The sequence below is a fragment of the Stomoxys calcitrans genome, chromosome 2, assembly GCF_963082655.1.
Source record: "Stomoxys calcitrans chromosome 2, idStoCalc2.1, whole genome shotgun sequence".
NCBI lineage: Eukaryota > Metazoa > Arthropoda > Insecta > Diptera > Muscidae > Stomoxys > Stomoxys calcitrans.
Window position 1 is genome coordinate 102,138,376 of NC_081553.1, and position 237,865 is coordinate 102,376,240.

At 38.6% G+C, this 237,865-nt stretch overlaps 9 protein-coding genes across 11 annotated transcripts; 4 read left to right on the forward strand and 5 right to left on the reverse strand.

Moving 5' to 3' along the window:
• The first annotated feature begins 22,760 nt into the window (after window positions 1-22,760).
• Window positions 22,761-62,831, forward strand: LOC106082965 (putative uncharacterized protein DDB_G0277255). Its single transcript, XM_013245735.2, has 5 exons — window positions 22,761-23,312; window positions 35,170-35,259; window positions 36,496-37,468; window positions 58,660-59,894; window positions 61,911-62,831. The coding sequence occupies exons 3-5, from the start codon at window positions 36,724-36,726 to the stop codon at window positions 62,499-62,501; spliced, it is 2,571 nt and encodes an 856-aa protein (XP_013101189.2). The 5' UTR covers window positions 22,761-23,312; window positions 35,170-35,259; window positions 36,496-36,723; the 3' UTR covers window positions 62,502-62,831.
• Window positions 62,832-69,340: 6,509 nt separating this feature from the next.
• On the reverse strand, window positions 69,341-91,956 carry LOC106082977 (uncharacterized). 2 transcript variants are annotated; one of them, XM_059362019.1, is made up of 5 exons: window positions 91,706-91,955; window positions 91,511-91,621; window positions 91,167-91,444; window positions 70,864-71,012; window positions 69,341-69,588 (listed from the first exon to the last, which is right to left on the reverse strand). In XM_059362019.1, exons 1-5 carry the CDS (start codon window positions 91,793-91,795, stop codon window positions 69,383-69,385), a joined length of 834 nt encoding a protein of 277 aa, XP_059218002.1. In that variant the 5' UTR covers window positions 91,796-91,955; the 3' UTR covers window positions 69,341-69,382. The 2 variants fall into 2 exon arrangements, with proteins under 2 accessions (XP_059218002.1, XP_013101203.2); XM_013245749.2 differs by lacking the exon at window positions 69,341-69,588 and adding an exon at window positions 69,768-70,418 and having other exon boundaries at window positions 91,706-91,956.
• Window positions 91,957-97,201: 5,245 nt separating this feature from the next.
• On the forward strand, window positions 97,202-98,991 carry LOC106082978 (calmodulin-like protein 4). The gene is made up of 4 exons (XM_013245751.2): window positions 97,202-97,318; window positions 97,465-97,495; window positions 98,318-98,631; window positions 98,700-98,991. Exons 1-4 carry the CDS (start codon window positions 97,316-97,318, stop codon window positions 98,799-98,801), a joined length of 450 nt encoding a protein of 149 aa, XP_013101205.1. The 5' UTR covers window positions 97,202-97,315; the 3' UTR covers window positions 98,802-98,991.
• Window positions 98,992-99,600: 609 nt separating this feature from the next.
• LOC106082974 (small ribosomal subunit protein uS10) lies at window positions 99,601-100,820 on the reverse strand. The gene is made up of 4 exons (XM_013245745.2): window positions 100,710-100,820; window positions 100,413-100,568; window positions 100,052-100,141; window positions 99,601-99,786 (listed from the first exon to the last, which is right to left on the reverse strand). The coding sequence occupies exons 1-4, from the start codon at window positions 100,710-100,712 to the stop codon at window positions 99,673-99,675; spliced, it is 363 nt and encodes a 120-aa protein (XP_013101199.1). The 5' UTR covers window positions 100,713-100,820; the 3' UTR covers window positions 99,601-99,672.
• Window positions 100,821-102,023: 1,203 nt separating this feature from the next.
• Window positions 102,024-130,006, reverse strand: LOC106082973 (Fanconi anemia group D2 protein homolog). The gene is made up of 22 exons (XM_013245744.2): window positions 129,894-130,006; window positions 122,956-123,211; window positions 122,326-122,815; window positions 122,123-122,264; window positions 121,918-121,986; window positions 121,667-121,845; window positions 120,470-120,542; window positions 116,472-116,635; window positions 116,227-116,395; window positions 115,994-116,157; window positions 115,778-115,932; window positions 115,493-115,694; window positions 115,303-115,422; window positions 109,650-110,306; window positions 109,332-109,590; window positions 109,081-109,261; window positions 108,812-109,021; window positions 103,051-103,270; window positions 102,797-102,989; window positions 102,579-102,728; window positions 102,340-102,507; window positions 102,024-102,271 (listed from the first exon to the last, which is right to left on the reverse strand). The coding sequence occupies exons 1-22, from the start codon at window positions 130,002-130,004 to the stop codon at window positions 102,119-102,121; spliced, it is 4,485 nt and encodes a 1,494-aa protein (XP_013101198.2). The 5' UTR covers window positions 130,005-130,006; the 3' UTR covers window positions 102,024-102,118.
• Window positions 130,007-130,636: 630 nt separating this feature from the next.
• LOC106082959 (uncharacterized) lies at window positions 130,637-169,901 on the forward strand. Of its 2 annotated transcripts, none has more exons than XM_013245728.2 (5): window positions 130,637-131,449; window positions 147,366-147,892; window positions 148,024-148,114; window positions 168,721-168,839; window positions 168,936-169,901. In XM_013245728.2, the coding sequence occupies exons 2-5, from the start codon at window positions 147,760-147,762 to the stop codon at window positions 169,073-169,075; spliced, it is 483 nt and encodes a 160-aa protein (XP_013101182.1). In that variant the 5' UTR covers window positions 130,637-131,449; window positions 147,366-147,759; the 3' UTR covers window positions 169,076-169,901. The 2 variants fall into 2 exon arrangements, with proteins under 2 accessions (XP_013101182.1, XP_013101183.1); XM_013245729.2 differs by having other exon boundaries at window positions 130,637-131,267.
• A 6,569-nt stretch (window positions 169,902-176,470) lies between these two features.
• Window positions 176,471-186,150, reverse strand: LOC106082962 (adenylosuccinate synthetase-like). Its single transcript, XM_013245731.2, has 6 exons — window positions 185,764-186,150; window positions 180,752-180,854; window positions 177,464-177,743; window positions 177,032-177,392; window positions 176,796-176,980; window positions 176,471-176,741 (listed from the first exon to the last, which is right to left on the reverse strand). The coding sequence occupies exons 1-6, from the start codon at window positions 186,148-186,150 to the stop codon at window positions 176,489-176,491; spliced, it is 1,569 nt and encodes a 522-aa protein (XP_013101185.2). The 3' UTR covers window positions 176,471-176,488.
• Window positions 186,151-190,405: 4,255 nt separating this feature from the next.
• On the reverse strand, window positions 190,406-226,990 carry LOC106082979 (adenylosuccinate synthetase). Its single transcript, XM_013245752.2, has 6 exons — window positions 226,546-226,990; window positions 212,912-213,014; window positions 191,815-192,094; window positions 191,383-191,743; window positions 191,126-191,310; window positions 190,406-191,058 (listed from the first exon to the last, which is right to left on the reverse strand). The coding sequence occupies exons 1-6, from the start codon at window positions 226,726-226,728 to the stop codon at window positions 190,815-190,817; spliced, it is 1,356 nt and encodes a 451-aa protein (XP_013101206.2). The 5' UTR covers window positions 226,729-226,990; the 3' UTR covers window positions 190,406-190,814.
• A 1,951-nt stretch (window positions 226,991-228,941) lies between these two features.
• Window positions 228,942-230,382, forward strand: LOC106082958 (zinc finger HIT domain-containing protein 2). Its single transcript, XM_013245727.2, has 2 exons — window positions 228,942-229,082; window positions 229,217-230,382. Exons 1-2 carry the CDS (start codon window positions 229,054-229,056, stop codon window positions 230,361-230,363), a joined length of 1,176 nt encoding a protein of 391 aa, XP_013101181.2. The 5' UTR covers window positions 228,942-229,053; the 3' UTR covers window positions 230,364-230,382.
• Window positions 230,383-237,865: the final 7,483 nt, after the last annotated feature.

The window sequence follows — 237,865 nt, forward strand, 5'->3', positions numbered from 1 at the left end:
AATAGCTCTGATTGTTAGTGTGTCTTGAAATCAAAAATTAATGATTTGGCGCCGGCCTTTGCTTCGTAGGTTACAATTGACCAGATCAAAATTCCGCAGAGCCAGTGGACTATCATAGGATTCAATACACAATTCTAGCCCATGGGTTTTCTTCTCCAAGTACGTCTCCAAGAATTTAAATGTATCTGATATTGAGATCGTTCTATCTAGTAAGCGTGGATTATGGAATTGAGATATCTTCAGGTCTCTGTTTTCTCACGTTGAGATCCTTCTGTTATGTCTCATTCCCAAGACTCTCTCGGCCTTCCTATAAAGACCATTTGGATTCCTTCCCCTCAGAAGTATTGTAACACTGTCTTTTTTAAAGACAGTCTTTTATGCCTGGTCGTAGTAATCACCCCAAGGAGCGTTGAAATAAATAATCCCTCGCGGATTCTTCTGCGATACCCTGGCTTCCATTTCTAACCCAAAAGAGCCATATCTTACCTACGTATGTGGCTTATTCAGTCCCTGAGAGCCTGGTGCGCCTACGATAGTATCTAAGTGTGGTGGTCCTGACATTGTAAACGACCCTTTGAATGTTAATGCACATGGCTAATGAGTAAATTTTATCACAGAAGGAATTCTTCCTAGAATATGGCGGCCGGATGGGGCGCTAGCTAGCCCGCCTAATGTCGTAGTGATGCCTGAAACACTCGATCAGGACCTCAAATGGCGAAAAGTTTTTATGCCTTTTACATAAACTCTTCACTAGACTAGACTAGACTGTCTCTGTTCCTCCCGTCATGACCTGCGGAAAAAGGGTGTCCATCATGAATCCCGTGTTGCCCGTTTTAATTGCTTCGAGTCGGTATTCAAGAATTGCATTAGGGCTTGGGTGTCATTAAAGGGCGAACAAAAATCGAAAAAAACTATTCAAACGCTTCCAAGATATGGCATTTTTATAGTTATTTAGTTATTCCGTTTGCAACACATCGAAATATCAATTTCCGATCCAACAAAGTATATATATTTCGGATCGTCGTAAAATTCTAAGACGATTTAACCATGTCCGTGTGTCTGTCCGTCCGTCTGTTGTAATCACTCTACAGCCTTCAAAAATTGAGATATTGAGCTGAAATTTGGCACAGATACGTCTTTTTGATGCACGCTGGTTAAGTTCCTGAACGGGCCAAATCGGGCCATATTTTGATATAGCGGCTATAAAGACCGATCTGCCGACAAAGGATCTAATGCCCATAAATGGTTTATTTTTAATCCGATTTCGCTGAAATTTAAAACAATGAGTAGTTTAAGACCTCTCGACATCTGACTTAAAAATGGTTCAGATCGGACTATATTTAGATATAGCTGCCATATAGACTGATCACTAGATAAAGGGTCTGAAGCCCGTAAAAGCTTTATTTATTACCCGATTTCGCTGAAATTTGAAGCAGCGGGTTATTCTAAGACATTCTAAGTCTACCGACATCTGACCTAAATATGGATTACATCGAACTATATTTAGATATAGCTGTCATATAGACTCATCTCCCGATAAAATCCACAAAATCTTTATTTTTTTATCCGATTTCCCTGAAATTTGAAACAGTGATTACTTTTATGTCTCCCAACATAGAACCCAAATATGGTTAAGATAGGACTGTATTAAGATATAGCTGTCATATAGACCGATCTGCCGATAAGGGGACTGAAGCCCATAAAAGCTTTATTTAGTACCTGATTTCGCTGAAATTTAAAACAGTGAGTATTTTGTGGCCTCCCAACATCCGATTTTAATATGGTTCTGATCGGAATATATTTAGATATAGCTTCCATATAGACCAAAATTTTGTTCTACAAAATTAAACAGTAACTTATATTTATTAGACCACTGAATGTCCGTGCCAAATTTGAGGAAAGGGTCTTTACATATGTATATACCCGAGGTGGTGGATATCCAAAGTTCGGCCCGGCCGAACTTAATGCCTTTTTACTTGTTTAAAATTTAGATAAGAAAAAGGGGACGAACTCACAACTTGGGTATATTGTTGTTACTACCCACCAATTAAATGTGAGAGAACATGTTAGCCACAAGTTGTCTCAAATTCATAATTATTCCTTCCCAACAAAGCCTTCAACAATAAAATTAAATGTTGTCGGTTTGTTTCTTGTCTCTTTCTTTCTTATCTCTGTATACGCTTTCAATCAATATATACATACATATGTAATGGAAATTTGTCAAAAGATCATTTCTTCCCACTTCAGCTCCCCTGAACTAGCGTTGTAGGCAAAACGAAGACAAAGCAAGCAGCAGGCGGACAGTTGTTCTGGTAAAACAAATCTGCATGCGCTTTAAAATAATATGTAACTTTGTAAAAAATCGCATGATAGCAATATCTATCCCGTTTAACCTTGCGCTATCAATGCTTGGTTAGTTTTCAAATAGAATAACATAAAATCCTTATCATTTTGTTATATGTATTTTTAAAGTGTGCATGTGTGTGTGTGTGTACTAAAATGAACTCTTTGCCCTAATCATCAGGTGACAAAAAAAGCATAAACACATACATACATACGGTTTGTATACATACCAACTATATTTTGAGAAATTTAAATGAGATCATCACAACACAAAAAGAAACACCGCACTACTACTTACATTTTACAACAACAACAAACACTGTCACAACACTGTGGTGTCATTTAGAAGTAGCTGCCTACCAGTGTTGCTCTTCCTCACACTCTTAATATTCTTCTATTGCTCTCCAAATATTTTAAACCATACAGTTAACAAGATCTTTGATCTCCCCTCTCTTGTTCTTTGTTTTTATTTGCAAATAACTTCACTGCATTCTAGCCCAACCCCCTTCTTGTTGTTGCATGCTAAGCCTTGTCGATTCATTTTGACAGTCGTACTTCGTTCGTTGGCCGGTGAGTTTCAATTAGTGCAGTGATTAATTAATTGGGATAATTAGTAAACTTGATCATTTTTGTTAGGAAATTTATATTTTGGAAAATGTGCAAATACAGACAGTGATAGAAAATTTTAATATGGCAAAACAGGTTAAATTGAATGAACTTAAAAATTATTTAAGAAAATTAAGGCTTTTTTTCACTGTCCGTTTTTCATAAAAAATGAAAAGAAAGTATGTTATAAAAAAATAAATAATAAAACAATAAAAATAAATAAAAATGAAATAAATGAAATAAAAACAAGTTGTAGTCCGATTCGGACCATAAATGAATTGAATGCTTAGCATTGTAGAAGTCAGTGTCTAATATTTCAGTCAATTCGGATAAGAAATGCGCCTTATTGGGGCTCAAGAAGCAAAATCGGGAGATTGGTTTATATGGGAGCCGTATCAAGCTATAGATCGATTCAGACCATATTGGACACGTGTATTGAAGGTCATGGGAGAAGCCGTGGTACAAAATTTCTCGGATGAGAATTGCGCCCTCTAGAGCCTCAAGAAGTCAAGATCCCAGATCTGTTAATATGGCAGCTATATTAGGTTTTGTACAGATTTGAGCCATACTTAGCACAGTTGTTGGAAGTCATAATAAAACACCTTATGCAAAATTTCAAGAAGTCAAGATCCAAGATCGGTTTATTTGGCAGCTATATTAAAACATGGATCGATATAGCCCATTTACAATCCCAACCGACCTACACTAATAAGAAGTATTTGTGCAAAATTTCAAGCGGCTAGCTTTACTTAAACGAAAGTACGCGTGCTTTCGACAGACAGACGAACGGACATGGCTAGATCGACTTAAAATGTCATGACGATCAAGAATATATATACTTTATGGGGTCTTAGGCGAATATTTCGAGGAGTTACAAACAGAATGACGAAATTGGTATACCCCCATCCTAAGGTGGGGGGAAAACAAAATATAGGGTAAGTGTATCAGTTGTCGGCAGTTTAAGGATTTTGCCTTTTTCAATCCATCCTTCTACCCGGTAAAATTTGTAATTCCATCGAAATTTAGTTTTTTAAAATGCGAAATTTTTCTTCCCGGTAAAAATGTTCAATTCCATCGAAATTTTTCAAAATGCGTTTTTTTTTTTGTTTTAGATGTATTAACCAAAATTGAAATTTCTTTTATTAAATTTGTGAAATGTTGAATTTTTTCAAAAATCTTCGGCATAATTTTCCAATGTTCGGCATGACTTGTTCCTAAAGTCGGTAAAGAAAATATTAATTGTTAAAGAAAATTACTGATACTCATATTTTAAAACATAGGAAAAACAAAAAAAAATCGTTTTAATGCGATGGGTTGAAAGTGACTTTTCAACAGTCGATCGAAAAGGTTCGATTAGGGCAGGGATTAGGGTGAGCAGAGTAATGTAGGGGAAAAGTTTTGAAGAAAAATTTGCAAATATGCGGACAGGATAAATAAATATTAAAAATAATTGGATAAAAGCCAGAGCCAACAGCAATTGGTGTCGCTTTAAATATTTCTATGAATAAAACCAAATCGAATTTTGAAACTAATAAAAACAAATTGAATTAATAGAAATTTTATGAGAAAACATAATTTTTGGTTCTGTGAAATGAGGTAAATAAAAGCTTAGATAAAGAATTGGAAGTTCGCACCTAGACTGGTTGGAGGCGTTATCTAAGAAAATATCGCAATCACAACTGGTGTGACTAGTTTGGTCATTTTAGTGCTCAAAAGTGTATATCTATGTGCCTGTGGTAATATTCAATTTCCTCCTCATTGCATATTTTGCAATAAAGACAGTGAAAATTATGCGCAATTTTCTTGAGATATTTAAAATGGCGGCTCATGCTATGTCACGTTGCATGCTGATGATCCAAATACATACGACATATGTACATATATATCGTGTTATAGTTCATTGAGATGTCCTCTAGAGACAATCGGTCAACAAATTGTTTCAGTGATAGAACAGACTCCCATATTCATGGCCTCAAATGTAGTGTCCAGTTTGATTTCAATAGAAAGAAAAGTTACCATAGATATACATACGAAAAAGTTTTGTTAATTCCGTAGACTCTTTTGAAATTAAAAATTATGTTATGTTTTCAACTTTTTGTTTAATATTTTTACATACAATAATTAATTTTATTCAGTATTCTAAAATGCCAAGATTAAAAATTTGCAAAAACTGTATGGTAATTAAAAGAAAACAGCTTTGAAAAGTCAACCCATTTCGCATGAATGTCTACCGCATATTTATGTGCATATATGTGTGTATTCGTCGTGGGTGTGTGTGCTTTAAAATGCACGTGTGATTCGTATTTGACACTTGTACGACACTTCACCCTAATCATCAAATCGCAGACATTATGTGGACATACACACAAACATGTATAAACGTGACACAAAGTAATAATATGACATCATCAATATCATAAAAAAGAAACACAAGATCTATTCTTTGAAATAATTTCAATAAATATTAAGTGTGTTAGTTTAGCGCATAAAAAAAATCGGGTGATTGACAACAACAACAACAGCACAGCCTATTGCGAAACAAAGACAGTTGCTTTCGTGCTGCCCTTGCAATTTCTCGGTCATTCGTTCTATGACTCGGATATAAGATCTTCATTCTCGCCCACTCTCCCTCTTTCTCTTTGGGCAGATTATTACATCGATGTGTTGAGATTTCATAATTGGCCGGCACTCTAGACATTCCACAGTTGTTTTTTAACAGTTAAGCAGAGAAGTTCAATTAATCAGTGATTAAAGTGAAAATAGAATTTTGGTATGGACTCTTGCATTGACATGGTGTTGTTTCGTTAGAATAAAGCCGTCTATACAACAGTAGCTTTTTAGCAGCTGAATAGAGAGTTTTGATTTTTGCAGTGATTAAACTTGCACACACAGTGACAGTAAATTTAAATATTTAAACAAGATTTAGAAAACAATTTATAGTGAAATTATTAAATACATTTTTTTAGTACGTCTCTTTTTCAAGTTTTTTTTTTTTTTTTGATAAAATGATTTTTTTAAATTTACGCACATAGTGACAAAAAACCAAATACTGAAAAGATTTTGAAAAGAATCGCTAGTGATATTATTAAATCAAATTAAACAATTTTTTTAGTCCTGCTTTGCATGAATTTTTTGATAAGTAAGTCAATATTCCGACAAAATGATTGCAATAAATTTGGGCTACTAGTAGTGTAGTGATTTTAATAAAGTAATTTTGTGACAGTAAACTCATTTTAGTTGTGAAATATTTGTGTAAAAAAAAGTGAAGCTATGACAAATTATTTGGTTATGCTAATGTTAAAGAAGTGTAAAAGCAATGTTGGGCATACTATTGCAAGCTTGTCGTTTCCTAAATTAATGTATTAGTATGTGTTCCAATAAAATAAATAGGGATTTTTTTTTTTTAATTCTAAACTTGCTGAAGATTTAAATTCCCTCCAAGAGTCTATTTTATTCCATAAAAAATTGTGGCAAAGCATACATGTTTGAACGTGTTTGTTAGCCTTTATATCTATATACGTGCCAAAAAAAATCAGTTGCATCTTTTCACATTTCTAGGCTGCTAGTGTATTCTTTTATCATAGGAGAAAACACATGTTACTTTTTTGAAACACTTCAATATTTCCTTGATAACATAATACTTTTATGAATAGAGTGAATGTAGTACTGAATAAAATCAGCAAGTTTTTTTGTTGCGAAATCTAAAAAAAGGAATCATGAAAAATTTCATCAAAAGCGAATATAGTACCATTCTTTAATAAATAAAACAAATATTTTTACCATTTATGGGCACATGCATTTATTATTCTTCGTACTTACTCTCTCTTCTTCGTTATATAGAAGACTTAGATTTGTTAAAAAAAAGTTTCCAACTTTCTTTGTGGGTGCGTGTATGGTTATATTAATTTTCCTTTTTCTCGCATTTCTCTAGTAGACAATGAATCACTCTTTATTTCGTTGATGACAGCAACATATGGCATTTTCCTCAATGTCAAGTTCTGTCGGTTTGTTTTGAAAATGCAAAGCTAAATTGTTTAGAAACACCTGTAAAGAGAGACATTTTAGATTGAAAAGCCGGCTGTTTGTGGAGTCTCGTGACTTTTCAATACACAATGCAATAAATATGGGGGCCTGTTTAAGATGATAATCAAAAACGTTATATGTGGTGTTTTATTATCAAAACTTTTACCTCATCAGAAACCTCGTTTTGCTTACGACCCATTTTGACAAAAACTATATTTTCAATGAAATTAAATATTTGCTGTCAAGGGCAAAGCCTCCTTTACTAAATAAAACAGAAAAGGGGGATTCCCAAATAATATTTGAATTTGACTTTGATGATAGCACATCAATGATGCATACTTTTTTGTTCTGTTTTTGGTGTTATTATATAAAATTGCATTTTTTGCGCTAATTAAATTTATTTTTTGAATTTATTTTAAAACATATTACGAAAAATAAACTATTGCATAAAACTGCATTATTTGTTTACTTTAAATTTTCTTCAATTACCCAAAATAAGTGAATCTATTATCAATTTTGCTAATGATGAATACTTTTTTTGACCGCTGTACATACTTTGTTGGGTCTCCAGATCAATAGTTCAATGAGTTACAAAGGAAATGACGAAATTAGTATACCCCATCCTATGGTGGAGGCTAAAAAAACACAGACCCATAATGAAGTCCTATTACATATTCGATATGTCAGGAATTGATTGCTAGCAAAGACAATTTTATTTCGATTTTAAAGCTAATCAATCTAATCATCCAATAATTAGTAAAACTATAAGAAATATTTTGTTTTCGCATTTGACAGATATTAAATAATTATCTAATTGTTATATTCACTTGCCATTTGTTGTATTTGTATTTGCTCACACTTTTGTTGGCAAGTTCACTGAATTCCAAGCTACAAAAAACGCAATGTCCCTACATCACACTTAAATTGTGAAATTCAATTCACACGGACGCACACACACACACTTAGACACAAGCACCCACCGAAGCAAATATAAAAGCAACAAACCATGCATTTTCTCTCAACATGTATACTCGCCCATTTCTCTTCATTGCCTTTGCAAATAATTTTGTTGGTTGCATTTTACTCTCTCTCTCTCTCTTTGAGTTTATTTATTTATTTTATTGGGATTTTGCTCTTAGCTTTTTGTTGCCATAACATATGTTGTTGCCATAACATATGTTCTCTTTTCCCTTTTCCATATACATATGTATGTATGTATTAGTAGCGGCTTCCTCTTTTTTACATCTGGTGTTGTAGCTGGCCAATCAAAACTAGTTTCTTTGTTTAAATAAACCAATCATAGGCATATCAAAATTTCATATACATGCCTACTTAGATTTGTCTTGTTTTTAATTGGTCATTAACACGGTTAAGTTTTCTGTTTTTGATTTTTTTTTTTTTGGATAATGCAGTCACATTGGCGTTGATTGTTTGATTTGTATGATAAAGAAAAGTTTAAACGAATGTGGTAAAGAAAAATTTTTAAAATGGGCGCCATTTTCTTGCGTTTTTCAAAATGGTGGTTCATATGTCACGTCAGCTTCTGCTGTTGCTCTGATCTGGTATTCTTTGTACGATCGTTTTGATCAACATACATATGTACGTATGTAAGGTGTTATAATATGACTAATGAAAAGAGGAATGCGTTTTTACACCACCTTACTATGGAGGTGGTTGATTAGTTTGTTTTGTTGGGATGATTACATTGAGGATTCAGATGTCATATACACAATTTACTTACCAACATGGTGCATGCATGTTGAAAATCTTAGGGCTCTGTGTTATAAGTATAATATTATAGTTAGGCAGGCAATAGAAGAGTTTGGACTCTGAAACTTCCGTTCTCGCCCCCCAGCCTCGGGCCATACATATAGCAACAGCTACCAGTTGCCATTTGTGCTCCGCCTGGTATACATTTTCAAGTCAGGCATTCGCTCATCCCATTCACCCACAGTCACGACGCCGATCACTGGTTTAGGTGTATATCCATAGTTCCATGGGGCGGACTTGTATTCACTCCCTCTGTTCAACCTTACCACCCCCAAAGTTGTCTTAATTTCCATTTAGCCCAAAATACCATTGATGCGTATCAAAGCCCTGCACAAAACCATTCATTGGTGACTGTTTTTGATGAACTCGTGATCACTGATCCCACATGATGTTGTATTTCAAGACTGTTGAAGAGCGAAACGCTGAAGATAGAGTAAAACGAACAAGTTCCTTTTGAGTAGATAATCTTGAAAAACAGCCATAATTCAGTACTTGGGAGTATTTTTATCTCGAATTCATAGCCGCTACAGTTAGTTATGAGAAATTATTCGCTATATATGGAGGTTATTAATTTTGAAATTGTACTAAAAGAGTTCTCAGGACAAACATTTTTGGGCCCTTTATATAAAGGCCTAACGGAACACAAAGCATCCCCATCTTTTGCGATATAACCGAGATTACTTCAGCGGTAAACAACTTCTCTCCAAAGAGATGTGCGGCACGCCATTTGGACTTGGCAATAAAAAGGACATCCCTTATCATTGAACTTAAACTTGCATCGCACTCATTGATATGTGGGAAGTTTCCCCTTCTGCCTTAATAAAATGTTCATTGGCAAATTTGAATTACATTAATAGAAGTCCAAAAACATAAATTTCGAACGCCTGAACCCCAAAACCTCAAAAAGGAAAAACATAAAGACCGATCGGTATTACATGATATCTAAATTTCGAAAGGAAATCACGAATATCATATAGAAACTTAGAGACAAGTGTCAGGACCCCCGCTATGCTCCTTAAACTTTCTAGAGGCTCAATTAGTAAATTAAGGGGCGATATTGCCCCTTTCAATCCCCAAATGATCGGACAGATAAGATTCGAGCGACTAACAAGTGAATATCCCTATTTTATCGTGGCTTGTTGCATAAAGTAATCAACAAGGCTCGAAAACATTCGAATTGTTTGAAAAATTTGTAGTGCTAAATCGGTCGCGGGGTACTACGGCACTCTTCAAGTGGAAAAAGTATTGAAAGAAGTACTTAAGTACTGACTTTTCTATCCCTTATAGGAAACCGTCTGGCTGTCATTTTCAAAATTTGAACTGATCACACAAATCATTTCCAAACTGTTTGTTTTCTCATATACTAGACGCGTGTGTGTTTACTCATGCTTTTGTCAAATCAACCACGATGCCTTGGTACGAATTTCGTACCCGAATACTTGCAATGTACAACGTACATTCACTGAAATCCGAATCAATCTTTCTTTTTGCTGAAGGACTCATTTTATGCATTCACTCATCTTGATGTCTTGTTTACCAGTTTTACTCAGTTCTCAATCGTCTCATACAATGTTGTATTTTTGAACGAAGAGTTCAGTTCTTGAAATAGCTCTGATTGTTAGTGTGTCTTGAAATCAAAAATTAATGATTTGGCGCCGGCCTTTGCTTCGTAGGTTACAATTGACCAGATCAAAATTCCGCAGAGCCAGTGGACTATCATAGGATTCAATACACAATTCTAGCCCATGGGTTTTCTTCTCCAAGTACGTCTCCAGGAATTTAAATGTATCTGATATTGAGATCGTTCTATCTAGTAAGCGTGGATTATGGAATTGAGATATCTTCAGGTCTCTGTTTTCTCACGTTGAGATCCTTCTGTTATGTCTCATTCCCAAGACTCTCTCGGCCTTCCTATAAAGACCATTTGGATTCCTTCCCCTCAGAAGTATTGTAACACTGTCTTTTTTAAAGACAGTCTTTTATGCCTGGTCGTAGTAATCACCCCAAGGAGCGTTGAAATAAATAATCCCTCGCGGATTCTTCTGCGATACCCTGGCTTCCATTTCTAACCCAAAAGAGCCATATCTTACCTACGTATGTGGCTTATTCAGTCCCTGAGAGCCTGGTGCGCCTACGATAGTATCTAAGTGTGGTGGTCCTGACATTGTAAACGACCCTTTGAATGTTAATGCACATGGCTAATGAGTAAATTTTATCACAGAAGGAATTCTTCCTAGAATATGGCGGCCGGATGGGGCGCTAGCTAGCCCGCCTAATGTCGTAGTGATGCCTGAAACACTCGATCAGGACCTCAAATGGCGAAAAGTTTTTATGCCTTTTACATAAACTCTTCACTAGACTAGACTAGACTGTCTCTGTTCCTCCCGTCATGACCTGCGGAAAAAGGGTGTCCATCATGAATCCCGTGTTGCCCGTTTTAATTGCTTCGAGTCGGTATTCAAGAATTGCATTAGGGCTTGGGTGTCATTAAAGGGCGAACAAAAATCGAAAAAAACTATTCAAACGCTTCCAAGATATGGCATTTTTATAGTTATTTAGTTATTCCGTTTGCAACACATCGAAATATCAATTTCCGATCCAACAAAGTATATATATTTCGGATCGTCGTAAAATTCTAAGACGATTTAACCATGTCCGTGTGTCTGTCCGTCCGTCTGTTGTAATCACTCTACAGCCTTCAAAAATTGAGATATTGAGCTGAAATTTGGCACAGATACGTCTTTTTGATGCACGCTGGTTAAGTTCCTGAACGGGCCAAATCGGGCCATATTTTGATATAGCGGCTATAAAGACCGATCTGCCGACAAAGGATCTAATGCCCATAAATGGTTTATTTTTAATCCGATTTCGCTGAAATTTAAAACAATGAGTAGTTTAAGACCTCTCGACATCTGACTTAAAAATGGTTCAGATCGGACTATATTTAGATATAGCTGCCATATAGACTGATCACTAGATAAAGGGTCTGAAGCCCGTAAAAGCTTTATTTATTACCCGATTTCGCTGAAATTTGAAGCAGCGGGTTATTCTAAGACATTCTAAGTCTACCGACATCTGACCTAAATATGGATTACATCGAACTATATTCAGATATAGCTGTCATATAGACTCATCTCCCGATAAAATCCACAAAATCTTTATTTTTTTATCCGATTTCCCTGAAATTTGAAACAGTGATTACTTTTATGTCTCCCAACATAGAACCCAAATATGGTTAAGATAGGACTGTATTAAGATATAGCTGTCATATAGACCGATCTGCCGATAAGGGGACTGAAGCCCATAAAAGCTTTATTTAGTACCTGATTTCGCTGAAATTTAAAACAGTGAGTATTTTGTGGCCTCCCAACATCCGATTTTAATATGGTTCTGATCGGAATATATTTAGATATAGCTTCCATATAGACCAAAATTTTGTTCTACAAAATTAAACAGTAACTTATATTTATTAGACCACTGAATGTCCGTGCCAAATTTGAGGAAAGGGTCTTTACATATGTATATACCCGAGGTGGTGGATATCCAAAGTTCGGCCCGGCCGAACTTAATGCCTTTTTACTTGTTTAAAATTTAGATAAGAAAAAGGGGACGAACTCACAACTTGGGTATATTGTTGTTACTACCCACCAATTAAATGTGAGAGAACATGTTAGCCACAAGTTGTCTCAAATTCATAATTATTCCTTCCCAACAAAGCCTTCAACAATAAAATTAAATGTTGTCGGTTTGTTTCTTGTCTCTTTCTTTCTTATCTCTGTATACGCTTTCAATCAATATATACATACATATGTAATGGAAATTTGTCAAAAGATCATTTCTTCCCACTTCAGCTCCCCTGAACTAGCGTTGTAGGCAAAACGAAGACAAAGCAAGCAGCAGGCGGACAGTTGTTCTGGTAAAACAAATCTGCATGCGCTTTAAAATAATATGTAACTTTGTAAAAAATCGCATGATAGCAATATCTATCCCGTTTAACCTTGCGCTATCAATGCTTGGTTAGTTTTCAAATAGAATAACATAAAATCCTTATCATTTTGTTATATGTATTTTTAAAGTGTGCATGTGTGTGTGTGTGTACTAAAATGAACTCTTTGCCCTAATCATCAGGTGACAAAAAAAGCATAAACACATACATACATACGGTTTGTATACATACCAACTATATTTTGAGAAATTTAAATGAGATCATCACAACACAAAAAGAAACACCGCACTACTACTTACATTTTACAACAACAACAAACACTGTCACAACACTGTGGTGTCATTTAGAAGTAGCTGCCTACCAGTGTTGCTCTTCCTCACACTCTTAATATTCTTCTATTGCTCTCCAAATATTTTAAACCATACAGTTAACAAGATCTTTGATCTCCCCTCTCTTGTTCTTTGTTTTTATTTGCAAATAACTTCACTGCATTCTAGCCCAACCCCCTTCTTGTTGTTGCATGCTAAGCCTTGTCGATTCATTTTGACAGTCGTACTTCGTTCGTTGGCCGGTGAGTTTCAATTAGTGCAGTGATTAATTAATTGGGATAATTAGTAAACTTGATCATTTTTGTTAGGAAATTTATGTTTTGGAAAATGTGCAAATACAGACAGTGATAGAAAATTTTAATATGGCAAAACAGGTTAAATTGAATGAACTTAAAAATTATTTAAGAAAATTAAGGCTTTTTTTCACTGTCCGTTTTTCATAAAAAATGAAAAGAAAGTATGTTATAAAAAAATAAATAATAAAACAATAAAAATAAATAAAAATGAAATAAATGAAATAAAAACAAGTTGTAGTCCGATTCGGACCATAAATGAATTGAATGCTTAGCATTGTAGAAGTCAGTGTCTAATATTTCAGTCAATTCGGATAAGAAATGCGCCTTATTGGGGCTCAAGAAGCAAAATCGGGAGATTGGTTTATATGGGAGCCGTATCAAGCTATAGATCGATTCAGACCATATTGGACACGTGTATTGAAGGTCATGGGAGAAGCCGTGGTACAAAATTTCTCGGATGAGAATTGCGCCCTCTAGAGCCTCAAGAAGTCAAGATCCCAGATCTGTTAATATGGCAGCTATATTAGGTTTTGTACAGATTTGAGCCATACTTAGCACAGTTGTTGGAAGTCATAATAAAACACCTTATGCAAAATTTCAAGAAGTCAAGATCCAAGATCGGTTTATTTGGCAGCTATATTAAAACATGGATCGATATAGCCCATTTACAATCCCAACCGACCTACACTAATAAGAAGTATTTGTGCAAAATTTCAAGCGGCTAGCTTTACTTAAACGAAAGTACGCGTGCTTTCGACAGACAGACGAACGGACATGGCTAGATCGACTTAAAATGTCATGACGATCAAGAATATATATACTTTATGGGGTCTTAGGCGAATATTTCGAGGAGTTACAAACAGAATGACGAAATTGGTATACCCCCATCCTAAGGTGGGGGGAAAACAAAATATAGGGTAAGTGTATCAGTTGTCGGCAGTTTAAGGATTTTGCCTTTTTCAATCCATCCTTCTACCCGGTAAAATTTGTAATTCCATCGAAATTTAGTTTTTTAAAATGCGAAATTTTTCTTCCCGGTAAAAATGTTCAATTCCATCGAAATTTTTCAAAATGCGTTTTTTTTTTGTTTTAGATGTATTAACCAAAATTGAAATTTCTTTTATTAAATTTGTGAAATGTTGAATTTTTTCAAAAATCTTCGGCATAATTTTCCAATGTTCGGCATGACTTGTTCCTAAAGTCGGTAAAGAAAATATTAATTGTTAAAGAAAATTACTGATACTCATATTTTAAAACATAGGAAAAACAAAAAAAAATCGTTTTAATGCGATGGGTTGAAAGTGACTTTTCAACAGTCGATCGAAAAGGTTCGATTAGGGCAGGGATTAGGGTGAGCAGAGTAATGTAGGGGAAAAGTTTTGAAGAAAAATTTGCAAATATGCGGACAGGATAAATAAATATTAAAAATAATTGGATAAAAGCCAGAGCCAACAGCAATTGGTGTCGCTTTAAATATTTCTATGAATAAAACCAAATCGAATTTTGAAACTAATAAAAACAAATTGAATTAATAGAAATTTTATGAGAAAACATAATTTTTGGTTCTGTGAAATGAGGTAAATAAAAGCTTAGATAAAGAATTGGAAGTTCGCACCTAGACTGGTTGGAGGCGTTATCTAAGAAAATATCGCAATCACAACTGGTGTGACTAGTTTGGTCATTTTAGTGCTCAAAAGTGTATATCTATGTGCCTGTGGTAATATTCAATTTCCTCCTCATTGCATATTTTGCAATAAAGACAGTGAAAATTATGCGCAATTTTCTTGAGATATTTAAAATGGCGGCTCATGCTATGTCACGTTGCATGCTGATGATCCAAATACATACGACATATGTACATATATATCGTGTTATAGTTCATTGAGATGTCCTCTAGAGACAATCGGTCAACAAATTGTTTCAGTGATAGAACAGACTCCCATATTCATGGCCTCAAATGTAGTGTCCAGTTTGATTTCAATAGAAAGAAAAGTTACCATAGATATACATACGAAAAAGTTTTGTTAATTCCGTAGACTCTTTTGAAATTAAAAATTATGTTATGTTTTCAACTTTTTGTTTAATATTTTTACATACAATAATTAATTTTATTCAGTATTCTAAAATGCCAAGATTAAAAATTTGCAAAAACTGTATGGTAATTAAAAGAAAACAGCTTTCAAAATTCAGTTTCAAAATTCGATTTGGTTTTATTCATAGAAATATTTAAAGCGACACCAATTGCTGTTGGCTCTGGCTTTTATCCAATTATTTTTAATATTTATTTATACTGTCCGCATATTTGCAAATTTTTCTTCAAAACTTTTCCCCTACATTACTCTGCTCACCCTAATCCCTGCCCTAATCGAACCTTTTCGATCGACTGTTGAAAAGTCACTTTCAACCCATCGCATTAAAACGATTTTTTTTTGTTTTTCCTATGTTTTAAAATATGAGTATCAGTAATTTTCTTTAACAATTAATATTTTCTTTACCGACTTTAGGAACAAGTCATGCCGAACATTGGAAAATTATGCCGAAGATTTTTGAAAAAATTCAACATTTCACAAATTTAATAAAAGAAATTTCAATTTTGGTTAATACATCTAAAACAAAAAAAAAAACGCATTTTGAAAAATTTCGATGGAATTGAACATTTTTACCGGGAAGAAAAATTTCGCATTTTAAAAAACTAAATTTCGATGGAATTACAAATTTTACCGGGTAGAAGGATGGATTGAAAAAGGCAAAATCCTTAAACTGCCGACAACTGATACACTTACCCTATATTTTGTTTTCCCCCCACCTTAGGATGGGGGTATACCAATTTCGTCATTCTGTTTGTAACTCCTCGAAATATTCGCCTAAGACCCCATAAAGTATATATATTCTTGATCGTCATGACATTTTAAGTCGATCTAGCCATGTCCGTTCGTCTGTCTGTCGAAAGCACGCGTACTTTCGTTTAAGTAAAGCTAGCCGCTTGAAATTTTGCACAAATACTTCTTATTAGTGTAGGTCGGTTGGGATTGTAAATGGGCTATATCGATCCATGTTTTAATATAGCTGCCAAATAAACCGATCTTGGATCTTGACTTCTTGAAATTTTGCATAAGGTGTTTTATTATGACTTCCAACAACTGTGCTAAGTATGGCTCAAATCTGTACAAAACCTAATATAGCTGCCATATTAACAGATCTGGGATCTTGACTTCTTGAGGCTCTAGAGGGCGCAATTCTCATCCGAGAAATTTTGTACCACGGCTTCTCCCATGACCTTCAATACACGTGTCCAATATGGTCTGAATCGATCTATAGCTTGATACGGCTCCCATATAAACCAATCTCCCGATTTTGCTTCTTGAGCCCCAATAAGGCGCATTTCTTATCCGAATTGACTGAAATATTAGACACTGACTTCTACAATGCTAAGCATTCAATTCATTTATGGTCCGAATCGGACTACAACTTGTTTTTATTTCATTTATTTCATTTTTATTTATTTTTATTGTTTTATTATTTATTTTTTTATAACATACTTTCTTTTCATTTTTTATGAAAAACGGACAGTGAAAAAAAGCCTTAATTTTCTTAAATAATTTTTAAGTTCATTCAATTTAACCTGTTTTGCCATATTAAAATTTTCTATCACTGTCTGTATTTGCACATTTTCCAAAACATAAATTTCCTAACAAAAATGATCAAGTTTACTAATTATCCCAATTAATTAATCACTGCACTAATTGAAACTCACCGGCCAACGAACGAAGTACGACTGTCAAAATGAATCGACAAGGCTTAGCATGCAACAACAAGAAGGGGGTTGGGCTAGAATGCAGTGAAGTTATTTGCAAATAAAAACAAAGAACAAGAGAGGGGAGATCAAAGATCTTGTTAACTGTATGGTTTAAAATATTTGGAGAGCAATAGAAGAATATTAAGAGTGTGAGGAAGAGCAACACTGGTAGGCAGCTACTTCTAAATGACACCACAGTGTTGTGACAGTGTTTGTTGTTGTTGTAAAATGTAAGTAGTAGTGCGGTGTTTCTTTTTGTGTTGTGATGATCTCATTTAAATTTCTCAAAATATAGTTGGTATGTATACAAACCGTATGTATGTATGTGTTTATGCTTTTTTTGTCACCTGATGATTAGGGCAAAGAGTTCATTTTAGTACACACACACACACATGCACACTTTAAAAATACATATAACAAAATGATAAGGATTTTATGTTATTCTATTTGAAAACTAACCAAGCATTGATAGCGCAAGGTTAAACGGGATAGATATTGCTATCATGCGATTTTTTACAAAGTTACATATTATTTTAAAGCGCATGCAGATTTGTTTTACCAGAACAACTGTCCGCCTGCTGCTTGCTTTGTCTTCGTTTTGCCTACAACGCTAGTTCAGGGGAGCTGAAGTGGGAAGAAATGATCTTTTGACAAATTTCCATTACATATGTATGTATATATTGATTGAAAGCGTATACAGAGATAAGAAAGAAAGAGACAAGAAACAAACCGACAACATTTAATTTTATTGTTGAAGGCTTTGTTGGGAAGGAATAATTATGAATTTGAGACAACTTGTGGCTAACATGTTCTCTCACATTTAATTGGTGGGTAGTAACAACAATATACCCAAGTTGTGAGTTCGTCCCCTTTTTCTTATCTAAATTTTAAACAAGTAAAAAGGCATTAAGTTCGGCCGGGCCGAACTTTGGATATCCACCACCTCGGGTATATACATATGTAAAGACCCTTTCCTCAAATTTGGCACGGACATTCAGTGGTCTAATAAATATAAGTTACTGTTTAATTTTGTAGAACAAAATTTTGGTCTATATGGAAGCTATATCTAAATATATTCCGATCAGAACCATATTAAAATCGGATGTTGGGAGGCCACAAAATACTCACTGTTTTAAATTTCAGCGAAATCAGGTACTAAATAAAGCTTTTATGGGCTTCAGTCCCCTTATCGGCAGATCGGTCTATATGACAGCTATATCTTAATACAGTCCTATCTTAACCATATTTGGGTTCTATGTTGGGAGACATAAAAGTAATCACTATTTCAAATTTCAGGGAAATCGGATAAAAAAATAAAGATTTTGTGGATTTTATCGGGAGATGAGTCTATATGACAGCTATATCTAAATATAGTTCGATGTAATCCATATTTAGGTCAGATGTCGGTAGACTTAGAATGTCTTAGAATAACCCGCTGCTTCAAATTTCAGCGAAATCGGGTAATAAATAAAGCTTTTACGGGCTTCAGACCCTTTATCTAGTGATCAGTCTATATGGCAGCTATATCTAAATATAGTCCGATCTGAACCATTTTTAAGTCAGATGTCGAGAGGTCTTAAACTACTCATTGTTTTAAATTTCAGCGAAATCGGATTAAAAATAAACCATTTATGGGCATTAGATCCTTTGTCGGCAGATCGGTCTTTATAGCCGCTATATCAAAATATGGCCCGATTTGGCCCGTTCAGGAACTTAACCAGCATGCATCAAAAAGACGTATCTGTGCCAAATTTCAGCTCAATATCTCAATTTTTGAAGGCTGTAGAGTGATTACAACAGACGGACGGACAGACACACGGACATGGTTAAATCGTCTTAGAATTTTACGACGATCCGAAATATATATACTTTGTTGGATCGGAAATTGATATTTCGATGTGTTGCAAACGGAATAACTAAATAACTATAAAAATGCCATATCTTGGAAGCGTTTGAATAGTTTTTTTCGATTTTTGTTCGCCCTTTAATGACACCCAAGCCCTAATGCAATTCTTGAATACCGACTCGAAGCAATTAAAACGGGCAACACGGGATTCATGATGGACACCCTTTTTCCGCAGGTCATGACGGGAGGAACAGAGACAGTCTAGTCTAGTCTAGTGAAGAGTTTATGTAAAAGGCATAAAAACTTTTCGCCATTTGAGGTCCTGATCGAGTGTTTCAGGCATCACTACGACATTAGGCGGGCTAGCTAGCGCCCCATCCGGCCGCCATATTCTAGGAAGAATTCCTTCTGTGATAAAATTTACTCATTAGCCATGTGCATTAACATTCAAAGGGTCGTTTACAATGTCAGGACCACCACACTTAGATACTATCGTAGGCGCACCAGGCTCTCAGGGACTGAATAAGCCACATACGTAGGTAAGATATGGCTCTTTTGGGTTAGAAATGGAAGCCAGGGTATCGCAGAAGAATCCGCGAGGGATTATTTATTTCAACGCTCCTTGGGGTGATTACTACGACCAGGCATAAAAGACTGTCTTTAAAAAAGACAGTGTTACAATACTTCTGAGGGGAAGGAATCCAAATGGTCTTTATAGGAAGGCCGAGAGAGTCTTGGGAATGAGACATAACAGAAGGATCTCAACGTGAGAAAACAGAGACCTGAAGATATCTCAATTCCATAATCCACGCTTACTAGATAGAACGATCTCAATATCAGATACATTTAAATTCCTGGAGACGTACTTGGAGAAGAAAACCCATGGGCTAGAATTGTGTATTGAATCCTATGATAGTCCACTGGCTCTGCGGAATTTTGATCTGGTCAATTGTAACCTACGAAGCAAAGGCCGGCGCCAAATCATTAATTTTTGATTTCAAGACACACTAACAATCAGAGCTATTTCAAGAACTGAACTCTTCGTTCAAAAATACAACATTGTATGAGACGATTGAGAACTGAGTAAAACTGGTAAACAAGACATCAAGATGAGTGAATGCATAAAATGAGTCCTTCAGCAAAAAGAAAGATTGATTCGGATTTCAGTGAATGTACGTTGTACATTGCAAGTATTCGGGTACGAAATTCGTACCAAGGCATCGTGGTTGATTTGACAAAAGCATGAGTAAACACACACGCGTCTAGTATATGAGAAAACAAACAGTTTGGAAATGATTTGTGTGATCAGTTCAAATTTTGAAAATGACAGCCAGACGGTTTCCTATAAGGGATAGAAAAGTCAGTACTTAAGTACTTCTTTCAATACTTTTTCCACTTGAAGAGTGCCGTAGTACCCCGCGACCGATTTAGCACTACAAATTTTTCAAACAATTCGAATGTTTTCGAGCCTTGTTGATTACTTTATGCAACAAGCCACGATAAAATAGGGATATTCACTTGTTAGTCGCTCGAATCTTATCTGTCCGATCATTTGGGGATTGAAAGGGGCAATATCGCCCCTTAATTTACTAATTGAGCCTCTAGAAAGTTTAAGGAGCATAGCGGGGGTCCTGACACTTGTCTCTAAGTTTCTATATGATATTCGTGATTTCCTTTCGAAATTTAGATATCATGTAATACCGATCGGTCTTTATGTTTTTCCTTTTTGAGGTTTTGGGGTTCAGGCGTTCGAAATTTATGTTTTTGGACTTCTATTAATGTAATTCAAATTTGCCAATGAACATTTTATTAAGGCAGAAGGGGAAACTTCCCACATATCAATGAGTGCGATGCAAGTTTAAGTTCAATGATAAGGGATGTCCTTTTTATTGCCAAGTCCAAATGGCGTGCCGCACATCTCTTTGGAGAGAAGTTGTTTACCGCTGAAGTAATCTCGGTTATATCGCAAAAGATGGGGATGCTTTGTGTTCCGTTAGGCCTTTATATAAAGGGCCCAAAAATGTTTGTCCTGAGAACTCTTTTAGTACAATTTCAAAATTAATAACCTCCATATATAGCGAATAATTTCTCATAACTAACTGTAGCGGCTATGAATTCGAGATAAAAATACTCCCAAGTACTGAATTATGGCTGTTTTTCAAGATTATCTACTCAAAAGGAACTTGTTCGTTTTACTCTATCTTCAGCGTTTCGCTCTTCAACAGTCTTGAAATACAACATCATGTGGGATCAGTGATCACGAGTTCATCAAAAACAGTCACCAATGAATGGTTTTGTGCAGGGCTTTGATACGCATCAATGGTATTTTGGGCTAAATGGAAATTAAGACAACTTTGGGGGTGGTAAGGTTGAACAGAGGGAGTGAATACAAGTCCGCCCCATGGAACTATGGATATACACCTAAACCAGTGATCGGCGTCGTGACTGTGGGTGAATGGGATGAGCGAATGCCTGACTTGAAAATGTATACCAGGCGGAGCACAAATGGCAACTGGTAGCTGTTGCTATATGTATGGCCCGAGGCTGGGGGGCGAGAACGGAAGTTTCAGAGTCCAAACTCTTCTATTGCCTGCCTAACTATAATATTATACTTATAACACAGAGCCCTAAGATTTTCAACATGCATGCACCATGTTGGTAAGTAAATTGTGTATATGACATCTGAATCCTCAATGTAATCATCCCAACAAAACAAACTAATCAACCACCTCCATAGTAAGGTGGTGTAAAAACGCATTCCTCTTTTCATTAGTCATATTATAACACCTTACATACGTACATATGTATGTTGATCAAAACGATCGTACAAAGAATACCAGATCAGAGCAACAGCAGAAGCTGACGTGACATATGAACCACCATTTTGAAAAACGCAAGAAAATGGCGCCCATTTTAAAAATTTTTCTTTACCACATTCGTTTAAACTTTTCTTTATCATACAAATCAAACAATCAACGCCAATGTGACTGCATTATCCAAAAAAAAAAAAATCAAAAACAGAAAACTTAACCGTGTTAATGACCAATTAAAAACAAGACAAATCTAAGTAGGCATGTATATGAAATTTTGATATGCCTATGATTGGTTTATTTAAACAAAGAAACTAGTTTTGATTGGCCAGCTACAACACCAGATGTAAAAAAGAGGAAGCCGCTACTAATACATACATACATATGTATATGGAAAAGGGAAAAGAGAACATATGTTATGGCAACCAAAGAGCGTAAGATAATCAAGAGAGAGTTTCTGCTTTGTCTTCCCCGTACCGTAAAATAACTCGCGTTAAAGACACAACATTTTCCATGTATTCCAATTGGAATCACATTGAGGGTTGCAACATTTTCGGGTTATTCTGTTTTGATTCGAGCATTCGTTCGAACATTTTTTCGTATTTTGCTTTGTTTCTTTGCAACCGAAAGTTGCAATAAAGGAAAAACGAAATATCGTATGTTCTACCCCTTCAATCCAAACATGCTGTGTCTTTAAACTTTGTCACTCGTTATCTCGAATTGCGGTCTAAAGCCAACTCTTCTTCTTCTCACCCTCTTTGGTTTTTACCTACCTATTCAATGCTAAGAAATTAACAGAATTTTGTGGCAACACTGAAATCTCTTCCTCTGCTGTGTGTGTCTCTCTCTCTCTCTTAGTGTCTGAACCACGCAAATATAAACAGTGACAGATACAATCCACATTTTTTATGTGTGTTGGTTGGAAAAAGATTTCATTCGCACCAACCACACATGAATTGGATGACTGTGCACTTGAATGCTTTTAAATGAATTTCACAACGAAACTAAATTCGTAGCAAACTGAACGTGTTTTACTTTTGGTCGCCTTAATACCGCGTTCGAGGCAACAACTCTTCAAGCCAAGTGTTCCATAGTTTTATTCGTTTAACACCATCGCGCAGACCAGTAGAATTCGATATTCTTTCTGCATGGGGAAATAAAAAAAATTATATTGATATTGAGTGAAATCTAAAGAATAATCAAGGTGTCCAAACACATCCTCGGTTTTTAAACAAGAAAAGAGTACAAAAAAAACAACTCAAAAAGAGGTGATTAAGTGAATTGATAATTTGTTTGCTCAATTGGCATAAAAGAAAATCCCAAATAAAAAACTAAGACGTAATAACAGAAAATTTAACAAAAGCATCACCTCCACTGGTGAACAACACCCAGTGGAACAACAAAAAGTGATATAAAGTAACATTTACTAAAAAAGAAACAGAAAAGGAATTTGCACAAGAAATAAAATTCCTCACCACAACATCTTTGCCACGGAAAGCCACTTAGCTACCGCTACAAACACATACGAGGATTGACAATCCATAATTGTAAGTAAAATGAATGTACTATTTTTTTTTTTTGGTTTCATATCAATCTTTGGTGACACTAATTATCTTTCGTTATCATTGATTGTGGTATCGTACGTGTGGGTTCGAGTGTTTGATATGCATAAGGGGGACGCTTCTTAGAAAGTGGCATTAGATAAGCAGCAAATCAGTCGATAACGATGACTTTTTTGGCACAACGACTAACCTGCTATTAGAGTGTTTTGCACTCATTTGCCTCAGCGACAAGATAGCCATTTATCTATGTACGTATATTTATATGGGCTATAATGTCAGCCTGGCACTGCCGGGTTTGAATTTTGAGATTACATACATATTTATTGTAGAGCATATCTATATCTATAAGATAACAATGAAAAGATTTAAACCGGCGAACATGGGAAAAAAGAACCAAAAACACAACAACATAGTCGGGGCTTTTTTTTGTTAATTCACACACATATAACAATGCTTCGTTTTATTTTTTATTTTTTTTTGTGCTTTGACATTGTGTACTTAGAAAGTAGCTTTACTTACTTTACTGCTGTTGTATACATACAGCGGTCAAAAAAAGTATTCATCATTCAATGTTTTTTTTTTAATAAGTCTACAAAAGACAATTGGAATAAAAACGTATTAAACTAATGATGCAGTAGTGCTTGTGTGATATATATGTGCACAATTTCATTGTTTTTAAAGAAAAAAATAGTATTTATTGGAACAAAAAGGGCCATTTTACAGCTGAACACAAAAAATTAAACAAAAAAAGTATTCATCATTGCAAAAAAACAAAAAAATAAATAACATAATTTAAAAAAATTAATACTTTGTTATTCGACCACCGCGTCTTATAACTTCTTTTAAACGGTTTGACATCGATTGGACTAATTTAGCGGTTATATTTTGGTCTATATTAGTCCATTCCTCCATTATCACCTGTTGCATTTGACTCTTGCTCGAAAAATTGCGCGTTCTCAATTTGCGTTCGAGATGTTCCCAAAGATGTTCAATTGGGTTCAAGTCGGGACTTTGAGGAGGAGTTTTAATGACTTTGGGGCAGTTATACAGCATCCACATCTTGGTATTTAAAGCAGAATGTTTGGGGTCATTATCTTGATAATATTGAAAGTTATTACCAAGCCCAAGTTTTACAGCACTATCTTTTAAATTCCTCTTTAAAATGTCAATGTAATACTTATGATCCATTACTCCATTAATAATTTCAAGATTTCCCGCTCCTGAAGCCGCCATACACCCCCAAACCATTAAACCACCTCCACCATGTTTTACAGTAGCAACTGTGTTTCGTTCTTCAAGCTCTGTATTTGGTTTTCTGTACACTATGACCTTTCCATCGCACCCAAAAAGATTAAACTTGCTCTCGTCTACAAAAATGACTGTTTTCCAAAATGATTCGGGCTGTTTTACATACATTTTTGCGAAGTTTAGCCTTTTCACTCGGTTTATTTTATTTATAAAGGGCTTCTTACGTGCAGTTCTTCCTCTGTAACTATGCCTTTTGAGTGTATTTCGAATTGTTTGTGTAGTAACTTCCTTCCCTAAATATTCCATAGTGTTTTTACGAAGAATGGTCGCATTTGTCTTCGGAGTTTTCTGAACTTGCCGCACTAGCCAACGCACATCTCCAACTGAAAGTGCTTTTGGTCGACCAGATCTTGGTTTATTGTCAACAGTTTTCGTTTCTGTCCACTTTCTGATGATGAATTGTATAGTAGATCGTGGTCTATTTAATATTTCACTGATAGTTTTTTGAGTTAAACCATTCCTGTGGTGTTTTATTATCAAAACTTTTACCTCATCAGAAACCTCGTTTTGCTTACGACCCATTTTGACAAAAACTATATTTTCAATGAAATTAAATATTTGCTGTCAAGGGCAAAGCCTCCTTTACTAAATAAAACAGAAAAGGGGGATTCCCAAATAATATTTGAATTTGACTTTGATGATAGCACATCAATGATGAATACTTTTTTTGTTCTGTTTTTGGTGTTATTATATAAAATTGCATTTTTTGCGCTAATTAAATTTATTTTTTGAATTTATTTTAAGACATATTACGAAAAATAAACTATTGCATAAAACTGCATTATTTGTTTACTTTAAATTTTCTTCAATTACCCAAAATAAGTGAATTTATTATCAATTTTGCTAATGATGAATACTTTTTTTGACCGCTGTATACATTTGTATTTTAAAGATTACACTTGCTTGTATGTATCTACAAGTGTTTATTTAATCGATCGTTGAATCGTTTAACGAACACCGAACTGTATTCACGACCAGTTATGTGGTATACACACTTTACTTGCCGAAGAGCTTCGATGCTAAAGGCGTGAGAGGGGTCTCTTACTTTAGGGTCGCAAATATGCCGGCATGTTAACGATGTTTTCATGATGAAATTCTATATTTCAAATAAAAAAACAGGATTCATGCATGGCTGCGAGAGGGCACATTATGTCGATTGCCCAAAAAAAAAAAATATTGAATTAAAGGTGAAATTAATCCATTAAAGACGAATGAGTAGAAAAAGTACGAAAAATAGAGCTGTCCTGGTAAATTTCCAGCTCGAGTTAGGAAAGAGACATACCAGTACGGTTATTATTGGCATAAAGTGGTTAATGAAACTACTACTTAAATAAATAGTCATATTTTGTGGTGAAGGAGGCTTGTAAAAAGTAAACAATTTTACTTAGTTAAATAATTTAATAAAAACATGTAAAAGCGTGCTAAGTTCGGCCGGGCCGAATCATATATACCCTCCACCATGGATCGCATCTAGCTCTTTTCCCAGTATCTCGGTAATTAAACCGAATGTAGAAGTCGTTGTGTAAAATTTTAGCCAATTCGAATAAAAAATTGCGTCCTTTACGTGCTCAAGAAGTAAAATAGGGAGATCGGTTTATACGGGTGCTATAGACCGATTCAGACCATATTTGACACGTATGCTGAAGGTCAAATCGGATAATAATTGCGACCTCTAGAGGCTCCAGAAGTCAAGATCCCAGATCGGTTTATATTGCAGCTATATCAGGTTATGAACCAATTAAAACCTTATTTGGCACAACTGTTGGAAGTCATAACGAAACACTTCTTGCAAAATTTCAGCCAAATCGGATAATATCTGCGCCTCTAGTGGCTCAAGATTCAAGAGCGGTTTATATGGCAACTATATCAGGTTATGAACCGATTTAAACCATACTTAGCACAGTTATTGGAAGTCATAACAAAACTCCTCATGCAAAATCGGCAAATCGGATTGGAATTACGCCCTGTAGATGCTCAAAAAGTCAAGACCCGAGATCGTTTTATATGACAGCTATACCAGGTTATGGACCGATTTGAACCACACTTAGCACAGTTTTGAAAACGATGACAAAACACCTCATGCTAAATTTCAGCCAAATCGGGTGAGAATTGCGCCCTCTATTAGCTCAAGAAATCAAGATCCTCGAAATCCTCGACTCTTTCGAAAGTTATCGTGCTTTCGACGGGCAGATGGACGGACGGACATGGCTAGATCGACTTAAAATGTCATGACGATCAAGAATATATATACTTTAGAGGAATATTTATTCCGGAAAACTTTTTGTCTTCTTGAATTTTTTCGTTTTTACATAAAAAAAACATGACCTACATTTAGATGTAGCTCCCATATATGTAGCTCTAAATCTGAACCGTTTTTGACCAAACTTCTTAGATATTGTGGCATTCATCGAGGAAAAAGTTGGGCACAATTTTAGCAATATTGCCCAATAATGCGCTTACAGTGACACTAGAAGTGAAAATCGGGCCAATTGAATCGGACTGCACTCATTGATATGTCATTGCCCCTGTTCCTTAGTGGAATGTTCATAAGCAAAATTTTCTGTTATTCATATTGGAAGGTATAAGTGTACGACACGTACAAAATTTCAGTCAAATCATATGAAAATTGGAGATTCTAGGGCTCAAGAAGTCAAATCTGGGGATCGGTTTATGAGGGGGCCATACCAGTTTATGACCTTTGTGGATTGGATTTGGTGTGAGTGTTGGATAATATAGGTGTACTTTACGTACCAAATTTCAGCCAAATGGAATTAAAATTATGACTTCTATGGGCTCAGTCAGTCAATTCAGAGGATGGGCTTATATGGGATCTATATCTATTTATGGATCTATCTAGGAGGTATTCGGCGTGGGCAATAAGGGGAATACTTTACATACCAAATAGGATTCAAATTAAGGCTTCTAAAGTCTCATAACATAAAAATATGTCAATTTTATATGGGTGATATATTCAAATGCGAACCCATACGGCCCTTTCTCAATCCCCAGCGATCCAAGGCGGCAGCTGATATCATTTCCTTTTTTGAATCCGCGAGTCCTGGTCTCCACATTCAATATTTTTATATTTTAATATTGAGTGACATTGTCTTTAATGGTGACTACATGCACTTAACCAAATTTGTTATTCAAAACAACAAAAATGTTTGCTATAACAGCAGTTTTTGTCTGCTGAAAATGTGAAAGTAGACCTTACTGCTGATTCAGCAAACATAGGGCTGCTTACTGCTATTACAAATACCAAAATCTGCTGTTCTGAATACACAAGTCAGCTGAAAAAAAATGTTGAATGTATGTATATATTCAGTGATGATTATAAACATCCACTGAGATACACATTGACATTGGTGTTTTATTTTTCTTCTAACATCCCCCTCCCCAGTCATTTTCAGCAAATAACAGACTTCAGCAATAAGCCTGCTGCTATGAAATGCTGTACTAATAGCAGAAATACTGCTACAATAGCAACAAAATTAACTACTTATATTCAGCAGACAGTGTTTGCTATTTTCAGTAAACTTTTTTCCATGAGTGTGGCCTTTTGAAGCACAAACTTACTGCTTTAAAACATCAGAAGTTCCTGAGACACTCACATGTATCGAAAATAGTTTATGGGCTACTTTAGAAGGAATACATAAAGATAGTAGATGCAAATTGCAAGGTAGTCTTCTTGGAGGACATACGGTCATTCATCAGAAAGCAAGGTATAACACCGGGAAAATGTTCTATACGGGGGCCATACCGAAATAAAACGGTAAGCCATAATAAATTAAACGGGACCAAAGCTATAACTGTATCAAGTTTCATCAACAGAAATGTGATTACAGCGAACAGACAGAAACGTACGTAGACAAACGGATGTGACTCAAGTGCTTCGAAAATGGATTGCACAGAAGAGGAACCTCGAATTTATACTGAAGATTGTTTCGATATATGTTTTGGCTCCAAAAGTCGTGATCTTCCCATATTTTCTGTCGAATAATCGCAAGCCGGCATAGATATAGACAGTCGGGATCATCCCGACCATCTGGCATGGCTAACTACTTACATACAGCGGTCAAAAAAAGTATTCATCATTCAATGTTTTTTTTTTAATAAGTCTACAAAAGACAATTGGAATAAAAACATATTAAACTAATGATGCAGTAGTGCTTGTGTGATATATATGTACACAATTTCATTGTTTTTAAAGAAAAAAATAGTATTTATTGGAACAAAAAGGGCCATTTTACAGCTGAACACAAAAAATTAAACAAAAAAAGTATTCATCATTGCAAAAAAACAAAAAAATAAATAACATAATTTAAAAAAATTAATACTTTGTTATTCGACCACCGCGTCTTATAACTTCTTTTAAACGGTTTGACATCGATTGGACTAATTTAGCGGTTATATTTTGGTCTATATTAGTCCATTCCTCCATTATCAACTGTTGCATTTGACTCTTGCTCGAAAAATTGCGCGTTCTCAATTTGCGTTCGAGATGTTCCCAAAGATGTTCAATTGGGTTCAAGTCGGGACTTTGAGGAGGAGTTTTAATGACTTTGGGGCAGTTATACAGCATCCACATCTTGGTATTTAAAGCAGAATGTTTGGGGTCATTATCTTGATAATATTGAAAGTTATTACCAAGCCCAAGTTTTACAGCACTATCTTTTAAATTCCTCTTTAAAATGTCAATGTAATACTTATGATCCATTACTCCATTAATAATTTCAAGATTTCCCGCTCCTGAAGCCGCCATACACCCCCAAACCATTAAACCACCTCCACCATGTTTAACAGTAGCAACTGTGTTTCGTTCTTCAAGCTCTGTATTTGGTTTTCTGTACACTATGACCTTTCCATCGCACCCAAAAAGATTAAACTTGCTCTCGTCTGCAAAAATGACTGTTTTCCAAAATGATTCGGGCTGTTTTACATACATTTTTGCGAAGTTTAGCCTTTTCACTCGGTTTATTTTATTTATAAAGGGCTTCTTACGTGCAGTTCTTTCTCTGTAACTATGCCTTTTGAGTGTATTTCGAATTGTTTGTGTAGTAACTTCCTTCCCTAAATATTCCATAGTGTTTTTACGAAGAATGGTCGCATTTGTCTTCGGAGTTTTCTGAACTTGCCGCACTAGCCAACGCACATCTCCAACTGAAAGTGCTTTTGGTCGACCAGATCTTGGTTTATTGTCAACAGTTTTCGTTTCTGTCCACTTTCTGATGATGGATTGTATAGTAGATCGTGGTCTATTTAATATTTCACTGATAGTTTTTTGAGTTAAACCATTCCTGTGGTGTTTTATTATCAAAACTTTTACCTCATCAGAAACCTCGTTTTGCTTACGACCCATTTTGACAAAAACTACAGCGGTCAAAAAAAGTATTCATCATTAGCAAAATTGATAATAAATTCACTTATTTTGGGTAATTGAAGAAAATTTAAAGTAAACAAATAATGCAGTTTTATGCAATAGTTTATTTTTCGTAATATGTTTTAAAATAAATTCAAAAATAAATTTAATTAGCGCAAAAAATGCAATTTTATATAATAACACCAAAAACAGAACAAAAAAAGTATTCATCATTGATGTGCTATCATCAAAGTCAAATTCAAATATTATTTGGGAATCCCCCTTTTCTGTTTTATTTAGTAAAGGAGACTTTGCCCTTGACAGCAAATATTTAATTTCATTGAAAATATAGTTTTTGTCAAAATGGGTCGTAAGCAAAACGAGGTTTCTGATGAGGTAAAAGTTTTGATAATAAAACACCACAGGAATGGTTTAACTCAAAAAACTATCAGTGAAATATTAAATAGACCACGATCTACTATACAATCCATCATCAGAAAGTGGACAGAAACGAAAACTGTTGACAATAAACCAAGATCTGGTCGACCAAAAGCACTTTCAGTTGGAGATGTGCGTTGGCTAGTGCGGCAAGTTCAGAAAACTCCGAAGACAAATGCGACCATTCTTCGTAAAAACACTATGGAATATTTAGGGAAGGAAGTTACTACACAAACAATTCGAAATACACTCAAAAGGCATAGTTACAGAGGAACAACTGCACGTAAGAAGCCCTTTATAAATAAAATAAACCGAGTGAAAAGGCTAAACTTCGCAAAAATGTATGTAAAACAGCCCGAATCATTTTGGAAAACAGTCATTTTTGCAGACGAGAGCAAGTTTAATCTTTTTGGGTGCGATGGAAAGGTCATAGTGTACAGAAAACCAAATACAGAGCTTGAAGAACGAAACACAGTTGCTACTGTAAAACATGGTGGAGGTGGTTTAATGGTTTGGGGGTGTATGGCGGCTTCAGGAGCGGGAAATCTTGAAATTATTAATGGAGTAATGGATCATAAGTATTACATTGACATTTTAAAGAGGAATTTAAAAGATAGTGCTGTAAAACTTGGGCTTGGTAATAACTTTCAATATTATCAAGATAATGACCCCAAACATTCTGCTTTAAATACCAAGATGTGGATGCTGTATAACTGCCCCAAAGTCATTAAAACTCCTCCTCAAAGTCCCGACTTGAACCCAATTGAACATCTTTGGGAACATCTCGAACGCAAATTGAGAACGCGCAATTTTTCGAGCAAGAGTCAAATGCAACAGGTGATAATGGAGGAATGGACTAATATAGACCAATATATAACCGCTAAATTAGTCCAATCGATGTCAAACCGTTTAAAAGAAGTTATAAGACGCGGTGGTCGAATAACAAAGTATTAATTTTTTTAAATTATGTTATTTATTTTTTTGTTTTTTTGCAATGATGAATACTTTTTTTGTTTAATTTTTTGTGTTCAGCTGTAAAAAGGCCCTTTTTGTTCCAATAAATACTATTTTTTTCTTTAAAAACAATGAAATTGTGTACATATATATCACACAAGCACTACTGCATCATTAGTTTAATATGTTTTTATTCCAATTGTCTTTTGTAGACTTATTAAAAAAAAAAACATTGAATGATGAATACTTTTTTTGACCGCTGTATATTTTCAATGAAATTAAATATTTGCTGTCAAGGGCAAAGCCTCCTTTACTAAATAAAACAGAAAAGGGGGATTCCCAAATAATATTTGAATTTGACTTTGATGATAGCACATCAATGATGAATACTTTTTTTGTTCTGTTTTTGGTGTTATTATATAAAATTGCATTTTTTGCGCTAATTAAATTTATTTTTTGAATTTATTTTAAAACATATTACGAAAAATAAACTATTGCATAAAACTGCATTATTTGTTTACTTTAAATTTTCTTCAATTACCCAAAATAAGTGAATTTATTATCAATTTTGCTAATGATGAATACTTTTTTTGACCGCTGTACGTATACAAATCCAATATTACATGAAACAGAAAATTTTTCTCTGAAAGGGCAGACACATTTTTTCCGAATGGTGGACCAAAAATGCATATACCCTCAAATTTTCCAAGAATTCCACGAAAAAAAGCCCTCAAAACAATTGCCTATTGTATTTACTAACTTTTGTCAAGAATCTACAGAAAATGAATTTAATTTTATATAACTAGTATATACCTGTACTCCAATGTGGCGTATATGACATGCACAAACACGACCTTTTGCTAAAGAAAAACAAGGCAAATATTGCCCTTTGTCCTACCGCCAATCGCTAACTCACAACGCCTACACAAATATTACTGTGTACAATAAATGTATTTATCAAATATGAACAGTCACACATCTTTACTCAAACACACACACACATCAACCTACACATTGGCAGTGTTCCAAGTCAATTCTTTGAATTGAATAACAACAACTGGTGTGCTTGGTTGTTTTTTTTTTAATTCTTTTACTTTTTCGTTTCCGCGAGCTCTTCTCCTTTTTCCCTAAATTTGAAATGATGTGACGCCATTTTGTGTTGACATGCAACGGTAACAGACGTCATGTCAAACAAAACTATGAAGGCATACTTAGTATATTCGCTATTTGCATGTGGTCACTTTTAAACAATTAAACAATGGGGAAATATTTGAAAGCAATTATAGAGATTTTCTGTAGTTGATAAAAAAAATGTACCACCCAAGGCCCTACCGGTAGTGGTGCTGGTAATGAAAAGTAATTATTTTATTTTCATTAAAAAAAAGCGGCAACAAATGTGTTTAATTATATGGGGTTTTCCCCCAGCGGCTAAAGCTTTTTTTGATTCATGAACGACCACAAGAATTCAAATAAAAATACAGCCCATATGTATGGGTAATAGAAAAAAAAGCTTTTTGATGGCTTTCTTTCTGTCATCAATAGCAATATGAGCAAAGCTTTTAATCTATTTGTTAGTTGTTAACTATTTTTGTTAACTTCTTGTGAATGATAATACAAACATACATAGGTAGGTATATATGTTTATACAATGAATAATGGCCTTTATTTTCTTTTTTGTTACCAACTTGTATGGAATGTTATCGAAAATCTATGCCTTTTGAAGTTATGATCAAGTAACTTAGGTAAAAAAATTTGGGATTTTTTAACTGCGCATTATTTGAAAAATATCAGTTTTGGGGAATTCGATTCTTTTAAATTTGCCATTATCAATCAACCGAAAAAATTGATCTTTAAATAACGTTGACAAAATTCGATTACCAGCAGTTGAGCATTTTCGATGTATAGACGACTGATAAAAAATATGGTAATTGTTAAAGGTTCGTTTGCAAGTGGAGCCAAATAGGCCATTCCTTTTCGGTTACAAATCTCCTTTGTTTATAACTTTCCTAAATGATTGTTTAACTAGGTCGAAAAGAACTATTTAAACGAATTGTTTTTAAAGAGACATGTGACTACCCTGGCCACATGGAAAAAGATGTTTGTTCAAAACTTGGAGAGTAGATTTCATGCTAGGACCCAAAATACTCAATTGGATTCCTTATGGCCCTTTTAGACGACACATCATGATTATACTCATCGTGTGTACGTGTTCATTACAGCTTTTGCCCAAAACGGTACATCGATTTTTTCTTTTTTTTTTATTTAATTTCATTTTTCATACTTTACTTCTCCTTTTATAACTTTATTTGGCACAGAACGTGTTTTTCAATATCTGTCAATTAATGATAACACATTTCTTTGTAAACGGCTATCGATAGACGACATTCATCGAAAAAAATCAATTGATTTTTCAGCAATCACTGATGGTTATGTGTACATGTGATGCATACACCTTTGTTTTCACCAATACTATTACAATGGCAATACATCAGATGTGCCATGTAAACTCTGCATAACGGTGCGAACAGAGTGCGCGCTGAAAGCCGAGCGGAGATTATCAATGCGATCAAGATTGTGCGTGCGTGAAAACTGGTTACATACAAGTAAATACAAATAAGCTTGTACATAACATAGTAAACGCCGATCAGAGTGGAGAGCAGAGCCGATTGAATGCAAGAAAACATTTCCAAAGCGTTTTTCGCGCTTTGCATTGTTGATGTTTAATATTTTAAAAATAAAAAAAAAATGCATATCATTCAAATGATAAGGAAATTTTTTAGGGCATTATATAAATAATGAAATTCAACAAACTCACTCCTTTTTAGTGTAATTGGGGGTTTTTACAATTTCTTTGGTGTTAATAATCGAATTTTATTATTTATATAATGCCGGAACAAAATGCCACTTATTATTTGATCGATATGCATTTTTTTTTTTAATTTTTAGAACATTAAAAAAACACTACTTCACACTAATAAGTACACATCGAAAAACGCTTTGAAACTTTTTTCTCGCTCTCAATCAGGTTTGATCTCTGCTCTGGGGCCAAATCACGGCATTCAATTTCCACTATCTCACAACTTCCAACTTGTTAGCTATTTACTACATTATTTTTAAGCTTTTAGTGGTCAAAAACTTTAATGGTTAATATTGCTGTCGGCTAGATAGCTTCTTTTAGGCGTAAAATCATATGCCACAAACATATGTCGAAGCGCTGCAAGAAATTTACTCCGCTCGTCCATGAAATTGTTGATTCTGTCTTCCTAAGAGAAAGATCCACCAACTACAACAAATTAAAGAGTAATTTTTGAATTTAAATTTACAAAATAATGTAGTTTTTATTTTTAACCACTGCCGCCAACTAAATTTTCATATTTTGTTTTAATTCTATGATTCGCTTTTTGATAGTGGCAGCGCTGTACAAAATAATAGCAAATTCGTATCGACATCTTGTTCGAAGCAAAAACAAATAACATGATTAGGCCCCTGCTCGGCATTCACTATGTTATACAAAACCTTTTTTTGTATTGACTTGTATGTCACCTGTTTTCTCGCACTCACAATCTTTATCGAATACATAGAGAAAATTTAAGCGAAATTTTTCATCTTTTGATGGCCATGTAGCACGAAAATAAGTTATTTATGTCTCTGCTAGTTGTATTTTGCAATAACCTTACATTTTTTTTCCATTGAAAGGGTATTTCTCTTTATAGTTGACGTATATGCGAACCATTTATGAAACTCATTTTAATATGGATTATTTTTTCATTGTTTATTTTACAGTTTGAGGGAAGTTGCATCTAAGACTCTTTGAAGAGCAAGTTTAGAGGTTCCCCTACAATTTCATTGTTCCTTTCAAACGGTGAATTAAAAGTAAGTATAAAAACGAATAGCATTTAAATATATTTTGTAGACCTTATTTAAAAAACAACTAATTAAAAAAAAGGCAAAATTTTAAAAATTCACCATATGATATTGTCATCATAGCATAAAAATTCTTTTACAGAAATATGGGGGAAAATTATGAAAAAATGTACAATTATAAAAAAAAGAACAAAAATGAGAATAATGGGATGTCGAAAAAATTAAAAAAAAAATAAATAAATAAAAAAAGAAAAGCAAAAAAAAAAATTTAAAAAAATTAAAAAAAAAAAACAAAAATTATTAAAAAAAAAACAAAAAAAAAATTACAAAAAAAATAAAAAAAAAACAAAAATACCCTAACAAAAAAATCGAAAAAAACCCAAGAAAAAATAAAAAGATGAAAAAACCCAAGAAAAAAAATGAAAATACAAAAAACCCAAGAAAAAAAGAAAAACAAAAAAAACAAAAAAAAAAACCCAAGAAAGAAAATACGAAAAAATACCCAAGAAAAAATTGTAAAACACCCCCAAGAGAAAAGAAACAAAAAAAGCATAGAAATTTTCCGTTTAGCTAAGCAGTATATTGTAATTGAAGCAAAATGCAAATAATATCAAGTAGGTAAACTGCAATAAACTTGTACCTCCCCGACAATCAAAGTCATTGACCTTAAACTTGATATTACTTGTCATCTTGCCCACACCATAAAACATTCCAATTGTAATCCATTTTAAATATTTGACAAAGAATTTTGTAGACGCCAAGTTTTGGTTTAAATTTTGAGAATTATTGTTTTTTTTTCTGTTGTAAAAAAAAATTGACTGAAATCCTTGTTGGTCATAAGGACATTTAATAATTGCATTTTTTGTTTACTTTTTTTTCTTCCTCATTTTCGTAAAAAAAATAAAAAAAAAATAAAAACGCTATTGCTCCACTCCGCATATCAACTGTATTACTTTTTTTGTTTTCCTTGACTAACAAAACAAAAAATAACAAAAAAAAAAACACAATTCACTCTGTGAATTAAAACAATACCTGTCAACATCTGCCAAAATAAAATAAAAAAAAATTGCACAAATGCCAAACGAAATGACGCTATAAATGAAAACCAATGAACACTGTATGGTATTGAAATAACAAAAACAAAAAAACCTATGAAAATTGGGGTCCGTTTACATATGAAAATTTGAAACATATCTGTTGTCCGTTTGTTGTTGTCCTTGATAATCTGTCCTACTGCTACCATAGCCAAGATCAAAATGGCATTCAGCGTTGACATTCAATCCAGCCAATCTCGGCCCCAAGCCAACCACAACAACAACAACCAACAACAATCTTTACAAGAACGCAGCAAGAAACTTGCAACAATTCCCGTCTACTATCTCATTAAGACGGGAATCCGATCAATTGTCCAGACAAACTATCCAAACTATAACGATAACGACAAGCTCGGAAAGTCCAGAAAGTATAATATTGATGATACAGGAACCACAACACCCACTACCCATGCAAACTATACAAAATCCAACCAAGTTACCCATGATTCGAAAGCCTGCATTGCAATCTTGTCCGGAGCCCAAGGCAACATTGTCAACAAATCAACCATTGCAAACCAAGAATCGAACCACAGTGTTAAAAATACCAAAACAAACTTCGAAACCAAGAATATTTTTGCTTACCAGGCCTGCGAATACGCAACTGGTTCGGAAAGCTTCTCCACAAATAGCGGAAGTCCACCAGAAAAGTTCAAATCTGGTGTCGGCTGCCCCAGAAAGTTCCCTGAGGGCAACGCCAAGGATAATAAGAATACCCTTTTTGACCAAGTCTCAAAGCAACGTAAAGATAAACACCAGTCCAGAGACCAAGAATTCCCAGAAGTTCAGTCCAAGTCCCAGTACAATACCTCTAAAGAATTTAGACCAGTTGATAAGTGTAAGCAAGAATTGGACAGCGAAATCAGAGCCCAAGTCGAAAGATTCTTTAATAATCAAACAGGAGATAATTCAATATCCTCATACCAAGGATATTTGCCAGGAAAGCGTCAAACAACCAATACCAATACAAGAATATACAGTGAGGCAGAAGCCATCGTCGACATTGGCATCGATGGCCGGCATAGAGTTGACAGGTGCCGATATGTGCCCTACAGCAGCGGATATGAGTGGAGCAATGCCGCCTACTGCTACAGTTGAAGAGATAAATGTTCCGGTATTCATAGATGGTGAGTACTGTGTATGTACATGGCCAAAGGTCGACTCTGCAAGCAATTTCGTCGATTGTGTATTCCAAAAAAGAATGCACGATTTCTCGAAAATTCGCCCAAAGAGTACTGGCCCCGGCCATGGTTATGTGTACTAAGCAATTACAAAATGTGTTTTGTTAACGCAAGACGCAATCGAAACTCATACGAATCATGAAATACACTATAGACAGACGGACGGATCGAAACGCACATTACTTTCATACTTAGAGACTTGTAACTGTACTAAAGTACAACAACTACGGAGTGAGAGTGAAAAGTAAAGTCTAAAGTTATAGACCATTTTGGCAGGTTCAAGAAATTTGTTAACCAGCAAACTTAGTTTGCTATAAACAGCAGATAGTTTCTGCTGCTTTTTATTTAAATTTTTTTTTATATGAAGAAAATTTTTTCAATTTTTTATTAAATTAAAATTTATCCATTAATGCCTCGCCATCGATGAGACAGGTTCTTATATTTATTATTCTACTTTTATATTGACGTGTATTTTCTTTTCAGAAAATATGATTATTAAAACAATTAATGTATTTAAAAAAAAAAATAATTTATGTATTAAAAAAAAAATATATATATATTTTTTTTTTTTAAAGAATTTAATGTTTTAAATAATATAGATTTTTAATGTATTAAATAGAATTTATTTTAATAAATATATAAATATGTATTAATAATATATATCTATATATATTTTTTTTTAAATTTAAGTTTAATAAAGTTTATTTTAATTATTTTTTATCAAGTTTTTAATTTTAATCCATTTCTTGCAACAATTTTTTTAACAATTTTTTTTTAAATATTTGTTTTCTTTACAATATTTTTTTTTTTAATTAAAAAAAAATTTAAAATATAGATTTTTAAATTTTAAATAAAAAAAATATTGGTAAAATAAAACTAAATTTTTGAAAAAAAAGAATTTATTTAATTTAAATTTTAAAAACTTATTTTTTTATTTTTTCATATTTATTTTTTTATTTATTTTTTTATTTATTTTTTTATTTATTTTTTTATTTATTTTTTATGTATTTTCTTATTTTTTATTTTTTTTTTCTGATTTTTTTGTTAACATTTTCAAAATATTAGTTTTCTTTTACCAATATTTTTATTTTCTTAATAAAAAATTTAAAAATTTATATTTTTAATTTATTTTTTAACTTGTTTTTTTATTTACATTTTTTAAATCAAAATTTTCAAAACTTAATTTATATTTTAAAAGCTTTTATTTTCAATTTATTTTTTATTTATTTTCTTATCTATTTTTTTAATTATTTTAATTTATTTTTATTATCCTTTCATTCATTTTTCTTTATTTATTTTTTTTTTTAATTTTGTTTATTCCTATTTTTTTAATCTTGTGTTTCATTTTTTTTTAATATTGTTTTTTTATTTTGTTTGTTTTTATTATATTTGTTTTTATTATATTTGTTTTTATTATATTTGTTTTTATTTTTTTTTTACTTTTTATTTTCTGTTTTCTTTTAATTTTAATTATTTGATTTAAATTTTGCAAATTTATTTTTTTATATTTTTTTATGTTTTATTTCTTTTTATTTTTTTTATATTTTTTTTTCATTTTAATTTTTTGTTCTAAATTTTGCAACCACTTTATTTTTTTAATTAAAAATTATTAAATTATTTTATTTCAAAAAATTAGCTTTTTAATTTATTACTTTTTCAAACAATGGGAGAAATCAGAAATATAAAATTCTTTGACCAGTTATAACATAGAGACGTAAGAAACAAAAATACTAAATTTATTTTCTTAAAAATTTATTTGTTTGTCAAAATATTTTTTATTTTTATCAAATTATTCTTTTTTTTTTTTCAAAAAAATTTTATATTTGTTTCAAAATCTTAAATATTAAAATTTTTAAAAGTTAAATTTTTTATAAAAAAAATTATTTTTTTTTTTTTAATTAACCAAACTTTGAGAAAAAATTTAAAAAGTAATTTTTTCGAACAAAAAATATGTTAAAAAAGAATTTTTTGAAGAAAACAAATTAAAAGAGAAAGTCGTACCAATTGACCAAAATATTTGACCTATGCTCTAATCTGATGTTCGATTTACAAAAACACTAAATACTGCCATGCGCCAAAAAATCTTCCAGAAATCTCACTCCCAAAATATGTGAGACTAATTTGGAGTTTCTATTTCAGCTTTGTAAAATTTTTGGACTTTTTTGAATAGTCAATTTCTCTCCAAAAGATGGCATTGTATGCTTGTAAGAATTTTATGCTGTCTAAGCAATGAAACAATGTTTTTGCTGTTGTTGGTAACAATTTTTGCAATATCATAAACTCATTTCTTTCAGTGTACGAGCTTTTTGGTAAGCTTTAGAATAAAACCTTATTTTTTGGTAGCTTATTAGAAAAGCTGTCGAAAAGCTTTTTCAAAAAGGGTATTTCGATTAAAAAAGCTTTTGAATAAAGGGAGAAACCCTGTTTATCATTTTCTATTTGCTATTCAACAGAATTCTAATGATAAGGCCCCGCCAATCAATTGTTTTAACCTAGGAAGACAATATCATTTGTATTGTTGAAGAAAACATTTTTTTTGTTTATCAGAACCTATTTATAAACCTGGTCAATAGGACGGAAGAAAGAGATAGGCATTTGTAATCACTTGTATGGCTAATGATATATATACATATTATATTAACTTTAATTGTTATCAGCATTTGAGATTATCGGTTTGAATATATGTTCTTTATGTTATTGGGTACCTAATCACATATCATATCATATGATTATCTACAATAGAGAATAGTTTGCCACCTTTACCAATAGACGTTTCAAAGTCCTTTAAAGTCTTTGGAATCACCAATGTCCGTGGCGAATATGGTCGAGATTGGACCATATTTGGATAAAGCTGACATATAAAAATATATATTTTTTTATTTATTTATTTTTTTTTTTTTTTGGTTTAATTTAAATAAATTTTGTTTAATTTGAGTAATATAACTAAAATTTTTTCAGTTATATTTCATTTATTTTATTGCATTGTATTTGATTTGAGTTTGTTTTATTTTATTTTATTTTTGTTTTTTCTTATTTAATTTTGTTTGATTTAGTTTTACTTTTCATTTAACTTATTTCAATATAAATCTGTTTCATTTTATTTATTTAATTTTTTTATTCCTTTTATATAGTTTTTTTGTATTGAATGAAAACTAATAAAAATTATTTTTATTTATTTAATTTGGCTTAATTTTTTTATTTTATTTAATATTTGTTCCATTTCATTTACTTCACTTAGTTTTATTAATTTTATTTTATTTTATATCATATTACAAATTTATATATTTTGCTTTTTGTTTAAAATTTTTTTATTTTGCCAATTTTTTTACGTATTTTTTTGTCATTCCAAGGACAAATTTAGCTTTGCTGTAATAATCGAAATTGCTTCTTACCTAATGCTTTTCACTAGTCCTCGTAATGGCAAAAATTTTTTTTACTATTTGTATCAATTATCACCGTTAAAAGAACCAACCAAATTAAATTCTAAATGAATTTGTTAAACCTGTTAAAATGGACTATAACTTTTGACTTTACCTACACTCATTTGACCATTTACAATGACTTATAAAGACCGTCTAAAAACTTAAACTGTTACTACTGGTATGAATGCAACCTTCGTTGAAAGGCAACAATCACATAAAAAATCACAGTGCAATGACCCATTCAATAATGTGAAAACCCACGGAACGAATATCGTTGGCCCATTTGATAAAAAAATAACCAAATGGTTTAATGGTATGAAAGAAGTGGTCGAGATGATGATGAAGACGAAGGTGGATGATGTTGAAGATGAAGAAGAAGTTGGTGATGATCTCTCGATATTGCCACAAGACATTTGGTGCCAAGGTAAAAACGATATTACATGAGCAGTAGAGAAATGAGGTCTTACGGCCCATGAAAAGTGAAAAGGCAATATGTTTTACTCATCCCGCCCACCCCCAAAAACATTCCATTATACCACAATATATATATATATATATAACACCCATACTACCCACACTATCATATGCATACTTACAACTAATTTTTTAAGCATTTTACCATAACACATATCCAACATCATTATATGTACACATTTTCAGCATAGAACAATGATACATGCGATTTATTTTGATATTTCCATGATGTCTTAGTTTTCAAAGAATTGTGTGAGCTTTTTACCAGGGAAAGAGTATCTTAAAAAGTAAACAAGTTTTTAAATATTTTCTGCACTCGTTTCGTTCGCTAATGTGTCCTATTCCTCCTTTGTAATCAGCTGATATCCATGAGTTGGCTAACGAATCCTGTGCGAATATATCCATTTGCTCGTTTCCTACTGCAAAAACCACTAGGTTTTTGTCACTCGATTCGTACCCAATTCATGGAAATTGGCGGATTTGGAAAAATTGGCGAACGGATCTAGTGCCAAAAAGTTTGTGGTTTTTGACGGTTAAGGCGCTATTACACGGCATGTAGATGTCTTATGACATTTCACTTTTTTCATTCACGTGTAATTGCAAATGTTTGTCAAAATTGTCAATCTACAGGGTGGCTGATGAATATTGCTACAATGATGAATATTGCTACATTTTTTTTTCGGTGTATGGAATACATTTTTCTTTTATTCATGTTAAATTAAATTATTAAATTAATTATTAAATTATTATTAATTAAATTAATTAATTAATTAATTAAATTAATTATTAAATTATTATTATTAAATAGAAAAAAAGTTATTACATTTTTTTTTGGTAGCGGCTTTCATCAGCCACCCTGTATATATGAATTATAAGTTTTGCTATCACACCTGTATGTTATTTTCGTATGACATAACCTTAAAATTTGAGCATAAGCTGATTTTTTTATGCGTAATAATTGTTAAAGTTGTGAGAAAGTTGGTTAAATCATAACTTTGTGAAAACAATTTAATTTGGGGTTGCTTTCATTCGACTTCCAACAAAAACAATTGATATTTTTCCTGACGATATTATAATTTAACAAAAATAAGCGATCCGACATTGAATTTTTTTTTTTTATGACGTAAAATGCGCCTATGGAGGGCACAATTTTCATCCGATTGGGCTAAAATTATGTACAATGATTTCTCTCATGACTTCTAACTGACTCTATAAATTTGGCTTTGTTCGATCTGTACATTGAATTTGCTTCTATATAAATGGATTTTCTGATTTTTACTGCTCATTTTTGTTTGAACTATAGATGATGGGAAATTAACGATAGCATCGACACTGTCGATATTTATTATTAGAAATATCGAAAATATCGCTTGTTGCGATTATCGATAGTTTGTTTGCCAGCTCTAATCTGTGCTCCTTATATAAAAGCTTATCTCTTTCCATTCTATACACCTGAGTTGGTTGAAGAATGGCTTCGTATCCGGTAAGGAGATACGGGAAAGGAAATAATTCGACGTCTCAGATATTTCATCGCCTATGTTTCGTAACGACACCAAAAGTCATATTGATCTTTTCCTTACTTACCCTCAGTATTAGCCAGGATTCACGGAATAAGAATAAGCCAAGCGATCAGCCGACATACAATTTTTGGCAGTACTTGGTCAATGATAATGTCAACTTGTTCTCTTTTTACATTCATTCTTTGTTTACATTTTCTCCTATTTGATAACATCCGTAATGATGTTCATGGGGCCTATCCACTTTATGTTTTCGCAGGTGACCTAACCTTCTATTAGTGAATCCTGAGTATTACCTTGATTTGGTGGCATTTTGGATCTTACCATAGAATTTTCTTCTTGTTGGGAGTCGAAACAAAACGTCACTTGCAAAATGTCAGTCAAATTATATAGTAAATGCGCTCTCTATAAGCTCAAGAAGTCGAATCGGTTTATATCGCACGATTTAGCCCATTTACAATCCTAGTCGACCAATAAGAAAATAGTATTTGTGAAAAAATCGCATAGCTTAACCCCTTCGAAAGTTCGAGTGCATTCGACAGAAAAACAGACAGACGGACACTGCTAAATCGACTTGAAAAATCAAGACGTTCAAAAATATATGTACAGCGGTCAAAAAAAGTATTCATCATTCAATGTTTTTTTTTTTAATAAGTCTACAAAAGACAATTGGAATAAAAACATATTAAACTAATGATGCAGTAGTGCTTGTGTGATATATATGTACACAATTTCATTGTTTTTAAAGAAAAAAATAGTATTTATTGGAACAAAAAGGGCCATTTTACAGCTGAACACAAAAAATTAAACAAAAAAAGTATTCATCATTGCAAAAAAACAAAAAAATAAATAACATAATTTAAAAAAATTAATACTTTGTTATTCGACCACCGCGTCTTATAACTTCTTTTAAACGGTTTGACATCGATTGGACTAATTTAGCGGTTATATTTTGGTCTATATTAGTCCATTCCTCCATTATCACCTGTTGCATTTGACTCTTGCTCGAAAAATTGCGCGTTCTCAATTTGCGTTCGAGATGTTCCCAAAGATGTTCAATTGGGTTCAAGTCGGGACTTTGAGGAGGAGTTTTAATGACTTTGGGGCAGTTATACAGCATCCACATCTTGGTATTTAAAGCAGAATGTTTGGGGTCATTATCTTGATAATATTGAAAGTTATTACCAAGCCCAAGTTTTACAGCACTATCTTTTAAATTCCTCTTTAAAATGTCAATGTAATACTTATGATCCATTACTCCATTAATAATTTCAAGATTTCCCGCTCCTGAAGCCGCCATACACCCCCAAACCATTAAACCACCTCCACCATGTTTTACAGTAGCAACTGTGTTTCGTTCTTCAAGCTCTGTATTTGGTTTTCTGTACACTATGACCTTTCCATCGCACCCAAAAAGATTAAACTTGCTCTCGTCTGCAAAAATGACTGTTTTCCAAAATGATTCGGGCTGTTTTACATACATTTTTGCGAAGTTTAGCCTTTTCACTCGGTTTATTTTATTTATAAAGGGCTTCTTACGTGCAGTTGTTCCTCTGTAACTATGCCTTTTGAGTGTATTTCGAATTGTTTGTGTAGTAACTTCCTTCCCTAAATATTCCATAGTGTTTTTACGAAGAATGGTCGCATTTGTCTTCGGAGTTTTCTGAACTTGCCGCACTAGCCAACGCACATCTCCAACTGAAAGTGCTTTTGGTCGACCAGATCTTGGTTTATTGTCAACAGTTTTCGTTTCTGTCCACTTTCTGATGATGGATTGTATAGTAGATCGTGGTCTATTTAATATTTCACTGATAGTTTTTTGAGTTAAACCATTCCTGTGGTGTTTTATTATCAAAACTTTTACCTCATCAGAAACCTCGTTTTGCTTACGACCCATTTTGACAAAAACTATATTTTCAATGAAATTAAATATTTGCTGTCAAGGGCAAAGCCTCCTTTACTAAATAAAACAGAAAAGGGGGATTCCCAAATAATATTTGAATTTGACTTTGATGATAGCACATCAATGATGAATACTTTTTTGTTCTGTTTTTGGTGTTATTATATAAAATTGCATTTTTTGCGCTAATTAAATTTATTTTTTGAATTTATTTTAAAACATATTACGAAAAATAAACTATTGCATAAAACTGCATTATTTGTTTACTTTAAATTTTCTTCAATTACCCAAAATAAGTGAATCTATTATCAATTTTGCTAATGATGAATACTTTTTTTGACCGCTGTACATACTTTGTTGGGTCTCCAGATCAATAGTTCAATGAGTTACAAAGGAAATGACGAAATTAGTATACCCCATCCTATGGTGGAGGCTAAAAAAACACAGACCCATAATGAAGTCCTATTACATATTCGATATGTCAGGAATTGATTGCTAGCAAAGACAATTTTATTTCGATTTTAAAGCTAATCAATCTAATCATCCAATAATTAGTAAAACTATAAGAAATATTTTGTTTTCGCATTTGACAGATATTAAATAATTATCTACTTGTTATATTCACTTGCCATTTGTTGTATTTGTATTTGCTCACACTTTTGTTGGCAAGTTCACTGAATTCCAAGCTACAAAAAACGCAATGTCCCTACATCACACTTAAATTGTGAAATTCAATTCACACGGACGCACACACACACACTTAGACACAAGCACCCACCGAAGCAAATATAAAAGCAACAAACCATGCATTTTCTCTCAACATGTATACTCGCCCATTTCTCTTCATTGCCTTTGCAAATAATTTTGTTGGTTGCATTTTACTCTCTCTCTCTCTCTTTGAGTATTTGTTTGCCAAACTCTCACCTTTTGTGTGTGGGCCATGGTTTTTCTTCTTTTCCCTTTTCCATATACATATGTATGTATGTATTAGTAGCGGCTTCCTCTTTTTTACATCTGGTGTTGTAGCTGGCCAATCAAAACTAGTTTCTTTGTTTAAATAAACCAATCATAGGCATATCAAAATTTCATATACATGCCTACTTAGATTTGTCTTGTTTTTAATTGGTCATTAACACGGTTAAGTTTTCTGTTTTTGATTTTTTTTTTTTGGATAATGCAGTCACATTGGCGTTGATTGTTTGATTTGTATGATAAAGAAAAGTTTAAACGAATGTGGTAAAGAAAAATTTTTAAAATGGGCGCCATTTTCTTGCGTTTTTCAAAATGGTGGTTCATATGTCACGTCAGCTTCTGCTGTTGCTCTGATCTGGTATTCTTTGTACGATCGTTTTGATCAACATACATATGTACGTATGTAAGGTGTTATAATATGACTAATGAAAAGAGGAATGCGTTTTTACACCACCTTACTATGGAGGTGGTTGATTAGTTTGTTTTGTTGGGATGATTACATTGAGGATTCAGATGTCATATACACAATTTACTTACCAACATGGTGCATGCATGTTGAAAATCTTAGGGCTCTGTGTTATAAGTATAATATTATAGTTAGGCAGGCAATAGAAGAGTTTGGACTCTGAAACTTCCGTTCTCGCCCCCCAGCCTCGGGCCATACATATAGCAACAGCTACCAGTTGCCATTTGTGCTCCGCCTGGTATACATTTTCAAGTCAGGCATTCGATCATCCCATTCACCCACAGTCACGACGCCGATCACTGGTTTAGGTGTATATCCATAGTTCCATGGGGCGGACTTGTATTCACTCCCTCTGTTCAACCTTACCACCCCCAAAGTTGTCTTAATTTCCATTTAGCCCAAAATACCATTGATGCGTATCAAAGCCCTGCACAAAACCATTCATTGGTGACTGTTTTTGATGAACTCGTGATCACTGATCCCACATGATGTTGTATTTCAAGACTGTTGAAGAGCGAAACGCTGAAGATAGAGTAAAACGAACAAGTTCCTTTTGAGTAGATAATCTTGAAAAACAGCCATAATTCAGTACTTGGGAGTATTTTTATCTCGAATTCATAGCCGCTACAGTTAGTTATGAGAAATTATTCGCTATATATGGAGGTTATTAATTTTGAAATTGTACTAAAAGAGTTCTCAGGACAAACATTTTTGGGCCCTTTATATAAAGGCCTAACGGAACACAAAGCATCCCCATCTTTTGCGATATAACCGAGATTACTTCAGCGGTAAACAACTTCTCTCCAAAGAGATGTGCGGCACGCCATTTGGACTTGGCAATAAAAAGGACATCCCTTATCATTGAACTTAAACTTGCATCGCACTCATTGATATGTGGGAAGTTTCCCCTTCTGCCTTAATAAAATGTTCATTGGCAAATTTGAATTACATTAATAGAAGTCCAAAAACATAAATTTCGAACGCCTGAACCCCAAAACCTCAAAAAGGAAAAACATAAAGACCGATCGGTATTACATGATATCTAAATTTCGAAAGGAAATCACGAATATCATATAGAAACTTAGAGACAAGTGTCAGGACCCCCGCTATGCTCCTTAAACTTTCTAGAGGCTCAATTAGTAAATTAAGGGGCGATATTGCCCCTTTCAATCCCCAAATGATCGGACAGATAAGATTCGAGCGACTAACAAGTGAATATCCCTATTTTATCGTGGCTTGTTGCATAAAGTAATCAACATGGCTCGAAAACATTCGAATTGTTTGAAAAATTTGTAGTGCTAAATCGGTCGCGGGGTACTACGGCACTCTTCAAGTGGAAAAAGTATTGAAAGAAGTACTTAAGTACTGACTTTTCTATCCCTTATAGGAAACCGTCTGGCTGTCATTTTCAAAATTTGAACTGATCACACAAATCATTTCCAAACTGTTTGTTTTCTCATATACTAGACGCGTGTGTGTTTACTCATGCTTTTGTCAAATCAACCACGATGCCTTGGTACGAATTTCGTACCCGAATACTTGCAATGTACAACGTACATTCACTGAAATCCGAATCAATCTTTCTTTTTGCTGAAGGACTCATTTTATGCATTCACTCATCTTGATGTCTTGTTTACCAGTTTTACTCAGTTCTCAATCGTCTCATACAATGTTGTATTTTTGAACGAAGAGTTCAGTTCTTGAAATAGCTCTGATTGTTAGTGTGTCTTGAAATCAAAAATTAATGATTTGGCGCCGGCCTTTGCTTCGTAGGTTACAATTGACCAGATCAAAATTCCGCAGAGCCAGTGGACTATCATAGGATTCAATACACAATTCTAGCCCATGGGTTTTCTTCTCCAAGTACGTCTCCAGGAATTTAAATGTATCTGATATTGAGATCGTTCTATCTAGTAAGCGTGGATTATGGAATTGAGATATCTTCAGGTCTCTGTTTTCTCACGTTGAGATCCTTCTGTTATGTCTCATTCCCAAGACTCTCTCGGCCTTCCTATAAAGACCATTTGGATTCCTTCCCCTCAGAAGTATTGTAACACTGTCTTTTTTAAAGACAGTCTTTTATGCCTGGTCGTAGTAATCACCCCAAGGAGCGTTGAAATAAATAATCCCTCGCGGATTCTTCTGCGATACCCTGGCTTCCATTTCTAACCCAAAAGAGCCATATCTTACCTACGTATGTGGCTTATTCAGTCCCTGAGAGCCTGGTGCGCCTACGATAGTATCTAAGTGTGGTGGTCCTGACATTGTAAACGACCCTTTGAATGTTAATGCACATGGCTAATGAGTAAATTTTATCACAGAAGGAATTCTTCCTAGAATATGGCGGCCGGATGGGGCGCTAGCTAGCCCGCCTAATGTCGTAGTGATGCCTGAAACACTCGATCAGGACCTCAAATGGCGAAAAGTTTTTATGCCTTTTACATAAACTCTTCACTAGACTAGACTAGACTGTCTCTGTTCCTCCCGTCATGACCTGCGGAAAAAGGGTGTCCATCATGAATCCCGTGTTGCCCGTTTTAATTGCTTCGAGTCGGTATTCAAGAATTGCATTAGGGCTTGGGTGTCATTAAAGGGCGAACAAAAATCGAAAAAAACTATTCAAACGCTTCCAAGATATGGCATTTTTATAGTTATTTAGTTATTCCGTTTGCAACACATCGAAATATCAATTTCCGATCCAACAAAGTATATATATTTCGGATCGTCGTAAAATTCTAAGACGATTTAACCATGTCCGTGTGTCTGTCCGTCCGTCTGTTGTAATCACTCTACAGCCTTCAAAAATTGAGATATTGAGCTGAAATTTGGCACAGATACGTCTTTTTGATGCACGCTGGTTAAGTTCCTGAACGGGCCAAATCGGGCCATATTTTGATATAGCGGCTATAAAGACCGATCTGCCGACAAAGGATCTAATGCCCATAAATGGTTTATTTTTAATCCGATTTCGCTGAAATTTAAAACAATGAGTAGTTTAAGACCTCTCGACATCTGACTTAAAAATGGTTCAGATCGGACTATATTTAGATATAGCTGCCATATAGACTGATCACTAGATAAAGGGTCTGAAGCCCGTAAAAGCTTTATTTATTACCCGATTTCGCTGAAATTTGAAGCAGCGGGTTATTCTAAGACATTCTAAGTCTACCGACATCTGACCTAAATATGGATTACATCGAACTATATTCAGATATAGCTGTCATATAGACTCATCTCCCGATAAAATCCACAAAATCTTTATTTTTTTATCCGATTTCCCTGAAATTTGAAACAGTGATTACTTTTATGTCTCCCAACATAGAACCCAAATATGGTTAAGATAGGACTGTATTAAGATATAGCTGTCATATAGACCGATCTGCCGATAAGGGGACTGAAGCCCATAAAAGCTTTATTTAGTACCTGATTTCGCTGAAATTTAAAACAGTGAGTATTTTGTGGCCTCCCAACATCCGATTTTAATATGGTTCTGATCGGAATATATTTAGATATAGCTTCCATATAGACCAAAATTTTGTTCTACAAAATTAAACAGTAACTTATATTTATTAGACCACTGAATGTCCGTGCCAAATTTGAGGAAAGGGTCTTTACATATGTATATACCCGAGGTGGTGGATATCCAAAGTTCGGCCCGGCCGAACTTAATGCCTTTTTACTTGTTTAAAATTTAGATAAGAAAAAGGGGACGAACTCACAACTTGGGTATATTGTTGTTACTACCCACCAATTAAATGTGAGAGAACATGTTAGCCACAAGTTGTCTCAAATTCATAATTATTCCTTCCCAACAAAGCCTTCAACAATAAAATTAAATGTTGTCGGTTTGTTTCTTGTCTCTTTCTTTCTTATCTCTGTATACGCTTTCAATCAATATATACATACATATGTAATGGAAATTTGTCAAAAGATCATTTCTTCCCACTTCAGCTCCCCTGAACTAGCGTTGTTATTGCATGCTAAGCCTTGTCGATTCATTTTGACAGTCGTACTTCGTTCGTTGGCCGGTGAGTTTCAATTAGTGCAGTGATTAATTAATTGGGATAATTAGTAAACTTGATCATTTTTGTTAGGAAATTTATATTTTGGAAAATGTGCAAATACAGACAGTGATAGAAAATTTTAATATGGCAAAACAGGTTAAATTGAATGAACTTAAAAATTATTTAAGAAAATTAAGGCTTTTTTTCACTGTCCGTTTTTCATAAAAAATGAAAAGAAAGTATGTTATAAAAAAATAAATAATAAAACAATAAAAATAAATAAAAATGAAATAAATGAAATAAAAACAAGTTGTAGTCCGATTCGGACCATAAATGAATTGAATGCTTAGCATTGTAGAAGTCAGTGTCTAATATTTCAGTCAATTCGGATAAGAAATGCGCCTTATTGGGGCTCAAGAAGCAAAATCGGGAGATTGGTTTATATGGGAGCCGTATCAAGCTATAGATCGATTCAGACCATATTGGACACGTGTATTGAAGGTCATGGGAGAAGCCGTGGTACAAAATTTCTCGGATGAGAATTGCGCCCTCTAGAGCCTCAAGAAGTCAAGATCCCAGATCTGTTAATATGGCAGCTATATTAGGTTTTGTACAGATTTGAGCCATACTTAGCACAGTTGTTGGAAGTCATAATAAAACACCTTATGCTAAATTTCAAGAAGTCAAGATCCAAGATCGGTTTATTTGGCAGCTATATTAAAACATGGATCGATATAGCCCATTTACAATCCCAACCGACCTACACTAATAAGAAGTATTTGTGCAAAATTTCAAGCGGCTAGCTTTACTTAAACGAAAGTACGCGTGCTTTCGACAGACAGACGAACGGACATGGCTAGATCGACTTAAAATGTCATGACGATCAAGAATATATATACTTTATGGGGTCTTAGGCGAATATTTCGAGGAGTTACAAACAGAATGACGAAATTGGTATACCCCCATCCTAAGGTGGGGGGAAAACAAAATATAGGGTAAGTGTATCAGTTGTCGGCAGTTTAAGGATTTTGCCTTTTTCAATCCATCCTTCTACCCGGTAAAATTTGTAATTCCATCGAAATTTAGTTTTTTAAAATGCGAAATTTTTCTTCCCGGTAAAAATGTTCAATTCCATCGAAATTTTTCAAAATGCGTTTTTTTTTGTTTTAGATGTATTAACCAAAATTGAAATTTCTTTTATTAAATTTGTGAAATGTTGACTTTTTTCAAAAATCTTCGGCATAATTTTCCAATGTTCGGCATGACTTGTTCCTAAAGTCGGTAAAGAAAATATTAATTGTTAAAGAAAATTACTGATACTCATATTTTAAAACATAGGAAAAACAAAAAAAAATCGTTTTAATGCGATGGGTTGAAAGTGACTTTTCAACAGTCGATCGAAAAGGTTCGATTAGGGCAGGGATTAGGGTGAGCAGAGTAATGTAGGGGAAAAGTTTTGAAGAAAAATTTGCAAATATGCGGACAGGATAAATAAATATTAAAAATAATTGGATAAAAGCCAGAGCCAACAGCAATTGGTGTCGCTTTAAATATTTCTATGAATAAAACCAAATCGAATTTTGAAACTAATAAAAACAAATTGAATTAATAGAAATTTTATGAGAAAACATAATTTTTGGTTCTGTGAAATGAGGTAAATAAAAGCTTAGATAAAGAATTGGAAGTTCGCACCTAGACTGGTTGGAGGCGTTATCTAAGAAAATATCGCAATCACAACTGGTGTGACTAGTTTGGTCATTTTAGTGCTCAAAAGTGTATATCTATGTGCCTGTGGTAATATTCAATTTCCTCCTCATTGCATATTTTGCAATAAAGACAGTGAAAATTATGCGCAATTTTCTTGAGATATTTAAAATGGCGGCTCATGCTATGTCACGTTGCATGCTGATGATCCAAATACATACGACATATATACATATATATCGTGTTATAGTTCATTGAGATGTCCTCTAGAGACAATCGGTCAACAAATTGTTTCAGTGATAGAACAGACTCCCATATTCATGGCCTCAAATGTAGTGTCCAGTTTGATTTCAATAGAAAGAAAAGTTACCATAGATATACATACGAAAAAGTTTTGTTAATTCCGTAGACTCTTTTGAAATTAAAAATTATGTTATGTTTTCAACTTTTTGTTTAATATTTTTACATACAATAATTAATTTTATTCAGTATTCTAAAATGCCAAGATTAAAAATTTGCAAAAACTGTATGGTAATTAAAAGAAAACAGCTTTGAAAAGTCAACCCATTTCGCATGAATGTCTACCGCATATTTATGTGCATATATGTGTGTATTCGTCGTGGGTGTGTGTGCTTTAAAATGCACGTGTGATTCGTATTTGACACTTGTACGACACTTCACCCTAATCATCAAATCGCAGACATTATGTGGACATACACACAAACATGTATAAACGTGACACAAAGTAATAATATGACATCATCAATATCATAAAAAAGAAACACAAGATCTATTCTTTGAAATAATTTCAATAAATATTAAGTGTGTTAGTTTAGCGCATAAAAAAAATCGGGTGATTGACAACAACAACAACAGCACAGCCTATTGCGAAACAAAGACAGTTGCTTTCGTGCTGCCCTTGCAATTTCGCGGTCATTCGTTCTATGACTCGGATATAAGATCTTCATTCTCGCCCACTCTCCCTCTTTCTCTTTGGGCAGATTATTACATCGATGTGTTGAGATTTCATAATTGGCCGGCACTCTAGACATTCCACAGTTGTTTTTTAACAGTTAAGCAGAGAAGTTCAATTAATCAGTGATTAAAGTGAAAATAGAATTTTGGTATGGACTCTTGCATTGACATGGTGTTGTTTCGTTAGAATAAAGCCGTCTATACAACAGTAGCTTTTTAGCAGCTGAATAGAGAGTTTTGATTTTTGCAGTGATTAAACTTGCACACACAGTGACAGTAAATTTAAATATTTAAACAAGATTTAGAAAACAATTTATAGTGAAATTATTAAATACATTTTTTTAGTACGTCTCTTTTTCAAGTTTTTTTTTGATAAAATGATTTTTTTAAATTTACGCACATAGTGACAAAAAACCAAATACTGAAAAGATTTTGAAAAGAATCGCTAGTGATATTATTAAATCAAATTAAACAATTTTTTTAGTCCTGCTTTGCATGAATTTTTTGATAAGTAAGTCAATATTCCGACAAAATGATTGCAATAAATTTGGGCTACTAGTAGTGTAGTGATTTTAATAAAGTAATTTTGTGACAGTAAACTCATTTTAGTTGTGAAATATTTGTGTAAAAAAAAGTGAAGCTATGACAAATTATTTGGTTATGCTAATGTTAAAGAAGTGTAAAAGCAATGTTGGGCATACTATTGCAAGCTTGTCGTTTCCTAAATTAATGTATTAGTATGTGTTCCAATAAAATAAATAGGGATTTTTTTTTTTAATTCTAAACTTGCTGAAGATTTAAATTCCCTCCAAGAGTCTATTTTATTCCATAAAAAATTGTGGCAAAGCATACATGTTTGAACGTGTTTGTTAGCCTTTATATCTATATACGTGCCAAAAAAAATCAGTTGCATCTTTTCACATTTCTAGGCTGCTAGTGTATTCTTTTATCATAGGAGAAAACACATGTTACTTTTTTGAAACACTTCAATATTTCCTTGATAACATAATACTTTTATGAATAGAGTGAATGTAGTACTGAATAAAATCAGCAAGTTTTTTTGCTGCGAAATCTAAAAAAAGGAATCATGAAAAATTTCATCAAAAGCGAATATAGTACCATTCTTTAATAAATAAAACAAATATTTTTACCATTTATGGGCACATGCATTTATTATTCTTCGTACTTACTCTCTCTTCTTCGTTATATAGAAGACTTAGATTTGTTAAAAAAAAGTTTCCAACTTTCTTTGTGGGTGCGTGTATGGTTATATTAATTTTCCTTTTTCTCGCATTTCTCTAGTAGACAATGAATCACTCTTTATTTCGTTGATGACAGCAACATATGGCATTTTCCTCAATGTCAAGTTCTGTCGGTTTGTTTTGAAAATGCAAAGCTAAATTGTTTAGAAACACCTGTAAAGAGAGACATTTTAGATTGAAAAGCCGGCTGTTTGTGGAGTCTCGTGACTTTTCAATACACAATGCAATAAATATGGGGGCCTGTTTAAGATGATAATCAAAAACGTTATACTCTCACATGTGCTTTGCCTCCAACATATCTATTTTTTTTTTAATTTTACTCATTTGTTTTTTGCTCTCTCCCTCTGTCTCTCTCTCTTTGGCAAAGTCAATGTTGAGATACATTTGTTTGTTCGCCTAAAATGAAAGTAGTTGCCTCTCTTGATGCCGTTATGTGGGTCAGTTTTGTTTTTATTATCTCTTCATAAGCAGTTTTAAACATGTTGTTGGCAAGGGCAAGTTGTATGAATTTTTTAAATTGCGTCAACATAAAGTTAATGTATGTATATGTGTGTGTTTTCTTTTGTTGCTACAAATACAAACATATTTAAAAATAAGAAGAGAGAGTAGAATATTTTAACCATGTTAGATACCAAATTCCATATCTAATGAACTTGAGCGCAAATATATATCCAAACATAACAACATGTCGCCAAACATAAAAACATGTCCCAAATTTAATGTAACTAACCAATTCATAGTATTTTCATAGGAGGAAAATTAATCCTTATATTCAGAAAAGTTGTTCCTTGAAATCAAAACGTGAAGAAAAAAAAACTAATTACAGATTCGGAAAGTTGTTGGAGGCAAAGAAAGAAAGTTGGAGGCGAGAAAACTTATTTCTTAATGCAATAAATCGATATACAAATGACGCCAAGCCATAAAAACTAACTCCAGAATCATAAAACATATCCCCAAAGTTTAGAGAAATATTTCAAAAAGACATTTTGTTTCTCGATTTCATGAAAAATTCCTCTTCTGTCACGTATAGGATTAACCATATAAAAATGTTTAAAATGTATGTATTATATATGAGTCAATAATCATTGTTCAAGTAAAATTTCTCAATACTTCCTACACCGATATTCACCAAACTATATATATATATACATAGATTTTTTTGACGGATTTCCCTTATAGAACTGCCAAAAAAACCTATTCATTCTTCATTAAGATATGTGATGCGGCCGCTAGCCGTTTAAGGTGCTGCGCTATACGTTTCCAAGAAAATTTTATAACTTTTTTTTAGCAGCTTGCGTCTACATGCAAAAAAAAAAAATTACACGCGGTAATAAAATAATCTCTAAAAGTAATGGGTATTGATAACCAAATTCTAAAAAATAGGCATATTTTTTCTTTATTGCGTATAAAAATAATTATTATCGAATATTTCTGTCGCCCTTTAAATTTGAGGGTACAATATTTTATTCCTATTCTATGTTGCCAACAGGTCGTCAATGGCTAATTTCACAATAATTTGATGTATTCCAAATAACAAGTCAATTTATTCTTTTTTTTCTTTTTGTGTGATACGATTAACTCTTATATTTGTCTCACTCTTAAAGGAATGATTTACACAAACGAACTAATATACGCGTACAACTACACATGCATATTTGCTAAAATGATCGGCATTGATGTAATGGTATAAATACTGTTATATTTCACATTGATGTCCAAAGAAAAATAATGTTTGGATTTAATTTAAAATAGAACTAATTACATATGTATTAATTTTTCCCCAAGAGTTTTTATAAAAGATAATCTTTTGTATACCTAACAATTATCGACTTTTTCATTTAGAATTACGCAAAATACATTCAGTCATTGTTCTAGTATACTTTTAATGTGTTGGTACACAATGTTTGAATGTGCGTATATGTGTTTTGCGGAAAAAAGGAAATGTATGATTTTATTTGACACTTGTTTCTTGGTTAATTGTTCCCCCACATCAAAGAGGCATATCTTCCAATTAAAAAGAAAACAAAAACAAGAGATCTGCCGTCTTGTCAACATGTAATCTAAAAACAAAAACAAATTAAAATTCACCCAGAGAGGTGTGTGCTCAATACTAACAAATTGATCATTTAAATTTTAAATCCACATTCACACAAACACATACCTTAGCGGCAAGTGGAGCCAGCCGCCAAAGAGTTAGACACAATGTCTATTTCTTTCTCTATATCCAACAAAAAACAACAATTACTATTGTCTCTTTCACTCTGATATCAACAAGTTTCATTTGCTCCCATACTCTCTCACTCTGAGCTCCATCAAACAAAATGCATTTGCGAGATGTATATTGTACTCTCTCTCTGCTCACATACATCCAGCACTCTGCTCTGTTGTGCTCTGTAGTTCATTTTTAAATACAAGCATATCATATTGATAAGGTATCAGTCGCGTGTCAACCGTTGAATAGTTCGCAGCAATACGAGCAATCAGCAGTAGAACAGTAGCAGCAGCCGGCATAAAGGCATTAAGGTAAAATATACGTGAACATAACAAGACAAATGATCATAGTATATATGCATTATTTCTAATATGATTTGAATGTATAGGCCTTTTTCCATGGAATTTATTTTTCAGTTTAGGGAAAAATAATCTTTATGAAAACAAAATGAAGAAAGCCATATCGACTTGGTCAATTGGCAGCGATGTTAAATAAAGAGAAAATACCTAGTCACTTTGTTGCAAATTTTTTTGCGGATTTAGCTTCCAAAACTCAAAATATTTCATACATATGTACATATTACCTATATACTAGCTGTTAACAATAAAAAAGTAAAGGTATTGGTGTAAAGTATTTTCCTTTGGTAATAATTACTAGTGTTCGAACAAAATAATTCAGCAAAATTCATGATTGTGCATGCATGTTTTTTGTTAAATACTCTTCCCCTCCCTTTCATCATTGTTTATTAGTATCTTTGAGATACAAAAGCAAACTTAACAGGCCCACACTCAAACACACTCTGTTTACCTATAGCTTTCTCAGTTGCGTGCGCTGTTTTGCTCTTGCGCTCTCTCTCTACTCTGTGGACAGAAAAATTTTCTATTGTTGGTTTTATATGAATCATCATACATGTGCTGTGGCGGTTCGCTGCTGTTCTCGTTTTGATACGATGGCCAGCCGCCGGTGTTTATGGTAGCTCTCGTGCCGTCTAGGGCAAATATAATGAATTGTTTGGTGGTTTGTTTATTTAGACATAGGCCCTCATAGTTATTTGATAGATTATACATTGAATTTTGTTGTTATTGTTGTCTTTTAAAGAAATCTAAATACATAGGTATTTTTGCATTGTTTTTTTTTTGAGAAATATGGATTTGCTAATAATTTAAAGTTACTTATGAATTTATTAAACAATTATAAAGGTTATCTTGTACTTTTTCTTTTTAAATTGTCTGCTGGCTCGTTTACCTTTTTCCAAATTCCTATCTGAGAGTTGTTTAGTTTACATTTTTTGGCTTACCTAGGTTTAATATCATTTTCCTGTTTGGAATTTCTTTAAATAATGACTTTTTTTTATTGATTTAATATATTTATATTTTTGATTGTATCAAGCTCCAATTTGCATTGTTAAGATGCGAATGAATTTCACAATGATTTCTTGGCTTTCATTGTTTTTGTTTTTTATGTATACATTTTATTTACAGCCTTAAAGTATGCTTTATTTTTTCTTCTTTTCAAATTCCTTAAGAGGAAGCACACAATGGGATAGCAAACTGTATTTTGACGAAAAAACAAAACAAATTAGAAAAGCAAAAAAAAAAAAATGATTTTAGTAGTTATAGTATAGGACAACAGTATACAGTATATTTTCTCAAAGAATTGAAAATATGAATGAGATAATTAACAAAAATTAGCTAATTTTTAACAATAGATCCAAAGCATTAAAGTTTGAAGTTGCCAATGTTGATGTTGATGACAACTTCAGTGGACTGCAAAATGGCGCCAGAGTTGGCTAACCCTAATAGGCAAGAATGGGAATAGTTTCCTTTTCCATTCTCCCTATCTCTAACAAAAATGTCTGGTTTGAAAAAATTCCAATTATTATCTCTTGTTGTTGTTCAGGGAATGTTGTTGGCCTCAATAAATAATTAGAATAAATTGTTAGCAATTACCCATTTACCTATTAAAATGTTTAAAACCTAAACTCATTTAAGTTCCCAAACAAATATACGCAGTCATTGCACTTTACTGGACTTGTACAAACGATACTTCCCCACTTCACTGGCCCTTGGGCATGACATATGTACCTAAATCTATTACACATACGTGTTTATTACTTACAAAAAATAAAAGAAATTAAACTAATTTACAATATTTCAAACTTTACTAATCTTGGTTTTGTTCTTCTTTTCCCCTTTTTGATTGTTTTTACCCAAAAAAAAAAAAAAACAGAGTACTTGCAGCAAGCCGCAATATCGACTTTGTCAGCAACAACTTCAAGCACTTCAGTTACAACATCAAATATTAATAACAGCAATAGCAATACCACCAACAACAACAACAATAGCACTATTAATTACAACAACCGCTATAACAGAATTACTAGTGACAGTGGTAAAGAAAGCAGCAGTAGCAGTAACACTGAAGTGAATCATCATTGCTTGGATACCTTTGAAAATTTTGAATTCGATATTGAACTGTTGACGGAAAATAAAAGCAAAGACCAGGACAAGGCATCAACTGGGCAATTGTTACAGAAACAATTGTCAGCAGATGATAAACATCATCTAAATCAATCTACAACAACAAATCTACTTGATCATCTTATTCCCTACGATATTGAAGAAGGAACGGATACGGATACCGAAAAGCAAAAGCAGCAATTGCAAATGATGCTGGATGAAATATTATTTGGCAACACAGAACAACAAAGTTGCTCTAACAACAACAACAACAACAACCCTCTTAATAATAATAACAACAACTGTGCTACCCTTAACCCCAACACCAACTCCACTGCAATGGATTTTAATAACGATAATTTCTTTGGTGACTGCAATAGCGATGACATCTTTAATTTTCCACCCACCAGCCAAAACTTAAACGATGATAATTTATTTTCTGATGATTTCGCTAGCATTAATTCAAGCATTGAAGACGCTGTGGATATTAACCATATGGATAATGCTGGTATACCTCTAATGGATTTTGATCTGTCACAGTGTAGCTATTCCAACAACTACATGCATTCGCAATCGCCTGATGTCATGTTCCCATGCGGTTCACAGGCAATGGCAAAGCCTCAAACATTGGCAGCAGCTCTTTCGCAAGAAATTTTGGAAGCTGAGCCCCATGTAGCCCCAGATTTAATTCATGCATCCACCTATTCCAATTGTGGTGTTGGCGATGATAATGACAATAACAATGCACCATCAATTCCGATTCAAGTTGATTTTATAGATGGCCATGATAACTTGCATGAAGAGACCGCAACATGCAGTGAGACTTCAACTTCAACCTTGCAGCCTATGGGTGGTGGATGTGAGTCGCCAAAGTTGTTTAATCCCTCGAAGAGTGAACGCATGCAGGAGAAACGTTCTAAACTACATTTGGACACCAAACGTCGCAGACGGATGGACGAGATCTCACCGATGGATACTCCAGGAATTGTAAATATGTTAGATGAGGTAAAAAATATATAAAATTTAAGAGACCCAAGTTATTAATTCCAATAATCCTTGACCTATCCCTATTCCCATGTTGGATTTTGACCAAATATCATATCATAAACCCAGATCAAATATCATAAAAAAGGATTAAATTACAAATTTTTTTTTCTAAAAAAAAAAAACATGAAAACCAAAAAGTTTAAAAAAGTTAGAATTTAACATTTCTCTTACATTTCATTCAAATGGCATGCTTCTACCATTGCACGTCGCGCTAATTAGTGAGTAGGTGGAAGCATGTAATCTTTTGGAGCCATAGCAATCTGATGAGGCCCTGGCAGGGCCGTAATCGCGATCATTGCTGAGACTCTTTAATTTTTTTTTTGATTTGAAATAGAAGCAAGAAAAATTATATTGGTTTAGACTGGTTAAACCAACAACAAAATAAATAAAAAACTTATTTAAAAAATACTATTTGGTTTATATAAACATTTTATATATTAAAGTTGGGTTAAAGGGCACGCAACTAGCAACCTTGATTGCGAGCCCCTTCACTCGGAGGGCTTAGGTTCTTATGTATGTTTAAGTTTTTACCGTAAAACAAAGAAATTGGAAAAAAATAATTAAAAGCAATATAAATTAACAAATAATTAAAGAAATACAAATTTATATTTTTATATTTATTACAAAAAGTTTTTACCCTTAAAAGAACCCTGTAAAAATTTTATTAAAAAAAAAAACAAGTAAAAGCGTGCAAAGTTCGATCGGGTCGAATCTTATATACCCTCCACCAAGGATCGCATTTGTCGAGTTCTTTTCCCGATGTCTCTTTTTAGCCAAACAAAGGAAAGAAAATGATAAAAGAAAAGAATTGCTTTGCAATTGGAGCTATTTCAAGTTATGGTGAGAATCGGACCATAATGGAATAAATGTTGTAGACTACTGTAGAAGTAATTGTGAAAAACTTCACCCAAATCCAATAAGGATTTCGCCCTTTAGGGGTTAAAAAAGTAATATAGGGACATCGTTTTATAGGGGAGCTGTATTAGGTTATAGACCGTATTTGACACATATGAGAGAAGTCGTTGTACAAAATTTCAGCCAAATCAGATACTAATTACGCCCTATAGAGTCTCAAGAAGTCAAGGTCCCAGATCGGTTTATATGGCAGCAATATAAGGTTATGGACCGATTTGAACCATACTTTGCACAGTTATTGCAAGTCATAGCGAAACACTTCGTGGAAAATTTTAGCGAAATCGGATAGGATTTGCGTACTCTAAAGGCTCAAGAAGTCAAAACCCCAGATCGGATTATATGGCAGCTATATCAGGTTATGGATGTGGTCCATTTATTTGTGCAAAATTTCAAGCGACCAGCTTTATTCTTTCGAAAGTTTCAGACAGAAGGACTGACAGACTATATATACTTTATGGGGTCTGAGACGATCAATTCGAGGAGTTACAAAGCGAATGACGAAATTATAAAATAATGAAAAATTCTATTTATTGGGTTGCCCAAAAAGTAATTGCGGATTTTTTAAAAGAAAGCAAATTCATTTTTAATAAAACTTAGAATGAACTTTAATCAAATATACTTTTTTACACTTTTTTTCTAAAGCAAGCTAAAAGTAACAGTTGATAACTGACAGAAGAAAGAATGCAATGACAGAGTCACAAGCTGTGAAATAATTTGTCAACGCCGGCTATATGAATAATCCGCAATTACTTTTTGGGCAACCCAATAATTATGTTTTTCTAAAAATTTACCGAAAAAATTAACATCCCTATACACAAAACTTAAGAAAGGCTTTATAGCAGGAATGGAAATCTGTCAAAAACGCCTACTTTAAGTTATAAGAATGTGGGCATAAGAATTTATTGTTATTAAATCTGTTATTGTTTAAGCAAAGGGATCAGTTTTTAAGACCCATGACATAAAATCTTTACCTATAAGGCAGCAAACCTAGCAAACCTTACAAACTTATTAGAACTTTCTCACTAATTCTCTATTTTTTTGTTTTCTTTTACTTTTTAGATGAGATTTTTCCAACAGCTAATGTCTAGCTCTCCTTCGAACGAGGCCAAAGCAGAAATCAAATTTGAAATAGATGAGGTATCATTGGAAAATGTTAATGTGGATGGTGGTGAATCCAATTCGATAATCATAAAATCTGAAGCCGATCATAGCAATTTCTCCGATGATATTTCTTCCTCCTGCACAACATACAGCTGTAACTCCAACTCAAATCAAACCAACTTTACCAACATTTTGAATGCTTCATCACCCTGCTCGCCTACCTCCTCCTCCTGCGCCTCGACCAGCACCAATACAAAACGAGGTCGTGGACGCCCCGCCAAATTGCATAGTGATATGCCCGATTTATCACAAATCGCCCATTTGTCCGAAACCGAACAAAAGAAGGTTTTGGAGAGAGCAAAGAATAATGAGGCCAGCCGCAAATCTCGTTTGAAGAACAAACAGCGTGACATTGAAATGGAAAGGGAGGAACTTTGGCTCTCAGAGCAGAACAGAAAACTTGAGGAGGAATATCAAAGTATAGAACATATGAGAATGAAATTTCAACGTGCCCTTAAACGTGTGCATCTCAGATTCTCACCATATTAAAAAAAAAAAAACACAACAAAAACATATTCTCAAGAATACGCATCTACCTGATTCGCAACTAGGCCTCATTTATGCTGGTGTCGCGGTAGCCATAACAAACATAGTTTCTTAGTTGTTGTTAGTTTTATTTCTATTATTAGTATAACTACTTAAAGTACTTTATCATACCTATACATACTAGAATATAAAACCCCTATAAGGGATAATTAACATCATATATTGCTAGTGTTTAAGAAGAATTTTTTAATTATCATCACTTGATATAAAACTCTATTAAAATTTTATTCCTTTTTTTGCAAATTGTATGTTAAAATATTTTATAAAAATACAAACATATTACGTTTCTCAATACAAAACCTTTGTGTTTTGTTTATTCTTCTTAATTATATTTTTTCTTCCACAATTTTATGGTATATTATTGAGATTGTCAATATACATATATATATATATTTTTTTTTTATTACAATGGGTTTGGATTTATTATACAAAAAAAACACACACACACAAAATAAACAATATATGTAATTTTTAATTTTTAATATAATTTATTCATCATGCGAAAATCTATCGCAACCCCCCCCCCCCCCCCCAAAAAAAAATATACAAAAAAAATAAATAAAAGTATGAAACATACATTTATGAATATATATATATATACTAATAAAATTGTATCTATTCTAGAAAAACATTGTAAACAAACATTAATGAAGAAAATCAGAAAAAGGAAAAAAAAGAACAAAATAAAAGAAACCATTGTTGATTAGCAACAGATTGTGTTTATAACACAAGATTTCAATAGACAAATTGTTTCATTTACAAAAAAAGGGGGGACGCGGGGATGCTAATTTTTATATGTTGGTACTTTTTTTGATTTATCACAAGTACCACGGTACCCGAGTCATTTAATGCGACAATAACCATATTTTATTGGGTTGGCCAAAAAGTAATTGCGGATTTTTCATATAGTCGGCGTTGACAAATTTTTTCACATCTTGAGACTCTGTAATTTCATTCTTTCTTCTGTCAGTTATCAGCTGTTACTTTTAGCTAGCTTTAGAAAAAAAGTGTAAAAAAATGTATATTTGATTAAAGTTCATTCTAAGTTCTATTAAAAATGCATTTACTTTCTTTTAAAAAATCCGCAATTACTTTTTGGGCAACCCAATATATACAGCCCAATTCTGAAAACTCCCTGGGAATAAACTCTCAGGGAATTAATTTATTTTCTTCCTCGAATAAAATCCTCCTATTCTAAATGAATAGGGAGTGGAAACATTGGGGAGAAGGAATTTCGAACTTTTGAAAACAGCTGTTTTGCTTCAGCTGTTTTATTTTGCCTAAGCATTTCCCTTTTATTTTTTGGAAAAAAGAACATAAAATGGAAAAAGAAACAGAACATAAAAAAGTTATAAAGGTTAATAAAAAAAGAAGGTTAACAAACTTGTTTAGTGTTGCTTTTGTAATGTTTCTTTTAATTGTTGTTGTTGTTGAAGCAGTGTGTTATACACTGAGTGTCAATCCAATGCGTACAGTTGGCTGCCATGGGATTGTTTATTTTTTGTATTTTATTAGTGCACAATTATGGCCTACAGCTTGTCACCATATTTCGGTGTTGTTCCAACAATCGTTGGCTAGATGCTTCCAAAGTGTTCTGGTAGACAGATAAATAAATTAATTGTTTCGTGTTGTCCCTGGTTGCATGCGGGGCACACATCCTGCATGTTGGCGTTTTCCCTTGCCAAAAGGAGTTAAGGTGGCTGCATCGTAATTAAAAGGTTGGCTTTTCCTTCGTCGTCATAAATGCTGTGCTGGTCTGTCTGATACGCCGCTTTATCGAGATTAGCTTAGGTTTAAGTGGCAGTCTGCCATCCGACTCACTTAGACGTTTTCGTCCATTGTGATACCACAGGAACAGAAGAAGGAAGATGCCTTCTAGTTCCTACTGTTGAACGATCCAAATCGCTTTAAAATGCCCAACAACTTGCGAATGTTCACATCCGCTAAATCAGACAGGGTTTTCAAAGAAATGAGAACCTAAAGTCTGCTTAAGAATTCCCTGGCAACTTGTCAAAACAGTGGTGAAAAACATATGATCAACTATGAACACTCTTTGCTCTATCGCTCTCTCTCTCTCTCTACATCTTTCTTCGGGTTGGCCTTGCTATTCAAATAAAATAATAATCCCACAATAGATGGCACAGAATTTTCTGTTAGTGATGCTCGCTGAGTCGATTTAGTCATGTCCGTCCGTCTGTCGAAACCACGATAGCGGTCGAACGCATAAAGCTAGCCGCTTGAAATTTGGAACAGATACTTACAATTGATGTAGGTCGTTGGGGCTTGCAAATGGGCCATATCGGATCAGATTTGGATATTGCTCCCATATAAACCGATCTCTCGATTTGACTTCTTGAGCCTCTGGGAACCGCAATTTTAGTCCGATTCGGCTAAAATTTTGCAGAGAGTGTTCTGTTATAACTTCCAAAAATGCGTCAAGAACGGTCTAAATCAGTCTTTAACCTGATATAACTCCCACATAAACCGATCTCCCGATTTGACTTCTTGAACCCCTGAAAGCTAAAATTTTGCACATAATGTTCTGTTATGACTTCCAACGTCAGATAAGGTCCAAATCGGTCTGTAACCTGATATAGCTCCCATATACACTCATCTCCAGATATGACTTCTTGAGCCCCTGGAAGCCGCAGTTTTTGTCCGATTTGGCTCAAATATAGCACATAATGTTTTGTTATGACTTCCAACGCCAAGTACGGTCTAAATTGGTCAATAACCAGATGTAACTCCCTTATAAACCGAACTCCCGATTTGACTTCTTAAGCCCCTGGAGGCCGCAATTTTTGTCCGATTTGGCTATAAATTTGCACCTCATTTTCTGTTATGACTTCCAACAATCATGGCAAGTACGGTCCAAATAGGTGTATAACCTAATTTAACTGCCGTATAAATTGATCTCCCGATTTGACTTCTTGAGCCCCAGGAGGCCACAATTTTTGTCCGATTTGACAAAAAATTTTTGCATAGTGGTCTGTTATGGCTTCCAAAGTCAAGTAAGGTTCAAGTCGGTCTATAACCTGATATAGGTTAAGTTAGGTTAGGTTTAAGTGGCAATCAGCCATCCGACTCACATAGACGTTTTCGTCCATTGTGATACCACAGGAACAGAAGAAGGAATATGTCTTCTAGATCCTACTGTTGAACCATCCAGATCGCTTTTAAAAGCCCATTAAATTGCGAATGTTCACATTCACTAAACCAGACAGGTTCTCAAAGATATGAGAACCTAAAGTTGAACTCCTTCTGACTGCTAGTGCGGGACACACACACAGTATGTGTTCTATAGCCTCTTCTTCTTCGATGTTCTCACAGCTTTTGCAAAAGTCGTTAGTTCCAACCTTCTGTCTGTCAGCTTGTTTTCCGATTAGACAGTGACCTGTCACAGTGACCGGACACAACGACTGAGACGTCTGCTCTAGCCAATGACAGCACAGCAGTAGACCTCTTCAAGTCTAGATTAGGCCACATAGTTTTGGAATGCTCAAAACCCCCTCTTTATGACCATCTATCATTCGTTTTTCAATTTTCAAGATTTTCCAAATAATTCCGCAAATTTTGCACTTACCTTCTTTTACAACTTCATTTGACGAGTTTTTTGTACCTGAACTCTAGCTACTGCCTTGAATCTTCATTAAAAGTAAATAAAATTAAAACAAATTTAATAATTACCAATAAACAATATTTTTATTTTTTACTTACCTCTGCCTTTTTGGATCCACTTTGGTGTTTTGGCTTTTGTATTTTCATGTAACGGCTGCTCTTTATAAAACAGCTGGCCTTTACCAAACAGCTGTTCAAAGTTGCAAATTTCTGCTGGCAAAAAAAGTCCCAGTAGAAATTTCCAGGTTCTCTATTTTCGAAATGTCAAAATTTGCTCTCTCTCTCGCACTCTCTTCTGCTGGCAAATAAAGTACGCGAACGACTTCCAGTAAAAATTTGTGGAAATTTGCACAAATTTTTGAGTTCCCAAACACAGCTAAAAATAGATTTGAGTTTGAGCGAGATAAGAAAAATTTAACTGCGGCACATTGTTGACGGTTCAAATAGCGGAATATTCCCCAGCAAATTATGGTCCCTTTGATGGAACGCGCACTTCTGTCGCTGTAGCTAAGCAAATTTCTAGTAGAGACCACGAGACTGTTAATGAAGCAAGGCTACCTGATGGATCAGGTATATTTACAGCAGAGCTCACAGCTATATATTCTGCAGTTTCCTTTACTCGAAAAATTTCCAGCACATTAATATGCAGAGATAGTCTTAGCACATCTTTGTGGAGTGCCCCCACTCTAAGATAAACAAGCCTATTAGGCAAATTCTTAACTGCAGTGTTTTTTGACAGAAATAAGGATATCGTTAAAACGGCATAATATCAACGAGGTATAGACCCGAATTTTAACACCTTCAAATTTTAATTTAAACTGGGCAGCTTTTCTACACAAAGCGGGCGCACATGATCCCCGTTACCCGGCGCCTCTTTCTGTATATGGGCTTATAATAGTAATGCTATCCGTGTTACTCGTAGGCACGTCGATGTGAGTTGTCGTACTTTGATGGAAACAACGAATGACTCTCCTTGTCGCACAATAAATTGACATTTGAACAACCTTCGTTTGTTTACGTTAAGCCTGGTACTGACTTCAAATGTGCGGAAAATGTTGCTAAACATCAATTAAATTTTGTGAAATCTCACAATGTTTCCAACAGTGTTGCTAATTTGTTTAACACTCCGGTATTTTGCGCTTTCAGTAAATGGAACATTCTCTCCTCCCAAGGAGACAGATGTCTTGTACGCCCCCACGATGCCAATGAATACCGACAGGGTCTATGTTTTGGCATCCAAGTATTCTTCTATTTTATACACAAACTCGTGCAGGGCAGTCTCCATCGACCATCCCTTAACATAGGCATGCTGTTTGTTCGCTGGATGTCCTACTCTTTATCATCGTGTTCACAATGCGTTCCATGGTTTTGAGTAGAAAAGACGTAAGGCTTATAGGCCTGTAGGCCTTTGGTGTCGCATAACTTGCCTTGCTGGGCTTGGGTATAAATACCACCATTGCCTCCTGCCAGGATTTCGGAGTATATAAGTCCCAGGCACGCTGTGAGTAAGTAAGTTATTAATAAACTTTTCTTATAATAGTGTTGATGATGAGAAAGTACAGGGTATTGTGGCAGTGCTGATATAGGGGGCGACGAGGTGTGCACCAAGAGCAGCACTGAATGCGATACTTCATTTGAGACCTTTGCACTTGTACGTGGAGGGCGTTGCGCTGAGTACAGTCTTCAGACCGAGAGAGTCAGGAACTCTTACTCTTCGGATTTCGGGCATTCGTTTGTTTTGCGGTAGGCCGATGGCTTCGTGGGGCGACTACATGACATTGCCATTGCCAAACTGATCTTTCCTAGATGGCGATTTGCAGTTTGTCTTCTCGGAGAGGAAGTTTTGGGCTGGGGGCCTCCCGAACTTCTCTGGTCCCTCTGTACACACGGATTTATACAATATGAATGAGGGCACTGGGGCAGATGTTTTTCAAAATCCGTAGTGTCTTTCATATCCCTATAGAAAATAAAAAGACAACATTTCTTAAAAAATTTAAATTAACAATTCTTGTAAACAGATGCTTGTCATTGTTCGATGCATTTATTAGACGTTTAAAATCCACGAAATTTGACAATGTTGCTAGCAACATGTTGAAATCATTTTGTAAAAAGTTTTATACCCTCCACCATAGGATGGGGTGTATACTAATTTCGTCATTCAGTTTGTAACTACTCGAAGTATCCGCCTGAGACCCCATAAAGTATATATATATTCTTGATCGTCGCGACATTTTATGTCGATCTAGCCATGTCCGTCCGTTCGTCTGTCTGTCGAAAGCACGCTAACTTCCGAAGGAGTAAAGCTAGCTGCTTGAAATTTTGCACAAATACTTCTTATTAGTGTAGGTCGGTTGGTATTGTAAATGGGCCATATCGGTCCATGTTTTGATATAGCTGCCATATAAACCGATCTTGAGTCTTGACTTCTTGAGCCTTTAGAGTGCGCAATTCTTATCAGATTGGAATGAAATTTTGCACGACGTGTTTTGTTATGATATCCAACAGCTGTGCCAAGTATGGTTCAAATCGGTCTATAACCTGATATAGATGTCATATAAACCGATCTGGGATTTTGACTTCTTGAGTCCCTAATTTTTTTTACAAATGTTTTTTTTTATAGTGCGTTTTGACAACTGTTCGGGCGAAAACTCGAAGTCAGTACTATGCTTTACCAGAAGTACCTAAGGTTCTGGAATTTCATCTGCCTGGCGTTCGAGAGCTCCATAGCTGAAATGTTTTTCTTATGGTCTCGTCAGGATGTGAGCCCTTACGTTCAGCGTCATAGGCGGACATGTTAACCTCTGTGCTAAGGTGGCCGTGACTATGGATGCTTTAGCATAGGCATCCATAGTCAGCCCTTAGCCCTTGCCGTAAAGAACTCCATCGGGTCAATCCGGTACGTACAACCGGCTGCCATGAGATTGTTTACCGCAGTGTTTCTATTACTTTCCCAATTTCATAAATTGACTTTGACATAATTTTGCATTTACTATCCTATAATCCTGAAAATTTTTAAATTCTTTTTTCTTTAATCTTAGGAAAACACATATTCTTTATTAAAAAAAAGTATATGTATATGAAAATTATAAGTCATGGTATGATTTTGCGTTGTCAACAATTCAAGTATATAACAAATATTGGAAAAATTTTTTTAAGATAATAAAAAATAAGGAGTTATTTGGCACTAAATTTAATCAGGTATAGTTCTACTGCTTATTGTTTTTGGCAGACTCCGCTTCGCTCTTGCGGTATTCAGCATAATCGACATAGCCATCTCTATTGACATCCATGCTATTCAAGACATAATCAATCACATCAGCCAGATTTTCATCGGTATAGGTAGTGCCACTCTTTTCTCCAGTGCCATTGTTTTCTTTCTTTTCCTTGTCGTCCTTGTCCTTTTCTTCTTCAACTAAAAGAATCGGAGTTTTGGGTAAGCGAAAATATTATGAAACTTTAATTTTGAAAATTAGAAAGATGCTGCAATGGAGACACAAGCTTGCCGCCTCACCCCACAACCATTGAAAGAATGTAGTAAAAACGCTAAATGACATGCTTCTTAAAGTTATACCTCCCCAATTATGCATATGCTACTTTCATAAAATGTCATTTCAACTTTATTCGTTTTGTTTGTTTGTTTGTTTGTTGTGGTTGTTCGTTTTTAATGCATTTGTTTTAACAATTGCACATTTTTTTTATTATTTTCTTTTGTTTTTGTTCAAATTTCTTAAACTGAGCTTTTTAAATCAGTCATTTTTAACATTTTTTTTAAAGTAGAAAAAGAACCTAAAAACTTATGAATGAAATAAAAAAAAAATAGAGAATAAAACACTAAAGATTGTGTAAAAAAATATATATAGATATTCGAAAAATGGAGCTATCAATTTGGAATTGTTAAGTAAGGGAGATAGGGGTCGTGGAGATTTCCAAGTTAAACAAGAAAGGTACATAAGAAACACAAATTTTGAGGGAAAAAGGGAAGATGCTAAGTATTAGAAATCACACATAATGGAGCCAATTATGTCTGTTGTATTTGTGGTTGTTGTTGTTGTTGCTGCTGCTGTTGTTGCTGTTGTGATTTCTGTTGGGCCCTCATAAACTCTGGATAGTCTATGTAACCATCTTTCGAAGAATCGTCCATTTGCAAGATGGGATCAATTAAAGCCACCAGCTCTTCATCGGTGAAAATTTTTTCCTCCACATGAGGCTGTTGACCATCAGTACCCTCCTTACTGCCTTGCTCTTTTAATGTATTTTCATAGGTAGGTAGGTATTATAGATATGTCGTAGTTGAGTCGTCGTAGTACAAATTTGTCCATTTGTTGTTATGGTTAGAATGATGAGAGAGTAGGATCCAACCGTAAACCATTTTATGATAGACCCAAAATACCATTTACCATGTAAAAATGTTTAAATTTTTTTTGTTTGTTTATTTTTGCAATGGAGACAGATATAAATTCAACACAAAGAAGCACACATATTTTTTTTCGAATATGTATGTGCAAATTTATGGCAATGGTAATGATGGTAATTAATGCGTGGAGTGGATAAAATATGAAAGTAAACAAAGAAAAAATCACAACAAATCCAATTTTAGTTTCGAAATAAAGCTTAAGTGAATGCTTGAATATTAAAGTCATTTCATAAAAGTTGCGTGACTACTCAAAATTTTGTGTGTCCAACTTACCATGCCAATGTATTAAGGATTTGATTAATTCACAGCCATCTAGTTTGTTGTTGTTATCGGAATCGTGCATTTTGAAATAATGAAATTGCAATTCGGCTTCGGACATTTTGCTGGTATCGATTGGTACATGCAAATGCTCTTGAATATGCCTGGAAAATACGAGAATTTGGGAAATAAAGTTTAGATTGGTTGTTGTTACTGTTGTTGTAGCCACATTTTCATGTGGGGTTGGCGATACACGTCAAGCTCCTGTGGGTTAGCAAGCTCATTCCGGTCCATAGGACCGATCGCCACGGGAACAGAGTGACCATTGGTTATTTAAAGGAGCCACCGTCCGCAGAGGTTGGCATGTTCGCCTATGACGCTGAACGCCTGGATTCGAATCCTGGCGAGACCATCAGAAAAAAATTGTCAGCGTTGGTTTGCCCCTCCTAATGCTGGCAACATTTTTGAGGTACTACGCCATGTAAAACTTCCCCTCAAAAAGAGGTGTAGCACTGCGGCACGCCGTTCGGACTTGGCTATAAAAAGGAGGCCCCTTATCAAATGCAAATTTTGCCCATGAACATTCCACAAAGAAACAGGGGCAAACTTCTCACATATCAATGAGTGCAGACCGATTCAAGTTTAAGCTCAATAATAAGGGGCCTACTTTTTATAGCCGAGTGCGAACGGCGTGCCGCAGTGCGACACCTCTTTGGAGAGAAGTTTTACATGGCACAAAACCTCACAAATGTTGCCAGCATTAGGAAGGGAAAATCACCGCTGAAAATTTTTTCTGATGGTTTCGCCAGGATTCGAACCCAGGCGTTCGGCGTCATAGACGGGCTTGCTAACCTCTGCGCTACAGTGACCTCCAAAGGCCCCTTATCAACGAACTTAAAAAAAACTTTAATCGGACAGCACTCATTGATATGTGAGAAGTTTGCCCCTGTTCCTTAATGGAATGTTCATGGCCAAAATTTGCATTTGCAAAAACCTGCCTTGTCATATCGAGCATCATAGGCACTCAGTATTTGTGCAAGAGCTGGTGCCTCCAGGCCACCTCACTGAGACTTTCCGCTCGATGGCGCTAATTTTCCGCGACTGCCATTGCACCTACTCCGTAAAGAGCATTCCACTATCCGCAACCTGTGGACGCTTTGGGGATTTGGACCGCGTATCATGCATTGGGTATATACTGCAGTTGTCAGACTTATAACCCTATATGGTGCTGTGGTCTGGTGGACGGCGCTTCAAAAATCCACCTACTGCTCAATACTAAACTGGATCCAAAAGATGGCCTGTTTGTGCATCACAGCCGCACTGAGGACGACACCATCTGATGCACTGAATGTAATGCTACATCTTATACCTCTGGACATTGTGGCTACTCAAATTACAGCGACCACTGCCGTGAGGTTAAGGGAGCTTTCTCATTGGTCATGTGGCGGCTACGGACACTGTGTTATCCTTGAAACAATGTCCGATGTTCCAGGCTGTGTGGATTACACTGAGCCGCTTTTTGATAAAAATTACTGCACCACTATTCCTGATAGAACCGATTGGAACTACGATATCCCTGGTAACAGAAATTATATAGACTTCTATACGGATGGTTCCAAACTAAACGACCAGGTGGGCTTTGGGGTGTACTCTAAAGATCGAAAAGTGGTCATATCGAAGAGGTTACTAAACTGGATCCAAAAGATGGCCTGTTTGTGCATCACAGCTGTACTGAGGACGACACCATCTGATTCACTGAATGTAATGCTACATTTTATGTCTCTGGACATTGTGGCTACCCAAATTGCAGCGACCATTGCCGTGAGGTTAAGGGAGCTTTCTCATTGGTCATGTGGCGGATACGGACACTGTGGAACCACTGATGGTTCCAAACTAAACGACCAGGTGGGCTTTGGGGTGTACTCTAAAGATCTAAAAGTGGTCATATCGAAGAGGTTACCCGACCACTGCGGTGTGTATCAAGCGGAGATCCTTGCAAATAAGGATGTGGTGGAATGGCTAAGATATAATGTCATTACGACGATTGGCATAAATATCTTCTCAAACAGCCAGGCAGCCATTAAATCCCTTCTGAACACAAAAACCGCCCTCGACTGTTGCAGATCTCTCAACAAGATGGCTGAACAGTTCAAAATTCACCTGTTCTTGGTGGCGGGCCACAGAGATATCCCAGGGAATTGTAAAGCTTGCGAGATTAGGAACTACCCTACACACTCCAGGGACACTGGAATCTGTGGGTATGCCTCTAGCGGCATGTAAGCTAAGTTTTCAGGACCAGGCCCGAAGGACAACGAATGATAGATGGTCACAAAGAGGGGGCTGTGAGCATTCCAAAACTATGTGGCCTCATCTAGACTTGAAAAGGTCTACTGCTTTGCTGGCATTGGCTAGAACAGACGTCTCAGTCATTGTGTCCGTCATGACAGGTCACTGTCGAATTGGAAAACATTCTGACAAACTGAAGGTTGCCTGCAACGACTTTTGCAGAAGCTGTATGGACATCGAGGAAGAAGAGACTATAGAACACCTTCTGTGTGTGTGTCCCGCACTAGCAGTTAGGAGGAGTCCCACTTTAGGTTCTCATTTCTTTGAGAACCTGTCTGATTTCGCGGATGTGAACATTCGCAAGTTATTGGGCTTTTTAAAGCGATCTGGATGGTTCAACGGTAGGAAGTAGAAGGCATCTTCCGTCTAAGTGAGTCTGATGGCAGACTGCCACTTAAACCTATTCTAACCTGTGGACGCTCCCGGTAGCTCGCAGTTAAGCTTCCGCTCTAAGATTGCTGTTCTAAGACAGTGTTGTGTTTTTAGAAATTGTTATAAATAGGCCTAAAATTTGTCAGGATCAATCTTTTGTGCGAAGTGTTCGATACTCAGTACTGTTATTTGGTATGGAAAGTTTTCTCCATATCAATGTCCAGAAACGGATTCATTTATGGAATTTTCCAAGCGGCGTTACACCCGATCTTGACATCAATAGCCATACTGACCTCTTTCTTACTTCATTTCAATAATAGCCTCATTTTCTTACGATCCGGGTCACCACTTAGGATTTTCGCCGTCCTACCGACTGTTTCGCTGTTCCACAGTGTTCGGCGCCCATGCTGTTCTAAGACAGTGTTACGTTTTAAGAAATTGCTATAAATAGGCCTTCAATTTGTCAGAGTCAATCTTTTGTGCGAAGTGTTCGATACTCAGTAGTATGGAAAGTTTTCTCCATATCAATGTCCAGAAAGGGATTCATTTATGGAATTTTCCTAGCGGCGTTACACCTGTAGTGGCGCTAGTAGATGTGTGCGTGTTTACTTTGAAATATTGATTCCATTTTTGTTTGTTTAGCAGAATGTGTTTGTATCTCGGCTTTGGGTATTTGGGCGCTGAAAAGTAGGCACCGTTTTATGATCCTAATGGTTGCGTTTCCAATTGCAACTTCATGCTTTTGGCTAAGAGTGCATTTTGTGACATGCATTAAGTTCAAGAGAGATGTTGTATCTCTTTGAAGAAGGGAAGAAATAAGAAGTAGCCGATGCAAGTGGCTCTTTGAGTAGGTTTTGCTATATGCTATACCGGTCTTGTATATAGAAGAATTCCGCTAGACCTGCTGCCATGTTATGCGAACAGAGGTTATATTTATAGGTTGAAGGGCATTTTACATGCATTCCAGTTAAACTTTCAACAAGTTCGCACCAGTCGGTTACACTTGGTTAATCCAAATTACAATATTTTTTTTTGTGGTTGAGTTCTCCTATGAGATTATTGTTTGGCGTGTGTTTCGAAATTTCATTCCCTAGTGAGTTTTCGGATGTTGGCCGCAAAATCACCCTTGCCTTAATGCTTTCTATTCCTGAAACCAGGCATCTTTGTTCAGTGCGAACAATTATTTTTCTCGATTCGACTTTGAGGAGAAAAGCAAGGCTTTGGATGAAAGATTTTCGAAATCCACCAAAAACACTGATAGTGTCCCCTTCTTGCATGGGTTTATTGGTGTCTGTGTAACTGGCCATGTTGCCTGGCCGACGTTTTGAAATATTTGGATATTGCAAGTGGTCTCTTTTACATCTCATTTGTTTCGTCTCTTTATTGTGATGGGCTTCACAATTAGGTAAGAACATCTCAGTCTCTATTTTCTTGACTTCCCCACTAACAGTGCCTTCGTTTTACTGCGCAGGTTCGGTTGGAAACCTTGATTCTCTCTCTCAGGAGGATCACTGCTGAATTGCATGTTAAGCTCACGGCCCTGCCATCATCCAGGGGTTCGTGCGTATTTCTGTACCATCGCAGAACTAGTCACTCTAGTGTCGTTGCCGTGTTACCTCTCCTCGTACAAGTCATGTTGTTCACAGCTTGAACTTCGGTGTGTCTGAAAGTGTGTTGGTGTGGACCTCATGGAGGATTTCCAGAAATTTTGTGAAAAAGAAAAATAACACCAGTTTCTCGCCAGCGATCCCGGCACTTTGCCTGGGGTGATCAATAAGGATACCCTTTTATAGTTTTATTTAATCATTTGAGATAAGCGATTCGAGAGAAGTGAAAAGTTGGGAACAAAAGGGTTCAAATTCGGGAGCGCGATCGTGGGTCAGAATATTGCGAACAGTCCATACAAAGAATTTATTCTATTTGATAAAGAGGTGATTTTTTTTTATATACTAATACCTGAAAAAAAAAGAAAACCAGAACCACATACTTGGTTTCCAGCCATTTTCTCCTGTTTCATCATCATCCCAATGGAAGGCCTTTCATCGTTGGATCATGGAAACAGGTAAGTGCTAATTGTTCTTGGATGGTAAAAATTGTATTTGATTTCCCCCCACTAAGAGTAAAGGAGTAAGCGCCAAATTGCATTGCAGTGTTCTAAACTGAGAGACGGTAACCGCTACCGTCTCATCGATTTGGTTATTGCCTTTTTTTTTGCTATTCGTGGGAAATCGAATGCAAATTTAAATGGTACTTGATATAATAGAAAAAAAAAATAAATCACCAACTTGCGCTTGTTTGACAAAGTGTTCAAAATCGGGTTTTTTTTAACATTCAGCGTTGCTGAATTGCCTCACTCACTTCTTATGCCTACCGGCATCTCAAATAATAAATATTTGCACAAGCATAGAACATCCGCGCTTATTGTTGTTTCGGCTCATTTGATTTTTTTTTGGAAATACGAATTTGATCTCTTTTTCACGTTGTTGTTATAAAGCAGACCCAGTTACTAGTTGTTTTTGTATAACTGACCGACAAGGTGGCTAGCTTATACCTATGTACATACCTACTAATTCATTACATAGAACTGCACATACGCATCTATTTACCACCTATCGACCGTTGAACTTAACCTCGGTTGTCACACATTTTATAAAATTCTTATGTGCCTTTATATAAAGCAGGGGTTCCCAACCTGTTAGTCCATCTCATACTTTTTTTTCTTTCGCGGTTACAATTAAGAATTTATAATTGAATTTATAATTAGATTACTCTTTCATATTATTTTTATTGTTTTGGTTTATATATTTTTTTTTATATATAGATTTTTTTTTATAATTACCTATGGATATCTATTTGATAATCTTGAGTCTGATCAACTAATCTTGGGCTTGAAAGTATACGGTCATATTATAGAGAAAAGAAAAGAAAGAGGCCTAGGATATGTTGTCTGTTTTAGTTAAGCTAGTGAGTTTCAGTAATTTGGAATAATATTTTCCTCGGACTAAGGTCCAAATCTAGATTGTAAGAAGGAGAATGAATTGTTTTAATAAAATGTCTAACTTTGCAATGAACCGCTGAACTTTTAAACCGAATGTCTGATTTCCTCTAAACAGCCGGATATATTTGCAGGGGAACCGAAGTGGGTTCATCTAGGAATCTGATATGGTGCAACTGATGAACAGGATGGGCGGGCAGTGTGCAGTAACACCCAAATGCACACAAAAGCTAGGATAAAAGTCGTTGTGAAGTGCCTCTTGTGTCCTATTTTCTATCTCCACACTTCATTTAAACTCGAAGCACGCTTTACTATCTAATTTTTAAACGTAGCAGCTGTAGGTTGGAAAGCAGCAAGACCCCATCCCACCGACGAGCAATAAGGCTGGTAACCTGCGTGCTTCCGCTAGGCTTTCCTTCCCAAAAACATTTTGTATTTGACTCTTGCGGGTGCAAAATTCAAATTTAGGTACAACCAAAAGTTGCATGCTACATTAAATGGCGCCCAACGTGGGGCCCGAATAGGATAGTGCTGATGTGCAACCTAGAAATTCTAAATTTCTGAGGAACTCAAATCAATTGGTTTTGATTTGTTACTACCTATTCGGCTTCATTTTTCTTCTCTCTCTAATAATTTCATACCTTTTTTTTTATTTTATTTCTATCATTTTTCTACTGTGTGAAACAATTGCATTGGAATTTATTTATCGTGCAAAGCAGGAGTGCTTTCGATTATAACCGGCAAGGGTTTCATACGACTTTATGTGTGTGTGTTTATCCTGTGGATCATTTGTCGATGGAAAGGCTTTCTGGAATTTGGATTTTGGGATAATTCTTCCTAGGACTGACCTGAAGTTTATTCTTATCGGGATATGTTTTACCTTCTTTTTGTTTATGACTGGACCATGGAAATGTTATAGATGACTTTACCATCCGTCGTAAAGGCCCTTTGTTTTCTCTGTCCTTACTATCTTTTTTCTCCTAACTTCATTGACTTTTATCCGGAATTTTAATTTCATTTTTTTTGAATCCCCCCATTTCATATCCGGTTCGTGTGAGGAATCAGACATGAAACCCCATATTTGAATTTGAATTTTCATTACTAGCTCAGGTGTTAGCCTTTGGTTTCATTTAGGCCATATCTTATAATTTTGTTTTTTTTTATTAGATATACGATTTTTTTGTTACAATGTCAGTTCGGCGTAGCACTGAGGACGTTAATGCGGCCGTAGACGCAGAGCAAATTTGCACTATTTGTAATGCGGCTATTGTGGATAGGACGAGTATCACCCAAACCATTTGCAAGCACGTATTTCATAAGCCTTGCATTAATGACTATGTACGAAGTAAGACTTCCTGCCCCATATGCGGTGTGCAAATTGTTAAGGATTCAGCGCCAACTGCATCGGGTTCATCCCGAAAGCCACCGACTCAGATTGTAACACGGTCATCCTCCAAGGCTAAAAGTTTCGATGCAGGTCGAGCTACTGATTTGGTTAGCACTGATCAGGCTCGGGTGGCAGCTGGTATTCCTACGTCTGTTTCGTCAGTCGATGAGAATTTATTGAAGGATATTGTTGCAACTGCTTTGGCAGAGCAGCAGACAGTGATTATGACAAATTTGTCGGGACAGATTTCGAAGATGATTGAGAATAGCTTGGAAGCCAGTTTGTCTAGATTGAGCTTGGCCTATTCTACCAGGAACATGACAGGCCCTTCCACTTCCAACCGAAACCCGAGCATGCAGACCGTAGATGATGTTGAACAGCGGACATTTGAGCAGCTGTTAGGCTTGCCCCCGACCAATGATAGTCGTCACAATGTTAGTACTGGTGCAGATTTCTATCAAGCGGGTAGCGCTTTGAACCGATCTCACAATGGTGGATCAAATACCTTTTCTGATTTGGTTTTTAGGCCCGATAAAGTCAGTCAGATCATGTTGAATTGGAGACTTAAGTTCACCGGCAATTCCAGCAGTTTATCTGTGGATAAATTTATCTATAGGGTTGAGGCTCTAACCAAGCAGACTTTGAATGGGAATTTCGCAGTGTTATGCGGTAATGCAGGCGCATTGTTCGAGGGTAAAGCCAACGATTGGTTTTGGCGTTTTCATGAATCGTGTCCAAACTTTCAATGGAGAGACCTCTGTCGTTCTCTGAGGCAACAGTATCAAGATTCCCGCACTGACATCGACCTAAGGGAGATGATTAGGGACAGGAAACAGAAAGTCAATGAGACATTTGACAGCTTTTATGAATCCGTCTTGGAATTAGTGGATAGACTTGCAGAGCCTTTGAGTGACAGGACCCTTGTTGAGATCCTCCGCAGGAATCTATTGCCAGACATACAGCATGAGATACTTAACTTATCGGTTGATTCGGTTAGCCAGTTGCGTGGGATTTGTCGTAGGAGAGAATTTTTCTTGCAGGACATGCGCCGTAAACTTAATGTTGGTGTGGTAGTTGGCAAAACTGTTCCTTTTAGTAAAAGAGTTTTTGAGGTCGAACATTCTGAGGGGCCAGAATCGGAAGTTTTGGAGTGTCAGCCAAATGTTTCCGCTATTAATTCGGCATGCTGGAATTGCAGGGTTTCAGGTCATCGTTACCAGGATTGCGTGGCAGATCGCACTATATTTTGCTATGGTTGTGGTGCTCCAGAGACGTATAAGTCTCACTGTGAGAAATGCAATAGCCAGCCAAAAAACTTCCAGGCGAGTGCACCACAGGGTGCCCCCAAAGCCAGAAACCACTAGCCACCCATCAGTCCATCACTATTTTAAGACCTCCCGTAGCCAAAATGTCTGTGACTTTGAATTCAAATGATGACGTCACCACATCTGGTACTATTGTCCCTAATGGCCCTAGGCCTTGGATACCTTTTCATGAACGGCTTGAGAACTATAGGAACGTGAGGGCGAGAATTTTTCGGAGAAACCCCTAGAGTAGACAGGTCAAGCCGTCGTATGCGAGAATTTTGGAAGAGAATAAGGTATTGCAAGAGATGTTTTTCAGTTTCTATTTTTGATAAGCCAGGAGATGTCCGTCCTTATGCGGAGGTCCACTTGTTGGGAAAGAAGATGGTTGGGCTCTTAGATACTGGGGCATCCGTTTCTTGTTTAGGCTCTCAGGCTGCTGTTGATTTCGTGAACTCCAACGTTGCATTTAGAAAGTTGAGCATCAGTGTAAATACTGCGGATGGGAGACCACAAGATGTTGTAGGCGTTTTGAACACGAAGATTGTTTTCCAAGAGAAGGAGTTGCCAATAGTTTTGTATGTCGTTCCGAGTTTGTCTCAAAATTTAATTTTGGGAATGGACTTCTGGCGACTGTACGGTTTACTTCCTGCTGCTTTGTTTCCCTCTAGTTTTCTGCCGTTTGCACCAGTTCATGTGGGTGAAATTTCGGAGCAACGCTTATTGACAGCGCAGCAGCGTATTCAATTAAGGAATGTTGTTAACTTGTTTCCTTCGTTTTTGAAAGAAGGCCTTGGTAAGACCGACTTGTTGAGCCATGTCATAGACACTGGCGATGCGCGCCCTATTAAACAACGGCATTTTTCAGTGTCTCCAGCTATAGAAAAGGTCATCTATGATGAACTTGACAGAATGTTGCAGATGGGAGTTATTGAGGAATCGAAAAGTGCTTGGTCGTCACCTGTTGTTCTTCATCGTAAACCCGGCAAAAACAGACTTTGTTTAGACAGTAGGAAATTGAACTCCGTGACGATAGGTGATGCCTATCCACTTCCTCAGATAGACGGCATCTTAAGCCGTTTGCCAAAGGCTGAGTTTATAAGCAGTCTTGACTTGAAAGACGCTTTTTGGCAAATACCTCTAGAAGACTCTTCGAAAGATAAGACGGCATTTACGGTTCCCGGTAGGCCGCTGTACCACTTCAAGGTCATGCCTTTCGGGCTTTGTAACGCCCCCCAGACCATGTCTAGACTTATGGACCGTGTGGTACCGCCGACCCTCCGGACCGAAGTGTTCGTTTATCTGGATGATCTTTTAGTGGTATCTGCTTCTTTCGAGCGTCATTTGGAAGTCTTAAAGGAAGTGGCTCGGTGTTTGCGTGCAGCTGGACTCACAATAAATGTTGAGAAGAGCAAATTTTGTGTGACCGAAGTCCGCTATTTAGGTCACGTTGTTGGGAACGGGATTATTCGTGCAGACCCAGAAAAAATATCGGCCATAACTGAATTTCCAACACCTAGGTCTGTAAAACAACTCCGACGATTTTTAGGTATGTCAGGTTGGTACAGGAAATTCATCAGGAATTATGCTGCAATTTCGACCCCGTTAACTGATCTTTTGAAAGCGAATAGAAAGTTTTTGTGGAATGATGAGGCTCAAAAGGCATTTGAAGATTTAAAGACCATCTTGATTTCGTCACCTGTTTTGCATAGCCCTGATTTTTCACAGCCATTTTACATTCACTGTGATGCTAGCAAAACAGGCATAGGAAGTGTATTGGTGCAGAAAAATGCGGAGGGTGATGAGTTTCCGATAGCATTTATGTCTAAGAAACTCAACCAAGCCCAACGTAATTACAGCGTCACCGAACAAGAGTGTTTGGCAGCAATGTTAAGCATAAAGAAATTTAGAGCGTATGTAGAGGGACACGAGTTCACAGTGATCACAGATCATGCTTCTTTGAAGTGGCTCATGTCCCAAACAGACCTCAGTAGTCGACTAGCAAGATGGGCTTTAAAGCTTCAGGGCTTTCGGTTTAAAATTGAACACAGAAAAGGATCCCAAAACGTAGTTCCTGACGCTCTTTCTCGTACCAACTCTGACGACCTATCTGAGGTCTTATATGTGTCCGAAGTAGGGAATGACCGAGGGGTATTTGTAGACCTGCAGTCTGCACACTTTCATTCCGATGACTACCTAGACCTGCTTAGAAGGGTTGGAAATAACATTAACCGCACCCCTGACCTAAGGATAATTGATGGGTATTTGTATAGGCGAACGGAACATGCCGTTGGTGACCGAACAACGGATGACATGGCGTGGAAGTTGTGGATTCCACGAGAACTGGTTCCTGAGCTCCTGCAGAGACATCATGATGATCCCCTATCTGCACATTCGGGGATAAATAAAACACTGGAAAGAATTCGAAGGTTCTACTATTGGCCTAACTTGGTGAACGATGTCAAGGAATACATTAATTCCTGTGAGGTGTGTAAGATGACAAAACATCCCAACCAGACGATAAGACCGCCTATGGGAAACACTGGTGAAACCTTTCGATTCTTTCAGAAGATCTTTGTGGATTTCTTGGGGCCATATCCTAGGTCCAAATTGGGTAACGTAGGTATCTTTGTGGTTTTAGACCATTTTTCAAAGTTCCCTTTTATTCACCCTGTTAGGAAATTTACGGCAGATTGCGTTGTTTTATACTTGGAGGAGCTGTTTCAAACATTTGGTGTCCCCGAGACTGTCGTCTCAGACAATGGCACTCAATTTAGAGCCAACAAATTTAACGATGTCCTCAAACGGTATGGGGTGTCCCACATGTATACCGCAGTCCATTCTCCGCAGGCGAACGCCTCTGAACGAGTGAATAGAAGTGTTCTCAGCGCCATTAAAGCTTATGTTAAGATCGATCAGAGGGACTGGGATGCCCAGCTTGGCAATATTTCATGTGCTCTGAGATCTACTATGCACTCGGCCATAGGTACTTCCCCTTATCGAATGGCTTTTGGACAGCACATGGTGACAAACGGATCTTCCTATCGCCTGTTGCGGAATTTGGATATGCTGGAAGACCGTATGATTCAGTTTGATCGAGATGATTCCTTTGAAATTATTCGTAGTAAGGCGAGTGAATACATGCGTCGACAATTCGAGAGAAATGAGAAGGCATATAATCTGAGGTCTAAAGAGGTTTCGTATGAGGTTGGTCAGGAGGTTTATCGGCGCAATTTTCGGTTGAGTAACTTCGAACGCGGCTATAATTCCAAGTTGGCACCTACATTTCTCAAGGCTCGCATTCGTCGTAGACTTGGTAAATCTTACTATGAGCTCGAGGACTTGCATGGCAGACCGATTGGTAATTATCATGCGAAGGACATTCGGCAATAGCTCACATCTACCAGCGGGATCAGCTCACCTGGGCTTTCAACCCGGTTCTCCGATTTTGGTTGGGGGGTAAATGTAGTGGCGCTAGTAGATGTGTGCGTGTTTACTTTGAAATATTGATTCCATTTTTGTTTGTTTAGCAGAATGTGTTTGTATCTCGGCTTTGGGTATTTGGGCGCTGAAAAGTAGGCACCGTTTTATGATCCTAATGGTTGCGTTTCCAATTGCAACTTCATGCTTTTGGCTAAGAGTGCATTTTGTGACATGCATTAAGTTCAAGAGAGATGTTGTATCTCTTTGAAGAAGGGAAGAAATAAGAAGTAGCCGATGCAAGTGGCTCTTTGAGTAGGTTTTGCTATATGCTATACCGGTCTTGTATATAGAAGAATTCCGCTAGACCTGCTGCCATGTTATGCGAACAGAGGTTATATTTATAGGTTGAAGGGCATTTTACATGCATTCCAGTTAAACTTTCAACAAGTTCGCACCAGTCGGTTACACTTGGTTAATCCAAATTACAATATTTTTTTTTGTGGTTGAGTTCTCCTATGAGATTATTGTTTGGCGTGTGTTTCGAAATTTCATTCCCTAGTGAGTTTTCGGATGTTGGCCGCAAAATCACCCTTGCCTTAATGCTTTCTATTCCTGAAACCAGGCATCTTTGTTCAGTGCGAACAATTATTTTTCTCGATTCGACTTTGAGGAGAAAAGCAAGGCTTTGGATGAAAGATTTTCGAAATCCACCAAAAACACTGATAGTGTCCCCTTCTTGCATGGGTTTATTGGTGTCTGTGTAACTGGCCATGTTGCCTGGCCGACGTTTTGAAATATTTGGATATTGCAAGTGGTCTCTTTTACATCTCATTTGTTTCGTCTCTTTATTGTGATGGGCTTCACAATTAGGTAAGAACATCTCAGTCTCTATTTTCTTGACTTCCCCACTAACAGTGCCTTCGTTTTACTGCGCAGGTTCGGTTGGAAACCTTGATTCTCTCTCTCAGGAGGATCACTGCTGAATTGCATGTTAAGCTCACGGCCCTGCCATCATCCAGGGGTTCGTGCGTATTTCTGTACCATCGCAGAACTAGTCACTCTAGTGTCGTTGCCGTGTTACCTCTCCTCGTACAAGTCATGTTGTTCACAGCTTGAACTTCGGTGTGTCTGAAAGTGTGTTGGTGTGGACCTCATGGAGGATTTCCAGAAATTTTGTGAAAAAGAAAAATAACACCAGTTTCTCGCCAGCGATCCCGGCACTTTGCCTGGGGTGATCAATAAGGATACCCTTTTATAGTTTTATTTAATCATTTGAGATAAGCGATTCGAGAGAAGTGAAAAGTTGGGAACAAAAGGGTTCAAATTCGGGAGCGCGATCGTGGGTCAGAATATTGCGAACAGTCCATACAAAGAATTTATTCTATTTGATAAAGAGGTGATTTTTTTTTATATACTAATACCTGAAAAAAAAAGAAAACCAGAACCACATACTTGGTTTCCAGCCATTTTCTCCTGTTTCATCATCATCCCAATGGAAGGCCTTTCATCGTTGGATCATGGAAACAGGTAAGTGCTAATTGTTCTTGGATGGTAAAAATTGTATTTGATTTCCCCCCACTAAGAGTAAAGGAGTAAGCGCCAAATTGCATTGCAGTGTTCTAAACTGAGAGACGGTAACCGCTACCGTCTCATCGATTTGGTTATTGCCTTTTTTTTGCTATTCGTGGGAAATCGAATGCAAATTTAAATGGTACTTGATATAATAGAAAAAAAAAATAAATCACCAACTTGCGCTTGTTTGACAAAGTGTTCAAAATCGGGTTTTTTTTAACATTCAGCGTTGCTGAATTGCCTCACTCACTTCTTATGCCTACCGGCATCTCAAATAATAAATATTTGCACAAGCATAGAACATCCGCGCTTATTGTTGTTTCGGCTCATTTGATTTTTTTTTGGAAATACGAATTTGATCTCTTTTTCACGTTGTTGTTATAAAGCAGACCCAGTTACTAGTTGATTTTGTATAACTGACCGACAAGGTGGCTAGCTTATACCTATGTACATACCTACTAATTCATTACATAGAACTGCACATACGCATCTATTTACCACCTATCGACCGTTGAACTTAACCTCGGTTGTCACACATTTTATAAAATTCTTATGTGCCTTTATATAAAGCAGGGGTTCCCAACCTGTTAGTCCATCTCATACTTTTTTTTCTTTCGCGGTTACAATTAAGAATTTATAATTGAATTTATAATTAGATTACTCTTTCATATTATTTTTATTGTTTTGGTTTATATATTTTTTTTTATATATAGATTTTTTTTTATAATTACCTATGGATATCTATTTGATAATCTTGAGTCTGATCAACTAATCTTGGGCTTGAAAGTATACGGTCATATTATAGAGAAAAGAAAAGAAAGAGGCCTAGGATATGTTGTCTGTTTTAGTTAAGCTAGTGAGTTTCAGTAATTTGGAATAATATTTTCCTCGGACTAAGGTCCAAATCTAGATTGTAAGAAGGAGAATGAATTGTTTTAATAAAATGTCTAACTTTGCAATGAACCGCTGAACTTTTAAACCGAATGTCTGATTTCCTCTAAACAGCCGGATATATTTGCAGGGGAACCGAAGTGGGTTCATCTAGGAATCTGATATGGTGCAACTGATGAACAGGATGGGCGGGCAGTGTGCAGTAACACCCAAATGCACACAAAAGCTAGGATAAAAGTCGTTGTGAAGTGCCTCTTGTGTCCTATTTTCTATCTCCACACTTCATTTAAACTCGAAGCACGCTTTACTATCTAATTTTTAAACGTAGCAGCTGTAGGTTGGAAAGCAGCAAGACCCCATCCCACCGACGAGCAATAAGGCTGGTAACCTGCGTGCTTCCGCTAGGCTTTCCTTCCCAAAAACATTTTGTATTTGACTCTTGCGGGTGCAAAATTCAAATTTAGGTACAACCAAAAGTTGCATGCTACACACCCGATCTTGATACCAATAGCTATACTGACCTCCTTCTTACTTCCTTTCAGTAATAGCCCCAGGTATCCGAGTATCCGATCGGAAACGTCTTCCATTTCTTCTAGGTTTTCTATCGTCGCTTCATTATACCGCCATGGTATGAGCTGCTCCCATCCTCAACCCATTCTTCCATCACCTTAAGCTGCAGTGGCTACCTCACACTTAATCTGTATGTCAATAGGTCGGATATCTAGAATAGTCTCCAGTGCCCTAGTGGACGTGGTCCTCATCGCTCTGCCTATGCCAAGACAATATGTTCGCCGAACCCATTGTATTGTCGTTTTGTTGCATTTTTTCTCCAAAGCAGTACACTGAACTACTGAGGGGTAAGTAAGTATTGGTCAAATCACGCTCCTGTAGAGCCAGGGGATTTCGAGCCTACGGCCCATCTACATATTGCCCAATATCTGTGAGCCTTCTCAGTACGCTCCTGAATGTGACACTTCCAATTAAGTTTCCTATCCAAAATCACTCCCAAGTATTTGAGGAAACGTGGTGCGTCAAATTGGCCCACCTTTGTCATTCTCGTGGATGGCCCACCTTTGTCAGTCTTCTCTGGGTTAACGAGACCCCTGGGTCTAGCCCAGTCATATGCCATATGCAAGACCCTTAGAAGTATTATAAGAACGTCTGCATAGCAGACAGGTTCAAATCCCTCCTCAGTCAGCATCAGTAATAGGTCATTTATGGTGGTGGTTGCTGTTGTTGTAACCACATTTTCATACGAAGGTGGCGATCCTCGTCAAGCCCCCGTAGGTGAGCAAGTTCGTTCCGGTCCAAGGGACCGATCACCGTGAGAACAGAGTGGTCATTAGTTATTTATAGGAGCCAATAACTCGCCTTGTCATATCGAGCATCATAGGCACTCAGTATTTGTGCAAGACCTGGTGGCACCCGACCTATCATTGAGACTCTCCGCTCGGTAGCGCTGATTGTCCGTTGCAGCTACTCCGTGTGGAGCATTCCACAGCAGCAAGCTTCTCGCCATACAGATCGGACCTCAAAGTTCCAGCTTGTGTGACGCAGACATCTATCCCTTGCCGGGATTTATGGTGGTCACCCATAAAAGTGGCGATAAAATGCCCCCTTGTGGCGTGACTTTTGCCTTTTTCTCACTTATATTTATGTCATGGGACCCACAATAAATCCATGTTCCTTAGCATATGGTTTCTCAAGTCTCTAAGGTCCACCCGGTACTGGTCTAAGGATTGGATCAGTGTATCGGCCGCACATTGTCAATGTATACCGCCAATGGCATCGAAGGATTCTACTATTTTATGCACAACCTCTTGCAGGGCAGTCTCTACAGACCTTCCCTTGACATAGGCATGCTGTTTGAATTTGAGCAGTTCGCTGGATGTCCTATTCTTAATCATGGTATCCACGATACGTTCCATGCTTTTGAGAAGAAAGGACGTAAGGCTATTAGGTCTGAAGGCCTTTGGTGCCGCATAACTTGCCTTGCAGGGCTATTGGTATCATAACGGGACACATAGGACGCCACACATAGGACTACAAGATACCGGTACTTATGTGGGGACACAGTACCAGACATAAACCAATGTAGGGGAGTGGTATGGAAAAAGATTAAGGTTTTTGTAAGTAGCACGGAATTCCAAACTTAAAATTTTCTTTTTCGAGGTAACTTTTTAATTTTTAGAGCGCACAACAAGCCAATTACTGGCTTAGGTGTATGTCCATAGAGGAGTATTCGACCGGCTGCTGTGGTAATGAGGTTTCGGAATTTCCTCTCGGCCACTAGCACATTCAGGGGGTTGGCAGTTCGCTGAAGCGGCGATAGGTATACTCTCCGAAGTCAGCTCAATCGATCTTCTTCTGATTGATAAACGTCCTGAGCTCAGAGGTTATGAAGTCGGGTGGTCGGTCGATGGTGAGAATTATGGGGAGGTGGTCTGACCCCAAAGAGATGACGGTTTGGAAATGTCTGGAGGGGCTGCAATCGAAATGGCTGGCGAGCTGCTGCACCTCCTCATAATCCCAGTGGGGGCATTTACATTCACCGTCCAAATCGTGGAGCTTTCAATCCGCTCTGCCAAAGCTATGCCACGCTGGTCGTTACCTAGGGGAGAATGCCATGAAGTGTGATACGCATAAAAGTTCCCTGGAACCAGACGATTATGGCCAGATAATAACCCACTTATGTCGAGCTTGTAAACTTGGCCATTAATTGGGACACAGCTACCGACCGGCGGTATGTACATGTTGTATAGCTCTATCTCGGCAGTACCGGACCTGACTGCTATCCCCATGCACTCCATGTAGGGGTCACTAACGCCAGCCGCAGGCGAGATAGGTCTATACTGCACGGAATGGTGTATAACGAAGGCCAATCCCCCACCTCCATTCCTTGAGCGATCCTTACGTAGCACATTGTAGCCGTGACAACTGTGCAAGCTGCAGGTGTTAGTCAGCTTTGTCTCCTGGATCGCTGCGACCGATATGCTCTTCCGACTCATAAAATCTAGAATCTCATCAATCTTGCCACGCAGTCCGTTGCAGTTTAACTCCAAGAACGATACACTTCCCGGCACTGGCCTGGCAATAGTAGGGCTAGGGTGCTGTCGTTGCATAAATTGCCGTACGGGAGAGGTCGGGGGGGTCACATAGTCCGACGACGAGGATGCCGAAGGCGACGACGGCGACGCTTGTGACCCACTGCTGGCTATGTTCGCACAGCACCTAGCGACATAGCCAGTATGACTATACTCCCGTAGCGAAGTTAGGCCAGAGCAAGAACGGAAATGTACCCACTCCAAGCACCGGTTACACCTCACCGACAATGGAATGAAGATTCCATCGGGTCAATCCGGTGCGTACAACCGGCTGTCTGGGATGTGCCTCTCCCATGACGAAAAAAAGACGAACACGTACATTGAGGCGGCAGCCCTTGCCGATGAGGGTTCCATCGGGTCAATCCGGTGCGTTAAACCGGCTGCCATGGGATTGTTGTGGTAATGTATCTTTTTGAATAGAATATATCACATATACATATAAAGTGTTTTTTTAGTTATTATTTATGTAAGCATGTTACAGGCCGGTCATGTATATAATTACTTTACTCGTTTTTTTCTCCAAAGTGCAGTCGAGCTTAATGACCATGAGAATTATGCTACGCGAAAAGTTTTGATTATTCAAAAGTTACTGAAAAGAAATTGCATAATCAACAGATCCTTGGCCATAGGCATAGCTATGTCATGGACATTAAGTTCGACTCCACTTTGGAGAAACAAACAAGTAAGAACGTGCTAAGTTCGGCCGGGGCGTATCTTATATACCCTCCACTATGGTCGCATCTGTCAAGTTCTTTGCGCAGTATCTGTTTTTAGACAAACAAAGTATAATGAATAAGGACGGAGGAGCAGCAGGAGCGTTTTATATGGCAGCTATATCAGGTTATGGACCGATTTTAACCATACATGGCAAAGTTGTTGGAAGTTATATCAATACACTATGTGTAAAATTTCAGTCAAATCGGACGAGAATTCCACCTTCTAGGGGCTCAAGGAGTCAAGACCCAAAATCGGTTTATATGGCAGCTATATCAGGTTATGGACCGATTAGGACCATACTTGCCACAGTTTTTGGATATCATAACAAAACACGTCGTGCAAAATTTCATTCCAATCGGATAAGAATTGCGTACTCTAGAGGTTCAAGAAATCAAGACCCAAGATCGGATTATATGGCAGCTATATCAGGTTATTGACCAATTACGAACATACTTCGCACAGTTGTTAGAAGTGATATCAAAACACTATGTACAAGATTTCAGTCAAATCGGATGAGAATTGCGCCCTCTAGAGGCTCAAGAAGTCAAGACTCAAGATCGGTTTATGTGGCAGCTATATCAGGTTATGGACCGATTAGGATCATACTTGCCACAGTTATTGGATATCATAACAAAACACATCGCGCAAAATTTCATTCCTATCGGATAAGAATTGCGCACTCTAGAGGCTCAAGAATTCAAGACCCAAGATCGGATTATATGACAGCTATATCAGGTTATGGACCGATTAGGAATACACTTCTCACAGTTGTTAAAAGTGATATTAAAACACTATGTGCAAAATTTCAATCAAATCGGACGAGAATTGCGGCCTCTAGAGGCTCAAGAAGTCAAGACCCAAGATCGGTTTATATGGCAGCTATATCAGGTTATGAACCGATTTGAACCTAACTTAGCACAGTTGTTGGATATCATAACAAAACACGTCGTGCAAAATTTCATTCCAATCGGATAAGAATTGTGCCCTCTAGAGGCTCAAGAAATCAAGACCCAAGATCGGTTTATACGGCAGTTATATCAAAACATGGACCGATATGGCCCATTTACAATACCAACCGACCTACACTAATAAGAAGTATTTGTGCAAAATTTCAAGCGGCTATCTTTACACCTTTGGAAGTTAGCGTGCTTTCGACAGACAGACGGACGGACATGGCTAGATCGACATAAAATGTCGCGACGATCAAGAATATATATACTTTATTGGGTCTCAGACGAATATTTCGAGTAGTTACAAACAGAATGACGAAATTAGTATACCCCCCATCCTATGGTGGAGGGTATAAAAAACGCGAATATCTAGGAAGCTTCAAGATACCATTTTAATGTTTCCACCTTCAATATACGAATATGCTGTATGGACATACAAATATATTGTACATGACCATAATATTATAGGGTTTTACATATATAAGCTTTTTGATGGTTTGGAGCAAGTAAGGAATATTATATGATTTATTATTGTGACAAAGGCTTATCATTTGAAATATTTGCAAATATGATAAGACAAAAGAATATATTATTAATACTTATTGATATGGTTACCTTTGAGATAAGGTATTGGTTATCGGCACTGTTTTTGTTTATTTAAACTTTAATTGAAAAAAAGATATGTATATCTTGAAGAAAATTAAATTCAGATAGATTTTTAGGTTTTAAAATTTCAAGCTTAAGAAAACAACATTTCAAAGAAAACCATTAAAGCATTTGAATATATATTTACTCAAATTGAAGCCATTTCCTTTAAAATGTATGTATGTTTAAACAGTGTACATGAAACTTCGCATAGCTTCAATAAGCAAAACTTTTAAATGACAGATGAAATTATGTTAAACATGCCTTTGCCCCGGACACAAACTGCGTAAGGGTAAACCTATAGAAGATCTTATTTTAAGGCATATATCTCATCAGGCTCATATGTCATTTCGTGGTGGCCACGTTAGAGCATAGCTTAGCTATCAGTCACTACGCCAGGAAGTATTTCAGTCAGGCTTGCCGTTCGGACTAGGTTCTTTATCACTGAGCTGAAATCTAAGTGGAACAGCAATTCGTAATAAAGACTAGGATTACCAGCTTTTTCTCAATTAGATATTAGTGTGTACATTTTAATACTATTAAGATAATTATTATAAAAGACTTTGAACTACATCAACTTCTTTAAGTTGCTGTATCTGTATTTTCACTTACTCTTTTTCATTTTGAATATTGGCTGCATTTAACACTTGTCCATGGTTGGCGTGTCCTGCATGATGTGGTGCATGATGACCACCATGTCCTTGAGGTACTTGTTGTTGTTGTTGCTGCTGCTGGTGTACTGGAACCTGTTGAACTGGAACTTGCTGATGAACGGGTATATTCTGAACTGGAACTTGTTGAACTGGTACTTGCTGATGAACCGGCACTTGTTGTTGCTGGACATGCATTTGTTGTTGTTGTTGGTATTGAGCTTGCTGTTGTTGTTGTTGCTAAAAATTGCCAATAGATAAAATTTCATATAAATATTCTCAAAAAGCCAAGGGCATCGAACTCACATATTGTTGTGGGTTAACACCTGGTGGCAGTTGATTAGGATGTACTTGCTGTTGTTGGTATTGTTGCTGTTGCGGATGTGGAGGTGGCTGCTGATGTTGAACAGGTTGTTGCTAAATACAAGGCCAAAAACGTGTATTAATTTATGCTTTTGGTAATGCTAATTGATTGGAAATTATGCAGTTTACTTAACTTACATAGTGTTGCGGTGGGACGCCGGGAGCAACGCGTTGGGCATTCACACTGACCCCAAACAATATACAAAATGTGATAATTGTCTTAAACATTATAGCCAATAATTTTCTTGTAGATTTTGCCTCATAAAAATATCTATACAAAAAATTTTAGCGGATCAGTATCTTTGGCAGCTGGACACGTCAAAACTAAAAAAATTCCACGAATACAAAAACAAAAAACTAAACAAACACGTCTACGTTGTGAAGGTATTTCCAATGACAGTAATATGTCAAAAGGGACCATCAGCTGAGACGTTTTGGCTCGCCAAAACAGTAAAACAACGTAACGTAAGGGAAAATGTGATATCAGTAAAATTGAAGGAAAAAGTAGGCAACACTGAATCTAAACAGACGTATATTTTTTTTTAACATAAACAAAAAATTAAGAATTCATAAATTATTTACCGAATCATCAAAAAAAACAGGCATCACACCTGCAAGGTTTTGCAAATATGATGCCTGGTTTTTCTCCCAACGAGATGGACTCTGATGCAGTGGAGGAGGAGGCATCAACTTCACAGCAAGCAACGACTGCAATATTTACCAACAATGCAACAGCGACAACAAGCATAAATGCCACCAAGAGACAACGGCTCGAAACCACCGTAGATTTGAAGGACTTGGAGTCCTCTGAATTAAGGGAAAGATTAAAAAAACACAAGCAGATGGACGACAATCAATTTGGTATACTTGGGGTTCTTACCCAGGTTGATTTTGCCTCCGTATCTGCTCCATCAACTCAAGCCACACAGGCTGCCAAAGGCAACAACAACAATAGCAACAATGACAATGCACCAAAATTAAAATGGTGCCCACCAATGTTCCTTTTTAATGTGAATGTCAAAGCTCTAGTTGACTCCTTAAGAGATACAATTGGGACATCTGCTTTTAAGGTAAAAAATATTAATAAAAATAAAAGTAAAATCTACTTTATGGACCCGTCCGTCCATTTATCAATGATGGCCATTTTACGTCAGAAAGGTGTACATTCGTACTCATTTACCCCAAAGGAGATGAAACAACCGTCATTTGTATTACGAGGCCTTACCTCAAGCACCGAAATCAGCGATGTAAAAGCTGAATTGGAGGAGAAAGTACCGAACACAGTTGCAAATATAGCAAAATACAAAACAAAGAAGAATGCTGACACTGGTCTTTTTTTAGTTTCGCTATTACCCGGTAAGAAGCTTACTGATATATCTGATATCAGGGGCATACAGAATCAAGTGGTTTCTTGGGAGAAGCCGAAAAAGAAGGAATCCGACATACAATGTCATAGGTGTCAACGCTGGGGGCACATATCTCGGAATTGTAATTCCGCGTATAAATGTGTGAAATGTGACCAGAATCATGGTCCAGGTGAATGTCTGCGCAAAAGAGAAGACTCCTCAGATCCGTTTTGCAATAATTGCAATGAGGTGGGTCATCCAGCTAATTGGCGGGGGTGCCCAACATACAAAAAGTATGCTGTCGCCCGACAGCAAAGGATTTCAAAAGCCATCGAAGAGAGGTCTATGGTAAGGGCCAATGTCAACCAGGCTGTGGGGTCGTCGATGAGAACTCCTGGCCAGACATTTTCTAATCTTTTTCATCCGCGTTCTTCTGTACAAGAAAATACAATGCAACGTAAATCCCCAATAATTGACCAATTCCTTAAATTAGCTTCTATTTTTCTGGAACCAGAAGAACTGTCACTGGAACAAGAAATACACATATTTCTCTCTGAATATGCAAGTATGACAAAGTCAGATGCCAAGATAGAATTTTTGCGCCTGCTTAATAAAGTAAAAAGTAATTATGAACCATAGAGTTATAAAATTTTTAACATACAACGTGAGGTCACTGGTAGATGTCAGTCGACAAATAGAGCTAAAGGACACCTTGCATCGTGACAAAATAGATATAGGATTTATTCAAGAATGCCATCTAAAACGAAACAGGAAAATTAAATTAAATGGATACAACTTTATTTATGACAATTCGCCTATTGGGGTTGGCATTGTTGTCAGAAATTCTATACAATTCAACCGAATTGTCCTAAATGATGTCGGAATAAATACTTGCCTTGCTCAAATAGAGCTATTAGACAACAGTGTCCGCAGAAAATATCTAATTGGTTCAATTTACGTCCAGTGTAACTATCAGACTCATAAGTTTGAGTCTGATTTATTAAAACTCATTCAACTTTGTAGGAATTTTGATGGATTTATCCTTGGAGGTGATCTAAACTCAAAAAGTCCTGTCTGGGGTGATACACTGGAAAATATGAATGGTAAAACAATGAGAAAATGGCTTGAAGACAACATGCTTGATGTCACCCGAATTTGTGATTCTTCTCCATCATTTCCAAACGGTTCTTCATTCTTGGACCATTTCCTCATCAGTCCGCACCTGTTAAATGATACTCTTCCAAATTTTGAAGTTGCATCCTTGTCATCCTTCTCAGACCATTTTCCAATTAAATTGTCCCTGCGTATGGATCAAACAGAGCTTCTTATGAGAACCCCTCGCATCTTTACATCATATAAGGATACAAATTGGAGCAATTTTAAGCAAGACATGGATTCAGCGTCTTGCCGCATCATGCCCTCGTCTATTATGAACCTGGAAAACACACAAATAGACGCGTTAATAAAGGATTTTAACTCATCATTTAATACTATTCACGATAATCACACAAAACGGATACAAATCCAGGACAATAAGTTTCTTCTCTCAGAAAGAACAAAAAAACTATATAAAATCAAGCACCTCTGGCAAAAGGAACTTAAAAAGATATTCCACCGGAAAGGCAATAGAACATCTAGTGAGTACAAGCTTTTATCTAACCAGTTACAATTGCTTAAAACAATTATAAAAGAAAGCATCAACATTGAGCAAGCAGATTACTTCAATAAAAGGCTGCAAGATATTAAACCTAGTCCATCCGCTTTTAAAAAAATTTATCAAATCACAGGGAAAACTAAGTCTCCATTTTGCCAGCAAATTGTCCGAAATAACGATATAATTACCAATAGCTCTGATATAGCTCAACAGTTCCACGAGTTTTACTCAAATACTTTCCGCGAAAGCTTGCCTCCACGTCCGATTGAAGATTTCCACTCAAGAATATCAAACACCATAAATGTCATCCCTCGTTCTATTTTCACACTTGATGCTGAATTTAATGCCTTTCAGAATGCAGATAGCCTCCATTTCGTCGACCCTGCAAAAGTTAAATCCATTATAAAGCTAATGAATAATAAAAAATCCAGTGGCTTAGATGGAATCTCCAACTTTGTTGTAAAAAAGTTCCCTGATTCCACCGTGAATTTACTTACTTGCATATTTAATCACTGCATAAATAATGGGTACTTTCCGGCTGAGTGGAAGGTAGCAAAAATACTTCCAATAAAAAAAAACACCGAATCCATTAGCCCATCCGATTTTCGTCCAATATCCTTATTGTCTAACATCGGGAAGATATTTGAGCAAGTCCTGAAACAGAAGATAGAAAATGGATTCCTTATTGAACCAATAACAAGTTACCAGTTTGGATTCAGAAAAGCGCACTCCACACAGCATGCATTGTTAAAATTCCATAACGACATTACCACTAATTTACGGAATCAAGTATGTACTGTAGCGATTTCCCTTGACATTGCAAAGGCATTTGATTCAGTTTGCCATAAAGGAATATTATATAAGTTGATTGATTTGGAGGTGGATCCTTATCTTGTAAAAACTATAAAAAGCTTTTTAACAGATCGGAAATTTTGTGTTGACATTCAGGGTACCTTATCCGATTCTGGTTCCGTTTGTAGTGGGGTGCCACAAGGAAGTGTGTTGGCACCGCATCTTTTTAATTACTTCCTGCATGACTTTCCCCATGTTGCACAAAATTCCCAAGCAATTTTATATGCCGATGATTGTTTAATATATGCACATGACACCTCACCAGAAATTGCTCTCAGGAAAGCAGCGCAGCACCTTAATATCATAAATAATTACTATAACACTTGGGGCATACAAATTAATGCAGGGAAATCAAAGGCAATCTGCATAAGAAACGCATCTGGGAAATGCCCAAAATACGTGGTTCCTCAAAGCAAATCTCTGGAACTTATACTCAACGGCGTTAACATCCCAATTGAATCCAGCATCAAATATCTTGGCATCACGTTTGACAAGCTGATGAAATTCAACTCCCACGCACGGACAACTCTGAAGAAGTCAAAAAGAATTCTAGGAGCATTTTCTTACATTTTAAACAACAAACACTTACCCCAATCCACAAAGTTGTTGCTATACAAGGTGGCCATCAGACCAGTGCTTATCTACGGCTTTCCCATCTGGTTTACTGTCTCCCCGACAGTAGCCAAAGAACTGGAAATTTTTGAGCGCAAAATTCTTCGCAGATGCATAAACAAAAATTATCAAAATCGCACAAAAAAATATTCTAATAACTTCATCTACGACAATTCTGGAATTGAACCCCTGTGTTCTTACGCGTTCAAGCTCCAGAAAACATTTGTGCAAAAGTTGGCCACTCATGATAACGAATTGATTAAAGAAATCTTTGAATTGCAAGAACATACATCTTGGGCTGATTCTGTTTATCTATCCCCTGTTGCCATCATAAATGAAGCCACCGACAATGGATCAATCCGCAATAACACACCAATTTTTTTCCAAACAACAACATCAGGCTCTCATAGAGGATGAGGATGTATATATATATTTACATATTAATTTATTAAATCATAGGAATTTATTATTATTACAATTTTACTCACCCTGCAATATATTCTAATAGCAAAACGAAAATGTGATATATCTTGCCTTATATATGTATTTGAACGTTCGATAGTTCATACACACGATCTGTGATACTTTACTACATTTATTATTTGGTTAAACCATTCCGATCTGTTCGATATAGTGATTAACAGACTTATTGTTATTTCGTTTTAGATGTTTTTTTAATTGTAAGATTATTTATTATTTAACAGACAATCAAGCTCTGTTAGAGACAGTGAGGACCGGGAGCAAGTCTTCTATTTACAAAATTCATTTGTTATGATTTTTCATTCATATACACAACTTCATGTTAAGCAAGTAGCAAATAAGACAAATAATCGTGTATTAGAACCAAACAACAATAGTTCTTAGTATATTATATTGTTATCGATAAGTACATTCCAGTATTCCAATGTAATCGAAAAAGAAAAGACTCAATAAATACTACTACTACTACTACTACTAAAATTGAAAAAAAAACTTCGGCAGACTCAGTTTGCAAGTTTTATGTTCGCTAATTTTCGGTATGTATAACATAGCGAAAATGCGGAAAGGGATATTCCTTACATTTCTCTTCCTGCAGAATAAATTTTCTTACAATTTACGTTAGTTTACCGCTGCTTGTTAACTCCGCTACGTTTCACTAATAGCCACAAACTTAAATCACAGAAAAGTCACCTGTCAATCACAACCTGTCGTCACAGTTAGTTTTTTTTCGCTGCTGTTAATTTATTTAATTTTCATTTATTTGTTTTTATTTTGTTGGGCAAATAATTTACCAACACTGTTAATATGGTAAGTTAGAACTATAAAGTATATGTGCCTGTAATAAGTGGAATATTGGTAGCATAATTCCCAGAAAAACTTTATCTCTCAATCTCACCTGAAATTAAAACAGCATTTAACAATTCTTTTATATCTTTATTTCTTTTATATTTCAGGCTCGTTACTTCAAGGAACAAGATATTGATGGTAAGTTTCAATTCATGAAAGTAAGACTGCTTTAGTATATGAAATATTTTCACAAATCCATAAGAGGCTTTCAGGTGAAAGCTGGCATGCTCCAGTATTCACTTATTACCGTTAAAACTAATGCACGACTGGCCCCCACCCAAAAAACAAGCTTTCTTTGCAACACAATTCAAAAAGGTAGAGTAGTTGTGATTATAGAAATAATACCCATTATTCCGGTTGGCAAAGGCGAAATTTTTACAAAATAGTATGGTTGTCGAAGACGAAAAATAGTTTACATATTTGGTATCACCTAAGTCGATTTCGATTGTCAAATTTGACGGAAACGACCGATATATAAGTTAATTGCATTCTAAACTACATCGGGCCTGTTTGTCGAAAGAGTATGGAACTTTCTTTTATATATTTTTTTATTTACCACAATATTTTTCTATTATCAAACTGTCGAAGGCGAAGAAGTTACAGAATACCAACAAATGTGAAATTCGCCTTCGACTATGACTGCTGTCGATATTCGCCTTCGAAAACGGAAATAAGAGTGATTAAAATATGACTGAAGCTTAGAAGAAGCTACAGAACATTTCATCGTTTGACTCTGGTTTGAAAACTGGATAATTGTTTCTCAATGAAGTAGAAGATAGAATCCGGATTGTCAATATATATTGATTCCTAAACAATCAATTTTCCCTCCCTATGCGGATTCTAATCAGCATTAATATTAATTGCCTAATTCATCAAACATATATAAATATAACTACCAGAGAACGCTTTTATTTACTTTTACTTCCAATTACTAAATACTTGTTCTTGTTTTTCCTTAAGAATTCCGTGAATGTTTCTATTTGTTTGCTCGTTCGGGACAAATAACCACTTTGGATGAATTAACCGTTATCATGAGATCATTGGGCTTATCTCCTACCATACAAGAGCTTATAAGTTATCTTAAAAAGAAAGGAGGTAAAATGAGCTTTGCCGATTTCTTGGAAATTATGCATCAACATTCAAAAGTTGAAAATCTCCCGGATGAGGTTATCGGAGCCTTCAAAGCAGCAGATACTCAAAATACGGGACTTATACCGGCGCGTCAATTACGCACATTACTTCAAACCTGGGGTGAAGGTTTATCGGGAAGAGAGGTGAGTAGAGATATGTATCCATTTTGGGTTTATTAAAAATAATGTTTATGTTTTCCTCTGGCCTACAGGTTGATAATATTTTTCGTGAGGCAAATGTTGGTAACAACAGCATGGTACGTTATGCTGATTTTGTAAAAATTGCATGTGCACCCGTTCCAGATTATTACTAGAGGCACAAAATGTAATGTTCCATACGAACATTCCACACATTATTCTGCGGCAGTTAATCAAAAGTATTTAAAAAATGTAACAGCTAAGGTTTATTTTTCTTCTATACATTTTTATAATCATTTTATGAAATTCCTTTATTTATTATACAACCTAAAGAAAACAAAAATAAATAATATTTTCACTGACGTATGCAATTCTTGTTTGAAAAAAAAAAGGAAAAGACGCGAAGACCTAAATTTAACCTAACGACAAGATAGAAAGGTCCATTCGTATGTGAAGCCATACGCAGTTCTACAAAGTGTAAAGTTCGGCATTTGAGTGCTGGCGAGAACACCAGACAAGATTTGCTTCAGAGGTTATTCCCTGCAAATGCTGGGAATATTTGTAAGATATTAATGGGGCAAATTTATAATGTTGGCTAACTTGGGCGTGTAACAGTGTTTATTAAAAAAATGTATACCATGTGGAATTTCCCTTCGCGGATGTGTCAATCCCATGGCAGCCGGTTGTACGTACCGGATCAATCCGATGGAATCATTCATCGGCAAGGGCGGCCGCCTGAGTGCACAAAGCACTGCTACAACAACGACGGACGTGTGTGTATTTAGAGGCATGCTGTTTGGACCAAATAACTTGGTCCAGATACCACTCATAATGTTAAAGAAACCTATCCAGCAACTTGTGGACTTTTTATGGTGACAGCAGATTGAAATTAAGTTTAGCTATTTTCTCTAAAGCCACGTTCCTAAGGTTTAATTTAAATTGTCTCAAACTAAAATTATCAAAAATACCAATAAATTAAAGCGATTTTAATCTTTTTTTTATTAAAAAAAGTTTTGTATACATCGAAAATGATGTATTGTTATGTATTTAGTTGGCAATGGTGACCTCAACTTCTACGCCAGGTTCGATGTTGATGGAGGTGATCTTCTTAACGATTTCAGAAGGAGAATGCAAATCGATAATACGCTTGTGAATTCTCATCTGCAATAAAAAAAAAAACAAAAAGACGGACCTCAATAATTTGGAAAAAGCATATAGAGAAAATCTATATAGTGCATATAAATGTAAAACTCTGAGAGCCATAAGGAAGTTGAATATCTTCCAAAGGGACTATGAGAGTGCGTTTAATCTAAGCAAATCTTATAGATACTGGCCAAGGTTTTGAAAAGTCCAAAGACTGACACCAAAGCCGATATCAGATTTGCCACACTCATGACTTGTTATGGCTAATGTTATAACAATTTACCTGGAAACGATCCCAAGTTTTGGAACCTTCACCACAAGGTGTTTTACGGGTGGTGATGCGCAAAGTTTTGGTTGGCATGCGTACGGGACCCTGAAATAAATAAAAGGAATTAAAAATTGAAATATTCACATTGCAAATTATTGATGTTAATTCTCATGGTATGTTGGCATTGGATGCATGTTACTTGAACCATAAAATATTTCTCAATTTGTGGAAATAAATTGAGAATAATGTCCAGTTCAAGTTGAAATTGATATAGCATTTAATATGACTAGATTAAGCCTTTCGACGTAGCAAAACCTCCAGGCAAATGCATCACAGTGTTGTCCAAACGTGCATATACTAATATAAAGTTACATACCTTTACACGCAAGTTTTGGTTTTTGGCGCCATTGATCAAATCGCGGCACACATTTTCCAAAGAACGAACATTCCTGGAGGTCAAGGTGATACGGATGCGATGTACCGATGAGGAATCAGCACCTTGGGGTTTCTCAATATCTTTGCCTGCAGCAGCCTAAAGAAATGAACGAAATTGAGGTTAAGTCTATTAAACACACACGTGTATTAAGCCAGCTAGAAAAAAGGTATTGTTGGTCTAGAACAAAACCTTTGGTCTTGTTAACTTGTAATGTAGTAAGAAGTTGCAAATATTTACCATTTTTAATTAGAAATCTGGTCGAGGTATTCAAATCTCTTCGTTTTGAGCAGCGCTGAACCAGAGTTCTAGCCAGTGATACAGTAAAAAACGAAATGGACGATTAGACGTTTTTGCTTCGCCAACAGAAGAATCGATTTTTTTTAAATATCGATTTCATTTGACATTTAGCAAATCGTAATCGCCTTGTATCGGTGTCTAAGTTGTAATTAGTGAATTTGCCATTAGCTTATGGTGCGTTTATACGAATAAACGTGCACTGGATAGGACTAAAATAAAACATAGCAATTGTTCACGAGCTTCGGTAACCCAGAGTGGTACAGCTCTCATGGTACAATTAAGAGCACAACAACAAAACTCAATCCCCAAAGAAACTACCTTGAGTGACAAATGCCGTAAATTGAAATGTCAACGTGGGGTCCACTGGTCCGAGCCCCAAAAACGGGTTTTTGGTGTTAAAATTGGGGGTATGCAAAAAATTAGATTTTTTGCGAACCACCCCGCAAAATATAGTTTTGCTGGGCCATGTCTGGTCAAGGTTAAATAGGAGATGCGAGCCCCAAAAACGGACTTCATATTCGGGTTTTTGGTGTTAAAATTGGGGGTATGCAAAAAATTAGATTTTTTGCGAACCACCCCGCAAAATATAGTTTTGCTGGGCCATGTCTGGTCAAGGTTAAATAGGAGATGCAGAGTATTTTGAACCATACCAGGTCCTGGACAATCAAGACGTGGCGGGGAATGAGGTGGTTGACGAGCAGACTGGGAATACGATGGAGTAATTTTTGTGTTATTACCCTGCATTCGTAGAGTAAAGGCAAATGATTATGGATGGACTCCGTTCAGGTACACGACATTTTGGTCATTCTGGAATATTGTAGGAGAGTCTTTTACTTAAATACTGAGTGCCTATGATTCTCGATATGACAAGGCGAGTTATTGGCGCCTATAAAAATAACCATCGATCAGTCCTATGGACCGAAAACAGCTTGGTCACCTAGAGAGCTTGACATGGATCGTTACTTCCACATGCAAAAATGTGGTCACAACAACAACTCTCCACAGGATGTCCGCGGCTGCAGTTACAGTTACTACGTAAGAAGCATTCCACAATCCACAAACTGTCAACGGTGGCTCTCAGACGAGCTTCTCATGATACAAATCAAGAATTTCGAGTTTTTCATCCCCTCTCCTTTCATTAGTATACTTCTTCTTCTCTTCAAAGACGAACAAAATGAGCCAACGGTCTCTGAGCGAAGCAGCTGACGACCGAGGTTACGACCCATATATGATATGATATAAGAGTTAAATTCATACGAGGTATATGTCATTTTAATATGCCACTTACATGCTACTATATATGTATGTTTGTATATGTATAAGCATAATTTAACATTGAACATAAGAACTTAAAAACATTTGCTTCTTGAAGAGGATTTACTTCGTTCATTTCGTGAATTTTCTGAATCATCGCCTCCTGCAACTGTTTCGTCTACACTTACATCATCTTCGGGGATTTCCTCATCACTATCTTGGCCAGTGGCTGTACTCAAGGAAGCGGACTAAAAACAGAATTCAAGGCAATGTAAAAATAAATCCATGGCAATACACCCGTTTTTGTAATACAAACCTGTGATATTAAATCATCTCCATGCAAATCTTTATTTTTCAAGTTGCCCATGGAAAATACGGAAGCACATTTATTGGCTGTAAGCAAGGCTTTGATACGAAATACATAATTCTCAACAGTCTCTCTTAGGAAAGGAATTTGGCTAACAATAGCCGTATTTTTAATGGCCTATGGAGTGGAAATAAAAACGATTACAAATTAATGAAATAGCCTATTTTTAAACATAAAGAACTACTTACTTTGGAATGACAGCATAAGTGATGCAGATATCTGGTGGTGGTCTGCATAGTTTTAATCAGATCACACACACGTTCGGGATTTTTTCTCAAATACTGTTCAAACACAGGCAATCCATGCTGAAGCACCAATTTTAAATATAAGTGGGAGTACTAGAAACAAATGTATAAGAACAAGAATTTCCAATTAAATTTATTACAGATATACAAGTTTTTCTTACTTTAAGGTATATTTGAAAATTTCTCGGTATATCTAATCCTTGCAGTATCTCCAGTAGCTTATTCAGTAGCTTGCAGCTAGATTCCCAAAACTCGAGTTTATCCGTTGATTTTAATGTGTTGGTGGTGACTTTGTCGTTAAGAGACGTTATAAGAATCTCACACAAACCCCGAAAGAAAAGAGGGAAATTTGCTCTGTAATTGTTAAATAGTGATGAATGTTTTGTTGTAGAATACAGTGAACACAAATATTTACTTTTTGAAATTTGGAAAAGATTTTAGGGAAGTGTCTTTGCCATTTAGGTTTTTGCACTCTTCGCACACAGCACGCAATATCTCATTTTGTCTTTTAAAGTCTGATTCTCGCAAGAATCCCTTTACCAATTCATCCAAATACACATTGCATTGGGCGCCCTTCTCGAGTAGACCCTCATAATTAAACCATTTACGACATAGCAGAGTGCGACACAAAGAACCTAAAAATAAAAAAAATAACCGAAAATATTAAAAATAAAAAAAAAAAATAGAAAAATTAAAATAAAGTCCAAACATGCTCCGCTGTGCTCTCTTTTACGATATACAATAAAAAAAATTCCCTATAATTGTAATCTAAACTTCTAGGTCTCATGGACGCTTTTTGGCTTCAAAGGGTTGTGCACAATATTGCAAAAACTTTCACTCAGACAAATTGATTAGTAAAATTAGAAAACGAATTTGGTAAAACAACAGAAAGTCGGCTGGAATGGGACAGCAGTATTTTTGGCCAAAACATTAGTTCGTCCCGAAAGCGAAACTAACGAAAAATTGTAAAATTAAATGTTCTTCGCCCTAATGCCTAGTACTGACTTCGACTTTTCTCCCGAACAACCATCAAAACGCTTTATAAAAAAAAATGGTGACGAAAATGAGGAAATGCGAACACATTCCGTTGAAGTAGTACAGAGTTCTTCTTTGCTGGAGCTTCTTCAACATGACCTATCCAACGCGAACGTTGCATTTTGATGCGTTTAACTATGCTGTCGTCGTCATACAGCTCGGGGTTCATACGACGCCATTCATTTTACGAAAGATTTTTCTCTGAAATACTTCAAGTACTGCCTCCGATTTCGCAAGTACCCTTGCTTCGGAGCGATATAACAGCACGGTTGTTGCAGTGTCTTCTAGGGTGAATTTTTACTCTGTCGTGAGGTGGCTTTGTTCCTCATCTGTTTGCTCAGTCAGTCCAAACAAACTGGTGTCGTTTGTTTCGGTTACGACGGTGCCGAGATAGATAAAGTTACTGACTATCTCAAATTTGTAGTTTCCAACTTTCTCCATTTTCTTTATCTGTTCGAGTTTACAGGGCTTTGTGGTAGTTGAAATAACCCACTTTGTCTTATCTCCATTTACTGCCAAACCCATTTTCGTTGATTCTCTTCCGATGCTTTCAAAGGCTGCGATTGGTTCTTCCGGCATACGCAAGTAGCATATGTTCTCTTATGAGTAGTGTGCCATGCCTATTTACACCCGCATCTCGTATAATCTTCTCCAACAGGCTATAAAAGAGATCAATCGATAGGCTGTCTCCCTGTCTCAAACCTCCTGTGGTATTAAGTGGTCCGGAGTGTTTCTTTTTTTATTTTAAATGAGGAGCGTGTATCAGCTAGCGTCATCCTGCAAAGTCGTATTTGTTTTGCAGGGATTCCGAACTCAGACATGGCCTGAAATACCTTTGAAAGTATAGGGCGGTCGAGGTCTGCTTTGTACTCAACAAAAAGATGGTAGGTGTTGATTTGTCCTTCTTGGATCTTTTTCAGGATTTGGCGCAGTGTAAATATCTGGTCTATGGTGGATTTACCAGGCCTAAAGTCACACTGATAGGGCCCAATTATTTCGTTGACTTTGGACTTTAGGTAAGGTTAGGTTAGTTTTAAGTAGCAGCATATCATCAGACTCACTTAGACGTTTTCGTCCATTGTGATACCATAGGAACAGAAGAAGGAAAATGCCTTCTAGTTCCTACCGTTGAACCACCTAGATGGCTTAAAAAAACCCAACAATTTTAGACTCTAATCTTTCGCAAAGTACGCCCTATAGTAGGGAGACTTATTCCCCTATAGTTGGCGCATACCATCTTGTCCTCTTTCTTGTGAACGGGACATAGTATGCTGAGGTTCCAATCATTGGGTATGCGTTCTTCTAGCCAAATTGCACAGGCGAGTTGATGCAAACGCCTTATTAGCATGTCGCCTCCGGTCTTAAAGAGTTCAGCCGGCAACCCATCGGCTCCTGCTGCCTTATTTTTTCAGCCGGGTTACTGCTACATGGATCCCGTTTTGGCTAGGTGGTACTTCATCTACATCATCATCAGGGATTGGTTCTGCGGTGTAGTCATGGCCACCACCCTCGGATATCAGCAGCTGGAAAAAGGGTTCTTTCCATATCCTCAGCACACTATCTGTTTCAGTTAGCAGATTTCCTTCATGGTCTATGCAGAAGGATGTGTCTGTACCAAAGCCATCGGTTTAATGTTTAATAGTTTGGTAGAATTTTCGTACTTCATTCTGGCTCCTGAACATCTTGGTTCGCTCACACTCACGTCTTTCCATTTCCTTCTTCTTCTTGCGGATGAGACGTTTCTCGTGTCTCCTTTTCCCTCGATACCCCTCCTTCATTTGGCGCGTTTTTACTGACTGCATACTGGGCTTCTGGGCTTCAGTAGCTTTTGACACTCCTGATCGTACCATGGGTTCCTTAGGGAAGGCTTTTGGTACCCAAGTATGGATTTATCGGCTCTTTCCATGGAGTGGGCAATGGTTTACCGTTGCGCTGCTATACTATCGGGACAGGAAGCGCTTTCTTCAAGCAATTGGATTGGCCGAGGAGAGTATGTCGTTGCCACCTGTTGTGTTTGCAGCTTTTCGACGCCCAGTGTTTGCAGCTTTCCGTGCAGTGTCAGATGGTTCTATTCTCGTCACACTAAGACGCTTGCGAACCTTTGCTGCAACAAGGTAATGATCCGAATCGATGTTTGCCCCTCGGATCGATCATACATCTAACACGCTGGTTGAATGCTTTTCATCTATTACAACATGGTCTATTTGGTTTCTCGTGTTTTGATCTGATGACTGCCATGTGGCTTCCCTCTTACCCTAATTGTCAGAAACGCCACATGTCCGATACGACGAAATTTTGTGCTCTCTCTTATAGAAACTTAAAAACAAAAATTTGGTATCCAAATTTCGGATACGATATCTAAGGGTCCGCCCACCTCCAAAAACATACCAAAAATATATATATATATATAGACCAATCACGACAATAAGGAACTCAAATGAAAGATATTTGAGAGTAGAATACGAATCTGATGGGACCAAGTGTTTGGGGAACCACCCCAACCTCCAAAACACCCTTAAATCGGACATTTATCGACCATGGCAATATGGGACTCAAATAAAATGTATTTGAGAGTAGAACACGAATCTGATATCAAAATGTGGGACCAAGTGTTTGGGGGAACCGCCTCTTCACCAAAACACCCCCAAAAACGACAAATTTATCGACCATAGCAATATGGGGCTTAAATGAAAGGTCTTTGGGAGTAGAGGGCGAATCTGATATCAACAATCGGCAAAAAGTCTTTATGGGCCACTCTACCGCCATAACACCCCCTAAGTAGGACGTATTTGCTATTGCAATATGGGGATTAATTAAAAGGTGTTTAAGAGCAGAACACGAATCTGATGTATATTTCCAGGGCCAAGTCATTAAGCGGCCGCCCCATCCTCCAAACCGGACATGTTTGCCGACTATGAAAATATGGGGCTCAAATGAAAGATATTTGGGAGTAGAGCACGAATCTGATATCAACATTCGGGACCAAATGTCTAGAGGACCCCATAACAACCCCCAAATAGGACGTATTTGCTTACCATGACAATTTGGGGCTCAAAGATAGTGGACCACGATGTTGATAGATTTTAGGTGACACCCCCACATATTTGCTGACTATTGCAAAAAATGGTTCAAATAAAAGGTGTTTGTGATTATAAACGAATTTGATATCCAATTTTGAGGCCAAGTGTTTGGCCCCCTTAAACCAATATAAATATGGAGTTCAACTAAATGATATTTGAAAGGAGAGCACGATGCTGATATTTTGTCAGGGCTTAGTGTTTGGTCCCCTTAACTGGACCTATTTACCAACCATGGCGATATGGGGCTGAAATAAAAGGTATTGGGGAGTAGGGCACTTATTTGATACCCACTTTCGAGACCAAGTTTTGGGGGTCCACCCCTTCCACAAAACACTCACCAAACATGATTTATTTACTGGCCATGGCAATATGGGGCTCGGCTCAAATAAAAGATATTTGGGATTAGAATACGAATTTGATATTCAAATGTTGGACCAAGTATTTGGGGACCGCCCCTCCCCCAAAAAGACAAGTTTACCGATCATAGCAATATTGGTTCAAATGAAAGGGATTTGAGATAAGAATTTGATATCCAATTTCGGGGCCATAACACCCCTAAATCGAACATACATATTTACCGACCATGTCAATTTGGGGCTCAAATGAAAGGTATTTGGGAGCAGCGCACGAAATTGATACCCACATTCGGGACAACGTTTCTGGGGATCCACACCACTCCTAAACCCACCAACAACCACCCTGAGGACCTTCCCACTCACAAAATTCCCACGATTATATCGGACTCTAATTAAGTCTTTTTAGAATGGAGTACATCTAACATAAAACCCTAAACACTCGGACCGAATTCGTAGGCCAATAAAGATTATATGGGATTCACATTAAGACATATTTTATTGGGTTGCCCAAAAAGTAATAGCGGATTTTTTAAAAGAAAGTAAATGCATTTTTAATAAAACTTAGAATGAACTTTAATCAAATATACTTTTCTACACTTTTTTTCTAAAGCAAGCTAAAAGTAACAGCTGATAACTGACAGAAGAAAGAATGCAATTACAGAGTCACAAGCTGTGAAAAAATTTGTCAACGCCGACTATATGAAAAATCCGCAATTACTTTTTGGGCAACCCAATATTATACTGTAAGTCAAGCGACAAGCGACATATACCATCTATGTCGCATACTGCTTACATTTCTAGACAATCTTCAATTTCGCAAAAAGGGAGACAGAGAGGATGCGAGGAGATTGCGATGTTAGTAGACTGACCCACAGAGGGTACTTGTTGTTGTTGTATCCACATTTTCATGTCGTGGTGGCGATACTCGTCAAGCTCCTGAAGGTGAGCAAGCTCGTTCCGGTCCAAAGGACCGATAACCGCGGTAACAGAGTGGCCATTGGTTACATAAAGGCGGCAATAACCCGCCTAGTCATATCGAGCATTATAGGCACTCAGTTTTTGTGCAAGAGGCGGTGCCACCCGACCTCTCCGCTCGTTACCGCTGATTGTCAACGACTGCAGTTACAGCTACTCCGTATGGAGCATTCCACTATCCGCAACCTATGGACGCGCCCGGTAGCTTGTAGCTAAGCTTCTTGTGACAGCAAAGAACACCACAAAGTTCCAGCTTGTGTGGTGCACACAGCTATCCCGTGCCGGGAGGGTACTTGTATCGATAGTTTGTTGTTGATGTTGTTCGGTTGTAGCGGTCCATTGGACTATATTGAGTATCATAACTACTCAGTATTTAAGCAAGAGCCGGTGCTATCCGGCCTCTCAGTGGGACTGAGACTATTAGCGATACCGCTAATACTGCAATTTCAGTTACGCCACGCATGGACGCGCCCGGTAGCTCTAAGTTGAGCTTCTCATGATAACTATGAACACGTCAAAGATGAAAATTCAAAGCTTTAATCTATGTAATGCTCGTTGTTATCCCGTGATTGGGTCTGGTACCATTCTTGGCTTTGCAATCTTTAGTTAGTTAGCTATAATTTCTTTGAGTTTAGTTTCAATTTAAATAAGGGGGGTTCTTAAAACACAACACTTGTCAAGTTATAGCTTCCAATGAAAGCAATGTTTTTGCAGGCCATTAATTACTTACGTATTGCTTGGAATTGTTTGGGCTTCACATCTTTATCGGATAACACATTCAAATTAACCATTAATTGATAGAGATAAACAGCCGATTTTAAATCAACCACCGCTGTTTCATAGGATAGAAAAACTTGGAAAACTTCGGGAGTTATTATGCCAATAGATTTTGACTTTAAATTTTGATACATTTTGCGATCAAGGCAAACTAAAAGAGACTCTGCAATTGAGAAGAAGAAATCAAGACAGTTGAAACGTAAACTTAATAGATTGCGGTACCTTTTAATTTGTTGATGCGCTGTTCGCTTACGAACCATTCGGACCAAGAAAAATAGGCCACCAACAGACGTAAGCATAAGCCAAAGCAAACCTTCAAAAGATTGAATTCATTCGTAAATAGGTCTGCATGGCTATAGACACGTTGGACTTCCTCTAATTTTGAATTAATGGCATTCGATATCTATGGATATGAAAGAACAAATTTAGTAACTTTAACATTTTATAGAAAAATAAAAACCTTTATAACTTACAATTTTCATATTATTGCCCACAATGGAAATAAATTCGGATATGTCACACATAAAATCTCCTGGTTTGGCAATATATTGTAGGGGTTGTTCGGTTTGAAATTTTTGTATGCCAACCACAGACTCTAGTTTACTCACTAAGTCCGTGAGTATAAATCGCAGCTCCAATAGGCCCATTTCCTCACCTACGCATTCAGTGGGTAAGGGATATTTTATGTTAAGTTTCTCCTTTAAGACCAAAATGATATTGGTATCCATTTGCCTATTGGAAGAAGCATGTTTCGATCCACTCTTAAATAATAACAATGAATGTATACCAACCTATAAATCTCTTTGGGCCCGTATAGATTTTCAAAATTATTTTTTGAAATAGTTTTTGCTTTATTCGATACCGCTAGTTTGTTGGTAACATCAGCCACTCGAGTTACCATCGCAGTGTCATTTAATTCCGTTTCATTCATAGTCGTGGATTGGCTCTCTGGGTGAACTACTACTTTAGTCTTGTTACCCCTTTTGTTAGTTCCAGCAGTAGTGGCAGGACGTCCTCTGCCACCGCCACCACCAGCAGTTTTACTATTTGCCAATAAATTGTCATTTATGAAGTGACACTGTGGCGGCATATAGTCCCGCGGTGCTTTTTGGATTAATTCCCTGATTTTGTCTTCAATGCTTATTAGCTCAGCTAAACGCTGTAACACCTTCTTGCGTATCATATTTTCACGTTGTGTAGCAAAGGAGCTCACTGTTTCCCGTATCCAATTGACACAATGAAAGTATATATCAAGTATCTTCTTTTGCATGGACTCATCGTAGTCATAGAAAATGGCATCTAGATTAGGATCGTCGAAAAAACTTGGCAATATGATGGCACATCCCAATAGGGCATTGATGATTTCTAAACTTCCTTCATAGCGTTGCATGTGCAGAACACGCACTAAATTGAAAAGTGGCGACAATACCAGGATGGATGAAATAGCTCTGTAAAAGGTAATAGGAAAGAAGAGAAAGAAGAAAATATGTTTAAAATTTTTCAAACCTATCGGTTTATAAGTATGGGTCTGCCATCAGACTCACTTGGACATTATCGCCCATAGTGATACCACAGGAACAGAAGAAGGAAGATGCCTTCTAGTTCCTAACCTTGAAACATCCAGATCGCTTTAAAAAACCCAACAACTTACAAATGTTCACATCCGCCAAATCAGACAGGTTTTCAAAAAAAAACAGATCCTTAAGTGGAACTCCTTCTGACTGCCAGTGCGGGACACACACAGGTGTCCTATAGTCTTTTGCAAAAGCCGTAACTGGCAAACTTCAGTCTGTCAGCATGTTTTCCGATTAGACAGTGTCATGACGGACACGATGACTAAAACGTCTGGTCTAGCCAGTGACAGCAAAGCAGTAGACCTCTTCAAGTCTAGATTAGGCCACATAGTCATGGAATGCTCATAGTTATGGAATGCCCCCTCTTTGTGACCATCTATCATTCGTTGCGCTTCGGGCTTGATCCTGAAAACTTTGCTTACATGTCGCTAGAGGCATACCTACAGATTCCAGGTTCCTTGTGTAAGGTAGTTCCTAGTCTCGCAAGCTCGTCTGCTTTAGAATTCCCTGGGATATCTCTGTGGCCCGGCACCCAAAACAATTGAATTTTGAACTGTTCAGCCATCTCATTGAGAGATCTGTGACAGTCGAGGGCGGTTTTTGTGTTCAGAAATACATTATCCAGGAATTTAATGGCTGCCTGGCTGTCTGAGAAGATATTTATGTCAAACGTCGTTATGACATTATATCTTAGCCATTCCACCACTTCGTTAATTGCTAGGATCTGCGCTTAATATACACTGTAGTGGTCGGGTAAACTTTTCTAGATCTTTAGAGTATACCTCAAAGCCCACCTGGTCGTCTAGTTTGGAACCATCCGTATAAAAGTCTATGTAACCTCTATTACCAGGTATATCGTCGTACAGTACTTTTTATCAAAAAGCGGCTCAGGTAGGGGGTAATCACCACTCCCTGGAATATCGGACATTGGACAATAATATATTGTAAATGGCTATATTCCAAAGTAGAGGGGACAGTACATCTCCTTGAGGAGTTCCTATGCTGCTCCATCTTTTTATATCAACAGATCCCAAGCCTGCCGGGATACATCTTTTAGTAATAAACTCTAACTAATTCTTACGGTAGAGTTGATGCCTAAAAACTCCAACTCCTTAATGACTGACGTCGGTTTTACATTATTGACAGCACCTTCAATACCAAGAAATGCTACCTTTGTATATTCCTTGACAGCGAGTGAACCGTCTATTTAGCCGACTAGGTCGTAAAGGGCTGTTTTAGTATACTTGCCTTTACTGTATGCATGCTGCTGCCGAGACTGCGGATCTCCAGGTATCTTTGCCCTAAGATATGTTTCTTCAACACTCTCAAGACTCTCAAGAGTCTTCAGAATAAAGAATGAAAATCTTTCGCCTTCGTGTGGTAAGGTTTTCCTGCTTTCGGAATGAAAATGACCTTTGTGTCCCTCCATCCCAGAGGTTGTTGTTGTTGTAGCAGTGAGTTGTACACTGAGGCGGCAGCCCTTGCCAATGACAAACTTCATCGGGTCAATCCGTTACGTACAATCGGCTGCTATGGGATTGATATTTATGACATGCTTATACAAGCAGAGTATATGGCAAGGAACCAGTTTATCAGCAACAGCTTGTAACTCAACCGGTGATACATCATCAGGGCCGGGCGACATAAAGGAATCGAAACTTCTTATCGCTCAAAGGATTTTCGGCTCAGACGCAATTTCCCTAATAACCTCCGACGAATGCATATCAGTGCCAACCTCTTTTGGCGCCATATTGTCTATTGGAGAATTTACCCGGAAATGTGTATCAACCAGTAGTTCTAGTGTTTCCTTACTAGACGTTTTCCATACATTCTCTGATTTTTGAATATACCCCACCTTAATAGGTCTCGAGGACAGAAGAATTCCACCCAGGATTTGTTCTGAGCCTTTCTCAGCTCGCCCTTATATTTTCTTAGCTCAGCCTTATAGATGTTCCAACCATTTGGTGCTCTTGTGGCTTTCGCCCAGCTGAAGAGTTTTCTGCAGTCTTTACTTAGACCAACCAGTTCAGGGGTCCGCCATGGCGGTCGCTGTTTGCCCCTTGGCTTAGCACTAGGAAATGCTGACACAAGTAGTCATTCAGGGACTTCGTGATCCGCTTGGCCATTATGTCTATATCCTCCGCATTTTCCACTTCCTTTTCTGGTCTAGGAGGTATTGACGTGCAGAATTTATGCCGAAGTTTATCCCAATTCGCCTTTCTTCTGTTTAGCCGAGGGACCACTTCTGCATTTTTTCTCCAATGCTGAAACTATTAAAACGATGATTAGAGAAGCTGTGGCCATCCAACACTTCCCAGTCGCATATTCTTGCGTTTATATCTTCCAATACAAAGGTAATATCTAGTACCTGCTGCCTGTTCCTGGTAATAAAGGTCGGTTTATCCCCTTCATTACAAATCGCCAGATTGCAACTTATAAAATATTCGATAAGCAGCTCAGACCTTTCGTCGATATCCGAACTTCTTCATATCTGGTGATGTACATTAGATTCACTTCCTACAATTAGTTTCTTTTTCTCTGCGGAACCAACTTAAGGCTTAAAGGCGGCATCTCTGAATCGTGTTCCATATACAGGAAAGCCGGCCAGTAATGAGATTTATTTATTTTAAGTCTGGCTACTACAGAATTTGCAGAGCTTAGCGACGGAAGAAGAAAATATTTAGACTACTCTTTGCAAGAATACAGGCTCAGTGTGTCCCATTCCCCGTTCCCTTAAGTAGTTTAAATCTCGGAATTCTTAGTCTACAAACCATTCCTCCACGTTGTTGTTGTTGTAGCAGTTTGTTTCGTCTGCTTAATTCTGTTGAGTGTCAAGACCCAGGAACTCTGCGACTAAGATAGGGTGTGTCCATAGGGATCTGGTTCTTAGTCGAGTGAGTCTGGGTGGGCAGTTAAACAGGTGACGTGTATCGTGTGGTCCCTGGATTCCTTCCCGCCAAATCCCTGTGCCATCCTCTACGTTCAATCCACCTGCCATCAGGAGGGGCAGCTGTAGGAACTCTGAGAGGTTTTCTACTAAGTTTTCATGTGGACCGCCTCCAACAGAAGCAGAAAAATCTGCTTTTGCGAAAACACAATTATATGTTGGTTAAGTTTTTTATCGGACAGAAACTAAAACCCCGCCTTTTCCAAATTAGTTTCTCTCCTTTTAACCCTTTTGCGATTAGGTGCAAAATGGTGCAATAATAAATATAGTAAGATATACTTATAGAAAGCGCATACAGACATACTTATAGAACTTCACTAAAAAATCCTTCTTAAACTATAGCACCGTAATGTTTTTAAGGATGCCTTAAAAAATTGCACAAAGTTACCATTAACAAGTAAAAGCGTGCTAAGTTCGGACGGGCCGAATCTTGGCAACCCACCACCATGGATTCTGCTAATATATGGGAGCTATATCTAGTTATAGACCGAATTGGACCGTACTTGGCGCAATTGCTGAGAGTCATAACAGAACACTACATCCAAAGTTTTAGCCAAATCGGATAAAATTCGCGGCTTGTAAGGGCCCAAGAAGTCAAATCGGGATATTGGTTTAAATGGGAGCTATAACATATTCTTGACCGATTTGAATCGTACTTGGCACAGTTGTTGGGAGTCATAGCAGAAAACGATGTACAAAATTTCAGGCAAATCGGATGTAAATTGCGGCTTCCAGGGGCTCAAGAAGTCAAATCGGGAGATCGCTTTATATGGGATCTATATCAGGTTATACACATATTTAAATCGTACTTGGCACAGTTGTCAGAAGTAAAAATAGAATGCAATGTACAAAATTTCTGCCAAATCAGACAAACATTGCGGCTTCCAGGGGGTTAGGGATTCAAATCGGGGGATCGGTTTGTATGGGAGCTATATCAGGTTATATACCGATTTGGACCGTACTTGGCTCTGTTGTTGGGAGTCATAAAAGAACACTATGTACAAAATTTCAGCCAAATCGGACAAAAATTGCTTCTTCCATGGGCCAATGAAGTCAAATGGGGAGATCGGTTTGTATGGGAGCTATATCAGGTTATATACCGATTTGGACCGTACTTGGCTCCGTTGATGGAAGCCATAATAAAACGCCATGTGCACAATTACAGCCCAATCGGACAAAAATTGTGGCTTCAATGGGCCCAAGAAGTCAAATCGGAAAATCGGTTTATATGGGAGCTATACCAGGTTATAGACTGATTTGGACCGTACCTGGCACAGTTGTTGGAAGTCATAGCAGAACACTATGTGCACAATTACAGCCAAATTGGACAAAAATTGTGGCTACCATGGGCTCAAGGAATCAAATCGGGAGATCGGTTTATATGGGAGCTATATCAGTTTATTGACCGATTTGAACCGTACTTGGCATAGTTATTGGAAGTCATAGCAGAACACTATGTGCAAAATTACAGCCAAATCGAACAAAAATTGTGGCTACCATGGGCTCAAGGAATCAAATCGGGAGATTGGTTTAAATGGGAGCTATATCAGTTTCATGACCGATTTGGACCGTACTTGGCATAGCTGTTGGAAGTCATAACAGCACACCATGTGCAAAATTTCAGCCAAATCGGTCAAAAATTGTGGCTTCTATGAGAGATCGGTTTATATGGGACCTATATCCAAATCTAAACCGATATGGCCCATTTGCGATCCCCAACGACATACATCAATATAAAGTATCTGTGCAAAATTTCAAGATGGACATGGTTAGATCGAATCAGAAATTCGAGACCATCAAGAATATATATACTTTATGGGTCTTAGATCAATATTTCGAGGTGTTACAAACGGAATGACTAGATTAGTATACCCCCATCCTATGGTGGTGGGTATAAAAAGGAAAATGTCTTCAACTACTTACTCATTACTTGGCTTTAAAACCAACTCTGCAATATTTATGGCAATTTGAGGTAGTTCGCTTTCTTCGGTATTTGCATCTATGGGTGAATTGATACATTTCATATACATTAAGTTTATGCCGCTGGAAACAATAAAATCAGTAGATTTAATTACAACTTCATAAAGATGTAAAGATGAGATTATAGTCTTACTGTATGGGTTCTGGATTATGCTCAGCTACGAAGCTATTTTGAAAATAATATGTCATAAGTTCACATAACCAAATAACAAATGGAATATCCAAGTGTAGACCATTTGCACGATCTTCTCCGCCAGCGGAGCATACATTCGCTAATTCATCGTAGAACAAAGCTAAACATTCGGGAGAATTCATGGTCGAGGATTGTATGCGCACTGAAAATATCATACATTTATTTGTTTTTCTTTTTTTTTAATTTTTGAGGATTAAGTTTAATATTCAGTAACAAAATACTTACCCATATAGTTTGCTGCTATTTTACCTCTACCATCTGGCAAATCACTTACAGTATTGAATGTAGTTTCAAAGTCTTCAGCTTGTATGACACATTCCTCGACGCGTGCTATACAATCGATTAATTGTACAGCACTTATAATGCCCTGTTTCTTGACCCTAATGTTTAAAAACTCAATAAACATTATGATTTCCACCACGATTAACACGAGAAACTTACGAATTATTTCGATTTATAATCTGCTTTTTAATCAACATATCTATTTGATCTTGCAATGTGGTACATTCATCCAATGTAGGTGCAGGAAATGCAATAGATGATAATAATTCCATGACAATACGAGTTTGTGATAATGACATTTCATGAATGTGATCTAAGAAAGGCTTCAGAAAGGTGAAACAAATATATAGAGGATAAGAAATCTGTGATAAAAATCTAAATTTGTCACTTACCAGTAATAACATGCCCCAGTTATGTAGAATTTTTGGATACAACTGCCATAGATCTCGTAACATTTGCAAGGCAAAATTTGTTGTATTCTGATTGGACTTTTCGCAAGTCAATTCCAATAATTTTTTCAATATAAGCTTCTGAACAGATTCCGAGATATCAAAAAAGGAGCTGAAAAATTAAAGAGCATGAAATAGGATTGTCCTTCACTCTAAGTTAGAATTGGATGCCAATGTCTAGTACTTACCCACAGGCGACTCTTGCAAAATCCACCACTGGTTTGTGTTTGTCTCGTAGAAAACAATTTATGATTTGCATCAAAATATTCCAATGTTGTTCTAGCATTGGAGCATATTTCTTTCGAATTTCTTGAACCAATGAAGTCGATATCTGCCTGATATGGCGACGTAACTTGAATGTAATAAAAGAGAAAAATAAGCGAATGGGGTAAGTATTAGTTATAAAACAAATGAAATCGTTTTCAATTCGGTTGGACCGTATTTTTTATTCCCTCCACCATAAATCACTTTTGTCAATTCTCTCGGTCGGGAACCTGATATAGCTTCCATATAAACCGATCTCCCGATTTGACTTCTTGAGCCCCTGGAAGCCATAATGTTTGTCCGATTTTGCAGAAATATTGCAAACAGTGTTCTGTTATGGCTTTCACAACTGTGGCAAGTACGGTCTAAATCGGTCAAGAACATGATATAGCTCCCATATAAACCGATCTCCCGATTTGACTTCTTGAGCCCCTGGAAACCACAATTCTCGTTCGATTTGGCACATAGTGTTCGGTTATGACTTCCAATAATTGTGCCAAGCGCAGTTCAAATCGGTCAGGAACCTGATATAGCTCCCATATAAACCGATCTCCCGATTTGACTTCTTGAGCCCCTGGAAGCCACAATGTTTGTCCGATTTTGCAGAAATGTTGCAAACAGTGTTCTGTTATGGCTTTTACAACTGTGGCAAGTACTGTCCAAATCAACAACTCTGTCTAAATCGGTCAATAACTAGATATAGCTCCCATATTTTAGCAGAATCCATGGCGGTGGGTTCCGAAGATTCGGCCGGACCGAACTTAGCACGCTTTTACTTGTTTTTTCCTAACTTGAGATCAATTTGAAAACAAATAGATACGAAAACAAGTAAAAGCGTGCTAAGCCCCGAATCTTATATACCCTCCACCATGGATCGCATTTGTCGAGTTCTTTCCCGGTATCTCTTTTTAGACAAACAAAGGCTAAAAGAAAAGAATTGCTATGCTAATTGAATTGAATGTTAGAGGCCACAGTAGAAGTCTATGTGAAAACTTTCAGCCAAATCGAATAAGAACTTTGCCTTTTAGGGGCTCAAGAAGTAAAATAGGGTGATGGGTTTATATGGGAGCTGTATCAGGCTAAAGATCGATTCAGACCATATTTGATATGTATGTTGGAGGTCGTGGGAGGAGCCATTGTACAAAATTTCAGACAAATCGGATAATAATTACGCCTACTTGAGGTTCATGAAGTCAAGATCCCAGATCGGTTTTGAATTAAATAATTAAATATATGGCACAGTTGTTGGAAGTCATAATAAAACACCTCATGCAAAATTTCAACCAAATCAGATAAGAATTACGCCCTCTAGTCGGTCAAGAAGTCAAGATTCAAGATCGGTTTATATGGCAGCTATATCAGGTTATGGACCGTTTTAAACCATACTTGGCACAGATGTTGGAAGTCATAACAAAATACGTCAAGCGAAATTTCAGCCAAATAGGATAGAATAGAAATCATGACCCCAAATCGGTTTATATGACAGCTATATCAGGTTATGGGCCGATTTAAACCATAATTGTCACAGATGCTAGAAATCATAACACAACAACCTCATGCAAAATTTCAGCCAAATAAGAATTGCGTTAATGGCTTAAAAAGTCAAGATCACAGATCGGTTTTTATGGCAGCTATATCAAAACATCGACCGATATGGCCCATTTGCAATCCCAACCAACCTACACTAATAAGAAGTATTTGTGCAAAATTTCAAACGGACAGCTTTACTCCTTTGAAAGTTACCGTGCTTTCGCCAGACAGACGGACGGACATGGCAAGATCGACTTAAAATGTCATGACGATCAAGAATATATATACACTGTGGGGTCTTAGACGAATATTCCGAGGAGTTACAAACAGAATGGCGAAATTAGTATATCCCCATCCTATGGTGGAGGGTATACAAATCGACAACTTATAAAGAGACTCAAAGCGTAAATTTTCAAGTTACAAAGTGCCAAATTTTGGACAAAAAACGTCAAAATTACATAAAATCGTCACGTTTGGCAGCCCTGTGGTAAAATATTGATTGTAGCCTTAAAATGTTCAAAATACTCCAAAACCCTGTAAATTACATCTTCGTTTTTAATCTTAAAGCTTGTCCTAAAAATTATTTTACCAAATTTTTTGCATTTTAATAGGAAATGACTAAATTATCGTTTAGATGTTCAAAATTTTGAAACTGTTTTCTTCAAAGGAAGTTTTAAATGTGTTTGCGCCGACTTTTTGTCCGAGATTTCTGCAGCCCCCGGTTATAGCACTGCCGGTCGTGGCAAACTGGAACATCTATAGCCTTCGGTTCTGTTGGGATCTCACAAATCACTGCCGGGTTCACGGGAGACATGGGCCCCTAAAGTATCTCATCCTCTTACATCAAAAATCGTTCAAACCATCGTCAAAGAAAAAGTTGATGATCCGATGTTTAATCGGCCGATCGGTTTGGAACTATTGATCGATTTATTTAGATTGATTGGTACGTATATTAGAAAACTATTTGACCATCTGGGCGTACTAAAACATTTACACTAACATAAATACCGGCTACCATAACAAAGTTGGATATATAGAAGTACAATGGTTCCGTATGGACTAAAAACCGCGGATCAGTGTTAATTGAATTTTTCACAGAATATAGAGTTTGGCTCTTCGGTGAAATTAGAGTACTACATATTTATATACGACCCCATAAAGTATATATATATTCTTGATCGTATGGACATTCTAGCCATATCCATCCGTTCGCACGTCTGTGAAATCATGATAACGGTAGAACGCGTAAGGCTAGCCGCTCAAAATTTTGCAAAGAAACTTCTTATTGATGTAGGACATTGAGGATTGCAAATGGGCCATATCGGTTCAGATTTGAATATAGCTCCCATGGTCCCTCGACTTGACTTTTTGAGGACTCAGAAGCTTCAATTATTATTCGATTGCGGTGAAATTTTGCACATAATGTTCTGTTTCAACGCACGCAGTGCTCTGTTTTCATTCTTGTCTGTCTTAAGCCCCTGGAAGCAGCAACTTCCAACACTAGTGTCAATTACTTTACAAATAGGTCTATAACCCGGTCTATATGCAAGTGCAACTTAGGTCTTCAACTAAGTTCATATTGTGTAAACTTTCGGAGAATCCATGATGGAGGGTTCCCAGAATTCGGCCCGTTCGTATCTTACATTATAATTTGAGGTTTCCTAAGGGTCGCCCCAAACCAAAATTCTCCACCACATTGGTAATCTATACCTGAAAAGCTTTGCTTCAAGGATTTTGAAAGTCACAAGTTGTTGTTGTTGTAGCAGTGTGTTGTACACCGAGGCGGTAGCCGATGGAAGGAACAGGCTGCCATGGGATTGAAAGTCACAAGTACTACCTGTACTAAATTTTGCCCTGCACGGGATAACTGTGAGCACAACACAGGCTGGAACAATGAGGTACGATCTGTGTGGTGTTCAGTGCTGTCACGAAAGGCTTAGCTGCGAGCTACCGGGCACGTCCACAGCTTGCGGATAGTGGAATGCTCCATACAAGTAGTTGCAACGGCAGTCGCGGACAGTTAGCGGTATCGAGCGGAGAGTCTTTCTGAGAGTCGTATGATGCTCGATATGACAAGGGGGTTATTGGCGCTTTCAATTAACTAATGGCCACCCTGTTCCTGCGGCGATCGGTCCTTTGGACCGGAACGAGCTTGCTCAACTAAAGGAGCTTGACGAGGATCGCCATCTTCACATCAAAATGTGGCTACAACAAAAACAACAACATACTACATTTTGCCCAATTCGCGTATCCCGTTATTATTCTATCCCCAATGGTGGTGGGTTAAAAATTTAAGGTTTGAGACCATATGTACATGTTCTTTAAAATCCCATTAAAAAACAGAGTTCTGTCCTATTAAGTTTTTAGCTCAATGACAAATTATAGTACTTACCATATTTTCTATATACAACGAATTGTCTTCTTTTATGTGTAACAATAACAATATTATTGTAAAATCAATAGCTCTGAAAAAAAGGAATGTAAAAATAAGAGTAAGATATATGAAGACAGATAATCGGGTATGCCTATATTGATAGGTCGTTAATGGATTACAACTTTACTGTAGTGGAGAGGTAAAACTTTGAAATACAAAGTTGGAAACGTTTGTTAGTATCATTTAATATCATTGTTTTGAAATTAGTATGCAATTCATTTCAGTAACGGAATTTTCTCTAACAAATTTGGCAGTTGGCAACGCAACACAAATTGGTTTGCAGAGTTAAAGGAATTTCTCCTTTGTGTTTTCAGTCCTGTTTCTATTTTCAAATAGAAAAACAAAACAACAAAAACCCTTTCAAGAGTTTCGACAATGTGGTATGCTTAAATGTATATGACAGCCCCAACGATCGCGATTTCGGCCTTTGCCAGAGGCCTCATCAGGTTAAAATGCCATTAAGAAATTACATGCTTCTAACTTCTAACTACACTACACTATACAAGACACTGATACTACCCGTGTTGTTTTAAGGTTCTTAGGCACGGGTAGTTGTGAAAGCAGATGAGGCAGTGCTTCGAGTATTTGAGAGAAAGTTTCTTTGTAAAATATATGGACCAGTTTGTGTTAATGGAGAATATAGGCGACGTATGAACCACGAGCTGTACGACGATAGCATAGTTACACGTATCAAAATAGAACGGCTGCGTTGGCTAGATCATGTTGTCAGAATGGATGAAGAACCTCCAGCAAAGAAGTCTTTTGAAGGCAAACACGGTGGTACACGAAAACCGAAAAGATCAAAAGCTCGATGGAAAGTGGTGGGAGATACCTCGAAACTTGGTGTCAGAGATATTAGAATGAGCGCAGAAGATTGAGGTGCTTGGAACGCTATTCTACGTTCGGCTAGTGGAATAAATGTTCTGCCATAGCCGTATAGTGAGCAGTGCAAGGGAACATTGTTCGCGATTTCGACCTTTGCTTTGAGGTCTCATCAGGTTATAATGCTTCTACCTACTCACTAATTAGTGAGCAGTGCAAGGGTACATTGTTGTTTTCTATTTGAAAATAAAAACAAGAATCAAAACACACTTGATCTAAGCTGGAACTACAAATCCAATAACAAAATGAAATGTTGTAAGATACTTTACTTACTTGAAATGAATAGATTTTAAAGATGCTATGGTTTTTTGCCATATGGAATAGAACTTCTTGGAACGTGTAAAACCCTGTTCTATGTAGGAAAATAGTTCCAATTGCAGTTGTTTGTCATTTGCCAAAGTTGTTTCATCATTATCATTCCAATTGAGAATTTCTCTTAGTGTGGTCACTAGCTGAATAGGACAAATGGAAGATTAAAATTATTTGGCATGTATACATTTTTATGTTGGACTTTTTCTCCTTACCTCCTTCATGCTATCATCATTGTCTTCCATAAGAATTTTAAGTAGAAATTTAATTAGAAGAGGAAGAACCTAAAAATATCAATTATGCGTGGAAAATTAGCACGAGAATTTTTATTTTTATGTCTATAACCTAACATGTATTAGGCATGGCCGGGTTATATACTTTACAATTACATTTCTTTGACAATTACAAATTAAGTCTTACCTTCTTGGGACATTGTCCGCCTTTAATATATGCCAATATCTTAGCTCTTAACTTCTCTTGTGTATACGCCGATAGATTGAGGTTAGTCAAAGTTTGTATATTTACACTTTTGAACAATTCCGCGCTATTTGCAATGGATTCCCTAAAACATAAAATCATAATAAGGAATATAATTTTTGGCATATAAGTTAAGTGAATCTTACATCAAAAGTTTGGCAAAATCATCATGTTTAGTAGGACTTAATATCAGCTCAGCATTTGCTATGATATCCCATTTCGCATTTTCCGTGGCTTTCTCAAAAACCTTTTTCATACGTTCATAGATAACATCACTATGGGTATTTGCAACATACTGTAATTGGGCCAACATCAATGGTAATAGTGGAACAATTGCCGCTGTTGAGCTGGTCGTAGCTTTATTACAGGCAATATTTTCGATTTTGTCCAAGAGCAAATCCAAAACACGATCTCGTAAACAATCAATCATAAAAAAGTTCACAATCATACTATCCTGAGACTGATAGACGCTTTCTTCACCCGGTATACTTATGGTGCAGCCAGTTAGAAGCTTAAGGGCAAATCTGGACCAGGAATCACGCAAGCCATTTTTAAACATTTCGAAGTTATCTTTGAAATTTTTATTTCTATCAAGTTGTTCTCGTAATTTGCCAACAAATGCTACGTGGTCACAAGCTGAAAGTGAAAGAAGCGGGTTAAAAACTTTTAAAAGTTAGCTCAGTCTTGATCTCAACCGAATGAATGTATGGAGCATTTTTTTCTTCGACATTTCCATTGATTGCATTACGATTTTCCACTATGTTGTTTAAACTTACACAAAACAAAATTATCTCCTTCGTTCAATTGTACACCGGCCTTCATTAATACCAGTTCGAAATATGTATTCGGAGGTCTTTGGGAACTATTTATTCTGGACTGCGTCCGGCCCAAGGTAGCAGCAATAGTGCTTCGCTGAGACAAATATCTTTGAGTAGGTTCTTGGGATGCTGGTATGTTTTCCTCGCTACTAAACATTTCATCCAAATCGTCGACATCGTTGTCTTTGCCTCTGTCCTCTTCATTATTAAGGCGCTGTAATAAAGAATTTAAATAAACATGGTTTAATTTTAGTTTACTAACATGAAAGGAGCTTAAAAATATAGTCGGTTACAAATCATCGGGCATGGCTTTCACATCTTTCTAAAATATAAAAATTAATTTGTGTTTGCTGTTCGTATGGACTCAAAAACGGTTGAACCGATTACCTTAAAATTTTCACAGATTGTTAGGTTGGTCTGAAAGGAAACAGGCTATATAGTTTTTTGATATCGGAAGGGAGGCGGACCCTCCCCCTTATCCCCAAAACACCACCCAAAATCAAACGTGGATCTATCGGGGCAATATGGCCTTCAAATGAAGGGTATTAAAGAGTAGAATACGAATATGGTATTAAAAATCGGGTTCTTCCAAGTAGATAAATTGAACGTTCATATCAATATGGGGCTCAAATGAAAGGTGTTCGGTAGAACATTACGTTCGATCTATAGAGGGTCATCCCATCCACCAAAAACGCCTTAAATGGGCATATTAGCCAATCATGACTATATAGGTCTCGGTTTGTTTGTTTGTTCCGTATACAAAGCAGAACCGATTTTCTCGAAATTTTCACAAATTTTTCGATATCGGAAGGGGGGGCGTACCCTCTTTCCTACCCCAAAAACACCACCCAAAATCAAATGTGGATTGGAGTAATATGGGTATCAAATGAAAAGTTCTGGAGAGTAGAGTAGGAACATGGTATTAAAATTTGAGAACCTAGTGGGCCACCCAACCCCAAAACTCCCCCAAACAGACATATTGGACGTTCATGTCAATATTGGTCTCAATTTAAAGGTATTCTAGAGTAGGTTATAAATATGATAAAAAATTAAGTCCATGAAATGGGAGGTGTTCCCACCCCCAAAATCCCACTAAATCGGCATATTAGAAGACCATGGCATCATTGGATACAAATGAAAGCAATTTGGGAGTAGATTAGGAAAATTATATTCCTTAAAACACCTCAAATAGGTTATTTGACCCATCATGAGTATATGGGACTCAAATGATAGATATTTGAAAGTAGAAAAGGAATCCAGTTTTGTGCCCAAATATTTGTGGGTAAAAACTTAAGCACCCCTAAACTGAACTTATTTCCCGAACATATCAATATGGGGCTCAAATGAAAGGTTTTTGGGAGTAAAGTACGAATTTGATACCTATTTTTAGGGCAAAGTGGCGGAGTGCCAGCTCCAGCTCCAAAACGCCCTCCAAACCGTACATATTTATCGATCATTGCAATTTAAGGCTTAATTAAAAGGTATTTGGGGAAAAAAGCAGGAAATTGACATCCCTATTTGCGCGAAATATCTAAGGTATGATCCCACCCCCAAAAAGCACTCCTCGTCAAATAGACATATAGACCAATCACGACAATATGGGGCTCAAATGACATATTTGCGACTATGTTAATATGGGGCTTTTATAAAAAGAAGTTGAGAGTATGGCAAGAAGTTTATTTTTACTTTATGGGCCAAGAGTCTGTTTGACCACCTCACTCCCAAAATACACCCAATCCGGACATGTTTACCCACTACAGTATATGAATTCAAAGAAAGGTTTAAGAAAGTAGATCAAAAAATTTCCACATGAACATTTCATTAAAAACCAGGTGCAAACTTCTCACACATCAATGAACGCTATCCGATTCAAGTTTAAGCTCAATGATAAAGGACCTCCTTTTTATAGCCGAGTTCAACGGCGACACGCAGTGCGACATCTCTTTGGGCAGAAGTTTTTACATGACTTCTATGCATGGCATAGGAGGTGGGGGATAACCACCACTTACAAATTTTCCAATGTTCTCGCTATGGTTTGAACTTGAGTACGAGCCAATAGAGATGTTCAGGAAACAGAATGAAGTTCGGAAATTTTGCCAAAAAATTAAAAAATCAAATCGATGACTTTGATGCAGGCACATCCTGTAACAAAGCTATCCAAGACAAAGAAGAAAATCTGGTAACACACACAGATGATATGCTTAGGATATGGGTTATGGGTTGAATTATGGCGATGCTTATAAGGCACCAAAAGCCAGGTTATTAACTACTGCATGTAGACCCAGTCTACATCAGATGAACAGCTTCTCCTATACCCCTCCCTCAGGGGCGTGTAGATAAAACGATGTTGGACCAAGCAGCAGTGGGAGACAGCTCCAAGACCCAGTGTGAGTGGTATAATAGTGTTTGATTAAAAAACGAAGCAGGCCCGCTGCTAAAAGAGAATGTTGAAAATCTTAATTTATTATCACAGTGTCTTAAGGTGGTAAAATCCATATAATCCTAGCCAGTAAACTGGCATAAAGTATAATTAGTTGTCAACGATCACATACTATAACGTATGCACTATGTTATATCACAGTTCCAATCACAGCTTAATCGAGTATCCCTATATTCTCAAACAAGGGATAGTAACTTTTACAAATTAATCTCCGCTTCCACAATAAAGGCAACGAGTGCTTTATAAGTATTAACCTCCTTGGTACTTAGTATGGCTTCAATATCCTTGTGGCGTTTAAACAAAGTATAGTTCCCACGGAGCACATCATATTTGGTGCATTCAAAAATGGCATGGTGGCTTGTACCGGGCTTCCAGCACGTGTCGCAAATCGGAGTGGAGATTGCACCTATTTTGTGCAAATAAACCTTGTCACACGTATGTCCCGTGTGAAGCCTGTTGATAATTCTCACCTCAGCCGAATCAAGGTTCATCCTGAGAAACCATGGTTTCTCAGTAACATCTTTGTACAGGCGATAGAAAAATTTGCCCTTTTCTCTCGAGGTCTCAGCAAAACAATCATTCCATCTTTCCCATAATCTTCTCTTTATAATATTCATAGCCTCCTTGTGGGACAGCTCGGCCTCCATCGGCGCACCACATTCAGTTGCCTGCTTGGCTATCTCATCCACTGTCTCATTGAAATCAATTCCGGAGTGTCCCGGAACCCAGACCACATGACATGCCTGTATGTCAGACAAGTTCAGTTTCTGATGAAATAGGGATGCCACATAATCATCAATGTTCTTACTGCCCAGAGCCTTACAGGCCGCAAGGCTATCTGTGAAGAACACGCATCTTTCATGCCCATCCTCAACGGCAATCTCTAAGGCCTTGTATAGCGCCCAAAGCTCCCCAAATGTAGAGGAGGCCTTGAAATCAATCTTGAAATAAAACTTGTACCCCAGAGTGGGGACAAAGACCCCGCATCCAGTAGCATTCTCAGATAGGGAGGCGTCTGTGGCAAAAATCGTAAAGCCACTATTTTTATATTCATAGAATTCTTTGTTATAGATTTGCTTTATAACTTCCTTAGGAGTAGCTTCTTTTCTGTCTGATAATCGGTTGAGTGTAACAGAGATCTTTTTAGAGGCAATCGGACATATAATATCCCCAACCCGGTCAACAAGTTGTAATTGGCTAGTTTATTTCTTTTATTAGGACACTCCGAGAAAATCTCCGAAAGTGCCACAATATCAAAATTGTAGTTGTTAAGGTAAAACTCAACAAAATTCCCACTTTTGGTTAACGACTGCACATTATATTGTAGTATCTTTACCATGACTACTGGTAAGGCTAGACATATTGCTTACAGGGACATTTGTATTCACCCCAAACTTGCTTAGTCGAGTAGCGAAATGATTCATGGCATCCACTGCCATCGAATTGCCTGTCATTCTCAAAAAATCCATCATAAATATTAACATTTCTTCCGTTACCTTCTCCAGCTCCGAAGTTCTAACTGCATCAGTCATGTACACCGGCGTGGCTGGCTGAGACTCACCAAACATCCTTGGATGCATTTCAGCTCCAGGTCTATGAATATAGGGCTTCCTCTGTCTCTTCACTACGGAATTAAAGGTGTACGGTGTAAGGATTTCATTTACCTCCCTCTCTCTGCTGTCTTCACAGCCGTTGGTGGCCTTGTTCGTCCTCCTGTTCCCCATAATCTCAGGAAACTGGTCATCATCAGCTAATAAATCAAACCTATTCTGGTTCTTGTACATATCGAAAACCTCCTTCTTTGACATCTTCTTTCTTGTCATAATCTTGTTCGTTTCAACTTCTTTCAGCCAAATTGGACATACATCCTTATCTTTTGCCACATGGCCATTTCCATTACACAAAATACACCTCTTCTCTTCACAAGCACCTCCACAAGTCGCCTCATTGCTACCACACTTAATACAGCGTTTTCTTGATCTGCATCCTTGTTTGGTATGCCCTAGCCTTCCACAGTTAAAACATTGCCTTACTGCCGGATAGAAGGTCCTGACAGTCAGCACAGTCCTTTCAAAGATAATCCATTGTGGATGGTCATCCCCCGCAAATCCAACCTTGACCGTCTCAGTTGGATGAAACACAGTGGGATCATTCGCATCTCTTCTAGTAAACCTTCTTACCGAAGTTATTTTTTTCCCAGCCGTCGAATTAGCCATAATCTCCTCTTCAGAATAACATAGGGGAACGTCCCTTATAACCCCAAAAGTCTCAATGAAGTTCCGAGGCACGAAAGGCCTCAACTTCCTCTTCCTCAACTCATCATTATCAATAAATTTATTCGCAGACTCCCAATCATCAAAAGTCAGCTTGTATAGGGTAACCCCTATCGCAACCACCTTCTTAATCTTTTGAAACTCATCCGATTTCAAATCTTTTATTTTAGATATAAAATACAAGCCATTCCTGATTTTTTTATTGTTAACTCCATCTGCCTCAGATGTATCAACTAGTACCAAACACTCACCTGAATGCTCTGGGGTATATCTTACATCAGCGTCATTAATCCTCCTTTTCTTAGGGTCATTCACGTCATTCTCCTCTCGCCTCCTTGTTTTCCTCACCTCATTACCATCCATCGCCACTTCATTCGAGCCACTTGCATCAATTGCATTGACATTGTCTTCATTAGCACAAACACCACCATTACCATTTGCCACACACACGCCATTAACAGTAGCTGCACCACCACCATTACCAGTAAAGGTAATATTTTCATTCTTTCTGGAATTCGTCAAATTCTTTCTCTTCATTTCTGTGTCTATACGACACAAAATTAGCGTCTCCGAGGGCCCAGCCCTCTCCTCCTTCTCATTCATTTCGGCCACCACAGCGGCCAATCAAGCAGGCTGCCCACCACTCACACCACAAAACACCAAAAACACTTTTTCCAGTTAAAATTGATAAAAAATACAGCTTCCAGTAAATCCAGGAGCTCCACAGGAGTCCAATAATATGTGTAACACGTATTAACAGGTTAGAACAACCACGATGCTTCACGATAAAATTTTTTCTTCACAGCCAGACAACATACACAGCCAAAAGTCAAACGAGAAGTGGCTTAGGATATGAAGAGAATTTTTTTTATTGTTGCTGGTTGTTGTTGTAGCAGTATGTTGTACACTGAGGCGGCAGTCCTTTCCGATGAAGGACTCCATCGGTTCAATCCGGTACATACAACCGGCTGTCATGTGATTACGCTGGTATTCGATAGTTGTGGCGACGAGGATGCACATAACCAACTTCTGATTATGGTATAGAACTTAGACTGCTTAGTTAGATTGGGTCTAAATAGCAGTGACCCGTATGAAGAACAACAACAAGCAGGGTTGCCAGTTGAACTATTTAAGTCTGGAGGCGACACGCTGATTTAGCAGTTCGTCTTCATTACCGTCCACAGGTTGCGGATAATAGAGTTGCAAATGAGTCGCGAACAACAGCGGTATCGAGTGGAGAGTCCCAGTGAGAGACCGGGCGGTAACGGCTCTTCCTTAAATACTGAGTGGCTGTGACACTCGATGTAGGAAGGTATGCTATGGACGCCCTTAAATAATCAATGGCCCGCGCAATCGGTTCTATCGACCGGAACAGCTTGTTGAAGTATGGAGCTTGACGATAAATAGTTAGGTAGGTATAAATAGGTGGCTAAAGCAATATAAACAAGCCCCGGCTGAAAGTCATTAGATAATAAATCTGATGGTAAACGCAGAAGGCGAAGACAAAAACTACCCTCGGAACGGGATACGCTGGAGCTTTGAGCTCCGATTTGAGTGGTGTTAATCGTTAGCACGAGAAGCTTAGTTGGAAGCTACCGGGCGCGTCCACAGATTGCGGTTAGCGGAATGCCCTATACTGCAGCAACTGAATTAAGGACAATCAGCGGTATCGAGTGGAGTCTTAGCGAGAATTCGGGAGGCTCCGGCTCTGGTTTAAGTACTGAGTGCCTGTGATGCTCGATATAGCAAAGCGAGTTATGGGAGTCTTTAAATAACCAATGGGTATCATTAGATTTTTGTTGTTGTTGTAGCAGTGTGTTGTACACTGAGGCGGCAGCCCTTGCCGATGAAGGAAATCATCGGGTCAATCCGGTACGTACAACAGGCTGCCTTGGAACTGTTCATGAGATTGATCACCTATAGTAGCTCTGCGAAGATCGCTACTAGCACAAGCAAATTGGGGTACTGCAACAACAAAAACAACCAAAACTCCGACAAAAAGACCAATCAGTGAGTTTGATTGCAGATTGCCACGAAAACCTAAGGCGAATTCTTATGGGAACATCAAACAAAAAAATATTGCAGCCCGCTTCTGTGAATGGAAAACTTGGTGCGCAAATTTTTAAGTGTATACTGTGAAATCGAATTTCACAAGGTACGCGGCAACATACAAATTTACCTACCGGAATTTTGATAGTTGAATTTTCGTTGATAGTATTAAGAGGCCTTTTACCATCATTTGAATCCGTACTCTTTGTTCTAGCGGCTTTTCCAAATTTACGATTTCGGTACATTTTGTATTAATTTAACAAATAAACAATAAACAAAAACAATGAAAAACAGCTACGAACGATACAATCCTTTAGTCCAAACGTTGAGAATATCGATCAAATATTTTCGATTTCAAACAAAATCGATTAATTTTATATCGATCAATAGATTAATGCCCTAGTTAATCATATGGTTGTTTAGAGGGCCACACACGCACAAATCGACTCGTGCAATTTGCCTTGCGAGGCCATTTGCTTAAATTATAATGCATACTTTATTGCCCACACATATACGTCACAAAAATAGGAACATGTAAGTTTTAAATAATTTATTATGTTTGAGATATAACCACAACAAGCTCTGCCCCTACGTGATACACTACCAACTGGTGTACAAAACTTATTGCATTTTGTTAAAAAACGGGAAGTGTTAAAAAGGTGTTAGCCTTCAAAATATATACTGTTACGTTTAACCTTAACTAATATGCAACGTATTGCTAACGATAAATTATTAATCTCCATTACAATACGTTTGGCACTAATTGTCATTTATCAGATGTTTATATACTGCTGATACCAACAACTGTAAGATACACCCTCGTATACAAAACATTGCTCAGTGCGCATGACTATAACGTGCCGGCAAGCATACAAAAACAAATCTATATTCTCATAAGTGGGTATGGTGTCAATCTCCCAACCCATATCTGCTTTGCCATATTTCATACAGAGTAAAAGAAAATATTCAGCAATCATTTTTGTCAACTATAAACACACGGTGGGTCTAGACAAACGCGGAAGAAATCGAGTACAAAGTTAAAAAGAAACACACATACAAGAAACACCGAGTAAAGAGTATATAGTTCGGCATTTCGGTACACACAATTATTAATATTTAATTTATTAAGATATAACACAAGGAAAACGAAGGACAATCACAATATCAACCAAAACGCGAAACATAGCCAAATAAATAATAAGATTCACAACAACGACAGCATTTACAGCAATTTCCCCAAAATATTTACTCGAATTTAAAAATAAGTTTCGTTCTATAATTGACCTCCTGACTACGGCGCTCGTTTGCTCGGTCTTGATATCTACAAGAAACTTGCATTTTACTTCCCAGTGATTTATATGTTGCCCTATATTTATGTGTCCGCGCGTGAGTGTATGATAAAATAGAATATCGCGTGTCTAGCTTGAAATACACATTAATTGTTTTATGTGCTTTTATGACAAAATGAAATGTAACAAAACAAAAGGCAATTAACGGAGAGTTTGCAGGTACAACGCTGAAGCGAATAAAATTACTAACACACACACACACACACACAAATACAACATTCCATTACCAAAAAAGAAAAACCAGGACGCAGGAAACAGGAAGTTGCACAACCATTAAAACTGAATACAATATTCATTGTCATCAAACAACATAGCACATTGGGTCGAAATAGACCAATTGGGTGAGTATTTTAATTTGCCTAAAGGCCAATAATGTATGTTCTAATAAATAGCTTCAAATATCAAGTGTGGGATGCGACTAACGTTGATATAATTCTAACATTTAAGATAGAGACCTTTTCATTGTCCAAAAATGGTCATTGTAAAATTTTTACACGATATCCTTTTAGCTCTTCTCACTCCAATTTTCATGTTCGTTCGAAAAGGGCAGACTTTTTTTTAATTTTTTTGCCATCTACCATATATTGGAGTAAAATTAGGGGCTTGAAATATTACACAAATACTTTCTATTAATGTAGGTTGGTGGGGATTATCCAAAATAGCGATCTTTTAAACCGAGATCATCGTAGCGCAGAGATTAGCATGGCTGCCTAAGACGCTGAACGCCTAACCCTGGAGAGAACATCAGAAAAAAATGTTCAGCGGTGGTTATTCCCTCCTAATGCTGGCGACATGGAGGCCACCGTAGAGCAGAGGTTGGCATGTCTGCCTATGACTCTGAACGCCTGGTCAAGTCCTCGCAGGAACATCAGAAAACTTTTCAACGGTGGTTATCCTCTCCTAATGCTGGCGACATTTGTGAGATACTTTGCCGTGTAAAATGTTCTCCTAAAGAGGTGTCGCTCTGTGTCACGCCGTTCGGACTCGGCTATAAAAAGGAGGTCTCTTATTGAATCGGACAGCACTCATTGATTTGTGAGAAGTTTGCCCCAGTCCCTTAATGGAATGTTCATTGGCAAATTTGCAATTGCAATGCTGGCGACATTTGTGAGTAACTATTCCATTTGAAACAATTAAAAGTGTACTAAGTTTGGTGGGGTCGAATTTTATACACCCTCCACTATGAATCGCATATGTCTAGTTCTTTGGCCGATATCTCTTTATAGACAAACAAAGGATAATGGATAAAAATTGCTATGCTATTTCAGCTATACCAAGCTATGAACCGAATGGGACCATACTTGGTTTGGCTTTTGGAGACCAAAGTGGAATTAATTGCTCAAAATTTCAGCCAAATCGGATAAGAATTACGCCCTATAGTGGCTCCAGATATAAAATTGGGAGTTATGTTTATATGGAAGATATATCAGGATATGCACCGATTCCGGTATTTTAAAGGCCATATAAGAAGGCGTTGTGCAAAATTTCAGCCGAATCGGATAATAACTGCGCCCTCTAGCGGCTCAAGAAGTCAAGATACAAAATCGGTTTATATAGAAGCTATATCAGGTTATGAACCGATTTGAACCATACTTAGCACAGTTGTTGAAGGTCAAACCAAAACACTTCATGCTAAATTTAAGCCAAATCGGATAATAATTGCGCGCTCTAGAGGCTCACGAACTAAAGGTCCGAGATCGGATTATGTGGGAGATATATCAGGTTATGAACCGTTTTTAACCATACTTGGCACAGTTGTTAGAAGTAAGAACAAAATACTTCGTGCAAAATTTCAGCCATATCGGATAATAATTGCGCCCTCTATCCGCTCAAGAAGTCAACATCCAAAATCGGTTTATATGGGAGCTATATCAGGTTATGAACCGATTTGGACCATAGGTTAGGTTTAATTGTCAGTCTGCCATTAGACTCACTTAATCGTGTTCATCTAATGTGATACCACAGGAACAGAAGAAGGAAGATGCCTTCTAGTTCCAACCGTTGAACCCTCCAGATCGCTTCAAAAAGCCCAATAACTTGCGAATGTTTACATCCGTTAAATCAGACAGGTTCTCAAAGAAATGAGAACCTAAAGTGGAACTCATTCTAACTGCTAGTGCGGGACACACACACACAGAAGGTGTTCTATAGTCTCTTCTTTTTCGATGTCCTCACAGCTTCTGCAATAGTCGTTGTGGGCAGCCTTCAGTCTGTCAGCATGTTTTCCGATTAGACAGTGACCTGTCATGACGGTCACAATGACTGCGACGTCTGTTCTGGCCAATGACAGCAAAGCATTAGGCTTCTTCAAGTCTAGATTAGGCCACATAGTTTTGGAATGCTCACAGCCTCCTCTTTGTGACCATCTATCATTCGTTGTCCTTCGGGCCTGGTTCTGAAAACTTAGCTACCATGTCGCTGGAGGCATGCCTACAAATTCCAGTATAGGAATGTGTAGGGTAGTTACTAGTCTCCCAAGCTCGTCCGCTTTACATTTCCCTGGGATATCTCTGTGGTCCGGCACCCAGAACAAGTGCATTTTTATCTGTTCGGCCATCTCGTTGAGAGATCTGCGGTAGTCAAGGGCGGTTTTTGTGTTCAGAAATACGTTTTCCAGGGTTTTAATGGCTGACTGGCTTTCTGAGAAGGTATTTATGCCAATTGTTTTGATTGATCGCTGTCCTTATATCTTGTCCATTCCCCTACTTCCTTAATTGCAAGGATCTCCGCTTGATTCGCTCTGCAGAGTTCGGGTAACCTTTTCGATATGACCAGTTCTAGATCTTTGGAGTACACCCCAAAGCCCACCTGGTCGTTTAATTTGGAGCCATCCGTAAAGAAGTCTTTGTAACTTTTGTTACCAGGGATATCGTAGTTCCAATCGGTTCTATCAGCAATAGTGTTTTTATCAAAAAACGGCTCAGGTAGGGTGTAATCCACACTGCCTGGAACATCGGATAGTGCATCAAGGATAACACAGTGTCCGTAGCCGCCTCATGACCAATGAGAAAGCTCCCTTAACCTCACGGCAGTGGTCGCTGCTACCCAAATTGCACACTGTCCAGAGGCTGGGATTTAGCATTAAATTCAGTGCATCAGATGGTGTCGCGCTCAGTGCGGCTGTGATGCACAAACAAGCCATCCTTGGGATCCGGTTAGGTATTGAGAAGTAGGTGGACTTTTGAAGCGCCGTCCACCAGACCACAATACCATATAGCATTAGAGGTCTAACAACTGCATTATATACCCAATGCATGACACGCGGTCCAAATTTTGCCAATGGCTCTCTTGCAGGTGTATAGGGCAAGAGTTGACTTTCTTGCCTTTTCTAAAATGTTGGATTTGAAGTTTAATTTCCTGCCCAGCAAAACATCCAGGAGACAGGTTCCACTGAAGGCAACTTGTATCTCCTGCTAAATAGAACTACTTCTGTCTTGCACGGATTTATACCCAGAACACTTTTGGTAGCCCACTTCGCTGTTGTACGTAGAGCTTCCTAAAGTATATCTCTTAGAGTAGAGCGCACAACAAGCCGATTACTGGCTTAGGTGTATGTCCATAGTGGCATGGGACAGATTTATTTCTGCAGCCTCTTTCGAACTAACATAACCTAACCATATCTCTTAGAGTGCTGGGAAACTTTCCCCTAACCGTAATTACCACGTCATCAGAATACGGGACCACTTTTACACATTTTTCTTCCAGAGACAATAATATATTGCTAATGGCTATATTACAAAGTAGAGGAGACGGTAAACCTCCTTGAGGAGTTCCTCTGCTGACCCAGTCTATTAGACACAGCTTGTAATTCACAGTTGTTGATGGTCAAATCAACACATTTCATGCAAAATATCAGCCAAATCGGATAATAATTGCGGCTTCTGGCTGCTCAAGAAGTCAGGATCCAAGATCGGTTTATTTGGGAACAATATCAGGTAATAAACCGATTTCGACCATAATTGGAAGAATTTTTGAAATTCAAAACAAAATACTTGTTGCAAAATTTCAGTCAAATCGGATATGAATTGCGTCCTCCAAAGGTTCAAGAAGTCAAGATTCGAGATCGGTCTTTATGGCAGCTATACCAAAACATGGACTGATTTGGCTCATTTACAATCCTAAACGACCTGCCCTAAAAAGAAGTATTTATGCAAAATTTCAAGCACCTAGCTTTACTTCTTCGGTAGTTAGCGTGCTTTTGACAAACAGGCGGACGGAAGGACATGGCTAATTCGACTAAGGATGTCAAGACAATCAAGATATATTTTCTTTGTTGGGTCTCAGATCAATACTTCGATGTGTTACGAATATAATGACGAAATAGTCTCCTCCTTATCGAGGCAACTCCTACAGAATCATTCTGCGATATCCCCATGCGCTCCGCCATGCGACCTATGGCACAGTGTCCGGTTATGACCCCTGTCAAGGTACTCATCGACCTCTTGTCGAACGCCAGCAACTCCCTCGTCCTACTCTGGTCGATGACTGGCCATAGCGCCTTCGCAGTCCGGCAACCATCCACTGAGTTCCACCTCACCATCGACGCCGCCCTGGCCATCCCATTTACTGTGTTTAGTAGCTTGACAAATGCCACATAGGCAAGACCAACTAGTGGACTCGTCCACTCTCTCATTTCCTGGAATTCCCTCATGCCCAGGAAACCATGTCAGCATCCAGGGATTTCAAACAATCCACCACGCATCTCGACCCCAAGGCCTTGAGCGCCGCCATACAATGGCGCAGACCTCTGCCTGAAAGACCGTACACTCGTCCGGCAGTCTCAAAGACATTCTGATATTGAGTGCATCAGAGTAGACCCCCAATCCAGTCCCTGACTCAATCTTGGAGCCATCTGTGTAGATCGAGGTCTAATCTTATTGAATGGGAGAAACTTTCTCGAGAGAAACTTTTTCATCTTGGCGGCGTCATTATCGCTATCGACTTGTTCGCAGAAAAGCTTCCAGGAGACGCTGCTCTGACAGTCTTATTGTTTTCCTTGAGCCGTGTGTAATACACATCTCAATAAACTTTTTTACGACGTGCTCTGTTATAAAGTCTACGGACCTCTTTCCCAATATTGCGAATCTTCCCGGTTATCCAGGGTTTTTCTTGGGCTGATTTCCTTTCTCGACGAGGACAACTATCTTCGAAAGACGTCACTACTGCAGTCGTTATCCTGTTGAAATTGTCGTCAATGTCTTTTATGCTTGGGCAATCTAAATTATCTTCCCCAACCCTTCTTCTGAGTAGTCTTCCGAATTTTGGCAGTTGGTTTGCAACTTATTATGGAAGATTATCGGATTCCGCACTGACCGTGCTATTCTAAACCTAATGTAGCGATGCTCCATGGAGACCCCTTTAATCCTGAACCTCATCGATTAGATTTTCCGAACATATTGTCACATCAAAGACCTCCTTCCTAATCCTATTAACAATGGTAGCGGTGTTACCAATATTAAGCGTTGTTAGGTCGTTAGTATTCAAGAATTCTGCCAGGGCGTGGTCCTGCTTCCAAATCTTCTGTGAATGGGTTTCTTGGGAGTAGGTGATGGTCTCATCGTCGGCTCCTTGTTCGTTAGACTGCATTGATATACCTTTTCCAACGACCATCTTTTGGAAGTCACAGTCCTCCATGAAGACTCAGGGGCCGCGCGTGCTTCCTCCGTTGCTGTTCCGACTTTTTCTCTCTCCCCAGGACACTGTCTGAAGTCTCCATTGCGGGAGGGCTGGCTTGATCTTCCCTGAGTTACTAGAAAGCGGGGAGCTCTTTTTCAGCAATTTATCGGTATTATGCTCTTCGGCAGATCTAATTCTCTTCCCAGCTTCCGTAGAAGTGCTTTGAATGTCAGTTCTCTATCCCTTCCAGCATCCTGCACTTTCGCCCGATTGCACTGCCGATGTATACCCTCTGTCTCTTTCGTCGTGCCCCGGATTGCATTTTCGGTCTTCACTTCTACCGTCATCCCGCTGTCCTCATCTCTCGATTCGGCTGCGATGACTGTTTCACTAACACTGTCGCTGTCTGAATCCGAGTCGGAAACACCACCTTTACTTAAAGGCTGGCGACGAACTGTGCATCCTTCTGGTTTATCCGTCTCTTCCCCATTAATTAGTCTGACGACTAGTTGTGCGTTTGAAGCATTACTCTCGAGTACAGGTGCCAAGGCACCCACACGTATAGGATGGGAGGACAACATGCAACGGTCTGACACCATTACCATACCCGGCACGAGATAGCTATGAGCATGACACAGGCTGGAACTTTGAGCTCCAATCAGTGTGGTGTTCTTCGTTATCACGAGAAACTAAGCTGGGAACTACCGGATAGTGGAATGCTCCATACGGAGTAGCTGCAACTGCAATCGCGGACAATCAGCGGAATCGAGTGGAGAGTCTCAGTGAGAGAGTGAGAGCCACTGGCTCTTGTTGAAATACTGAGTGCCTATGATACTCGATACGACAACTCGAGTTATTGGCGCCTTTAAGTAACCATTGGCCTTCATGGCCATTGGCCTCCCGCGGCGACGAGCTTGCTCACCTATGTGAGTTTGACACATGCAAATGTGGCTACAATAACAACAACACACCATTACCACGCGGACAATCAGCGGTATCGAGTGGAGAGTCTCAGTGAGAGAGTGAGAGCCACCGGGTCTTGCTAAAATACTGAGTGCCTAAAATACTGAGTGCCTCGATACGACAAGGCGAGTTATTGGCGCCTTTAAATAACCCTTGGTCATCATGTTCCCTCGGCGATGAGCTTGCTCACCTATGTGAGTTTGACACATGCAAATGTGGCTACAACAACAACAACACACCATTACCACGGCTGCTAGGTCTTTGGAGTTCATTTTGAGCCTACTCTTGAAAGGCTTAAAATTTGTTCGTAATAGGTACCAAATCCGAGATACGGATATTTTTGTTCGAAGAGCGAATGAAAACACGTCCGCTCCATTCAAAATCTTAAATCATCCATTCAAAATCTTAATCAGAATGTTCATATCCGCTGATACAGACAAGCCTTCCTAGTAATCACAAGGAGTTTCCTCTTGCGACGTCGTTACAGTTTCTGTCCACCTTAGGTTAGGTTAGGTTGAAAGGAGAGTGCAGGTATTAATCTACCCCATGCCACTATGGACATACACCTAAGCCAGTAATCGGCTGTTGAGCGCTCTATATACAAAAAAAAAGAAAACTAAGTTAGGAATTCCGTGCTACTTACAAAATCCTTAAGTGTTTTCCATGCCACTCCCCTATGGTGGTTTATGTCTGGTATAGTGTTCCCACCTAAGTGCCGGTATCTGTTAGACGCGAAAGCCGGGCAATGACAAAGAAAATACTCCAACATCTTATCATCTTCCCCGCGTGTCCTACACATGCTATCACTTGCCGCACCGATTTTACATATGTGAGCTCGTAGTCCTATGTGTCCCGTCATGATACAATAACTATACTGACCTCATTCTTACTTCCTGTCAGTAATAGCCTCTTCTTCTCACGATCTGGATCCCCCCATAGGATTTTCGACGTTCTACCGACCGTTTCGCTGTGGAACAGGTTTGCATGCGCATTCATCGCTTACGCCCTGAACTCGGGCTGCATCGACCCGAAAGGTTTAGGGTTTACCAAGTTTATTGACGGCAGTCCCCTGGCCTTCACCGCCAAATCGTCTGCCCTTTCATTTCCCCTTACTCCGTTATGGCCCGGCACCCAAACGATGCGCATTTTGCCTACTCAGAGAAGGTGTTGATCTCCTTCTTACACTAAAAGACTGTTTGTGACCTTACCGTCCTGGTTGTTATTGCCCTTATGGCAATTTTACTGTCCGTAAAGATGTTCACACTCGACGTCCTCGCGTTAGCACTACACCACCTCACGCATTCCGTGAACTATCCACCTTTATTCTATAATAGGTTAGATTAAAATATGGTGCGGAATATGATACGTCCCATGACACTATGGACATTAGACTGTCCCTCATTACAAAGGATACCGTGCCATCCTCAGAGAAGACATTTATCTCCAAATTACGTTCCGTGCTGGTTGTTAAAGCCCTTATCTTTACTATTCGTAAAGATAATCACACTCGACCTCCTCGTGTTAGGACCGTTAGACCACATTCCGTGGTCTCAGGGATTTCCACCTGCAGGACCGCGTTACGATGAGGAAGTCAGAAGCGGAACTCAGTTTATGTTCTGTTCTCTAGCTTTGATCCATATGTTTACCATAATCCAAGACTGTGGTGCTGGTAACAGTGTCTGGCACTCCACCTCTAGTGATATCTCATGTATCCGATCAGAAAGCTCTTCCAATCCATCCAGATCTTCTATCGTCTACTCGATTATTCCGCTATGGTATGACCTGCTCCCATCTTCAATCTTCTAGTCGCAGTGGCTGTTTCATACCTTATATCTGTGTCTATGAGTCGGACATCTAGAAGTGTTTCCAGTGCCCTAGTGGGCGTGCTTCTCATCGCTCCACTTATGTTCTTGCGGCTGTTTTAATTTGCTTACGTTGCACTTCTTCTCGGTCGCCATCTACTGAACTCGGAGGCGTAAGTTTGTAATGGTCTAATTATTCTTCTGCAGAGCTACTGGATGTGACACTTCCACTTCAGTTTCCTATCAAGGATCACTCATAAATATTAGAACTTGTCGGCTATGGAAATCGTTCTGTGGAGGAAACGTGCCGCCTTAATTTGGCTCACTTTCGCCTTTCTCGCAATCAGACAGAGTTCAGTCTGCTCTGGGTTAATGTTCAGACGCCAGTCGTACGCCATCTTCAAGATCCTTTTGTTCATTCTGCATAGTTGATTCGGACTCTTAACCCTATGAAGTAATATTACATTGTCTGCTTTGCATATGGGTTGAAATCGCTCCAAATTTAAGGATACGTATGGTGGTCACCTATTAATAAATAGAACATTCAAAACATTCATCTCGGCATTTCGGGCCCACCACCGAAGGATGGTGCCATGTCCGTCAGTCCGTCTATCTGTGTATGTTGAAATTACGCTACAGTCTTTAAAAATAGAGATACTGCGCTGAAAATTTGCACAGATCCTTTTTTGTTCATAGGCAGGTTAAGTCCGAAGATGGGCTATACGAGTATTGGACTATATCTTGATATACCATATAAACCGATCCGCTGATTTAAGGCCCATAAAAGCCACATTTATTTTCCGATTTTACTGAAATTTGAGACAGTGAGTTGTGTTAGGCCACCCGACATCCTTCTTCAGTAAAGCCCAGATTGGTCCAGATTTGGATATAGCTGTCATATGGACCGATCTCTCGATTTAAAGTCCTCGGCTCATAAAAGGCTCATTTTTTGTTCGATTTCGGACAGTGAGTTCGATTTGGGACAGTGAGTTTTTTAATATGGACCCATTTCGGTCCAGATTTGGATGTAACTGCCGTATAGTCCGATCTTTCGATTTAACGTCTTGGGCCCATAAAAGCGCATTTTTGTCTGATCTCGCTGAAATTTGGGAAAGTAAGTTGTGTTAGACCACTCTATATCCTTATTGAAGATGGCTCAGATCGGCCCAGATTTGGATATAGCTGCCGTATTGTCCGATCTATCGATTTAATGTCTTGGGCCCATAAAAGGATCATTTTTTGTCCGATTTCACTAAAATTGGGGACAGTGAGTTGTGTTAGACTCCTCGAATCCTTCTTGAAGATGGCTCAGATCGGTTTAGATTTGGATATAGCTGCCATATATACCGATCTCTCGATTTAAGGTCTTGGACCCATAAAATCCGCATATATAATCCGATTGCGCAAAAATTTGACAGAGTGCTTTATGTTAGGCTTTTCGACATCCGTGTCCTATATGGTTCAGGTCGGTCTATATTTGGATATAGCTGCCAAACCAAAATTTAACAGTGACTTGTATTTATTAGACCACTCAATGTCCTTGCCGAATTTGGTCCAAATCGGACCATATTTGGATATAGCTGGTATAAGTGCGTTAATAAAGAATTTTTCGCCGAATTATGAAGAAAGATTGTTGTTGTTGTTGTTGTAACCCCATTTTCATGTGGAGGTGGCGCTCCTCGTCAAGCAAGCTCCTGTAGGTGAGCAAGCACGTTCCGATCTATAGGACCGATCGCCGTGGGAACAGGTTGGCCAATGCTTATTTAAAGGCGCCAATAATTCGCCTTGTCATATCAAGCATCATAGGGCATACTGAGTATTTGTGCAAGAGCCGGTGCCACCCGACGTCACACAGAAACTTTCCACTCTATACAGCTAAATGTCCGCAACTGCAGTTTCAGCTACTCCGGAAGGAGCTTTCCACTATCCGCATCCTGTGGACGCATCCGGTAGCTCGCAGCTTAGCTTCGCGTGACAGTAATGAATACTATACAGATCGGACTTCAATTTTCCAGCTTGAGTGGTGCTCACAGCTATCCCGTGCCGGGATACCTATATACCCAAGGTGGTGAGTATCCAAAGTTCGGCCAGGCCGAAGTTAATGCCTTTTTATACCCACCACCATAGGATGGGGGAATACTAATTTAGTCCTTCCGTTTGTAAAACCTCGAAATATTCATCTAAGACTCCATAAAGTATTCTCAATAGCCTCCTCGTTCTGAGTCGATCTAGCCATGTCCGTCCGTTCGTCTGTCGAAATCACGATAGAGGTCGAACACGTAAATCTAGCCGCTTGAAATTTTGCGCAGATACTTAATATTGAAGTAGGTCGTTGGGGATTGCAAATAGGCCACATCGGTTCAGATTTAGATATAGCTCCCATGTAAACCGATTTCCCGATTTGACTTCTTAAGCCCTTAAAAGCCTCAAATTTTTATTCGATTTGGCTGAAATTGCATGTGGTGTTCCGTTACGGCTTCCAACAACTGTGCCAAGTACGCTCCGAATCGGTCTATAACCTTATATAGCTCCCTTATATAAACCGATCTCCCGATTTGACTTCTTGAGCCCTTACTTAATTACTTTAATTGGCCATGACAGAACATTTGTTCCACTAGCCGAACGTAGAATAGCGTTCCAAGCGCCTCGATCTTCTGCGCTCATTCTAAAATCTCTGACACCAAGTTTCGAGGTGTCTCCCACCACTTGATCTTTCCATCGGGCTTTTGGTCTTCCCGGTTCTGCGTGTACCACCGTGTTGGTCTTCAAAAGACTTCTTTGCTGTTGCTTCTTCATCCATTCTGACAACACGACCTAGCCAACGCAGCCGTTGTATTTTGATGCGTGTAACTATGCTATCGTCGTCATAAAGCTCATACAGCTCGTGGTTATTACGTCGCCTATATTCTCCATTAACGCAAACTGGTCCATATATTTTACGAAGAATCTTTCTCATTTTCATCTGCTTTCACAAGTACCTATGCCTCAGAACCATATAACAACACGGGTAGTATCAGTGTCTTGTAAAAGGTAATCTTCGCCTGTCGAGATTGTTGTATTGATTTGTCCTTCTCGGGTCTTTTCCAGGATTTGACGCAGTGTGAATATCTGGTCTAGGGTGGATTTGCCAGGTCCGAAGCCGTATTGATAGGGCCCAATTATCTCATTGACTTTTTTTAGGTTTTAATCTTTCACACAGTACACTCGAGAGTATCTTGTATGTGATGGGGAGGAGAGTTATTCCTCTGTAGTTTGCACATTCCGTCTTGTCTCCTTTCTTGTGTACGGGAAATAGTATGCTGAGGTTCCAATCGTCCGGTATGCGTTCTTTTAGCCAGATTGCGCAGATAAGCTGATGCATACGCCTTATCGGCGTGTCGCCTCCGGTCTTAAATAGTTTAACGGGTAACCCGTCGCCTCCTGCTGCCTTGTTGTTCTTAAGTCGGATCACTGCTATTTGGACCTCATTCTGACTAGGAGGTAAACATTCTATACCATCAACATTGATTGGATCTGCGGTATCCCCTTTGCCGCCAACTTCGGATACTAGCAGTTGGGTAAAATGTTCTTTCCACATCTTCGGCATGTTATCTGTGTCGGCATGAATTCTTTGTCTCTGCAGGAGGATGTGCCTGCACCAAAGCCATCGGTTTGATGTTTAATTTTTTGGTAAAATTTCCGGACTTCATTCTGAATACTGTACATCTCAATTCGCTCACACTCACGTCTTTCCATTTCCTGTTTCTTTCCGCGGAGTAGACGTTTCTCCTCTCTCCTTTTCTCCAGATACCTCTCCTTCATCGGGCGCGTTGCTACTGATTGCAGGGTTACTCTATATGCCGCATTCTTGGCTCTATCTTGGCTAGCATCTCGACACTCTTGGTCGTACCATGGGTTTCTTGGGGGAGGCTTCCGGTTTCCAAGTACGGATTTCGCGGCATTTTCCATGGAGTGGGCAATAGTTTGCCTCTGCGCCATTATATCATCGGAACAAGGAGTGCTTTCATCAAGCAGTTGGGTCAGTCGAGTGGAGTATGCCGCTGCCATCTGTTGTGTTTGCTCGGGAGGAGTAATGTCTCAAGCTTCTTTGCTACTGGTGAGAGAAGGGAGATCGGTTTGCAAATTACTCTGCCCCTTTTCCAGACATCGGCAACTATAAGAGTGTTCAAAAACAGGTTGAGGGCCGTAGTAAGGTACTCAACTCCAGGTGAATCCAGACTCTTCAACATCAATGTAGAGATTCCGTCGGGGCCCAACGCCTTAGATGATTTGGCGCCACGGATGACATTCCTAACTTCGCCCACGGCAAATTGTGATGCCTGTGCATCGGCTCGGAGACCACGAATACGACGAATGGCTCTCCTCCTTGACCTGTCACTCTCGGGATGCACAATAAACAACCTGGCTCATCTCTTCGGATCAGTCATGGTTATTTCGCCAAAAGTGACTGAGGTCCTGTCATCCCGTCTACCGGGGTTTGCATACACCGGTGCCTAAGTTACATAGCTCCAAGTGTTCCAGCCGCAAATTCCGCTTATGTTCGTTGACTACCCTGTTTATTTCCAGATTTAGGTCGCTGATTCTGGGGTTAGTGGGGTATATAACACGAATCCCATCACGCTCGTCTGCGAGTACCACTGCTTGCGGCGGGAAGTTGGGCCGCACTTGAGGTATTCGACCGGCTGGTATACCACTGCTGCGCTAATGATGTCTCGGAATTTCCTCGGCGATTGATATACTCTCTGAAGCCAGCCCAATTGGCCTTCTTATGATTCATAAACGTCCGGCGCTAAGAGGTTATGTAGTCGGGTGGTCGCTCGATGGTGAGAATAATGGTGAGGTGGTCTGACCCCAAAGAGATGACGGCTTGCCAAGATATGTCACTCAGGAGATGCAATGGAGATGTCTGGCGAGCTGCTGCACCTCATCATAATCCCAGTGGGGGCATCCACTTTCGCCAATGCCATGCCACGCTGGTCGTTACCTAGGGGAGAAAGCCATGAAGTGTGATGCGCATTAAATTCCCCTAGAACCAGACGATTATGACCAGATAGTAACCTACTTATGTCGGAGTTGTAAGCTTGGCCATTAATCGGGACACAGCTACCAACCGGCGGTATGTACACTTTGTATAGCTCTATCTCGGCAGTACTGGACCTGACTGCTATCCCCTTGCACTCCATGTAGGTGTCACAAGCGCCTTGCGCAGGCGAGATAGGTCTATATTGCATGGAATGGTGTATCACGAAGGCCAATCCCCCACCTCCATTTCTTGGGGGATCCTTACGTAGCACATTGTATCCGTGACAACTGTGCATGTTGCAGTTGTTGGTCAGCTTTGTCTCCTGGATCGCTGCGACCAATATATCTTTCCGACTCATAAAATCACAATCTCATCGATCTTGCCGCGGAGTCCGTTGCAGTTTAGCTGCAAAAACTATACACTTCCCGGCACTGGCCTGGCAATATTTGGGCTGGGATGCTGCCGTTGCGTATGTTGCCGTACATGAGAGGTGAAGGGGGTCGACGACGCTTGTAACCCACTGCTGGCTATGTTCTCACAGCACCTTGCGACATAACCAGTATGACTTTACTCCCGTAGTGAAGTGAGGCCAGAGCAGGACCGGAAATGTACCCACTCCATGCACTGGTTACACCTCACCGACACCGACGATGATGGAGGCGGTTCTGGCAGACCGATCAGAACCAAGGTTCGGTGTTCTTTTCAATCTCGGCACAGATCAGAAGCGTGTGGTGAAGGCACTCCGGGATGTGCCTCTCCCATGGCGAAAAAAGACGAACACGTACACTAAGGCGGCAGCCTTTGCCAATGAGGGTTCCATCGGGTCAATCCGGTATGTACAACCGGCTGCCATGGGATGGCCAGAGATCGGTTCTTGTATACTGTGTACTTTAAATTAGTTTTGAATGTCCTATTGACTGCAGATTTGTCTTTTTCAGATCTTTTTTCTTATGTGAGTTTCTTGCACTTTATAGTCGGGTCTCGCACTCCTTATTACCACGACTTAGAGATATATATGCAGCTAATCCCGATTAAGCATCATATCATTTAAGTACCATTTATGGTATTATCTGTTTTATTATACCCACCACCGAAGGATGCGGGTCATTTGTCATTCCGTTTGCAACACATCGAAATATCCATCTCCGACCCTATAAAGTATATATATTCTTGATCAGCGTAAAAATCTATGACGATCTAGACATGTCCGTCCGTTTGTCCATCTGTCTGTTGAAATCACGCTACAGTCTTTAAAAATAGAGATATTGAGCTGAAATTTTGCACAGATTCTTTTTTTTGTCCATAAGCAGGTTAAGTTCGAAGATGGGCTATATCGGACTATATCTTGATATAGCCCCCATATAGACCGATCGGCCGATTTAGGGTCTTAGGCCCATAAAAGCCACATTTATTATCCGATTTTGCTGAAATTTGGGACAGTGAGTTGTGTAAGGCCCTTCGACATCCTTTGTCAATTTGGCTCAGATCGGTCCAGATTTGGATATAGCTGCCATATAGACCGATCCTCCGATTTAGGGTCTTAGGCCCACAAAAGCCATATTTATTATCCGATTTTGATGAAATTCGGGACAGTGAATTGTGTTAGGTCCATCGACATTCTTCGTCAATTTGGCCCAGATCGGTCCAGATTTGGATATAGCTGCCATATAGACCGATCCTCCGATTTAGGGTCTTTGGCCCACAAAAGCCATATTTATTATCCGATTTTGATGAAATTCGAGACAATGAATTGTGTTAGGTCCATCGACATCCTTCGTCAATTTGGCCCAGATCGGTCCAGATTTGGATATAGCTGCCATATAGACCGATTTCTTGATTTAAGGTTTTTGTCCCAGAAAATGCTCATTTATTGTCCGATGTCGCCGAAATTCGGGACAGTGAGTTAAGTTAAACCCCTAGACATACTTCTGCAATATCGCACAGATCGGTCCAGATTTGGATATAGCGCCATATAGACCGATATCTAGGTTTTAGGTTTTGGGGCTATAAAAGACGCATTTATTGTTCGATGTCGCTGAAATTTGAGACGGTGAATTTAGTTAGGCTCTTCGACGTCCTTCTTCAACTTTGCTCAGATCGGTCCAGATTTGAATATAGCTGCCATATAGACTGATCACTCGATTTAAGGTTTTGGGCCAATAAAAGAGGCATTTATTGTCCGATTTCGCCGAAATTTGGGACAGTGCTTTGAGTTAGGCTCTTCGACATTTTTATGCAACTTGGCCTAAATCAGTCCAGATTTGGATATAGGTGCCATGTAGACCGATATCTCGATTTAAAGTCTTGGCCCCATAAAAGGCTTATTTATAATCCGATTTCACTGAAACTTGACACAGTGACTTATGTTAGGCTTTTCGACATCCGTGTCATATATGATTCAGATCGGATAATTTTTAGATATAGCTACTGTACTTATTAGTATTTGGTCCAAATCGGAAGTTATGAAATTTGCACCGAATTTTGATGGAAGGTGGTTTACATATATCCCCGAGGTGATGGGTATCCAAAGTTCGGCCCGGCCGAACTTAACGCCTTTTTACTTGTTTTTACATTCACATTATACAAATTGGACCTGAATATTGTAAAAAAAAGTAATTTTTAATAAATAGTAATGATTTAATAATACAAAAATAATTTAAATTCCTTCCCCTTAAGCTATGCAAAATACATTACATTCAAGACTCACAATGATGTTATATGCCTAACACTCAATTGTAATGTAAATACATTAGTCTCAAATTTATTTTCTGGAAAATTAAAATTTTGTTTCTTCTTTTTTCATTTCTTTCGCCTGCTCCACCAACGTCGTCCCACCGTACATTTGCCTGACAGAGGTTAACAGTTCCACTTGCAAACTGCAGCTGTAGCTGTAATTGACCCAAAAACCCAATCACTCGAGAGAAGGAGAAAGCCGTCAGTCGTCTCGTACAAAGCAACAACAAGCATCAAGCCACAACCATCAAGTGCCAACTAACCAACATAGTATCTTCATCGCCATAAAAGTCAAGGAACCTTTCAGCTATTTACTGAAAGCATTAAAATTGCCGAGTTCATTTGTTCTGCCATTCATTCATACACCGAGAATTTTACACGCTTTTAAGCGAAAGAAAGCCTCAACACCAACCACAGCTACTCATTAAATCAAACGAGAGATCAACAACCTTCTTATTGGGGTCTCTTCCAAACGCAGTGTAAAAAAGCCGCCAAAACGCCGTACCACACGAAAATGGAAAGAAAACTGCTATACGCCTTTCGGGGCTGGATAGCATTTGTGGCATTCATGGATTTGGGGACAGCGTTTCGCAGCTACATCGAACGACGAAGTTTTCTCGACCATGCTGACACCCAATTTATAGAAGGTAGGTGTGCATACATATATGTATTTTAATATGGCTGGACCCCCTCCCTTCCTCCCATATATGGCTTATGGATGGATGGCTTAACATGTGGCTAATATCCTTTGTGTTTGTCTTTCGTTTTGTTTTTATAGGGGATTACACGGTATCTCGCATTATTGGAATGTATTGCCTGCTTAAAGCTTTAGCTTTGGTACACTGTACTCTTTACATACATTACCGACCGTAAGTATGCATCATATATAAGCTGATATGGGGAGTTGCTAATCTTAATTAGAGTGTGGTAATGAAAAATAAAAAAATCGCAAACGAAACAATTTTCTTGAAATATAACATCCAATTACATTAAGTTTTTATGAAAAAAAAAATATAGACATTTGATGGGAATATTTTTTCCAAAGAAAGTAGTTTTTCCAAAAATGAATTATTCCATACATATAGAAAATTTCGTCGAAATATGTAAAAACGAACATGCACTACATAAGGATAGCTTAAAGAATGGACGTGTGGGATTAGTCTTCGTGATACTCCATTTCGTGCAGTACACACCCATCTCACCTGCGCCCGGCGCTAGTGACCCCGACATAGAGATAGAGCTATACAAGGTGTACATACCGCCGGTTGGTAGTTGTGACCAATTTAATGGCCAGGCTTACAAGCCCGACATAAGTGGGCTACAGTCTGTCACGTTTCATGGCATTCTCTCCTAGTTCACGACCAGCGGGGCATAGCTTTGTGCAAAGCAGATTGAAGGCTCCACGTTTTGTACGGTGAATGAGGATGTCCCCACTAGGATTACGAGGAGGTACTGCAGCTCGCCGTATCCTGGCAAGCCGTCATCTCTTTGAGATCAGACCATCTTCCCATTATTCTCACCATCGACCCAATACCCGACTTCATAACCTCCGAGCGCCGGATGTTTATCAATCAGAAGAAGGCCGATTGGGCTGGCTTCAGAGAGTAGACCAATCGCCGCTTCAGTGAACGGCCACCCCCATCCGATGTGTTAGTTGCCGAGAGGAAATTCTGAGACATCATTAACGCAGCAGCCGCTCGCTTTATACCAGCCGGTCGAATACCCCAAGTGAGGCCCAATTTCCCGCCGAAGACAGTAGTACTCGCAGACGAGCGTGATGGGACTCGTTGTATGGACCCCAATAACCCCAGAATTAGAGAGCTGAATCTGGAATTAAACAGGGTAGTCAACGAACATAGGCGGTATTTGTGGCTGGAACACTTGGAGCAATGTAACTTGGGCACCGTTAAGTCACTCTGGAACCCCGGTAGACGGGTTGACAGGACCTCAGTCACTTTTGGCGACGTAACCATGATTGAGCCGAAGAGAAGCGCCAGGTTTTTTAACCGTCAATTTATTGTGCATCCCGAGAGCGACAGGGCAAGGAGGAGAGTCATTCGCCGTATCCGTGGTCTCCGAACCGATGGACATCCATCGCAATTTACCGTGGGCGAAGTTACGAATATCATTCGTGGCGCCAAATCTTCCAAGGCGTTGGTCCCCGATGGAATCTCTACACTGATGCTGAAGGATTTACCTGGAGTTGAGTTCCTTACTACTGTCCTCAACATGTCTTTAAACACTCTAATAGTTCCCGACGTCTGGAAAATGGGCAGAGTGATCCCGATAATGAAGCCGGACATGCTAACCTCTACGCTACGCTGGTCTCTTACCGCAGAAAGACGAATTGCAGTGAGCTTGGGTTACGTGTGTCAGTAAGGAGACACCTCACGAAGGTATATTGTCTCCACTACTTTGGAATATAAGATTGTTGCGATCCCATGGTAGCCGGTTGTACGCACCGGATTGACCGGATGAAATCCTTCATCGGCAAGGGCTGCCGTCACAGTTTACGTGTTCGTCCTTTTTTCGTCATGGGAGAGGTAAAACCCGAAGTGCCTGCTTCGCAAGCTTCTGGTCCGTGGCGGGATTGAAAAGAACCCTGGACCCTGGTTCTGTTCGGTTGGCCAGAACCGCCTCCATCATCAGTCGGTGGCGGTGAGATGTAATCGGTGCATGGAGTAGATACATTTCCGATCTTGCTCTGGTCTTAGATCACTACGGGAGTATAGTCCTACTGAATACGTTGCAAGGTGCTGTGTGAACATAGACAGCAGTGGGTCACAAGCGTCGTCGTCGTTGTCGCCTTCTGCGTAGTCGTCGTTGTCGCCTTCTGCGTCGTCGGACTATGTGACCCCCCTATCTCTCCCGTGCGCCAATATACGCAACAGCAGCATCCCAGCCCCAATATTGCCAGGCCAGTGCCGGGAAGTGTATCAATTTTGCAGCTAAATTGCCACGGTCTCCGTGGCAAGATCGACGAGATTGTGGATTTTATGGGTCGGAAGAATATATTGGTCGCAGCGATCCAGGAGACAAAGCTGATCAACACCTGCAGCTTGCATAGTTGTCACGGATGCAATGTGCTATGTAAGGTTCCCTCAAGGAAGAATGGAGGTGGGGGATGGCCGCTTCGTGATACACCATTCCGTGCAATATAGACCCATCTCGCCTGCGCCTGGCGCTAGTGACCCCTGCATGGAGTGCATGGGGATAGCAGGCAGGTTCATTATTGCCGAGATAGAGCTATACAACCTGTACATACCGTCGGTTGGTAGCTGTGTCCCAATTAATGGCCAAGCTTACAACCCGACAGAAGTGGCTTACTATCTGGTCATAAACACCTGGTTCTAGGGAACTTTAATGCGCATCACATTTCATGATATTCTCCCAGCGTGGCATAGCTTTGGCAAATCAGATTGAAGGCTCCACGTTTTGAACGGTAAATGAGGATGCCCCCACAAGGATTACGAGGAGGTGTAGCAGCTCGCCAGACATTTGTATTACATCCCCTGATCTCCTGAGTGACGTATCCTGGCAAGCCGTCATTTCTCTGGGGTCAGACCACCTCCCCATAATTCTCACAATCGACCGACCACCCGACTTCATAACCTCTGAACGTCGGACGCTTATCAATCAGAAGAAGGTCGATTGGGCCGGCTTCAGAGAGTACACCAATCGCCGTTTCAGTGAAATGACACCCTCCTCGGATGTGCTAGTTGCCGAGAGGAAATTCCGAGATATCATAAACGCAGAAGCCGCTCGCTTTATACCAGCCGGTCGAATACCCCAAGTGCGGCCCCACTTTCCGGCACAGGCAGTGATGGGACTAGTTGTATGGACCCCACTAACCCCAGAATCAGCGAGCTGAATCTGGAAATAAACAGGGTAGTCAACAAACATAAGCGGAATCTGTGGCTGGAACACTTGGAGCAATGTAACTTAAGCACCGGTTTTGGCAAGCTGTGGTCTACTGTTAAGTCACTCTCGAACCCCGGTAGACGGGATGACAGAACCTCAGTCACTTTTGGCGACGTAACTGTGACCGATCCAAAGAGATAGATTTTCAAACCTCAATTTATTGTGCATCCTGAGAGTGACAGAGCTAGGAGGTTGTTGTTGTAGCTACGTTTTCATGTGATGGTGGTGGTCCTCGTCAATCTCCTGTAAGTGTGCAAGATCGTTCCGGTCCAAATGACAGATCGCCGCAGGAACAAAGTGGCCATTGGTTATTTAAGGGCGTCTATAACTAGCCTTATCATATCCAGCATCAAAGGCACTAAGTATTTGTGCAAGAGCCGGTGCCGCCCGGCCTCTCACTGAGACTCTCCGCTCGATGCCGCTGATTGTCCGCGACTGCCGATGCAGATACGCATTCCACTATCCGCAACCAGTGAGCGCGCCTGGTAGCTCGCAGCCAAGCTACTCGTGACAGCATTGAACACTACACAGATCGGACCTCAATGTTCCAGCATCTGTGGTGCACACAGCTGTCCCATGTCGGAGGGCTGGAAGGATTCCATGGTCTACGAGCCGCAGGACAGCCACGAAGTTACGAATGTCATCCGTGGCGCTAAGTCATTCAAGGCGTTGGTCCCCGGCGGAATCTCTACACTGATGCTGAAAAATTTGGATCTACTTGGAGTCGAGTACAACTGTCTCCATCCTGTCTTTGAGCACTCTGATAGTACCCGATGTCTGTAAGACGGGCAAAGTGATCCCACAATTGAAGCCTGCTAAGGACCCGAGTTTGGGGGAATCGTACAGACCGATCACCCTTCTCTTACCTGCAGCCTAGACGCTTGAGGGACTACACCTCCCAAGCCTTGTTGGGGACTTTTCATTCGACGAGCATTAGCATGGATGTCGAAGACTGCTTAGCACAACAACTGCTTTGCATGCCATCACCGCACATATTTGCCGTGACTTCAATCAGCCCAGACTATGTGACACGGTCAGCCATGCCAAACTATTTGAGGACATGAAATTCTGGGTCTCAAATTATCTGTGTGGTCCCCAGTCATTTGTGGAATTTAGGGATAAGAAGTCGAAGCACCGTATGATGAAACGGAGAGTTCCACAAAGCAGAGTGATATCTCCGGCACTGTTCAACTTCTACTTATCCTCTATTCCACCCCAGTCGTATCATATTCGGACGATTGTACGATCATGGCATCAGGGACCCCACCCATTGATGACATTTGCGACCGTCTATTTCGCTGCCAGAAATCTGCCACAAAATTTTCAACCAAAAGCTGAAAGTGATAGTCGAAAGAGAAATGACTCCGGCCATCAAGTGTCCCAAAATACTTGGTGACACATTTCACGGCTCTTACACATTCTCTCCGCATGCCACAGCAATTTGCGAAACAAGGTCTTCTGATAAAAAAAAACCTTGTTGACCACGTACAAAGCAATTGGCCGGCCTGTGGTAAGTTATGCAGCGCCAGTGTGGTCTCGTCAGCTCTGTGACACGCTGTGGAATAATGTTCAGATCTGATAGAATGCCGTCCTTCGAAATGCGACGGGCTGTTGCCTCAGTTCTCATGTGGACCACCTCCACCATACACGTGCGAAGACATAAAAACATGCTGCCTGAGCAATACCTTCTGGGCTGTTATTGCAGAGACCATCTAAATCATCATCTTGGGGATAGCTATCAACGTATGATAAATGCTAATGAAAATTGTGTAACTCATACGCTTCGAAGTACACCATCAAAGTCTGAAAGAAGCTAAAGGAATCTTGGAATTATGAGATTGATCGAATGCTTATCATTACAGAATTAAGCTTCCAACAATTTAAGTCATCCGAAACAGATGGAATATTTCCGTCGTTACTACAGAAGGAGGCCGATTATCTGGCGCCCAATCTGGCCACTATTATCACAGCGTGCCTAGGACTTGCACATATTCCGAAAGCCTGGTAGGAGGTAAGGGTGGTATTTATACCCAAGTCGGGCTAGGCAAGTTATGCGACACAAAATGCCTACAGACCTAGAAACCTTACGTCCTTTCTGCTCAAAACCATAGAACCTATTGTGGATACCATGCTTAAGAGTAGGACATCCAGCGAACTGCTCAAATACAAACAGCACGCCTATGTCAAGGAAAGTTCGGTGGAGACTGCCCTACACGAGGTTGTGCATAAAATGGAAGAATTCTTCGATACCAGGAGTACACTTTGGCGGTTTGCATTGACATCGAGGAGGGTTTTAAGATTTCATCCGTTCTCAATTGGGTTATTATACCCTCCACCATAGAATGGGGGCATACTAATTTCGTCATTCTGTTTGTAACTCCTCAAAATATTCGTCACAGACCCCATAAAGCATATCTTTCTTGATCGTCATGAGATTTTAAGTTGCTCTACCCATGTCCGTCCGTCTGTCTGTCGAAAGCCCGCTAACTTTCGATGGAATACAGTTAGCCGCTTGAAATTTTGCACAAATACTTTTTGTTAGTGTAGGTCGTTTGGGATTGTAAATGAGCCAAATCGATCCATGTTTTGATATAGCTGCCATGTAAACCGATCTTGGGTCTTGATTCCTTGAGCTTCTAGAAGGCGCAATTTTTATGCGATTAAGCTGAAATTGTGCACATATTGTTTTTGTTGAAATCGGCCCATTACCTGGTATAGCTGTCATATAAAACGATCTGGGGTCTTGATTTTCTGGAGCCTCTAGAGGGCGCAATTCCCATCCGAATTATATAGCTGCCATATAAACTGATCTGGGGTCTTGACTTCTTGAGCCACTAGAGGGCGCAATTCTTATCCGATTTGGCTGAAATTTTGCATGTTTTGTTACGACTTTCAACAACTGTGGCAAATATGGTTCAAATCGGTCTATAACCTGATATAGCTGCCATATAAATATGGTCTGAATCGGTTATAATCTGATACACCTCCCTTAATAACCAATCTCCCTATTTTACTTCTTGAGCCCCTAAAGACCGCAAATTCCTATTCGATTTGTCTGAAATTTTACACAATGACTACTTCTATGGTCTCTAACATTCAGTTCAGTTATGGCCCCAATCGGACCATATCTTGATATAACTCCAATAGCATAGCAATTCTTTTCTTTTATCCTTTGTTTGCCTAAAAAGAGATATCGGGAAAAGAACTCGACAAATACGATCCATGGTGGAGGGTATATAAGATTCGGCCCGGCCGAACTTAGCACAGTTTTACTTGTTTTTTACTATTTTTTTCAATTCTATCCCACTGTGCGTCCTTTCTACTTAAAATCATGAAACTTATTGTGGATACCATGATAAAGAGTAGGACATCCATCCAAGGAGGACATCGTAGCGCAGATGCTAGCATGTACGCCTATGAGGCTGAACGGCTGCTTCAAATTCTGACGAGAATAACAGAATAAACATTTCAGCGGTGGTTTTCCACGTCAGCATTAGGAGGCCATGCATGGAAACCATGTAAAAACTTTTCCCCCAAGAGATGTCGCACAGTGGCACGCTGTTCGAACTCGGCTATAAAAAGGCGGCCCGTTATCGTAGAGCTTTAACCTGTGTTTAGATTTCTAAACATGGGATATTAGTTGATGTGTGTCATGGAAATGTTTTAGCCTTGAGAACGAATAGATAAGATACTTTCCATTTTTTGTTTATTTTAAAGGATAGTTTTAAGGGCAGGCATAAATGTGATAAGAGTTTATATTTTTACCTAGCCAACGCATCGCACAGGGATAAGTGGAAGATAGTTTTTAATGTGCGTAGATAAGGAAATAGTTAGGGATTATCAGAAAACACAGCGGTCTGAATGGCAAGCATATGGCTTGCAGCTGGACAAATTTATTTAGTATCTGCATAGGATGTTTATCGTCTTTGTTTATGATCTTATTTTCCCAAAGTGATTATTTTTAGATTTGCCTGCCTTTCTTAGGATATTTAGTTTGTAGTTAGTTTTAAGTTTATATATAAGGATGAGATTTTGAAGAAATAAATGAGTATCAAAAAAGTACTCCGGGATTAAACTCGTTTTATTCATTTGGTCCTTCGAACCTTCGGTACGGTTAAGTGTGTTAAAAGTAAAAGTTGGTGATTCTTGCAAAGTAGTAAAGAATAAACAAAGATTTAATACACGTATCGAATCAGTGTAAGTGATTTAAAATTGAAAGAAAAATGTTCACAAGGAGTCAATCGGATTCTCTGTTGGAGAAATTGAAAAACCTTGAACATTTGTTGGCAGTAAAAGCAGTTGACCTCGATGTGGAGGAAATGTTACTGCCAGTTGTCAAGAAAAATAGAAAGTGGCTGCAGGAAATCATTGTAGGCTACAACAAGTTAAACAAGGATATTGGAAAGTCGTCCAGTGGGCATGAAGAAGAGGTCCAGGAGCTGCAAAGACGAGTAGAAGAAGCAATTAGCAAAATGGATAAAATTGTGCAAGGGTTTGAGCAGCAAGAAAAAGGAGCCTCAGCCAAAGTGGCAGCTAATCAGGACGCAGAGATAACGCAAGGCAGTGCGGAGAAAAAATTAATGGTAACGCAAGGTGCAGCTGCATTGGCACCTAGCGAACAAACGGCAAATGAGAGTAACACCCAGCCGAGAGATCAGGCAATTAGCAGAGAGCAAGAAAAGCCTGTGTCGAAGCTAAGAAGAAAATTTGAATTGAAGTATAGAACTATTACAAGAAAGCTGGAAGTAATAGAAAGCAGATTGCCAACTGCGAATAAAAGTTATTTAAATATGCAATGGCTGGCGTTGCAATCAGAGTATGGACAACTGGAATCAATAGTGGAAATAATTATTGATGATGATGACGAAGATGATTTAGACATGATTGAAGCTTGGGACTGTATCAGGGAAAGATACGTGGATGTCTGTGTGGAAATTGAAGAACGTGTGGAAACAATGCAAAATACAGGATCAACAAGTTTAATTAGATTGGAAGAGTTAAAAGTGCCCATATTCAGTGGGTATATCAACGATTGGAATACCTTCAAAGAAATATTTACAAAGTTAGTAGAGGAGGACAGAAGGCTATCGGAAGTCGAAAAATTTTATCGACTTAAAAGTGTGGTGAAAGGTGATGCTGCTCGCTTAATACAACATCTTCAAGTGACAGGGGAGAACTACAGTGCGGCATGGAAGATACTGGAGCAGAGATACGATAACCGGCGGCTGTTATTCTGCACATTGTTTGACAAGATCATCGACCACGGCATAATAAATATTCAGTATAGCAACAGTATAAAGCAGCTATTGGATACGGCTACGGAATCATTACATGCATTGAAAGCTATGGGAATGAAGGTAGACGAGGCAGATCCATTCATTGCTCGGATCCTTATTAGAAAGCTAGATAAGGAAGGATTGCTGAAATATGAGCAATGGGTCCAGAAATCAAAAGAAGTCCAAAGGCTAGAGGATGTCCTGTCTTTTCTGGAGCAGCAATACTTGGCTTTGGAAGCGGTATACAGCAAAAAAGGAAACACGCATCAAAGAGCAAAAACAACACAGTCATACCAAACAACTCAACGATCGTGCGCATTTTGTCAAGCATCAGGACATGGGTTAAAAGAGTGCTACAAATTTTTGAAACTGCAACCAGCTGAAAAAGGTGCGTGGGCACAAAAAATGAAAATGTGCAAAATTTGTTTGAGTCACCCGTCGGAAAAGAAATGCTTCAAATTTAACACCAAGTGCGACAAGTGCGGCGGAAAACATATTACTATGCTTCACGTCGAAGGAAACAAAACGCAGGAAACTCTGAGATCAAACTCCAAAGCTCAATTAACTATGGAAGGCAATGCTGTCACTCTGTTGGCAACAGCACAAATACGAGTAAAGGCTGCAAGTGGTGAGCAAATTTTAATGAGAGCCTTAATCGATCAAGGTTCTCAACGCACTTCAATATCGGAAGAGGCAGCCCAAATACTGAGGTTACCCAGAAAGAAGTTAGTTACAGATTTAGTGGGTCTGGGTAACACGACAGTCGGCAGATCAAAAGCCATCATGCAAATTGAAATCAAACCACGGTTTGAGAGCGATGCGGTTCATGTTATAAATGCTATGGTGTTGTCAACATTATCTTCAGCGCAACCTGATAGAAATTTGAACGTCAGTGTGGAGAGCTGGCGAAATTACTGTTTGGCTGATCCGCTGTTCTATAAGTCCGATAGAATTGACTTATTAATTGGTGCAGATTTATATCATGAAATCATTCAAGAAGGGGTAGTCAAAATTGGCTCTTTGTCTGGACAAGAGACGTCACTTGGTCTCATAATCTGTGGTTGCGTTTGCGGACATGAATCTGGAAATGCCGTGATGGCGGTTACGAAAGAGCTGGAAAGATTTTGGGAGATGGAGGAAGTATGTGAAGATGACGACGTCAAGGAAGATCGATGCGAGCAGCTCTTTACAACAACAACAACAATAAATGAGGATAAGAGATTGGTGGTGAGATTGCCGTTTAAGGAGGATATCGAGTTGGGCGCATCAAGGAAAATGGCGTTAGCACGGTTTTTAAATCTTGAAAAAAGATTGGAAAAGGATGAAAAGTTACAGAAACAATATTGTGCTTTTATGAAGGAGTATTTGGAGATGGGGCATATGAAAAAGGTCTCAAGAAGAAATAGTGGAAAGTACTATTTACCACATCAAGCGGTGATAAGAGAAAGCCATCTTACAACAAAAGTTCGGGTGGTATTTGATGCTTCAGCCAAGACATCGAATGGTAAAAGCTTAAACGACGTACTTGAAATTGGTCCAAAACTACAACAAGATATATTTCAAATTCTATTGAAATGGCGATTATGGAGATTTGTCTTGGTAGCGGATGTGGAGAAAATGTATCGACAAGTGTTAGTAGCAGATAAAGATCAGTCATACCAATGCATATTGTGGCGCGAGAATAAACATATGCCAATTGAGGAGTTTGCGCTAACGACTGTTACCTACGGAACAGCATGTGCTCCATTTCTGGCAAAACGAGCTCTAATTGAAATTGGAAAAGAGTGCAGCGAACGGAATCCAAAGATTCAAGCCATCATAGAAAATGATTTTTACATGGATGATTTGATGACAGGTGCTGATTCAGTACAGGAATGCATTGGAATTCATCATGACATCAGCCAACAATTGGATAAGTTTGGTTTCAAGCTGCGTAAATGGATGTCTAATGAAAATGACATATTGGAGGCAATACCAAATGTTGGCGAAAATCAAGTCATTAGGATTGAGGAAGGCGAAACAATGAAAACGTTGGGTGTTCAATGGGATCCCCATACAGATAATTTTGCTTTCTATTTTCAGATCATTGAAGATAACAAGTTGACTAAGCGGAAGGCGCTTTCCACACTGGCCAAGATATATGATCCTTTGGGTTGGCTGGCACCTGTAACCATTCTAGCCAAGCTATTCATTCAGCGACTATGGGTAATGGATATGGCATGGGACGACCAGTTAAGCTCTGAGATGATAAAGGAATGGGATGTCATCATGAGGAAATTGCCCGACTTAGCAGAAATCCGAATACCGCGTTGGTTGTCTACCTCATCACTAATGGAAATAGAACTGCATGGTTTTGCTGATGCTTCGGAAAAGGCGTACGCAGCTGTCATATACATCCGGCCGCAAACAAAGTTACGTTGGTAGCAGCAAAATCTAAGGTAAACCCAGTGAAAAATAGGAAAACACTGCCAAAACTTGAATTGTGTGCAGCGCATCTGTTGGCTAAATTGATGCTTAATGTGGAAAAGTTAATAGTCCAAAAACAACAGAAATATTTATGGAGCGATTCAACTATTGCTCTAGCATGGATCGCAAAGGCTGAAAATATTAAAGACAAATTTGTTCGGGTTAGAGTAGAGGAAATTAAGAAGTCTGTTCCTGGTGCCGTATGGGGTCATGTGCGATCCAAGGAGAATCCAGCGGATGCTGCATCAAGAGGGATGAAGCCAGAGCTGCTAAAAGGAGATGAGTTATGGTGGAGTGGTCCACATTGGCTGCTGGAGAAAAACAATTGGCCCATATCGACGGTTCAACCCTTTGTTGGAGTTCTAAAGGAAAATAAACAGGAAGACGATGTCATCATGCAGTTAATTACGAGGATTTCTAGCTACAAAAAACTCATAAGAATTATAGCATATGTGCGAAGATTTATTGAACGTGCTCAGCGTAAACCAGGAAAAAATGAATTAACTGCGGAAGAAATAAACGAGGCAGAGCAATTAATAATTACGAGCGTGCAGGCAAACCAATTTTCGTTAGAGATTTCGTGTCTAAGGAATGGCAGCGAAGTACCGACGAGGAGCAAGATATGTGGACTAACACCGTTCATTGATGCAGCTGGAGTGTTGAGAGTTGGAGGCAGGCTGGAGAATTCTGGTTTAAGCTTCAACAGAAAGCATCCAATTCTATTGGGGAAAGGTTGTCTGGTGGATCGAATAATTGATGGCATCCATACAGAAACGCTACATGGAGGTGCGAAACTCATGGAAAATGAACTACGCAGCAGATATTGGGTGATTGGTGCCAAAAATGCCATCAAGAGAGCAGTTCGGTCATGCGTCAAATGTTTGCGTTATAGGCGAGAAACTGCGGCTCAATTAATGGGTAACCTACCAGAAAGCAGAGATTGTGTGTCTCATCCATTTGACCACACAGGAATTGATTATGCAGGTCCTATTCAAATGAAGGTGTCTAAAGGAAGAGGACAGCGAGCTTACAAAGGATACATAGCTGTATTTGTTTGTATGGCAACCAAAGCATTACATTTGGAGGCAGTCAGCGATCTAACAACAGAAGCGTTTTTGGCTGCGCTACGGCGATTCTTCAGTAGATGAGGAAAAAGTAGCCATATATATTCGGACAATGGCACTAATTTCGTGGGAGCGGCAAGACATCTGGATAAAGAGTTCGTCAAAGCGGTGCAGCAAAATTCAGACGTGGCTCATATATTAGCATCTGAGCGAATACAGTGGCACTTTATTCCGCCCGGAGCTCCTCACTTCGGAGGATTGTGGGAGGCTGCCGTGAAGTCTGTGAAGCACCATTTGAGACGGGTTGTTGGTGAAACGAAATTAACGTATGAGGAAATGGCAACGTTTTTGTCGCAGATAGAAGCTGTTCTCAACTCTCGTCCCTTGTGTCCACTCAGTGAGGATAACTGCGAGATTTTAACGCCAGGACATTTTGTAGTCGGAAGACCATTGCTAAGTATTCCAGAAAGAGGCGTGGAGAATAAACTGGGATCTTTAGACAGGTGGAAAATAATTCAAAGAATGCGGGATGATTTCTGGAAACAGTGGCGCAATGACTATCTGAGTAGTCTTCAGCAGAGAGTAAAATGGAAAACTCCAGTACCAAATATCAAGGTTGGACAGATGGTGATAGTGAAGGATGAAAATACTGCTCCTGGAAGGTGGCCTTTGGGAAGTATTGCGGAAGTACATAAAGGCAAAGATGGAAAGGTTCGAGTCGCTACAGTAAAGGTCGCTAAACAAAAGGGGTTGTTAAAACGGCCCATACACAAGTTATGCCCGCTGGAGATATTCGCTAATGGTGGTGAAAAGGAAGCCGACATTGAAGTGTCGCAGACATATATTTGCAAATTACCTCAAAGAAGAAAAATAAACGTAGCAATGATGTTATGGATGATCATGGCAATGATGGCAAGTGTTCAATCGATGTCAACCTCAATTACCGGCGGTGCGATAAAAGAATTGGGAAATGACACAATCATTTATATGGATAAAATTGGCAGAATCAACCGAGTAACATCGTCATGGAACCTTATGACATATTTCGATCTGCACGGGTATTTTGTCACGGTGAATCATCTGGATAAGGGTCTAGAAGCGTGTAAATCATTATGTGTTCGGCTGAGATCGTTCGAGCAGCAGTGCGACACGCAGATGGATATTATGACGAACAGACTGAACACTATAGATGAGAACCACTTGTTACTCTCACACAAAAAACGCCAACGAAATAAAAGGGCTCCTTTAGAGTTTGTTGGGTCTCTTTTCCACATTCTTTTCGGAGTAATGGATGCGGACGACAGAGAGAGTATGGAAGCAAATATGAAAAATGTACTTGAAAATCAGCACAACTTGAAATATTTGGCTGAGAAGCAAACGTCTGTGGTGGAAGCAACGCTTAATGTGCTGAAAAAGACCACGGATGAAATAAATGGACAGTTTAAAGAGCTGAATGAGAAGGTGCAAAACATAAGTCAGATGCTGAACACTGACTATTCCCTCTTCAAAAAGGCGATGGACTTCTTCGCGGTAGCCGATCAACTTAGCAGCTTGTTTACTGAAGTGGAACATATTCAAGCCAGGGTAATTGGCTTATTAATTGACATCAACCATGGAAAAGTAAATCCAAATTTAGTACGGCCAAACCAGTTGCAGGCAGAGGTGATGAAAATAAAGGATCAGCTACCTAAAGGACTAAGGTTGCCTGGTGAGAAGGACGATGTTTTGCAGGCAATATACAAGGTGATGACGGCGCATGGTCTGCTGGTGGAAGAAAAATTAGTGATTGACGTGCAGATTCCCTTGGTAGAAAAATCATCAGCAGAAATATTCCGCGTCGTACCACTGCCGATGGTGAGAAACGGAACCGCAATGGTAGCAGCTTTAAGACAGCAGTTCCTGGCCTACAACTATGAAATGGATGCTTATCATCTACTGTCGCAGTCATCGATGAACCAATGTCAGCTAACTGGTGAAGATGAATTTCTTTGCAGAGGCAACTGGGCCTGGGAAGACGCCAACGATCATTCATGTGAGCTAGCAGCGCTTAAGCCAACAAGTAAATATGGCTGCCAGTTTTTGAAGACTCAGAACAGGAATTTTTGGATTGAGCTGAAGACAAGAGGGTCATGGTTGTTTAAAACTAAAGATCAAGTTTCGGCCCATATTCTATGTGCTGAGCGCACTAAAGGAGTATTTGAATTACCAGGCCTAGGTATCATCACTCTCCAGCCTGGGTGTACTGCTAGGATTGGACGAACCGTATTAACTGCGTCACAAGAAGCAAAAACTGAGATGTCCTATAATTCCACATCATATATCTTGAGAGAGGTGAAGGACATAGCGATGGTGGACGAGCTAAACTACAATAAAATCGATCATTCGTCAACGATTCAAGGATTGGAGGAAGAAATTAAAATGATGAAGGCGAATCCGATCCACCTTAAGGAGCTATCATGGCATCACATCAGTGGTCATATTTCACTAATCTCTACCTCTATTTTAATAATATTATTTTTAAGTTATGTAATCTATAAGTATTTAACAAGAGAAAGTAACATAGTTGTTGTTCGTCCTCGGGATGTTTAGATTTTAACATATATATTTGAATTACAGTCCATTTTGCTGAATTTTTACAGTTTATAAGTAGAGCTATTTCATAATTATTTTTGGCCGCCCGCAGAATGTTTAGATTTCTAAACATGGGATATTAGTTGATGTGTGTCATGGAAATGTTTTAGCCTTGAGAACGAATAGATAAGATACTTTCCATTTTTTGTTTATTTTAAAGGATAGTTTTAAGGGCAGGCATAAATGTGATAAGAGTTTATATTTTTACCTAGCCAACGCATCGCACAGGGATAAGTGGAAGATAGTTTTTAATGTGCGTAGATAAGGAAATAGTTAGGGATTATCAGAAAACACAGCGGTCTGAATGGCAAGCATATGGCTTGCAGCTGGACAAATTTATTTAGTATCTGCATAGGATGTTTATCGTCTTTGTTTATGATCTTATTTTCCCAAAGTGATTATTTTTAGATTTGCCTGCCTTTCTTAGGATATTTAGTTTGTAGTTAGTTTTAAGTTTATATATAAGGATGAGATTTTGAAGAAATAAATGAGTATCAAAAAAGTACTCCGGGATTAAACTCGTTTTATTCACCTGAATCGGACAGCATTCATTTATATGTGCAAAGCTTGACGCTTAATGAAATGTTCATGTTTCTTAAAGAAATATTTATGGGCAAATTTGAATTTTTATCCAAATCTGGACCGATCTAAGCTAAATTGACGAAGGATGTCGAAGGGCCTAACACAACTCACTGTCCCAAATTTCAGCGAAATCGGATAATAAATTTGGCTTTTATGGGCCTAAGACCCTAAATCGGAGGATCGGTCTATATGGTAGCTATATTCAAATCTGGACCGATCTAAGCCAAATTGACGAAGGATATCGAAGGGCCTAACACAACTCACTGTCCCAAATTTCAGCGAAATGGGATAATAAATGTGGCTTTTATGGGCCTGAGACCCTAAATCGGAGGATCGGTCTATATGGCAGCTATATCCAAATCTAGACCGATCTAAGCCAAATTGAGGAAGGATGTCGAAGGGCCTAAGACAACCCACTGTCCCAAATTTCAGCAAAATCGGATAATAAATGTGGCTTTTATGGTGCTAAGACCCTAAATCGGTGGATCGGTCTATATGGGGGCTATATCTATAAAAACGAATAACATCTCATTTCTAATTTTATCTATTTCAATATTTATCTATTAATCTAGAGCAAAAAAAAATTTACAACAATTATGTTAAGGTTATTAGTCCGGAGAATTCTTTAATATCCCTCTATCTTTCTATTTAAGAATATCTTAATATTTATATATTTATCTATTAATATATAAATTATTTATAAATTAATATTTATATATTATCTATTTATTTATAAATATATATATATATAAATATATAAATATTTAGATTATATATAAAAATTGGATATAGAAATTTCTATATATATATAAATGCAAAAATTAATTATTTAATAACAATTTATTAAAATCTAAATATTTCTCAATTTTTACGAAAAAAAATACTAAATTTTATTATTAATTTAAACTATTTAAAATATTTTTTAAAAAAAAAAAAATCCTCAAAAAATTTACAAATATATAAAAAAAAAAAAAAATGGATATGAAAACTTTACAGTTAATGAATTGCCTGATAAAAGGACTACTTTGATAGAGCAGATCATGTAATTATATTACATTCATTATATTTAATAGAATTAAACTATTTCTAAAAGTATCAAAAACTTTTGTGCATCGTACACCAAAATATACTTAAAAAGATAAGCTAATTAAGCTACTGGGCTCATACTCCATTTATAAAGGTTTTAATCCTTTTCTTTTTAATTTTTAATAATTCGTCAAAAATTATATTTTTAATTATTTTAATAATAGGAACATTAATTTCAATTTCTGCTAATTCTTGACTAGGAGCTTGAATAGGTTTAGAAATTAATTTGTTAGCTTTTATCCCCCTAATAAGAGATAATAAATTAATATCTACTGAAGCATCATTAAAATACTTTTTAACTCAAGCTTTAGCATCTTCTGTATTTTTATTTGCAGTAATTTTATTTCTATTAAATTCAAAAAGAATTAATTCAAATTATTTAATAGAAATAATTATTTTTTCCTCTCTTTTGTTAAAAAGAGGATCAGCTCCCTTTCATTTTTGATTCCCTAATGTAATAGAAGGATTATCATGAGTTAATGCTTTAATTTTGATAACTTGACAAAAAATTGCTCCTTTAATGTTAATTTCTTATATTGTCTTTAAACCATTAATTATCATTAGAATTATTTTATCAAGTTTAATTGGTGCATTAGGAGGTTTAAACCAAACTTCATTGCGTAAATTAATAGCTTATTCTTCAATTAATCATTTAGGTTGAATATTAGCTGCTATATTTAACAGAAATTTATGGTTAATTTATTTTATACTTTTTTGACTTTTTCTATAGTATTTATATTTAATATATTTAAAATTTCTTATATTAATCAATTATTTTCATTATTTTTTTTTTGATAAAAATATTAAATTTTTTTTATTTTTTAATTTATTATCTTCGAACTTAACCTGCTTATGGACAAAAAAAGAAATTGTGCAAAGTTTGAGCTCAATATCTCTATTTTTGAAGACTGTAGCGTGATTTCAACAGACAGACGGCCAGACGGACGGACATGTCTAGATCGTCTTAGATGTTTACGCTGATCAAGAATATATATACTTTATAGAGTCGGAAATGGATATTTCGATGTGTTGCAAACGGAATGACAAAATGAATATACCCCCATCCTTCGGTGGTGGGTATAAAAACGAACATGTGCCGTATGATGAATGCTAATAAAAATTGTGTAACTCATTCGCTTCGTGGTACACCATCATAGTCTTAACTAGCCTATTAACGATTGACTCTTGATTCCCTTGTTCGATTTTAATGAAATTTGGTATTTTCATTATTTAGAGCATTTATATTGACGTAGTAATTTTTTTAATTTTTTAAAATTTTATTTATATAATTACATTTTTTGATTTCGTAAGCCACTATGTTTTTTTTAACAAAAAAAGAACATTTTCTCTATATTTTATGTCCATTTAGCGAAGAAAAGTGAATTTTAATGACTTTGACATAAAATCGCACATACTGCCAAAAATAGTAGGCATATCGCAGTAAATTAATTTTTTTTAACATCCAATGCAATAAGACACCAGAACGGTTTTCATAAATCTCACTCCCAAGAATTTTGAGATAAGCACATTTTTCCCCCTAAACGACCTTATATGACAGTAAATTTTTTTAAATTATTTACATTCGTTCACTTTACGCCAATTAAAATTTCATGAGGATACCTTTTTTTTATTCGAGCAAGAATTTTTCTAAGGAAGCTCTTTTCTTGGGGAATTTCTCTAACCTTTCTGCATTAATCGGTTAAGATTGGAAACCGAAGACAACCAATTTTGTCTGTAGAAAAGCATCAAGTTGTTTAGGCACTATCTAATAACAAAAACAGCTTACAAATCGTGCCACAAATGTGCCTTTCGCAGTTCAAACGGGCAGGATGACTAACTTTTAGGGCCTCTGTAATCGCTTAGACCCTGAAATATGACATATCATCTGGGTAACACCTCAGCTCCACTTATTTAAAATTTCATTATGATATGATATCGTTATTACAACGACAGATTTTTTTAACCCTCCACCATAGTATGGGGCGTATACTAATTTCGTCATTCCGTCTGTAACACCTCGAAATATTCGTCTAAGACCGCATAAAGGATATATATTCTTGATCGTCTTGCCATGGCCGTCCGTCCGTCTGTCGAAAGCACGCTAACTTCCGAAGGAGTTTGACGCTTGAAATTTTGCAAAAACATATCTTATTAGTGTAGGTCGGTTGGGACTGTAAATGGGCCAAATCGGTCCAAGTTTTGATATATGTAACTGCCATTTAAACCGATCAACGGTCTTCATTTCTTGAGCCTCTTGAGGGCGCAATTCTTATCCGATTTAACTGAAATTTTGCACGTTGTATTTTGGTATCACCTCCAACAACTGTGCTAAGTATGGTTCAAATTAGCCCATAACCTGATATTTCCGCCATAAAAACCGAGCTCCCGATAAGACTTCTTGAGCTCCTTGAGGGCGCAATTTTTATCCGATTTGGCTGAAATTGTGCACATAACGCTGAAAAATTACTTTTAACAACTGTGCCAAGTATTACCTACATCAGTAGTCCATAACCTAATATAGACGCCATATAAACCGATCTCCCGATTAGACTTCCTGAGATTCTATAGGGCGTATTTTTTATCCCATTTGGTTCAAATTTTGTCTAAATGAGTCCATAATCTGATATAGCCGCCATATAAACTGAGCTCCCGATAAGATTTTTTGAGCTTTAGAGGTCGCAATTTTTATCCAATTTGGCTGAAATTTTTGACATAACGCTGAGGAATGACTTCCAACAACTGTGCCAAGTATTGTTTAAATAAGTCCATAACCTGACATAGCTGCCATATAAACCGATCCCCCGATTAGATTTCTTGAGATTCTATAGGGCGTATTTTTTATACGATTTGGCTGAAATTTTGCACGTATCGTTGATAAATAACTTCCAACAACTGTGCCAATTACTGTCTAAATCAGTCCATAATATGATATAGCCGCCATATAAACCGAGCTCCCGATTAGACTTCTTGAGATTTTAGAGGGCGCTTTTCTTATCCGATTTGGACGAATGGAGGTCGGATGGTGTACTTGAGGAGGATGAGACCCCGATCTACACAGATGGCTCCAAGATGGAATCAGGGACTGGATTGGGGGTCTACTCTGATGTACTTAATATCAGTATGTCTCTGAGACTGCCGGACGAGTGTACGGTCTTTCAGGCAGTGGTCTGTGACATTGCGGTAGCCGCAAGAGAAATTCTGGCAAGTGGCTCACCGCACTCAAAACTCAGAGTTTATGTGGACAGTATGGCGGCGCTCAAGGCCTTGGGGTCGACGATGGTGAAGTCGAGGCGGACTGTTTGGAATCCCTGGGTAGGCTCCGGGCCCATGATGTGACGCTGACATTGGTTCCAGGACATGAGGGGATTCCAGGAAATGAGAGGGCGGACGAGTGCGCCAGGAGGGGTTCGTCTGCGCCGGGCGGACCAGTCATCGGTCTTGCTCATATGGCATTTGTCGAGCTACTGAACACAGGAGAGGGGATGGCCAGGGCGGCATCGGTGGCGAGGTGCGACACGGTAGATGGTTGCCGGACTGCGAAGGTGCTAGGGCTGGTTGACACAGGCTCCGTCGTATGTTGGTTCGTGCTTGCGTAATGAAGGGCGGTTCTTCAGCTCACGCTCGGGTCTCTCCACTGCTTTTTCTCTTTATTCATGTATAACCTCTAGTATGATGTCTCACATTTTCCTTCTTCTTCCCTTTCTCCCTCTAGGGTACCACAATAGGCAACACTGGTCTCCTAGTGAACTCACCTTTGGTGGGCGACACATTCAATCTGACCTAACCTTGTTGAAATTTTGAATGTATCGTTGAGGAATGACTTCCAAAAACTGTGCCAAGTATTGTCTAAATCAGTCCATAACCTGATATAGCCGCCATAGAAGGCGTAATTCTTACCCGTAAGGCGTAATTCTTACCCAATTTAGTTGAAATTTTGTATATACCGTTTGGTATGACTTTGACACTCTGATCCACTAGAGGGCGCACTTTTTTTTCTCAATTGGCCTGAAATTTTGGAGGTAGTATTTTTCTATGACTTCTAACAGCCATGACAAGTACGGTCCATATCAGTCAATAACTTGATGGAGCTCATATATATATAAATTTAAAAAGTCATGCCAAGAACTTGACAAATGCGATCCATGGTGAAGGTTACATAAGATTCGGCCCGGCCGAATTTAGCACGCTTTTACTTGTTTTTATTCATCTCATTGTGCTATGGGTTAGTCATGATCATTTGACCATGACTACGTATGGGTAATGTTTTAATTTGAATGTAATCACTTGCACTACTTGCATTGTTCCTTAAATTACCATATGTACATCGCATAATATATAGAAAATATATGCATTCTAAATTGGGTATATTCACATTGATGTGGCTTTAAGTTCTTATACCCTATTAAAAAATATTATATTGATTAATGATATCTCATTGTTTTCTTGCAGTGTGGTTAGCATGGGTGGCTGTTCGCTGGCTTTAACATTGATATTATATCTGACTGAAACTTTATATTTCCGTTCGTGTACTTTGAATTTTTATGTCATCTTTCCATGTGTCTTAAACTGTAAGTAGGCGCTCTTTGTACTCAATACAACCAATTAATACATCTCTTACTCTCTGCATCTCTTTCTTCGCTCATTTTTTTTTTTTGTTTTTGTAGCCATAACCTTAGTTGCTCTTATGTATATACCCAAACGATTACGCCTATGGGAGCCAAGTTTGGATTTGGATGATGAGAATACCCAACTGCTGAAACAAATGACCGGATTCAAGCGCAGGCGTGCCAAGAAAAACCAATAGGCCCACTTGGCCTAACAATAATGACAATTGTATCAACAATTTCTTTGTCTAACCAAGTGATACATTTCCCTATCACTTTATCCATCCAACATACTATTTTTGAGGATGGAGCGAGAGAATCTAAAGTCGAATGATTTCTTTTTATAAATCTGACTTTGGTAAAGTACTGGAATCTTTGTTAAAAACAAAACAAAAATGTTTATCGGACCATATATGTATCGCATTTCATACTAAATACATAAAATCTAAGTAATAATGTCCAAGAAAAAAAAACGAGAGAAGAGAATATGAGAAGGTGCTCTACCAAGATAAATTCATTTACAGATAGCAGCAGTTGACAAACAACAAGAAACCGAGAACACTGTTCGTTAAAATCTGTGTTTTTTGCAACTCTGATTTGAGTATGTTACGAGTTCGCGCTCTTTTGTTGGTCGTCTGATGGTTCTTACATATAATGCACACACACACACATTCAAACGCTATGCAAGCTCGTTGACAGATAGTGTACTCCGTTAGAACACATTGTACTCATTATACAAAGTAAATGAATTTCTCTTAAGCTCAGCACCTTCAGCTACACCAAGAACAACTACCAATACTGCATTGTACGTATGCATATGTGTCTTTGTGTGTAGCAACTGCAGCCGCAGTCAAAATGACATATTGCGTATCGTGCTTTTTTTATACAATATTTTGCTAATGACGATAACGATATTATTTCTTTTTAAAAAAGAAAATAAACACAAAATACTCTTTTGCAAAAATCGGATCAATTATTTTATATACTTAACTATATACTTCCAAATTTGAATACACATACCATGACATACATACTTACATACGCATAGTTTTCATAATAATTAGAGTTTTATTGAAACTAAGCTAAAACAAATAGGAAAAATATTGAAAACGAAAATCTCCTCTGCTGTAGCTTTTAAATGCAATTCAAAATGACGATATTAGTAATTTGCTTAAAATTAAAAAAAAAACAATACAAACAAATTAACGAACTGTAAGTAGATAATACAATTTTATATAAAAATTTAAATCCAAATTGAAAAAAGGAAATAACAAAAACAAAAATGTTGATCTAATTAAATTACATATATATATGCAATTTTTTATAAGCAATAATAGTTAAAACACGCATTATCAATAAAATCGAAAAATCAAATTATTACACACATTGTTACATACAAATACAAATGTTTTACTGCGCCAACAGAGAGTTCTTAAACATAAAGAAACAAAAAAAAAACAGGCTAAGTTCGGCCGGGTGGAATCCTGGAATGTCCAAACTCTATACAGAGAAGGTGCAGTGTGTAGACGGATGATTTGGAATATCACTAAGTCCTTATTGCCGCTTTGCCAGAAGTTTAATGGTTTGGCAGAGTTGTTACCATAACATCGTAAATTTAGGCGTTATCTATGGCTGCCATGAAACGAGCTATAAGTTTGGCTTTGGTTAGTTGGACCCTATAAGTGTGTTCGTGTACTCGAAAATTTGTGACAGTAGAAGAGAGCGCGTGAGAGCATATTTTGACAGTCCGAACATTTAGAACCTGCAAATTTCTGGCGGGATTTTTTTGCCAGCAGAAATTTGAAACCAGGGATCCGGAGCGTGTGCCTTTTTACACTCCGCTCTCGTTCGGGCAAAGATTTTTCCGCTCCACTTCACGCTCCATTCCACGCTCCACTCCACTCCACGCTCCACACCACTCCACGCTCCACTCCACTCCACGCTCCACACCACTTCACGCTCCACTCCACTTCACGCTCCACTCCACACTCCCCTCCACGCTCCACTACACTCCACGCTCCACTCCACTCCACGCTCCACTCCACTCCACGCTCCACTGCACTCCACGCTCCACTCCACTTCACGCTCCACTCCACTTCACGCTCCACTCCACTTCACGCTCCACTCCACTTCACGCTCCACTCCACTTCACGCTCCACTCCACTTCACGCTCCACTCCACTTCACGCTCCACTCCACTTCACGCTCCACTCCACTTCACGCTCCACTCCACTTCACGCTCCACTCCACTTCACGCTCCACTCCACTTCACGCTCCACTCCACTTCACGCTCCACTCCACTTCACGCTCCACTCCACTTCACGCTCCACTCCACTTCACGCTCCACTCCACTTCACGCTCCACTCCACTTCACGCTCCACTCCACTTCACGCTCCACTCCACTTCACGCTCCACTCCACTTCACGCTCCACTCCACGCTCCACTCCACTCCACGCTCCACTCCACACTCCACTCCACGCTCCACTCCACTCCACGCTCCACTCCACTCCACGCTCCACTCCACGCTCCACTCCATGCTCCACTCCATGCTCCACTCCACGCTCTACTTCATGCTCCACTCCACGCTCCACTCCGCGTTCCACTCCACGCTCCACTCCACTCCACGCTCCACACCACTCCACGCTCCACTCCACTCCACGCTCCACTCCACTCCACGCTCCACTCCACTCCACGCTCCACTCCACTCCACGCTCCACTCCACGCTCCACTCCACGCTCCACTCCACACTCCACTCCACACTCCACTCCACGCTCCACTCCACTCCACGCTCCACTCCACTCCACGCTCCACTCCACGCTCCACTCCACACTCCACTCCACGCTCCACTCCACGCTCCACTCCACGCTCCACTCCGCGTTCCACTCCACGCTCCACTCCACTCCACGCTCCACACCACGCTCCACACCACTCCACGCTCCACTCCACTCCACTCCACTCCGCTCCACTCCACTCCACGCTCCACTCCACGCTCCACTCCACGCTCCACTCCACGCTCCACTCCACGCTCCACTCCACGCTCCACTCCACGCTCCACTCCACGCTCCACTCCACGCTCCACTCCACTCCACGCTCCACTCCACGCTCCACTCCACGCTCCACTCCACGCTCCACTCCACGCTCCACTCCACGCTCCACTCCACGCTCCACTCCACGCTCCACTCCACGCTCCACTCCACGCTCCACTCCACGCTCCACTCCGCGTTCCACTCCACGCTCCACTCCACTCCACTCCACGCTCCACTCCACGCTCCACTCCACGCTCCACTCCACGCTCCACTCCACGCTCCACTCCACGCTCCACTCCACGCTCCACTCCACGCTCCACTCCACGCTCCACTCCACGCTCCACTCCACGCTCCACTCCACGCTCCACTCCACGCTCCACTCCACGCTCCACTCCACGCTCCACTCCACGCTCCACTCCACGCTCCACTCCACGCTCCACTCCACGCTCCACTCCACTCCACTCCACGCTCCACTCCACGCTCCACTCCACGCTCCACTCCACTCCACTCCACGCTCCACTCCACGCTCCACTCCACGCTCCACTCCACGCTCCACTCCACGCTCCACTCCACGCTCCACTCCACGCTCCACTCCACGCTCCACTCCACGCTCCACTCCACGCTCCACTCCACGCTCCACTCCACGCTCCACTCCACGCTCCACTCCACTCCACGCTCCACTCCACTCCACGCTCCACTCCACTCCACTCCACGCTCCACTCCATGCTCCACTCCACGCTCCACTCCACGCTCCACTCCACGCTCCACTCCACGCTCCACTCCGCGTTCCACTCCACGCTCCACTCCACTCCACGCTCCACACCACGCTCCACACCACTCCACGCTCCACTCCACTCCACTCCACTCCGCTCCACTCCACTCCACGCTCCACTCCACGCTCCACTCTACGCTCCACTCCACGCTCCACTCCACGCTCCACTCCACGCTCCACTCCACGCTCCACTCCACGCTCCACTCCACGCTCCACTCCACGCTCCACTCCACGCTCCACTCCACGCTCCACTCCACGCTCCACTCCACGCTCCACTCCGCGTTCCACTCCACGCTCCACTCCACTCCACGCTCCACACCACTCCACGCTCCACTCCACTCCACGCTCCACTCCACTCCACGCTCCACTCCACGCTCCACTCCACGCTCCACTCCACGCTCCACTCCACTCCACTCCACGCTCCACTCCACGCTCCACTCCACGCTCCACTCCACGCTCCACTCCACGCTCCACTCCACGCTCCACTCCACGCTCCACTCCACGCTCCACTCCACGCTCCACTCCACGCTCCACTCCACGCTCCACTCCACGCTCCACTCCACGCTCCACTCCTCGCTCCACTCCACGCTCCACTCCACTCCACGCTCCACTCCACTCCACGCTCCACTCCACGCTCCACTCCATGCTCCACTCCATGCTCCACTCCACGCTCTACTTCATGCTCCACTCCACGCTCCACTCCACTCCACCCTCCACTCCATGCTCCACTCCACGCTCTACTTCACGCTCCACTCCACCCTCCACTCCACGCTCCTTTAAAGATAAATTGACTATTTTTCGCATATATTTTTTTGCCCTTACGATTACAACATCAAGCATTATTCAACTCCAATTAAATCTTTAAAAAGCCCCCATATAAACCGATTTCCTGAATTGACTTCTTGAGCCTCTAGAGGGCGTGATTCTCATCCGTTTTGGCTAACATTTAACGAATCTGTTTCTTTTATGACCTTCAAAAATATTGTCAAGTAATAGAGCCATGACCGTATAAAGCTTCCATATAAACCGATCTCCCGATTGTACTTCTTGAGCCTCTTGAGGGTGCAATTCTTATCCGATTAGACTGAAATTTTGCATAATATCTCTTACGATCTCCAACATATTTGGAAAATATTGTCTGAACTAGTCAATAACCTGATAAAACTCACATATAATACGACCTCCCGATTTTACTTCCTGAGCCTCTAGAGGGCGCAATTCTTATTCGATTTGGCACAAATTTCGCCGAAAACATTCAACATGCATGCCCAGTATGGTCTGAAGCCGTCTTTAACATGATATTGCACCCAATAAAAACGGATCATCCGATTTTATTTTTTAAGCATATACTGGAAGCAATTCTTAACCTAATTAAAAAAAAAAGTAAGGAAGGACAATTCTATTCTGAGCCCGTCTTGATGGACCTCGGCGGATGTTTTCACATGATTCAATTCGTATCAAATTTCGAGCAAATATGTTTAAACTGTAATAACTACGGTTGAAAAATGATAACATTATTGCAAATTACCCAAAGTCTGACCAACATATATATGGGAGCTATATCTAAATCTGAACCGATTTCAATCAAACTTCTTATCCGAGTGGAATGTTTTTTAACCGTTGAACCATCCAGATCGCTTTAAAAAGCCCAACAACTTGCGAATGTTCAAATCCGCTAAATCAGATAGGTTCTCAAAAAAATGAGAACCTAAAGTGGAACTCCTTCTAACTGCTAGTGCGGACAGAAGGTGTTCTATAGTCTCTTCTTCCTCGATGTCCCTACAGCTTCTGCAAAAGTCGTTGCTGGCAACCTTCCGTCTGTCAGCATGTTTTCCAATTAGACAGTGACCTGTTACGACGAACACAATGACTGAGACGTTTGTTCTAGCCAATGACGCCAAAGCGGTAGACCTCTTCAAGTCTAGATTAGGCCACATAGTTTTGGAATGCTCACAGCCCCGTTCGTCCCCCAGCCCCCAGGGCTTCGTCCTGAAAACTTTGCTTACATGTCGCTAGAGACATACCCCAGTATCCCTGGAATGTGTAGGTCCTAGTCTCGAAGCTCGTCTGCTTAAGAATTCCCTGGGATATCTCTGTGGCTCGGCATCCAGAACAGGTTAATTTTGAACTGTTCAGCCATCTCGTTGAGAGATCTGCGGCAGTCGAGGGCGATTTTTGTGTGTTTTGTAGTGGCTGCCTGGCTGTCTGAGAAGATATTAATAGCAATGACATTATACCTTAGCCACTCCACCATTTCCTTTATTGCAAGGATCTCCGCTGGATATACACTACAGTGGTCGGGTAACCTCTTGGATATGACCACTTCTAGATCTTTAGAGTACACTCCAAAGCCCATCTGGTCTTTTAGTTTGGAACCATCCGTATATAAGTCTATGTAACTTCTTTAACCAGGGATACCGTAGATCTATTCGGTTCTATCAGGAACAGTGGTACAGTAATTTTTATCAAAAAGCAGATCGATAGGGTGTAATCCACACTGCCTGGAACGTCGGATATTGTACCAAGGATAACACAGTGTCCGTAACCGCCTCATGACTAAAGAGAAAGCTCCTTAGCCTCGCGGCAGTGGTCGCAGCAATTTGTCTAGCCACAATGGCCAAAGGCATTAGATGTAGCATTAAGTTCAGTGCATCAGAAGGTGTCATCTTCAGTGCGGCTGTGCTGCAGAAATATGTCATCCTTCGGATCCTGTTGAGTATTGAATAGTAGGAGGACTTTAGACTCTTTCCCCTCCCTGGTCCACTCTTTCCCCTAGCTTTGATCCATCCGTTTAACATGATCTTCCAGACGGCAATACTAGGGTTCCGTCAGTCCAAGACTTTGCCGCTGGCAGCAGTACCTCGCACTCGACCTCAAGTGTCGTCTCAGGTATCCGATCGGAAACCTCTTCCCTTTCTTCCAGGTTTCCTATCTTCGCCTCGATTATACCGCGATGGTAAGAGCTGCACCCATCCTCAAGCCATTCTCCCATCGCCTTAAGTTTCATAGCCGCAGTGACATACATTTAATCTGCATGTCAATGGATGGGATGTCTAGAATAGTCTCCAGTGCCCTAGTAGACGTGGTTCTCATCGCTCCGCCTATGCCAAGATAACATGTTCTCTGTTCCAAACTACTGAGGCGTAAGTAAGTATTGGTCTAATCACGCTTCTGTATCATTATAGGTCTGACAACTGCAGTTTATACCCAATGCATGACGCGTGGTCCAAATTCCCAACTTTTGCCAATGGCTCTCTTGCAGGTGTAGAGCGCAAGAGTTGCCTTTCTTGCCCCTACCAAAATCTTGGATTTGAAGTTCAATTTCCTGTCCAGCACAACACCCAGGTAATTTGCACTTCTCTGCTCTCAAGGAGACAGGTACCACTGTAGGCAACTTGTATCTCCTGCTGAAAAGAACTACTTTTGTCTTGCACGGTTTTATATTATCCGGGGATAAGTAACGCTGAAAATGTTTTTCTAATGTTCACGCCGGGATTTGAACCCATGCGTTCGGCGTCATAGGCGGACATGCTAACCTCTGCTCCACGGTGGTTACGTGGTATAGAACCTCACAAATGACGACAGCATTAGTAGGGGATAACCACCTCTGAACATTTTTTTCTTATGTTCTCGACAGTATTCGAAACCAGGCGTTCAGGGTCATAGGCAGACATGCTAACCCCTGCTATAGGGTGGTTTTCGATGGGTTACAAACGGAGTGTTTTTGGATTATTATACCCCCACAAATAAATTAAATTCCATAAAGTACAAAAAATTGTATTCTTTGACTGCAAAAAACAAAACATTCAGCGGTTATTATCTAATCTTTTGTACATTGATAATACATTCACGCCCTCTCCCTACACCAACCCAACGTATGGGCACTTCAAGTTTGTTCTCCACAAAGCGTACATATTTTTGAGCATTTTCTGGCAGTTGCTCAAAGGTGCGAATATTTTGCGTACACGTTTTCCATCCCGGCAAAATGGCATACTCCACCTCAATGGTTTGCAATTCGGCAACAGTACCGGGGATATGATACAACATGGCACCATTGGAATGTTTGTACCTTAAATGAAGCCAAATAAACATTACGAACTAAAAGCCTGCTTGGCATACTTACGCTATGGCCACTTTTATCTCATCCAAAGTATCCAATATATCTAGTTTTGTGAGGCATATGCAGGTGTAGCCATTCACCAAAGAAGTATATCTCAGCAATGGTATATCCAACCAACCACAGCGTCTTTTTCGGTTGGTGGTAAAACCAACCTCAGAACCACGTATTTGCAACACTTCTCCCATATTCTAGAAATAAGAATCCATTACAACATGCAGAAATGTAACAGCAACTCTTACATTCGATAGCTCAGTGGGGAATGGCCCATCTCCAACACGTGTTGTATAGGATTTTACAACACCTACAACTTCACCTATGGCTTGAGCAGGTAATCCAAGTCCTGTCAGTACACCACCTATGCTACAATTACTACTTGTCACATAGGGATAGGTGCCAAAATCGATATCCAGCATTCCTGCATTGGCTCCTTCAACAAGAATTCTTTTGCCTGCGAGCAGAGCAGCATGCAAAAAATAAACTGAATCCTTGACATAAGGGCGTATACACTCGGCATATGTCTTATAGCGCTTCAACTCGGCATTAATGTCCACACTGATGGAGGGAAATAAACGTTGGTAGTTACCAACAATAGTTTTGAATCTAGAATTAAAAAAAAAGGTTGTAAGTTTTTTTGTTATATATAGAAGAGATTTTGTGTTACTATTCCTCACTTTTCGATAAAATGATTAAAGTCACCCAAAAGCTCACCCACCCGTATGCCATTGCGGGTAGCTTTACTAGAGTAAGTTGGACCAATACCCTTTCTTGTGGTCCCTATTGCTGTGCCTTCTCTTTCGGCTTCTTGCATGCCATCGACTTCCTGATGAAAATCAAAAACCAAATGGGCGCGATCCGAGATGATTAAACGTTGTTCGATTTTGGCCAGTCCCTTAGATTGCATTTGACTCAACTCCTCGAGTAATGATGGTAAATGAATCACAACACCATTGCCTGCAGCAAAAAAAAAAAAACAAATAGTTTAATAAAATATTAAATTCACCAAATGGCACCCGAACCCTTCCGCCTCGGGATCGGGTGCCATTAGGTCTTCTTATCGCTAAGAAACTATTTGTGGATTATATTAGGTTTGCTCTGTGATACTTCAAAAACAATAGAAGGAAGATGCCTTCTATTTCTATGCCGTGTGAGAATGGGTAGAGATATCTCATTAAAATTTGGAAACTACAAAATTTGGAATGAAAGTCAGACAAGATATTGTAGACCTTAAGCGGGCTTTGTTTTGACAGCCCCAGCAACTTTTCGAAATATCGCCGCGGCCAATTTTAGGGCCTGCCAAAGGGCGCCCGGACAACCTAGGGCCCTGAAACCTTGCACACGATCTCGCCAGCACCTCAGCTCTAACCTTTCAACATTTCAAAGAGATATCTCTACCCGTCCTCATACGGCATATTTTTTACTATTTTTTTCCGTTCTATCCCACTGTGCATGGTATCCCTTTGTTTTAGGTCAAGGTTATTTAAAAAAGACCTACAAAGTTTGGTCTGAACGCACCAAGCTATTTTGGATTAAGACTCTCGCACCCACAGATCATGACCCCGAATTTGTTCCACAGTATATCTTGCGAATATTTATATTCGCTAATACTGATAATACCTAAAAAAAACATAAGAACCTAAGGTTAGGGTCGTTTTAATTTGCAAGGCGGGAAACGCGAACCACTCCCTGTTCAAAGAATTTCGGCCAATCAGTCGCTCGTCTTGAAGAAGAAGAAGAAAAACTTGAGAGATAGTTGGACCCGTACATCAATTTTCTTCTTGACCCATCGTAGGTAAGCGGCTACCAGCATGCCTACAACACCAAGGGTCGGTTGATATTGCCTTCCACGAAGTGGTCCTATCCTTGACAGATTACTTCATTTATACAAGGTGGACGTATGTATTGCGAGTTCTGAAGACCGGTCCTGGATGGAGTGGAGCTGCCACACTCTCGGAAGGCTAAATACCTGGGCGTTATTCTTGATCAGAAATTGAATTGGAGATGTAACGATGAGGAGAGATTCAAACTGGGGCTGAATACGCTCTACTCACGTCGCTACTCTATAGACAGAAGTTGGGGACTTAGACCAGGGATATTCACTGGGATGGTTCGGCCAATTCTCACCTATGGGTTCTGCCTCTGAAAAGGCGACGGGCTCTATGTCTAGGTACAGTCGGTTTTGATATCGTGGTGAGCTGGATTTCACCGAGAGCAGTACTGAATGCGATGTATGATCGGAGACCTTTTCGCTTGTACGTGGAGTGCGCAGCGTAAAGCCCTCAGACTGTAGGAGTCAGGGACGTGACGCTTTTTGGATTTCAGGCAATCGTTTGTTCTGCGGAACGCCGCTGGCTTAGGACGACTACGTAACATTAGCGACATGAGGGACTATGTGCCGAGCGGATCTTTCTTTGATGGTTAAGTGGAGGTTGTCTTCCCAGAGAGGGAGCCTTGAGCTAGGGGCGTCCCGGCCTTCTCAAATTCCTCTGTGAGTCAAGAGCATTGGCCCTGTCCGACTGTCACGGTATATATACATATATACAGGGTTACGCTTAAGGCCCTGGCTGCGGCTGCTTGTGATAGTGGATGCATACTGGAGCTGGCAAACTGTCGATAATCGCAACATATCGAATGTAGTTTCGATATTTTAAATTATAAACATCAATAGTACCGATACTATAGTTAAATTCCCATCACCTATTAAAGTCAGCTGGAAGTTATACAGAAATCAATTGTACAAAATTTTAGATCAATCGGACGAAAATTGCGCCCTCTATAGGCGATATGTATTTTAAAGGATACATTCATTGTCGAACACTTATTTTTGTTGCATTTTGCAAAGAATTTAACTTTGCCTTTAGTATCGAAAGGAAAAATATCAATCGATATTCAGACAAAAAATAGAGTATCGATAGTGTCATCGATATTTTGCCAGCTCTAATGCATACTTGGTTTATTGATGGCAGTTCTGACAGGCTGAAATCGCAATAGGCTTGGGACGTGAAGGATTACTGCAGGAATGTGGGGAGGAAGAGTAATTTAAGATTGTCTAGCAACTGCTGTGCAACCCCCATGATGGCTGGGTGAAGGAGTATTATTATGATTAAACATCTCTTTTCTCCTCTATGCTCTCGGGAGCCTCTCCGCCCTCTAGTCATTCTGGATTTCTGTAAGGGCCTGAGGTGGCGGACGCGACAGATCTCTACTCGGTGAGAACTTTTCGGTCTCTACGTCGGCATTTCGGTTCCCTCTCTTTGCTTTCAGGCACATCTGCCAGTCTATGTCCCGGAGTAATCCCTTCCCTATCATAATTGACAATGAATAAAAATGGGGGAGACGTCCAGTACGTAAGGGGGCCGCTCCAATAAGATAAGAGTATGTGGATGGTTTGGATGTTATCCAAGCTATTACATCAACTGGTTGTGGACTGTATTGTGGGATCACAAACTCACAGTTCTCACCAATATGCCAAGGTGAAAGAGGTTAGCCGTCGAGTGGAATAAAAAAAGGGGGAAAGTAAAAAACAATACTCATACTCATGACATGCTACAGAGATTTCATGGGCTGTTGATAATCTCCAACTTTTTTTAGCTGCTCTAATTCGAATGGCCACCGTAGCGCAGAGGTTGGCATGTCCGCCTATGACGCTGAACGCCTGGGTTCGAATCCTGGCGAGACCATCAGAAAAAATTTTCAGCGGTGGTTTTCCCCTCCTAATGCTGGCAACATTTGTGAGGTACTATGCCATGTAAAACTTCTTTCCAAAGAGGTATAGCACTGCGGCACGCCGTTCGGACTCGGCTATAAAAAATGAGGCCCTTTATCATTGAGCTTAACCTTGAATCGGACAGCACTCATTGGTATGTGAGAAGTTTGCCCCTGTTCCTTAGGGGAATGTTCATGGGCAAAAATTTGCAATTTTGAATTCGAATGTTATAAGTGTACTAAAAGTGTGAACTTACCAATGACCGCAACGCATTTCTCATTGACAATGCCACAAGGCAAGAGATGAAATACAAATTCTGTTCCATTTACCACAACAATGTGATCAGCATTACTACCGCCCTATGAGAAAAAGAGAGAAGAGAACCAATGGGATTAATTATTATGTCCAATGAACTCTACAGTAGGCTCTACTGCTGCTACTAAACTCAAAACTATCAGTCCTATTCTGAATAACAATTCCCTGGGAGTTTTTTTTTCCGATTCCCTTTTCCGTTATTCTGAAAAAAAGTTACCTGGAAGTTTTTCCCCTTTTCCCCTATTCTGAACGAACTACGCAAATGGGGAAACTATCCCAGGGAAAAAGGTAGCTATTATAAATGTCATTAAAAGGGAGAGTGCGAACAAGTTGTAAGGAAGTTGCGCTAAAAATTTAAGTATTGTTAAATTTATTAAAAATAAATAGAATAAATATTTTTTTTTGCTTTCAGGTCGAAAACGACAAACTAAAAACAGATGGATGTTCTTTTGAACACAATGCAAATGCATCGAGATACTGATCGAGGATGGTTTCAAGGGAGTATGACACAATTTGGAGACGGAATTAAATGCTGCAGGACCACCAACAAAAACTCTTGCAGAGTGGAAGAAGGTAAACAATTTGTGGTTTTATGGTTAATAACCGAAGTTTAAAGGTATGGTGCGACCAAAAAAATACGTGCTGCAGAAGTTAGCACAAAGTGTGAGACACGTTGAGGAACTGGTGGAGGCCCCAACATGGAGTAGAATCTTTCAAGCAACGAACAGGCCATATACACTTTATGGCCTGTGGGGCATTGGCCTTCGTAATACACCATTCCGTGCAATATAGACCTATGTTGCCTGCGCATGGCGCTAGTGACCCATACATGGAATGCATGGGGATAGCGGTCAAGTCCGGTACTGCCGAGATAGAGCTATACAACGTATACATATCGCCGGTTGTTAGCTGTGTCCCAATTAATGGCCAAGCTTACAACACCGACATAAGTGGGTTACTATTTGGCCATACTCGTCTGGTTCTAGGGGACGCATCACACTTCATGGCATTCTCCCCTAGGTAACGACCAGCGTGGCATAGCTTTGGCAGAGCAAATTGAAAGCTCCGCGTTTTGCACGGTGAATGAGGATGCCCCCACTAAGATTACGAGGAGGTGCAACAGCTCGCCAGACATCTCCATTGCATCCCCTGGTCTCCTGAATGACGTATCCTGGCAAGCCGTCCTCTCTTTGGGGTCAGACCACCTCCCCATAATTCTCACCATCGACCGACCACCCGACTTCATAATCACTAAGCGCCGGACGTTTATCAATCATGAGAAGGCCGATTGGGCTGGCTTCAGAGAGTATACCAATCGCCGCTTCAGTGAACCGCCACGCCCCTCTGATGTGCTAGTGGCCGAGAGGAAATTCCGAGACATCATTAATGCAGCAGCCACTCGTTTTATACCTTACTTTACTTACTTTAATTGGCTATGACAGAATATTTCTTCCACTAGCCGAACGTAGAATAGCGTTCCAAGCGCCTCGATCTTCTGCGCTCATTCTAAAATCTCTGACACCAAGTTTTGAGGTGTCTCCCACAACTTGATCTTTTCATCGGGTTTTTGGTCTTCCCGGTTTGCGTGTACCACCGTGTTTGCCTTCAAAAGACTTCTTTGCTGGAGCTTCTTCATCCATTCTGACAACATGACCTAGCCAACGCAGCCGTTGTATTTTGATGCCCGTAACTATGCTATCGTCGTCATACAGCTCATACAGCTCGTGGTTCATACGTCGCCTATATTCTCCGTTAACGCAAACTGGTCCATATATTTTACGAAGAATCTTTCTCTCAAATACTCCAAGCACTGACTCATCTGCTTTCACAAGTACCCATGCTTCAAAACCATATAACAGCACGGGTAGTATCAGTGTCTTGTAAAGTGTAGTCTTCGTCTGTCGAGAGGTGGCATTGTTTCTAAACTGCTTACTTAGTCCAAAGTAGCATCTGTTTGCCAGTATTATTTTTCGCTTTATCTCAAAACTGGTGTCATTCGTTTCGGTTACGGCGGTGCCGAGGTAGATAAAGTTACCGACTATCTCAAAGTTGTGGTTCCCAACTTTCTCCATGCTCTTTATCTGCTTGGTTGTACAAGGCTTTTTGGGAGTGGAAACCATCCATTTCGTCTTATCTCCATTTACTGACAGACCCATTTTCACTGACGCTCTTTCGATTCTTTCAAAGGCTGCAGTTACTACTTCCGGTGACTGACCTATGATATCGATATCGTCGGCATAGGCGAGTAGCATGTGCTCTCTTGTGATTAGTGTGCCATATCTATTCACTTCTGCATCTCATATAATCTTCTCCAGCAGGATATTAAAGAGATCACACGAGAGGCTGTCTCCTTGTCTGAACCCTCGTTTGGTATTAAATGATTCGGAGAGATTCTTTCCTATTCTTACTGAGGAACGCATATCAGCAAGTGTCTTCCTGCAGAGTCTTATTAATTTTGCAGGGATACCAAACTCAGACATGGCTTCAAATACCTTTGAACGTAAAGGAATATCGAAGGCGGCTTTGTAGTCAACAAAGAGGTGGTAGGTGTTGATTTGTCCTTCTCGGGTCTTTTCCAGGATTTGGCGCAGTGTGAATATCTGGTCTAGGGTGGATTTTCCTGGACTAAAGCCGCATTGATAGGGCCCAATTATTTCATTGACTTTAGGTTTTAATCTTTCACACAATACGCTCGAGAGTATCTTGTATACGATGGGGAGGAGACTTATTCTTCTGTAGTTGGCACATTTCGTCTTGTGTACGGGACATAGTATGCTTGTGTACGGGACATAGTAGGCTGAGCTTCCAATCATCGGGTATGCGTTCTTCTAGGCAGCTTGCGCAGATAAGCTGATGCATAAGCCTTATCAGCGTGTCGCCTCCGGTCTTAAATAGTTCAGCGGGTAACCCGTCGGCTCCTGCTGCCTTGTTGTTCTTTAGTTGGGTTACTGCTACTTGGACCTCATTCTGACTAGGAGGTAAACAATCTATACCATCATCAGGGATTGGTTCTGCGGTATCCTCTTCGCCGCCAACATCGGACACTAGCAGTTGGGTAAAATGTTCTTTCCATATCCTCAGCCTGTTGTCTGTGTCAGTTACCAGATTTCCTTCTTTGTCTCTGCAGTAGGATGTGCCTGCACCAAAGCCATCGGTTTGGTGTTTAATTTTTTGGTAGAATTTTTCGTTTTATACCAACCGGTCGAATATCCCAAGTGCGGGCCAATTTCCCAGCGCAAGCAGTGGTACTCGCAAGCGAGCGAAATGGCATTGGTTATTCAGACCCCACTAACTCCAGAATCAGCGAACAGAATCTGGAAATAAACAGGGTAGTCAACGAGCATAAGCGGAATTTGTGGCTGGAACACTTGGAGCAATGTAACTTAGGTTTAGGCAAACTGTGGTCTACTGTTAAGTCACTCTCGAAACCTGGTAGACGGGATGACAGCCTGAAAAAGATCCGAGTTTGGGGGAGTCGTACAGACCGATCTCATTTCTCATCTCCCAGTGGCAAAGACGCTTGAGGCATTGAAATAGCGAGTAGTTTTAAGCCTTCCGACATCCGACTATAATATGGTTTGGATCGGACTTTATTTATATAAAGCTGCCATATAGACCGATCTGCCGATATAGGGTCTGAAGCCCATAAAAGCATTATTTTCTATCCGATTTTGCTGAAATTTGAAACAGTGAGTTGTTTTAAGCTTTCCGACATGCACCCCAAATATGTTTCAGATCGAACTATATTTAGATATAGCTGCCATATAGACCGATCTGCCATTTTTAGGGTCTTGAACCCATAAAAGCTGCATTTATTACCCAATTTCGCTGAAATTTGAAACAGTGAGTAGTTGTAAACCTTCCAATATCGCACCCAAATATGGTAAAGATGGGACTGTCGTTTAAGGGTCTGAAGCGCATAAAAGCTTTATTTTTCATCCGATTTTGCTGAAATTTGAAATTGTGAGTTGTTTTAAGTCTCCCGACATGCGACCCAAATATGAGTCAGATCAGACTATATAGATATAGCTGTCATATAGACCGACATTCCAATTTAGGGTCTTGCAAATGTACGGTGAGCTCCAATTTATGGTCTTAATCCTATAAAAAGCAGATTTATTGTCTAAAAATTTTACTTGTGTATGAGTTCTCGGTATCTGAATAAACTATTATCGAGACCAGCCCCTCTTAAGATATAACTACCGATATAGTGGAGTTAAAATAAAATAGGATGATTATTGTATCCTTGTTTATTTTGGTCCACATTTGGTTATAGATACCATATAGAACGATCTCTCGATCTAAAATCTTGGCCTAATAAAAAGCGCATTTATTATTCGATTTCATTGAAATTTGATGCAGTGAATTATGTTAGGCTTTTCGACATCCGCATCCTATATGGTTTAGATCGGTTTATATATTTGAATATAGGTGGCAAAAAGACCAATATTTTGTTCTACAAAATTGAACTGTGACTTATATTTATTAGACCATTCAATGTCCGTGCCCAATTTGAGGGCATAAGTTATCCAATTTTCACCGGATAGTTACGAAAGGGGGTTCACATATATACCCGAGGTGGTGGGTATCTAAAGTTCAGCCCGGAACTTGCAATCCAACCGCCACCCATAACACTTGAAGGAGATTAACCTCCCTCGGCAAATCAGAGTACTTCTGGCTTAACAACGTTTCATCAGCTGCAGCTGTCTCAATTCCTACTGGGCTAGGAATGACGTCAACGTGCTAGATGAAAGACCGAAGATCCCAATAAGCAGCATTCATAGAGCTGGAGATTTTATCAGAGTCTGGCAAACGAGTTGACTATTTTTTTTTTTTGGTTTTCTCCCACTGTGCATTGTACCAGACACTGCACTTGGCAAATAACGGCAAAAAATATGCTCTGTCTACAAACAAATTTCTTAAGAGTGTGTGTGTCACTCTTATAATGATTACCTGGCATCTGCAAACGATATCAGCCTCCCGCGCCAACATATCCACCACTTTCCCTTTGCCTTCGTCTCCCCATTGAGCGCCAAGTACAACAGTAACTTGGGATTCGTAACGTTTGGGACTTTGCACAACACCATTTCCAGCATGACTTGTTATAATTTTTGTAGCTTCTTTTATTTCACCATTTACGTTAGAATTGTTTACATCAATTGCAGTAGTAGTCATTGTACTAACAAAGGTTTTATTCGTTATACTACCATTTACAGTTACACCGTTGACACTGGCATTCACTACACCATTTTCAATGTCATTCTTTATGACATTCACCGTCGGATTAACAATACCGTTTGACGCGCAGTTTATGGCACAGTTTGAAGTCTCGATTCTCATGTTAGTCTTGTCTAGGCAGGATCACTAATTCTGTCGTTAAAATAGTTTGATATTCAAAATGTTAAACAAATTCACCCGTGCTAGACAGGCCTATTTCCATTTAGACTGCATGGATAGACTATTTTACAATAAACCAAAAGATTGCCAACCGTTCTAAGGGAAAAGAACATATAGACAAAACAGATATAGTTCCCAAAATGTAAACAGTTCTATATACTTATCAAATCTCTTATTATATATGTTGTGTTTTTAGTTGACTAAATTTTCCCTGGCAAGAAAACAAATTCTAAATGTTTGACCTAAATACAACAGAGATAAAATATTTAAATAGGTATCTGAATGATTTTATAAATGGTCTTCTCTTTGACATTCAGCAAAAAAAAAAAAAACACAAATCATCGTATATCGCCCAGAGCGGTCAGTTGTATGTATATAATATAGAGCGAGGGATTTACTTCTACAAAAAAAAAAAGCCTCTAGTATCTGGTGGGTGGCGGAAGCGGTGAAGTGAATGCCGTTCTTGCAATCCAACCGCCAACCATAGCACTTGAAGAGGTTAACCTCCCTCGGCAAATCAGAGTACTTCTGGCTCAACAACGTTTCGTCAGTTGCAGCTGTCTCAATTTCTACTGGGCTAGGAATGACGTCAACGTGCTAGATGAAAGACGGGGGATCCCAATAAGCAGCATTCATAGAGCTGGAGATTTATCAGAGTCTGGCAAACGAGTTAAGTTCCAAACAAGTAAAAGCGTGCTAAGTTCGCCTGGGCCGAATCTTGGGAACCCACCACCATGGATTCTGCTAAAAATGTATACAAAATAAATTTAGTTGAACGGCATAATTTTATTCTATGTACGTACCAAACTTCTGTCAAACCAGCAAAAATTAAAGCTTCTAAGTACCGGATAAGGATAATCTAGAGACCGGTTTATATGGGAGCTATATCAGGTTATAGACCGAGTTGGACCGTACTTCACACAGTTGTTAAAAGTCACAACACAATACTATGTGCAAAATTTTAGCCAAATTGGACAAAAAATTGCGGCATGTAAGGCTCAAGAAGTCAAATCGAGAGATCGGTTTATATGGGAGCTATATCAGGTTATAGACCGATTTGGACCGTACTTGACACAGTTGTTGGAAGTCATAACACAATACTATGTGCAAAATTTTAGCCAAATTGGACAAAAATTGCGGCTTGTAAGGGCTCAAGAAGTAAAATCGGGAAATCGGTTTATATGGGAGCCATATCAGGTTAAAGACCGATTTGTACCGTATTTGGCACAGTTGTTTGAAATCGGACAAAAATTGCGGCTTGTAAGGGCTCAAGAAGTCAACTCGAGAGATCGGTTTAGCCAAATCGGACAAAAATTGCGACTTGTAAGGGCTCAAGAAGTAAAATCGGGAGATCGGTTTAAATGGGAGCTATATCAGGTTATAGACCGATTTGGACCGTACTTGACACAGTTGTTGGAAATCATAACACAACACCATGTGCAAAATTTTAGCCAAATCGGACAAAAATTTCGGCTTGTAAGGTCTCAAGAAGTCAAATCGAGAGATCGGTTTATATGGGAGCTATATCAGATTATAGACTGATTTGGCACTGTTATTGGAAGTCAAATCCTGGGTAGAATTTTGCAGCTCCGAGGACACATCTGAGGCCTCTAGACTAAGGAAGATTCTATTCTCGAGACCTATTACGGTGTGGTATATTTAGAAGTCAGAGTCAGAATGTATGTATAATGTCTAGTGATGAAACACTAGATCTACTCGTTGATACACATTTCCCGGGAAATTCTCCAATGGACAACCTGGCGCCAGAAGAGGTTGTCACTGATATGCATTCGTCGGAGGTTATTAGGGAAATTGTGTCTGAGACGCAAATCCTTTGGGCGATAAGAAGTTTCGACTCCTATAGATCGCCAGGTCCCTATGATGTATCACCGGTTGAATTACAAGCTGTTTCTGATAGACTGGTTCTGGCTTAGGGAGATATACCCTGCTTGTATCAGAATGTCATATATACCTGTGGGATGGAGGGACACGAAGGTCATTTTCATACCGAAAGCAGGAAAACCCAACCACACAAAGGCGAACGATTTTCGTCCTATTAGTCTGTCATTCTTTATGCTGAAGACTCTTGAGAGGTCGATAGAAACATATCTTATGGCAGCAGCATGCATATAGCGAATGCAAATCCACTGAAACATCCCTTCACGCCACATAGAGGGTTCTCTCGCTGTCAAGGAATATGCAATGGTAGCATTTCTTGACATTGAAGGTCCTTTCAGTAATGCAATACCGACGTCAATCACGAAGGAGTTGGAGTTTCTAGGCATCAACTCTACCGTAAGAAAATTTATTAACAACTTACTAAAAGATGCATTACGGCAGGCTTGGGATCTGTGGATCTAAAAAGAGGGGTCAGCAGAGGAAGTCCTCAAGGAGGTGTACTGTCTCCTCTACTTTGGAATATAGCCATTAACAATATATTATTATCTCTGGAAGAAAAATGTGTAAAAGTGGTCGAAGTGGGCTACCGAAAATGTTCTAGATATAAATCCGTGCAAGACAGAAGTAGTTCCTTTCAGCAGGAGATACAAGTTGCCTACAGTGGAACCTGTCTCCTTGGGTACGAAAAATGTTCCATTTACAGAAAGCGCAAAATACCTGGGCGTTTTGCTGGACAGGAAACTGAACTTCAAACCAACATTTTGGAAAAGTCAAGAAAGGCCACTCTCGCCCTATACACCTGCAAGAGAGCCATTGGCAAAATTAGGGGGTTAAGACCGCGTGTCATGCATTGCGTATATACTACAGTTGTCAGACCTATTATGCTATATGGTGTTGTGGTTTGGTGGATGGCTTTTTTATGCATCATAACCGCACACATCTTATGCCTCTGGACATTGTGGCTACCCAAATTGCAGCGACCACTGGCGTGAGGTTAAGGGAGCTTTCTTGACTTGATACGGACTTGATACAATATCCGATGTTCCAGCCAGTGTGGGTTACACTCCACCTGCGATGCTTTTTGATAAAAAAATACTGTACCACTATTCCTGAAAGAACCGATTGGAACTACGATATCCCTGGCAACGGTAGTTAGATAGATTTCTATACGGATGGTTCCAAACTAGACAGTTCCAAACTGAAGATCTAGAACTGGTCATATCGAAGAGGTTACCCGACCACTGCAGTGTGTATAAAGCAGAGATCCTTGCAATTAAGGAAGAGGTGGAATGGCTAAGATATAATGTCATTATGACGATTGGCATAAATATCATCTCAGACAGCCAGGTAGCCATTAAATCCCTGTAGAATGTATTTATGAACACAAAAGACGCCCTCGACTGTCGCAGATCTTCCAACGAGATGGCTGAACAGTTCAAAATTCACCTGTTCTGGCTGCCCGGACACAGAGATATCCCAGGGAATTCTAAAGCAGACGAGCTTGCGAGACCAGTAACTACCTTACACACTCCAGGGAAACTGGAATCTGTGATATGTATCTAGCGACATGTAAGCTAAGTTTTCAAGACCAGACCCAAAGGGCAACGAATGATAGATGGTCACAAAAAGGGCCTCATCTAGACTTGAAGAGGTCTACTGCTTTGCTGTCTTTGGCTAGAACAGACGTCTCAGTCATTGTGTCCGTCATAACAGGTCACTGTCTAATCGGAAAACATGCTGACAGACTGAAGGTTGCCAGCAACGAATTTTGCAGAAGCTGTAGGGACATCGAGGAAGAAGAGACTAGAGAACACCTTCTGTGTGTGTGTCCCGCACTAGCAGTTAGAAGGAGTTCCATTTTAGGTTCTCATTTCCACATTTCCATTTTAGGTTCTCATTTCCACCGTAGCGTAGAGGTTAGCATGTCCGCCTATTACGCTGAACGCATGGGTTCGAATCCTGGCGAGACCATAAGAGAAAAAAAATTTCATCGGTGGTTTTCCCGAGACGATCTAGTCGAGACGATCTAGACTAAGTATATTTTGTATGGTTGAAAATGTATCATTTGATGTGTTTCAATTGGATTAGTAAAATTGCCTGCTCCTTCAGTGGTGTGTATAGAAACATATACGGCATTTTTGGCCTGTAGAACATTTAGAAGGTTTTGGTCGGGTTTGGTAGGATTATAACTTTCTTGAGTGGCAATTGTACTGATTATACCCCTCCTTTCGTCTCTGCATATAAATGTTTAATTTCATCTACATATTATTTTAGTTAATTTTATTGCATAGCCACATAGTTTTTTTGTTTTTTAAGTACATTTAATGAAATTTGGTATTATTACATGTGAGTGTTTGTTTGTGTGTTGTCCTGTTTATTTGTTGTCTTTGTTTTTAATAGTTTTAGTTAAGTATATTTAAGCTTACACAAAAAATGTTGTACAAATAGGGAGGCTGAAGAAGACAAAGAATGTAAAAACATTACCATTAACAAAAAGTCAATTTTCGAAAAGGACATCAAAAAGTCAATGTTGTTGGGACAGCAAATTTTGCACAGTGTAACCCTTTGCATAACAAAAAAAAGTTTAATAATCATATAGAACAGTGGGCGTGGTGGGGTAGGTGTATAGTGGTGTTGTAGTTGTGGTTATATATGGTTAAAATAATTGTTTTTGTTTTTTTTTTCTTTTTAAACTAGATTTTTAAGTGCTAATGTACATTAATAATAGATTCACGGCCTTTGCCAACACCGACCCATCGTATGGGCACACTTAGTTCCTTTTCAATGAAGCGTACGTAGTTTTGTGCGTTTTCTGGTAGTTGTTTGAAGTCTCGAATATTCTCCGTACACGTCTTCCAGCCGGGCAAGACAGCGTATTCCACATCAATGCCGGCCAATTCAGCAATGGTGCCGGGGAAATGATCCAATTTCCCACCGTTGGGCCGTTTGTACCTGAAATGAGGCAAAAATTACTAATCTTTTTCCTTGCTCCCCCCTTCATAAAATGTGGGTTACTTACGCTACTGCAACTTTGATTTCATCTAAGGTATCTAAAATATCAAGTTTTGTAAGGCAGATGCAGGTATAGCCATTGACTAATGAGGTATATCTCAGTAGTGGTATATCCAACCAACCACAGCGTCGTTTTCTCTTGGTGGTAACACCGACTTCAAAGCCTCGGGTTTGAAGCAGTTCACCAATTTCCTAAAACCACAAAAACAAACAACATCAGTGATTATTTGATGAAGGTTTTAAAGCGAAAAAAACTTTTCTTACATTCAATTGTTCGGTGGGGAAGGGTCCATCACCAACACGTGTTGTGTAGGCCTTTACAACACCAATAACTTCACCAATAGTTTGGGGAGGCAAACCCAGACCTGTCAACACACCACCAATACTGCAATTACTGCTTGTCACATAGGGATAGGTGCCAAAATCAATATCCAACATTGCTGCATTGGCTCCCTCAACGAGTATGGTTTTGCCTTGACGCAAAGCGGTGTGCAAAAAGCAAATCGTGTCCTTGACATAAGGACGAATTTTCTCCGCATACTCCTTATAGCGCTTTAATTCAGCCTCAACATCGACATTGATGGAGGGAAACAAGCGCACATGGGTGGCAACAATAGTCTTGAATCTGTAAGTGCAATAAAAGAAGACATACTCAATAATTGCTGAAAGCATGGACACTCTGCCAAAGGAACTTACTTTTCGCTAAACAGATTAAAATCACCCAATAATTCACCCACACGAATGCCATTGCGGGTAGCCTTGCTGGAGTAGGCTGGACCAATGCCTTTCTTGGTGGTGCCCAATGATTTGCCACCCTTTTCGGCTTCTTGCATGCCATCGACAGCCTGATGGAAATCGAATACCAAATGGGCACGATCCGAAATGATTAAGCGATGCTCAATTTTCTGTAGACCCTTAGCTTCATTTTTGCTCAATTCCTCAAATAATGATGGCAAATGAATAACCACACCGTTGCCTGCAATAAATTACCAAAAAGAGAAGAACAACATATGAGTAAACTAGTTAAGGTTGGTTTGGTCGGTAAATAGTTTTGATCTCTTAAAAGCATAATGTTCAACTTTATATTCAAACTTTTTACCATGTCTTAACTTTATCTATTCAGTAAACTTCATACGCCACATAGACGACATCCACCACTTGTAAACAAATATGAGAGCATACTTAATGACGGTGTATGTTATATGGTTACTTGGACCCAAATTTTAATACCATATGCGTTTTCTGGTCTCCCATACCTTTCATTTGATACCCTTATTGTGCCCATCGGACCACTTTCGGATATGGGTGGCGTTTTTGGGGTAAGGGGGAGGATCCGCCTCCACCCGATATCTAAAAATTATACAGCCTATGTTTTCTTCCAGAAAAACGTACACAATCTATGAAAATTTTAAGAAAATCGGTTCAGCCAATTATCATTTTTGAATACCTTCCATTTGAGCCCCACTTTAAAATGAACGCCCAATATGTCTGTTCGGGGGAGTTTTGGGTTTTGCGCGACCCGATGGGTACTTTGACTCAAATGTTAATACCATATTCGTATTCTACTCTCCAATACCTTTCATTTGATACCTATATTGTCCCGGTCGCTCCACTTTTGATTTTGGGTTGTGTTTTTGGCATAAGGGGGAGGGTCCGTCCCCCTTCCGATACCGAAAAATTTTATAGCCTATGTTTCCATGCAGACCAAAATGAAAATTTAGAGAAAATCGGTTCTGCCGTTTTTCAGTCTATACGGAACAAAAAACCCGAGTCCCATATATCCGTGATTGGCTAATGTGCCTATTTTGGGCGTTTTTGTGACAGTGGGGTGACCCCCTATACTTCGACATGAATTTGTATGCCAGATTCGTTATCTACTCCCGCATACTTTTCATTTGATACCCATATTGTCCTTAACGGTCCACTTTTGATTTTGCGTGGTATTTTTCGGGTAACGGTGGAGGGTCCGCCCCCTTCCGTTATCAATAAATTATAAAGCCTATTCCTACTTCCTGACCATATTCGTAATCTACTCCCGAATATCTTTCATTTGAGTCCCATATTGTCATGATCGTGGGGCGGCCCCCAGGAACTTGGACCCAACTTTTATTATGAAATTCGTACTCTACTCTTTAATACCTTACATTTGAATCCCATACTGTCTCGATATTTTTGGCAAGTACTTTTAGGGTAAGGTGGAGGGTCCGCCCGCCTGATTTTTGGCTCAATGGGTACGTAAATAAGCAGAATTATCGATTTTGGAGTAAAGATCAGCCAGAAGCATTGCAAGAGCTACCAATGCATTCAGAAAAAGTCACAGTTTGGTGCGGTTTATGGGCTGGCGGCATCATTGGACCATACTTCTTCAAAGATGATGCGAATCGTAACGTAACAGTGAATAGTGAGCGCTACCGTGAAATGATATCAAACTTTTTTTTGCCCAAAATGCAAAAGCTGTACTTGCATGACATGTGGTTTCAACAAGACGGTGCCACATGCAACACAGCACGCGTAACAATGGATTTATTGAGAGGAGAGTACGATTCAGTTCACGTTCGGGACCGGTCATTTGGCCGCCTAGATCGTGCCATTTAACGCCTTAAGACTATTTTTTGTGGGGCTTTGTTTAAGCTCATGTCTATACAAACAAGCCCGTTTCAATTGACGCGTTGGAAGACAATATTGAAGCATTTATTCGTGTGATACCGGTCGAAATGTTGGAAATAGTATGCCAAAATTGGACTAAGCGGATGAACCATTTGAGGCGCAATCACGGTCAACATTTGCTTGAAATAATCTTCAAATATTAAATTATATGGACCGCACTATCGGTTCAAATAAAGATTTCATGCATTTTTCTGAATTTCATGTGTTTTTTTTTTAATTTTCCCTATAGCTCTTAAAAAATCACCCTTTATATGAGCTATATCGAGTTATTGCCGGATATGGACCGTACTTGTCATGGCTGTAAGAAGTCATAGAAAAACGCCACTTCATAAATTGCAGGCAAATCGAGTAATAATTGCGACCTCTAGAGGCTCAGAGAGTCAAATTGGGAGATTGGCAGCTATATTAATTTAATATCAGCAGACAGTGTTTGTTGATATAAGCCGACTAATTTTTTTGTGTGTACTCCAGACAGACACTGCAATTCAAAGCAGCAGCCTTACTGCTGAAAAGTCTGTTGCTTGCAGAAAATTACTGCTGCTTTATTATGAAGGGGATGTACGAAAAAAAAAAAACAAGCAAAAGCGTGCTAAGTTCGGCCGGGACGAATCTTGGGAATTCACCACCATGGATTCTGCTAAAAAGTTTGAACCAAATAAATTTAGTTGAGGGGCATTTTTTTATTCTATATACCAAACTTCTGTCAAACCAGAGAAAATCACAATTCTAGGAACCGAACAAGGATGATCGAGAGATGAGAGAGGCCGTATTTGGCACAGTTGTTGGAAGTCGTAACAAAACATCGCATGCAAAATGTCAGCCTAATCGGACAAAAATTGCGGCTAGTAAGGACTCAAGAAGTTAAATCGGCAGATCGGTTTATATGGGAGCTATATCAGATTATAATCTGATTCGGATCATATTTGGCACGATTGTTGATACCATAACAAAGCATGACTTGCCAAACTTCAACCAAAACGGACAATAATTGAGGCTCTAGAAGTCAAATGAGGAGATCTATTTATATGGGGCTAGTTTTACGCGTTCGACCGCTGTCTGGATTTCCACAGACAGACATGGCTAAATCGACTTAGAATGTAAATATGATGAAATATGATACAAAGAACACAATCCATCAACGTAGATTGTTTCTTAAATTTTACTAATAATCTGTTTTTTTTATCGAATACTCCAAGTACTGTCTCGCCTAGACCCTAGACAATTTTTAAAATATCATAATCTTTTTTTAAATAAAAATTCGATCGAAATTCTTTTAATTTAAAAAAAAAAACAAGTAAGACCTTTCTAAATTCGGCCAGCCGAATTTTATATACCTCTCACCATGGATCGCATTTGTCGAGTTCTATGCCTATCTCTTTTTAGGCAAACAAAGAATATTGAATAAGAACTGTTATGCTATTGGAGCTATATATCAAGTTATAGCCCGATTCGGACCATAAATGAATGCTGAACATTGTAGAAGTCATTGTGTAATATGGCAGTTCATTCAAATCAAAATCGGGAGATCGGTTTATATGGGATGAGAATTGCGCCCTCTAGAGGCTCAAGAAGTCAAGATCCCAGAACGGTTTATATGGCAGCTATATCATGTTATGCACCGTTTCATGCCATACTTAGCACAGTTATTGGAAGTCATAACAAGATACCTCATGCAAAAACTTCAGTCAAATCGGATGAGAATTGCGTGCTCTATTGGCTCAAGAAGTCAAGATCCAAGATCGGTTTATATGACAGCTATACTAGATTATGAACCGATTTGAATCATACTTATCACAGTTGTTGGAAGTGATATCAAAATACTACGTGCAAAATTTCAGTCAAATCGGGCGAGTATAGCGCCCCCTAGAGGTTCAAGAAATCAAGACACAAGATCGGTTTATATGGCAGCTATATCAAAAAATGGACCGATTTGACCCATTTTATAATCCCAACTGACCTACACTACTAACAAGTATTTGTGCAAATTTTCAAGCGCCTAGCTTTACTCCTTCGAAAATTAGCGTGCTTTCGACAGACAGACGGACGGACAAGGCTAGATCGACTTAAAATGTCATCAGGATCAAGAATTAATATACTCTATCCCATGGCAGCCGGTTGTACGTACCGGATTGACCCGATGGAGTTCTTCATCGGCAAGGGCTGCCGCCTCAGTGGAAAACACATTGCGACAACAACAACAAGAATTTATATGTTGGGTTGCCCAAAAATCCGCATTTATGGATTTTTCATATAGTCGGCGTTGACAAATTTTTTCACAGCTTGTGACTCTGTAATTGCATTCTTTCTTCTGTCAGTTATTAGCTGTTACTTTTAGCTTGCTTTAGAAAAAAAGTATATTTGATTAAAGTTCATTCTAAGATTTATTAAAAATGCATTTACTTTCTTTTAAAAAATCCGCAATTACTTTTTGGGCAACCCAGTACTTTTTGGTATCTTAGACGCACATTTCGAGGTGTTACAAACAGAATGACGAAATTAGTATACCCCCATCCTATGGTGGAGGGTATAAAAATTGTTCTAAATCGTAAGAGATAAAAATGTTATTTTTTAAACTATAGAACGCTTTCAGCTGTAATGCCACTAACAATGATTTTTCAATCAAATTTTGGCGTCATCTAACAAAAAAATCGAAACTATAGACTAGACCACTACACATTCATAGAACATTGAATGTAATAACATAACCCAACAAACAGTCATCATTCAGTTCCCTTATCTATCTGTCTATTTATTTGTGATCATCATCTTCATCCTCATCATCATGAATTCGACCCACCGACAAACGGATAGCCAGCCAAATAAATATCTGCCAGGGAGATTCTCCTACAGAGCGAGAGGAGGATGTAGATGATGATGCTGCTGCTGCTGCCTTTCTGTTGATGATGATAATGTTGATGTGCACAACTTTTAGCACGTTCAATGAATTGTTCTTAATGCTCGGTCAGTCGGTTGGTCGGTGGGTCGATTGGCTGAATGGTTTGTTGGTTGCTTGGTTAGTTGGTGGTTTGGCCGATTGTTCTTTTGTTCGGTTCTGTTGTGTTAGTCACCGAGCGTAGAGTAGTCAAAGTCATGTGATTTACAAAATGTTTGCTATTGCCATTATACGTACGTACAGTGGTGCTACGTGTGTATGCATGCATGCATGAAGATACACATCTGCATGTATGTGTGTGTATAGAAAAGCGAAACTAAATAAATAAATACAAAAATAAGATCTACGTTACCAAAGAACATAACAAAAACAATATTGAGAGAAGAAAAAGTGAAAACAACAAAAACGAGAGGAAAATCTCAAGGAAAACAAATGAAACATTGTCCGGTGATTTTGGGTTGTTTTCATTTGTTTAGATGTATACATGTATATATGTATAGGTCTATATAATTGAGTATGTATGGATGTATGTATGTTGGCAATATGTTTATTTATATTTCCCACTATTGGTGAATGTCAAGGGGAAAGCGAAAGGCTTTCGCTTAATTTTTGTTTTTTTTTCGTATTTTTCTGTTTTTTTTTTTGTTCAACACTAAAATGAAAAATCTGAAAACAAAAGTCTATCATCATCATCGAGTAGCAATCATTTCATGGTTGTTTTTGAAAGGCATCAGCAAATTCTTGTTCTTTCTTGAGATGGTATCAACAAAACAAATTTAATGGATGGTTTAATAGGAAACCAATGAATCAATGACGATGATGATGATGGTAATGATACCAACAATCCTCATGACATCAATGTTGACTTTGACGCCAATATTCTCCCAGCCTGATGCACTTGTTCAAGTGTCAAGTCAACTAATGATACAAATCGGGTTGTGGTGCTCTATCCATTATCACATCAATCGCTTAATTTGCTTAAAAAAAAACAAAAAAACAAGAAAAGAAATTGTTATATGTTTCCTCATTATAATTTAGTGGGGGGGTAATAGGGGTAAGAGTTAAATCAGCTTTTAAAATTGATTATAATGATGCAGATTGCAAAATCGCAAAAAATTAAAATTTGAATTTTAACCAAAAATTTTATAACAAATTTAAATTTTAACACTGAGAAATTTAAAAAAAAAATCTGTGAAAAAAATTTTGACAAAAATTTTAAAGATAATAAAATTGTAACGAACGAATAAAAGTAAAATTTTGATGATTATTTTTTTCAAAAATAATTAAATTATTCGACATACATATACTTGTTGGGTTCAGATCAATACTTCGATGTATTACAAACGAAATGACGAAGTTGGTACACCCCTATGCTATGGTGGAGGGTATAATAAAGGTATTAAATTGAAACTTGGGTACCTTACAACTTCAAAGTATTCTGCCAAATATATAGATCGTATTATCCAGTATATATCTGTAGCTCAAAATCTTTAGAGATCGTTTAATTATTGCGCTTGCAAAGGACCGAAAACTAAAAATCGGTTCTTATCTTCTTATATATAACAAGTAAGAGCGCGCTAAGTTCGGCCGGGCCAAATCTTATATACCCTCCACCATGGATCGCAATTGTCGAGTTCTATGCGCGGTATCTCTTTTTAAGCAAACAAAGAATATTGATTAAGAACTGTTATGCTATTGGAGCTATATCAAGTTATAGTCCGATTCGAACCATAAATGAATGCTGAACATTGTAGAAGTCATTGTGTAATATTTCAGTTCATTCGGATTGCATAATTGCGCCTTGTAGGGGCTCAGAAGCAAAACCGGGAGATAGGTTTATATGGGAGCTGTATCAAGCTATTAATCAATTCAGACCATATAAGACACGTTTGTTAAAGGTCACAAGAGAAACAGTTGTACAAAATTTCAACCAAATCGGATAAGAATAGCACCCTGTAGAGGCTCAAGAAGTCAAGACCCAAGATCGGTTTATATGGCAGCTATATCAAAACATGGACCGATTTGAAACATACTTAGCGAAGTTGTTGGAAGCGATACCAAAACACCACATGCAAAATTGCAGTCAAATCGGACCTGAATTGCGTCCTCTAGAGGCTCAAGAAGTCAAGACCTCAGATCGGTTTATATGGCAGCTATATCAAAACATGGACCGATTTGGCCCATTTACAATACCAACCGACCTACACTAATAAAAAGTATTTGTGCAGAATTTCAATCGGCTAGCTTTACTCCTTTGAAAGTTAGCGTGCTTTCGACAGACAGGCGGACGGACGGACGGACATGGCTAGATCGACTTAAAATGACATGACGATCAAGAATATATGTACTTTATGGGGTCTCAGACGCATACTTTGAGGTGTTACAAACCGAATGACGAAATTATTGTAGTATACCCCCGTCCTATGGTGGACGGTATAAAAATCAATTTTTGTTTGTTTGTCGGTTTTTTTGTTCGTTTGTTCGTTTGTTCGTTTGTTTGTATGTTTGTTTGTTGGTGGTATTCCTTATAGACTCAAAAATGGTTGAACCAATTTCCATGAAGACTTTAAATCGAGATATCGGTCTATATGGCAGCTATATCCAAATCTGGTCTGATCTGAGTGAAATTGAAGAAGGATGTCGAAGGGCCTAATACAACTCACTGTCCCAAATTTTGGCGACATCGGACAATAAATGCACCTTTTATGGCCCCAAAACCGTAAATCGAGGGATCGGTCTATATGGCAGCTATATCCAAATCTGATCCGATCAGGGGCAAATTGAAGAAAGTGTCTTCTGGTTGTTAATAGGGTTCTGAGGCTTTTCCAGATGGAGATAGTGAAGGTCGTTGCCGGTCTTTGGTTGGCCGTGCCCTTTCTACTATTACGGACCTCGTTCTGAGGGCGGTGAGGAAGCTGTCTGATGGGCGAGATCCAACGGACTAGGAGTAAACCGCAGATAGTCTGAGCTGGAACTTTTCACTAGCAGGAAAAATTGGATGTTTTCAGGGGACGTGTCGGGACTAAATCATCAGCTTTGGTGTTTAGCTAAGCGGCGGGCTTTAGACAACTGTGCCCGCTCTGGATGATTGGAAGTACAAGGATCGGTTGCGTTGTTCAACTTTGGAGCAAGAAACAGTGCCGCGAGAGAGTTGTTGAATATCATTCTCGAGCCTTGCACTTGTCATTTGGGAGTGTGGCAAAGAAGACCGCCCTTAAGTACCTGGGGCTCCTCAAGCTTACGGCACTCTTCTATTAAGCTTGGTGATGCCGTTTGGCGGTAAGTTATAAGCAATTCTTATCGTTTAAAATGTGGTTTTTGATATCTGAAGGGGGAGCGGACCCTCCCCCTTATCCTAATTTTCAGAAGCGCCAGATCTCGGAGATAGGTGGTGCGATTTAAGCGAAAGTTTGTGTGCTCTCTTATAGTAACTTAAAAACAAAAATTTGGTTACAAATTCAGGATGGGGTACCTAGGAGGGACGGCCCACCCCCAAAACCTACCAAATGTATATATAGACCAATCACGGCAATATGGAACTCAAATGAAAGGTATTTGCGAGAAGAAAACGTATCTGATATTCAATTGTCGATCAAGTGTGTGGGGGACCACCCAACCCCCCAAAACACGCCCGAATCGGACATATTTATTGACCATGACAATATGAGACTCAAATGGAAGGTGTTTGCGAGTAGAATACGAATGTAATATCCAAATGTGGGGCCAAGTATCTGAGGGTCCACCCCACCCCCATAACACCACCCAAACAGGACTTATTTACCGAGCATGGCAATATGGGGCTTAAATGAAAGGTCTTTGGGAAAAAGTGTTTATGGGGACACCCAACCCCCATTACACCACCCAAATAGGACTTATTTGTCAACCATTGCTATTTTAAGGTAGAACACGAATCTGATATATATTTTCAGGGCCAAGTCACTGAGTGGGCGCCCCAACCCCGAAAACAAACCGATAGTGTTTGGTGACTACGGAAATATGGGGCTCAAATGAAAGGTCTCTTTAAGACCCAAATTGTCGTGGTAGGCAAATGCGTCCTAGAGGGCGCCCCATCCCCGAAAACAAACCGGTCATGTTCGACGACTACGGAAATAAGGGGCTCAAATGAAAGGTCTCTTTAGGACCCAAATTGTCATGGTAGGCAAATATGTCCTATTTGGGGGTTGTTATGGGGGTGGGACGTCCCCTAGGCAGTTGGTCCCGAATGGATATATCAGATTCGTGGTCTACTCTCAAATTCCTATCATTTGAGCCCCTTATTTCCATAGTCGCCGAACGTGACCGGTTTGTTTTCGGGGATGGGGCGCCCACTCAGTGACTTGGCCCCGAAAATATATATCAGATTCATTTTCTGCTCTAAAATAGCTCTTATTTGAGCCCTCAATATTGATAGCTTTTAGGGCGTATACCCCAAACCAAACATATTTGCTGACTTTTGCAATAAGGGATTTAAATGAAATGTATTTGAGATAGGAAAACGAATTTGATATCCAATTTTGAGGCCAATGGCAATATGGGGTTCAAATAATGATATTTGAGAGCAGGGCATGATGCTAAGTCTTTGGGGGACCACACTATTCCCCAAAACACCCCTAAATCGGGCATATTTTTACAGACCATGTCAATGTAGGGCTCTAATGAAAGGTATTAGTCCGATATGGATCAAATCGGACTTTATTTAGATATAGCTACCATATAGACCGATCTCCCGATTAAGTGTCTGAAGCCCATAAAAGCTTTATTTTTTATCCGATTTCGCTGAAATTTGAAACAGTGAGTAGTTTTACGCCTCCTAACATAGGACCCAAATATGGTTTAAATCGGACTGTATTTAGATATAGCTACCATATAGACCGATCTCCCGATTAAGGGTCTAAAGCCAATAAAAGCTTTATTTTTTAACCGATTTCGCTGAAATTTGAAACAGTGAGTAGTTTTACGCCTGCTAATATAGTACCCAAATATGGTCCATATCGGACTTTATTTAGATATAGCTACCATATAGACCGATCTCCCGATTAAGAGTCTGAAGCCCATAAAAGCTTTATTTTTTAACCGATTACGCTGAAATTTGAAATAGTAAGTAGTTTAACGTCTCCTAACATAGGACCCAAATATGCTTCAAATCGGGCTATATTTAGATATAGCTGTCATATAGACCAATCTCCAGATAAAGGGTCTGAAGCCCATAAAAGCTTTATTTATTACCCGATTTCGCTGAAATTTGAAACAGTGGGTAGTCTTAGTTCTCCCGACATCCGTCCCAAATATGGTTCGGATCGGACTATATTAAGATATAACTGCCATACAGAGTGATATCCCGATAAAGGGTCTGAAGCGAATAAAAGCTTTATTTTTTATCCGATTTCGCTGAAATTTAAAACAGTAAGTAGTTTTAGGCCACCCACTATCCGACCCAAATATGGTAAAGATCGGACTGTATTTAGATATAGCTGTCATATAGACCGATGTGACGACTAAGGGTCTGAAGCTCATAAAACCCATATTTATTACACGATTTTCTTGAAATTTGAAATACCAAATTCAACAGTGACTTATATTTATTAGACCACTCAATATCCGAGTCGAATTTGGGTGCATAAGTTATGCAATTTTCACTGGATTGTGCCGAAAGGAGGTTTTCATATATACCCGAGGTGGTGGGCATCTAATCTAATGCTTTTTTACTTGTTCAAATATTTTTCATTGCTCTAGAGGTTTTGATTTGGCCCCGCCCAAACTTAACGCGCTTTTACTTGTTTTACATTTTAATTTTGATTGATCCTCAAGCTATCATTTCTTCTATACTCGCAATGGCATATATCTATCTTAAGAAAATATAAGTTTGTTTACTTGATACTAAACAAATGACAACTGCGATAAGAACATTTGTCATGTGCTCACGTTTCAATATGCTCAAGTTAGACTCTTAGTTCATTAGCCTCTGCGCAGCAGACATGGAATATAAAACTAATTGCCAATTCGAGCACTTTTATACTTTACTTAAAGTTCTTGGGTAACCATGATAGTGCGATTTCAGAAATATTTGGATTACACTTCATAGTTATTTTTTACCGCTGCCATAAACTCGCGGTCAATAAGAAGCTTTAAAGGGTATTTCACCAGAAAAAATGTTTACACACCAGGAAATTGTATACTATAAGCAATATGAAACCCCAAAGGAGACAAGCAATGCTGTCAGAGAATTTTTAAGCTACAATGTTTACATACCAGGAAATTGTATGCCATATGCAATATGAAACTCGACAGGAAAGGGTTTGTTGTCAATGCTGTGGGAGAATTTTTGAGTTTACCGTACATAAATACTGTTCAATGGCGCCACCTTTCGAAAAATTCTCAGATGGTTTTCAATTGAAAGTGCTGTTAAATTTTTGAAATTTTAAGTAAAATTTTGGCAAAATTTTATGATTTTATACAAATTTTAATCAACTTTTGTGATACTGTGGAATTGCCCGTGAAAATTCCACTAAGGAACAAGGTCAAACTTCTAACACTGAGGTGCTATGCCATGTGAAAATTTCTCCCCAAAGAGGTATGGCACAGCGGCACGCCAATCGGCCTTTGCTTTAAAAAATAGGCCCCCTATCATTGAGCTTAAAAACTTGAATCGGGCAGCATGGAATGTTCAAAAACACATGCATTGAGAAAGGAACAGCTAGAAGACAGGGTTGCCAAGAGTGGGTAATGTGCTATTTATATCATGGAGATGTTTTCGCAAGAAATACGATATATCACTTATACAACATACCAACGCACAGTGGGAGAAAATTGAAAAAACTAGTAAAAAATATGCAGCGTGAGAACATGTAAAGATGTCTCTTTGAAATTTGAAATAGTAAGAGCTGAGGTGCTATCGAGATCGTGGTCCGGGCGCCTCTTGGCAGGCCCCTAAAGTTGGTCACCTCGGCATTTCGAAAAATTGTTCAGGGTGCCAAATCTTGATTTGTAGTCCGACTTTTAAAATTACTTTTTGGCCGAATAAAGCTCAAAAATCTCTAGAAAAAAGTCCATTTGAGGTGTACAATATCCCCACTGGTTTAGGGGATATACGGGCTTTAATTTTTATTTGTTGAAATATTGGCCGAGATTGTCTTCGTATTTTCCAAGGCGAATGCATTTGTTTTCATTTTTATGCATGATTTCGAATCGTGACAAAATTTACGACGACTTTGCCGTAACAATTGTCCACATCTGACTATACAGTTAAAAGTTGTACAGTTTGAAAGTAAAAAATGTGAAAAGAGTGCAATTTTTTGGTCCAAAAAACGTATTTTCATTGATTAGTCTTGATTGAAAAAACTTTTATCTTTTTTTTTTTTGCTTGTGAAGAGAACATATTGTAGATGCTTTTTAAGTGAAATTTGAACAAGGTATGTCAGCTTAAACGGGTGCTATATGTACCTCAAAATAGGCAATTTTTGTATTAAAATATTGGAAAAACCTTTCGAGTTCAAAAATGTCAAAGCCCAGATCCCCCAATTGGGCACATGGTTTTTTTTACTCCATATGTCCCTAAACCCACGAAAAAAAAAATGTTCCACCTAACAATATTTGTAGCCTCCACAGTAAATTTACTAAAAAAAATACCCGAAAGAGGTATTTTAGGGTTTTTCGTATAAAAATTCGGTCAGAGTTTATTTTTAGATTTTTAACGACTCCTTTATCTGCAATATTCTAAAAGAATTATTAAGATATCTCCATTCTTTTTGTTTTCCTTAAAATTTTCTCTTTCTCCCACTGTGCAATGTACGGCCCTTGAAGCCTTCACACCTATTATGGCCAATGAGTTATTCTAACCAAAACGCGTCCCATAGTGGTTTGTGTGTGTGGTGATATCTAGCTTTCCTTTTCCATTGCAGATTGCAGAAAAAAATCTCCGATCATTGAGCTCGTCACGAAAAAGAAGAATTTAAAACGATCATCGCCCTAACAGGCAAAAAATAAAAGACTTGAAGATGAAAATTCGGCAGAGCCCGGCAGGGATTCGAACATGGGCACATTGAGCAACAAGCGAGAGCCGTTGCCGTTATCTGGCATTCGAGGCCATCAATACAACTTCCAAACGATGCACAGAATCATGTGTATGCCATGGGAGTAGTGTAATTGAGTAGACAAAAAATCTGCCATTACGCAAAAACACTTGCATTGGGAAAGAAACAGCTAGAAGAGAGGGTTGTCAAGCGTGGTTAATATGCTATTTATATCATAGAGGCGTTTTCGCAATGAATGCGATATAAGTACAACGTACGGCCCTTCAAGCCTTCACACCGAATATGGCCAATGAGTTATTTAAACCAAATTACGAAACGCTTTCCATAGTGGTTGGTGTGTATGAAGCCCACACAACGAATATGGCCGATGAGCTATTCTAACCAAATGACGAAACGCGAACCATAGTGGTTGGTGTGTGTGGTGACTTTGGTTTACCTTTTCCATTGCAGAAAAATATCTCCGATCATTGAGCTCATCTCAAAAGAGAAACAAACGAAAAATTGTAAAATTTTAATGATCTTCGCCCTAACAGGCAAAAGAGACTTAAAGATGAAAACTCCAGATCATTGAAATGAGTGCACCTATTTGAGCGAAATTTTTTACGCACCCTTTGTTTAAATCGCACTCATATTGTCCCGTTTGGGACAAACATCAAATAAGTGAAAAGTCGTTAAGTTCGGCCGGGCCGAACCCACCACCTCGGGTATATAGGTAAACAATCTTTCGCCATAATCCGGTGAAAAATGCACAATGTATTCCCCCATAGCAGCTATATCGAAATATGGTCCGATTTGGTCTAATAAGTACAAGTCATTTTTCAATTTTTTAGAACAATCTATTGGTCTTATTGGTTACTATATCTAAATATGTTGTCAAATTTCATATATACTGTGTCAAATTTCAGCGAAATCGGATTACAAATGCGTTTTTTATGGGGCCAAGACTTTACATCGAAAGATCGGTCTATATGGCAGCTACGAGGGTTGCTTTACATATTTCGCGATTGGACAACCCTTGTGTTGTAATCTGCCAACTGACAGTTCTATCCTAAAGCTTGACATTTTTAAGGTTAAACGTACTCAGAACGTTTTGACATACGAGCGCTATTTGTGTTGTTTACAGTAACTAAAAAGATTCAAAAATTTCAAAAGAATTTCATGGCGAATTTCATGAAGGTCTTCCAAAATATATTCCAAAACATATTGCAAGATCGTCATCGTGACGATCAAGATGACCTATCGTGTGATTGAGACAACCTTAGGCATTTGTTGGACCAGGATACGTTCAATATTGCATGAACATTTGACCATTAAAAAAAATTTGTTCGCGTTGGATCCCACACAATTTGTCAATCGTGAAAAAAAGGCTCGTGTCGATTGGTCGAAAGAAATGCTCCAAAAATACGAAACAACTGCATTTTTGAGCACTCAAAACATCAATTTGATGAGTCATTCGCCGTATAGTCCTGACTTGACACCGAAAGACTTCTTTATACTCCCGTACGCAAAAAATAAAATGAGAGGTCAACGTTTTTTCACACCTGAAGAAGCGGTTGATGCGCTTAGAATGCCTGTTTCGGAGACACCTCAATAAGAGGTGGCAAAAGTGCTTGGACAATTGGTTCAAACGCATGGGGAACCAATGCTTGGGGAATAATTTGAAATAGAATAGAGCGATTTTAGAAGGTTAATATATGTTTTTGTATTCTCTATGGGCCCAAGATCTTAAATCGAGATATCGGTCTGGTCTATATGACAGCTATATCCAAATCTGGACCGATCGGAGCCGAATTGAAGAAGGACCTCGAAGGGCCTAACACAACTCACTATCTAAAATTTCGGCGACATGGGACAATAAATGTGTCTTTAATGGGCCCAGGGCCGTAAACCGAGAGATAGGTCTATATGGCAGCTTTATCTAAATCTGGACCGATCTGGGCGAGGATGTCGAAGGGGCTTACACAACTCACTGTCACAAATTTCAGCAAAATCGGATAATAAATGTGGCATTTTTGGGTCTAAGACCTTAGTCCGATATAACCCATGAAATTTTCTCTAAAGACAAAATTTCCATGAAATTTTCTCTAAAGACAAAATTTCCATGAAATTTTCTCTAAAGACAAAATTTCCATGAAATTTTCTCTAAAGACAAAATTTCCATGAAATTTTCTCTAAAGACAAAATTTCCATGAAATTTTCTCTAAAGACAAAATTTCCATGAAATTTTCTCTAAAGACAAAATTTCAAGGAAATTTCCTCTAAAGACAAAATTTCAAGGAAATTTTCTCTAAAGACAAAATTTCATTGAAATTTTCTCTAAAGACAAAATTTCCATGAAATTTTCTCTAAAGACAAAATTTCCATGAAATTTTCTCTAAAGACAAAATTTCCATGAAATTTTCTCTAAAGACAAAATTTCCATGAAATTTTCTCTAAAGACAAAATTTCCATGAAATTTTCTCTAAAGACAAAATTTCCATGAAATTTTCTCTAAAGACAAAATTTCCATGAAATTTTCTCTAAAGACAAAATTTCCATGAAATTTTCTCTAAAGACAAAATTTCCATGAAATTTTCTCTAAAGACAAAATTTCCATGAAATTTTCTCTAAAGACAAAACTTCCATGAAATTTTCTCTTAAGACAAAATTTCCATGAAATTTTCTCTAAAGACAAAATTTCCATGAAATTTTCTCTAAAGACAAAATTTCCATGAAATTTTCTCTAAAGACAAAATTTCCATGAAATTTTCTCTAAAGACAAAATTTCCATGAAATTTTCTCTAAAGACAAAATTTCCATGAAAATTTCTCTAAAGACAAAATTTCCATGAAATTTTCTCTAAAGACAAAATTTCCATGAAATTTTCTCTAAAGACAAAATTTCCATGAAAATTTCTATGAAATTTTCTCTTAAGACAAAATTTTCATGAAATTTTCTTTAAAGACAAAATTTTCATGAAATTTTCTCTAAAGACAAAATTTCCATGAAATTTTCTCTAAAGACAAAATTTCCATGAAATTTTCTCTAAAGACAAAATTTCCATGAAATTTTCTCTAAAGACAAAATTTCCACCAAATTTACTTTAGAGATAAAATATCCTTGAAATATGTTCTAAATAAAAAAATAATAAAAACTAATAGTGGCATTATTACATGCCAATGACAAATATGAACAACTTTTCTAATTCGTGATAAGATATATGCTTAGAATAATTGCCCTAATCCAATCCATCGCACCAGCAACAGAATAAATTTTTGTGCCTAGCAAGAAAAGCGCTTTGGATGTTTTGCTTTTCAAATTGATGCTTGCTCATCTATAAACAAATAACATGCCCCATAACCACTATGATAATTATGTATAGATTAAAATAAATTACATCAAATTGTTGTGACAAGTTTCGTACCAGTTAGAGAACAAATAACGAAATAACGCAATATTGTGTCACGATTCTGGGCATAGCGTTCTGGCTTCATATTATTTCAGTTATTAACTACTTAAATCCAAATTACTTTAGGCTTATCACAATACACACAAAACTAGCGTAAACAGAAAACGAGCAGAAAAAACGCCCGTAATGCAGCCCAAAGTCTAAACGTCAGCCGGCCTTGGCTGATTACCAAATAAATCAGTCTTGTGACATTTTCGTTGACAAAAGCGATGATAACAAATTGCTCTCAACCCATACCACAAGCCAACAGCAATCAGAAACTCACAAAACTTTTCCTTTACTTAATATGAATATGCAGCATGCTAGAAGGAAGCAAAGAAGAAAATATGGGCGCGCACTAATCGATTTAACAACCCTGTGTATGTACGCTAATTAAAATTTATAAAATGAGGGAAGCAAATTAAGTATATCGCCTATATTATGAATAAATAAATACTCTATTCAACGGGCACTCGTTTCTTGTATGATTAGTCATAATGTGAGTTAAACGATTTTGTTTTTATTTTTTGTATCAAGAACTCTGGTAAAAGAAACGCCACGTTTGTTTATGGCATGTAATTTTTGTTTATGTTTACATAGTCAACACCACTAGAGGCCTTATCATTTTAGTACAATGCTGATTTAATAAATTGTAATTTCTGTGAAAAAGATGACTATGTGAAAAAGTTGGCTGGTAAGAGCTTAAACATCTCGAGAAAGAAGCCATAAAACTTCCTGGATCACAAAGAGACGCATTAGGAAGTAATGCGCCTCTTGTCTTTAGAGAAAATTTCATGGAAATTTTGTCTTTAGAGAAAATTTCATTGAAATTATGTCTTTTGAGAAAATTTCATTGAAATTTTGTCTTTAGAGAAAATTTTATGGAAATTTTGTCTTTAGAGAAAATTTTATGGAAATTTTGTCTTTAGAGAAAATTTCATGGAAATTTTGTCTTTGGAGAAAATTTCATGGAAATTTTGTCTTTAGAGAAAATTTCATGGAAATTTTGTCTTTAGAGAAAATTTCATGGAAATTTTGTCTTTAGAGAAAATTTCATGGAAATTTTGTCTTTAGAGAAAATTTCATAGAAATTTTGTCTTTAGAGAAAATTTCATGGAAATTTTGTCTTTAGAGAAAGAAAATTTCATGGAAATTTTGTCTTTAGAGAAAATTTCATGGAAATTTTGTCTTTGGAGAAAATTTCATGGAAATTTTGTCTTTAGAGAAAATTTCATGGAAATTTTGTCTTTAGAGAAAATTTCATGGAAATTTTGTCTTTAGAGAAAATTTCATGGAAATTTTGTCTTTAGAGAAAATTTCATGGAAATTTTGTCTTTAGAGAAAATTTCATGGAAATTTTGTCTTTAGAGAAAATTTCATTGAAATTTTGTCTTTAGAGAAAGAAAATTTCATGGAAATTTTGTCTTTAGAGAAAATTTCATGGAAATTTTGTCTTTAGAGAAAATTTCATGGAAATTTTGTCTTTGGAGAAAATTTCATGGAAATTTTGTCTTTAGAGAAAATTTCATGGAAATTTTGTCTTTAGAGAAAATTTCATGGAAATTTTGTCTTTAGAGAAAATTTCATGGAAATTTTGTCTTTAGAGAAAATTTCATGGAAATTTTGTCTTTAGAGAAAATTTCATGGAAATTTTGTCTTTAGGGAAAATTTCATGGAAATTTTTTCTTTAGAGAAAATTTCATGGAAATTTTGTCTTTAGAGAAAATTTCATGGAAATTTTGTCTTTAGAGAAAATTTCATGGAAATTTTGTCTTTAGGGAAATTTTCATGGAAATTTTGTCTTTAGAGAAAATTTCATGGAAATTTTGTCTTTAGAGAAAATTTCATGGAAATTTTGTCTTTAGAGAAAATTTCATGGAAATTTTGTCTTTAGAGAAAATTTCATGGAAATTTTGTCTTTAGAGAAAATTTCATGGAAATTTTGTCTTTAGAGAAAATTTCATGGAAATTTTGTCTTTAGAGAAAATTTCATGGAAATTTTGTCTTTAGAGAAAATTTCATGGAAATTTTGTCTTTAGAGAAAATTTCATACTGAGTGCCTATGATGCTCGATATGTAAAGGCGAATTATTGGCGCCTTTAAATAACCACCCTGTTCCCTCGGCGATCGCTCCTTTGGACCGGAAAAAGCTTACTCACCTGTAGGAGCTAGACGAGGATCGCCACCTCCACATATAGACATATGGCTACAACAAAAACAGAATTAAAGTACTCCATATATCCACAACTAATGACAAAACAACTGTTTCATTTGACAGGTCGCATGGAAACCCTCTTGGCACAAGAAATATATGGCGATCCAAGGAGCTTGTCAAGCATATTCATCCTTATTTCCGTTGTCGAAGGCGAAAATCTACAGCAGTCGTAGTCGAAGACGAATTTCACATTTCATCGTATTCTGTAACTTATTCACCTTCGACAGCTTGATAATAGAAAAATATTGTGGTAAATAAAAAAAGAAGTAAAAGCGTGCTAAGTTCAGCCGGAGTTATATCTAATTATAGACCGAATTGGAACGTACTTGCTGCAGTTGTTGAGAGTCATAACAGAACACTATATGCAAAATCGCGGCTTGTAAGGGCTCAAGAAGTCAAATCGGGAGATCGGTTTATATGGGAGCTATATCATGTTCTTGAGCGATTTGAACCATAGTTGGCACAGTCATAACAGTCATAACACAACACCATGTACAAAATTTCAACCAAATCGGATGGAAGTTTCGGCTTCCAGGGGCTCAAGAAGTCAAATCGGGAGTTCGGTTTTTATGGGAGCTATGTCAGGTAATACACCGATTTGGACAGTACTTGGCCACGTTGTTGTCACAAAAGAATACTATGTGAAAAATTTCAGTCAAATCGGATGAAAATTGAGGCTTCCAGTGGCTCAAGAAGTCAAATCGGGAGATCGGTTTACATGGGAGCTATATTAGGTTTTAGGACGATTTTGACCGTACATGACACAGTTCATGGAAGTCATAAGAGAACACCATGTAGGAAATTTCAGCCATATCGGATGAAAATTGAGGCTTCCAGGCGCTCAAAAATCAAATCCGGAGATCGGTTTAGGGAGCTATACCAGGTTATAGACCGATTTTGACCGTACTTGGCACAGTTATTGGAAGCCATAACTGAACACTATGTGCAAAATTTTAGCCAGATCGGACCAAAATTGTGGCTTGTACAGCCTTAAAAGGCCATATCGGACGAAATATATATATGGGAGGTATATCTAATTCTGAACCAATTTTTATGAAATTTTGGCCATTGAATAAAACACCACATGCCAAATTTTGTAAAGATCGGACCCAAACTAGGCTTCTACAGCCTTAAAAGGCCATATCGGATGAAAGATATATATGGGAGCTATATCTAAATCTGAACCGATTTTTATGAAATTTTGCACACGTATTAAGACGTCAAATAAAACACCTCGTAGTACATATTGTTAAGATCGGACTAAAATAGTGGCTTCTACAGCCTTAAAAGACCATATCGGACATAAGATATACATGGGAGCTATGTCTCAATCTAGACCGATTTATATGAAATTTTGCACTCGCATTGGGACTTTAAATAAAACAACTCACGCTAAATTCTATAGAAAACGAGCCAAAATTGTGCCCACTACAGCCTTTAAAGTCCAAATCGGATGAAAAATGTACATGGGAGCTATATCTATATCTGAACCGATATTTATGAAATTTCGCACACATAAGAGGACGATGAATAAAACACCCCATGCCAAATTTTCTAAAGATCGGACCAAAATTGTGGCTGCTATAGCCATAAAATTCCATATCGGATGAAAGATATATATGGGAGCTATATCTGTATCTGAACCGGTTTTTAGGAAACTTCGCACACATATGAAGACGTTGAGTACAACACCCCGAACGAAATTTTGTAAAGATCGGACCAAAATTGTGGCTGCTATAGCCATAAAATTCCATATCGGATGAAAGATATATATGGGAGCTATATCTATATTTGAACCGATTTTTATAAAATTTTGCACACATATGAAGACATTGAATAAAACATCCCATGCCAAATTTTGTAAAGATCGGACCAAAATAGGGGCTTCTACAGCCTTAAAGGCCATATCGGATGAAAGCTATATATGGGGGCTATATCTAAATCTTAGCCGATTTCATTCAAAATCTATAGCGTTCGTCCTTGGGCCAAAAAAGAAACTTGTGCAAAATTTCATGACAATCGGACCATAAATGCGACCTGTAACTTGTTCACAAGCATACATGGACAGACAGACGGACATAGCTAATTCAAATCAGGAAGTGATTCTAAGCCGATCGGTATACATATCAATAGGTCTAGCTCATCTCCTTCTAAGCGTTGCAAACAAATGCACAAAGTTATAATACCCTGTTGTTGTTGTTGTTGTAGCAGTGTATTGCACACTGAGGTGGCAGCCCTTGCCGATAAAGGACTTCATCGGGTCAATCCGGTACGTGCAACCGGCTGCCATGAGATTGATAATACCCTTTACCACAGTGGTGGTGTATAGTATCAATATTTCGACATTCGACTACGCCAATGCCAACCGGAATAAGGGGCATTGGGTAAAACATATTAGAGGTGGCGAGCTATGGCAAACCTTAGCTGTGTGACGGGCTTCAAGTTTCTAAGCAAGGCAGTTACATTTAGATAGTCCACCTAGGACATTTGGCGAGAGGCACAGTTTTATTTCTCTTAGATTTTCTCACTTGCTGTATAATTTAACTGGAGATCAAACTTACCAATGACTGAAATACATTTCTCATTGACAATGCCACTGGGCAAAAGATGAAAGTCGAATTCTGTGCCATTTGCTACTACAGTGTGACCAGCATTATTGCCACCCTAAAAAAAATGAAGATGAAAAATGCGAAAGGATTAAAAGAAATAAACCAAATTTATAGGCATATTCAAGTTTATACTGTATTTAATGTACAGCGGTCAAAAAAAGTATTCATCATTCAATGTTTTTTTTTTAATAAGTCTACAAAAGACAATTGGAATAAAAACATATTAAACTAATGATGCAGTAGTGCTTGTGTGATATATATGTACACAATTTCATTGTTTTTAAAGAAAAAAATAGTATTTATTGGAACAAAAAGGGCCATTTTACAGCTGAACACAAAAAATTAAACAAAAAAAGTATTCATCATTGCAAAAAAACAAAAAAATAAATAACATAATTTAAAAAAATTAATACTTTGTTATTCGACCACCGCGTCTTATAACTTCTTTTAAACGGTTTGACAACGATTGGACTAATTTAGCGGTTATATTTTGGTCTATATTAGTCCATTCCTCCATTATCACCTGTTGCATTTGACTCTAGCTCGAAAAATTGCGCGTTCTCAATTTGCGTTCGAGATGTTCCCAAAGATGTTCAATTGGGTTCAAGTCGGGACTTTGAGGAGGAGTTTTAATGACTTTGGGGCAGTTATACAGCATCCACATCTTGGTATTTAAAGCAGAATGTTTGGGGTCATTATCTTGATAATATTGAAAGTTATTACCAAGCCCAAATTTTACAGCACTATCGTTTAAATTCCTCTTTAAAATGTCAATGTAATACTTATGATCCATTACTCCATTAATAATTTCAAGATTTCCCGCTCCTGAAGCCGCCATACACCCCCAAACCATTAAACCACCTCCACCATGTTTTACAGTAGCAACTGTGTTTCGTTCTTCAAGCTCTGTATTTGGTTTTCTGTACACTATGACCTTTCCATCGCACCCAAAAAGATTAAACTTGCTCTCGTCTGCAAAAATGACTGTTTTCCAAAATGATTCGGGCTGTTTTACATACATTTTTGCGAAGTTTAGCCTTTTCACTCGGTTTATTTTATTTATAAAGGGTTTCTTACGTGCAGTTCTTCCTCTGTAACTATGCCTTTTGAGTGTATTTCGAATTGTTTGTGTAGTAACTTCCTTCCCTAAATATTCCATAGTGTTTTTACGAAGAATGGTCGCATTTGTCTTCGGAGTTTTCTGAACTTGCCGCACTAGCCAACGCACATCTCCAACTGAAAGTGCTTTTGGTCGACCAGATCTTGGTTTATTGTCAACAGTTTTCGTTTCTGTCCACTTTCTGATGATGGATTGTATAGTAGATCGTGGTCTATTTAATGTTTCACTGATAGTTTTTTGAGTTAAACCATTCCTGTGGTGTTTTATTATCAAAACTTTTACCTCATCAGAAACCTCGTTTTGCTTACGACCCATTTTGACAAAAACTATATTTTCAATGAAATTAAATATTTGCTGTCAAGGGCAAAGCCTCCTTTACTAAATAAAACAGAAAAGGGGGATTCCCAAATAATATTTGAATTTGACTTTGATGATAGCACATCAATGATGAATACTTTTTTTGTTCTGTTTTTGGTGTTATTATATAAAATTGCATTTTTTGCGCTAATTAAATTTATTTTTTGAATTTATTTTAAAACATATTACGAAAAATAAACTATTGCATAAAACTGCATTATTTGTTTACTTTAAATTTTCTTCAATTACCCAAAATAAGTGAATTTATTATCAATTTTGCTAATGATGAATACTTTTTTTGACCGCTGTATGTATGTATACATATAAACGTATATTAAAGAAAAGTTAATCAAAACACATAGACATACATTGTATTTGTGTTGTAGATATGCATGTATGTATGTATGTTCACAATGACTAGAAGAAAGTAAACAATAACATAATTTCCATCCTCTGCTACATATGATAGGGAAACGTTTTGGCAAATAATCAAACTAGAATAATAATACATTAAGGAGGTATGTATGTACATGTATGTATGTGTGTATGTATGTAGAAACATAGTGCTTACGTGTATATACGCAAATATTGTTTATCAAAGCCATTGACATATAGATAGATGTATGTATGTATGTTTATACACAATCATACAAAACCATGCATGAGTCTGATAATCATTGGATAGTCAGCAATTGATGACACAACATATTTGCTTGTGCTATTCCTACTTTTTTCCCACTCTGGATATATTACTATTCTAATGAGTAAAGTGGGTCTAATGGTCTTCGGGCTGAAGTGAATACCAACAAAATTTCCAAAAAAATATAATAAAAACACAACATTTGTACACAGCTATCTATAAGCATACCTATCTATACATACATCTCATATACATCTATAAATTTAAAACACTTTAAACATTTGACTTTGTCAATGATTAGATAAAACAAAATATTTGTTTTTTTTTTTAATGTAAGAAGGCTATGAGGTGATATGTCATGGTTCCACCACATAACTTTAGCTGTATGAAGATAAGTAGAGTAATTGTATGTGCCAAAAAGGGTTAACATTTTATGTTTCCAATATTTATTATTGATAAAATCGCAGATTATCGCTCACATATTAGTTTTCTTGAAAATAATTGAAGCGTTACCAATAAAACTTCAAGGGGAGTGATTTGTTTCTTTAGGTTAGGTTGAAAAGAGGGTGCAGATATTAATCCGCCCATGCAATTATGGACATACACCTAAGCCAGTAATCGGCTTGTTTGGCGCTCTAAAACTATAAAGTAACCTCTAAAATGAAAATTTTAAGTTAGGAATTGAGAAAATCCGCAAGGGCAAGATTCATACTGATGTTAATGATCAACTTGAATCGTAATAGTGTGATTTAGTTAGGATTTATTCCGTTATTAAGAAGAAGATGTTTGTGAAACTATACGATTCGGAAAATTGGAATTGATATGAAATTGGCATATAAAGGTTTTCTTCGAAATAAAAGCGATGATAACTGGACAACATACGGCAAATTGAAAAGAAGGATTAAGAAGAATGTGCATAGTGCTCTGTTTGATAGTTTTAGTACTTCGAAGGCTGGAAAGTCATTAGAGACAATGGACTTCTCAAGGCCAGTTCCTCAGTGACTACTGACAACTCTCCCTTGGTACTCAATGAGATGTACAAGACGATGTGTCGTAATTTCTGCGTTTCGCTGCTAATGACGGCTTTTCTTTTACCAGCATTACTCCCGATGAATTGTTTGATGCTTTTGTGTCAGATAATTCTAATGTCGCTGGGTGTGACGGGTTCCCGATGAAGTTTTTTAAGATAATTTTTCCATTTATTGGGTTGCCCAAAAAGTAATTGCGGATTTTTTAAAAGAAAGTAAATGCATTTTTAATAAAACTTAGAATGAACTTTAATCAAATATACTTTTTTTCTAAAGCAAGCTAAAATAAACAGCTGATAACTGACAGACGAAAGAATGCAATTACAGAGTCACAAGCTGTGAAAAAATTTGTCAACGCCGACTATATGAAAAATCCGCAATTACTTTTTGGGCAACCCAATATTTCGGATTTTCTTCTTTTTTTGGGTTACATAACATAACCATGATCTCCACATTTCCAAACGACTGGAAGATTGCTAGGATAAACCCTATAAGGAAAAAGAGCAGCACTGGTAATGTAACAAAATATGGACCTATAGAGTTACTGTCGGTGCTTTCGAAGGTAGTGGAACATGTTTTGAAGAAACAGCCTGTAACCTACATTGACCGCATTTCGCTTTTACATGATTACCAATGCGGATTCAGGAAGGTAAGAGGGACGTCCATGTTGCTTTTAGGTCCTACCGACCAAATTCGGAATTGCGTGGCAGGTCACAATATCTGTATTTTGCTCTCCTTGGATCTAGAGAAGGCCTTCGATCGGATGGATTACTTCGTCCTGATTGAGAAGCTGTCCACAGTTTACGGTCTTGATAAAAGCGCTTCTTAACTTTTGTTTTTTGGTTGATAGAAAGCAAATTGTTCAGATAGTTGATATAACTTCATCTAAGCTGCCGGTTAAAGCGGACTCCCTCAGGGATCTGTACTCGGTCCCCTCCTGTTTATTTTGTTTTTGAACGATTTATTTAAGTCCATAGAGAATTGGTGTACTCCAAATGGATATGCGGACGATGTTCAGTTGGTTTTTGTAGATAGCCGTGGCTCTTTAAATGTTCTTCAATCGAAGATTGATTTGGACTTGCCTTCGTTGGCTTCATGGATGTCTGTGAATCGTCTGTCTGTGAATGCGGCAAAGTCTAAGGCTCTTTTCTTCGGAACGAATGATACTCCAGGCGTGAGGAGTATCATTCGAAATATGAAATATGATTTGTCCATTATATTCAGTGCTTGGGTATACTTTTGGATGATATATTGTCATTCGATTTGAACATTGATAAAGTTGGTTTTCTCAAAAAATAGGTTTTCTCAAAAAATAGTCTCACAGCAATTATTTAGCACTCTAAAGAATAACAAGTAAAAAGGCATTAAGTTCGGCCGGGCCGAACTTTGGATACCTACCACACCGGGTATATATGTAAACACCCTTTCGTCACTACCCGGTGAAAATTGGATAACTTATGCACTCAAATTCGGACAGGGACATTGAATGGTCTAATATATATAAGTCACTGCTCCATTTTGTAGAAGAAAATATTGGTCTTTTTGGCAGCTATATCCAAATATAAACCGATCTGAAACATATAGGACACGAATGTCGAGGAGCCTTATATAAGTTACTGCGTCAAATTTCAACGAAATCGGATAATAAATGCGCTTTTTATGGGGCCAAGATTTTAAGAGATTGTTCTATATGGCTCCTATAACCAAATCTGGACCGATCTGGACCAAATTAAACAAGGATATAATAATCAAATTGCAAATTTTGCCCATGAACATTCCATTAAGGAACAGGGGCAAACTTCTCACATAACAATGAGTGCTGTCCGACTCAAGTTTTAAACTCAATGATAAGGGGCCTCCTTTTATAGCCGAGTCCGAACGGCGTGCCGCAATGCTACACCTCTTTGGAGAGAAGTATTTATTATTTTTTATTTATTTATTTATTTATTTGGTTTCACATACAACAAGATTTAAAATCTTATAATTACAGTATGTGATTAGAATCGTTATTCTAACAAAGGGATCATTAAGTTCGGCTTTAATTTTAATTACATTAGCAATAAAAATCAATAATCAATAATCAATAATCAATAATTCATTAACAAAAATTAATTGAGAGGAAGAATAGGAAAAACAAATCACTTAATTTATAGGCTTTGAAAGTATTTTGTAAGATTTTGTTTGAACTTATTTGCGTCGCCATTAAGTTGTATTGATGATGGGAGAAGTATTTACATGGCATAGTACCTCACAAATGTCGCCAGCATTAGGAGGGGATAACCACCGCTGAAAAATTTTTTTATGATGGTCTCGCCAGGGTTCGAACCCAGCCGTTCAGCGTCATAGGCGAACATGCTAACCTCAGCGCTACGGTTAGCGCTAGTTATATCTTAATAGGGGCTGGTCTCGATCCTATTTTATTCAGGTCGCAAAACTCATATACAAGTAACATTTTTATACAATACCAACCAGCTTTTTTTGGGATAAAGACCCTAAACTGAAAGATCGATCTAAAAGACAGCTTTATCTATCTGACTTGGGTCGGACGTCGGGAGGCTTAAAACAACTCACTATTTCAAATTTCAAAGAAATCAGGTAATAAATGTAGCCTTTATGGGTTTCAGGCCCTTAATTGGCAGATCGGTCTATATGGGCAGCTATATCTAAATATAATCCGATCTGAACCATATTTGGGTCGGATGAAGGAAGGCTTAAAGCAACTCACTGCTTCAAATTTCAGCGAAATCGGGTTATAAACAAAGCTTTTATGGGCTTCAGACCTTTAAACGGCAGATCGGTCTATAGGGCAGCTATATTAAATATCGTTTGATCTGAACCATATTTGGATCCGATGTTGGAAGGCCTGAAGCTAGTCGCTGTTTTAAATTTCAGCGAAATCGGTTAATAAATATAGCTTTTATGGGCTTCAGACCTTTAAACAGCAGATCGGTCTATATGGCAGCTATATCTAAGTATAGTTGGATCTGAACCATATTTAGGTCAGATGTCGGGAGGCCTAAAACCACTCACTGTTTCAAATTTCAGCGAAATCGGATACAAAATAAAGTTTTTATGGGTTTCAGACCCTTTATCGGTAGATCGGTCTATATGGCAACTATATCTAAATATAGTCCGACCTGAACCATACTAAGGTCGATTATCAGGAGCCTCAAAACAACGCACTGTTTCAAATATCAGCAAAATCGGGTAATAAATAAAGCTTTTATGGGCTTCGGACCTTTAAACGGCAGATCGGTTTATGTGGCAGCTATATCTAAATATAGTTCGATTTGAACCATATTTGTGTCGCATGACGGGAGGGTTAAAATAACTCACTATTTCAAATTTCAGCTAAATCGGGTAATAAATATAGCTTTTATGGGCTTCAGACCCTTTATCGGCAGATCGGTGGTGGGTAGAAAAACAACAAATTTTTAGAATCTCTATACCAAATTGGTATAGCAGAAGCCAATTAATCCAGTTTTCGCGAAAATGTTTTGATAAATGGGCTTGTTAATGCTTTATAACTGAAGAGTGGGTAATACATGTACATGGAGTGTTATGTGAATCTAAAGCGATTTCCACCCTTTGCAAGGTGCCATTATCTGGAACTTGATTGTCAGTAAAATTAGAACAGTACATCTCCGAACCATCTCAAGAAAATCTCCAAGCTATAAAACCGAAACAGAGAGCGGAGACAGACATATCGATGTTTGATTAGAAGCTAAAGAAAACATGCCACAAGCCTCCGGCGGGAATTGAATCCACAATCTCTGACTGGTAAGCTAAGCTAAGCAAGACCCGAAAGAGGTAGTCGCTTAATAGATTTATGCACATGTGGACAGAAAAATAGTATTTGTTTTTTTGTAATCTAACATAATAAATATTTACATATGGCAATGCTGGTTTAAAATGAAAAAGGGGAATCCCACTATTGAAAGCGCTTATAGTAAACAAATGTAGACAATTTTTTTTATTTAGAAGCTTTCTAACGAGGTCGGTGAAATAGTTGTGAATTGTTTAAATCCTAAAACAGATTATTTAAATCCTAATCCTTGATACAATATCCAAAGCTCCAGGCAGTGTGAATTACACCCTACCTGAGCGGCTTTTTGATAAAAAGTACTGTACCATTATTCATGATAGAACCGATTGGAACTACGATATCCCTGGTAACAGAAGTTACGTAGTCTTCTATACGGATGGTTCCAAACTAAACGACCAGGTGGGCTTTGGGATGTACTCTAAAGATCTAGAACTGGTCATATCGAAAAGGTTACCCGACCACTGCAGTGTGTATCAAGCGGAGATCCTTGCAATTAAGAAAGTGGTGGAATTGTTAAGATAGAATGTCGTTACGACGATTGGCATAAATATCTTCTCAGACAGCTAAGCAACCATTAAATCACTAGAGAACGTATTTCTGAACACAAAAACCGCCCTCGACTCTCGCAGATATCTCAACGAGATGGCGGAACAGTTCAAAATTCACTTGTTCTGGGTGACGGGTCACATAGATATCCAGGGAATTGTGAAGCGGACAAGATTGCGAGACTAGGAATTACCCTACACATTTGAGGGTTACTGGAATCTGTGGGTATGTCTCTAGCGACATGTAAGCTAAGTTTTCAGGACCAGGCCCGAAGGACAACTAATGATAGAAGGTCACAAAGAGGGGGCTGTGAGCATTCCAAAACTATGTGGCCTAATCTAGACTTGAAGAAGTCTATCGCTTTGCTGTCATTGGCTACAACAGACGTCTCAGTCATTGCGTCCGTCATGACAGGCCTCTGTCTAATCGGAAAACATGCTGACAGACTGAAGGTTGCCAGCAAAGACTATTGCAGAAGCTGTAAGGAAATCGAAGAAAAAGGGACTATAAAACACCTTCTGTGTGAGCGTCCCGCACCAGCAGTCAAGAGGGTTACCACATTAGATTCTTATTTCTTTGGAACCCTTTCTGAATAAGCGGATGTGAGCATTCTCATGTTATTAGGATTTCTAACGCATTCTGGCTCGTTCGACGGTATGAACTAGACAGCGTCATTTTTCTCTCATTTCTCATGTGGACCACCTCCACCAGGAGACAAAGATCCTACCAGTGCGAAGACATAACTACATGCTGTCTAAGCAATACCTTTTGGGCTGTTATCGCAGAAACCATCCAAATCATCATCTTGTGGATAGATACCCACCGCCCAGAAGCCTTAAGGTAGATCTACACGATCTAGAGCGTGAGGTTCAGCGCTACAAGAGAGAACCTCTAGATCAAGCGGGTCTGAACAACATTCATGCAGACGCAGTAATTGGCTACCGGGTGAATGTAGTCCTTGGAGAACGACCGCCACCCATTGCACCCGAAGAAATCGACCTCCCCCGGCAAACCAGAGTGGTTCTGGCTCAATTACGTTCCGGCAGATGCAGCCGCCTCAATTCCCACAGAGCTAGGATTGATGCCGACGTGCAAGATGTATGTCCCGATTGTAACCAGGGACCGCACGATACACGTCACCTGTTTAACTCCCCGCCAGACCCACTCGACTCAAACCCAGATCCCTGTGGACGCACCCCACCTTAGTCGCAGAGTTCCTGGGCCTTGACACTCAACAGAATCAAGCAGACAAAAGATAGAACACAATAAATTGCTACAACAACAACAACAACATTCTTCTCTTGTTCCTGTGGTATCAAAAGTCGAAGTAAGTCCGAATCCAAGCTGCCACTTAAACTTATCTATATTCCAGAACCCAAATAAGTCTCCTATTCTGGTGCCCCTAAACAATTCAGATCCATCCGTTTATAGAGAGGGTCTAGGGAATGGTGGGTTACCCGAGACCACGAACCCATTTCCGCGAAAACAACGACCCATCAAGCGGCATATCATACGGGACTAGACAACATTCATGCAGACACGGTTGCAGATGCGGTGAAAGCTACCGGATGAATATCGTCTTTGGGGAACGACCGCCTCCCATAGCAAACCAGAGTAGTTCTTGCAAACCAGAGTAGTTGTAGCAAACCAGAGTAGTTCTTGCAAACCAGAGTAGTTCTAGCAAACCAGAGTAGTTCTAGCAAACCAGAGTAGTTCTTGCTTAATTACGATCCCACAGATAAAGCCGCCTCAAATCCTACAGAGCAAGGATTGTTGCCAACGTGCAGGATGTGTGACCCTTTAGTGACATGGAACCACACGACACGCGCCACCTGGTTAACTGCCCAGCCGGAACCACTCGACTTGACCCAGATTCCTCTGGACGCACCCCACCTTAGTCGCAGAGTTCCTGGATCTGGATATTCAACAAAATCATGCAGACGAAATATAGAACACAACACAATGCCGCTACAACAATTGTTGCAATCTCATGGCAGCTGGTTTTACGTACCGGATTGACCCGATGGAGTCCTTCATCGGCAAAGGCCGCCGCAGCAGTGTACAACGCACTGCTACAACAACAACAATTGATGCTCTATTACTCAAACATTTTTTTTTGAACATCGACAGTAATTTTGTAAATTGGGACTGCTTTGCACGCCACCACTGCGTATCTTGGCTCCGGTCCCAACCAGATCAAGCTCTGCCATAGGATGGTTCCTGTGGCTTTGGGCCTATCAAAGGCTTTTGATACGACCAGCCATGCATCACTTTGAAAAATATTCAGACAGAATGCTGCTCTTCGATCTGTGAAGGGCTGTCTCATCAGTTCTCAAGTGGACTACCTCCTTGAGAAGACAACCTCCTAAATGGTGCTTAAGCAGTATCTACTGCTTTGGGCCTATCGAAGTCATATATACGGCCAGTCGTGGATCACTTAAAAAAAAAATTTATACTGAATGCTGTTCTTCCAACTGCGAAGGGCAGTCTCGTCAGCTCTCAAGTAGACTACTACCTTAAGAAGACAACCTCCTAAATACTGCCTTAGCAGTATCTACTGCTTTTGGGCCTATCGAAGTCCTATATACGGCCAGCCCTGCATCGCTTTGAAAGAAAAAAAAAAAGATTTAGACGGAATACTGTTCTTCCAACTGCGAAGGGCTGTCTCATTAGTTCTCAATCTTTTCACATACCTTTTTGAGAAGACAACCTCCTAAATGCTGCCTAAGCAGTATCTTACTTGCCTATTATCGGTGAAACTACTGCACAAAGACGTCAGTTTGAATCTTCATGAACTTAGCCAGGGGTTTAGTGCTCAAAACCTAGCCTCTATATCAAGCAACGTATCAGGTGGGTCTAAAAAGCATACACGAGGGTACTTTAGCGGAAGTGCTGAACAGCTACTGTGTGGATTTCGTTCTTGAAGAACAAGCCTCTGCAAACCTAGTTCACATTGGACTGGGATTAATGAAAAAATGCGCCCACCACCCTGCACAACTTACTAGCAAAATCCCTGGTAGCCTTCCTCCCAAGTCGCAGAGTTCCTAGATTTGGATATTTAACAGAACCTAGAAAACGAAGGTAGGATGAAGTTTGCACTACCTCGCAAGGCTAATAAGTGTTAAGTGGTAATCTGCATTCAGCATCATTTGGTTAATTTGGCCACCTAAATTGCGAAGGGCTGTCTCATCAGTTCTCAAGTGGACTACCTCCTTCAGAAGACAACCTCCTAAAAGCTGCCTTAGCAGTATCTACTGTGTTGGCCCTATCGAAGGCTTTTGATACGGCCAGCCATGCTTTGCTTTGAAAGAAAAAAGATTCAGACAGAATGCTGCTCTTCGAACTGCTAGGAGCTGCCTCATCAGTTCTCAAGTGGACTACCTTTTTCAGGAGACAAACTCCTAAATGCTGCCTAAACATTATCTACTGGCCTCTTATCGATGAAACCACTGTACAGAGAAGTCAGTTGGGATCTTCGTAAACTTGGGCTCAGTGCTTCAAAACCGGGCGGGACAGGCATGCTTCGATTTGAAAGAAAAAATATTCAGGCAGAATGCTACTTTTCGAACTCCAAAGGGCTGTCTCATCAGTTCTCTAGTGGGCTACCTTTTTCAGAAGACAACCTCCTAAATGCTGCCTAAGCATTATCTAATGGCCTTTTATCGATGAAACCACTGTCCAGAGACGTCAGTTTGGATCTTCATGAACTTGGGCGAAGATTTCACTGCTTCAAAACCTAGCCTCTATATCAAGCAACGTATCAAGAGGATATAAATAGCATACACGAGGGTACTTTAGCGAAAGTGGTGAACTGCGAAGGACTGTCTCATCAGTTCTTAAGTGGAGTACCTCCTTCAGAAGACTACCTCCTAAATGCTGCCTAAGCATTATCTACCGACCTTTTATCGAAGAAACCACTGTACAGAGACGTCAGTTTGGTTCTTCATGAACTTTGGGCGAGGGCTTCAGTGCTTCAAAACCGGGACTCTATATCAAGCAACGTATCAGGTGGGTCTAAATAGTATACACGAGGGTACTTTAGTGAAAGTGATGTACAGCCTGTACATCCTGCACGAATTACTAGCAAAATCCTCCGAAAGCCTTCCTGCCAAGTGGCAGAGATTTGGATATTTGACAGAACCTAAAAAAAAAGGTAGGATGAAGTGTGCACTACCTCGCAAGACTCATAGGTCTTAAGTGGTAGGTAAATTGCGAAGGGCTGCCTCATCAGTTCTCAAGTGGACTACCTTCTACTGCTTTGGGCCTATCGAAGGCCTTTGATACGGCCAGCCATGCTTCGCTTTGAAAGAAAAGGCAGAGTTCCTGGATTTTGATATTTAACAGAACCTAGAAATCGAAGATGGAGGCCACCGTAGCGCAGAGGTTAACATGTCCGCCTATGACGCTGAACGCCTGGGTTCAAATCTTGGCGAGATCATCAGAAAAAATTGTCAGTGGTGGTTTTCCCCTCCTAATGTTGGCAACATTTGTGAGGTCCTATGCCATGTAAAACTTCTCTTCAAAGAGGTGTCGCACTGCGGCACGCCGTTCGGACTCGGCTATAAAAAGGAGCTCCCTTATCATTGAGCTTAGAATTGAATCGGACTGCACTCATTTATATGTGAGAAGTTTGCCCCTGTTTTTTTGTGGAATGTTTATGGGCAAAATTTGCATTTGCAGAAAACGAAGGTAGGATAGAGTGTAGACTACCCCGCAAGCCTCATAGGTCCTAAGTGGTAGTCTGCACTAGGCATCATTTGATAAGTTTGGCCACCTAAATGCCTTTAAGAAGATGTTGGCCGATACATTGCTAAATGTCATTAATACAAATGACAATCAAACCTTGGGATTAGCATTAGCTGACAGTTTTCTACTTCTCTAAAATGTCTTTAGCATTTCAAGTTTTGAAAGCAAGTGAACAATTATGGTTTAAGCCGATCTAATGTATAACAACAAAAAGTGTACAATCATTCATCTACGGAAATTTGTAGCAAATTATAAAAAAAGAGTTCATAAGTATGTATGTTAGTATGTAGCGTGCGCGTAATCACACTTATTTGTATTCCATAGAGAAAATGTATCTTGTGATTTTTTTTTTTCTAAATCGCTCACTCGGCAGCGTCTCAAATGAGTTGTCCGGGATAAGGAGAGGCTAGTTGGAGACAGGCGCAAGTTTATATTAAATCTATGACATAATATTTGCAAATTGTACAAAAATTGTGCAGATTTAAACTGGAGAACAAAACAAAATCGTATTCTCGACATTATTATACGCCGAATTTAAGTGATTATGTTCCAGCACAAAAAAAAAACGTGACGAAAAAAGCTAAACCAAAAAAACAACGTGGTGGAAACGATGATCAACAATAAAATAAACAATGAAAAAAAACAACGCAAAAGCCCAAACAACGATAGAAGATGGAATAGAAGAAGGAAACGCGTCCCAGACCTTTGCAAATACAAAAAAAAGAACAGAATTCATTATGAATGTCTGTGTGTATACTGGAGTAGATTCATTATGTAAACTGATATGTATATACCAGCAACGTACTACCATGCCGCCATAAGAATAATGTAGTTAAAGAATTTATAAGGAAAGATAACGTAAAGACATCATGGTGATTTCATTGAATTTTTCCCACTTTATGGGCAACATTTAAAAAAAGCAAATCACATGTGACTGACGCGCCTCCGTCGTCGTCGTCGTCGTCACCACCACTGACTGGCTGGCTAGGTGACTACAATGAACTTTATACATGTGATGCAAATTGTGTTAGAAGAAAGCTGATGCAATCATGGCTTATGGGTTCTTGGTACACTTGGGTTTGGCATGTATGACCCATAAATGTATTTGCAAACTCATATTTGAGACAAGCTCTGACCTTTGCAAAGGGTACACTGGCAAATCCCAAAAAAAAGATAAAAAATGTCCTTGACTCTCGTAATCACAACTTCTGATGCCCGTGGGATGGGAGCATACAAACAGACAGACACATTAACTACAATACGCCCAAAAAATTTCACTTATACCAATGATTTGTGTATACACTTTTGGATGATAATGCTTACCTGACACCTGCAAACAATGTCGACGTCCAGGGCCAGCATGTCCACAACTTTACCTTTGCCCTCGTCACCCCATTGGGCGCCCAGGACCACATCGACTTTGGATTTGTACATATTCAGGCGTCCCTGATGCAACTCTTGATAGTGGGTGCCATTCATTACACTATTTACAGCCGTAGTTTCCATCGCTAGCACTTGTTGAAGTCCGCAGTCCAATTACAAAACAACAATTGATTTTGTCCAACTAATTTATATCCCTTATTGACGCGCCGAAAACTTTAACTCATTTACTGGCAGCAGCACCTCCACTACCTCAATTCCGTTCACAAGTTAAAAAAAAATAAAATGCGCGTTGTGTTTCGCCAACAACGGTTCGATTCGCAACCGACCGCAAAGCACAGACCGTCTCCACACGCTCGTCAGAAAACTTGTAAAGAAATTTGGCCAAACTATGTGACAGGAAAGCACATTTTTCAAAAAAAAAAAAAATTGTTACGAACATAGGGAAATGTCAAGAAAGAGAGAGTATTCACTTCAAGGTTGTCAACCGGTTTCCTGTTGGGTATCGATTACTCAAATCGCAAAATGTATAAAAGCAAAAGTTAAGCATACAAGTAATGGGACCTTTTCAAGTAGAAATATGAGAAACAGTGCAGTCCACAATGATTATGTTTTGTGGGTGGGACTCTTGTTTGCCGAGAGCAAACAACAGTCACACTACTCGTTAAATCTCTCGTCGGCTGAATTTATAGAGGGAAAACAAATGGCCGAACCCGTTTAAACTGCTTCATGGTGAAACAATTAAATGGGGTCTCATTTGTACAACAACCACAAATCATACGGTGCAATCCGCCAACTTGTCATCAAGCTGATCACCGTTTTCAAACAAATTGGTGTGCGTGTGTGTATATGAGAGAAAGAAGATAACAACAAAGAAAATGCAAACAAAACAAACAGCCGGCTATTAACAGCTGTTCGCGTGAGACCACCTCGCTGCAGTTCTCTGGCTGCGATAAAATTAGCCGCTTAGCTAATTTTATGGGAGAGGCGTATCCCGGAGTGTCGGGATTGAAAATGAGCCCCGGATCCTGGTTCTGTTCAGTTTGCCAGAACAGCCTCCATAATCGGTCGGTGTCAGTGAGTTGTAACCGGTGCACGGAGGGGGTCATTTTCGATCTTGCCTTGGCCTTATATTACTACCAGGATTCTCTAATAGAAAGTTAGGTCACTTAGGAAAACATAAAGTGGATAGGCCCCATGAACATCATTAAGGATGTCAAATCTGACATCAAATCCGATTGAAAATGTCATCAAAAAAGAGAAAAACGTAAACAAGAAAGAATGTAAAAAAATAACAAGGTGACATTTTCAATGCCAAGTACTTATTCAGTGCCTCCTGCGTCACAACGAGAGAATAGTCGCATTGAATATGTTGCAAGGTCAACAAGTGTCATTATCGTCGTCTTCTGCGTACTCGTTGTGGGACTATATGACCTCTCCGACCTCTCCCGTGCGGCAATATACGAAACAGCAGCGTCCCAGCCCCAAGATTGCCGGCCCAGCGCCGGGAGATCCTTCTTGCAATGGTCTGAGAGCTAAATCGACGAGATAGAGGACTTTATGAATGGGAAGAACAATATTGGTTGCAGCGATCTGAGAGACAAAGCTGACCAACACAGCGCATGTGCATTTGTCATGGGCATAATGTGCTATGTGCAATGTATCGATCGCTTAAAGAATGGATGTGGGAGTTTGGCTTCCGTACAGTAAAGACTGATCTCGCCTGCACATGGCCATGCACCCCAACATGGAGTGCATGGGAATAACAGTCAGGTACGGTAGTGCCGAAATAGAGCTAATTAACGTGTACATACCGCCGGTTGGTAGTTGTGACTTAGTCAGTGGCCAAGCTAACAAGCCCGACATAAGTGGGCTACTACCTGGGCATAATCGTCTGATTCCAGAAGATTTTAAAGTGAACATCACGTTTTATGGTATTATATCTTAGGTAACGACCAGTAAGGCATAGCTTTGGCAGAGTAGATTGGAGGCTCCACGCTTCCACTTTGAATGAGGATGCCAACTCCCCCCCAAGCAGTTGAAAGAGAACACAGCAAACAAAGTACCAAGCTTTATTTGAGGCATTTTTAATCGGTATTTTGTCATCCTTAATTTGCATGGGGCTTTTTTAAATTTTTTGGTTAAGTGAAATATTTGACATTCGAAAAAACGAGAAAGTAAAGTTGTTCTTTTGATACCCTAACATGCCTAGTGGGTATAATAATCTATAAATGTAAACACCCCTTAATGTTGTGCTTCAATACGCCACCGTGTGAACCGGGTTAACGCAATGTGCTGTCAGTGTTTTGCTCTCCATTGTCAGCTGTCACTGGCTCTCTCATTTGTAAAGACGGTCAGCTGTTCGTAAAAGCGGCATTTAACATTTTGCAAATAAAAAGTAAACAAACCGGAAGCCAAATAAGAAAATAGTTGTAATTAGATCGAAATAAAATGTCCTCATCCAGCGAAAACTGTCAAATGTAAGTGCAAGTGTTGTGTGAGTAAAAACTATATTCTGCATTTGTGTGGCCAACTTGAAGGCATAACCTAGCTTATCCAGCCACCGACGGGGTTCTTATCCCAAAATGAGTATTAAACGTTTTCTTTTTTACAGATGTAATAAGCAAAAGTTCAAGTATACTTGTCCTCGATGCAATATAAACTACTGTTCTCTGGACTGTTATAAATCCAAGGAACACTTGAAATGCTCTGAAGCTTTTTACAAACAATGCGTTCAGGATGAATTGGCAGCAAAAGCTGGTCAACCGGAGAACAAAGAAGATATGCGTAAAATATATGAGATTTTAAGACGAATACGGGAAACTGATGCCGGTATTCCTATAGAGGATTTTGATCAAGATTCCTTAGACTCTGATGATGATGAAGAGGCTGGTGGTGAAGAAGAAGATGATGAAGTTGGTGACCTGCCTCATATGCCTAGTGGCCCTCATGGTCATCACAATGAAACAGATGAGCTAGATATAGCTGAACGTTTAAAAGACGTTGACATCAATGATGCCGATGAGGTATGGGAAAATTTAACTCAAGAAGAAAGATATGAATTCAAAAAAATGATTTCCTCTGGTGATATCATGAAACTAATACCAGATTTCAAACCCTGGTGGATGAGAGAAGATAAAAAATCCAAAATCATTGATATGTCTGCTAAAACAGAATCTTGTCAGAGTAGTATTCCAGCCATATACGAAAATATACCAGCATTCTCGTCAATTTGTAGCAAAGAACCTGCAGCCTGTGTACACTACAATCTATGGAATATCATCGCCTCATATTGTTGTACCTCACGCTATTTCAATGGAGAACATTTAACAAATCCCAATGAAGCAGCAGCGTTTCTGGTAAATCTCAGCACAACTCTGAAATACGGAACCAACTTTGAGGATGTTGAAGATGCCATAGTATCCGTGCACATGGAGGCCTTAACAACAGGAAATGGAGCTGCGCAACTAATGTCTAATGGGGAGAAACCCACACTGATTGTCGAGTGTCCAGAGCAATTGCAGAGCGATGTCCGTCATGTGATGTCAAGGCAACAATTTAAATTGGCAGCACTGAGTGAAAGTCTGAAACTTTTTCAATTGACAAAGAATATTTTAAAGAATGCCCACAAAAAGGACACTGAATTTCAAAAATTGTTTGCCATCAGCAGTGGTATGGAGGAGCTGACAAAGGCAAAGGTTCAGCAAATTGTCAGAAAACTGGAATTTTATTTATCCTACGTTAATAGAGATGATTCGTAATAAATATGTAGTTTCCAAGTTTTATGTAAGCGTTGAATTTATACCAGCGGCATACACATTTGTGTATATGGAAAAGATCTGGGTCTGAGCCGAGTGGGTCTGGATGGGCAGCTAAACAGGTGACGTGTATCGTGTGGTCCCTGATTACAATCGGGACATACATTTAGCACGTCGGCATCAATCCTAGCTCTGTAGGAATTGAAGCGGCTGCATCTGCCGGAACGTAATTGAGCCAGAACTACTCTGGTTTGCCGGTGGAGGTCAATTTCTTCAGGTGCAATGGGAGGCGGTCGTTCTACAAGGACTACAAATAGTTTTCACATAGCATAGTATGATGTTCAGCGTCATAGATGGACGATGGCCTCAATGCAGGTTACAAAAGGTTGTTGTTGTTGTAGCAGTGTGTTGTGTTGTATCTTCTTGGTTCTGTTGAATATCCATACCCTGGAACTCTGCGACTAAGGTGGAGTGCGCCCAGAGACATTAGCGTCTGAGTTGAGTGGATCTGGCTGGACAGTTAAACAGGTGTGATGGGTGTCGTGTGGTCCCAGCTTATAATCGAGACACATCCTGCACTTTGGCATAAATCCTTGCTCTGTAGGAGTTGAGGCGGCTGCATCAGTCCAGTCGAACAAGTGATGTGTGCTGTGTGGTCCGAGGTCACAATCGGGACACATCCTGCACGTTTGATGCCAATCCTTGCTCTGTAGAAGTTGAGGCGGCTGCCTTTGCCAGAACGCAATTGAGCCAGCATTGAGCCGGCATTCTGTCAGATCAATTGCTTTGCACGTGCACAACAAGGTACGTGATCCCATCATTTGCATGTGCTTTGGTTTTCGCAAAATTTCTTTTTATAGGAAGAAGTTCGACCGGCCGAATCTTATATACCCTTCACCTTTGATCGCATTTGTCATGTTATTTGCGCGGTTTATCTTTAAAGGCAGACACTAAAAAAGGATTATGGATCAGGAATAAACGAATCATAATAATTTCCTTTAGGTGTCAAACACGAGATACTTTGGTTCATATAGGAGAATATGAACCAATTCGGGCAATTCTGGCTTTGGATGTGATCTGTGATCTGATTTAGCCGCGTAAATCCGTCCGTCAGTATCTCGAAACACGTGTACGGGCGCTCAAGATTTTGCACAAATAATTCAATTTAATGTATCTTTGGACAACTTCTTGCCAGGGGACCAGAACGTCATAAAAATTTCAGCGGTTATTCTCTTGGTGGCGACATTTGCAATGTAAAATTTCCCAACAAATAGCTGTGTGATTGTGAGAGGTCCAATTCAGCTAAATGAGCTCTCTCGGGGCTCAAGAAGTGTTATGAGTTTATATGAGGGCTATATCCAAATGAACCGATATGGCCCATTTAGAGGGCGTAGTTCCCATTCGATTTGGCCGAAATTTTGAACAGAGAATTTTTCTATTTCTAAACCGATCTCCCGATTTTACTTCTTAAGCCCCTAGAGGGCGCAGTTTTTGTCTGATTTGGCTGGAATTTTGGACAACTTTTTCTATGATCTTCACATACGTGTCAAATATGGTCTGAATGGGCCCATAACCTGATTTAGCTCCCATTTAAACCGATCTCCCGATTTCCTATTGCACAACGACTTCTGCAATGACCTTCGACATGCCAGATATTGTCTGAATTGGTCCATATCCTGATATAGCTCCCATTTTAACCGATCTCCCGATTTTACTTCTTGATCCTCTAGAGTTCGCAGTTCTTGTCTGATTTGGCTGAAATTGTTCACAACGACTTCTTCAACATACGTGCCAGGTATGGTCTAAATCGGCCATAACCTGATATAGCTTCTAACCCGATCTTCCGATTTTACTTTTTAACCGATCTCCCAATTATACTACATGAGCATCTAGAGGCCGTAATTCTTATCCGATTTGGCTGAAATTTTGCACGACTTTTCCTATGATCTTCAACCAAATATGGTCTAAATCGGTCTATAACCTGATATAGCTCCCATATAAACCGATCTCCCGATTATATTTCTTGAACACCTATAGGACGTAATTCCTATCTGATTTGGCTGAAATTTCAGTTTCTAGAGGTCGCTGTTCTGGTCTGATTTGGCTGAAATTTTGGATAACGATTTCTTGTATAATCTTCAACATACGTGCCAAATATGGCTTGAATCGGTTAAAAACCTAATATAGCACCCAGATAAACCGATCTCCCGCTTATACATCTTGAGCCTATAGAGGGCGCAGTTCTTGTCTGATTTGGTCAAAATTTGGCATAACGACTTCTGCAATGACCTTCTTCAACATACGTGCCAGATATGGTCTGAATTGTTGCATAGCCTGATATAGCTCCCATTTAAACCGATCTTCCGATTTCACTTCTTGATCGATCTCCCAATTATACTTCTTGAGCATCTAGAGGACGTAATTCCTATCCAATTTCGCTGAAATTCTGCACAACGACTTTTCCTATGATCTCCAACATACTTATCGAATATGGTCTGAATTGGTCTACAACCTGATACTGCTCCCATATAAACCAATCTCCCAATTATACTTCTTGAGCATCTAGAGGGCGTAATTGTTATCCGATTTGTCTGAAATTTTGCACAGCGACTTTTTCAATGACCTCTAACAAACGTTTCAAATATGGTCTCAATCGGCCAATAATCTAATATAGCTCCCATATAAAACGTTCTCCCGATTTTACCTCTGAGCCTCTAAAGGGCGCAGTTCTTGTCTGATTTGGCTGACATTTTGCACAACGACTTCTACCATCTTCAACTTACGTGCCAAATATGGCCTGAATCAATCTATAACCAGTAATAGCTCCCATATAAACCGATCTACCGATTATGCTTCTTCAGCACCTGGAGGGAAAGATCGGTTTATGTAAGAGCTATATCAGGTTATGGACTGAATAGAGTATAGATGTTGAAAACCTAGCTAAAGTCATCATGCAACATTTCACCCATATCGGATATGAATTATGCAAGAATTTCTCCAGAAGCCCAAAAAATAAAATCGGAAAATCGGTTTAAATGATATCTACATATATCCGGTGATAGACAATTTCGAATCAAATTTGACTTGCATATTGGAGTTCTTAGCTTTACTTTAATTGGCTATGAAGGAACAGTTGTCCCATTCGTCGAACTTAGAATAGCGTTCCAAGCGCTTCCATCTTCTGCTCTCCTTCTAAAATCTCTGATACCAAATTTCGAGATGTCGTTCACCACATGATCTTTGCATCGAGGTTTTGGTCGTCCCGGTTTGAAGGCGATCTCTGTGGTCCCACAAAGATTTCTTCATTGGAGCTTTTTCATTCATTCTGAAAACCCGACCTAACCAATGAATCATTGTATTTTGATACGTTTAACAATGGTAGCTTCGTCATACAGCTCACACAGTTCGTGGTTCATATGAGGCCGATACTTTCCATCAATGCAAACTGGTCCATACATTTTACGAAGAATTTTTCTCTCAAACACTCCAAGCACTGCCTCGTCTGCTTTCACAAGTTACCATGCCTTGGAACCATATAACAACAAGGGAACCATAAGGCAGCAGTAGTCATGGTGCAGAACTTAAGTCAAATCGGATAAGAATTATGCCTTCTAGAGGCTCAATAAGTAAAATCGGGAGATTTATTTATATGGGTGCTATATCTAAATATGGACCCAATTAACCCATTTACAATTCCAATCGACCTACATCAATAGGAAGTATTTTTGCAAAATGTTAAACAGACCTACGTACATGGCTAGATCGACTTTAAATGTCATCGCGATTAAGAGTATACCTATATATATTTCTTAGAAGGTCTTATGAATGATGAAGTAAGAACACCCCCACCTTATGATGGAAGGCATAAAAAAAGAGTTGTCCTATTCGTCACGTTACCTGGTAATTAAACACCATTAGGAAAGTTTCTAAATTCAGTTTCATACCAACAATTATTGTAATGGTCTTTACAAAAGTTTGCGCCTTTTACTAATAGTGCGTTTATGGCATTTAATACCTAATACTTAGTTTGGGATTTAATAAGAATAACGAATACTACACCTGAAGTGTCCCAAATACATTTTAATAAACCACTCATGGAATTGCTCGATCAAGGGCCAACAAAATTTTAATTATTTTTTTTAACATTTGGCCATAAAACAGATATTTGAGTCATAATCGACAAATATGTCCAGTTTGAAGAGTATGTAGGCTGGGGGTGGCCACCCACACACTTAGTCCTAAAAAAAAAATTACCATCGAGCTCTACTCTCAAATTTCTTTTTTTTTGAGCCCGCAGTACTTTGGGCGATATTTGTATATCAAGTTCCTACTCTACTCTTCAGTATCTTTCGTTTGATACCCATATTGTCCCAATCGGTAAACATGTCCGTGCGGGGGGTTTTGAGGGGTGGGAGGCTATCAGACACCAAGGGATACATTTTTATGTCAGATTTGTATTCTACTTTTAAATACCCATATTTCCCAAAGCGGTGAAAAAGTCCAGTTGGGGTTTTTTTTGGGGTGGGGGACCCCCCCCGAACACTTTGGGCGAAATTTGTATATCAAGTATCAAGTGAGACGTCTCTGAAATATTTGGCCATAAAACAGATACCAGATTTGAGCCCCCTTTTTGTCATAATCCACAAATATGTCCGCAGTACTTTGGCCGAAATTTGTATATCAAGTTCCTACTCTACTCTTAGCTATCTTTCGTTTGATACCCATATTGTCCCAATCGGTAAACATGTCCGTGCGGGGGTTTTTTAGGGGTGGGAGGCCCCTTAGACACCAAGGTATACAATTTTATGTCAAATTTGTACTCTACTTTTAAAAACCTTTCATTTGATACCCATATTTCCCAAAGCGGTGAAAAAGTCCAGTTGGGGGTTTATTTTTGGGGTGGGGGACCCCCCCGAACATTTTGGGCGAAATTTGTATATCAAGTTCGTACTCTACTCTTAAATACCTTTCATTTGATACCCATATTGTCCCAATCGGTAAACATGTCCGGTGGGTGGGTCGGTGCACGAACCTCCGAGATCTGGCGTTTATGAAATTTGGGGTATGGGGGAGGGTCCGCTCCCCCTTCGGGTGTCAAAAAATTTAGTACCCTATTTTCACGAAGGAATTAGACACGGTCAGCCATGCCAAACTATTTGAGGATATCGCCAACACCTCCCTTCAGTTAGGCCTTAAACGCTGGGTCGCGAATTATCTGTGTGGTCGCCAGTCATTTGTGGAATTTAGGGATAAGAAGTCGAAGCACCGTAGAGTGAAACAGGGAGTTCCCTAATGTGGTGTGATATCTGTTTAATCTCTACCTATTCTCCATTCCACCCCCTCCAGACGGCATAGAGATCATATCATATGCGGACGATTGTGCGATGATGGCATGAGGCCCCCCAGCCATTGTTGACATTTGCGATAGGTTGAACGTCTAGCTCAACGTACTTGCCACATATTTCGCTGAAAGAAATCTGAAGATATCTGCCACCAAATCTTCAGCCACATTGTTCGCTAAAAATACGAGTGAGGTGAATACTGAGCCATCAAATCAAGTGTCCCAAAATACTTGGCGTCACATTTGACAGCTCTTACACATTCTCCATTCTTAAAAGTAGAAACAAGGTCCTCAAGTTACTTGCCAGCAACACTTGGGGTGCAGACAAAGAAACCTTGTTGACCACGTACAAAGCAATTGGCCGATCTGTGGTAAGTTATGCAGCGCCAGTGTGGTCACGTCAGCTTTGTGACACGCAGTGGAATAATATTCAGATCTGTCAGAATGCCGCCCTCCGAACTGCGACGGGCTGCCTCCTTAGTTCTCATGTGGACCACCTCCACCAGGAGACAAAGATCCTACCAGTGCGAAGACATAACTACATGCTATCTAAGCAAGACCTTTTGGGCTGTTATCGCAGAGACCATCCAAATCATGATCTTGTGGATAGATATCTACCGCCCAGAAGCCTTAAGGTAGATCTACACGATCTAGAGCGTGAGGTTCAGCGCTACAAGAGAGAACCTCTAGATCAAGCGGCATATCAAGCGGGTCTGAACAACATTCATGCAGACACGGTAGCAGACGCGTTAACTGGCTACCGGGTGAATGTAGTCCTTGGAGAACGACCGCCACCCATTGCACCCGAAGAAATCGACCTCCCCCGGCAAACCAGAGTGATTCTGGCTCAATTACGTTCCGGCAGATGCAGCCGCCTCAATTCCCACAGAGCTAGGATTGATGCCGACGTGCAAGATGTATGTCCCGACTGTAACCAGGGACCGCACGATACACGTCACCTGTATAACTGCCCGGCCAGACCCACTCGACTCAGACCCAGATCCCTGTGGACGCACCCCATCTTAGTCGCGGAGTTCCTGGGTCTTGACACTCAACAGAATCAAGCAGACGAAAGATAGTACACAATAAACTGCTACAACAACAACAACAACAATAATCATGTTTTGTGGGTGGGACTCTTGTTTGCCGAGAGCAAACAACAGTCACACTACTCATTAAATCTCTCGTCGGCTGAATTTATAGAGGGAAAACAGATGGCCGAACCCGTTTAAACTGCTTCATGGTGAAACAATTAAATGGGGTCTCATTTGTACAACAACCACAAATCATACGGTGCAATCCGCCAACTTGTCATCAAGCTGATCACCGTTTTCAAACAAATTGGTGTGCGTGTGTGTATATGAGAGAAAGAAGATAACAACAAAGAAAATGCAAACAAAACAAACAGCCGGCTGTTAACAGCTGTTCGCGTGAGACCACCTCGCTGCAGTTCTCTGGCTGCGATAAAATTAGCCGCTTAGCTAATTTTATGGGAGAGGCGTATCCCGGAGTGTCGGGATTGAAAATGAGCCCCGGATCCTGGTTCTGTTCAGTTTGCCAGAACAGCCTCCATAATCGGTCGGTGTCAGTGAGTTGTAACCGGTGCACGGAGGGGGTCATTTTCGATCTTGCCTTGGCCTTATATTACTACCAGGATTCTCTAATAGAAAGTTAGGTCACTTAGGAAAACATAAAGTGGATAGGCCCCATGAACATCATTAAGGATGTCAAATCTGACATCAAATCTTCAGCCACATTGTTCGCTACAAATATGAGAGGTGAATACTAAGCTGATTGTGATGGTCGATGGAGAAATGATTCCGACCATCAAGTGTCCCAAAATACTTGGCGTCACATTTGACGCCTTACACATTCTCCATTCTCAAAAGTAGAAACAAGGTCCTCAAGTCACTTGCCAGCTTGGGGTGCAGACAAAGAAACCTTGTTGACCACGTACAAAGCAATTGGCCGATCTGTGGTAAGTTATGCAGCGCCAGTGTGGTCTCGTCAGCTTTGTGACTAATATTCAGATCTGTGAGAATGACGCCCTCCGAACTGCGATGGGCTGTCTCCTCAGTTCTCATGTGGACCACCTACATCAGAAGACAAAGAACCTACTAGAAGACATAACTACATGCTGTCTAAGCAATACCTTTTGGGCTGT

Bases quoted from the DNA above. Each gene is read 5' to 3' on its own strand.
- LOC106082965 (XM_013245735.2), top strand. From the start codon at position 36,724: ATGATACAGGAACCACAACACCCACTACCCATGCAAACTATACAAAAT. The intron at 37,469-58,659 runs GTGAGTACTGTG...AAAAAAAAACAG, and splicing joins TGTTCCGGTATTCATAGATG to AGTACTTGCAGCAAGCCGCA. The intron at 59,895-61,910 runs GTAAAAAATATA...TTTACTTTTTAG, and splicing joins TTGTAAATATGTTAGATGAG to ATGAGATTTTTCCAACAGCT.
- LOC106082977 (XM_013245749.2), bottom strand. From the start codon at position 91,795: ATGTTTAAGACAATTATCACATTTTGTATATTGTTTGGGGTCAGTGTG. The intron at 91,622-91,705 runs GTAAGTTAAGTA...CCTTGTATTTAG, and splicing joins GCGTCCCACCGCAACACTAT to CAACAACCTGTTCAACATCA. The intron at 71,013-91,166 runs GTAAGTGAAAAT...CGTATTTTCCAG, and splicing joins AATATTCAAAATGAAAAAGA to GCATATTCAAGAGCATTTGC.
- LOC106082978 (XM_013245751.2), top strand. The intron at 97,496-98,317 runs GTAAGTTTCAAT...TTTTTCCTTAAG, and splicing joins CAAGGAACAAGATATTGATG to AATTCCGTGAATGTTTCTAT. The intron at 98,632-98,699 runs GTGAGTAGAGAT...TCTGGCCTACAG, and splicing joins AAGGTTTATCGGGAAGAGAG to GTTGATAATATTTTTCGTGA.
- LOC106082974 (XM_013245745.2), bottom strand. The intron at 100,142-100,412 runs GTATGTAACTTT...TATTTATTTCAG, and splicing joins ACCAAAACTTGCGTGTAAAG to GGTCCCGTACGCATGCCAAC. The intron at 99,787-100,051 runs GTAAATTGTTAT...TTTTTATTGCAG, and splicing joins AAACTTGGGATCGTTTCCAG to ATGAGAATTCACAAGCGTAT.
- LOC106082973 (XM_013245744.2), bottom strand. From the start codon at position 130,004: ATGTACCGAAATCGTAAATTTGGAAAAGCCGCTAGAACAAAGAGTACG. The intron at 116,158-116,226 runs GTAAGTGACAAA...ACCTTTCTGAAG, and splicing joins ACTGGGGCATGTTATTACTG to CCTTTCTTAGATCACATTCA. The intron at 102,990-103,050 runs GTAAATATTTGT...TAACAATTACAG, and splicing joins TCTTTTCCAAATTTCAAAAA to AGCAAATTTCCCTCTTTTCT.
- LOC106082959 (XM_013245728.2), top strand. From the start codon at position 147,760: ATGGAAAGAAAACTGCTATACGCCTTTCGGGGCTGGATAGCATTTGTG. The intron at 147,893-148,023 runs GTAGGTGTGCAT...TTGTTTTTATAG, and splicing joins TGACACCCAATTTATAGAAG to GGGATTACACGGTATCTCGC. The intron at 168,840-168,935 runs GTAAGTAGGCGC...TTGTTTTTGTAG, and splicing joins CTTTCCATGTGTCTTAAACT to CCATAACCTTAGTTGCTCTT.
- LOC106082962 (XM_013245731.2), bottom strand. From the start codon at position 186,150: ATGAGAATCGAGACTTCAAACTGTGCCATAAACTGCGCGTCAAACGGT. The intron at 180,855-185,763 runs GTAATCATTATA...TTTTTCTCATAG, and splicing joins ATATCGTTTGCAGATGCCAG to GGCGGTAGTAATGCTGATCA. The intron at 176,981-177,031 runs GTAAGAGTTGCT...TCTTATTTCTAG, and splicing joins TCCCCACTGAGCTATCGAAT to AATATGGGAGAAGTGTTGCA.
- LOC106082979 (XM_013245752.2), bottom strand. From the start codon at position 226,728: ATGGAAACTACGGCTGTAAATAGTGTAATGAATGGCACCCACTATCAA. The intron at 213,015-226,545 runs GTAAGCATTATC...CATTTTTTTTAG, and splicing joins ACATTGTTTGCAGGTGTCAG to GGTGGCAATAATGCTGGTCA. The intron at 191,744-191,814 runs GTAAGTTCCTTT...TTGCACTTACAG, and splicing joins TTTAATCTGTTTAGCGAAAA to ATTCAAGACTATTGTTGCCA.
- LOC106082958 (XM_013245727.2), top strand. From the start codon at position 229,054: ATGTCCTCATCCAGCGAAAACTGTCAAAT. The intron at 229,083-229,216 runs GTAAGTGCAAGT...TCTTTTTTACAG, and splicing joins TCCAGCGAAAACTGTCAAAT to ATGTAATAAGCAAAAGTTCA.